This window comes from Gambusia affinis, linkage group LG20 (assembly GCF_019740435.1).
Source record: "Gambusia affinis linkage group LG20, SWU_Gaff_1.0, whole genome shotgun sequence".
Taxonomy (NCBI): Eukaryota; Metazoa; Chordata; class Actinopteri; order Cyprinodontiformes; family Poeciliidae; genus Gambusia; species Gambusia affinis.
In genome coordinates this window covers 9092167-9374380 of record NC_057887.1, presented here as the reverse complement: position 1 = coordinate 9374380, position 282214 = coordinate 9092167, and the positions used below count along the sequence as shown (strand labels likewise).

Sequence of the window (282214 nt, the reverse complement as noted above, 5' to 3'; positions counted from 1 at the left end):
GGAGCTGCAATGCTGCTGGCCGCACTGCACACCTGCGACCAGGTAGGAGTCGTGTTCGCTCTGCTGTGCCATGAATAAAGTGGTTTTTTTTTATATATATATATATATATATATATATACATTATCTACCACACTTGAACCCTGATGGAAACACACACGTAGAAGTATGTGCAGTAGGTTCAACCTGATGGAGAAACTGCAGAGGAAACTAAAAACGGACAAATATACTCCAACACTTTTATTTTATTGTATAGAGCTTTACATTTTACTTGTGATATGAAATGCATGAACAAGACATCAGCTATGAAATTAAAGCTTGGCTAGAAATGCGTCGTACATTTCTGGCCCGTGTAATTTTGGTGTGGCCGTTACAAAGCTGTGATCTCAGTCCTTACAAAATGTCTGAGTAGAGCTGAAAGTGTGTGTGTGTGTGTGTGGGATGGGAAGCTTACACACTGACCCAGTTACACTGGTCCTAATGGGACAAATGGGCCAGAATTCCAACAAGTCCTATGAGAGGTTTGTTGGAAGGAAACCTAAAACCAGTTAGAAGGACAATCCTGCCAAATATTAAGTAAAGGCCTTATGAGTCTAAAAGGAGGAGAAGACAAAATAGTTTTCACTCTTGCATTTAGCAAATGGAGATGATTTTGGGCTATTCTGACCTAAAATTGAAAAATGTTGTACAATGCTGGGCTGCGCTTGCACAAGGACAGGATTGTGATTCTCCTCAGCTGACCCTGCAGAAATTGCTCCCATTTCATTCTTATTTTAAATTTTTTTTTTATCTTGTTCTTTGTTAGTTGTGTCAGAACTGCCACAGCCATCAGATCCTTTTTGTAGAATCATCAGCAGGAAGAAATGAAGATCAAGACAGAAAATTAAATGAGTTTTTGTTTGTTTTTAATGCATTTGCTTCCAGTTAAATTGTGACCCTGTTTGTTTTTTTTTTTGTTTGTTTGTTTTCTGGAGGTGAGCGCCTACGGCTTCATGACGCCAGACTACAGCAAATACTCGGACCACTACTACGACAAATCCTATCACAAGGTGGGCTTCTTCGCCAACCATGACATGCGTATGGAGATGACGGTGTGGCAGAAGCTGCACAAAGCCGGACTCATGACTCTTTACATGCGCAATAAAACGGACCACAGCTGATGTCGCCCTTCCTGCAACACGACTCGAGTTTTCCTGTCAGTGAAATTCTTGTTTCTTAAAACTTCAACTTGTTTGGCTTGTTCCTGGGAAAGATGAAGATTTACTTAAGCCATTTCTCTAGAAGGATTTATTTATCTTGGGATGCATGAGTTGAGCATCTGTGGCTCCCCAAAGAATTATTTTTTTCTTTTCTCTCAATTATTACATTCAAGTTGAATCGTAATTTAAGAAAAGGATGACGGCGTTCTTATACAGGCGAGACCAAAATTAAGGATTTCTGAGCCTTAAAGAAAATCCACTGGAGTAGCAGAAGTTACTTCTTTGAAATTTGCTGCTTGTACATTACTGACCTCAAGATTCTCCATCCTGCTTTGTGCATAAATTATTAACCGTTCTGGTAATAAATGCATCAGTTTGTATTACATGCTGTCACAAACCTATATTTCTAGGTGAAAATATGTTTATAGATTGGATATTTGGACCTTGTAAAGCGGTTCAGCTTTAGCCTTCCTGCCGACTTTCAATCATTTCTATTGGGAGCAAAGGCAGGTCGGCTGTGTGTGAGAGCGCTCGGCTTTACTGATATCAAACGGAGATGAAATGAGGTGGTGTTTACATTTTAAACGGTATACAAAATCATGTTTACTAACTGCTGTACTTTATTCAGTCTTCTTGTTACCCTCCTAAGGTTTTTCTCTCTCTGTGTCTTGCATCCTGAATGAACTGCAGCCCAGCCTTGACATGTTGTTGAAAATGATCTTTAAAATATTTGATTTCTCTCGCGCCATTTAAATGCCGCACTGATGCTGAAAATGACCAACTTTAAGTCGTCTTCACTCGGTTTACAGCATCAACTTCCTTTGTTGCTGTTGCTAGGGAACCAGGCAGTTCTTGGTATACAAATATCCCTGATTGTAAAAACAGTTATCCTTGAGTTTCCGGCCCAAAATTGCAAGTCACAACACCGCCTGACGTCTCTAATTATAGTGTTTGTGAGCATAAAGGCAGCCCGGGACGCTATTGCGTTTTATTGCCAACAATAGCTTCGGGTAGCGTTCCCATCCCTGGTCCTCAAGGCACGCTGCCCTGCATGCTTTACATGTTTAATACACTTGAATCAGATGTTCAGCGACAGCCTGTTAATCAGCCTGCCATTCAAATCAGGCATACTAAAGCAGAGTAATGTCTAAAACATGCAGGACGGTCTTCCTTTCTGACCGGGGTTGGAGAAAAGCTAGCATAGCTAACGTCTGAGCTAACAGGTGCCTCTAAATGACTTATTTTTGGATAAAAGTAACAATATGAAATTTGTTAACTTTGTGGTATCATTCTGAAGTTTGAATCTTTACTTCTAAGCTCTGACCATCAACGCAGCAACAGAAAGATGTGCTAGCATGCTAACGTTTGCAAGTAGCTCAGATTGATAAGTTTTTAAATGCATTAAGCTGTCCAGATCAGCTTCAGGCTTTGTCAACACTAACCGAGCCACACTAACCAGTCTGGAATCAGCTTCTGCAGGAGGTCATGGTACAAAGTGTTAAAGATAAACGCAAGAGTAAAACTGGTGTCTAGATATGTCAAAATCTGCAATCATAATTGTTTTGGTGACCCATCTGCTGATAAACGTACCATTAAACAGAGGTGTGCATAAAGGATCAATAAGAAAACCCAAGATTGGTTTCCAGGATGTCAAAACTCCGTTGCTGGTTAAAGTATTGAGTATGACATTTGTTGCACTTCCTGAAGTGACGAGTAAACTTCCCTGAAATAAAACTGAGGAGTAGATGCAGTTCCTTGAAGACATTTGTTTTTTTTTCCTTACAGCAACAAGGACTGTAAACTTTCACCAAGTATCTATTCCATTGTTCCCTTTTTTCAGAGCCATAAACCGCAGCAGACGTGTTGCCTGACGGACTTTAGAACGTCACAAAATGTGTTTCTGCCATAAAGTTTAATGTGAGTCGCTGTTGCGGATCCAGCTCTGTTTACCACTTTAATGGCTCTCATCTGCGGTCAAAGTTTATTCTGACTATCACTGTCACTCCTTTTACTGTAGACTGCCTCCAACTGTGACTTTAAAGATTATCCTGAGTATTGTGTAAATATGAAAGGATTGATATATTTAACTTTAATTGGAATGTTGTTGGGTTTTGTTTTTTTTAACACGTTGCCACTTTGTGGCCATTTGTGCCTTTAATGAGAAGCAGCATTTTGTGTTCTTGAGATAATAAAAAATTTTTTTTGGAGGGCGGGGTGTGTGTTTCTACAGAGACAGGAAACGGGGAGCTGTTAGTTTAAGATTTGTATTTCTTATGTTTGAAAGGTGGCAAGTGATGGGATCAGTTTGTTCACACTCCCCTGTGAGCCATAACGAGGGTCAAATGTCAAATTGTCCTCTGTGTTGTCATCCTGAACGACAAACTGAAAGTTGCATTTTTCCTCTAGTCTTGAGACACTGAGTTTTTTTTTTGTTGTTTTTTTTCCAAGTGGAAGAAGTGTTTTGTATTACAAGCTTCATTCAAATAAAGGGGTTTGGTTCTCTAAACCTGTCTATTTTTCTAGACTGTAGTCACGCAAAGGGACTTTTACAGTGCAATTTCTCTTTATTTTTTACCCAATAAAACTGTATAAATGTAAAACCAGCTTTTATGGATTTTCTGTGTTTTTCTGTAACCGTTCACCCTCCCAACCTGCGTGATGTTTTTGTTTCCCCCCAACAGAACATGGAGAAAAATATTTAATGAAAATAAAAGCCAGTCTACTGACAGTTTTGCTTCCTTTCTTTTTTTCTTTTCTGGCTATTTTTTTTTTTACCTGCAAAGCTGTTATGAACATGTTAAACGAAACAAGACGCGAATTTACTGTCATCTGGATTAAAGAGTTTATTGATCATCTATCTGAGCTCGTCTGACCTCAGCATTTGAGGATTGTGTTCAGCTGGGTGTTGACTCCACCTCTGTTTTTTCTTTATTATAACCCTAAATGTTTGATTTACAGCATAAAAATCCCTTTAAGGTGGACAGTATTAATCTGCAGGGCCTTGAACTGAGGTTACGTGGTGGTGAACCATGCTGCCTCTCGTTGCTGCGCAGCAGGGAGGGAACAGATGTTCGTGGTGCCATGTGGTCGGGTGCGTTTGAGGTCATGAGTCAGTCTTTACAGTGCTGCCAACATGTCTGCCAGCACGAGGTTGCAATTACAGAAAGCCATCTGATGGTGGTTTCTACGCCGGTAAGCTTTTGGGAAAGTGACACTGGAGTTATCCAAGAATGACCAGCAGGTTTCTGTTCACTGTAATATTCATTAGTCATCTTGAGTATTTCAGGCGCCACCCATCCCATAAACTGGAATCCCGTCATCCCGTCTACTGTGGCGAGGAATCTTTCTAGCACAAAAATTACATCTGTGGTCTTTGTCTTGGATCGCACTATGAATGTTGGAGAGTAAACAGGAACCCAAGAAATGAGTGGAAAACTATTTGTTTAAATGAGGTAAATTATTTGGTGCAAGTGTGGAAAAATTGGTTAAATCGGTTAAACATCTTAGATTTATTGCTCTGGAGGGAATATAAGTTGAACTGTGTGTTTTTATATTTTTTAGATTACTGCATTTTTGCTGTGAAAGTAAACATGTTAATGTTTCAGCTTTATGACGCAAAACTAAGCTCTTTCACTAACCCTGCAGGAAACGCTCCTCTCTGCTGCCTCCCAGTGGCGGTAACGACTTACTGCAGTACTTCAGCAGCACGCCCCTCTGAGCTACGGCTTCCGTTTTCATTTAATTAGTTCAGTTCAATTTATTCCAGTACCAATTTAGAATCTCGTCTCAACACTTTTCAGTTTATATATATATATATATATATATATATATATATATATATATATCTCAAATAATGCAGACGATAATCGATCCTGATGAGAATCTGAATGTAGGTGTTGACCTCTGACTGATGCTGTCAAACTTTAATGTTCTTCAGATCTCTGAATATTTATGTTCTACATTTCCACATCCTGTTTTTTAGTCATGATGTTCAGCTCCAGGAACTATGTGCAGCTCCGGGTGCAGGGTTTCACTCACCACTAGGTGGCAGCAGAGAACTAGAATCAAAGATGCAGGTCTTGCTCCTTTCAAGCCTCTTGAATGTCTTCTTCCGTTTGCTTTTTTTTTTTGTTTTTTTTTTTTCTCCGCACAAATTCCTCCTCTTTCGCTGCCTCCCTGTTTAGCTGTAAATGGTCTGGATTCACGTTGAGCTTTTTAAATCGCATTGACCCCTCAAAGTGCTTCATACAATTGGCACATTCGCCCAGCAACATGTATGGAGCCATTAAGGAGCGCTGCTGTCACTAACTTTACTTTTATATATATATATATATGTATTGCACCATAAAATCTACTCATGGGTGGTGTCCCTGTTTCTCTGAGTCTGCTTCCTGTTCTAGTTCAGCCCTATAAATGGCTGCTCATGGCTGGTTCCTGCTCCTCTGGTTTCTTGCTGTTAAAGGGGTGCTGTTCCTCTTCACTGTCTCCACATCCTTATTAGGAAAGGATGCTGCATAGCTAAAGATTTACAGCAATCTGCTGATTTCCTCAGACAGGCTTTCACTCATGATTTGTCTTTGTTGATTTGTAATTGGGAGCGTGCTGGACTCCATGTGACGTGTTCAGCTTTGTGATGATTCTATTACGGGACATGAATAATATACGCTTGTCTTAGTGCCAGGAGGTCAGATTTGGTATGAAAAAAAGCTGCAGTAGGAGTTTTAGGTAAATATTCATTTTCTAGTAAAAGTGCTGAAATGTTGAGGATGTATTAAAGGTGCAGTTTTATGTATATATAATGCCATTTTGTAGCACAATGAAGTAACTGTTGGCTTACATAAAATACATTTGACTCCCCAATTTAATGCTTTCTGTCTTTTTAAGAAGCTCCTGCTTTTTCTGACACTCAGCCTTCAGCACTTCACGGTAAGAAAATAAATTAAGTTTTGTTTATTCTTTTAGCCTGGCCCTAATACACCATCATAGAAACTTGTTGGGTGAATTTAATTTTGTTTAATTTTTTTAAACACTTTACAAAAGCGAAAATGCTCCTAATTATGCCATTTTCTGCTGTTCTTAGGACAGTGTTCTGTGATGTTCATTGCATAATGAACTCAACAGACTTGCAGCTCTATTATTTGCTTGGTAATTACTGCTGCCACTAGTCTGAAGGAGCAGAGTGAGGACGGTGAATGGATTTCTCAAACATGCATGAATGAATCAAAGAAACACTCCAGGTGTGTGTTTTTTTTTTTTTTTTTGATGAGGGAATAACATGATTTAAAACTTTAAAAAAAAAAGGTGGTTTTACATGGTACCCTTTAAGAACTTCTACTTCATTATGTGAACAGATTAGACGAGAGAATAAAAACAGTTTTTTAACAGCTAGGACCCTTTAAAACTGTCCTTTCTCTCCTCTCTCCCTCCCTGCCGGTGGAGACAGATGTCTTTCCTTCCCGAGGCTGTTTCCACTGCAGGTCTCATCCTGGGAAAAGTCCTGTTAAGTGACCTTCCAGAGGTTTCATTCCGACATTCATGACTTGCTCTGCCTCCAGTTTGTCTTGTGAGACGTCAGTTCACCTGCTCTGTCTCGCTTGTCTGCTGTGGTGGAGCGAACGCTGGGGGATGGGTCTGCCTGCCGGTGAACTTTCCTCGGAGCTCGTTCTGCAGAACACAGAATGGTTTCATAACTTTGTAGCTACAGTTCCTGCCAGCAGCCCAACACTGACGGGCTGAAACCTGCAGAGACGTTGTAGGAGTCGGTTCTCTGCCTGCACAGATGGTGAAGCTTCACGAGGTGCTTCACTGCAGTCTGCTGCTGAACAACAACATTCACTGCCTGCTGCACAAATCCTGCCTGAATGCAGAAACCAAGTAGATATGTCTCAATATTCATGGGAACCTGCAGCAGTTTTACATGCACATTGTTTATTAATCACAACTAGAAACGGTTTAAGGAATGTGTGAAGATTGAAGTAAATATTTGTTGTTTTTTTTATCCTGCTGACAGTGAGGCGTTGCTCTGCTAGTTCTGCCTTTGAACAGCTTTCTTCATCTGCATGGAAACAAAGGTTGATTATTATTTATGAAACTATGATTGTTGAGGGATATCCAGGGGAAGGAATCTGAATAATTAATCTTTACAATCATTACTGTGCAAAAGTTTTAATCTTCACTCATTTTCTGTCTGTCTAACTTCCCTTTAATCTTTTCTTTTTTTTTTTTTGTAGTTCATTTGAATGTCTTCAGTTTGCTTCTCCTTCCACTGAGTTTTCCATACATGTTTTAACTCTGACCTTTGTTCTTTAGATGTATTTTTTACGGTTAAGCTATCATAGACGCAGTTTGCTCTATTTTTCTATTTGGATCGTTTAGAATTGACTGAAAATAGGATTCTTGCTCCAACATGTTGAGCTGCTGGCTGAAAAAAATAAAATCAGAACCAATTTTAGTCATTTCAGTATTTTACACTTTTATTAAAAGCAACAAAAAAATGACACCTTTATTTGTTAGTTTTTTTTCTTTATCAGTGACAAACATTTCTGCTAAACCCTTCAGAAAACAAAAATCACAAACACGTACCAAACTGTTATACTGGCACACGGAAATATACCAATGGTTTATTTAAGGAAGAAATAGTAAAAAGATAAACATGTTAACCGTTTCTCTAATGAAGGCCAACAATTGGATATTCACTCACATGAAGGCTAATTACAGCTTTATCCTCTGAAACGCAGCCACACATTCAGTGACCCGATTTAAGCATCGTTCATTCTTCCCATCAGTAACGGTGAGATGTTTACTGGCATTTGTAGAGACTGTGAATAAACCATTATTACATTTTGTAACGCTTTCAAACAAAAATACATAATGTTGGAATCACCAACCCTTTTTTTTTTTATTATTATTGCAGGTAAATAATTTCTGCTGCAGAAGGTTTTTATGTTTGACAGAGGGGAATACGGCAACAATTTAATTTACAGACATTTCTCTGAGGAGTTTTTGTTGAAGTGTAACTAACACCGCTGTTGAGCAAGACCCTGCCCATGAATATTTTAATGTAATTACATTCTGTTTTATTTAAAAGCTATGAGCTGAAGACTAATATCAGCATTTTATGTTCTTCACCGCAGAGCAGTAAACAAATCAGTAATTAAGTCAGGTTCTTTACAGTATTATGTCAGCTGATTTTTATGTTTTTCACTATTAGCATTCCTCCAAGGCAAGTTCTGCTAATATGTTAAATTAACCAGATTATGAAGTCTTGAATACACAATTTGTCATATTTCAATGCAAATGCTGCTCCTGTTCAAAGGTTTTCCTTGCTAACTTTGTAATTCCTACTTCATACATTGTTGATTTCTTCCCTTTGGTCTCAACTTGCACTAAGGCTAAAGGACTAAAGGAGGAGGCAGGAAAATGATAATTGGGTTGAATGGATCAGTGGATTTAGTGAGCAGCTGTTAGATTTGGCGGACGATGTAGGGCAGGAGAGTTTCCAGATGAATGGAAACACTGAAATTAATCAAAAAACTGTAATATTTATTATCAGTAATGTAAACATAGAGCTCTGATCAGGACATGACCCTCATACAGTATAAACACATTCCTTAAGAAAAGAATTAGCTTCATCTTGTGTGGAGCCTCATGTGTGTCTTTAAATTACACTGCTGTGTGAATCTGGCGCCACACAGAGTGCAGGAGTGCGGTTTCTCTCCCGTGTGAACAACTTTGTGTCTTGTGAGTGTGCTCTTTTGCCTAAAGGTTTTCCCGCAAATGTCGCACTCGAACGGCTTCTCTCCCGTGTGGACCAGGATGTGGCTCTTCACGGCTCCCGGCTCGGCAAATGTGTCCCCGCAAATCTCGCAGGAGAAGGGCCGCACTCCCGTGTGGACCTTGGTGTGTCGCTTAAGATGCGACTTGCAACTGAACGTCTTCCCGCACTCGTCGCAGCTGAAGGGCTTTTCTCCTGTGTGAACTCGCAGGTGTCTCTTTAAATTGCACTGAAGTCGAAATTTTTTCCCGCAAACCTCACAGGGAAACGGCAGCTCTCCAGTGTGGACCCGGATGTGCTCCTGGTAATGCATCTTGTGACGAAAATCTTTGCCGCAGATTTCACAGCTGAACGGCCTCTCTCCTGTGTGGACTCTCATGTGAGTCTCGAAATGCGTCTTGCGAGAAAATTTTCTGCCACACACACCACAAACGAAAGGTTTCTCTCCGGTGTGGACCCTCATGTGCGCCTGCAGGATCCCCTGATTCCTGAACCTCTCGCCACAGAAGTCGCATATGAACGGCCTCTCTCCGGTGTGGATTCGCTTGTGATTGCGCAAATTCCCTCGCTGGTTAAATCTTTTGCCACAAACATCACACCTGAATGGCTTCTCCCCTGTGTGGACTCTCTTGTGCGTAGTAAGATTAGTCCTCTGGTTAAATTCATGCCCACAGACGTCACAAATGAACACTCTCTCTTTCTTCCTGACTGCTGATGGGTCTGAATCGGTGTTTTCCTGCCCACTGCAGTGGTTTGTGTTACCCGAGCTGGAGGAATGACACTTCATGTGTCTATGGAGGGACTGCTTGTAGAAATATTGTTTATCACACTCAAAGCAGCTATAGAGGGCCTTGGCTGTGTCGCCCGAATTGGCTGTTCTGCTCTCTTTGTGCTTAATTTCTGCTCCAAAATCTGGTAGCGGTTCCTGCCAGTGACTGTCCTCATCACTGACTTCAGTCTCTGAAGAGTCTGAAACTTTTCCAGCAGTGTTTATCTTAAAGTAGTTGCTTAGTCCCGGCTTTATCGTTGATTCTGGCCCCTCACCGGGTTCTGTTTTTATAAACTGAACGGAACTCAGAGGTTTTGATTCTCTATTATGCTCAGTTTCCCTGAAATACAGCTGTGAAGACTGATATTCCTCCTCCTCTTCTTCTTCACTCTTCACAATAACATTTAACGGGAAACTGGCGAGATCCTCCTCTCCATAAAGCTGCTCTCCCTCCTGATTGGTCCAGGGTTCCTCATTTTCCTCCTTTACGTGGAACAGCTCTGGGTCCTGCTCGTCCTCACTGGAGCTCCACTCAAAGGGACGCTCTTCTTTAATCACCAACAGCTGCGGATCATCTGCAGGAAGCAGAAATTAAGTTTGTGGATAAATCAGTTGGAAGAATGCCCTTGGAAAAGTACACTTTGCCATAGTTGTTTGATTTCGTGTAATAGTCCTGCTAGATTTTATTGAGAGTTCAGACATGAAAATTGAAACGTCAACAATACAAATTTGTCCTCTTTTGTCTTATGTGAACATAAAACATAAACAGGAACATTCCCATGACATATTCCTGATAGATTTTAGTGTTTCTTCGTCATACAACCAACTTCAGTGACCTTTAACCTACAACAACTACTATTTGTACCTAGCAGGAAGTCAGGTGAACCAAAAGGCTGGTTCTGGTCCACAACATAGGCGCCCCTTTTCTGTTCTATCATGTCAGTTCTGGTGTGCAGAGTGAATGGATAAAACATTGTTTGTCATAAGTCTGTGACCTGAAAGGCCATTTGTCTCACAAGCCCCAGTCAGATGCTGCAGATGTTCTCTTCATACTGAAACCTGACTCTGCTGATGTTTCTTTCCTGTTAAAAAGGGAGAAGTTCCTCCTTATTGTTGCTACACAATGAGGGATTTCTGCTAAGTCAATGACTTTATGCAATGTATCAGGATTTTGTGAAACTGATAACCTTTTATTTTTTAGAGTTGTCTCAACAAGCTGATTGCATCAGCTTTGCAGCAATCTCTCATCCTGAGCAAGCATGTGGCAGCAGTGAAAAGGAATCACTCCCTGTTAGCCGCGAGAAACGTCCAGCAGAGCCAGGCTCAGCGTGAACAGGCCATCTGCTGCAGCCGGCTGGAGGCTGCGAGACGACAGAAAGCACACACAGGAAACACCAAAGCTTTGGGCCCGGTCTGCTTTTAATGGAGAGAAAAACATGGAGGACATGAAGATTTAAGGCAGAAATCTGAAAAGCCAAAACAGCTTAATGTCTAATATTAAAAAGGTGTTGTTTTTTTTTGTTTTGTTTTTTCACTTATGCAAGCGAGAGAAACAATCCTGCACATTTACAGAATCTTACAAACTGAATTTTCTCTCGCTTAATGCAAACAGAATCAAGCCAGAAAATACTGAAGCTTCAAGTTTGAATCGTATTGTTGAAGACGGCTACTAAATATCTTAAACAGAAGGGATTCTTAGTGTAGTAAAAAGTGTTGTTCAAATCTTTTTGTGAGCTGAATGTATCCAAATGTTAGCTAGCTACTGCAATGAAATTATTAAATAAAAATGGTTCTTAAAACTATATTTTATTAATCCTAACTTATATGAAACAAGAAAAGCTTGATTTAATGTGACAGAGAAAAAAAGTTTTAAACGTGGTTTCAGCGGTAGCAAAAAAAAATGTTTAGTATGTGACCACATTTATTACATGTGCTCACATAATAAAAATTGTAAAATTTTTAAAATAATTTCTCTTGATTTCAGAATTGCAACGTTTATAATGATGATAAATACATTCCACTGTATATATGACCTGACTACTACGCAAAACTCATCTTTATTTAATAAAATTAGTCCACATCATAAAAACACACACAAAAAAGCACTTACAGGTGAAATAGATGATGGCCAGTGAAAAGACAGAAAATTCCTCATAGATTTTTCTTTTTAAAAATTATAATTTATTTTTAGACTTTTTAATTTCTAACATACACACTTGATATTGAGCCATTTTAATTATCCCTCACATTAAAAAACATTTGAAAATGTTACCTACTTGAGGTTTAACTTGTTAATTACTATGCTTGTTGGGGAGCCTGAATGAATCACTGCTCACCTGTTCATTTGAAAACCGGATCGTTTAGAATGAAACACGGAGACAACAAATCTAATCTGGGTGGGGTATTGGTGTTGAATGTTGACCAAAGCAAATAGGATTTAAGTATTTCTGACTTCCGGTACTGTTTCCTGTGTTTTGTTTCTGCTACCTGCAGTTTGGCTCATTTTTAACGAGACTAAATGGAGCAAAGCTAAATGACTATAGTGGCAATGAGGTAAATAACCCGATTTATATCAAAATAAACAAAGGAAGCCCCGTTTTCCTCAGCAACAGAGCTACAGCTAGCTAACAGCGATAAATGAGTCTTTTCTTACCAGCTGTTTGGTTTCTACCCACATCCTGATGGACGCCGAGCTGTTTCATTTGGACTTTGTCCTCTGCAGCCAGACTTTCAACGCTGCTCTGATGGACATAATCCACTTCCTTCATGGTTGCAGCCGTGTCTAAAATGAACCAGGCCGATCAGCTCACACTGCAGCCGGGAGCATTTCTGTTAGGCTCCATGCGCGGTTCCACTGGAGTATTTTAAGAGGCGGATGCGCTCGGAAAAACTGCAACTAGGTCTCAAACCCGACTGTCTGTTTAGGAACAACTGCTGACGTAACGACAGAGTTTTAAACGGGCATCTACACGGACACCCTGCCCCAAGAACCATTTCCCTCAACTATCATGGGTTGCATCAATCTGTATTCAGGTACTTACAAATAAGGCCAGAAGATGCGAAAAACGATGAGAATACGAAACGATGGAAATAAATTGTATTACACATAAAATAACAGACTTAAGTAGTTATTTCCGTGTCTAAGTACGGAAATACTGATATATTTGTCATAAAGTGTTTTTAATGCAGAGTCGAGCTGTTGGCAAGTTTATTTGTATTTACTTGACGAAATGTAAAAAGAGCAAAAAATATATATATTACTGATGAATCAATTTTTTGGATTTATTTTTTTATTTATTTTGCAAAGAAGGATAAGTAAACATGACAATGTGGTTCTATATACAAATATGTCATGATTTGTTAAAATCGTGACTATTTTCTTTTTACTTCACAACTAAGGAGAACTTTGTATTGATCTGTCTCGCAAAATACAAAATCCTAACAAAATACATCACAAAAAGTGACGAAGTAAAAAAACAAGAACGCATACATTCTTTACTACCTTAAAGAGTTTGATCATTAATAAACCACATCTGCCAAAAGTTCTCATTTTGTTTTGGTCTTACAATAAAACTAGTCAAATATCTGAAAATTGAAGCTAAAGTGGACAAAACTTGACTAGATGTTACAGGGATTAATTCACTCCAGCCGATGGCAGCAGTGAAACAGGAGGCAAAATAAAGCATGCCTGAGCAGATGCCTGATTGAAATATGAAAAGAGACATAAACAAAAGACGCGAGGACTCATTCGTTTGAGACTTAAGTGGATTCAGTCGAACAGAAACGTGCACAGCTGCGGTGTGGCCGTATGGTTCTGGTTTATGAGTATCCAGTGTGTTACACAAAGAGCAGACACCATGGAGAAAGTGGATTATGCTCATAGGATTATTCTGCGTTTTGAGGAAAAACTGCAGGTGAAACAGCTCGGTGTCCATCAGCCACAAGAAGCTGGGAAAATCCAAACAACTGGTAAGAAGAAGCTCTGTTAGCATAAAATTTAACAAAGCGAGGGTGGTTTGTTCTGGTTTTTGATCGGTAATCAATTATCCGCTATAGAGATACGTCAACAAATCCGCCATATTGGAAGGGGAAACATTATTTTGGCTACAGAATGTTGAAGATTCTCCAGGGAAACAAAGATAAAATAAAATAAAAAATCTGTAATTATATGTATATGTTGCTAAATTTCTGTTGTATTAAACAAAATATACATATAATACAGGGCAAGAAAGAAAGCATTCAGAATTAGTCAAATAGTTTGTCTTTTTTAAATTTGTGTTCCGTCTGTGCAACCAGTATTGTAGATCTGGTTGCCTTTGAGTGTTGGTGGCAGATTTACTCCACCTGTTGAATTAATGGCCACATCTGCTTCATCAAGGAAATAGGGCAGACTGCGACTTGCACAGCAAGACAAAGATGAGAAAAGAAGATTTAGGCAACAAGGATTAAGCAGGGAATGTACCTCTATGTATGTTTGCCCACCACACAGAGAGGACTACTCCTCTCTGTGTGGTGGGTTTGCTTGCCTTGCAGCAGTGAAATAATATTTTCTTTCTGTTGGACATTTTACTTTATTGAGTTAATGGAACAGCAGGCGGTATGTGGTTCACACTGCAAACAAGACAAGTTGCAAGCATAAAGAAACAAACAGAAGGTCAACAGTGCTGCCATGACTAGTCGGTTAAAGTCATGATGATGTTGGCTAAATATTTTGTCAAGATCAATATTTTTATCTCACACATATATCTTCAAACATACAACTGCTTTTAGATTTTATTATACATCACAGTGTGTGAGGGGAAGCTGTAGCCATCAAACTTCTTCATACAAGATATTTAGAAACGTCAAGAGTAGCGTATTGAATCAACAACACAGTAATGGAGGAGACTAAAATCTCTATTCCTGTCTCTTTTCTGTAGATCTGTTTTTTTTCCCCCTCTTTTGTCCATCCTAATATTTTGTGTAAATCTCATCACCAAACAGGTTTTTATCTGTTTACAGTCAGGCCATGTGTGGACAAACGCCTGGGTTTCTGTGGAGTCCTGCTGAGTGACATTCAGTTAACCATGATGTCCATGTGTCTCCTGTAGATAAGCAGCATCTTGTGGTGATCAAAAAAGAGGTTTTTGGTCTGCAGAGCTCCAGTTTGGATCATCAGAATCTAGAACGCCACCATATAAAAAAGGAAGAGGAGGAACTGTGGGTCAGTGAAGATGGAGAGCAGCTCACTGTGAAGATTGTAGATGACAAGACCCTTAAGATATCAGAGCTCTGCCACGACAAAACTGAAGACAGCAAAGAGACTGAAGCTCCAACAAGCAGCCCAGCTAAACAAACGGAAACAGGATCTGATGGAGAGATCAGTGGAGGAGCAGAACGAGATGAAAACCCAGAACCAACAGGATATGGGACTGAACAGCAGGAGGTCCAGATGAAACATGGTAATTATCAGGTTCTGCTCTGTTTGCATGAATTTCTCTCATCATAAAGATGGAAGGAGGGATGTAATTTAATAATTCCATCCTGGGAAATGCATTTGTTGTATCATCAAACATACAATTAACACGCTAATAGTAAGATATAGATATTAATAAATATTCAAATTGCCTTGTAGACAGCTGAGGGAGAGGCAAAGGTCATGTCTAATTTGCAGGCAGCAAAGGGTCAAGATATTTTATTGTTATCTGAATCTGTATAATTACAAAAGTCTCATTGAAACATGACTTTTCTGTTTCTCTTGCAGATGAGCAGCAACTGTTGGTAATCAAAGTAGAAGTTCCTGATCCACGGAGGTCCAGTTTAGACCAGGAAGACACAGAACCGGTCCAGAAGACAACACAACAGGAACTGTGGATCAGTAAGGATGAAGAGGAGCTTGCTTTGATGGGTGAAGATGAAGAGAAACCTCAGTCATCAGAGATTCATCTCATCAAAAGTGAAGACAGCAGAGATGCTGAAGCTTCAACCAGCAGCTCAGCTGAACAGACGGAAACAGAATCTGATGGAGAGGAGGGTGGAAGACCACAGCCAGACAGGAATTCAGACCCACATGCTTGTTTACAGTCCAGTCCTTCAGGCTTTTCGGAGACTGAAGTCAGTAGGAAGTGGTGGTCAGGAATGAGTGGAGACGGTTATGATGACAATCTACCAGATTCTGGATCTAAAAATAAAGGTTGCAGTAAAGGCTGGTGGGAAATCAGGACACTTAAATCAGACGTAAACAGCAGTTCCGGATGTAGAAGTGCTGTGAAACCCTTCAGCTGCCCGGACTGTGGTAAACAGTTTGTGTACCAGCAGTCATTCCTGAAGCATCTGTCATGTCATTCAGGAGAAAAGGCTTCCTCCTGTTTGGCTGATATGAAACGATCAATAGCCAAAGCTGGGAAGAAATCAGTTGCTTGTGTTGTTTGTGGGAAAATGTTTAAGGATCAGTATTATCTTAAATGTCATATGAGGCTCCACACTGGAGAGAAACCATTTAGTTGTGATGTTTGCAGTAAAGCGTTTAGGCATTCTCATATTCTTAAACTTCACTTAAGAATCCACACTGGAGAAAAACCTTTTACTTGTGATGAATGTGGTAAAACATTTACCAAGCTGCAAAATCTTAAAGGTCACATGACATGCCACACAGGGGAAAAGCCTTTCCAGTGTGAGGAATGTGGCAAAAGATTTACACAAAGGGGAACGCTGAAGAACCACATGATGATTCATAAAGGAGAAAAACCTTTCGCTTGCAGCGGCTGTGACAAACATTTCAGGCTTAAAACAGATCTTCAGAAACACGCGGTAACCCACACGGGAGTGAAACCATTTTTCTGTCGTTACTGTGGAGCTAGATTTGCTCATCGGGGAGCTTTGACGAGACACATTAGATGCCACACAGGTGAGAAACCATTTGCGTGCGACAGGTGTGACAAAAGATTTTATCGAAATTCTGAACTGAAGTATCATGTGTCGGTTCATACAAGAGACTGGAAACAAGACACTGAAAACAGAAAGTTTGCCTGTAAGGAATGTGGAAAAAAATATATTAGAAAGGTGCATCTTATAGCACACATGAGTACCCACTTAGGAGAAAAACCTTTCAGCTGCAGTGTTTGTAGTGTGAGATTTACACGCCATGATAGTCTGAAGAGACACACAGTGAGAGCCCACAGTCAATAGAAACTGCTTATTCTACCAATCTAGATGGATACATCTAAATTGGTGTAAATGCTGCTAGTTAGAAACGATGACAAAGTCGATCATCGAACTGCGGCCTAGGGTGTCCTGGTGCCAAGTGCACATATGGACACCCTTATGCTTGAACATGGTGTTCGTTATGGACAATCCATGACGAGCACAGAAGTCCAGCAACAGAACACCACTCGAGTTCAGATCGGGGGCCGTTCCTCCCAACCACGCCCTCCAGGCCTCACTGTCATTGCCCACGTGGCGTTGAAGTCCCCAGCAGAACAAGGGAGTCTCCAGGAGGCACTCTCCAGTACCCCTCTAGGGACTCCAAAAGGGTGGGTAATCTGAACTGTCGTTCGCCCGTAAGCACAGACGACAGTCAGGACCCGTCCCCCCACCCGTAGGCGGAGGGAGGCTACCCTCTCGTTCACCGGGGTAAACCCCAACGTACAGGCGCCGAGATGGGGGGCAACAAGTATGCCCACTCCTGCCCGACGCCTCTCACCTTGAGCAACTCCAGAGTGGAAGTATGTCCAGCCCCTCTCAAGGAGACTGGTTCCAGAACCAGAGCCATGCGTTGAGGTGAGACCGACTATTTCTAGCCGGAACCTCTCAGCCTCACACACTAGCTCCGGCTCCTTCCCCACCAGAGAGGTGACATTCCACGTCCCAAGAGCTAGCTTCCGCAACCGAGGATCGGACCGCCAGGGTCCCCTCCCTCTGCTGCCACCCATAGCACAATGCACCCGACCCCGTTGGCCCCTCTTACAGGTGGTGGGCCCATGGGAGGGGGGACCCATGTTTCCTCTTCGGGCTGTGCCCGGCCGGGCTCCATGGGTACATTTGTACAGAGTGAAATCAGCGTAACTTCAAATAGTAAGTTTTCCAATATAATTAACTTATTGGTATTATCTACATGAGGCGCCTTGCTAAAACAGGAAGACAATGTTATGTAAACTGTTTAATGTTCATGCTGTGCTAATGTTTTTCAGTGTGTACATTCATTCCTGTTGTAGTTGTTATACTAAAAATAGTCTCTAACCTGACAGTGTCTATGTTGTAATGATATAAATAGCTACAAACTACATCTGAAACACACATTTTTCAGCAATAACCTTCTTTTTTTTATCAGAGGTTTTAAATTCTGTAGTTTTGCTAAATACTAACATGCTCATGTTTGTAATGTAAAAGCATGTTTTTGTTTGATAGCTTTTATACTGTTATATGGAAAAGCAAAAAAACCAAACTATCTTCAAGAAGGTAGTCATAAATAAAGACTCAAAAACATTGCCCCTTCAAGTTGCTTTATTTTAAATGCTTAAAAGATTGGTTTGGGCTTTAAAAATTACAAATTTCCCACAGTAGATATTCATTGAAATTTTTACGTTTTTTTTCAAAAGGTTAGGGTAGGCGTTCAGAGGTTTTCTCTAAAGTTTTTTTTTTTTAGTTTTTTTTTTAGCTGCATTAAGTGTAAAATGGCTGTTTGAACTGTAAAGGTGGCAAATCCCTGGTGTAATTGCAGCGTTTCCATATTTACCAGCAGGGCTGTGAACTGCCTGCTGCAGGAGCGAATAATGTCCAGCAGAAGGCAGCAGAGCGGCAGTTACTGACTGCTGTCCGTGCAGATGCCAGGCCAAAAATAATAATAAAAAAAGACGTAAAGGCTTCGCTTTCCATATATATGGATCTAGTCTGATAATTACCAGTCTGCCACAGATCACAGACATCATGAAGAAAGTGGATCATGTTCATCACATCAACTTTGAAAGTCTGCCTTTAGAGGACAAACTGCAGATGAAACAGCTCGACGTCCAGCAGGATGCTGGCGCAAACCAAACAACTGGTAAGAACATGATTTTAGCTAAAGGTGGGTTGTTATTTATTTTTACTGGTTTGGGAAAATCAAATCTCACTAGAGTCCGAATTCAGACTGGAAAAATGTGTGTCCAGATCCAGAATCCAGATTCAGTATGGCTGCTGAGCATATATAAAAAAATGAAAGTAGCAGAAATAAACCATTTCTTTGCTCTTGTGACAAGTTATAGCACATTATTACAATCTGTACACATGGCAGTTTACAGAGTGAATGCACAGAATAAACAGGAATATGTTGTTAACAGCAGGCAGCCCAGTTGTATAAAACAACATTGAAAGAAGACCAACTGGAGACACTGAGGCTGCGCACTGCGCTCCTTCTGTCTCCCAGGTACACGGTGGGCGTCACAGGGCGCATCACCTGGGTTAATTACAACAGATCGGGACACAATTACGCTTATCCTGTCCAATTAATACAGTAATCTAGCTCCCGGTTCCTGAGGTAAACATGTCAAAATTTGTGGAGTAATTAGCCAGAATGAGGAACGTTGAAGGTGGAATATTCTTTCTCCATTATTTGGATCAGAGCTGCATATTACGACAGTGTGAAATCAATAATAATCGTGAAAAACTAAGATACTTACAAGTTGTTGTTGTTGTTGTTGTTGTTGTTGTGCACATTTATACGTGCTAAGGTCCGTCAAGAAAGAAGTCGTTTTATATTTTGAAAAACAGAAAGAAAAAACAGGCCAAACGTAGGTTGGTAAGTATATTAGACTCAAAGACATCAATGACAATTTATTTATTTAGATCCTTTTCTTAAGCAGTGTGTGAAAAGTCCTCTGCATGGGTATTTGTGATTCCACTCCTGACTCTTACTGCATCTTTTACTCCCACTTTTGTCTGATAATAAAACCCCAAAAAGTCTTTAAATTTACAAAATGTCAGACTTTTTGAACCAGATAAGATAATTATCTCTCTAAATTGCCCTAAGTGTATCTATGTGTTGGCCTGTGATGAACTGGCGACCTCACTCACTCAACCGTGGCGTCCATTTGTTCCTTGCAGATGAGGAGCAGCTCTTGGTGGTAAAAGCAAAGGTTCCTGAAGAAAAGCTAGAGATAAAGAAAGAAGAGGAAGAACTCTGTCCTAATGCTGGTGGAGAGCTGATCTACGAGGAGGAGGAAGAGACAGAGGACAACAGATTTCCCTTCACTGTTGTTACTGTGAAGATTGAAGATGATCAAGAGAAACCTCAGTTATCAGATCTTCATCGCATTAAAACTGAAAACAATATGGAGACAGAGGCTCCAGGACTTCAAGAGGGATGGATGGAGATCCCGGGAAAACGGTGTTCGGATGGTGAGACCCCTCTCAGATTTTAACTGGATGTTTATCTAAAGGCCTAACCAATCTGGAAAAGTCTGGAAACTATTCTCAAGGTCTGAATAAAATAGAAAATGGATTGCTGTAAGATATTGCAAAACTTTATTTCCAGTCCTGTTATCTAAATGTTGTGTCCTAACGTCTTTCCTCATGTCCTTTCCTCTGTCTTTATTTCCACTCTTCTTCCTCTGTATGTCTCTCATTTCTTTCTTTTTTTCTTCCCCCTTTACTTCCTTGAGTATTTCGCTTCTTTGTGCTTCCATTCTCTGCTTTTCTTTCTTTGTTGGTACCACCATTTTTTCCTTCCTTATGTATATTTTCATCCTTCGTTCCTTTTTTCATTTTTTTATTCCTTCCTCATATCCTTCCATGTTTCCTTCAAACAGTCCTTCCTTATTCTTCTTCCTTCTTTCCATCTAACACTCACAGCCGGTAGAAAGGTCTCATGGTCATCAACTAAATTAAACTCCAACACACTTTAATTCACCTCTTCTTGTGTTATTGTTTGTGCTGCTTAGGCAGCTGACTGAAGAAACTGTTTTCTACATTTAACTTGAATAAAAGTTTTCATTTAATCTGTAAATTTGACTTTGGTGGAAAAGTAAAAGAGCCAGACCTGAATAAACATTGTGGCTCCTGGCATTAAGCAGTAGCAGCGATTTATGAAGCCGTTTCACTTGTGGGATCTGTAATGCAGCTTGCTGTTGTGTCTCTTGCAGAGGACAAACAGATGTTGGTGATTAAAGAAGAAGTTCCTGTTCTGTCGAGAACCAGTTCGGACCAGAAGGACGCAGAGCTAATCAAGATAAAGAAGGAAGAGAAGGAACTGTGGATCAGTCAGGAGGAAGAGCAGCTTACTGTGAAGAATGAAGATGAAGAGAAACTTCGGTCATCAGAGCTTCAGCAAATTAAAGCTGAAAACAACAGAGAGGCTGAAACTTTAACCAGCAGTTCAGCTGAACAGATGGAAACAGAACCCGATGGAGAGGATGGTGGAGGACCAGAACCTTATGGGGCCTTTGTCAGTGTTTATGGAAAAACATTAAATAATGAGACTGCTGTTAAATTACACACAATGACTCACACTGGAAACAGAGAGCATGGCTCTGATCTTTGTGGTAAAGAATTTAAAGAAAAGGGTTGCCTTCAGACACACACGCAACTTCCAACTGAAGAGAGAATATTTGCCTGTGATGTTTGTGGCACAAGGTTTCAAAAACGTGAAACTCTTAAAAACCACATGAGGATCCACCCCACAGAGAGACAGTTTATCTGCAGTGTTTGTAGCAAAGCGTTTTCAAGACAAGATCATCTAAAGAGTCACATGCGTGTTCACACTGGAGAGAAACCGTTTAGTTGTAGTTTTTGCAGTAAAGGATTTTCACAACAAATTCATCTGAAGAGTCACATGCGAGTTCACACGGGAGAGAAACCATTCATTTGTAGTTTTTGTAGCAAAGGATTTTCACGACAGGATCTTCTAAAGAGTCACATGCGAGTTCACACGGGAGAGAAACCGTTTGTCTGTAGTGTTTGCAGCAAAGGATTTTCACAACAGAATCACTTGAAAAACCACATGGGTTTTCACACGACATCGTTTAGCTGTAACGACTGCGGCAAGCGTTTTATGAAGGAGGACCAGTTAAAACGACATGTGAGGCTCCACACAGAAGGGAGACCGTTTGGTTGTGATGTCTGTAAAAGCAGGTTTTATAAAAGGTATCATCTTGAAAATCATATGAGGATCCATTCGGGAGAGAAACCGTTTGTGTGTGGAGTTTGCAGTAAAGCGTTTTCACGAGACGGAGATCTGAAACGTCACATGGGTGCCCACGAGGGCTGTAACTAATAAGTCAATAAATCTGTGTTTTCTGATTATTCTACCACTATTTTAACCCATATCTGATATTTTTCCGTGCAGCTATTGTTCCCAGCAGCGTTTGCAAGTTGACACTACAGGACATGGGGCACCATGCACTCCCTCCTCCCTTACCTGTTGCTGTGTGGTTCCTCCTTCCACCAATTTCAAGAGACTCAGTCAGATGTTTTGAAGTCATCCTGTGTATAGGCGACTTATCAAATAAGGTCGCTGAGCGGCTGAATGGGGAAATCTTGTTGACGCGCCAGCTGATCAACACGCCAAGGCAGGATGCAGTTAAAAAGGGTTTTATTTTATCCAACATCCAAAAACAGAAAAGTGTCCAAAAGGCATGGCTAAAAATAAACGGATCCGACAGTAATCAAGGACAAAAACACCATAATAGCTTAAGGTGGCGGCGCGGCGGCGGTCAGCAAAAGTAAAACCTCCCCCATCACCCACTCATTTCCCACCAGGTGCACAACAGGTGATCTATAATTTCTAATAACCCCACGTGATCCCACGCTCCGCCTGTCCACAACATTCCGGCCCCTAATTATTACATCATTACACAGTAATAATTACATGTATAACACCATAACACAAGATATACACTACATTAAACACACATTGAGACAACACATTCAAAAAGTCCATGAAAGTCATTTTCAAATAGTCAAACAGTCATTTTCTCCCTTTTCCTCAAAATTGTCCGTCCAATAGTCAGTCAGTCATAGGCCAGAGGTTACCAGCACTTAGCCTAAACATAGTCAGTCTGCGATGTACATCTAGTTGTAGTAAAGTCAAGTCAAAAGGTCAAGTCAAAAGTTGAGTTAAGTCAAATGTGTTGTTTTCATTGTTCGGAGATCTCCTGAAGAAGGCATATCTTTGTAATGGGTCTACATAAGTGGCTGGTTGGGGTCTTAATCTTGACCTGACGTACAAGTCCATTTTTGTCTGGCACAGTTTCTGTGATTCTGCCCATGATCCAGGAACCACGAGGTGCAGAGTCATCCATTATAAGGACCACATCTCCAGGAACGAAGTTGCGGCTAATCTTCATCCACTTTTGACGTTGTTGAAGTTGAGGCAGATATTCTTTAATCCATCTCTTCCAGAACAGATCAGATATATATTGGACCTGTTTCCATCGTTTCCGTGCGTAAACATCATCCTTCTGAAATAAGCTTTGAATCTCAAAATCCAATCCATCACTCTGAGAAGACGAGTCCAAGTTGAAGCACGATGAATCAAAAACGTCAAAGGATGATCATCATCTTGTGCAGGGAAAGCACCAATAAAAGACACTTTGACTTCAGGGTTTACAGGCCAATCTTTCTCTGCCTGTGTAAGAATGCAGGACCAGATAACCATGTAGTATTATGTAGAAATGATTCTACCTTCATACCCCTGGAGGCAATGTCTGCGGGGTTATTTGTTGTATTCACAAATCTCCGCTGGGAGACACCAGAAGCCCTGAGAATCTCTGACACTCGATTCGTCACAAAAACACGGAACCTGGAAGTCTTGTTATTGAGGTATTTCAATACAGAAGTGCTGTCTGTCCAAAACACTGAATCTAGGAGAAGCCTTAGTTCTCTTCTCCACAGTATGTCCATGCGAACTGCCAACACAGCCGCCGTCAACTCCATACGGGGAATTGTGACTGATTTTAAAGGTGCCACCCTGGACTTCCCCATTATGAAGGAACTGTGCATTTGGGAAAAACTGTTCTGCAGCAGGAGGTAGGTAACAACACCATACCCCTTCTCACTCGCATCCGCAAAATGGTGTAACTGAGCGGTGATTGCTTTCCCAAAATCAGTAGATTTCAAACATCTTTTGATGCTGAGTTTGTCCAACAGCTGCAATTCTTCCAGCCAGCTTTTCCACTCTTGAGCAACTGCTTCTGGAATAGCATCATCCCATCCTATTCCCTTCTGACACAGGTCTTGAAGGATTCTTTTAGCTATGAAAATGACAGGAGCTAAGAAACCCAAGGGGTCATAGAAGGTGCTAACAGTGGCAAGGATCCCTCTTCGGGTCAAGGGTCTGTTTGGGATGGATATGCAGAACTTGAACGCATCTGACTGTAGACACCACCATACTCCCAATACTCGTTCAACAGGCAAGATGTCACTATCAAGATCTAGGCTTTTAACCTCTTTGGCTCTTTCTTCCTCAGGTATTGCTGCCAAGACGCTGCGACTATTACTTATCCACTTTGTTAAGTGGAAGCCACCTTTGGCGCAGATGAGTCTAAGGTCTGAATAAAGAGATATAGCTTCCTCTTCAGTGTCTATTGAGACAAGACAGTCATCCACATAGAAACTATACAAAATGGTATCAATCACCTGCTGGCTGAAATCTGCTTTGTTGTCTTCTGCACATTTCCGCAGAGCGTAGTTAGCACAACTTGGAGATGATGTTGCTCCAAATAAATGAACACCCATGCGGTACTCCTGCATGCTCTGATTAAAGTCACCACCAGGCCACCACAGAAACCTCAATAGGTCAGCATCTTCCTCTGGCACATGCACCTGATGGAACATGGCTTCAATGTCAGACATCAAAACAACAGGCTCTTTTCTGAACCTAGTCAGCACGCCAACCAGGCTATTTGTTAAATCGGGGCCACTCAGGAGCTGTGCATTGAGAGAAATGCCTTGGAATGACGCAGCACAATCAAAGACGACCCGAATCTTTCCCTTGGTAGGATGGTACACCCCATGGTGAGGGATATACCAAACCTTTCCATCACTGCGCTCCAAGTCTGTGATTGGCACTCTTTTTGCATAACCTTTGGATAGAAGATCTTCCTTGAAGGCAATGTAGTCTTTGTGGAAGTCTTTATCTCTGATTAACCTTTTCTTTAAGCTTAAAGCACGTTGTTCAGCAATTATGCGGTTATCAGGCATTCTAAAGTCTCGGTCTCTCAAAGGCAATGCAATGTTGTAATGTCCGTTAAGTAAGGTTACTGTCTTACTTGTCAACTCCAAAAACTTGGAGTCTTCCTTCGACAGCCCCATCTGCTCCTCATGGCTGTTCTCAGGAAAATCCATCTTGAATTGTTGTTTCCATAGGTTATCCAGTGTAACAGCAGAAATTCTGTTCATGGTGACAGTTGACAGACCATCCGTTCTTTCCCAAAATTCTCGGTCAATCGGCCCATTCACTGTCCAGCCGAGCACAGTTTTAGTGGCAAAAGGTCCATCACCTTCGCTTCTAATGACCTCCAAAGGTTCTAGAGCTCTGGGCATGTTCATGCCAATCAAAAGCTCCACCTGTGCTTTGATCTCTGGCAAATGAACATGCTTCATGTGTGGCCAGATATCCAGATCTTGTTGCTTTGGGATGTTACTCAGGTCTACAGGCATTTTGTGCTGAGTAAAGAGGTCAGGCATGTCATAATACATGTCGCTGTCCAATCCAGCAACTTCAAGTTCAGATGCAATGAAACTGTCCACAACTTTCTCTTGTCCCAGTGCTAAGAGAATCTTTGTTTTCTCCCAATGAGATTCAGCTTATCCAAAAGACCCACTGTACAGAAGGATGCTGAACTTCCTTGATCTAAAAGGCATATGTTTCCAATATTCGTTGACCTTTCTTTGATTTCACCTTGACTGGCACAATGGCAAGCTTGCAGTCCTGCTCACCGGCCCCAGTAAGACCACTAGTCTGAACTGTTTCAAGAGATTTGACTGCTTCAGCATCAAATTGAACTTCATTCTTCTTCTTGTTATAAATATGGAGAATGCTTGCATGTCTGAAACCACAGATTTTACATGAAAGGCGTTGTCTGCATTCTTTGCTGATGTGCCCTGTACACAGGCAACCAAAACAGACACCATTTCTCCTAAGAAATGAAATCTTCTCATTATGAGGTTTCTTTTCAAGCAGAGAGCATAATTCCAGTTTGTGTTCACCTCTGCAAAACAAACAAATCTTCACATCAGTCTGATGGTCCTGAGACTCTGACGGATTATTTCTCTCAACAGCAGAGGTAGTGATGCCAAAGCTATTTCCTGTAATTCTTGGACGAGAAAAACGTTTCCCTCCATCTGTATTCTTGACTGATGAATTTATTGATGGAGCATCACTTAAGTTTCCAAAGACAGGATCTGTAATAATTTTGACTTGACGCTCAATAAAGAAAACAATGTCAATAAATGTTGCTCTTCGATGCTGCTTCTCGAGGATGTCACATGCTACTGTTCGCCATTTATCTCTTAATTTATATGGCAATCTTTTAATCACAGCAAGCATATTAGCAGGTGTGTTTAATTCAGAAAGATCATGAATGTCCTCCATTGCATTACAACACCCACGTAAGAACAAATAGTATGCCTGAAGAGCTTTTCCGTCTTCTGATTTAATCAATGGCCACGAATGAACTTTATTCAAATAAGCAGATGCAATAACATGTCTGTAGGAGCCATATGTACATTTTTGGAATTGATAAGCATCTGTAATTGAATCGTTGTTAAGCTTATGACGTGGTGCCTTTTGATTGGTTTTCGAATATTTGGTTTATGAAAGAAAAAAGGACTTGCTCTTTGTAGAAGTTTGGCACCTTAGGAGAAACACAGTCTTTTGACCGTCACTTTATTTGTTTTGAATCTGTTTGTTATTTTTATTTCTTTTAAGTTCAGTAAAGACCTAGAAAATACCGTCGGATTCAAGACCTCCTTTTTTAAGAAGAAAGTGTCGCGTTCGAAAGAGCTTTAAGGGGCTAAACTAGTGAGGCTTGCCGCACTTACATCAAGTCAAAAGACTTTCTCATGGAAGGACTCTTTCAAGACTAAGTAAAAACGAAAAGAGGACTTAAAGACGAACGGAGATTCAATTCAGCTGAAGGAAACGACGGAGTTGAAGTGGTAAAATCCGTAAGTACCACGTCAAGGGCCACAGAAGCTACCCCGCATCAGCTCGGTTGCTAAGCTAACTTGCTAACTAAGCCAGCACGTGTCGACTAGAAAAGCCCGGTGAACTACACATAGAAATCCTGCACATAAAGGAACTCTTGTCACACATGTTTGTGAACGTTTTAGAAGAGTAAGAAGCTGTTTGGAGGCTCACAGTTTATGTGTAAGAATTAAAAGAAAATTAAAACGGGACTAAATGGCGGACGACGGTGAAGTTGCGCAGGTTGGACAGAAGAGGGAGCCAAAGCCCACAGAACGAGCTCGAGATGACAAAATCACCAGACTAAAAGGAGAAAGAAGAGGAAAGCTGTCACAGTTGACAAAAGAGAAGAATAACATTGAAAGATTGAAACAGAATGAATGCAATGCTGATTTCATAAATGAAGAATCTTTTCCATTGTTTGTCAAATGCCTGAGAGAGTATGAACGCATTAATGACGAACTATGTGAACTGATAAGTGAAGAAGATAAACGTGAAGACCAAGATGTGTTCGAGGGTAGACATTCTGAGTTTAAACTTTTCTTACAAAGCGTTAAAGAATGGATAAAAGATGCAAAATGCTCTCCAGAGGAAGATGTGCACCCACATGACAGTGTTTCAAAGGCTACCTCGGTTGCAAGCTGTACATCCCAAGGATCAAGTACAAGTTAAATGCGGCTAAAAATTAAAGCAGAACGTGAAGCGCTTTTAGCAAGAGCAGCAGCAATGAAAAAGAAAGAAGCAATTGAATTGGAAGAAGCCCGTCTTAAGTTCAGAAAAGAGCAACTAGAAATTGAAACGAATCTTGCCATTTCAGATGCAAAATTAAAGGTGTATGAAGAAAATGAAGATGCTCAGAAGTCTGAGATTAATTCCTTACAAGCTATTTCAAGACTTAAAGTTGAATCTGTTCATTCTGCAAGCAAATCAGAAAGGCAAGAAATGTTCTCAGATGATGAACAACAGGCAAATATTGATCCTCCAGTATCAAGGAAGTCTCGCTTAAAAGGGATTTCAACACAAGCTCAATGTCCTGATTCTTTTTCAGATGATCTGTACCGGGTTCTACAGCAACAAAATCAACATACTGAGATGCTCATAAAACAACATAGTATATCTCGACTTCCTCACAGAGAAATTCCTGTATTTACAGGTGACCCACTTTCATATAGATCATTCATAAGAGCTTTTGAACATGCTATTGAGAACCAAACTGACAGCCAACAAGATCGGCTATACTATCTAGAACAGTTCACGGGTGGAGAACCACTAGATCTTGTACGCAGCTGTGAGCACATGAAGCCAGACAGAGCTTACAGAGAAGCAAGGGCTTTGCTTGATCAACACTATGGAGATGAGTTGACCATTGCCACAGCATATATTAAGAAGGCTATGGAATGGCCTCAGATAAAACCAGATGACAGAAAAGGACTGAATGCATTTGCACTATTTCTGATTGGATGTTCCAACACAGTGAATGATGTCGACTACATGAGTGAGATGAACAATCCAACCAACATGAAAAGCATTTTGTACAAACTACCATATAAACTGAAAGAAAAGTGGAGAAACCATGCTTACAGCATTCAAGAAAGAAAAGGAACGCGAGCCAAATTTCCTGATCTTGTAGAGTTCATCTACCAACAAGCAAAGGTTGCTAATGATCCACTTTTTGGAGATATTCTTGATGTCACACCAGCTAATCAGAGCAGCTTGAAGAAAAAGTCTGACCAACTAAAAGGCCTTTCTAAGAGAAGCAGTTTTGCTGTGAATACATCTTGCACCGAAAAGGATACCACCAAGAGCCAGCGTGATGTAACAACTTCTTCAGTCAAGACCATCAGCGCTTTTCAAAGTCCATGTCTTTATTGTAAGAACAACCATGCTTTGAGTGTTTGTAACAAAATCAAAGAACAGCCTTCGAAAGACAGAATACAGTTTCTGAAGTCACATGGTCTTTGTTTTGGATGTCTAACAGCAGGTCATCTATATAAAGCTTGTAGGAAAAAGGCCTCATGTTCCGACTGTTTTCTTAAGCACCCAACTATTCTACATGTGGTGAAGCAGAATGTTGTGTCAGAAGAAAACAAGGATGACAACCCACAAAACACAAGTGAAGTAACAAGTGCTCTTGTGTCCACTGGATATAAAAAGGTGAAGTCACTGGGGCCGGAGAAAATGAATGCATACTTCCTATTGTGCCTGTGCAGATAAGACACAAGAAAAACAGAACCATCATCAAGACATATGCATTCCTGGATCAAGGCAGCACAGCAACTTTTGCACCGAGGATCTCGCCAGAAAGTTGAATGTACATGGAAAAAAGAAAGAAATCCTTCTTCGAACCATGACGCAGGAACAGAAAGTCTGTAGTTATGTCCTTACAGATTTAGAGGTTTGTGGACTTGATGAACAAGACTTCATCATGTTGCCAGATGTGTACACGCAACCAGACATTCCTGCAACAAAGGGTAATATACCAAAAGAAGAAGATTTGGAGAGATGGCCTTACCTGAAACAAGTTCATCTTCCAAGTTTAGAGTCAGATATTGGACTTCTCATTGGTGCTAATGCGCACAAGGCTATGGAGCCATGGAAGATTGTCAACAGCCAGAATGACGGACCATACCGTGAAAACAGCCCTGGGTTGGGTGGTAAATGGACCAGTCAGCAGATGTCAAGATAATGAATCACGTCTCACTGAAAAACAAGATTTTCTTGTCAATCGAATATCTGTATTGAACATTGAAGACATGCTGGAGAAGCAATATAATGCAGATTTCCCAGAGCGACAGTATGAGGACAAACAAGAACTGTCTCAGCAGGATAAGCAGTTCATGCATGCTGTAACTACATCAGCACAGCTCATCGATGGTCATTATTGCATCAAGTTGCCTCTGAAAAATGACAGTGTGATAATGCCACACAATCGTGGTATTGCTGAACAAAGGCTTAACTCTTTGAAGAGGAAGCTAAGTAGAAATTCAGATTTTTGTCAAGACTACAAAGCTTTCATGGACAACATATTGAAAAAAGGTTATGCTGTAAAAGTCCCTGAAGAACAACTGAGTCGCAGTGATGGTCGAGTATGGTTCATTCCACACCATGGAGTGTACCACCCAAAAAAGAAAAAACTGCGAGTTGTGTTTGACTGTACCGCATCTTATCAGGGCGTTTCATTGAACGATCAATTACTGCAAGGACCTGATCTCACGAATACTCTTATTGGAGTTTTGCTCAGATTTAGACAGGAGCCTGTTGCCATGATGGCAGATATTGAATCTATGTTCTATCAAGTCAGAGTCCCAGATGAAGATGCAGACTTGCTGCGATTTCTTTGGTGGCCAGATGGTGACGAAACTAAAGAAGCAGCAGAATACAGAATGTGCGTGCATCTGTTTGGAGCCACATCATCACCCAGTTGTGCTTCATATGCACTGAGAAGAACTGCTGAAGATGGAGCCACAAATACATCAGCAGAAGCGACACAGACAGTTCTGAAGAACTTCTACATAGATGACTGTCTAAAGTCAGTGCCAACAGAAAAAGAAGCAGTTAAACTGGCAAAAGAACTGATGACATTGTGTGAAAGTGGTGGGTTCCATTTGACTAAGTGGATGAGCAATAATAAAGCTCTGTTGTATTCCATTCCTGACAGTGAAAGAGCACCTGTTGTTAAAGACTTGGATTTGCAACCCAATGAGCTTCCTGTAGAACGAGCTTTGGGCGTGCAGTGGTGCACAAGTTCTGACAGCTTCAAGTTCAAAGTTCAGCTGCCAGACAAGCCATGCACAAGAAGAGGTATTTTATCTGTTGCCAGCTCTGTGTATGATCCTTTAGGATTTTTGGCACCACTTCTACTACCTGTTAAGCTTATTCTGAGAGAACTTTGTAAAGAGAAGCGAGGATGGGATGAAGAAATCTCAGAACAGTCACGCCGGACATGGCTAAGGTGGTTGTCAGATCTCGACAAGCTTTCTGAACTCAGTGTGAGCAGATGTGTTAAGCCTGCTTCATTCGGACCCACAGAGTCTGCACAAATTCATCTCTTTTCCGGCTAGCCAGGATGGATATGGAGTTGTGTCATATCTTTGTTGACTAATGAACAAGGTGAAACACAAGTGTCATTCCTGATAGGAAAATCCAGGGTAGCACCTCTTAAACAAATGACAATTCCCAGAATGGAATTAACAGCAGCAGTGGTTGCAGTCAAAGTGGATCGGATGCTGAGAGAAGAACTTCAACTACCACTGAAGAAATCAGTCTTCTGGACCGACAGTACCACAGTACTGAGCTACATTGAAAATGACAGCATTCGCTTTAAAACATTTGTGGCAAACCGAATCTCTTTGATCAGGGAACTGACAGACCGATCTCAGTGGAAATATGTGAGCAGTTCACAAAATCCAGCGGATCTGGCATCAAGAGGTTTGAAAATTGAAAACTTCATCAAAAGTGTAATTTGGTTTCAGGGACCAAGTTTCCTGTTAAATGAAGAGCATTGGCCAAAACAACCTAAACATTCTAGGTTAATGGAACAGAATGAAGTAAGGACAACAGTTGCAACGACGTGTGCAAAACCATGGAGAAATGATGAGACAATGAGTCGACTTATTGACCATTACTCCAGCTGGCATAAGCTCAAAAAAGCTGTTGTCTGGATTCTGCGCCTCAAAGAGACTCTGAGACATCTGAGTAAAAAGAGAAAAGAAACTGTACTAAAAGTGCAACAGTCTGAAAATGAACCAAAGAAAGTTGAGACTTTTGTTCAACAACAGATGATCACATTTAGAAGAAAGTTGGAAAAGAAAATGCTCACTGTTGAAGATTTGTCCAACGCCGAAAAAGAGCTGATCAAGTTCAGTCAGAGACAAGCTTATGCAGCTGAAATCAAAGCTTTGCAGCACGGAAGCACACAGGTGGGCAGAACCAGTTCAATCTCCAGATTAGATCCAAACCTACAAGATGGTGTTTTGAGAGTAGGGGGACGTCTGAATAGATTGAAAATGCCAGAAGAGGTCAAGCATCCTGCCATTCTGCATAAACATCACAGAATAGCCAACCTCATTCTGCATCATATCCATCAAGTGGCAGGACATGGTGGCAGAAATTATGTTCTGGCCAGAATGCGACAAAAATATTGGATACCAGCAGCCAATGCAGCTGTTAGAAAGGTAATCTCAGAGTGCAATCTCTGTAGGAGACTGCATGCAAGACCAGGGCAACAGAAAATGGCAGATCTGCCACATGACCGCCTGCTTCCTGATAAACCACCTTTTACCAACACAGGTGTGGATTATTTTGGCCCTTTTGAGGTCAAAAGAGGGCGTGTCAAGGTCAAACGTTACGGAGTGCTTTTCACATGTCTAACTGTCAGAGCTGTGCATATTGAAGTTGCTCAGTCTCTTGATACAGATTCATGTATTAACGCTCTGCGTCGTTTTCAAAGCAGAAGAGGACAAGTTTCCATCATTCGTTCTGACAATGGCACAAATTTTGTTGGAGCAGAGAGAGAGTTAAGGGAGGCATTGAAAGAGCTGGACCACTCTCGCATTAATGACGCGATGATGCAAAAAGGAGTACAGTGGATTTTCAATTCACCTGCTGCATCTCATCATGGAGGAGTCTGGGAACGCCAGATACGCACCGTTAGAAAAGTCATAAGTTCCGTGGTTAAGCAACAGATACTGGATGATGAAGGACTGCAGACTCTTTTATGTGAAGTCGAGAGCATCATTAATGGAAGACCATTAACTATGAACACAGACGATCCTAATGATCTTGAGCCTCTTACGCCGAACCATCTGCTTCTGCTGAAGGGACAACCTACCCTTTCTCCTGGTACGTTTATCAAGGAGGATATCTATTCTCGCCGTCGATGGAGACAAGTCCAGTACATGGCAGATCTGTTCTGGCGAAGATGGTCACAGGAGTACCTGCCTCTACTGCAGGAGCGACAAAAATGGCTTGACCTCAGAAGAAACTTCAAGGTCGGAGATGTCGTCCTAGTTGCTGATTCATCATCTCCGAGAAATTCTTGGATGTTGGGGAGAATCGTCAACGTCATGCCAGACTCCAAAGGGACAGTCCGGAGTGCAGAAATCAAGACGAAGACGAGCATCATCCAAAGGCCGATTACAAAATTGTGCTTATTGCAAGGAGAATGAAACAATAGAGGACTTTTTAGTAGATTGTTTTGTAACCAAGTTAAAACAAAAGTTTTTGTTAAGTTATTTGCATATCTATGGCTCCTGTTTAAGTTGAGTTTGTAATTGATATGCTAATACATAGTCAATTAGGGGCCGGAAAATGTAGGAGCCATATGTACATTTTTGGAATTGATAAGCATCTGTAATTGAATCGTTGTTAAGCTTATGACGTGGTGCCTTTTGATTGGTTTTCGAATATTTGGTTTATGAAAGAAAAAAGGACTTGCTTTTTGTAGAAGTTTGGCACCTTAGGAGAAACACAGTCTTTTGACCGTCACTTTATTTGTTTTGAATCTGTTTGTTATTTTTATTTCTTTTAAGTTCAGTAAAGACCTAGAAAATACCGTCGGATTCAAGACCTCCTTTTTTAAGAAGAAAGTGTCGCGTTCGAAAGAGCTTTAAGGGGCTAAACTAGTGAGGCTTGCCGCACTTACAATGTCCATTTCCAAAATGCTCATACAGCATAGTCTTTGCTTTTACATATCCACCACCATCTGACATATGTTGACAGCTTTTGACAAGTTCATTAGGCTGCCCCCTGGTGTACTGTGCGAGGTAATGCAGGCAATCGTCAGGATCACCAGTCTTTGATTCAATGACCTGTTCAAATGAGCGCATAAAAGCCTGAAAATAAAGGGGATTGCCATCAAAAGGTTGAATATCTCTTTTGGGTAGTAAAGAGAGACTTTGTTGATGAACCAACATGCAAGTTAATTCATTTTGTTTCTCCATAATGGATAACAGATTTTCATTGGTTGCTGACTGAGCAGCTTGCTGCAGAGGCATATTTGATATTGTTCTGTTTACAGGATGAGAAGATCCAAGAAGAGGTGCAAACCTTTTCTTTGTCACATTTTGTTGCACTGGTTTTATTTGAAGCTCTGCATTTTCATTAATTGCATTTCTCTTTGTCTGTGGAACAAAGGTATTAGCATTAAGAGTTTTAACAGTATTGTCCTTTGTTTTAAAATAGGATTCCATACCATTGGATTTTCTTGAAGTTGAGCTTTGCACTGCAGATCCAGTTTTCAGCACATTTACTTTTGCAGCAGTTGCAGCTATTTCCGCTTCAAGTTGAAGCTGTTCTTTCCTTTTCCTAAGTTGCTCCTCTTGCTCTTCAATAGCATGTTTTTCTTTGAGCATATTTTGACGTGTGAGCAAGGCAGCCATTTCAGCTTCTGCCCTGAGACGTGCAGATGAAGTTGATGATATTTTAGAGCTTGACTTGCTTCCTTGATTTGAAACGCTGTCAGATGGCAACACATCATCTTGAATGTCATGCTGGAGATTAGCAGGTAACTGAGGCTCCATTTGTTCTTGAACCTCCACTTCTTCTCCTGGTGGAGTCTTCTGTGTCCTTAACATGTCAGAGGATGATCTGCTTGAGCATTTATTTGTTTCAGAAAGCCATATTTCAACATCCTCAATAAATCCTTTGTTGTATTTAGTGATACTTGAAAACCATGTATTTTGTTTATCTTTCTCATCAAGCGGAATTAAAGGCAGTAAAGATTCATGCAATATAATGGCCTCTTTAAACAGGTTTGTTAACTCATCCAGTAATGATTTTACTTGTGAATAATTTTTATCATCTTTCATTAGCTCTTTAAGAGATGATATTACACCTTTAGTTTTCTTTACACACTTTTTCCGCTCTGTTTGGATCGTTTCAATTTTATTTGCGAGAGCTTTTTCAGTGAGAACGATCGCTCTTTTATCCCTTTCAGGTTTCTCAACAGCTGATACAGCAGACGATCCACTCATTTTAATCCAAAACAAAAGAAGCTTGCAGGCAACAGCGACTCCTTAAACTTTATTGAACATACGCAGAGCCACAGCACACTCGCACACCAAAATGTCGCAGCCGCAGAGCAAAACATAGCGGGGGGCGTGTCACAACAGCAGCTTCACGTGGCAGAACCAAACTGCGTTAAAAGAGCAATACGCAGCACCAAACATTCAGGTTACATACCACTGTCGTCTTCTACTTCTCTGTCAACGATCCTCTTTCGTAGTTATAGTGGCGGTGGTGTGTGGGCTCGCGTTAACGTCCAGCTGTGCGACTCCCTTGTCGTTAGTTTCTTTTTGCTGACAATATAGGCGACTTATCAAATAAGGTCGCTGAGCGGCTGAATGGGGAAATCTTGTTGACGCGCCAGCTGATCAACACGCCAAGGCAGGATGCAGTTAAAAAGGGTTTTATTTTATCCAACATCCAAAAACAGAAAAGTGTCCAAAAGGCATGGCTAAAAATAAACGGATCCGACAGTAATCAAGGACAAAAACACCATAATAGCTTAAGGTGGCGGCGCGGCGGCGGCGGCGGTCAGCAAAAGTAAAACCTCCCCCATCACCCACTCATTTCCCACCAGGTGCACAACAGGTGATCTATAATTTCTAATAACCCCACGTGATCCCACGCTCCGCCTGTCCACAACACTGTGGAAAGGGAAGGGAACCCCACACATTATTTCTATCGATGTAGTGAAGTTTAGAAATGGTCAAAAAGCTAAGAGCAGCGTTTATTGGAGGACTCCCAGAGTTTCTCTATGAAGCTCTAAACCGAGAAGAAAAACTTATTCTGCAGAATAACCTAAAAACTACGACTAAATTAAACACATTTTATTTTTGCAGTGTAACTTGACCCTTTTACTACTGCATGCGTCTTTTTACGAACATCACATCTTTAAAAATAACATGCTTATTCTCTGTGTTTTTAGGTGACACTTTAAATTTCATCATACTGCTTGAAACTAAACAAGTGTTTTGCACTTAAAATTTATAACATCTTTAACAAAACGAAACTCCAGAGCTTCCTGATCAACTTCTCCAACAGTTTCCTCTCAACTGTTGACCAACATCTGGTCCAGCAGACCATACGAGACAAAGAAATCTGATGAAACGGAAGTTTCTTGCAATAAAAATAATCAACAATTAATGTGTTTTGTGTTTACTTCTATCAATGTTCATGCCCTTCATCACGTAGGGAGCAATAGTCTCCACAGAAAACTGTTCACACAAAAGGACAGTTTATAGTTGCTGAAAAGTAAATCCATTGTTATAAACCGAGGATTGTGTGTGTGTTATACAATATCAGTGTTGGTCCAAAGAACAATAGTACCTTCAGATACATCCAGGAATATGAGTGAAAGGCTTAATTTTGATTGAACAAATCCTCATTCTGTGTGCAGACAGAATATTTTGTGTAAAGGACCAAGAGTTTCAAACACTGGTGTTACGCCATCAGCTGCCTCTGTTGTGAGTGGACATTGTGGTTTTTTTGGTGTAAATTTTAATTTCAGATGGAAGTGAGCTGCTTCTGCCCATATCTCAGAGCTAATATCTGTAGAAACTTGGTGCTGTAGATCAGAGGGGGACTCACAAAGGTAAATGAAGTGATGTAAGTGACAGAACCTTTGGGAACATGGCAGCGAGTTTTTCCAAATTATATTCCGATGGTTTTAATTCCAAGCGGGTTAGCCTTGTCCACATCCCGATGAAAGCGATAACTAAAGTCAGGTCTGGTCGAGTCGTGAGTAGTCATATGCAGGTCTCAGGTGCCCTGAATGAACAAACTGGGTTTGAGTTTTTATGTTGTTGCATTTAAAATTATTTTAAACGTTCAGGCGTGAGTGCCCCTTACTTCACTTTTATGTACATAAATGTCTAGCTAAAGAGGTACAGAAATGTGTTGATATCCTCTTTAACTTAAGTTCCATGAGTTTATATTGTGGTAGAGGTGTCTGCTCATTCTATGTCAGTTTTACAGCTGGAGCTGGAGAAGATTCCTCTCTGTTGTTTTAATTTGTAGTCATTCTGATAAACAGGAGAAGTGGGTTTCAATTTCAATGCCTGTGTTGTAATTTCAGACCACATCTTAAGTGGATTCTATTCTTGTTGAATTCCTGGGGAGTTGTTTGCTTTTAATGTTTGTTTACTGACTGATTCGTGACAAACAGGAGTCTGCTCTGCTTCCAGAAAGCCTCAAGAAGAGAACAAAAGAGCTGAGCTCCATCTTCACTAAATGTGGGAAGTAATGAGGTGCGGGGACAGCTGCTGATAAATGAAAACAGATGTCTCTGACATAGGCTTTACTTCTCTACGGTAAGAGTTAGAGGTTTTTGTTTAAATTTTGATGGTTTCGCCTTCCAAAATAAAGCGTAATCGTTTCCAATGGTCTAGATTAATTGATATCCAGTTCTTTGAAGGTTTTGCAAACATTTTCTTCGTTCTTTTCGCTGAAAATCTGAGCGACTGGCTGCTGTAGGAGCTAGCTGACTCCAGAAGAGGGAGACACTTCCAAGGCATAATTAGAGAGTGTTTGTGCAGATGCCTGATCAAAATCCAGAAGAGAGCCATAATAAATTATTTCCAGACGGAGACTGGGGCTCCGATGGCCTGTAACGACACTATAGATCCAGTCTGGTAGACATGTATCCGACTAGAATATCAGCTAATGTGCATGGCTAAAAAAAAGAGAGCAGAAACCTTGAAGAAGGTAGATTATAATCGGTATTGAAAATCTGCCTTTAGAGGGCAAACTGTAGAGAAAACAGCTCGTTGCCACTAACCGCAGGATGATGATGGAAACCCAACAGCTGGTAAGAACAAGCTCTGGCTTAATGAGGATATGACTGATTTTATTTAGGTTTGGCTATTCTTCGGGTTTACGCTTAATTAACTATTATTACGACACGTCAGCGCGTCCGCCATGTTGGAAAGAAAATACGGGTTAATTAACTTTTCAGGTGAACGGAAAACATGCTGTTTACACTGGATTTAAATCAGTTTGGCTGCCACAAAAATAATTTTATCGCCCAAACATATTGATTATGGTCTTTACGTGAGCTGGTCTTTATTTCTTTTTGTAGTGACTGCTGGTGTGAAAAGCATTCAAAGGCATTAAAGGTTTTTTTTAAAAAACCTAAAATAATTAAATGCTTCGAGATTTAAATGTGAGGAAAAACAGCGACATCTGATGGTGAACTGGAAGTACAGCAGTTGCTTAATAAAGACTTAGGCGTAAGCAAAATAAGCATTGTTGTCTTAATTCAAAAATATGTGCTGTAAAAATCGATACATGTAAACGTATACACAACCTTTAGAAATGTAACTTATGTTAGGTTTTGTATAGTAATAAAAGCCTTGATATCAGTTGATTTGGTTGGTTGTTACACAGATAAGGAATAATTACAAACGTTTATTTATCTGTACATTATATTCTGAAGATTTAAAAGCATCACCTTTGTTTGGCCACAATTTTGATCTTCATTTGAGGCAGGTTGGCTCAACACATTTCATTCAGTAACACAACCACATTTCCTTATTATTAACCAGTCTCTAGAAATGCCCTTGAGATTTTAAATTTACAATCTAGATGAAGAACATATTTTCACCAATGTTTAGAAAATTAACTCCTAGTTTCAAAAAATCACATATCAAGAAAATGGGTTCTTTTTTTTATTTTTTATTTTTTACAAAAAGCATCTTTTCTTTTGTTTCACAAACTCATTTTAGTGAACACATTTGTTTGTAAATTGAATTAAGTGTTTAACTGCCAGAGCTAAGAAATAAACTCAGGAGCAATATGTTAACCCATTCATCTTCTCACCCTGTCTGTTTGTTTTCTCCTTTCTTGTTTACCTATGAACACATTGTTTTCTGTAATGAGACAGAAATCCATTGCAGAGTATACGAGAAACGTAAAGCTGTCTCTTGTTTTAACAAATTTTACATCTCGTTATGAATAGAAAGTTTCTCGTTTTAACGAGATGCTTTTTCTGAATTTATTTTTTTTCTGCAACAGTTGCTATTCTGTAAATTCAGTCCCAATATGTTTGGAAAATTTTTCTGTTAAACTGATAAAATCTACTTTCTTTTTTTTTTTTTTTTTTTTTTTTTTTACTTATTTAGAATATGTTTTGTTGTGAAAATGACAAATAAAAGTGGAAAGTTGGACCTAAACAAATCCATGACATAAGACCTTACCTTTGTTTATTTCTTTACCAATGATCATTATTACCAGTATTAAGATAAACTATTATTGTATACAAATATTACTGAAAATCCAACTTTAAACCACCTGATTGCCACCTTGCCAGTGCTGTAATGCATACATGAAGCTGAAGCTGTGTCTCTTGTTCTGTGACTGCAATGGTTTCTGCAGCATTTACATGCTCTGTGGTTTATTCTGAATAGAAACTCTTTCCTGATGCGTCTCTCCTCAGACTCTGTGTAACACTGATGTTTGAACGTTGGGAGGCTGAAGACGGATTCACATCTCACCAGGGAAACATCTTAGCGGCGCCGACCTTTACTTGAAGTATATTTAGAGATGTGGGCTAATTCAGAACGCCAAGCTGGAAAAACACATCGATCAGAGATGGAAAGCCGGGACTCCGAAACACAATCCAACTTTCTCCAACTTGCTAAGAAAGAGACTGAAGGTAAATCATTTTTCCTTTCTAATTAAACTGGATGAATATTAATTAATTTGATTCCTGTTTAAACCTAGCAGCCACTACTGCACCACTAAAGGCTTTCTTCCACATACTATTTTTAAGATCTGAGTGTCATTCACTATTGTTTGACAAACCTAATTAGTCAAGTTAAATTATTAACTTGTGCACTAATGCTAGATTAATCAGTTCTATTAAAACAGGCTCCTTAGTAATTAAACTACTGTCTGTCCTAAATTATGCCATAATCTAATTTGCATAATTGCCAATTTGCCTGTAATTTTTTTAAATGTCATTATTCCAAACATCCTCTTATTTTATCTCAGTACCATAACTGCAAATGTGGCCTTCATTTATGTATCTACAAATGTTTAATTTGTTTTAGATTTTTGTTTATTTTTCTTTACACTTTTTTAATTAATAAAAGAGAAAAAAAATCCCAAAAGAAAATTCAAAAGTTTGATTTTTATAGGCGACTAAATTGTTCTACTGAGCCCAACCACTGCCACAGGAAATAAGCGGTCTAATCAGGGATGTGTGAATTATTTCATTATGGATTTTTATTTTTAAAGGAACCATAGATGTCCGTGTGTGTTTCAGTGTTTCTTGGGCAGCAGCTGTGGGTGGTTAAAGAAGAGGTTCACAGTGACTGGAGCTCTAGTTTGGACCCGCTTGACTCAAAGCCGCCCCACATGAAGGAAGACGAGAAGCCTGCTGTGAAAAGTGAAAAAGAAGAAAAACCAAAGTTTTCAGATTGTAGCTGCATGAAAACTGAAGACGGGAGAAGAGAACCCCTGATGCCCAACTTGGCTAAACAGATGGAAGCAGAACCTGATGGAGAGGACTGTGGAAGACCAGAACCAGGCCCAAGGCCCAATAGTTCTTATCAAGAAAGTGAGATGACCATTCACCGTACAGGTAAAAGATCCAAACGCTGTTCCAGATTTAAAGCTCAGACTGGAGCTGGTTGTGACATCTCAAAACATTCAAACGTAAGACAAAATGACTAACGAAACCAAAAATAACCTCCTATGATCTTTGTAGTCTTTTTTTCTTGTGATGTTTGCGGTAGAAAATTTAAATTAAGAGAAAACTCATTCAGATCCACAACACAGGGAGACACGTTATTTTGCAGTAAAGGAATTTTTATTCCAAGATCAGAGGCATGTTCGTTCACACAGGAAGAGAAACTATTTTCCCCATGCAGATTTAATTTCCACATAGACAACTGGAGTTGATTTTGTTCACCTATTATCTCACCTATCACTTCATTGAAGGTTTAGCAACTAGCGCTGCAGTGGGAAATAAAAGTATGTGAAGCACTTTTATTAATACAGTTCTTATCCATATGCTTTTCAGTTATCCCGGTCGATCAAGTATTGGGGATGAAACAAGAGGTTCCCCACAACTTGAGCTCCTGTTTGCACCAGAAAGACCCAGAGCCCTCCCACATAAAGGAGGAAGATGATGACCTGTGGGTCGGTGAGGAGAGAGAACAACTTATTGTGAAGATAGTAGATGAGGAGAAACTTAGTTTGTTATCAGAACTTCATTATGTCAAACCTGAAGAGAGCAGAGAGACGGACACTCCAAACAAGATCTCAGCTGTACAGATAAAACAAGAGCCTGATGTAGACTGTGAAAGTCCAAAACCAAGCAGGACCTGTCGTTCAGCTACTCATCTGCAGTCAAAAAATAATGAAAATGCTTCACACTCTTCTAATACTGAAAACAGTGGGGAGGATAACAGCTCCGTGACACATCAATCAGTGGATAAGCCTACCAACTCTTCAGTTGAGAAGAAGCGATCGAGAAAAAAGAAAAACGCTGACACTCAACCGGGAGCCAAAGCTGAAAAGAAATTATATGCTTGTGAAGACTGTGGTAAAACATTTCCTTATCAGTGTCATCTCAAGTCTCATATGAGACTCCACACTGGAGAGAAACCGTTTGCTTGTGCAGACTGTGGTAAAACTTTTTACCAGCAATATCAACTTAATTGTCACATGACAGTCCACACAGGGGAGAAACCATTTGCTTGTGATTTTTGTGGTAAAACATTTCCTTATCAGTGTCATCTCAAATCTCACTTGAGACTGCATACTGGAGAGAGACCATATGCTTGTGGAAATTGTGGTAAAGCATTTACAGAACTGAAGGATCTTAAAAGGCACATGAGATGCCATACAGGAGAGAAACCTTTTCAGTGTGAAGTCTGCTATAAAAAGTTTAGCCTAAAGGGGGCTCTGAAGCGACACATGATGATTCATAACGGAGAAAAACCATTTGCATGCACTGATTGTGACAGACACTTCAGATTTAATGCTGATCTTCAAGCACACATGTTAACCCATTTAGGAGTAAAACCATTTGCCTGCGCTTATTGTAATGCAAAATTTACTCGAAAAGGAAGTCTGCTTCTGCATGTTAGACACCACACTGGTGAGAATCTACTTACCTGTGAAGTCTGTGAGGAGAAATTTGTCCGAAAATGTGATCTTGACAATCATATGCCAGTTCACTCCAGAGCACAGAAGGTTCCATCTGGAAATGAGAATTTTGTCTGTGATGAATGTGGGAAAAAATTTGTTGAGAAGTCACGCCTAACCAGACACATGATTACCCACACAGGAGAGAAACCATTTAGTTGTGATGTTTGTAGTGTGAAGTTTTCACGACAAGAACACGTGAAAAGGCACAAAATGACACGGCACAGTATGATAAGAACACGTCAAGAGACACAAAGTTACACAGGAACGCATGAAGACAGACAACATTGCATGAGAAGGTATGAAGAGACGCAAAACAACACAGGACTGCATGAAGAGACACAAAACGACACAGGACTGCATGAAGAGACACAAAACGACACAGGACTGCATGAAGAGACACAAAACGACACAGGACTGCATGAAGAGACACAAAATGACACACCGCAATACATGAACATATAAAGGGACACAATCACAGGAACATAAACATCTCAAAACACTCAACATAATATAAGAAGACATGAAGAGACATATTCATATGTCTCTTCATTAACTATGGTCATGTTTAACCATGACCATAGTTAAACAATAGTTATGGTTTGACCATGAGACTGTCAAACCACAGTTTCATGGTTTCAGATGGACATGGTGATCATTTGTTGTAGCTCTTTCATTAAGACTTTAATGATGGATTCAAATATTTAGAGGAAAACATTTTTTTTCTGTTTGAGGATGAATGGTGGCCAGACAAAAAGCTGTATGATTGAGCTCCTTGATGGTCTACAGTAGGAGAGATCCACTATCCTGCAACTTGGTTGCTTCCCCTCTCCAATACACCTAATTCAAATGGATCATTGCATCATTTAGGTCTGCTGAGGAATGGTAACAAGTATTCATGTGATTTAGGTGTGTTGGACGAGGGATGCATCTAAAAGTTGCAGGATAGTAGATCTCGGGGACTGGATTTGGGCACACCTTATCTACAGGGTAAGTTCTTTTTCGTCTGACAGTCTGCTTTTTTTTTGTGCAACAACACTTTAGTTTCTCAGTAAAGACTGAATTTTGTTGTTGATATTTCTATTGTTATATCTCCAAAATGTTTTGTAAATAGACTTGGCTTAAATTTTATTTTTATATCCCTGAAGAATAACCTGTTGTCTGTCCTCAAAACATGAAAGTTTAAACTCAAACTGACTTCTTTCTTAAATGCTGAATTTGGCTTGTAATTTATTGGTATTCTGTTTTATACAGTATTTATTGAACTTTATTTTTTCTTGTTGGTGGTTTGAGCAGTCTTTTGTGTAGCAAACTATAAAGCTGAACTAATTTTTCTATGATCAAGACTGAACTTTGTTGGTACTACTCTAATTACTATCATTTACTGCTATCTTTATTGTCAAATTGAAATTTATTTTTAGTCAGTAGAAGATTTATCTTATGTTTGCTCTGTAACATAATGACATAGGTAAACTAAGTTTTCCCTGACAAATTAATTTGGTTGGAAACATTGTCATTATTTTGTGAAATCTCTCTAAGCATGTTTAGTTTACATTGTTTTGTTTGAAGTTAAAGACTGAGCTGATATCTGTTCTGTAGCAGGTAAGTATAAACCTCAATTAACCTCAACTAGGATTTTTTAAAGTCTTTAACCTGTTGACTTTTAAAGTCGTTTTAGTTCTTAGAAGACTGGGTGCTTGTGGGTTCTGTAGTTAGAACATTTCACTAAACTCGAGTGCCACTGATGTGCCTTAGGTTTTGTTTCTGCACAACTATTCAATTTTAACAATCATTTCATCCAATGAGCTCTGTATTTTTTATTTTTTATTTTTGTGCATCTGGTTTTCCTCTCTCATTTCAGCCTATGTGACACTAGACTGAAATGAATGCAGGTCCAAGCTATTTGACCAAGCCGTGCTGCAGAAAACTGTTCTCTGTGTAAGCATATTAAACCTTTTAAAAGAACAATCTGCTGTGATCATTCTTGTTTATACTTAAAGAATTTGGTGAAGAGTGTCTGAACTCACATATTCACAAAGAAAACTGAAAATGTAGAATTTGTATGTATTTGCCTCACTTTTTACTGCAGTTTTTTTTAATCGAGCTTTGGTGTACATCGTCGACCTTTCACATCGACAGACAAAAACAGCCCCATCCAATCTTAAAATGACATCAAGGTCAGTCAAACTGGATAAGCAGTATCTGTAAACATCAGTTTAAGTGTCCTCACAAATTTGAAGCTGGGCTTTGGCTTGACCATTCTAGTTAATGAAAGTATATATATATATATATATATATATATATATATATATATATATATATATATATATATAAACCTTAATTTCAAAACCTGCTACAGATCTATATCTCTGTGTAGTCAACAGTTCATGATAGTTTAGAACTATAATGTTGATATTTTATTTTTAAAAAGATAAAAATTTTAGTGAAATCCAAACATCTAAAAACTTTAACTCTCACATGAACCAAAGGCAAAATCCTGACATCTGCAGTCAGATGTTCAAGGTCAGATTTGTGGGGGGTTTTCTGATCTAAATGGTGTGACAGTGAGTGAGAAATATCTGTGGAGTTGCTGATATTTATGCTGCAGTACAAATAAACCATCTGAACTGTGTTTATAGTACAAAAAACTGCACAGCACATAGAATAAATGTGTATACTTATGTACTGTATATAAATGTTTATATGTATAAAGATGCTCAATGTGATATGATTCCAAATATTCCACTTTGACATGAAATAAAGTGATCTCAATATCTGTGCTTTATAAAAAAGTTAAAGTGAATTACTTTGGAAAGTTCAGCATATTGCATTCAGCTGATTTTGATGTACTATATTTTTTGTAAAACTACTTGCAATTGTAATCATTTAGAGAAGTGTGACGAATACGTGTGCCTCTAAGTTGAACAGAATTAACTATATGAAACGGCATGTTTAAAATGCACATTAACATACTTTATCTACATATCCTTATGTTTATGTAGACGTTAATACCACTCACAATATGGCGGCGACATTAACGCACGACTCAGACGCTTCTTTGTCTGAGCAAAAAGGAAGTAACCAGGGATGTATCAATGTTAGCTTAACTGGCCTGACGAAAAACTGCTTTTTGTTAGAAATATGTGTTACTTTTATTATTAATATTTTTTTTTTTCAAAATCTCCACTTTGTTTTTTCGGGTGAGTTTTGTGTTGGCTTCTTTGTTTTGAAGCACTGTGATTATTTGCTGTCGGAGCTTGTACCATAGAATGGAATTAGCCTTTGTGGAGCTAAATGAGCTAACAGCAGTTAGTTGGTCAATGTTTCCGAGGTTAAAGCGTTTAAATGTTCGTGGTTAAGTAGCATAAGACGAGTCCACACTCCGAGTTTGTGAGACTGTGCGGTGAAGACCACATCGTCTGCGGACACTCCCTGTAAGTCCTGTTCAGCTGAGGACCAACAGTCTGGGGACAGTTATAGTAGGTATGTTGGCAACATTTTCAGAAGAGATTTTTGTTAAACCATTTTATCTGAAAGAGCCTTAAAGTAACTCTTTAATAATACCAAGATCATGCATGTGCTGTTGAGAGGTTAAAATTCTGGAGCCGTCTATTTCCCACACTTTGAAATATTTGACCTAGAATCATAAGGAAAAATTTATTTGAAATATTTATCAGATATTGCAATGAACTATAGTATAAAAAAATCATAGTCATATAAAAATGCCAAAAACATTTCATGGTAATAAAGCAATAGTAGTGTTTGCTTTTCGTAGTTGTCAGAATGAATGTTAACTGATTTGTAATGGTCCCTTTATTCAGTGCATTTGTCAAGCATCTCTGAAAGGTAATAAAACAATGTAAAAGAAGTTAAAGTTTTGACAACAAGTTGCTCTTTTTTTTATTTTTTAAAATAATCTTTATAAAAAGGGCATGTCAAATTAATTAGACCTTTAGTGGAAATGGTGGCAGTAGTTTGTCCTGCCAGTTTGAACCCTTCTCTGTCGTCGTGTCCTTGGACAAGACTCTTCACCCGCCTTTCCTGCTAGTGGTGGTCAGAGGGCCAGGCTGCTCCAACATGTCAATATTACTTCCATTCTGAAGAAATTTTGATAAAAGCTTCCGAAATTTTGGTGTTGGAATTTGGTCCTGATACAGGTTTCCAGCTCCTCAAGAGTTTATGGTCATCATTTACAGATTTATGGCTTAATGATGTGGCAAATGTTCTGGTAGCAGATCTGGACTGCAGGCAGGTCAGTACAAAAAGCTGTACTGGTGCAATAGCTGTAGTGTGTTTTGCTTTGTCCTGGGATACTCAAGGTGTTCTCTGAAATAGGCATGGTGTGGAAGGGGATCATATGTTGTTCTAAAACCATTATATAACTGTATGAGATTTGAAATTAGCTTATTTAGTCATTAAAGGTGAATTTCTCTGTTTCAACATTATGTATTGTGTTCTGTTGTGAATAAAACATTAGCTTATTAATTACTAACATCAAAACCTTTCTGAAATCCAGGTTTAAATAAGTTCTAATTTATTCTATTGATCTACTAGAACATATGAAGGTTGCAAACGAGGATTCTGAAGAGGAGAATCACAGGAGGAGCGAGGATGTCTGAGATGTTGAAGGTTGAAGTAGATGAGCCTGGAGGGTTCAGCTTGGATCCCCACATACCTGCAGCCACATCGGAACTGGAGGAGGAAACGCAAGACAGCAAAGATCTCAGTAAGTGACACACATTTGTTTTCTGGGTTAGAGCAAATTAACTCTGTCTGGCAGTTATAAAAGAGCTGCTGGGCATGGAACGAATCAGAAAGAGAGAAATATATGCGACTATCCCAGCAGGGGCGGAATACTATGGCCTAAAATTCACTGCAGGATGGCAGGTACTGGGATTCCTGCAAGTCTAGCTTTAATAATGTGGGAAATGCTCTCATACAATTACAGCAATGTGTATTGATGTGGATGTTTCTAGTGAAACCATAAAATAAAATGAAGAACACTTCAGCACATTCCCCTTTTCTCTTCTCTTTAAAGTTTAAAGTTTAAGATCCCTCTGCTGTGCAACATCAGTGAAATAAGCTGCTCCTTTTATAAAAACTACTTAAGAAAAGAAAAAAATATATAGTGCCCAGAAACCCATAAGTTAATCATAGTTGAGCTAGTTCCTTCACTGTCCTATTCAGTAGCCACACAGAATGAGAAAGGTAATTAACTGGGTTTTTGTACAACTTGATAGTGTACAAAAACATGGTGAGGAGGCAGTGCAGGAATTTTATTCAGAAATGTTGAAGCACATTCAAGCATTGTAGGATGCTGGCCTCGAGCTGAACACTCTTGGAGAAAGAACTCCTGGTTGGAAGATTATTTTAAATTAGAAATCAAATAAAATAGAGTTAATTACATGGTAAATTATAATTTCTTTTCTTAAACTGATAAACAAAAAAAATGCAATTTCCAAACAATATTGAGTAGTTGTTTCTTTAAATGTGAGAGAATGATGATGCTTTTAAAAGTAACCTGTTCTTGAAATTGCAAAAATCCTCGATTAAACAAATACTGCTCTCAGTCCGACAGATATTGGTGATTAAAGAAGAGGTTCTCCATGAATGGAGTTCAAGTTTGGATCCAGAGACGGCACGAAAACAGGAGGGATTGGAGGAACTGTGGACCAAACAGGAGGACGAGCAGGTCATTGTGAAGATGGAAGATGAAGAGAAACCGCAGTTTTCAGAGCTTCAACAAATCAAAACTGAAGACAACAGAGCGACAGAATCTCAAACCAGCAGTTCAGCTGTAAATATTAAAGCAGACCCCGATGGAGGGAAATGTGGAGGACCAGAGCCTGGCAGTAAACCTGATCCAGTATGTTCTTCTCAGGAAAGTAAGATGGCAGTTCACAAAAAAAGTAAAATATCAAAACCACGTTCCAAACGTACAGCTCAGATTGAAGTTAATGCGGGAGAGAAGCCGTTTGGTTGCAATATTTGTGGCAAAAGACTCAGACATAAAACTCATGTTAAATTGCACATGATGATTCACAGTGGAAAGAGAGAACATAAATGTGATATTTCTGCCAAAGAAAAGCGTTCTCCGCAGATGCACAAGACAGTTCGCACTGGAGATAAAGCATTTGCGTGTGAGGATTGTGGTAGAAAGTTTCATGCAAAGAAATTGTTTCAGCAGCATCTGAAGGTTCATTCAGAAGAAAAACCTTTTTCTTGTGATGTCTGTGGTACAAAATTTAAAAGAAAGGAAACACTTAAAAACCACACAAGGATTCACACTGCAGAGAAGCCATTTGTTTGTAGTGTTTGCAGTAAAGGCTTTTCACAACAGATTCATCTCAAAAGTCACATGCGTGTTCACACGGGAGAGAAACCGTTCATCTGTACCTTTTGCAGTAAAGGATTTGCATTACAGGAGAACTTAAAGAGACACATCCGTGTTCACACGGGAGAGAAAATGTTTGTTTGTAGTTTTTGTAGCAAAGGATTTTCACTGCAGCAAAATTTAAAGAGTCACATGCATGTTCACACTGGGGAGAAACCATTTATCTGCAGTGTTTGTAGTAAAGGATTTTATCAACATGGAGTACTGAAGAGACACATGCGTGTTCACACAGGAGAGAAACCGTTTATTTGTAGTGTTTGTGGAAAAGGATTTTCACTACAAGAGAATCTAAAGAGACACATGCATGTCCACACTGCGGAGAAGCTATTCATTTGTAGTATTTGTAGTAAAGGATTTTCACAACAAGATACTTTAAAGAGGCACATGTGTGTTCATACGGGAGAGAGACCATTTATTTGCAGTATTTGCAATAAAGGGTTTTCACAACATCATCATCTGAAAAAACACATGGATGTTCACACGGCGCCATTTAGCTGCAGTGATTGCGGTAAACATTTTTTGAAGGAAATCCAGTTGGAGCGACATGTAAAAGTCCACACAGAGGAGAGACCATATGGATGTGATGTCTGCAAAAGCAGATTTATTCAGAAGTGCCATCTTGACAACCACATGAGAGTCCACTCAGGAGAGAAACCGTTTGTTTGTGATGTTTGCAGTAAAGCATTTTCACAACAAGACCGTCTAAAGAGACACATGCGTGTTCACACATGTGAAAAACCGTTTGTTTGCAATGTTTGCAGTAAAGCATTTTCACAACAAGGGAATCTGAAGAGACACATGGGAGTTCATGATGGTTGTATGTAGTGAAGAAATCTTGAATCTAGTAGAAATATCAAAATAAAATATTTAGCATGCTAAAAGCTTTAATATGATCAAAAATAATGATTAGATAAACCTAGAGCAGATAAATGTGGTCTATTCAGAATGTCTGCCTTTGTCATGGAGTGGACAATATGGTATTAAACTGAAATTGTGGTAGTCCAAGAAAAGTTAGCAAAGTATTTGCTGACTGATTTTTGTATTGTGAACAGACATGCTGACAAGCAGAGGGCGGATATAATGTGGACCTGTACAAGTGGGCCAATATCAACAAGCAAGCAGCTTCATGTTATAAGTCAGTGGTTTTTACTGTCTGTATATTAAATGTTATGCAAACATAACATAAAGGTGATACATAGGTCTATGTGCTATCCTGCTGGTACTATGGCACTGGGACAGTATGCACCAAGTGAGCAGCATACATGATTATCATCTTGGCTGATTATTATTATTAAAAATGAGTATCTGTAAGCATGCAAATAAACCAGCAGACTTCATGGCATTATTCTATAGTTTTTAGGGTTGTAAATAGAACTGATACACATTAATGATTACATGACTGAATTGACTTTTGCTTGTGATAAACTCAAGAAAAATGTTTCTATGAAGTGAGCAGAGGTGGGTTGAGAACACAAAACTTGTACTCAAATAAGAGAAAGACTAATTCATCAAATTTCTTCTCAAGTAAAAGTATACATACAAGTATACATCTGGTAAAGTAAAAGCTGCCTTTCCTCCTGTTTCTGTTAGTTAGAGAGGCCCTACAGATCAGTGGCAGCAATGGTGCTGGCAAGAGCAGACTGCGATATTGTTAAATAACATTTTTATATCAAGTGAAATTTGATACCGATATACAGCCTTATGTTGCCCAGAATCTGCTCTGTAAAGTGTCAAAGTATACTGGGAACAAACCAGTGTAGTGGAAGTAATAGATGTAAATATAAAGTTGAAAAAGGTGCTAGTGAGTTCTTTTTCTAAATGTAAAATGCAAACAGTTGTAAGAAATTTTTGACTAGTTCTGGTTGATAAACATTCAGATGTTCAGCTCTACAAATATTTAAAACTTCTTCATGTCTGGTTATCTCGCCACCAAATCAGCCTCTGATGTTTGATTTCTGTTCTTCTCTGATATATGTTTTTAATTAAGCCCACTAGTTATTGTGCTGCGGAATAAACCATTGAACTGCTATGACTTATGTATCTCTGTAAAAGAAAATTTATTTTTTCTCTCTTTTTACTTCTGCCTTTGCTATCACTGTTGAAAATTATCTTTTGTTTTTGTTGTCAAACAAATGCTGGCTCACCTTTTTATTTAAGAATATTTGCTTTATGTTTTCTGGTACAAGAATATGTGTATTACAATCCTGTAGTACTTCCATTAAAATTATTTACGTAATAAGTAACAGTTGTCTTATAAAGTGTGTGGGAGGATGTTTGTTTTTGTTTTTTTGTTTTTTTGAACTGGTGATGAAACAAGGCAAATACTTGGGATTTTCAGTTTCAGAGCACCTGGTATCAACAGTGTAACTCAAGTGAGTAGGAGTGTGTGAAGTGTCAGAGCAACTCCGGGCACCAGTTACTCACATCTACTGGACATTTCATTCAGCTCTTTATCATTATACAATACATTATTTTAATGTTTAAGTAATAAGTAAAACAAAAAGGATTCTTTAAGAATCTTAACACTAAATGATGCCTGGTATGTGATGAGCTTTAAAGCATATAATTCAGTACATTATTTTTTAATATAGTTACACCATTAATTGAAATCCATCTGCTGATGGCTCATATTACCCCACAGACCACAGTCTCAGCGCTTGGCTCAATATCCTTCGAAGAACTGGACATTGCCACTCACAATATGGCGACGATGTCGTCAACGTATAACCCGGACCAGCTCGGTTTGCGTTTATTATTTGTTGGAATGAGGATTAATTACAATGACAATGTTAGCTTGACTGGCTATATCCCGACGAAAGACGCTTGTTTGTGTGAAATATGTGTGATAAAAATGTCTTTACTAAATCTCCCAGACTCTGATTGACCATCTCGGTAAGGATATCGCTTTTACGTGTTTGCTGTGAACCTCTGATTATTTCGAGCCGACATTTGCAATTCATTATATGTAATTAGAGAATGGGGCGCTGGTGACCATGGAGCTAAAGCAGCAGACATGAAAGACCATATCATCGTTTGTGGAAACTTCCTCTTACATGATTTTTAAGCTGAGGACAGAGACACTGGAGATAGTTTCAGAGTGGACCCACCCAGAACTACTGACCAAGATATCAGATACTGCAGTATCGCTTCAGATCTCTTATGGTTTACATTTTCTGATAATGTACTTTCTTTAATTAGATCCTGATTTGTGTCAGATTCCAGTTTCAGGCAGCAGAAAAACAGAAGATCCAGGTTATATGCCTGAAACCTTGATCCTTTAGAACTTGTGAGGATTGAAGACAAGGACTGTGAAAAGGAGAATCCCAGGTGTAGCGAGGATGACTGAGAGGATGAAGGTTGAAGCAGATGAACCGGGAGGGTTCAGCTTGGAGCCCCCGGTACCTGCAGGATCGACATCGGAACTGGAGGAAAGACAAGACAACAAAGGTCTCAGTAAGTGACACACAGAAACAGTCACTGCAGAGTTCTTTGTTTAATCTAAAAAGGAGTTTTAAAAACCATCTTAAATTATCAGCATTGGGTCAACTTTTAAAACTATTTTTCTGTAGAGGGAATCTGGAATAATTTGTGAAGAAACACTAATGTTTTAATGATGAAAGGTTTTATATTCAGTTTTTAACTTAAGAGGTTCTAAGTGACCTGTATGCCATGTGTTTTTACCCATTCAACTCTATTTATGTCTGTTTTTGCACACAACACTTCAATGTTTCTCTGCTGAAACTGTGTGATAAGATAACAATATCCAAATGTTTGCCTAATGGTTAATGGCGACTGCCCAACATGATGAATTTTAACCTTCAGACAATTTTGATATAGATACACTTGGGGGTGCCATATTTTGGACAGGGCATTGAGTTACTTCACTCTACCATGTTAAACTCAAACTAAATTAATCTAATGTGCAGATTTATTGCGTATTCTTAAAACATTGTTAAAAATATGGAATCAAATTTTACCCATTTTCCAGGACTCCTTAAATATGGGAAAATATTTGAATTTCCTTTTTTTTCTCGCCATCTGACAACCTGCTAAGGGTCTTTACACTAAGGTATATTTAGATGGCACTTTTAGCTTGGAATCGCTACATCAAACCTTTAGATTTTGTCCTACTGGTAAATCGATTTTATGTACAGTACAGACCAAAGGTTTGGACACACCTTCTCATTGAATTCAATTAGAAAGTGTGTCCAAATGTTTGGTCTGTACTGTACTCTATTAATGTAAAACATGCTTCTGTGGATTTTTTTTATTTATGTCCATGGCTTGTTCACCTCTGCCAGTCCGTCAGATGTTGGTGATTAAAGAGGTTCCCTGGACCTCCAGTTTGGACCAGGAGGACCCAGAACCCCCCCACATGAAGGAGGAAGAAGAGGAGCAGTGGATCAGTCAGGAAGAAGAGCAGCTTAGTGTGAAGATGGAAGATAAAGAGAAACTTCAGTTACCAGAGCAACAGCAAATAAAAACTGAAGACAACAGAGCAACAGAAACTTCACCCACCTGTTCTGTTGGCCAGATGGAAAAAGAACCTGATAGAGGAGACTGTGGAAGACCAGAACCAGACATGAACCTGGACTCGGCATGTTCTTCTCGAAAGAGCAAGATGACAATTCACAGAAGAGGTAAAGGGTCTAAAAAGTTTTCCCAAGCAGTGTTCACAAATACATGCTACAGACGTGCATTTAAGGAGGAGACCTCCTGACACATGCATATTTTTATTCAGTCCTGGAAACATTGCAGACAAGAATTTTATGCTCAGATGATACAAGTACGACCTCATACCACTTTTATTGCTACTACAGTGGACCCTGCCTATTCGCAGTCCAGTATTGGCAGATTCACTTATTAGTGTATTTTTATGTGGAGCATAACTCCAAATAATTTTTGGAAATGTGCTCATTTACAGATTTTTATTCATATCTCAAAAATTTTAAAAGAAGTTGCTGCTTGGGAATCTGAAATACTAAGTGCTACTTGACTCGGTGTTGGCTGGTATTTACAATAGATACATTAAATATTGTTGTCTCTAATATTCTTGTTACATTTACATTTTATTTCACTCTGTGGTAATTATCTATTTACATTTGGCACAAGGTGCTTTCAATGAAAATTTGCCTCTTTTTTGCTGACTCATGTGTATCAATGTAACATGGATTTGATAATCAACTTTTGATTTTGTATTTCAGTGCTCCCACTCCATCAGATGTTGTTGATTAAAGAGGTTCCTCATGACTGGAATCCTAGTTTGGGCCAACAGGATCCAGATCCCCTCATAAAGGAGGAAGAGGAGGAACTATGGGTCAGTGAGGAGGAAGAGGAACTTACTGTGAAGACTGAAGATGAAGAGAAACCTCAGTTATCAGAGCTCTACCACAATAAAACTGAAGACAACATGGAGGCGGCAGCTTTAACCACTTGGTCAGTTGAACAGATGAAAACAGAATGTGATGGAGAAGACTGTGGAGGACCAGAACCAGACAGGAACACATATTCAGAAGACTCTTCCCAAGAAAGTAAAATGGCTGTTCACAGTAAAGGTAATGGAACGTATCATCTTCATACACATAGGCAACTCCCCACTGGAGAGAAACCATTTGTGTGTGATTATTGTGGTAAAGGGTTTCATGCAAAGAACTTTCTCAGGACTCATGAGAAGACCCATTCAGAAGAAATACCTTTTTCCTGTGACGTTTGTGGTAGAAAATTTCGTCAAAAGAGTAGTATTAAACAGCACATGCGGAGCCACACTTCAGAAAAATCATTTGTTTGTAGTGTTTGCAACAGAGGATTTTCACAAGAAAATTTTCTGGAAAGGCACATGCATGTTCACGCAGCACATAAACCGTTTACGTGTAGTTTTTGCAGTAAAGGTTTTTCCCAACAAAATACTCTATTGAATCACTTATGTATTCACACAGGAGATAAACCATTTATTTGTAGTGTTTGCAGTAAAGGATTTTCCCTAGAAACTGTACTAAAAAGGCACATGCTTATTCACACAGGTGAGAAACCGTTTATTTGTAGCGTTTGTTGTAAAGGATTTTCACGACAAGAGAATTTAAAGAGCCACATGCGTGTTCACACTGGAGACAGACCATTTGTTTGCAGTGTTTGCTGTAAAGGATTTTCACGACAAGGATATTTAAAGAAACATATGGATGTTCACACTGCACCATTTAGCTGCAGTGAGTGTGGTAAACATTTTGTGAAGGAAAACCAGTTGGAGCGACATGTAAAAGTCCACACAGAGGAGAGGCCTTTTGGGTGTGACGTCTGTAAAACCAGATTTATTCAGAAGTGCCATCTTGACAACCACATGAGAGTCCATTCAGGAGAGAAACCATTTGTTTGTACTGTTTGCAGTAAAGGATTTTCACAACAAGATCGTCTAAAGAGACACATGCGCGTTCACACATGTGAAAAACCGTTTGCTTGTTGTGTTTGCGGTAAAGCATTTTCACAACATGGGAATCTGAAGACGCACATGAGTGTTCATGAGGGTCGCAAGGAATGAATCAAAATCTTGACGTGAGGTTGATTAGACTGTATTAGCATGTCCTTATAGAGACGTGCTAATGCCAAACTAGATAATTTCACTGAGCAAATACATTTAAATAAAAGAAAGATAAAAATCTAAAAGAAATGTCAAAATAAAGTGTCAAATATTTAGATGGTTAAAAGTTTTAATTTGATGATCAATATAATGAGTAGAAAAACCTAGAGCAGATCAACAATAACTGGTCTATTCTCAGCTTTTGTATTACAATGAAAGCTTGATGTTTAAATTGGCAGTATTAAATGTTTTCCAGCCACAGAGAATCATTTTATAGAGCAATCAACTATGTTACCTTAGTTGTTATAAAAGTACTGTACATAACAAATATGACCTCAAAGAAATTTGACTTGGTAATTTAGCACTTTGAAATGTCTTTAAGAAGGTTCTGCTCTTTACAACACTTTACTTTCAAGAAATCATCGCCTCTCTCCTCTCTTAACAGTTTATCGACATTTTTACCAGCATTGCACTGAGCTCATCAGATGTGGAGGTCCACCAGCTGTTTGCTAATTGCTTCTGGCTAGTCTGAAGGAGCTGAGAGGGGGAATCATGTGGGACCGGTACTCTGAAACAAAAACTTGGGATGAATGAATGGCTGCCACCGGAGATTAAAAAAATCCTCAAACATATATGGAATATGTAAGCACTGCATACGAGATTATCTGGCTAATTTATATTAGTAAATCCTCGGGTTCGAATACAGGGATTCTGAATATAAGAATGTAAGTAAACCAGCAGCCTTGTTTGCTTGACTTGCTAAGAATTAGCTTTGCTGGCATTATTCTATAGTTTTATGGTTGTAAAATAAGCACTGATACAATTTAGTAAGTACAGCTGAATTACTTGCTTGTGATAAACTCCAGAACTCTATTAGCATTTTAAAGATGAGAAATGCTAATGATCACATCTGTCCACTCGCTACATTTAATTGCTAGCAACCAGGTGCCTGCAGTTTGCTTCAAAGTGATCAAAGCCACTTTGCCTCCCATTTCTGTCTGAGCAGCAAAGAGCACAATTGCATGTTTTCTATTTGTCCTGTATACTGGTTCAGTTATACTTTGCTCTTTGTTTTGCCAAAAAGAAATTATGCACTTTTCTGAATGAGAGCTAAATTGATTCCAGCTTATTAGTTTTAGCCTAATAAGGGAAGTTAAATTGTCATATTGTAATTAGTCATATATTTGGCTCATAACTAGAAAAAACACTGTCTTCAAAATATCTTTTGATACCACTGTATCAGAAATAGGATTGAGTATAGAGTATTTTCTTTTTTGTATCCTGGGAACCCTAGTTCACTCACTGCCAAATGGGTCAGTTTCTAAGGTTTTGATTCATGTTTTTTTTTCCTCGTTTGTATTTTTAATTGAAGTTGCTGCAGGTTAAATCGTTGAAATTGTACAAATGATGCATCTCTTTAAAAAATAGTCTCGTTCTCTCCCTCTTCGTTTCATGTTACCTGGTGCAAAAACATATGTACTAAAATAACTGAGAACTGTTGTTAAAGTTGGTCTAAAGCCTTTTTAATAAAATGTTTAAAAGATGTGCTCAGACTGATGTTTATTCTATAATTGCAAAAAATTGACCTATTAGTCTTGCAAATTACCTGAGAATAAATGTTTTGTTATTTTTGAAAACATTGATCACAACACCATGCGTCAGAACTTTTCTCACAATTCATTGGTTAGTGAACAGGAAGTGAGCTAACGAAGCAACGTTAGCTCGACGGGATAAGTCCCGACATAAATATGACGTTAAGTTTCCGTTAAATATGTAATTGATGTCTCAGACTCTGTTCTGGAACGTTTTCGGCAAACTATTACGTTTTGCTGTTTGTTGAAAACGGCTGGGATTATTCGTTTGCAGTTCATAATGTAATTAACAATCATTTACAGACTGGACTATTAGCATCCGTGGAGCTAACGCAGCTAAAAGCAACGACTTAGTGTTTCCGAGGTTAAAGCTTTTAAAAGACCATGGTTTAGAGCTACAAGACGAATCCGCACGGGTTTGTGAGACTATGTGGGGAAGACCACGTCGTCTGTGGACACCTCCTCTGACCATGTTGTCCAGCTGAGGACCGAGAGACTAGGGACAAAGTGGACCCAGAAGTGTTGACCAAGGTATCAGACTCTCTGCTTTGCAGCATCGCTTCAGCTCTGGTACAGTTTAAATTTTCTGCTTCACCAAATAAGGTGTTTATTTGTATCTGGCTCAAGTTTCAGAAACCTGGATGTACTAGAACATGTGAAAGTTGTAAACAAGGATTGTGAGGAGGGGAATCCCAGGGGGAGCCAGGATGTCCGACACGATGAAGGTCGAAGCGGATGAACCTGGAGGGCTCAGCTTGGATCCCCCCATACCTGCAGCATCCACATCAGAACACGAGGAGGAAACACAAGACAGCAAAGATCTCAGTAAGTGGCACACATTGTTCTATCTGGATTGGAACAAGCTAAGCTTAAGAGTCTGGCTCCATCTTCAGAATTTCTTACAACTTAATTCTTCATCTGGAACACAGAGATCAAGTAACCCGATGCTTTTAGATGTCTCAAAATCTGTACTTAGAAGTAGATGTCATAATGTCCCAGTCTGTTTTTATCTTTTCTCATCAGGTCTGCTCAGAATTTGGAAAATGTTAAGGTGCTACTAAAGGTTCAGTTTAACTCCATGGTATTCAAGTCAAGTGAAGCATGACAGTGTGGTTTGAGTTATGAGAATTTATGTTACTTAACATCTCGGAGATCCTTAGTAGTTTAAAAGCACTTGATTATTTCCACAGACCATTCCAAAAGTCTCATCTTAAAACATTTCTATCCAAATAAGATAACCTTATAGAATAAACATAACCTGTAACCTTTCTCAGGGAAAGGTTACAGGAAAATTCATGTTTACCAGCAGAAAGGTGACAGGTAAATGGTAAAACACAATAACCAAAAATAAGACAGATGAAATATGTAAATTTGCATTTATCAGTATTGACTTTGTTTTGTTTCTTAGTTTTCAAAAAGCATGCCTTTATGTATAGATTTTTTTTTTCATTTAGATTTTTAATCATTAAAACTGTTTGCAAACAGTCATGAATGTACTTTTGTTGTTCACTCTTCCCAGTCTATCAGATATTGGTGATTAAAGAAGAGGTTCCTCATGACTGGAGCTCCTGTTTGGACCAGCATGGCCCAGAGCGCCCCCACGTAAAGGAGGAAGAGGAGGAACAGTGGATCAGTCCGGAGGAAGAACAGTTTGTTGTGAAGTATGAAGAAGATGCGAAACCTAAGTTATCAGAGCTTAAGCAAATTAAAACTGAAGATAATAGGCAGATAGAAGCTCCAACAAGCAGCTCAGCTGGACAAATAAAAACAGAACCTGACGGAGAGGTCAGTGGAGGACCAGAACCAGATAATAACTTAGAACCTTTATGTGCTTTTCAAGAAAGTCATACAATAGTTTACAACATAGGTGAAACATCTAATCCACTTTCCAAACTCGCATCTAAGATAGAAGCACATACTGAAGAGAAACCATTTGGTTGCAAAATTTGTGGAAAATGGTTCAAATGTCAAACTTCTATTGAAATACACATGTTGACACACAATGGGAAGAGAGAACATAGCTGTGACCTTTGTGGTAAAGTATTTAAAAAGAAGAGTTCTCTTCAGACACACATGAGAGTCCACACTGGTGAGAGACCATTTGCCTGTGATGATTGTGGTAGAAGGTTTCATAGAAAGGCGATTCTTAAAAGTCACTTGGAGGTCCATTCAGGGGAAAAATCTTTTTCCTGTGATGTTTGTGGTTCAGGGTTTAAAAGAAAAGAAACCCTTAAAAAGCACATGTGGATCCACTCTGCAGAGAAACCATTTGTTTGTAGTGTTTGCAGTAAAGGATTTTCACGACAAAATCATCTCAAAAGTCACATGTGTGTTCACACAGGGGAGAAACCGTTTATTTGCAGTGTTTGTAGTACAGGATTTGCATTACAGCAGAGTCTAAAGACTCACATGCTTGTTCACACAGGTGAGAAATCCTTTATTTGCAGTTTTTGTAGCAAAGGATTTTCCCTACAGAGTCATCTAAAAAGTCACATGCGCGTTCACACAGGAGAGAAACCGTTTGTTTGTAGTGTTTGCAGTAAAGGATTCTCACTGCAAGAGAATCTGAAGAGACACATGCGTGTTCACACTGGGGAGAAACCATTCATTTGTAGTTTTTGTTGCAAAGGATTCTCACAACAAAACCATCTAGAGAGTCATATGCGTGTTCACACAGGGGATAAACCATTTATTTGTAGTGTTTGCAGTCAAGGATTTTCACGACAAGCTTATCTGAAAAACCACATGGATGTTCACACTCCACAATTTGGAGTTAGTTGACCTGTTACAGAGGAAATGCAGTTATAGACCTTATCTGACCACTGTGCACTTTTGAATGTTTTGTATATTGTTGACTGAGATTTTGATGTAGCTAAATTCTTGCCTGAGGTCCACACTGGGAGGAGGCAGCATAACCAGAGGAACAGAGTTTGGCTATTACCTTGGACTTTTACTGGCTTTTTGCTACAACATGGGTAGACTTGACCCAACAGTCATGTTTTTGTATGTGGGATGAAGCCGGAGTACCTGGAGAGAACCCAAGCATCTACAGGGAATACATGCAAACTCCATCCAGGAAGAGTTTGCATGTATTCCATAGATAACAGATTTGAGCCAGTTTGGGGCAAGGCAACAGTGCAACTAACATCAACATAAGTTTCTTTCAAAAGGTATAGATTTTTAACTCTTAGTGTTAGATGTAAATAAACCACATAAAATCATATGTGATTGTAAAAGATGTAAAAAGAGGTATGTCATTCATTTTAATATGTCAGTTGCACCAAATTCACAAAACCAGAAGTTGGTGGCAACATTTTAATCTTAGCTTCACATGTTTACATTTGAGTCCGTTTTTATTCTCAGATTCTGGTTCTATAAAGTACACCGTGCATGTTTCTGGATTTTATTGTACTGTATTTTCTGGACTATAGAGGGCACCTCACTACAAGCTGCACCCATAAAGTGTTTTAAAAAACAAACAAACTAGAAACGTACATATATAAACTGCACCAGGCTATAAGCCGTGTGGTTCAAAGCGTGGGAAAAAAGTAGCGGCAGTCCGAAAATACAGTAATTGTTTTGTTTTTTTACTTTTGCATTGGATATTTTTTATTTTCTGGGGAAATATTTTTGCCAAAGTTGGTTAGATTAAAATAATAGATCACTAAGGTGAAGTTGGGCGGAATAAAGTGATGCCAAAGATGTTAACACGCTGAACAAAATAAAATGTTTTTTGGAGGGGATATTTATGTTTTCATCATGTAAAGCAGTTTGAATTCCTTTGTTGCTGAAACGTGTTACAAATAAACTTGAATGAAATTTCTTTTTTTCAGTTCTAACAACCAGAATTTGCAGTCTGTCTACTGATTTCTGCTTCACAGTGTGGCACTCAGTTTGTTCTTAATCACTACTTTCACATGCACATAGCCAACAGTTTTACGGGGTATTATGTTGCAACACATGCTTAGTAAGAAAAATATCAGCTTTATAAGAAAAATGCCCCACGTTTTAAAATGTTTCCTGATCAAACTTCATTTCCATTGGGGATGACCAGACTTTTGAAAATTTAATAAGTTGGTAAAGTTTACAAATTCCACTTTTGTTTGCAGTTATTGTTTTAAGAAGTTATCTGCCTTTTTCACTTGTTACCTGTATTCCATGAACAACACTTCTTCATGTTGGGACTAAATTTCCAATCAGCTCTTAAAAAAAAACAACTTTTCTATTTATGCTACCTAATACAGAAAGTGCTCTACAAAACTCTTAATGATATTTAACAATGAGTCAAAACTATCTAAAGGCTCTAGTTTATTAGATTAGATATTTTTAATTTCGTACCACCATTAATTTAAATATATCTGCCTGCTGATGGCTCACATTACCCCAGCAGACCTCGCAGTCTCACCGTTTCACTCGACGCCCTTCGAGACAGAACTGTCCATTGCCACTCACAATATGGCGGCGACATCGTCAACGTATAACCCGGACCAGCTCGGTTTGCGTTTGTTCTTTGTAAGTACGATGACAATGTTAGCTTGACTGGCTATATCCCGACGAAAGACGCTTGTTTGTGTGAAATATGTGTGATAAAAATGTCTTTACTAAATCTCCCAGACTCTGATTGACCATCTCGGTAAGGATATCGCTTTTACGTGTTTGCAGTGAACCTCTGTGATTATTTCTAGCCGACATTTGCAGTTCCTTAAGATAAGCAATAAGAGAAGGAAGCGCTGGTCACCATGGAGCTAAAGTAGCAGAGAGATAAGACCTGATCATTGTTTTTGGACACTTCCTCTGATCTTGTCCCGCCGAAGACGGAAACTGGAGGCAGTTTCAGAGTGGACCCAGAATTACTGACCAAGGTATCAGACTCTGCTCTGATTTCTATGTTCTGTACTCAGGGTAGCAGCACTTTGGAGTAGCTATGTACTTTCACTGAAATTACATAATTTTATGTTATTATAAAATAACATATAATAACATAATTTAATGTTATTATTACTATTATTATTTTTCAATCATGGTCATGAATGCCATGTTCATTAAGGATGGTCCTTTATCCTTTTTCAGGATGGTCATGAAGAAAGCCTGTGACTAAAAAGACACTGAAAACAGAGTCTTTAGTCAGAGTCTTCTTCAAATGCGCTGCGATGCAGGTCGCTGAACCACAGCCATTTCCTGTGAAATGGTCTATTGTAGATAGACAATCACCATCTACAATAATTCTAAATTTTTTTTTATTTAATATGAATTACAGCAGCATTTAATTTCCCTTTAGGATTTGTTAAGTAGAGTAAGCTGAATTTAATTTGAAAATGTGTCTGATTCTACTTTCTGGCAGCAAAAAAAATATTGAAGATCCATCTTGTATGGAGAATCTCAAGTGGAGCGAGGATGTCTCAGATGATGAAGGTTGAAGCTGATGAACCTGGAGGGTTCAGTTTGGAGTCTCCCATATCTGCAGCATCCACATCGGAACTGGATGAAACACAGGACAACAAAGATCTCAGTAAGTGACTCAAAAACACTACAGGCTTCTTAGTGTTATGTAAAATAAAATTAAATCTAGAGTCATATTTACACCTGAAAATTAGTAGTGTAGTTGTAAATAATTTTTTTTACCACCTTTTAAAAACTATTTTGGGCTCTCGAGAACTTTATTGACAGACACAAAGAGAGAAAGGGGCAAATGTCTATGGGTCGAGAATTGAACCCTTGACGGCTGCGAGGAGGATTATAGCCCCTCTGTGCATAGTCCTCCTTTGCACCGTACCGCACAGTGCCCCTAAATTTTTCTACCTTCTTGCAAACAGCACAGACATCAATCCATCAATGCCTCCTTGGGCAGATTGGCCCGTTCCTGTGATGCGTTACTTTGTCTGCTGTATTGGATACGGCCGATCTGCCAGTAAGCTAATAAAAGTAAATGGACTGAGCCTCATAAAGCGACGTTCTACAAAGTGTTTAAAGTTTATGCCTGTCATTGACCCATTCAGACAAGCACACACTATTAGAAATCAAACAAGCATCAGGGACGACGTTGAGAACTTTGGATGTGATTAAAATTATATTTTGAGTCTAACTATTTTGCAGGCATTCTGAATAAAGGAGACAATGTTTACACTTGATGCAAATGATTCTGATAAATTGTTTTTATATTGACATTGATGAAAATATGTACATGATTCTGTAATTCAAGGAACATTTGGGATTTTAAGATTTTAAGATATATAAATTTAAGAAAACATAATTTTCTTAAATTTATATTTAGTATTTTGTGGAGATATTCAAATGTAATAAATCAATAATTGTCACATATTAGCTAAAATTTTTCTTCCTTTGTTTGAGAAAAACATATTTGTTGTATCCATCAGATTAATAGTCATATGATATTTATCCTAAAATTTCATATTTACCCTAAAATGGCATTTCAATACTTGTACTAAGTCAGCATTAATAAGCATTACACTAACTGAATTAAATGGTGATTGGTTCGCATAAAAATTATTTCTAAATATCTGGTTGAATTGGTTCTTTGATGTTGTTCATTGAAAACTTGATCCAACAATATCACCAGATTTATTCATTTTGCCTTTTTTAAATTAGGAAAATGACAATTGGGCTTTAAAATGTTATGTGTGGATTTAATAATACATTATAATAATATAATATTGGATGATTACAGTACCAATAAATTTAAGCTTTTGGCTGACTAGATTATGAATCTAGAAAGTGTCTTTGTTAAGCAACTTTTCTGAATAATGTCCACATTTGTTTTAGTGTTGCCACTCCATCAGATGTTGGTGATTAAAGAGGTTCCTCATGACTGGACCCCCAGTTTGGGCCAGCAGGACCCTGTCAACCCCCACATAAAGGAGGAAGACGAGGAGTTGTGGATCAGTCAGGAGGAAGAGCAACTTACTGTGAAGATTGAAGATGAAGAGAAACCTCAGTTATCAGAGCTCTACCACAACAAAACTGAAGACAACATGGAGGCGGCAGCTTTAACCACTTGGTCAGTTGAACAGATGGAAACAGAATCTAATGGAGAAGACTGTGGAGGACCAGAACCAGACTGGAACCAAGATCCAGTAGACTCTTTTCAAGAAAGTACGAGAAAAGTTAAATTAGGTACAAGAAGCAAAAGAGCTAAGAGTTCTAAACATACAGCTCAGACTGGAGTCCATGTAAGAGAGGAGCTATTCGGTTGCAGTGTTTGTGGCAAAGGTTTCAAACATAAGGCTTCTGTTAAAATCCACATGATGGTTCACACTGGAAAGAGAACACATTACTGTGGTCTTTGTGGGAAAGGATTTATTGGAAAGTGCCATCTTCAGACACATATGCGACTCCACACTGGAGAGAAACCCTTTGTATGTGATTATTGTGGTAAAGCGTTTCATGCAAAGAACTTTCTTAAGACTCATGCGATAATCCATTCAGAAGAAAACCATTTTTCTTGTGAGGTTTGCGGTAGAAGATTTCATAGAAAGGATAGTATTAAACAGCACATGAGGATCCACACGGCAGAAAAACCATTTGTTTGTAGTGTTTGCAACAGAAGATTTGCACAAGATGTTGTTCTAAAGAGACACATGCATGTTCACACAGGACACAAACAGTTTACCTGTAGTGTTTGCAGTAAAGGTTTTTCCCAACAAAATGTTCTCCAGAGTCACCTGCGCGTTCACACAGGAGAGAAACCATTTATTTGTAGCATATGCAGTAAAGGATTTTCCTTACAAAATGTATTAAAGAGACACATGCGTATTCACACCGGTGAAAAACCATTTATTTGTAGCGTCTGTAGTAAAGGATTTTCACGACAAGAGAATCTGAGGAATCACACGCGCGTTCACACTGGAGACAGACCGTTTGTTTGCGCTGTTTGTTCTAAAAGGTTTTCACGACAAGGATATTTGAAAAAACACATGGAGGTTCACACTTCACCATTTAGCTGTAGTGAGTGTGATGAACGCTTTGTGAAGGAAATCCAGTTGGAGCGACACGTGAGGCTTCACACGGAGGAGAGGCCATTTAGTTGTGACGTCTGTAAAAACAGATTTTTTAGGATGTGTCATCTTAAAAACCACTTGAGAGTCCATTCAGGAGAAAAACCATATGTTTGCAGTATTTGTTGTAAAGCATTTTCACAACAGATTATTCTAACAAGGCACATGTATGTCCACACAAGAGAGAAACCATTTGTTTGCAGTGTTTGCAATAAATCGTTTTCACGACGTGGAGATCTGAAGAGCCACATGCATGTTCATGGAGAGTGCAACTAATTGTGTTTCTGAAAAACACATTTTTCACATTTTCCACTTTCTGTGGGCACACATTCTGTCTTTAACTGGATTTATTTTTTCTTCAGTGAGTACAGACTCTTTAAACAAAGTTTGATGTTGTCAATGATTCATCACATCCAGGATAATTAAAAAAAGTTACCTGTAGTGAGGTTTTTTTATTATTATAGCTAAACAAACTTAGATTGGGTTCTGTCACATCAACAGGCAGCTCTGTAGAATTCCCTGGGTTAACCGCATCACGGGTTATGTCACCAAATTACCGTAGAGCTGGTGCACACCTGTCTGAAAACATTTAGCTGTAGTTACGGTTTTATTTCTGAAAAAGATGCATTGAAACCAGACTTTTCGGTTCCAATGTCTGGTAGATTTGAGTAGAAGAGCCATCCTGTTACCCAAATGTTCATGCACACATGAGAAATACTTTTGCTTTGTGATTCTGGTGTATTTTACAATCCATCATTTAAACAACTGTCTCCCAATCATGGCTATGGACAACACTCAGATGCAGGTTTTAGATATTGTCTTGCTTTTACACAACTGGTTTAAATTTAAATGACATTTGAAGTCATTAGCTGAATTCTTTAGACATTTACCAGAAGTATGGATAGTTACTTGTGCTTAATGTGATTTAAGGGGCATGGGGCTTCCTTTACGCATTTGGTACAAATGCGTGTCTAAAAAAACTACCATAAAGTAATTAGTCAGCTCATAAGACATTTACAAAAAAGAAATCTGGTTAGTTTGTATCTTGAATGGACAACAAAGTAGAAATTTCCGAGTATCTTCCGAATGATTAAGTTCCCTTCTCCTTTCTTGTCAGAACACTTGGTTATTTTAAGATTATGTCTATAAATATTTTTAATTGATAACTCCTTCACTTTTAGATCACATGCTGGGGTCTCATGGAAATCCTTTCACCTTTGCTGGACTAAGGGCATGTTTTGTACATTGATGCCACGTCACTGTGACCTGTACTGATGCAATAGATTAACTTATTTGGCCAACAAAAAAATGCAAGCATTGGTAGTCTTTTATCTAACAGACAATGTTTTGAATCTACTGTGCACATCATATTAATGAACTTATAGCTCTGCACAGAATGAATTACTTTCTTTGCTCTCAGGACTATCTGTTATTCAATGTCAGTGTTATTCTTGTACTGAAATATGTTTAAGGGCTTTCATTGAAAGCACTCACTACGTTGAGTGTTTCAGTATTTGAGGCTGATTTCACCTCATGTTCTTATTTTCAGTAATCCACTTGAAATGTTATATATCATCTGTTCATATTTTTAGTTTTATGTGACATGGCCGAAATATTTGTTTTGGTCCTTCAGGTTCAATCATTCATATTGCGCGTACATAGACTACTGTTTTGAAATATACTAAAACCTATTAAATACATATTTCTAAATCTGTGTTTGGACTAAATTTGATTGTATTTAATTAAAGTTCAAATTGTGAAGTTCATTGAAAGTTCAGGGTTTCTTTGCTACACAAAAAAGTAAATGTAATTTTTTTTTTGTAATGGTTGATGTGATAGAATAAATGTAAGTTTTTATCAGCGATTGTGTTTTTCTTAAAGTGTTCTTTCCCTGATAGGCTAATACTGAAATTAGAACATTACTCATCATTCATTGGTCAATGAGGAGGAAGGAAACAGATGTCACAACGTTAGCTTGACAGTGTAAGCCTTGACAGAAAAACGTCCTAATGTTTATCTGTTATTAATGTCAGGCTCCTTGTCCAGATGAGACAGTTACAGAGTGGACTCAAAACTACTGACCCACTTTCTACTAAAAATATTTAATTTAATGTTGTTTTAAGTCTGATTTGATTCATACTGAAACCTTGACCCTAGTAGAACAAATAAAAGTTAAAAAAAGGACTGTGAAAAGGAGAATCCCAGGTGGAGCGAGGGTGACTGAGATGATGAAGGTTGAAGCAGATGAACCTGGAGGGTTCAGCTTGGAGCCCCCTATACCTGCAGCATCCACATAGGAACTGGAGGAGATCTGAGTAAGTGACACAAAAAACCCATTTATTATTAGTTCCAAACACACATTTTGTAAGGTAAGTTTGGAGAGTAGACATATTTCCATGCACACTAGCTGCTATGCTACCAGGTCTGTAGCAGATCCAGGTTTTGACATCAGATATAGTTAAAGATTTATTTTTACTGCGGATTAAGGATCACTACCATCAATCAATATTCAACATTTTCCTAGGCAGAAAGTTTCTCTAAATCATTGTTTAAGTGTTTCTGTGATTATGGTCTGCTGCCGCCTTTTTGATTTTTTTTGCAATTTTTTATTTTTTATAAAGAAAATTCATACTGTTTTTGTAAACAACACAGCTGTTCTTGGTAAAAAGAAGGTTTTATTACGCCTCCCCCTAACAAGTTGACGTCTCGCTTTAACTTTCAGGCCTCTTTGTAAATGTATTATTGAAGTAATGAACACACATAGCTAAACTTCTGTTTTCTTGTTGAAATTACTTCATTATATAAATTAACATGTTAGAAAATATGATTCTGACATTTTTTCTGTGCTATCAGCTTTTTTTTTTATCTACCACTATCTGCAAACATAAGTGTCATCTTGAAAAACAAATGACAGTCCATTCTGGAGAGAAACAATTTATTTGTAGTGTTTGCAATAAAGCATTTTCACTGAAAGATCGACTGAAGAGGCACACATGAGAGGAACTATTTGTAGCTGAACAATTTGTCACTACTTCTCAGAGATTATAGTCATTCTACTCTGCTTTTATGTTCAAACTTCTTTTTTCATTGCTGATGTTTCACCAACTGTCTCCACACTTCAGTAATTGTGGATTTCACCCTGATGTCTTTACATTATCATCTTATTTAGTCATTTTAATTTGCAAATAGTCAAACTCTAATGTCTAGCTAGCGGCCAAAATGAAAATTATTTTCCAATTTTCCAAAATGAAGTAATATTTTATTTTGTTCTTATGTCTTCCTATCAGTAGGCTTTACTTTTTATTTTAAATAAAAATTATCTTTTCAAACCATCTAAACAATAGTTTATCTACAAATGTAAGCATTTAGTAACTAACAGTCCATTATAAAATTATAGGAGAAAACACAGTTCTTGTAAACTCAGAATTAGAACGATATAAATTACCTGCTTTTAATATCCGTTAAATGAGTTTGTTACATTTAAACTATATTATTTTGAAAAGCTAATGGTGGGTAACGGACGTGATATTTCCTGTCAGATCTTTCCGTCTTGTTCATTTGTCATTCTAGAGGCAACAACCGGATGTTGCAATATTAGCTTAACTGGCTAAGAACCGAGAGAAAAACGTCTTGAAGTTTGTGTAAAACAAGAATTTAATAGTAAATTTATTACCAGTCTTTGAGAAGATATTACCTCTGGATATCTGTTTTGGATGGCTGTGATTATTTCTTGACGAAATTTGCGTCACAGAATGTAATTAGCCTTTATTAGCAACATGATTAGACTTTCATCTGAAGAAGAGAATCAGTGTTTTCGAGGTTGAAGCATGTAGCAGTTCACGGTTCGGTTATTTAAGACAAGTCTACATGCTGAGTGTGTGAGACTGTGCGGGGAGGACCACATCGTCTGTGGACACCACCTCTAACGTTGTTGTCCAGCTGAGGATCGAGAGACTGGGGACACCCAGAACTACTAATCAAGATATCAGACTCTGCTCTTGAGGATCGGTTCAGCTCTGCGACAGGCTGATTTATGTTTGACTCCAGTTTCAGACAGCGGAAATACAGAAGATACGGCTTGTATGACTGAGCATGTGAAGGTTGAAGACAAGAATTGTGATAAGGAGAATCCCAGGTGGAGCGAGGATTTGTGAGATGATGAAGGTTGAAGCAGAAGTACCTGGGTTTAGTTTAGAGACCCCTATACCTGCAGCATCCACATCAGACCTGGAGGAAACGCAAGACGGCAAAAATCTCAGTAAGTGACACATTGGTTTGTGTAGAATTAGGCACCCTGGAGGGAGGTTATTGTAGCAACTGCTTCTGCCCATTAGCCTGTCTTTTTAAATTATTCAGTTTATTAATTACATTAGTTTCTGACTAACCCTACATTAAGCTTGCTCTGGTTTTCTTCAAGGATTGTGGAATAATTTCATTGGATTTTACTCTTCTCTTTATTTTTTCAATTAATAGCAATAATTTTCCTGGATTTTTGTATTGTCTCTGACCTAGAAATGAATGCTTATAGGACACTACACTTTTTCAGTTGCATACCTTCCCTCAATTTCAATGAATATATACACATACATGTCCGGGCATTGCTATAACACTTTGATAATGCCAGCTTAATTTCCACATAAGCACATTCTCCGTTATGTGCTGTAATTGGGTCACCAACTTTGTACTAAATTCACTTTTCGGTCGGTCCAGACCATTAGTAAAAGGGCGGATATTTACAAACATATTCTTTGTTCTAAAGTCGAGATATTTTAGTTTTACTACAACACATGAAGGTAGATTGAAACAGTTTCTAGTATCATCTCTTCTGGTTTTTATTGGTGTAAAAAGGTCAAAAAGCTGCTTTTATACTCCACTGATATCATTCAGTTATTAATAATTATTCACTAAGGATATGTAGAGCTCTAGAGCATTTGCCTCAATTTTTATATACCAATTTTTGCAGACTATCACAAGCTGGTGATTAAAGAAGAGGTCCTCCCAGACTGGATCTCCAGTTTAGACCAGGAGGACCCAGAACACCAACGCATAAAGGAGGAAGATGAGGAACTGAGGATTAGTCAGGAGGAAGAGCAGCCTACTGTGAAGAGTGAGGATGAAGAGAAACCTCAGTTATCAAAGTCTAAAGAAATCAAAACTGAAGACAACAGAGAGACCGGAGCTTCAACCAGCGGCTCAACTGAACAGATAGAAATGGAACTAGATGGGGAGGACTGCACAGAACCAAAACCACACAGAAACCTGGATCCTGCCTATTCTCAAAAGAACAAGACAACGATTCACAATAAAGATAAAAGATCTAAACTGCATTCAAAATTCACGGGACAGACTGGAGTTCACGTTGGAGAGAAGCCATTTGGGTGCAATGTCTGTAGTGAAAGATTCAAAAAGAAGTCTCATGTTAAAGTGCACATAATGACACACACAGGAAATGAAGAACATGGCTGTGATCTTTGTGGGAAAGTATTTAAAAAAAAGAGTTACCTTCAGATACATATGAGACTTCACACTGGTGAGAGACCATTTGCCTGTGATGATTGTGGTAGAACATTTCATAGAAAGACCATTCTTAAGAACCACCTGGCAGTCCATTCAGGAGAAAAACCATTTTCCTGTGATGTCTGTGGTACAAGATTTAAAAGAGAGAAATCTCTCAAAAACCACATGTGGTTGATTCACACTGCAAAGAAGTCATTTTCTTGTACTGTTTGCAGTAAAAGATTTTCACAAGAAGAACATCTGAAGACTCACATGGGTGTTCACACAGGAGAGAAACAGTTTGTGTGTGGCTTTTGTAGTAAGGGATTTTCACTGAAATCAAATCTAAAGACACACATGCGTGTTCACACCGGAGAGAAACCTTTCACCTGCAATATTTGTAGTAAGGAGTTTTCAAGACAAGATCATCTAAAGAGTCACATCCGTGTTCATACAGGGGAAAAACAATTTATTTGCGGGGTTTGTAATAAAGAATTTGCACTAAAACAGAATCTAAAGACACACATGCGTGTTCACTCAGGTGAGAAACCATTCACTTGCAGCATTTGTAGTAAAGGATTTTCTCAGCAAAATCGTCTCAAAAGTCATATGAGTGTTCACACAGGAGAGAAACCTTTTGTCTGTAGCGTTTGTAATAAAGAATTTTCGCAGCAGCGCAATCTAAAGATTCATATGCATATACATACGGGGGAGCAGCCATTTCCTTGCAGCATCTGTGGTAAAGGATTTTCATTGCAAAGGAATCTTAAGATTCACATTCGCGTTCACACCGGAGAGAAACCATTTGTTTGTAGTTTTTGTAGTAAAGGCTTTTCACGACAAGATTATTTAAAAAGTCACATGCGTGTTCATACGGGAGAGAAACCATTTGTTTGTGGTGTTTGTAATAAAGGATTTACGCAACAGCAAAATCTGAAAAGACACATGGAGGCTCACACTCCATGATTCAGGTGTAATGAATGTTTAGGTGGGGGAAATAAAGATAAATCTACTTGTGCAACTCCTTTCAGAGGAGCAATAATTTTATTGTAATTTGTAAACTCAGATGAACTCAACAAATATATCTTGAATTTCTCACGATATGTAGTCTCTAGTACGGTGCATTTCACAAACTGGAAATCTAAAGAGATCAGTGTGCTATCTATCTATCTCTCTATCTGGAGACGTTTCAGTTAAAGTGAAACAGGAGCCTTTGTTTCTGATAAATGGTGAATTTAACTACAAGAGCCTTCCATTCAATCAAATGTTTAACCACAAATAAGAAAGCATTTTTGGTTCTGATCTTTGTAAATAACACTTTAAGCAAAATGCCCATACCGTTTTAAATACTCAGAGCTTTTATTATGTCCATCACTTTTTAACAATCGTTTCCCAGTCCATGAACCACACTGACCAGCAGGTTTGAAATATTTTCCAGCTTTAACAAACCTGGGGTTAAATTAAAATGACCATGAAGTCATCAGCAAACGTCTTCAAAAGTTTGTCATAAATAGTGGGATTGAGAGGAGCTCACTGATTGATTTTTATTTCATTTAAAGTTTATTCAATCCTAAGTGTAAATATTAAGAGGATTCTTTATTTTTTTCTACCTTCTCCTGGAATCACTGAGCTCCTAACAACAGAATCACAAGGTCAACTGTCAGTAATTACAGCTCCTCACCGATGTACATATTAACTTCTGTTTTCTGAAAAGGGGTGTAGTTTAGGTGCACATGTAAATGTAGTGGCGCTAGAATCACACGAGCTCTGAAACAAATAGTTTCACTTTGTCCTGAATATCATGTCTTTCTGACTCCTGCAAAGTAAATGTTTGTTAGCAGATTCTGATGTTAGCATCTTGGCAGAACTTGATCACTACAGCTTGTCTTTCCCATTTTCCTCTTTACAGAAAAAGCATGTTTTTCTGTTGCCTTATACAAAATTAAGTGCTTTACTGAAAAAAATTATTTAAAAAACTGCTATGCCTGGGTATAAATAATATTTAAAATGTGTGTACATTCAGCATTGTATTTTTTTTTAATAATAAATGTAATTTAATTTCATGTTTATTCATGAAATTAATAAACAATTAAGCCTGAGGTTAGTCTTTTTAATCAGGGCCATAAAAACAAAGTGAAATTATATATATATATATATATATATATATATATATATATATATATATATATATATATATATATATATATATATATATATATATATATATATATATATATTTGTTCTTTCTATCGGTAGTTTGCTGCACAGAATGTCATTAGTTTTTAGAAACAACATGAATAGACTTTTTGCTAAAATAGCAGAGACTGAATTGATGTTTTCGATATTGACGTTTTTAAAACTTCAGGCTGTATTGCTTTACGAGTCAACCCGGAGTTTATAACACTGTGGGAAACCTACCTCTCGATGTTCCTTCAAACATACCTTGTTTTAGATCAATTCATTTTTATCACAAATCTGGAAAAAAATATGTATTTTTTCAGATTTATTTAAAGTGAAATAATGGAGACTCAGTTCCATATAACGCACAAAAAAATAAGTATAAATTATTTAGGACTGCCTTGTTTAAATCTGATTTTTTTTAATATCTACACAATGATTAAAAAGAGTAATTAAAAAGAGTGAAGCAAAATTTGCCTGTTGTGTGAACGTAGCCTTTTACAAGCTTTACACACAGAATATGTTTATTTCGGGTAACGTTACCATACAGTGTTGGTGAATGTCACCAAAAATATAAAAGCAACCTAAGAACCAGGAGTATTCTCAGTAGTATTACTTTCTGTGTCGAATATTATACCATGAAAATGCAGAATGTTAATGTAAATAGAAGAATATCATTTTGTTAATTAATTCTCATCCCTTTGAACACCTCAGTAAGGGCTTTTTATTAAACCTGGGAAGAGGTTGTTTTTCTTTTCTTTTGAGTCTATTGTTATACTTTTGTTTTGAAATTCTCCAACCCAAGCAGCGTGGCCATAATCACTGCGCATGTGCGCCCCGTGGAGACTCCTGCGGTCTGCAGGTAGAGGCTTTTGAACGAATCGTTTTGTCCTTTAAGATCATCAGATTTGTTCCGCTCAGATTCCGGGCCGTATGTGCCGCTTCCAGATGACTGGGTATGGGTCAGAGCTCCAGCAGGACGCAGGTAACTTCTCCCAGCATTCACCGTATACGTCAGATGTGTGGCAGTCTTTCATAGTTTTAGCTTTGCTCTTTGTGGCTATCCATATGCGTTCGGCGATTTTGGATATATTGTCCTGAGTATGCTCTTATCTGTATCATACTCACTGGATGGACGTGTTTATTTTTCTTTTCAGAAAAAAGATGCTGTCTTGCCGTGTATCATATTACTGCATAGGTAGCTCAGCTAGCTGAGTTCCAATAGAAAATATTTTAAAGTTTGCGTTAAACAAGCATGTTATATATCAGTGTCTGGACTATATTGCTATTTCGAGGATTTCGCTTCTAGATTTTTGAGCCGCTGTGATTATTTGTAGCCGACGTTTTCTGTACAGAATGTAGTTAGCCTTCATCAGCATAGTGAATGGGCTGTTAGTCTCCGTGGAGCTGAAGAAGCTAACAGAAGTGAGTTAATCAGTTTTTAAGAGGTTGATGTTCATGGAGCAGACAGACTAGAGACATTTCAGAGTAAAGCCAGAACTACTGACTTACGGCATCATTAGACTCTGCTCAGCATCGCTTCAGCCCTGCAGTGGTTCACCTTTTCTGTTGATATCCTTTATTAGACCAGATGCCGCATCAGTTTGATGATTCATGGCTGGAACCTTGATCTACTAGGACATGTGAAGGTTGTAAACAAGGATCGTGAAGTCTAAGACGAATGAGGATGTCTGAAATGATGAAGGTTGAAGCAGATGAACCTGGAGTGTTCAGCTCGGAGGCCCTCATACCTGCAGCATCCACATCAGAACTGGAGCAGAAACAAGACAACAAAGATCTCAGTAAGTGACAGTTGTTGCCGAATTAGAGGAAATTGGCAAGTTTTAGAATCGCTGCAGTGCTGTGAAGAGTTTTACATACAAACATGCAAAAGAAAAGTCAACAATAATATATATCTTCTATCTATTCTTTTGGGAGAACCTATTGTTTACTCTTTCATTAATACCCGCCAGCCTTTAAAAGACTGACTGTCCCTTTGACCTGCATGTTGAACTCATAAAAGGCACACCTGTGCGTAAATAAGAGGCAGTTAAGTGGAAGGAGATGCCAAATCAAGTGGAAAATACTTTTTCTTCAGATAAGGCCCTTTATTATTTTTAGTTCGCGTCCTCTTAATGCCTATACAGCAGTATAGTCAGTAAGTCAGTAATTAAGATTAATTGGAAACAACAGAACTGTATCCCAGTTTTGAATGATTGAATACGACAGTCAAGATCAAGCCTGATATTATCGTATCTGATATGTTTACACAAAGCAACCTGATTTATATTTTTGTAGTTCCTCACGGTTATGAGGAAATTATACATTTTAATGAATTAACAGGTTTGCCGCTATCTGAATATTCCCCAGAAAACAGCAGACAGAGCAAATTAGTGGTCTGTTTTGCTAATGAGGAATGGAAGGGTTCTAAATATTGTTTAGTAGCATTGTTTCATTTTTTTGTCTTTTTTTGAGGTAGTTCAGACTTATCTCTGATAGTGAGCAGTGGACCATAATCTTTCCTACTGAACCAAAATGGCTAGAGTCAGCTCTTTGTGACACCTTCAAAATATGATACAAACACCAACTGTTGAATATCACCTGAACAATTTGTAAGATTTTTCCATGTAAAAATAGATTATGGCTATTATCAATTTATGTAAAGGAATAGATGTTTTAAAAATGGTTAACAAGCATTTAATGTCATTCATGTTTTGATGTTTCCAGTCCATCAAATGTTTGTGATTAAAGTGGTTCCCCATGACTGGAGCCTCAGTTTGAACCAGCAGGATCCAGATGACTCTCGCATAAAGGAGGAGGAAGAGGAGCTGTGGATCAGTCACGAGGAAGAGCAGCTTATTGTCAAGATTGAAGATGAAGAGAAACCTGAACTTTATGAGATCAAAGCAGATGACATAAGAGAGACAGAATCTCCAACCAGCAGCTCAGATGAGAAGACAGAAACGGAACCTCATGAAGAGGACAGCGGAGGATTAGAACTGGAGAGGAACCAAGATTCAACATGTTCTTCTCTGCAAACTAAGACAACTTCTCACAAAAAAGTTAGGACATCTAAGGCAACTGTAAATGGAGTTCAAACCGAAGCGAAGCCATTTTGCTGCCATGTTTGTGGAAAAACTTTCAAGCGCAACGCTCATGTTAAATTACACATGATGACTCACACTGCAGAGAGAGAACATTCCTGTGATCTTTGCGGTAAAGGATTTAAAGAAAAGAGTTTTGTTCAGACACACATGAGAATACATACTGGAGAGAAACCATTTTCCTGTGACGTTTGTGGTAAAGGGTTTCATGCAAAAACCTATCTGAAAACTCACATGAAGGTCCATTCAGCAGAAAAACCTTTTTCGTGTGATATTTGTGGTACAAGATTTAAAAGAAAGGAAAATATAAAAAAGCACAAGAGGATCCACACTGCAGAGAGACCGTTTGTTTGTAGGGTTTGCAATAAAGACTTTTCACTGCAAAACACATTGAACAGACACATGCGTGTTCACACAGGAGAGAAGCAGTTTATTTGTAATGTTTGTAGTAAAGGATTTTCATTAAAACATAACCTGAAAAGCCACATGGAAGTTCACACGGCACCGTTTAGCTGCGGTGATTGCAGTAAACGTTTTGTAAAAGAAATCCAGTTGGAGCGACATGTGAGAGTCCACTCAGAGGAGAGGCCGTATGGTTGTAACGTCTGTAAAAGTAGATTTTATCAAAGGTGTCAACTTGAAAACCACATGAGAGTGCATTCAGGAGAGAAGCCGTTTGTGTGCACGGTTTGCAGTAAGGGATTTTCACAGCTTGGAGATATGAGGAGGCACATGGGTCTTCATAAAGACTAACTAAACATAGTTGTCAGCTAATCTGTCAGTATTTTTCTGAATAATTTGCCTACCTGATCTCCACATTATCGCATTTAATTAAAATAGTTTAAAAAATAAAACTTAATCATTTGTAATTTGGTTTATTTTCTAACTGATCAGTTTTAGTTTAAAGTTCAAAATGCTACAGTGAAGTTAATCCTGATGATTTTTAACTAGTGAGTTCAAAGTCACCAATAAACCCAGTTGTGTTTTTACTAAGGCTGTTGCTAAAAAGATAAGCATAATTGAAAAAAAATTAAAATTTGAGGCATTGGGAAAAGAAAAAACCATAACGGTTCAGAATGCGTTAGATTTGGTCCTGAGTGCAAATCTTTCTACCTTAAATTTGATTTTCTTTACAACTGAACATCATCTCCAATTGGGCTGTATAATTAATTGCAATTACATATATGTGCGATATTCTTATCCAAATTACTTTTGAAGTGCAATAATTGTTGACCAATATATTGCCAGTGTCAAGAATGCACATTTTGCATGCCAATGTACACACAGCAGCTCTTGATTCTCAATTTCATTTTTTTATTTTATTTTTTTACTGAAATCCAATTTTTTAAAATGTTTTTTACCACAAATTAAATGCAAACCCAATCGGACTTCTATGTCAAAGATTTATGGCTTCAACTAGACCCGCGTGCAGAGAAGCAGTGCACTATTTGCTGAAACAAAGTGTCAGCACTGCTTTTTTCAGTCATTGCTTATGTAACGTCTGGCTTCTGATGCAGAATTATAATGCATGTCACCAATGTAGAAGTCCAATAAAATGTGACATGACCATGTGGAAGTGGCGGAAATCAAGACTATTTGGGGGGCTGAAAAGATTGGAATTGGACCATTCAACATGCCGTGGAAAAGTCAGATCTGGGTCGCATATTGGCAAAACAAAAAATCGGATTTGGGTTGCATTTTTCTGCTGTGTGAACATAGACTTAAGATATTCAGCCTATCAGACTCTGTCCAACATTCAGAGTATGAAGTAGATGTTTGCACCTCACACAGATGAGTGTCCATGTGTTGTGGGAGAGAAGAGACGGACATTTGAAGGAATCGTGGTGTTTTGTATTCTTCGTTTAATGACAACAATCATTACATTGACCAAACATTTATTTGAGTCAGTATAAATGACCGGGTTTGTTTTACTTCTCACATCTGTTTTGATGCTGTTTTTGCATATGACAGAAAATCCCTAAAACAATCTCCAATCCATTCTGCATTTATTGCATTCTGTGTATTGTTTATTTATAAAAACATTTACAAAATAAAATGTACTTGTTGCATTTATTTATTCAAGCATTGAGATGATGTATGTTTCACTTACTTATTAATTAGTCCTCCTCAACCAGGTGGGTATTGGGTATCTTCCTAATATGATGGGAAACACAAATACATTCAGTCACTGACTTATATATATATATATATATATATATATGCAGAGAGAGAGAGAGATGTATAGATGTATATACCAGATAATTTACAATGGATTTGTCTTTGCTGTGGCTCCTCATGATCCATTTTGTGTTGTTTCTTTAAACTACTGCTTAAGCAGGTTACTAATTAGGGTGAAGTTTAGGTTATGTAAATCCTTCAATTATTTATTTGAAAAAGATTGTTTGGTTCCAGCATTTATTAACTTCAGCTGCATTTTCTTCTATCATTTCTCACATATAGTGCCTTAAGATAAGGCTTTTTGGGATTTTGGTAGAACATAAATAGGTCCAATTCAGTTATTTGTTTTGTAGAATAAAACAACCAACAAACCATCCTATCCATAGCAAAAGGAAACAGGGTGGAAAGGTGTCCATTTTATAGAAGATGTTTTATTTTGAAAAGCTGATAGTTTATAGCGGAAGAGGCTTTCCAGTTTAAAACGTAACCGGATGTTGTCATGTTAGCCTTAGTTGCTAAGTCCTGATAGTAAAACTTCTTAACGCTTGTGTGTAATAAATATGTCAGTCTTTTCTTAACAGTCTTAGAGGTAAAGAAATGGAGGAATGGCAAAAAATATGGACTGAAGATAAGAAAGGAAGAAGATTATATGAAGTGCAAAAGTCAGTTCGAATTCGAAGCATTAATGAAAGAAACAGAAGAGAAGAAATAATAATTAGTAGATTAAGAATAGGTCATACCTACTTAAATGACATGCTTTATTTAATAGGGAGGAAAAATAGTGATAAATGTGAGAGATGTGGAGAAAAAGAAAATGTAGAACACACTGATGAACTGTAAGTCATATGAACTCGAAAGGGAAGAATTAAAGAGAATAGTTAGAAGTATAGGGCATGAATGGAATCTTAAAGGTATATTAGGAAATGAAGGAAACATAACAGATATTCATAAATTAAGGAAAGCATTGTTTATCTATCTTAATACAAAATTAAAAAATAGAATCTAATAGATGTGAAGTAACGCTGCTACACACTCATGTACAGTAGGTGGCGGTATGCACCTTAAAGTTGCTTGTGATCCGCCATAATAGAAAAGAAGAAGAAGAAGAACAGTCTTGGAGAATATTTTTCTCACGTATCTGTTGGGTCGCTGCGATTATTTCTAGCATTAGCTTGCAGTTGGTTCGTCAATTAGCCTTCATTAGAAGAATGGATGGACTACTGTGTGGAGCTAAAGTAGTTGATAGCAAAGACTTAACCAGTGTTTTTAATGATTAAGTATTTAAAGCTGATGTTTTAAAGCTGCAAAAGGGACAGAGTGGACCCAGAACTACCGACCATGGTATCAGACTCTCTGCTCTGCAGCATCGCTTCAGCTCTGCTACGGTTTACAATTAATGTTACACTTTATTTGGTCAGTGGCTGATCCGTGTCTTATTCCGGTTTCAGGCAGCGTAAAAACACAATATGGAGGCCTGAAACATTGATCTACGTAAAAATGTGAAGGTTGCAGACAACGATTGTTAAAAGGAGAAGTCAAGTGGAGTGAGGATGTCTGAGAGTATGAAGGCTGAAGCAAATGAACCTGAAGGGTTCAGTTTGGAGCCACCCATACCTGCCGCATTCACATCAGAACTGGAGGAGAAAACACAAAATAACAAAGATCTCAGTAAGTGACTCACATTTGATTGTCTGGATTGAAGCTGATTATATCTGACTGGAAGTTGTGAAAATGACTGTTGGAAGCGTCAGAGTGAAAAGTAAATTGAAGCCAGTTGACCGCCTTGCCTTTGTTTACACAAGATTGGCCCCCTTAACTCATGGTATTCTGTAGCCAATAATAATAGTAAAAACAACTTTTATTATGATTCTGAAAGGAAGTGACATGCATCTCTTAATTGGCAATAAAGTGAACAATGTCTAATGAATATACAAAAAATCTTTTAATTTTTATTTGATTTTTACAAGTACAGGAAGTTGACAATTGTTTATACTTTAATGATCAATGTGGAAGGATCCAATAACAATAAAATCTTCTTAGACTTGCTTTTTGTATGTTTTCCACTGGTATTTTGATGATTTGTCTTTTGTGATGAACTCCAAGACTTGATCTTTAGCTCCCCCTGCTGGCAGTTTGACTAAACTTCATTTGCAGCTTGAAGAACAAATTCCTAGTTAGTCTTTCACTCCAGAGTTGCCCTGAAAGGCAGGTGTGAAGCCAGTGTGAGGATAATAACAAACCCCCACCTGAGCACCTGGGTGCTTGAGTTTTCCCCCATTATGAAAGTGTTGCTACTGTAGGGCATTCAATTCCAGGAGGTAGAACACTGACTCTCAGTCAGCTTGGTAATACTCACACAAATCTGCTCTAATTTACATTAAAACTGAATGATTTATAACTGAACAAAGGCTTAATTTTATGACTGGTGCAAATCTGAATTGGGAGCTACATGCTTTTAAACACACTTCGCACATCAAGATTCATTTAATAACCGACCTCAGTTAATGTTTGATATGCCATCTTGATGGAACTAGTTAGTTTGAGTGGACCCATCATCGATGTTTCTGTTGTCGATCATTTATGGCAGTTCTGCTCAGGTCCAGCATTCTAAACAGAAAGCTCAGAAGTTTTTGCAGGTACCAGAAAGCAATAATACCAGTTTAATTGGACACTCAAAGGTGATCTGGGCTGATAATCTCCTTTCTCTCCTCCACATTTTCTTTAAATAAGTCCATAATATATAAATAAAATTTTTGGATAAAACATTTATATTTGATTTTCAGAAAGAGAGACATTGATCCTCATGTTGATAAAGTATGGCTTCAATCATGTGACAAAACTCTGATTAGAATTTCCCCTTAAGTAATTAGAATTAGTCATGATTTTAGAGTTCTGCCTTTTCATCTTCTTTGTTAATCATTAAAAAATATCATTATGCTAATTATCTATTTAAACGTAACAATTTGTAAGGACAATATGCCATTTTATCAATCAGAAGCAGTCAGTGATGGTTCTGTGTGTTGTGATGTTCTCAGTCCACCAGATGTTGGTGATCAAAGTGGTTCCCCAGGACTGGACCCCCTGTTTGGACCATCAGGATCCAGAAACCTTCCACATAAAGGAGGAAGACAAAGAACTGTGTATCAGTCAGGAGGAAGAGCAGCATACTGTGAAGACTGAAGATGAAGAGAAACTTGAGCTTCCTCAAATCAAAACTGAAGACATCCGAGAGACAAAAGCTCTAAGCAGCAGCTCGACTGGAAAGAGGGAAACAGAACCAGGTGGAGAGAGCTGTGGAGGATTAGAACCAGAGTGGAGCCAAGATCCAGTAGGTTATTTCCAAAAACGTAAGGTGATAGTTGAAAGAAGAGGTAAGGCATCCAAACTGTCTTCCAGTGTTCCTCCTCAGCATGAAGTGCACACAGGAGAGAAGCCATTTGGTTGCAATATTTGTGGAAAAAAATTCAAACTTAAGACAAATGTTAAGTTACACCTGATGATTCACACTGGGATGAGAGAACATAGGTGTGATCTTTGTGGGAAGGGATTTAAAGAAAAACTTTCTCTTCAGACTCATATGCGAGTCCACACTGGAGAGACTCCATTTTCCTGTGAAGACTGTGGGAGGAGATTCCATGCCAAGAGGAATCTTAACATTCACTTGAAGCTCCATTCTGGAGGAAAAGCGTTTTCCTGTGATGTCTGTGGTGCAAGATTTAAAGTGAAGGAAAGTCTTAAAAAGCACATATGGATCCACACTGAAGAGAGACCTTTTGTATGTAGTGTTTGCAATAAAAGTTTTTCACAACAAAATATTCTAAAGAGACACATGCTTATTCACACAGGAGAGAAACACTACATTTGTAGTGTTTATAGCAAAGGGTTTTTGCGACAAGGGGATCTAAAGAGTCACATGCGCGTTCATACAGGAGAGAAACCGTTTACTTGTACTGTTTGTAGTAAAGGATTTTCACAACAAGTGTATTTGAGAAGGCACCTCGATATTCACAACGCACAATTTAGCTGTGGAAACTGTGGCAAGTGTTTTGTGAAGGAGACGCAGTTAAAGCGACATGTGAGGCTGCACACAGAGGAAAGGCCATTTGGTTGTGAAGTCTGTAAAAGCAGGTTTATTCAAAGGAATCATCTTGAAAATCACATGAGAGTCCATTCAGGAGAAAAACAGTTTGTTTGTCATGTCTGCAGTAAAGGATTTTCCTTGCATGGAGACCTGAAGAGACACATGCGGGTTCACACAGGAGAGAAACCGTTTGTTTGTAGTGTTTGCAGTCAGACATTTTCACGACCAGGATATCTGAGAAAACACATGGATATTCACACTTTACCTTTTAAAAGCTGTAGTGATTGTAGTTAACTTTTTATGAAGGAATTAGAGATAAAGACTCAAGACAGAGAAACCTTTTGTTTGTGATGTTTGTAAAAGCAGATTTAGTGTAAATAAGTATTCTCATCATAAGTATTTAACAGTTCATCAAGGAGATACGAAAGTTTATTTTCTTATTTTGCTGTAAATGGTTTTTCTTCATATATAGGTGTTCAAAAGGGCTGCAACTTATTATTTTGATGTCATACCTTCTGTTACCAGTGCTGTGAAATGTTTGACTACCTTCTCAAGTTCGCACATCTGATAAGTGTAATCATGTTTTGTGTGGCCAGATTTTAGCAATTGCTCTTGGGAGTTTTCTCAACGTGGGATGCAAAACTGTGTTGCACTTTGTTCACTTTGCTTTGTTTACTGAATTTGTTGTCGCCTCAGGTATAATCCTGAAAGAGTGATGAGAATCCACTTACAGGTTGGAGTAGAGGAGAGAAAGCCGCTAAACTGATCATTTTTATGACTACCAAAATAAAGTGACTAGTTTCTGAGAATGTTTTGTCTTCTATTTAAGTAGAACTGAAGTAACATGTTAGTAGATGAATTATTATGTGTCATTGAAATGGAGACTAAACAGTCTTGCCTTTAAAGTGTGTAACACAAAGTTTATTTAATGTTGTTTAAGTCAGATTTATACTTTGAAGCGAAGGATAAAGCATTTGTTTTCAGAAATAATAGACTTGTAACCAAGTAAGAGCAGCACATTAAGTCAGATTCACAAGAACTGCAGTTCTGACAAACATTAATTTCTTTTTGGTTTAATATTGTTAAGAAGCGCTGTGTTCTTGTTCTTTATTCTTGCTTATTATTGTGGTGCAGCGCATTTGTTAAAGTCTGTTAAAATAAAGTTGACATTAACAGAAATGTATTGGTTCTGGTCATTGTGCAGAATAAATGAACAAAAATGCAGGATTCTACTAAATGAATCTGAATCAATTACAGCCCATCACTTTATCAGGCTATACTGACCACTTAAAGTGCTTTACTTTATAGCGACATTGTAAAACCTGGAAGTCTGCCAGTCTTTACGTGCCTCCCAACAGATTTTGTTAGTAATCTCTCTCTGTGGTGATTGATACCTTTACAACTGTGGTTTATACTCTGTTGTAAAAACTATGTCAAGCAATGTACATTGGAAACCTGGTGCAGTTTTATGCCTGACATTCTATTTGAATAAATTATTTAAAAGAAAAAAGATAAATCACATTTTTTAACTGGCACAGGCAAAAAACCATTTGTAATGTTTGCAGGAGAGCCTTTTCACAAGGAGACTCAAGAGACACATGCGTCTTCATTGGTGCATCTAGTCTTTGAATGGGTCTGTATGATGGAGCTTGTCCTTCTCTTCGTAATTTTTATCAGAGTCTTGATCTTCGTAATTACGTAATTTTCATAATCCAATCGTAACGTATTAACAGAAGGTCAACGTTTCTGATATGCTTGTGCCACTTTTTCCTTGTCATTTTAGCTTCAATCTTACAAACGGTAAGAATTAAAAAAGAACATACAGTGTCTTTCCTCCAAACAACCCTATACTCTGCTATAACCCATGTCACCTAGACCAAAGGGACAGATTAAATAACTGATGTTTCAATTGAGCTTTTTTATATATGGTTGGAAAGATATATAACATATTACAAAATACACATATTTGTTACACTTCTACGGTTAGTGGAACTGGAGTTAAATTACTCGTGTGTATGCGCAAACGTGGCCAGTGAAGCATATACTACTATTACTATTAAAAATCAATACTGATTACGGGAAATAGTTTGTCGAATCAGGACTTTATTGGTCATTGATTGGCCAACGAACAGGAAGTAACCGGATGTTAGCTTGACTAGCTTAGCCCTAACAGAAAACCGTTTTAAAGATTGTGTAAAATGAATGTGTGACTGGTGTTTTCGATTAGTCAGTTGATATTTTTCGTAAAAACGTCGCTGTTGTGCATTTCTTTTTTAGTCGCTGAGATTACCTCCAGCGGAGGTTTTCTGCACGGAATGTAATTAGCTTTTATTAGCAACCGGAATCGACTATTCGACTCCCTGGAGCTAAAGCAGAGACTTAATCTGTGCTACTGAGGTTGAAGCGTTTTTAAAGTTCGTGGTTATTGCTACAGGACAAATCCACACTCTGAATTTTGTGAGGCTGTGAGTGAAACACCAGATCGTGTGTGGACACTTCCAGACAGAGTGGACCCAGAACATCTGCCCAAGGTATCCGACTTTCTGCTCTGCAGCATCGCTTTAGCTGTGCTACTGTTTACATCTTTTGTTAATGCGCCCTTATTTTATCAGATGCTGATTTGTGTCCATACAGCAGAGAAAAACAGAATATCCAGGTTATATGACTGAAACCATGATCTTCTAGAACATGTGAAGGTTGAAGACAAGAATCGTGAAAGCCGAGCAAGAATGTATGCATTGATGAAAGTTGAAGCAGACAAACCCAGAGAGCTCAGTTTGGAGGGGTCAATACCTGTAGCATCCAATTCCGAACTGGAGCATACTCAAGACAGCAAAGATGTCAGTAAGTAACCCACAATGGTTTGTCTAGAATCAAATTAATTAACTTTGCCCGGAGAATGTATAACCAGACTGTATTTATTAGGTAAACCCCTGCTGCAGGAGTGTTGTTATTCTCTGAGGACACACATCTCTACCCAATGAAGCATGCAGAACATGATATAAAAACTGTGCAATAAGAGCAAAGCTTAGTTGGAAATCCAAAAAACCCTGAAATGGGTTAAAAGTCTGGTGCTCTAAACATTGCCCTGTGTTTGAACTGTTTTCTAATGTGTTACTGTTTGGCTTGCATACTGTTGGTATTGGGGTTTTAATATATCATGTTTGCCAGATTTAAAAAAAATAGTATATATATTTGCTCATCTTATTAGTTTTGTTTTGATAATGAACGGTTTAAAAACACCTGAAAAAAATCTGTTCCTTTTGTCTTCTTGTTGAGAGGAAGGCCAGAGTCCGAATCAGTGTTTGGAGCTTTATTGCAGAGTTGAACACTGCTACAGTGATGAAGAACAGGGTCTGTATGTTGCAACATGTACTGTGTATCATGACTAATCTACACTACAATATGATATTTATTTTAGGCCATATCATCCTAACTACTAAGAATACTTAAAAAGAGTTCCTCTGTAACTTCCATGACAACTGGCATGTACGTATTTTACTGACAATCTGCAACAACACAAAAAATTAACAATGAACTGGCCCTAAAAAATTAAGCATGAACTATCTGAACACCTGGGCAGCAGCGAGCTAACGCACATTAGAGCAGATGTGAGATCAGAGATTATGTTTGAGAAAGTGGTTAATTCCTATCACTCTTCACCCACTTCAGCAGAGTAGAATTTGACAGGTAGCTAAATAGATAGAAAGCTTAACTGCAGCCAAGTTTCTGGGATACACCAAACTAAGATGGGTAATCACTAGAGCTGTGTGATATGAACAGAAAGAAAGTTGCTGCCCTGCCAATTGAGATGGAAGCTGTATATTATGAGATCTTTAATGTCAGAATCTGTAGTGGCAGTTTTCTGTCCTATATATATATGAAACAATATATATATATATATATATATATATATATATATATATATACACAGTACAGAAGGAAGCTCAAAATGGGTTAGTGTGTATTAGCAGAAGCTCCTCCAACATCTCTAAAAACTCTGATCTGTTCTGTTCAGTACCAAACACTAACTGTAATATTGCTGCAAACTACAGCTGTCTTATCTCCACTTATCTGGAGCATAAAAAGTCTGGAGAATGAAAGTAACTGGAACAATATATTTGATGATGATTATTTTGATATTTGACCAAATTTAATATTTGTTGCTTGTTACATGATTGTTTATTTTATTATGTTTCTATCATGTTAAGCACTTTAAAATGTACTCTCTTTTTTTTACCTTTCTTTTCAGAATTATTTGTAAACTAATGTTGATGTTCTTGTATTTTTCAGTTTTCCCAGGCCATCAGATGTTGGTCATTAAAGAGGTTCCCCATGACTGGAGCTCCAATATGGACCAGCTGGACCCAGAACCCCCCCACATAAAGGAGGAAGATGAGGAACAGTGGATCAGTCAGGAGGAAGAGCAGCCTACTGCAAAGGGTGAAGATGAAGAGAAAACTCAGTTATCAAAGCCTCTTCAGATCAAAACTGAAGACCACAGAGCTACTGAAGATTCATCCAGCAACTCAGGTGAACAGATGGAAACAGAAACAGAAGAAGAGGACTGTGTCGGAGCAGAACCAGACGGGAACACAAGTCCAACATGTTCTTCTCGACAAACTGAGGTGACAGTTAAGGAGAAAAGAAAAACACCTGGTCTGCGTTCCAAATGCATGGCTCCTACTGGAGGAAGCTCATTTCATTGCAATTTTTGTGGTAAAAGATTCAAACGTAAGACTAATGTTAAATTACATATGATGATCCACACAGGCAATAGAGAGCATAGCTGTGATGTCTGTGGGAAAGGATTTAAAGAAAAACATTATCTTCAGACACACATGAGACTCCACACTGGAGAGAAACCTTTCGCCTGTGACCAATGTGATAAAAGGTTTCATGCAAAGACAAGTCTAAAAACTCACCTGAAGGTTCATTCAGGGGAAAAACCTTTTCCATGTGACATTTGTGGCACGAGATTTAAAATGAAGGGAACTCTTAAAAACCACATGATGATTCACACCGCAGAGAAACCATATGTGTGTACCGTGTGCAGTAAAGGATTTTCACTTCAAGTTCACTTAAAGAGTCATATGTGTGTCCACACAGGAGAGAAGCTGTTCACTTGTAGTGTTTGTACTAAAGGATTTTCACAACAAATTCATCTTAAGATTCACATGCGCATTCATACTGGAGAAAAGCCGTTTACTTGTAGTGTTTGTTCCAAAGGGTTTTCACAAAACGAGACCTTAAAGAGACATATGTGTGTTCACACAGGAGAAAAACCATTCATTTGTAGTGTTTGCAGTAAGGGATTTTCACAAAAAGAGACACTAAAGAGACACATGTGTGTTCACACTGGTGAGAAACCATTCATTTGTGGTCTTTGTTCTAAAGGATTTTCACAACAAATTCATCTGAAAAGTCACATGCGTGTTCACACAGGAGAGAAACCATTTGTTTGTAGAGTTTGTGCTAAAGCATTTTCAAAACAAGAGTCTCTAAAGAGACATGTGTGCTCACCCAGAAGATAAATTGTGATAAAGGAACAGGTTTTCCCTGTCCTCCTACAAATTTATTTAAAGGGAAAGTGAAAATAGTTGCTCTAATAGGAAAAGCTGTTAAGTTACATTTAATAAGGAGGTCAGAAGTGGGGCAGTGTTTTTAAAGCCAACATTAAGCAGTCATCCTCTCACTTGATGCCCACATGGCCTTTTAGACAGTAATTATCTAATTTATTCAAGCTTCAGTTGTGAAGCTGAACCATCAAAGTGGATGGTTTTGCAAATCAATTCAAATGGTCTCATAGGCCATAGATTTAATCCATGAAAACTGCCAAAACATTCAGGTGTCAGCCTGGCATCTCAAAAGTATACATCCTTGGTGGGGTATTATGCTAAAGAATGTTTGACATGACATGTAAAGGTTAAGTTTTCATGGACCTGACAAGAAATGTTGTGTTATCTTATTTTTGCTCATTTACAAATCCACATAGTTGGTGGACAGAGTATATGACAGTATCTAAAATTTTAGATAATGTTTAGTTGTGCATTGTTTTACTTATTTACTTTTATTTTTATGTATTGTTATCATGTGTTTGACTCCAAATAATGCATCTTAATGTCTTTGTAAAGTTTGTAGAGTGCTGTTGTTATGCTAAATGCTTTCACTCTCTCAAACTTGAGTGGTGTTTTTAAAAGGATACGAGAATGGTCCATTGCAAAAGAAAAAAAACTAGAAAATAAATTTTCAAGTTTTCCAACTGCTCATTTATTGTTCACAGGTGTTTATCAGAAAAATACTCCACACTCCTCCACTTATGTTTTGGTTATTGATGTTTTGGAGATAAGATAATTCAGTAAATAATTTAGTCACACAGCTGATATAATGCAGAAATATTATATCAGCTTCAAACTGAAGCTTGTAATCATCTATGGCAATGCATGAAAAGACACAAATGAGGAAATAAAATAAGGATAACTGGAAAATATCTACATTTATTTGTAGTCCTGAGCTGTAATTATGTACTGTAAGAGTTCAAAATAGTAATCATAGTGACTTTACTATAAATATTTGATAATAATACGTCTGTTAAATGGTATTGTTATAATATGCAGTTAGGGTCTCTTATTCTGAAAAACTAACGGATGAAACTGGAAAACGTTTTCCAAAATAGGTGTTTTACTTGTCACTAATTGACCAGGGAGGAGGAGGTAACCGGATGTAGCGATGTTAGCTGGATTAGCTAAATGTTGGAAGAAAAGCATCTTAGATTTTGTGTAAACAGAAAGTGTCTAGTTGATGTCACACAGTCTAGTTTACAGTGCTCGTGTAAATATTGCTTCTTCGTGAGCTACTGTGAGTATTTCTTGCCGAACTTTCCCGCACGTAATATAAATAGCCTTCCTTAGCAAAGTACATGGCCCGTTAGCCACCATAGGGCTAAACCAGCTAAGAACAGGGACTTAATCAATGTTTTAGACTTCGAAGTTTTGAAATGTTTATGGTTTAACGCTACAACACGAGTCCATATAATTGGGTTTGTGAGAGTGTGCGGGGAGGACCACATCGTCTGTGGGCAGTTCCTCAAACCTTATGATCCAGGTGAGGACCGAGAGACTGGAGCAGAGTGAACCCAGATCTACTGATCAAGATATCAGACTCTGCTCTGTAGCATCAGTTCTGCTCTTTATATTTTCAGTTAACACACTTTATTTGATCAGAGGCTGATTTGTGTCTGGTTCCAGTTTCTGGCAGCAGAAAGACAGAATTTACTGGTTATAAGACCAGAACCTTGACCTGCTAGAATATGTGAAGGCTGAAGACAAAAACCACAGGTGATGCGAGGACGACTGAGATGATGAAGGTTGAAACACATGAACCTGGAGGGTTCAGCTTTGAGGCCCTCCTGCCTGCAGCATCCATGTCAGAACTGGAGGAGGAAACACAAGACAGCAAAGATCTCAGTAAGTGACACACATTGTCTGAATTGGAGAAAATTAACAATCAGAAGTTATAAAAGACTAAATAAAGTGTGGAAACAATCAAAGTGATGGATATATGTTAGTATCACTGTTGTCATTGCAACAGAGGCAGAATTCACCTTGAATTGTTAAGCTGTTCATCAGAGGGCCCCTCATAAATCCAACTGCTGAAGTTTCTTCTAACCAGGCCAGCTCCAATACAAGGATTTTGGCTTAATTTTTGCTGTTCAGTTCAGGTGGCTAGAATGTTGAACAGACCACAAGGGACAAAAAAATACAGTGCCATAAAATTACTGTAATACCCACAAGTTGAATGTGAAGTGCACCTCTTCATATTTCAGAAACTGTTTAGAATTCTTCAGATTGCACAACTTTTGCAGGCTTATGGTAATAAAAAATGGGGTTGTCCAAATGTGTCATGAGCGAAACATTCAGCTTGAACGATTTAGTTAGATTTTGTTTTGGTTTTTTTTGTAGATGGGAAACTAGAAAAAGTCTGCAGACATTTTGGCTATGTAAATAATAACATTTTATTTTATTATGAGCATTCAACAATGTCTCTGTGCATTTTCTTGTCCCCAGTTCATCATATTTTGGTGATTAAAAAGGTTCCCCAGGACTGGAGCTCCAATTTGGACAAGCAGGACCCAGAGTGCCCTCTTATAAAGAAGGAAGAGGAGGAGCTGTGGCTCAGACAGGAGGAAGAGCAGCTTACTGTGAAAACTGAAGATGAAGAGAAACCTCAGTTGTCAGAGCTTCATCAGATCAAAACTGAAGACAACGGAGATACAGAGGCTCCAAGCAGCAGCTTAGTTAAACAGATGGAAACAGAATTTGAAGAAGATGACTGTAGGACTCCAGAACCAAACGGGGTCCCAGTTCCAGTATGTTTCTCTCAACACAGTAAGATTGCTCAGATTGGAGTCCAAACAGGACACAAACATTTCAGTTGCAATATTTGTGGCAAAAGTTTCAAAAATTACAGAACTTTCAAAATGCACATGATGACTCACAATGGAATGAGGGAGCACAGCTGTGATTTTTGTGGTAAAGGATTTGAAGAAAAGTGTGCTCTTCAGACACATATGAGACTCCACACTGGAGAGAGACCATTTGCTTGTGAAGATTGTGGTAAAACGTTTCATGCAAAGGCTATTCTTAAAATGCACCTAAGAGTCCATTCAGGAGAAAAACCCTTTTCTTGCTATGTCTGTGGAACAAGATTTAAAACAAAAGGAACTCTAACAAGGCACGTGAGGATCCACACCACAGAGAAACCATTTGTATGTCATGTCTGTAGTAAAGCATTTTCCCTACAACATCATCTAAAGAGGCACATGAGTGTTCACACAGGAGAGAAACAATTTATTTGTGGTGTTTGCAGTGAGGGATTTTCACAACAAACTCAATTAAAGAGACACATGCGTGTTCACGCGCAGGAGAAGTCATTTATTTGTAGCGTTTGTAGTAAAAGATTTTTTAAACAAGACCCTCTGGAGAGACACATGCGTATTCACACAGGAGAAGACCCATTTATTTGTAATGTTTGCAGTAAGGGATTTTCAAAAAAAGAGACTCTGAGTGGACACATGCGTGTTCACACGGGAGAGAAAATGTTTATTTGTAGTGTCTGTGATAAAGGATTTACACGACAACAGAGTCTGAAAAACCACATGGAGGTTCACACCGCACTATTCAGCTGTGGCGACTGTAGCAAACGTTTTGTGAAGGAAACACAGTTAATGCGGCATGTCAAACTCCACACAGTGGAGAGGCCGTTTAGTTGTGAAGTCTGTAGGAGCAGGTTTAATAAAAGGCTCCATCTTGAAAATCACATGAGAGTCCATTCGGGAGAGAAGCCGTTTGTTTGTAGTGTTTGCAGCAAAGCGTTTTCACGACATGGAAATTTGACGAGACACATGGCCGTTCATGAAGGCTGCAACTCTTGATATTGTCAGTTGGTTTGTCAAACTTCTTTCAATTATTAGGATTTTGTTTGTGATTTTCTGTGGAGTTCCGTTAGTTTTTCATTCTGGATAAAGAATGAGCACCAGAACAATGATGCCTCCATTGTTATTATGTGATAATGCCTCCACATTTACAGTTTTAAGCTTAAGATTAACTTAAAAATTATAATGCCTTCATTATTACGACATAATAATAGAGACATTATTATTATTATTTAATAATTATATCATTTTAAACTTTAAAAAAAGAGTTAGAAAATATGCATTTGAAAACATTTCTTTGTCTTTTTTCAATATTTAAAAATAGTGTAGGCCTCATAAATAGTGAGCCAATAATGATATCAACTGATGTCATTACATTATTATATTAATGTACTGAAAGTCTTAAGAAGTATTTTCTTCATCAATCTCAAATCTATCAAATTATATGCAAATGTAATTATCATACTTAATAGAAGAAATTGCATACCTTACACAAAGTAATGAGATGAAAATAAGGCAGTAACAAAATTTGTTTGCCCCCATTACTTTTTGTACGTTTGTCACACATGTTTTAGACCAGATAAATCTAAATAATGGACAAATTTATATTATTTAGTCACAAAATGCTGCGCTTTAATGAAGGTGTTTGTTGATTTTAAAAAAAAATATTTTTGTGAAGGGGAAAAAAATCCAAACCTGAGTCACAACTTTGGAAAAATGAGTTCAATTTCTTTAGTCACACCTTCAATAGGACCTGCCTCACAAAGTGGAGCAAATATAATGGTCTGGAGCTGTTTTGCTCCTTCTGGACCTGGAAGACTTGCTGTGATAAATTGTACCATGAAGTCTGTTGTCCACCAAGACATCTTGAAGGAAAATGTCCGGCCATCTGTTTGTGACCTCAAACCAAACAGCACTTGAATTCTGCAGTAGAACAAAAGTCCAAAGCACAACAGCAAGTCCCCCTCCGAAAAACAAAAATTAAAATTTTGGATAAGTCAAGGTCCTGTCCTGAGTCTGACTGAAATGGTGTTTAATTGCCATAAAAAGGAGGTTAATGCTTGAAAACTCTTGGATGTTGCTAAATAAAAATTCTGCAAAGAGTGTGCCAAAGTTATATTGGAGCTAGAATAAATTAATGACATATTAGTAATTGTTGTAACATGTCTTTAAATTATTAAACATAAAATATACCATAACAGAAAGTTTTGAGGGAAACAAGATGTAACCCGATAAAAAGTACAAGTGTTGGTATTAAGAGTTTTTTTTTGTGCAAAATCTGGATTTGTAAAATCCTGAAATGCCTTTTTAAGGAAAAGTTTTGACAAAGACAAAAGAAGAATAAACTCCAACTTGGCACTTTTCAACCACAAACTTTGCTCACCTTGAACCACCAAGATGACTGATTTTAAGGGCCTTACTTCAGGTTGGTGTCACCTCTCTTTGGGAGGTGCAGGTCACATTCTCCATCGTTCATTGGGTCTTGTTTAAACACTTTATACAGAGAGAGGCACTGTACAGTCAGATTGGTGTGCAGATCACTGAATGTTGTGTGATCGCCATCAGAGCTTAAATTCTGATTTTATTGCGACTCTTGGCCGAATCTGCTCGGCCCCACTAGTGACCATTCCACATCATGTTGCTAAAATAAGAATAGTCTTTATAGCTTACACAGCTCTTCTTTCTTCTAGAAGATTCTATATAATATTTTTATTCTAATATATTTGGGACACACCAGTTTGGTGAAAGTATTGAATGTAAAAAAAAAAAAAAAAAGTCAAATTTGTTTGTTTGATTAAAAGAATTATGGGAAATGTTGACTGAATTTTTTTCAGTTTGATACACGATAACAAAACCTTTGTAAATAGGAATAATCAGTTTGTTAAATAAACACTAAAATGTCTTTGTGCCTGAACTTTTTAGTCAATCTGTGATTATCTATGTCTTTTCCTCTCCCTGCGGTTCTTTTGTTTTAGCTTCTTCTGACTACATCAGTTTAACACACCATGAGATTTACTTAGTTTTTCTTCTTTTTTTTTTTTACTTAAAATTTAGTGCTCTTGTTTTTTTTTTGTTTTTTTTTGTTTTTCCTTCTCTCTTGTAGGGTATTGTTGGGGCTGGTGCCTATCTTCAGCAGTTATAGAGTAAGAGGTGGGGTACGTCCTGGTCACCAGTCCCTTAAATTAAATTACAGTCAAATTTCCTTTAACAATGTTTTCACCAGCGTTGCACTGAGAAGTAGCTCGTATAATAAGCTCAGCAGATGCCCAGTTCCACCAGGTGTTTGCTAATTGCTGCTGGCTAGTCTGCAGGAGCTGGGTGGGGGAGTCACGGGGGAAGGGTGGTCTGTGAGACGGAAACTCCGAAGAGGAACTACGCCTCAAGGGCACCACTAGGGCCATCCAGGCGTTTTGCACGGCTAAATGGTTGTCATGAGAGATTAAAGGATTTCTTAAACACGCATAAAAGAATCAAGGCAACATCCCAGGTATGTTTTTGATAAATGAGTAATAATATGCAAAGCTTAAAAAAGTCTATTTCACACAATATTGCCCCTTTAATTGTGAAAAGCTAAAGGTTGAAACAGGACGTGCTTTTTCGAGTCAGATCTCTACTTGTCATTCATTGGTTATTTAAGAGGAAGTTACCCGGATGTAGCAATGTTATCTTAAATGGTTTTGTTTTGAGAGAAAATGTCAGGAATTGTGTATATAAAAGGGGCGTAATTGGTGTCTGAGTCTCTTCTTGACTGTCGTGCTGAGGATATTCCGCGTACATGTTTGCATCAAGTCCTTCTGGTTATATCTCTCCGATGTTTGCGGTAAATAATGCCGTTGTTTTCTATTAGCAAAATTGACTGTTAGCCACCGTGGAGCTAAAGCAGCTAACAACAGAGACTTAAATCGGCGTTTTAGAGGTCGAAGCATTCAAATGTTAATGGTTTGACGCTAGAAAGCAAACCTACACTGGGGGGTTTGTGACATTGTGGGGAAGCCTTGTTGTCCAGCTGAGGGAAGTTACAGAGTGGATCCAGAACTACTGACCAAGGTATCAGACTCTGCTCGCTTCAGTTCCGCTAGTGTTTACATTTGTTAATATACTTTATTTGATCAGATGTTTTTTGTGTCTTACTTTAGTTTTAGTGAGCATTAGAACAGTTGATATAGCGTATATGACTGAAACCTTGATCTTCTAGAACATGTGAAGGTTGTAAACAAGGATTGTGAGAAGGAAAAGGAGACTTCAGAGAGGAGCGAGGATGACTGAGATGATGAAGGTCGAAGCAGATGAACCTGGAGGGTTCAGCTTGGAGCCCTCCATGCCTGCAGCGTCCACATCAGAACTGGGGCAGGAGACACAAGATAGCAAAGATCTCAGTAAGTGACACATTTGTATATCTGGATTGGAGTAAATAACAGGGAGTTGCAAAAAGACCGCCATTATATCTTTGGATTCTAAAAGTTCACTGGGTCCTGACCTGTATTTCTTTAAAACAGCCGAAACACTGACTTCCTTTAAATCTAAACTAAAAACCCACTTGTTTAGAGTTGTATTTGAAACGTAATCAATTGCAAATTTATTGACGGAATCTGACTTAATGTTCTGTTTTGATTGTTGATTCTATGCTGCATTGTGTTTCTGTGTTTGATTTGATAGAAAGCACTTTGAAATGCCTTGCTGCTGAAATGTGCTATACAAATAAAATTTGATTGAAGATGACTTTTTAATCTATCCCTAGATTCTGGTGAGATTTCCTTCATCTGAAAATCTACCTAGCTGTTGCCCCCCCCCTTTTTAAAATTGATATCATTAATAAGTAACAATTGAACCACTTTTTCCTCCCCCTTTATTTTTTACCAAAAATATGACCTAACCTAGTTTCAGGAAAAGGCATAAAGTAATTACAGAAACCATAAAAGTAGAAAATGATTGTAAAAGTTTTTAGATGGTAGCCACACTATGCAGCCTGTCTCTGGTTCTTTTAAAAGCATATTTATTCAGTTGATCACAACATTCTGACACAAGCTTGCTTGCATTGAACTTTCTTAACAAAAAGTAGGTTGGTGTGGAAATTGTTTTGCAACAGATCTTCACCTCCACCAAATGCAACTTTGGGTGTACCTCAGGGATCATGCCTATTATGTATGTCATCTGCTGGAATTTAAAATTGATAAATATAATTGAAACAAAAATATTTTTAAACATGCTTTACCATTATCATATTGAACAGATTTGTTTTTTTTTTCATATTTGAAAAATGACAATGAATGGCTTTCATTTTTTTAATGATAATTTTGTAATCCTTAAATAATATGTCAATAATGCTCCTGTGTGTTTTGTTGTTCCAAGTTCATCAGATGTTCAAAATTAAAGTGGTTCCTCATGAGTGGAACCCTAGTTTGGACCCAGATCCTCACATAAAGGAAGAGGAGGAGGAGGAACTGTGGATCTGTCAGGAGGCAGAGCAGTTTACTGTGAAGAAAGAAAATGAAGAGAAACATCAGTTATCAGAGGTACAAGTGATCAAAATTGATGACTACAGAAAGACAGAACCACCAAACAGCAGTTTGACTAACCACATGACACAAACTGATCAACAGGACTGTGGAATATCAGAACTGGACAGAAACCCTGATCCAGTGTGTTCTTCTCAACAAAGTAAAATGAAAGTTCACAAAAATGGTAAAATATCTCAATTGTGTTCCACAAACTCGGTTAAAGTGGGAGTTGATGCAGGAGAGAGGCCGTTTGATTGCAATGTTTGCGGCAAAAGGTTCAAACGCAAGTCTCATGTTAAATTACACTTGATGACACATACTGCAAATAGAGAGCATAACTGTGATATTTGTAGTAAAGGATTCAGACAGAAGAGTTCTCTTCAGACACATATGAGACGTCACACTGGAGAGAGACCGTTCGCCTGTGACCATTGTGGCAAAAGATTTTATGCAAAGAAGTTTCTTACTACTCACATGAAGGTCCATTCAGGAGAAAAACCCTTTCCCTGTGATGTTTGTGGTACAAGATTTAGGGTAAAGGAAAGTCTTAAAATTCACATGTGGATCCACACCACAGAGAAACCATTCGTTTGCAATATTTGCAGTAAAGGGTTTTCGCAAAAAGAGAGTCTAAAAAGTCATTTGCGTGTTCACACAGGAGAAAAACCATTCATTTGTTCTCTTTGTAGTAAAGGGTTTTCACGACAACAAAGTCTAAAGAGTCACATGCATGTTCACACAAGAGAGAAACCTTTTGTTTGTAGTGTTTGCACTAAGGGATTTTCACAAAAGGAAAGCCTAAAAACTCATATGCGTGTTCACACAGGTGAAAAACCATTTATTTGTAGTATCTGCAGTCAAGGGTTTTCACTAAAAGAGAGCCTGAAAACTCACATGCGTGTTCACACAGGTGAGAAACCGTTTACTTGTGATGTCTGCAGTAAAGGATTTTCACTAAAAGAGAGTCTAAAGAGTCACAAGCGTGTTCACACAGGGGAAAAACCTTTTACCTGTAGTGTTTGTAGTAAGGGATTTTCACATTCTGGGGGTCTGAAAACACACATGGCTGTTCACACTGCACAATTTAGCTGTAGTGAGTGTGGCAAATGTTTTGTAAAGGAGTTACAGATGGAACGACACATGAGGCTGCACTCTGAGGAGAGGCCATATGGTTGTGATGTCTGTAAAAACAGATTTAAACACAAGTGTCATCTTGAAAGTCACATGAAACTCCATTCATGAGAGAAACCATCTGTGTTTACCGTTTCCTGTGAAGCATTTTCTCAAGATATTCTCCAGAAACGCATAAATGTTACTGATGGCTGCAAATAATTTTTATAACCATAGTCAACTATGGTGGTCAATATCATGAAAAAAAAAGAAAAAGATTTTGCTTTTAAGATCAAGATTTTATTTTGATTTGCTTACATTAACAATATGTAAGCTATGTTACATGTTATGTTAAATATGTATGTTACATTAAAAATATGTAATATATGTTTAAAAAATACAAAATTTATTCTATTTTAATTAAATTATGTCAAGCTCAATAGACATTTAAGCAACATGAAAATTTTATATTATGTTTATTGTCCCCAAATTAATCTTAGTGTCCGGTTCAACTTCAGCATCAAAGTTATTACTAGTTTCACTTGTAGTAGTTTTAATATTTTCCATGACATTCTCACCAACACAATTATAATGCCTTCTGTGTTGAATGATGTTGGGGATGAATTACAGCCTGAAACATGGACACACATTTCGCCCAGCAATCAAACTGTTGATCAGTTTCTCTTCATAAAGAAAATTGATCACCTGTACCTACACTGTTTGTAGTTTAAATTGGTTTTATGCTATTCCAAGTTCAGGGCACTTTAGGCCTGGACAGCTCCTTATTGTGAAGGTTTGCTGTGTTGACATGAATAGAGGCATAAACCCACATGTTGTTGCTTTAACGGACCGGTGGTCAGTGATATTTCTATCAGTTGCTTTTTATGGGTTCCTCTTCTGTTCTCAGTTGTAATAAACATTTTTACTTTATTCTCTCTACTGTCTACTGTTGTGTCACCCATGTCTTCCCTTGGGTGTACTGCCATTGTTGTTCATTCTGCCAACATTACATTTTTAAATGTCGCCTTCTTTTGCTATACAGTGTTGCAAATAGATGTAATACATGATAAAAATGTATAATTTCTACATTTTATGTTTTGGTTTGTTTTTTTAATTCATTGAATACATCAAAAAAATATCACATACTAAGGTTAACAGACAAAGTGGATATTTTTAGTAGAAGTTAAAATATTTTTTAACTCTGAATTCAGTTTATGCATGTTGCATTGTGGGTATTTTTCTGAAAAATATAGACTATCTTGTGCATTGCATTCTGGTTTATCTTTAGAATAGGCCTGACTGTAACCATATATTTCCCAGATGTCGTATATAGAAATGGTAAAGAAATAACTAAATCTAGAAAAAAATTACCTCCAGAATTAAAAATCTGCATATTTTAAGATGGTGACAGTAATTTCATTGTAGCACAACATGCCCACATGTAATGTCTGTAAGAAGGTGAAGTTTTGATGTGAGGAGTTGAACTGGGTAATCAAATGGGCCTTATTTCTGTCTTTAGTACGAGGATTGTACCATGTATTTTCTTGCTTATTTTAGAGGTGGGAATTTAAAGAGTTGATCATTTCCATTCCATTTACTAAAAACAGCAAATGCATTAGGAAATCATCAATTGGCAACAAATTAATCCAGGATTGAGGCTGCTGTTCATGAGCAGAGAGGAGCCTGTGGCTTATTGTTTTGTTTTTTGTTGTTGTTGTTTTTTTTTTTTAAAAAACAGTGTATTTAAAGGCTCTTGTGAAAATTTAAAGGAGGTTTTGGTACCTAGTACTTGGAACCTAATCAGGCGATCATCAGCGAGCTCGGTAGAGTTTGCACATCATTTCAAAGAGTGCATCAGCCTAATCATGCTGACTCTATAGGGATGCACCGTCAGAGCGCTTTTGGTAAAATCCCTTAGTTTTACTGTGTAAAACGTTTTACACTTGGAAAGTAATAGCATCAATATTTGATTGTAAATATTTGTCTTTCAGTTTCTGTTGGAGGTTTATCAAACCAGAGCATTACATGTCATTCATAGTTCAGTGAAGAGGAAATTAAACTGCCAAATGAATCTTTTTGGAGCATTTGAAGCTACTTTCAAAAAGTAGTGGATCCGTTATGTGAAGCATTTCTACACAGTTATCACTAAGAGCATATGGAGGCCAAAGGTAAATGAACTGCTTCATTATGATTGTGAACACTTAAGAGTTTAATTGACAACTGCAAATCAATTACGATGTGGTAAATGTGTTTCATATCAGCCAGTCATTGTGCTGCTTTGTAGGTCTATATATTGGGAAAGCAAATTGTCATTTGTCTTTGTATAATAAACAATTTTGATGAATAAACACTCTTTGCTAGAACATCTGCCATGGTTTTATATCTTATTTTTGTGATTGTTGATTTTTACACAATTTTTTTAGATTGATAAATATATACGTATATATAGTAACATCTATTTTTGTGTTCGAGAGCCTGCTACACAATTACGATTTGTGTTGCAGAAAATATTTGCTGTACCAATAAATAGAAGACGTGTAAATATTTTTCATCAGATTTTGAAGACACTAGTGTAGTATCTAATATCACATTTTGTCTCCTCTGATCTCGAGGCCTTTATGTGACCTTCGAGTGACCCAGAAGGAGCGGTATGGACGTTTAAGTGCTTACAGACAGTTGGCTACAGTTTGCCGTATATGGAAATAAGGTGCCTGCAGAATAAAACTGCTGAGCACAGCTGTATGTTTAGAGTACTGGTAACCAAGCCACAAATGTGAAGCCTAAAGACAAACTGTGTTTTTTGCTTTTTGGGAAGCTATTTGGTTTTTCATTTCCTCTAGAAATCTTGTCTGTAAAATTGATAGAATTTTAATAGAATTTTGATTTCCAGGATTACAGGACTAATTTCCCTGCGAGATCTTGAAAAAGCCACCCATGTGTTCATCTTTAGTGGAATTGATTACTGCAGCAGTGTCCTCACAGGTCTGCCTGAAAAATCAATCAGACAGCAGCAGGTGATCCAGAGTGCGGCTGCTCTTGTTCTCACGAGAGCCAGGAAAATAGAGCACATCACCCCAGCTCTAAACTCCTACACTTGCTAGGAGAAATTACTGAGTGGCTTAGTACCAAAATACATTAAAGATATTTTGTCGTATAAACCTCAGGTCTTCTTTGCATCCCCAGAATCAGAACCTCACATGGAGAAGCAGCATTTATATTATTTTTCCACTAATCTGGAACAAACTTCCAGAAACCTGCAAAAATGCTAAGACAGAATTCCCTTAAAAAAGGGTTCTCTGCTTTGCTTAGATTTGCCTTTAATCAGTATCAACTGGAACATGTACTCTGTACTTTAAATTGCCTTGTTGCTGAAACGTGTTACACACATGAACTTATCTCGTCTTCACTGAAATATCCCAGAGACATATGAAACATATCCAACTTAGTATAAAAGAGCTAATAGCTACAGACGGATAAATTACAACTATCCCTGGTTTCCATACAAAACTGTGACGCTGTTCTATTTTCACACATGCGCAGAAGAGCCTCGCACTCAGCCGGACTGTCACTATTGACCCGGAGTGTTACAACGTTAGCTTGACTGCTAAATTCAGGCTTTACAAACCCCTCGCCGTTGGTGTTTAATAAGAGTTGTACTCCCCTCTTGACTGTCTTCGTGAGGACATGTTTCTTCGAGACGTTTGTTTTGTGCGGCTCGTATAATTTAATCCGGAAACTTGCAGCATACAATATGAATTGCATCTTTCGGCAGTGAACGGACCGTTAGCCACCGTGGAGCTGAAGCAGCTAGCGACCGAGACTTGGTTTGTGGTCCTGACGTTTAAACCTTTGAAAGTTCGTGGCTTAGTGTTACAAGACGAGTCCACACTCCACGTTTTTGAGACCGCACCTTCTGTGGACACCTCTCCTAAACTTGTTGTCCACTTGAGGACAGAGAGATTGGAGACAGTTACAGAGAACCCAAAACCACTGGCCAAGGTATCAGGCTGTCTGGTCTCTAGCATCCCTTGTGCTCTGCTGCCGTTTACATTTTCCTCTAATACACTATTTTTCAGATCCTGCTTTGTGTCCGATTCCAGTTTCCTGCAGCAGAAAGAAGGACCTTCACCTACTAGGACATGTGAAGGTCGAAAAGAAGGATTGTGAAAAGGAGAATCCCAAGTGGACTGACTGAGGATGACTGAGATGATGAAGGTTGAAGCAGAGGAACCTGGAGGGATCAGCTTGGAGCCCCCTGTATCTGCAGGGTCAACATCAGAACTGGAGGAGAAAACACAAGACAGCAAAGATGTCAGTAAGTGACACACATTTGTTTCTCTGGTTTGTGGTAAATCAAAAATTATTTGGTTCTAAGAGCAGAATATTTTAAAGTCTTGTGATTTGTAAAGGTTAAATAAAAGTCAATAACAGGCCCCTTTTCCCCCACAAATCAAATAAAGGTTTCACAAATCACAATCTTGGCTTGAATGATTCTGCTCTTATTATAGAACAATTTAGGCCAAATTTAAAAGACCTAAGTCTTGTAGTTCCTGAGCTGGACCAGTTCTAACGTGGTCCAGATTTAGAAATGCAGTTTGCACCATTGGAAAATAGATTTACTGTCCCTTTGACCTGCAAAACAAAACATGGCAGCTGCTGAAAATCTCTTTGTTTAATTGTTCAAATTTTTAGAGGGTATAACTGTGAAACTACGGTAACTTTATTTTCAACTGGATAGTTTTAGTTTTCCCAACTGAACCAACCGCTAGCTTCTAGAGAACACTGCTGATCATTTGTATCTGTGAATCAGTGAACGAATTGCACGACCAAGTTACCAGTAACCGAACAGGAGCAGATGAACATCAGAATAAAGTTAGAAGGTAACTTACGCCTGGAAGTAATTTGTTTATATCTATGCAACCAGCACTTCATTGCTGCTTGTTTTGATCCGGAGAAATTGCCACTGAAGTTCTTTGTCAACGTTTGTAATAAATTACATTTGAGTTCAGTGTAGAACATTTGGGTTTCTTTTTAAATAGTGTTGTAATCCGGTTGTAGCTAGTCAGGCTTGTACGTGGCTGGTTTCAAGCCATGTACAATTAGCCATGGTTACAAATAACCTCCGAGCCCAAGAAAGAAGACACCCGGTGAAGTTGTTCTTTAAGAGAAAAAATTATTACTCACCAGTGACCTGAAGAAATTGCTTAGCAAGAAAGGAGAGTATTCAGAGAGAGAGGCCAGGAATTATTGAGTAGTGTTGAAATTTGTGACAAAGCCAAAGAGCCGAGGACACTCTAATGGATTCAGTTCAGTGTTAGACCCAGTCTGTGGGAGAACTGGGTGTGGGTTCTTACATTCAACTAAATATCATGATAAAATCGTGTCATCTATTGGATTTGATTTTATTGAGAACTCGGATTCATTTGATCAACAAAATGAATAGCGTCTATAATATAATTTCACAAGCTGTGACTGTGAGAATTGGTTATAATTTAAAAACTATTGGACTTGTAAAGCAAGCCTGATTGAGCAGCTGGCCAATACTATAGTTGTGCTCTTAGTGGACTACTTTATGCTCTGGAGCCAGTGATAACATGGGTCAACTGGATTGCTATCTTGTGCTGGAATGGCCTCCCTTATCTTTAACTGTGGCAGAGATAAAGACAATATTTTCAATATTTTCTTGCACTGGAAGGTCAATATGTTTACTTGCCACCAAACCACCTTGGTCCAAAGGTTGATTATATGTGACGTGATTATATCTTCAGAACTGCAGCCTTATCACTTGGACAGCTGGATACTTCTGGTTCAGTTCACCTTTGTTCCAAGTTACTTGATTTGTGGCTGATTGCTCTCACTGTGGTTTGATGAAGACACATGGACTCAGAAATGGTAACTAGCTAAAAAACTAAATTATTGCATTTCAAACTTAGTCTATATAAAACCAAGTGCTTTTATTCCTGACCACTGAGGTTTTCTTAAAAGTATGAAACTTTTATGAACATGTTTATTTACGTGTTTTGCTAAAGCTATCACTGCACCCTGACAGTATAACATGAAGACAGATAATCTGTGGAAGAAAATTGATCTCCTCATCCTTCTCCTTGTGGTCCTATTGCTGCCAAAATACAACACTCCCGGTCAAAAATAACCTATCAGAGCCAGGAGGAGGATCTTAGCGCTGTCAATCAAACTTGTGTACAAGCTGCACACCCTTCCCCTTTGCTGTTTGCTGTGCTACATCTAGTTACTCACACCGAAGCCCACATTGAATACTTAGGCTTGTTAGTTTGGCCACCAATGATGGTGAAAAAACGGTTTTCTTGTAACGGTAATTTATTTTTTCATATTGAACAGCACATTTTGCACTTTTTTATTTTCAGTATTTTGTCATTATGATTACTATTATTATGATTTTTGATGAGCCTGATTCTTTTGCACACCCTCCTTCCTCCCAACATCTGACAGACAGCTCCCACCTTTTCCGGCACTTGGGGCACTATTTGTGATCTGTATGGGAAAAGCGCCAGGAGTCTGTGTACTGGTTAAGATTGACAAAGAAAAGCTTTTGGTCATATAGTGTCACAATAGGCAGCTTGATTTAGTAGACACTTGAGATACAAAGAAACATATCTGCAATTATAAATATTAGAGTTCAAATCGTTTCTCAAATTTCAGGAAAAGAAATGCATACTTTTAAATATGTAAAATAAGATTTGTAAAAGTAATTGTAAGCATAAAATAATGTCTGTGTGTGTTTCACTGTTCCCAGTCTATCAGATGTTGGTGATTAAAGAAGAGGTTCCCTATGACTGGGGCTCCAGTTTGGACCAGCAGGATCCAAACTCTAAGGAGGAAGCGGCAGTTTGGCTCTGTCAGGATGGAGAGGCGCTTACTGTGAAAATTGAAGATGAAGAGAAGCCTGAGCTATCAGAACTTTGTCCATTTAAAACCAATGACAACAGAGACGTTCAATCTCAGAATAGCAGTTTATCTAAACAGATGGAAACATACCCTGATGGAGGGGACTGTGGAGGACCGGAACCAGACAGAAATGTAGATCCGTTGTGTTTCTCTACGCGAGACCAAGTAAAAGTTTGCAAACGAGGTAAAAGATCTGAACTTTCTCTGAAACTCAGAGAAAGTCAGAGTGGAGTTCATGCCGGAAAGAAAACATTTGATTGCAATTTTTGTGGTAAAATATTTAAACATAGGACTTCTGTTAAATTACACATGGCGATTCACAGTGGAAAATTAGAACATAGCTGTTATCTTTGTGGAAAAGGATTTAGAGAGAAGAGTTCTCTTAAAACTCATATGATGCTCCACACTGGGGAGAAACCATTTGCATGTGATGTTTGCTGTAAAAAATTTCCTACAAAGGCAAATCTGAAAACTCACATGAATGTCCATTCAGGAGAAAAACCTTTTTCATGTGATATTTGTGGTGCAATATTTAAAGTAAAGGAAAGTCTTATTAACCACATGTGGATCCACACCACAGGAAAACCATTTGTTTGTAGTGTTTGTAGTAAAGGATTTTCACGCCAAGGAATCCTAAACAGACACATGCGCATTCACACAGTAGATAAACAGTTTATTTGTGGTGTTTGTAGTAAAGGATTTTCCCGCCAAGGGAATTTAAAGAGTCACATGAATGTTCACACAAGTGAGAAATCGTTTATTTGCAGTGTGTGCAGTAAAGGATTTTCTGAACACAGGAGCTTAAAAACTCACATGCGTGTTCACACTGGGGAGAAACCATTTATATGTGGTGTTTGTAATAAAGGATTTTCCCAACAAGGGAATCTAAAAATTCACATGCGTGTTCACACAAGTGAGAAACCTTTTACATGTAGTGTTTGCAGTCAAGAATTTTCTTTAAAAGTTAGCCTAAAAGCTCACATGTGTGTTCACACAAAAGAGAAACCATTTACTTGTAGTATTTGTAGCAAAATATTTTCATGGAAACAGAGCCTAAAAAATCACATGCGTGTTCATACAGGTGAGAAACCGTTTATTTGTAATGTTTGTAGTAAAGGATTTTCACAGAAAGAGACCCTAAAAAGTCACATGCGTGTTCACACAGGTGAGAAACCGTTTTTTTGTGATATTTGTAGCAAAGGATTTTCTCTAAAAGCGATCCTAAAAACTCATATGCGTATTCACACAGGCGAGAAACCGTTTATTTGTAGTGTTTGCAGCAAAGAATTTTCACAGAAAGAGACCCTAAAAAGTCACATGCGTGTTCACACAGGTGAGAAACCGTTTGTTTGTGACATTTGCAGTAAAGGATTTTCTCTGAAAGGGAATTTAAAAAGTCACATGCGTGTTCACACAGGCGAGAAACCGTTTACTTGTGAAGTTTGTTTTAAAGGATTTTTACGATCCAGAACGCTGAAAAAGCACATGGCTGTTCATGCCGCACAATTTAGCTGTAGTGAATGTGGCAAAAATTTTGTAAAGGAAATACAGCTGGAGCGACACATGAGACTCCACTCTGAGGAGAGGCCATTTGGTTGTGATGTCTGTAAAAACAGATTTAATTACAAGCGCTGTCTTGAAAGACACATGAAACTCCATTTAGGAGAGAAACCGTCCACGTGTGGTGTTTCCTGTCAAGCATTTTCATAACATGGAGGTCTGCAGAAACATAAATATTCACGAGGGCTGAAACTAACATTTATGACAACAGTCAACTAATCTTTTGAAGTCTTTCTGGCTGCTCAGTGATCATTTCAATCTGTAGCTTACTGTTTTGTAATCCACAATGGTAAGCATTTTTGTTCCACGTTCTCCCTTGTCTGTACAGCTGTGAATTTCATCTCAATGGCCATGCACTTTCACAAAAATTGTGATTGGTGAACTTCAACATGTTTTTTTCTTAGATCTCTTGCTCCTGTTGAACATCTGAAACACTGCAGATGACTCAGTCCTGAACTTTTTTTTCTTCGATTACAAATTAAGGTTTCCAGTGTAATCTGTAATTTTTCAATCCTTCACTTAAAGTAAATTTCCAAAGGTTTCTGACTGTGGAGGAGTCCTAACTTTGAGTATCTCTGGTCTGTCAGACTTTGCTTTGTTTGCCCTGTTAATGCCTGTTCTGTTCTTAATTCATGGTGTTGAATACACTTTGAGGAATAAGTTGGATTATTGTTAGTTGAGACATGGCAAAAGGACAGAATTTTATATTTTAATGAAATGTGTCCTCCAAAGTTCTGTTTTTACCACACCTTGCCATAGAGTCTCTTTAAACCCAAACAAAACTGTACTTGGGTAAATTACTTACTTTTAAATTTTAGCTCTATAAAGGAGATTTGCATAATTCATTTTAGAATTTGACCTTCTGGTCTATATGGTTAATTTTTCTGAATTTAAAGAGTTCAGTTAATTAGTATATCTCCCACATGTCCCTTGTTGTAACGCTGCCTTAGATTTGTATTGTCTAACATTAAAGCTCAAGGTCTCGGTAGATTATTCCTTGTACAAGAGCCTTATGTTGAGTCACCAAAAGACAAGGTATTGTGGAGTTTGTGCTCCACAGAAATGGAGAAGCATGTTGATATTAGTTTACTCCTGTTAAGGGCTTGTTTGAAATAAAATACTTTATTCAGATAAGTCTATTTTGAAGTCTTTACTTTGGTTACCCTGCTCCAGTCCTCGAACACCTCTGCAACTTTTAGATGCATTCCTTCTCAATACGGGTCTAAGCAACTTCATTTTTTTCGTCTTCTTCTGTTTTTAAGTTGAGGCTAGCATGTGTTTTTTGCAGACCTACAAAATTAATGGAGAGAATATAGGGTTTAAAATGAATATATTAGCGTCCCGATCCACACTCCATTCCAGGAGGTGGCGGTAATGGGCAGAAACATTGCTGTCATCCGCCATTAGACAAAAAGAAGAAGAATGAGAACGCGCCACGGCTATGGTTGATTCAGACAAATAGTGTTGAGTGGTAAAGCTTTTATATTTGTACTTTTACTAGTCAGATAGTGAACACACTATGGTGATAACCGAACATTGCTACTTTGGTAAGTAGGTACATTTGTAATACAAAACTAATACTGATGTAATGAAAAGCAAAATAAAATGCAAAAAAGCAAATCTTGTTAAGCTGTTCAGTTTTCATAAACCAGGACACACATTTATCAACTCAACTTCTTACCAAAGAGATACTAATAATAGGGACATATCTTTTAAAAGCCAACTTCTGAGTTCTTATTCAAATGGGATTTAAAAAAATCACAGTTGAGGAGTATGTTCTGGTTCAAAATGTATCACTAGTAAGACCTTTTATATTTCTTCTTTCATGTTATTTATATGCAGTATTTGTTATAATGTTAGAAACCCTGGAAATAAGCTGTGTTTTTAAGAGCTACAGCTGTTTTTTGTTGCCAGCCCAGTTGAATTAAAAAAATCACTTGAAAGCATCTCTATGGCTGTCTCATTATAATAAACTAAAAGATTAATGATTATCTCCCCTAAGGAGAGATACTATTATGAGATAGTATCGCATCATAGAGACGCAGAGTTGTCTCATAATGAGATTTATTTTATTTTATTTTATTTTATTTTCCCAGTGGCAGAAACGAGTTTTCATAAAAACTAAATGTTTGTGATGAACTTGTTTTGTTGAGTTCAGGTTGTGTTTCTGAAAATTCGTTCAGGCCGTGCCCACTTTGGAGCAGTAGATGACCAGACATTTTGGAGGTCTTTCTGAGCTTTACTTTGAAATTGTTTTTTTGTTGTTGTCTTGTTTTGCTTTTCACGACTTTTCAGGTGGTACATTTCAAAATTCTAAATTAAATTTATTCAACTAATGGGTTTTTTTAGGATAGAGATTTAAACTTGACGTGAATGTTTGTGCATTATTTATTGTCTTTATTTTTAAAAATTATTTAACAAAGTCTTTTCCTCTATTACAGAGAATATTCATTGGTCAGTAAGCCGGAAGATAACCGGAAGTGGCACTGCTAGCTTGGCTAGCTAGTTCCGGACACAAAAACGTTTTAATTTTAGTATAAAGCAGTATATTGAGTATAATTGATAGTCTTCGTGAGAATATCGTTTCTGCATGTTTGTTTCGACCCGCTGTGAATATTTACATAATGTAATTAGCCTTCTTTAGCAACCCGAAAGGATCGTTAACCACCGTGGAATTAAAGCAGCTAACAGCGGGGAGTTGATGGGCGTTTCTGGCATTGACTCTTAAAAGTTCTGCAGTATCACTTTACTTCTGCTACAGTCTGCGTTTTTTATTAATACATTTTATATGGTCACAGGCTGACTGTAATCTGATTGCAGATTCAAATCAAATTTTATGTCTGAAACCTTGATTCACTTGAACATGTGAAGGTTGCAAACAAGGATTGTGAAAAGGAGAAGTCAAGAGGACTGAGGATGTCTGAGATAATGAAGGCTGAAGCAGATGAACCTGGAGGCTTGGATCCCTCCATACCTGAAGCATCCACGTCACAACCGGAGGAAACAAAAGACAGCACAGATCTCAGTAAGTGGCACACATGGATTGGGTCAAATGTACTCTGAATGTTTAACTGGAAGGAATCAAAGTGATCCATTTATGTGTAAATATTCCAGCAGTAGTTGAGGCGAAAGCAAAGTTTAACTTACTCAGGCTGGCTGTCCATTATTGAAAATGCCTTCATTGGAAACTATTACAGTTTTTCATGGAGTAACGGAAAATGACAGTATCAATACAGTGGCAGACTGAATGATGAAATGTATGAGACTACATGCTCAGGGTAGCCTTAATGATTTACCATTTATTTTGCTAGCTTTATTTGTTATGTGTGACAGTTTTGTTTTATTTTTGCTAGTGATAAAGTTTTACCAAGATGTGATGTTGAAATTGAGAATGGATTCTGGCAAGACATAATTAAAATATTTTATTTTATTTAAATTTTTTTTTCCCCCACCAGGGGGTCTTTTTGTGGGTTCTAGTGTCCCTTATACCACAGTAGGCTGACAGGAAAGGAGAGGGGGGAAGACATGTGGCAAATGTCGTCGGGTCCGGGAATCGAACCCACGACGGCCGCGTCGAGGACTGAAGGCCTCCAAACTAAAATATTTTTATTACATTTCTTTTTATGTGGGGAAATGTGTTATCTAAAGAAGAGACATTGAGTTTTAAACTGAACCACTCACTGTAATCACACACCATCTTAAGTTGCTCAATGACTTTGTCCCAAAGTCTACCAGTAGAAATTTCCTATTGGCATTGATAGTTTGAAATGCCCTACATTAGTTCCTTTCAGAAGCATAAGGACATAATCCAAAACAAAGTATTTAGCAATGGAGTAAGATTTCATAAAAAGGAGTTATATGTTTATTATATAAATCACTGGAGTTTTTTTTGTTTGCTTGTTTGTGTGGAAGCTTGTTCACTAATGTCATTTTGGGTTTCAATGTTTTCAGTTCACCAGATGTTGGTGATCAAAGTAGTTCCTCATGACTGGAACCCGAGTTCAGATCAGCAGGACCAAGAACCCCCCCACGTAAAGGAAGAAAACGAGGAGCAGGGGATCAGTCAGCAGGAAGAGTGGCTTACTGTGAAGATTGAAGATGAGGAAAAACACCAGTCATCAAAGTTATGTCAAATGAAAACTGAAGACAACAGAGAGACAAAAGCTGTAATCTGCACCTCAGCTGAACAAATGGAAACAGAACCTAATGGAGGGGACTGTGCAGGAGCAGAACCAAACAGGAACACAGGTCCAGGATGTTCTTTTCAACAAAATAAGGTGGCTATTTGCAGAAGAGATCAATCATCTAAACTTTGTTCCAAACTTACGGCTCAGATAGAAATCCAAGAAGACAAGAAGACAGATGACAGCAGCCCTTGTAGTAAAGGTTTCACACATAAGACTCAAGATGATTTAAACATGACATTGAACGCTGCAAAGGAAGACCACAGCTGTGATATCTGTGGTAAAGAATTTGTAGTAAAGCGTTATCTCCAGACACATATGAGACTCCACACTAGTGAGAGACCATTTGTTTGTGATATTTGTTCTAAAAGGTTCAATAGAAAGACAAATCTTAAAATCCACATGATGGCCCATTCTGGAGAAAAACCTTTTTCCTGTGTGATTTGTGGTAAAAGATTCAAGGTAAAGGAAAGTCTTAAAAATCACATGAAAATACACACCACAGAGAGGCCATTTGTGTGTAGTGTATGTAGCAAAGAATTTTTAAGGCAAGAAAGTTTAAAAAGTCACATGTGTATTCACACAGGAGAGAAACCTTTCATTTGTAGTCTTTGTAGTAAAGGATTTTCACGACATTTGGAACTGAAGAGACACATGTCTGTTCACACTGGGGAAAAACCATTTATTTGTAGTGTTTGCGGAAAAGCATTTTCCCTGAAAGACCATCTAAAGAAGCACATGCATGTTCACACAGGAGAGAAACCTTTTATTTGTAGTGTTTGCAGCAAAGGATTTTCACAAAAACAGAATCTAAAGAGTCACATGTATGTTCATACTGGAGACAAACCGTTTGTTTGTAGCATTTGCAGTAAACCATTTTCACGACAAGAAAGTCTAAAAACTCACATGCATGTTCACACAGGGGAGAAACCATTTATTTGTACTGTTTGTAGTAAAGGATTTTCACAACAAAGGAAACTTAAGACTCACATGCGTGTTCACACAGGGGAGAAGCCATTTGTTTGCGACGTTTGTAATCAAGGATTTTCGCAACCCCGAGATCTGAAAAAGCACACTGCTGTTCATACTGGTCAGTTCAGCTGTAGTGAGTGTAATAAACGTTTTGTGAAAGAAATCCAGTTGGAGCAACACATGAGACTCCACTCGAGGGAGAGACCATTTGGTTGTGATGTCTGTAAAAGCAGATTTAATCAAAAATGTGTTCTTGAAAATCACATGAGAGTCCACTCAGGAGAGAAACCTTTTGTTTGTAGTGTTTGCAAGAGAGGATTTGTCCGACACGAAAACCTTAAGAAGCATATGGGTGTTCATCAGAGCTGCAATTAATGTGCATTTGTTTCTTCTGTTCACCTGGGGGATTTTATTATTCATTGGTGTATCAGTGCTGCCCAAAGTGGGTCCTCGAAGGCCGGCATCCAACATGTTTTAGTTCTCTTCCTGGTTTAATACACCTGGATCAAATGATGGCTCGTTAGATGGCCTAAGAGGAACATTGACATGCCAAAAAGGTTGTTACTACCAGCATGGAGAGAACTAAAACATGCAGGATGCCGGCCTTGGAGGACCCACTTTGGCCACCCCTGGTCTACATGATAGTAAACATTTCCCACAGTTAAGAATCTAATTACCAGTGAAGTGTGAATTTAAACTCTTTTTCTTCTGTCATTTATCAGCTCTACTTTACAATCTCAAAAACTTGTATAGAATTCAAACCTGAACTGAAATATTCTCCTCTGATTACAGGTATTGTAACCATTTCAGGGTTCTTTGAAATCCTAATTCAACTCCTACGGACAAATAAAGTGTCCACTTACCAACATGTCAGTATTCTTAACTAAATATCGTAAAATTATGAATCCAAAGCAACTCTAAGCAAATGTGTGTTCAACTCAGCATTTTTTTTTTTTCAGTTTTCTGGAAATTTGTTCCAGATCACTGGAGCATAAAAACTGCATACTGCTTCCCTGATTCTGAGCTGGAGAGTTGCCTAGAGTTGTGAACAGCTGCATTCTGGATCCCCTGTCTGACTTTTTAGGCATATGTATCATGACAGTATTGCAGTTAATCAATCCAACCAAAGTTAAATGCATGAATGAGTTTCTCTAGATCTTCCTGGGACATTAATCCTTCTAAAACTTTGAGATGTTCCTCTGGAGATAAAAGTTATTAATTGCCTTTTTGTGTCTGAAGGTTCAGATCACTACACTCAGATTTTGGACATCATCAGTCTTTTCAAACTATAACAATTGAAGCTGTGTGCTGACTCTTGATCAGCTTCTGTTTTGTTTCTATTAGTTATATTTTGAGATTGTAAATCCTGAAAAGCCAATTTTCTAAGCAATTTTTTATTGTAAAACAGCAAAACTACAAACACAATCTCCCTAAAATACATTTCAACAAGTATTTGTTTACTATAATTATAATGTTATGAGAGTTCAGTAATCAACAGCAACATTTATTCTGATATTTTCTTCAACGTGAAATTGGAAATGGGAGAGTTGATCTTTTTTTAAAGGACCATTCCCTAAAATACAGCATTTTTTGTTTAAAAACAATTTTACAGTGTTGTGAAGTAACGAAGTACATGTACTTCGTTACTGTACTTAAGTACAATCTTCGTGTATCTGTACTTTACTTAAGTATATTTAATAATGGATACTTTCGACTTTTACTCCACTACATTTTACAGTAAGTATCTGTACTTTCTACTTACTACATTTCTACAAAACCGTCCCGTTACTCGTTACATCCAAGTCGCATTGCGCTTTTTTTCCGTTAAAATATGAAGTTCAGGGACTTAACAAGGCGCTGTAAATCCAAGCAATAACTTGACCTACTAATTACTGTCGTCACCCATCGCGTCCTCCTTTCAGTCGCACTCGGAGCTCCCAGACATGCGCAGTGGTTTCCACTAAGCGGGAGATGATTGTGTCTGATCGTCAGTAATAGAATTTCATTACATAAATCATAAGATTTGGCGACATGTAAAATCAGCAGCGCTTCACTTTCACAGACGGTGGAAACTTCGTCCAACTTTTAGCGTCACTTGGAAAGGAAGCTTAAAGGAAGGTAAGCTAAGTGGACCGGATGTTAGCAAAGCTAGCTGTACAGAGACACATATGGTGCATCTGTGATGAAAAAACGTTGTCAGTCATGCGTTTAATTATTGTGTGGAAGTGTTGTTTTAGGTGTCGCATATATGGGACAACGCTGTGACCAAAATCTGCTATATAGTGATAGTGATGAACGATCTGATTCTTCTGGACGGATTTTTACCAAGTCCTATTGGACTGAAGCCTCACTGAGAGCCGTTCTTTGTCCTTGTGACGCTCTGCACACACTGCAGTAGCTATTATTATTTTATTTTATTAAAAAAATAGATAGATTTATTTAATTGGCCAATAAACAAAACAAGAACGTGTAGCAGAGCTGCTCATTGCTCTTTGATTGTGTTGGTAACCTGTCATGGTGGCAGACAGGGTCAGAACCGTCACTGTCCTTCTGCCTGGTTACTTCTTGCTTCTTGCACCTTGGACAGTATTCATAGTTGAGTGTTGTTTACCATTGGGGCATTGCCTTAATTTCTATGTTTAATGGAGCAGACAGTTGTGGTTTCTGACTTGGGTGATATGGGCGAACATCCAGGGCGGTATCTTTTAGGGTTGGTAGGAAACCACTGTGGATTGTGCCACAGAGATGGAAGCAAAGCAGAATGAAGAGTTTGAAATTATAATGATATTGGTTAAATTTATTTCAGCTCTCAGTATTTAATATCTAGGTGTTTTTATGGGAATGTGGATTTAAGATGTTTCCATCCCTGAAATTATGATGCATAGAATCACAAATCTAAATCTAAACTGTCACAGAGAGTAAACACAATAAAAACATGCTCTATCTGTGGCATTGTTCATTAAAATGGCACATATTTCATCTATTAAAATTAAATATGATAGGTACGCTTAATGATATTGTATTAGTGATTAGGTAATGCATTCAGGAAGTACTTTTACTTTTAATACTTAAGTATTTTTAAAAGCCAGTACTTTTTTACTTTTACTCAAGTAAAAGTGTTAATGTGGTACTTTTACTTTTACTAGAGTACATTTTTGTCCATGTATTTGTACTTTTACTTAAGTACATTTTTTTAGTACTTTATACAACACTGCAATTTTATAACAGTAATAAAGGTCAAACTTCTATATAGTTCTTCTGTATAATTGCTATTTCTGCATGCATTATTTGCATTGCCCAGTGGTAGAGTAGTATGTTGCACAATGTAATTCTAATTTAAATAAAAAAGAAATTACCTACTAATTTAATAATTTGCTACAAAATCTTAGATTTCCACCCGAGAGGTAACCTATCCTCAAATCTTATTTACTCACATGATCTGTATTTTTCACTCACCACTGCTAGAAAATGCCTTTTTCATCATGTTTATAAATACGTGCTGTTCAAAAAACATCATGCTTTGTTTTTAGATGTGTTATAAACAGTGATGTCAGTAACGCGTTAATTTGTAACGCGTTACTGACGTCGGACCACTTTTTTCAGTAACGAGTAATCTAACGCGTTGCTCTTTCAAATCGAGTAGTCAGACTACAGTTACTTTTCAAAATCACTGTGCGTTACTATCTTCTTTTGTTATTTACCATAATCGTATTTCCTCTACTCGTCTTGTCGAGTGACCGACGTCTCTATGCGACAGAAATGTAAACAATGGAGGGAGATGCGCATTTTGTTGGTGGAAAAACTGGAACTATTTTCAGTTTCTGTCGCCAAGTCCGATTATTACAAGCGGCTTTGGGCTTAATTTTTTTTAAGTCGCTTGCAAATGTAATGAGCGGCGGGTTGCGCCTTTTTGGGCTCGTTTTTTAACGTGAAGTTGCTCATTTGGGCTTGGAAATAAGCAGAGACTCATAATAAATCCCAGAATTTGTTCGTCATTAAGGTAGTTTTACTCTGGCTCTCCCTGTCCATAATTTCCCCGATGATCCGTCCCGCTGTGTCTTTGTTAATGTCAAGTTAAAGTATTACCTCAAGGCTTGCGCGTTGCGCTCCAGAAAACTGCAAACAACGAGACCAATTTGAACAGCGTAATAAACGTGAAAACAGCCACGAATAAACGTGTCCGTAGTTGCCAATAATTATAATGGAAACTTAACGCCATTATAATTATTAATATTACGATAAGAGTCACAAATCTGTGCAGCCATCTGAGTTGTGGAGCTGCAGGAGGAGATCTGTGCGCTGAGCTTTGAGACCAAACGCAGGGCCGTAACACAGAACCTGGAGGCTGGGGGGAGGGAGGGCTTTAAAATCCTTAGAGTTTTCCAGACAACAGTGGACCACACAAATTACTCACGTTTTTTATTTTTTTGTACAATCTCCTCTTCAGTTCAACCTTATCAGTGGAGACACATTGTTGATGTTACCATTATAAAATAGCTGACAATTAAGTTTTGGCAAAGCTCAATGTGATTTTCACAGGAGGCGGAGCGTTGTTGTTTGCAGCTGCTGAAAGTAACTAAAAAGTTACTTTTAGTGTAACTTAGTTACTTTCCAAATCAAGTAGTCAGTAATATAACTAAGTTACTTTTTCAAGGAGTAATCAGTAGTCCGATTAAAGTTACTTTTTCAAAGTAACTATGCCAACACTGGTTATAAATAAGATTTAAAAACTTGTTTTGGGCTGAATTTGATTCAATATTGATTTATGTGAACTGGGCTGATTTTTCTAAGGTGACTTCATATTTTCCGTGTGAATTAATGCTGTTTAAATAAACTGACTTGAGCATTTAAAACAACGTATTTATAGGAATATAACATGTTTTCAATGTTTTTTAGGCTTTCGTTGATATTCTATTATTGTGGAAAGCTAAGGGTTGAAAGAGGAAGTAGTTTATCGATTCAGAGCTTTCATTGGCCAATGCTACGAATGTAACCGGATCTTAGCTTGGTGGCTAAGTCCTCCAGAAAAAAACGTCTTAAAGGTCTGTAGAACAATTGTTTGATTTATTTTCCGGGCCCTACACCAGTATTTCCATGTAATATCGATTCTACGTGTCTGTTCTGAACCGCTTGGATTATTTTTCGCCGAAGTTCCTAGTATAGAATATGATTATTCTTAAGTAGTGAAGTGAGTATGCTGTCAGTCAGCCTGGAGCTAAAGCAACTAACAGCATAAACTAAATCAAGTGAAGCTTTTAAAAGTTCACGCAACACGAGTTCACACAGTTTGTTAGCCTGTAGGAGGAAGAACACACCGTCTGTGGAAACCTTCTCTAAGCTTGTTGTCTGAGGACCGAGAGACTGGAGACAGTCACAAAGTGGATCCAGAACTACTAACCAAGGTATCAGACTCGCTTCAGCTCTGCTGCTGTCGACATTTTCTGATAATACACTTTATTTGGTCAGAAGTTGATTTATGTCTGATTTCTGTTTCAGCGGCAGAATGACAGAAGATCTGGGTAATATGGCTGAAATCCTGATCTACTATAACAAGTGAAGGTTGTGATTAGTGAAAAGGAGAATACCAAGAGGATCGAGGATGACTGAGATGATGAAGGTTGAAGCAGGTGAACCTGGAGGTTTCAGCTCGGAGCCCCCCATACCTGCAGCATCCACATCAGAACTAGAGAAGACACAAGACGACAAAGATCTTGGTGAGAGCATGGATAGGAGCAAAGTTATTCTGGGTGCAAGTTAAAAAAAAAAAAAAAAGGGTTTACAAGGTTGCAGAAAGAATCAGAAATGATTACATCAGTAAGTATCTCTGCAGTCATTACACCAGAGGCAGTGTACACCATGAGGTGGAATACTACAATTGGAAGGTCAAAGCATCGGGATGTAGAAATAAACCAATCTGATGCAAGTAACAAACATCAAAGCTTGGTTATCTTAATGATAATCTCTAACTAATTTAGAAGATCTCTGAAGGGTGCAAGTAAAACAACCATTACAAAACACCGCACAAGTGGCGGTGTTTTGTACGCACTTGTGCCCTCTCCACCAAAGGAAAAATAACCTAAATACCTTAAACCTTAAAAATATCATATTCTAAATTGTATTTATTTATTTATTTTGCACAGTCTTACCTTTTTATTTAATATCCGTGTGTGTTTCAGTATCTGCTGATCAGCTGGTCTTGGTAATTAAAGAAGAGGGTCCTGATCTGCGGAACTGCAGTTTGGACCAAGAATCTTTTCACAAAAAGGAGAAAGACGACGAACTCTGGAGCTCTCTGGAGGAAGAGCAGTTTGATGAGAAGGAAGAGATGGATTTCATTGCTGTTAGTGTGAAGAGTGAATATGATGAAGAGAAACCTCAGTTGCCAGACCTTGATTGCATCAAAATTGAAGAGAACATAGACACAGAAGCCTCACCTAGCACGACTGTTGAACAGAGGGAAACAGAACCTGATGGAGGATCAGAACCAGAGAGGAACTCTGATCCAAATACAGATGGAAAGGCTTTGGATTCTTCTGGGACTGAAGTCAGTGAGGCTGAGGAGGATGGTGATTGGCAGGGACCTTTGTCAGGTTTTGTATCTAGAAGTAAAGATTGTCTGAACAGCCACGAGAGAATAGCTTCTCAGTCGGACATGAGCATTGATAAGAAACGTAGCACGGGCAAAAAATGCTTCAGCCGCTCTGAGTGTGGCAAACACTTTATCACCAAGGATTCTCTTCAGAGACACATGGAGAGTCGAGTAGGAAAAAGGTGTTCAAGCTCTTTAAATGAGAAATGTCTGAAAGTCAAACAAAATATAGATTCACATTCCAGACTCATCAGTGAGGGAAGCCAGTTGAAATGTGATGAAAATGGAAAAAACTGTGATTGTAAAGACAATCTTCAGTTACATCTGTCGGTTCATGCCGGTGACAAACAATTTAGTTGTGAGATTTGTGGCAAACGATTCAAAAGTAAGTACTACGCTCGAAGACACATTATGATACACTCTGGAACGAAAGCCCATAACTGTGATCAGTGCGGTAAAGGGTTTATTAAGAAGAGTCAACTTCAGACACACATGAGACTCCACAGTTCAGAGAAACCATTCGCTTGTGACGATTGCGGTAAAGGTTTTAATCAGAAGTCACACCTTGAAGTTCACATGATGTTCCACTCTGGGGAAAAGCCAACAGTTTGTGATCTTTGTGGTAAATCATTTAGTGTAAAGTATTATCTCAAAGACCACATGAGAACTCACACTGGAGAGCGACCGTTTTCCTGCGATGTTTGTGGTAAAACCTTCCGGAGAAAAACGAACCTCGACCTGCACATCAGAGTCCACTTAGGGGAGAAACCTTTCGCCTGTAGTGTTTGTAATAAGGAGTTTTCACGACAAGGAAACCTGAAGCAGCACATGAGCGTCCACAGCAGTGACAAGCGGTTTGTTTGTTGCATTTGTAGCAAAGGCTTTTCTCGAAAAGAACATCTTAAGCTGCATGTCGGCGTTCACACTGGAGACAAAGCATTCGGCTGTAGTGAGTGTGGGAAAAGTTTCCTGCAGAAGATCCACTTAAGACGACACATGTTGATCCACACAGGAGCGAGAGCGTTTGCCTGTAATGTTTGTGATGGAAAATTTAAGCTAAAGCACCACCTTCTGACTCATATGTTAAGCCACTCAACAGAGAAATGATCAGTCAACGGTCAGTGTCCTGCATGTAAAGTTTGATTAACTCCTTAAACGTCTCTAATCTCTGGTTATGAACCAGTCATTTATTCAGATGTTAAAACCAGGGCAGCACTTAAAAAAACCTTCAGGACGCCGGCATGTAAGGACTGACTTTGGACACAACACTGTTTGAAGCCTTCCAGCTGCTCATTCTTTCATTATGTGTCTGAAGATTCTGCCTCATTTAATTTGAAGCTGGTAGAAAAATATAACAATGGAGGTAAAAATGTGCAGTGCAGCTTCTTTTAGAACCGTGTACCTCTGTTTTGACTATTTGGTTATGGAAAAACATTGGTGATACTGTTGACATCAGTGATTAAAAACCGAAAACTATTATTGAGCTGTGCTTACTTTTGCATGCTTTTGAAAAACTGATTTGTATAAATAATCAGTCACCGTTCCAAAGTTTTAATTAATTTAATGATGCAGTTTAAAAAAAGATAAAAGGGCTCATGTATGGGTATCTTGCTCCTTCAACTAGGGTTATTGAAGCACAAATGCAACACATTCATGATAAATCTTTATTGTGATTGCCTCTTTTATAAGATAAAATAGAGATGAATGGTGCAATTGACTGTGAGCATAAATGAAATCTACTGAAATGACCACATTTATACCATGAAATGATCGTGTTATAATAATCTAATATTGTTTTAAAAAATTCTGACATCATACTTGTCAGAATGTAATTTGACACATCTCAAATAGGTATTTTGTCCAGTCAAAAATAGAATTAGGGACATCTTAATTTGCTAATGTAGCTAGTCACTCATAAATCAATTTCCGATACCTGGAATCTAAGTGTGGTGAAGCAGAAATAAAAGTAATTATTAAAGATGAAATAAATAATTATGAAAGCTCAAATCTAGTATTTTAGACATATTCACTCTTATAGTCTTTCTAATTGAAATGATCGACTTTAAAATTATTTACAACTATGGTCATATTCAACAAATTGGAATATACTGTATATGCCAATGAGTGGCCAGATTAAAATGACCGTTTGGGAAAAACGTTTAAGCAGGTATTAAGCATACTTTTCAGCCCACTTTTCTGTTTTTAAAAAGTTTTTTATTGGTCTGATGTAATCTAATATTAAATGTCTGTTTTTATTAAGTGGAAAATCATGACCAGAAATAAAGGCTTTCAAACATCCATCTGTGTGCGATTAATCTATATAATACAGTGATAAAGTTCCTAAGACAGATGTGCTTTTCAATAATATTGTCATTTATTAAATTGGTCTGCAGTTATCATTGCTATATTTTAACATTCACAAAACCGCAGCTGATTGTACAAAAGTCTCATTAATTTCCTAAATTTGTCTCTTATTCAATTTTTTATTATTATGTAGCTATAAAAATGTAACAAATGTAATTTTAGTAAGAATACGGCTGTGAGTTTCTTTCCAAAGTTGCTTAATTACCAGGGGAATCACACAAGAAATAAAAGGCCTTCTGCTCACAGCGTTTGTAACAGTTAAAGTTTGGCACAATGCTACCTGCAAGGACAGAAAGAATCACATATTTAGTAACCACTGCTACTATGTTATGCCGCCGCATTGACAAAAACTATTTGCATTGTGATGAAAATACTATTCTCGCCTGGTATTTATCCTCCAGGTCACTATGATATAGTTATCCCATGCCAATTAATCCCTAGTTAACACTGTTTAATTAGTCTTGATCCTATACTAGTTTCACTTAGGTCAACCAGACTTTCTTGTCCTAATGTCTTTTAAATTTTTTCTTTGACCTTTAGCTTCGTTCTCTCATTTACAGCCGATCCCGACGAAGAAAATGACTGACTTGTTGTAGAAGCAAGTGTATCCAGCAGATGGCAGCAATGGGACACGTAGGACGCAAGCCTAGAGTGTGTCTGTAACGGTGCCTGATCAAAATCCATTAGTGATCCATGGTTTGCGGGGACATACCTGTCGTCGTCGATACCTCGGTGGATCGAGACAGAATTGTACCCGGTTGCAATCTGAGTTGATTGGCGTGGTTTGTGTGAAGCAATCCTCTGGTGTGTTTTTACTGACTGCGGACACCATGGAGGAAGTGGATTATGTTGAACAGCACAGATCTGAAACTCTACCGTTAGATGAAGTGCAGATGAAACAGCTTGATGTCCATCTGCCGCAGGAAGTTGGTGGAAATCAAACAGCTGGTAAGAAGAAGCTCTGCGAGGGTAAACTAGTTTAACTGAGGTTCGGTTGTTCTTTCGTCTTAGCTTGACGCTTCCTTGGCAGTTACAGTTATAGCTATACGTCAACGTATCCGCCATCTTGGGAAGGGAAATACAGACCTTCAGAGTGAGTGGGGGGGGAGAAACAATTTGTACTGCATTAAAACTAGTTTAAGGCTTAAAATTCATAAAATGTTTCCTAGAACTTAACTAGTGTTCTTATAAGTTCACTAAAGTGCAAACCTCTTGTGTACTTTGTTTGTTTAACCATGATGGTTTTATGTCGTTGAGACAAAAAATGTTCCTTCACACCACAGATATTAAAACCCTTGCATTAAAAACTATTACTTTGTGAAATGCAAACCCTGAATTTCTTTCAGTCCTATTTCAATTGCGAGATGAGTGTAGGAGGGGGGCACCAGTGGAAAATATTTATATAGCAACCTGGTTTTATGTTGCTATAAAAACATAAGTCTAGGAACAGAATTTGATATTTTTCTAACACTGTCAAATTTGTAAGTAATCATTGTTGTCCATGTAAATTTCAGTGTTCCCAGTCCTTCGGATGCTGAACGTTAAAAATGAGGTTCTCCATGCCTGGAGCGCCAGTTCCCAGCAGCACCATCCAGAGGCCTTCCACATAAAGGAAGAGGAGGAGGATGTCTGGACTAATCAGGAGGAAGAGTGGCCTAAGGAACAGAAGACTAATGTCAGCAGGTTCCCTTTCACAGTTGTTACAGTGAACAAAGAAAGTTATGAAGAGAAACCTCAGTTATTAGAGCTTCATCAGATCAAAACTGAAGAAAGCCGAGAGACTGAAGCTCTAATCAGCAGCTCAGCTCAACAGATAAAAACGGAACTCCATAGCAAGGATAGTGTAGGACCAGAACCAGACATGAACCTGAATCCAGCATGTACCTTTGAGCAAAATCCAAATAAAAATGCTTCAGATTCCTCTGACACAGAAGCCAGTGATGATAATAATGATGAGGACTGGCAGGGACCTTTGTCAGATTCTGAGTCTGAAACTAAAATGAGTCACAATTGTGAGAATGTCCTGAGTGCATCTCAGTCAAATGTAAATGGTGAAGAGAAATGTAACTCAGTCAAGGCTGGTGATGAAGGAGAAAAACTGTTTGCTTGCAGTAAATGTGATAAAAGATTTAAAAAGCGGGACAATCTTACAGATCATGCTAGGATCCACACCGGTGAGAAGCCATTTGGTTGTGAAGTTTGTGAGAAAAGATTCAGGCGGAAGGACTGTTTGCGAAAACACAAGATGATTCACAGTGGGAAAACCGCGCACAGCTGTGATTTCTGTGGGAAAGGGTTTATAGAAAAGACGGATCTTCAGGCGCATATAAGACTCCATACCGGAGAGCGACCTTTTGCATGTGATGAATGTGGAAGAAGGTTTCACAAAAAGTCAATTCTCACAGTGCACATGAGAGTCCACTCTGGAGATAAACAGTTCAAATGCACCATGTGCGAAAAAAGATTCCGATTTCAGCACATTCTTAAAAAGCACATGATTGTTCACACTGGAGAGAAGCCGTTTGTTTGTGTCGTCTGCAGTAAAGGATTTTCTCAACAAGAAACTCTGAAGAGACACATGGGTGTTCACACGGGGGAAAAGACATTTGTTTGTAGCGACTGCGGTAAAGACTTTCAACAGAAGATACACCTAAAAGAACACATGAAGGTCCACACGGGGGAGAAGCCATTTGGCTGTGATGTGTGCGGTAAGAAATTCAAAAAGAAGTCGTATGTTAAAACACACATGATGTCTCACGCTGGAAAGAGAGCGCACAACTGTGAGCTGTGCGGGAAAGGCTTTTTAGTCAAGGGTGGCCTTCTGAAACACATGAGGATTCACAATGGAGAAAGACCTTTCAGCTGTGATGTTTGTAGCAAGAGCTTTCTGCAGAGGATCCATTTGAAGGCGCACATGAGAGTACACACAGGAGAGAAACCGTTTGGATGTGATATCTGTGGTAAAAAGTTCACAAAGAAATCCTACGTTACAGCACACATGATGTCTCATGCTTGACAGATGACAGGATTACTGTGTTGATTTGCAGATGTGCACCAAACGTCACACAATAGCAGGATGTCCGTGCATTCTTAAAAAGTCTTAAATTCATGTATCTAAAATGAAGGCCTCAAATTGTCAGGAAACGGGCCTGAAAACAGAAAATTGGCCTTAAGTACGTTAATTACAGGTATTAAATTTTCTTGTGTTAAGACTGTTTAATCTCATATATTCTATGTAGTTTTCATTTTTCTTGCGGGACTTTGCTATTATGCAAAACTTTGAGTGTGTGAGTCAAGATGGTTGCCAGTAGCTAGCTGCTAGGATACCCTTGCTTTTGAGAAAGGGTAAAGCTAGTTAGAATTTATGTTAATTATGACTAAGTGCAAATTTATCAGCAGTTTATGGATAATGTTTTCCTTTGTCACTAACACACTTCGATTGCCAAGTCATACAGTTTATTTATTTGCAATTTTCTTTTGTACATTTCTGTTGTGATACAAGTCTTAAATCCCATTCATAATGGTCTTTAAAAAAGTCTTATAAAGTCTTAAATTTGAGTTGCTGTAACCTGCATAAATTCTGTATGGGGTGAAGAATTTGTGGCAACTTGGTGGAGGAGCTGCCACACAGCTACAAATATGAAATAATAAAATTATTTCACTTCATTTCCTTAAAACAGCTATTTCATGTATTTTATTTCATTGTATTTATTTTTTTTGATAATACCGAACAACATGTGTAACTTTAAAATTAAAAATTATTGAAATACTTTTCTGAATATAAAATTCTCTTGAGCAAAGCAGTTTTGTCCGAGCTGACCTGATAAATAATTTGCGCCTTAACGTTTTAGAAAGTTTTTTTTATTTTTAAAAAATTAGTTGGAAGAATCATTGCCTCCTTGTAGAAAAACATGGTTCTGTCTGAAACTGTGGAAAACATTGTTCAACATAAACAAGCCATTTGTACATTTAAAAATGTGTCTTTTGTGAATTGTTTTCAGATTTGTCTTAAGCTCATTTTTGTGGAGTTTTTGCCTAATGTGGATATATAGATATGTCTCATGTTTTTTTGTTTACTAAATTAAAATAATATGGGTACAACAACTCATCATGGATTACAATCTTGTGATTATATATTCATGTACCACTAGTTGAAGTATAAAAATAGCTCTCCTGGCAGGGTCATCTGGGAGAACATGAAGTCTCAGTTGAACCTGAAGTTAGCGTCTTCTGATTAGGGAAATGCCTGGAGAGTAATGCTCCTTATTTTTCACTACCTTGATCATCTTTAATATGTCCTAGTTAAGAATTAAAATACGTAGGCACTTCTAATATGGTCTTGATTATTCTACACAGATTGCAGAATATCTAAAGCCATATCAATAAAGGGCAGTATTAGCTATTTTTGCATCACATTACAGCTCTTAACACCGACTCTTCAAACCTGGTCTATTCTGCACAAATATCATAGTACTTAAACATAGTTTGTGATTGTAAAACTTTTATTTAACTTGTGAGGCTTCAACAAGGGCAATACGAGCACATTTTAAACCAAAAAGCTTTTGTTGTACTCTATTTTGAATGTACACCGGTAGCGTGGTAGGATGTCTCGCATCCGTTGGACTGCAGTTTCCTGGTTTGTCCACCAGATGGCAATGAATAGCTTTTTGTTTTTTTTTAAATAAGCAACACATAAATACACTTTAGATATTCGCAGAAATCTTTTGTAGCCGAAAAACACAGTGTTGAATTAAAAGTAAATATTTTTTTGATAAACATATTTTACGTGTGTTCACAGTTGAATTTAATGCCAGTGTCTCCTTTAAAAGCTGTCTCCGCCCAGCCTCGGCTCTTCCTGGTGTGGGTGGGGACTGGATGATTTCAGCAATAATGGAGGAAAATCTGCCCTGCTTTTAGAAAACAGTTTGTTTTTGACTCTGTCTTTAATTTCAAAGCTATTGGAGCTGGAATGCTGTGTCAGGATGGGAAACCTGTTTGGAAAAAAGAAACAGTCCCGGGTGACGGAGCAAGATAAAGCCATCCTGGTGAGAATGAACTCAGATTAGCAGCGGGCTAACGTCACTTAGCGTCTCACCAAACTTTACGAATCGATCTAACAATTTGAAAACTTCATGTTTTTGGTGTAGCTCACGGATATCTGAAACAGTTTAACCCTCGTCTTTTCACTTTTTATAAACTTGCTGTGAATTCGGCCTGACTGCATGAAGAGCACAATCTTAAACTAACATGGGTTTAGCTTTGATATGTGCTCTCAGAAATAAATCATGAAAGCTGTTACTGCGTAGTTTTGTTGCTGTGTATTGTAATGTTGTTAAAGATCTGAGTCGGATCAGCCCAAAAATGAAACTTTGACGTTTATCTGTGAGCTGAAACTCGTTCGTTTCGTTTCCGCAGCAACTGAAGCAGCAGCGAGACAAACTGAGGCAATATCAGAAGAAGATCAACCTGCAGCTGGAGAAGGAGAGACAGCTGGCCAAGCAGCTGCTCAAAGATGGGAAGAAAGAGTGAGTGAATTGAAAACCACTGTGTACTGACAGGAGCAGGTTTCATGGACGTGCATTCTTCCAAATCTTGACTGAAGATGATCAACAATTCTTTTTGTACCAGATAAAAAATAAGTTGCAGAGCCAGTCCTTTTTAGAGATGGTCTTAGAGATAAATGTTGTTGTAACTCTTACAGGCTTTGATGGATATAAGATGAGTTTTGGAGCATTAGTATGGCAACTGTATTGTTGAAAGAGCTTGTCTTATAAATATGGAAATTGTTTTAAGGCTTTTCCATGACTGAATAAGTGTGGAAGTAAATAACAAAATTTATTAAACTATTAAACTTGCTTTTCAGCTTCTTTTATTGTTTTGTTCTAAAAGATGAACAAAAATCAAATTTCACCCGGACATTGTGAGGTTTTAACCTTTAGTGTGTCGGGGTGTGAGTTTCTAAATGTGGACCTGCAGATAAAATGGGAGGCCATGTATGGACAATATAAAATTTCTCAACCTTTCGAAATGAAAATCTTTTGCTTTGAATGAGATATATTTACCAAAATAGATTAAAGTTCAGTGATTAAAAAAAATAGATTTTTTTTTTTTTAATCACTGAACTTCAGCTGCTCAGCTCCATGTGACAATAAAGTCCCATCAGTATTTTTCTTTTCTTTCTGAGCTTCTGAGTGAAATGAAAGAAAATTTCATTAGAGCCCTAAGCTGAAATGTCAGATCAGATATCAATATTTACTAAAGTGATGATGGGAAAAACAACAAAAAAAAAATCTGTATCTGAACATGGACTTGTGGTGCTTCAGTATCTAATCTGACAAACTACTGTGATGTTGAAATCCCACAGGATGATTTTCTTCAATGCTGTGTAATTTAACCCTCGGATGGGAACTGTGATGCTGATCAGCGGCTCTGTGTCTGATCACTGACTCTGCTTTATACTTCCTCTCCAAACAAACAGGAAAGCCCTCCTCCTGCTGAAGAAGAAGCGATACCAGGAGCAGCTCCTGGACAAGACGGAGAACCAGATCAGCAACCTGGAGCGGATGGTGAGTGACGGCGGCGGCGTTTCTTTGGCGACAGCCGACACGACTCTGACTCCTCTACTTCCTGCTTGTTTCAGGTCCAGGACCTGGAGTTTGCTCAGATTGAGAGGAAGGTCATCGATGGGTTGAAAGTTGGAAACGATTGTCTGAAGAAAATGCATGAGGTGGGAGACGCTTGCTGCATTTAAAGGTCTGGTCTCAAGTTTTATTGGAGGCCTGATGAGGCTGTGATTCCCCCCCAATAGGTGATGTCGATTGAAGAGGTGGAGAGGATCTTGGATGAAACACAAGACTCCATCGAGTACCAGAGGGTCAGTTTTTTGCTAGCGTGGCCATTCACACACCTGGAGCAAGTCGGATTTATTCCATCCTAACGTATTTTTGTCTCCGTGCAGCAAATCAACGAGATGCTGGCCGGTTCCTTGTCGCAGGAGGACGAGGATGCTGTTCTGGCTGAGCTGGAGGCCATCACTCAGGTCAGATTGAAATAGAGCTTATAGAGAGGACGTTTCATAACCTGAAGGCGGGTCGATGCTCATCATGCTCGTTCTGATCCCGGTCTCTCAGGGAGACGTCGAGCTTCCAGAGGTTCCTTCAGAGCCGCTGCCAGAAGCCCCTGAAGCTGCCGAGAAAAAAGCAGGTCTGTTTGTTGGCAGAATCTGTCAGTTCTACGTTTGAATCTCACTGATGTTCTCGACACCATGAAAGCAAAGTGTTTGGTAGTTTATCGGTGAGGTGAATGGCAACAGAAAGGCAGAAGCGCATTAGCAACGATGTAAGAGATGCGACTGTTGATGCCCATCAGTATGGAAAGGGGTGTCAGACAATTTTAGATCAGGTCAAAGTTTTGAGTCTTCATAGCATTTTGTGACTGGAGGTGGTTGAGGAGCTAACAAGCTGCTAATTTACCCTCGCTAGCTTGCTAGTGCTTTTTGGATCTATCCTGGATAAGTGCAGCAAATTTATTACCATTTTCACCACTGTCTGACTTCTGTTGCCAAGGTCAGGTACTTCTGTGCAAAATAACTTTTAATCCAGGCAGAATGTAGGTTGGGACTGTAAAGAACTTTATGCTGTGTGAAAAGCACAAACAGACCCCAGAAATCTCACAATTTTTTCTATGCTTGATTTTAATACAACAAGATCCCCCCAACCATTCCCTATATTTCTTAAATTTCTTAAATTTAATTCAGGGTGGATTTAATAAGGTATTAGCAAGTCTTGAATTTGACTTAAAAACACTTGTTGTTAATAACTTATTAAATCCACCTTGAATGGATTTAGTAAAAGACCTTAGCAATGGCCTTAGACTATCAAATGTTGCTGCTTATCAGTTTGGGAAGATTTGTGAGACAATTTCAGGAACAAAAGCACACAAGAAAAATAGTCATTTTGGGCGGTTCACTAGTTAACACAATGCAAGTTTGAAAAGGCAACAGCAGTAATCTCAGAGAAATGTTCCAGTGACTTAAAGCTCCTGACCCAAACGGCCTCGCTGCTCACTCCACAGCAGTTTCGGTCCCAGCTGAGTGTGTGCGGTTGTGCTTCAGTTTCAGAGAACGATCGTCCCAGGAAGAAGCCGGAGCGAGAGCTGCTCGCCGTGTAGGAACAGAGCTGACCCCCGTTCCAAACCAACGCCCCCCGCAGACGTTCAGCTGCAGACGTTTTTCTACCGTACAGACCGCCAGCTGCTCTCGGGTAACCCGCCTGATGACTGGTTGTGTTCGTCTGCCGCAGGTCGGTTCTAAAAGGAAGGACTGGTTCACCTGCAGCGCCTTGTGAACCTTGAACACCTGTGAAATCACATAATTGTGCCTAACTTTAGTGTAAGCAGTGCATCATGTTTACTACGAAATCATTTTTAATTAATCCAGAGCATGTATACTGTCTGTAACTAGTTTAAGCTCCCTAAATAATCTGTGGATCAGAGTTGAGTTCGGAGAGGATCGTTTCATCCAAAGTATTGGCACATGTCTGAACTATATATCTGCGGCTTTGGTTCATTAGGACAAAACAAAAAACTCCAAAGCCATAAAAAGAAAAATCATATTCAGGATTTTTGATCTTAAACGTGTCTTTGGGTGAAGTGATCTTTTGATCCCTGGATGGTAAAAGAGAAAATTTTTCCTAAGGACCGGATCGTCTGCATCCATCCTTCAAAGTCTGACACTCCACAAGCAGATTACCTAATCTAATTCCTATTCCCCTGGTGGAATAGCTCAGCCTCAGTGGGAAAAGGCCGGGCCTATCTCATGTGATGTAATCTGCAACCACAGAGTCTTCTGTAATCATCTTCTTGTGTATAACCCATACTTGGATCAGCAGGAGGAACTTTGCTTTGTATCCACGAGGTCAAAGGTCGAATATCTGTGAAGGCCGGTGGAACGAAACTGTAAATCATTTAAACTCTGGCGTCTAATCCTGTCCGACAGCAGCATCGAAGTAAATGTCTTAAAGTTGGTTTGGGGATTTCTGTACATTGTTTTTACAATAAAAAGTGTTTTTATTGTTAAATATCGCATCATGTCAGACGTTTAAGTGGTTATTCAGTGAGTGAACACAAGGTGGCAGCAGTTAAACGGAGAAAAGGAAAACGGGTGAAAATCTTTCTCTTTTCTTGCATACATTTTTTAAAAGTATTCATAGGTTCTCATACTATAACTACAGACTACACCTTAATTTATTTGGTATGTCGTAGTTATTAAAGTTATGATGAGGTTATGAGGCAAAATCTCAACCTTTGAACAATTTAAAATCTGAACATTGAAAGAAGATGGTTCAACTGGAAAGCTACCTAGACATGGCTGCCCAACTCTACTGGCTGGGTAGAGAATCAGAGAAGCAGCCCAGAGATTTATGGTTCCCCTGGAGGAGCTGCAGAGATCCACAGCTCAGGTGGAGGATCTGTTGACGGGACAACTAGGCGCAAACGTCATTACCATGTAGATATTCTTGAATTCATCCAAGATTTAGGCCTTAAAATATCTTAATCTCATTTTAAAAAGCGAGTTGGCTTTTAATATGTTAATCACAGGTTTTAAATTTGATCTTGACAAGATTATTTAATCTCTCAGATTTTATTTCTTATTTTCTCATGGAAATTTTCTGTCGGGCAAAAGTTTAAGCTACATGTGTCAAACTCCAGTCCTGGAGGGCCGCTGCCCTGCAACTTTTCTATGTGTCTCTGCTGCTCCACACCGGAATAGAATAATTAGGTCATTAGCAAGACTCTGGAGAACTGATCTGCACAAGGAGGAGGCAATTAAGCCATTTCATCCCAGTGTTTTGTACCTGTGGCACATCTAAAAACTGCAGGACAGCGGCCCTTAAGGACTGGAGTTAAGCTATCAGTAAGTCGCTGCTAACATAACCTTGCTAGATGTTCTTAATTTTCAAACAAATCGATGGTGACATTGCATCTTTCTGCTTTGGATAAGAGAACAGTTGCTACTAATTACTGTACAGAATCTAACTTCAAACATCCAATGTAACTTTAAAAGTTAAAAAAAAAAAAAAAAAACCAGAAAATTGCTTGTTGGAAATGAGAGCCGTTTTTCGCCTGTGTATCATTAGTGCCGTTTGTTTTGTGAGTCAGAGACTGAGATGAACAGCTGGGTCAAAAATGGCAGCGATCACATTTAGTGTTATCTTAGAGGGTTTATATTTTTTTGGCTTGAGGTCACCTAAGTAATTTAAGAAATGTTCAAATTTGAAGTAAAGTATTCCTCTCACATTGTTACCTCTTGTATTTGTCCTGTTTGATTAAGATTCACGAAGCTAACTTTCTAGTGTGACACAATACAACAAAATTAAACTTCACACAGGACCAGCTTTTCCTAGGATTTACTGACAGTTTGATATTTTATGTCGCCTAATCAGAGAACTTCCCTCTAACTGCCATAAAATCATGTTTTTATATCTGTATAAATGAATATTTCGCGTCACAAAGCTTCTCCTCCCTCTATAAATTTAGTTGTGATTTAAAAGCATCGCCCTAATAAAGGAAACAGAAAAGCAGCCATTGTTCCGCAACCTCGTACCTTTTAATTTCCACAAAGCCTGTGTAACAACACCGCGTCATTCAGGCCTGAAATAGGCTGACACGTGTTTGCCGGTGTTGATAACATTCACTTCAGTGCCGTCCTTGTTCTGAATGGGCTGGATCCACTCCACAGCCGAATGCGCTCTACAAGCCTGCGTGGCGCTGCGTGGGAGTGGGCGGTTCACAGACTGAAACCTGAATGTCAGAGCGCCGCGCTGATGAATCAGAGACACGGGGAGAACGGGCCGCAGAGAGCGATGAGGAGGAGTAGGCTGGAGACGAAGGCTACTCCTCGTCAGATATGGAGGTATGTGTGTGTGTGTGTGTGTGTGTGTGTGTGTGTGTGTGTGTGTGTGTGTGTGTGTGTGTGTGTGTGTGTGTGTGTGTGTGTGTGGCCTGCCCACTTGTTGTCCTGCCTACATAAACACACCGCCGAGTGCTGAATGGAAGCAAAACGTTAATCAAGACACTATCTGAAATGGGACAAGCCACAAACTATTTTATAAGTTTTGTTCTACCTTTTAAGTTACAAAATCTTAAACTGGCACAAAGAAGCCAAATTGTTCAGAACTAAACTCTCTCTGCTGCTTTGTTGCCTTTGTTGCCCCCACTTCTATATTTTACTTTTTAATCAGCTGATCCAAACTCTGGGCAAAGACATTTCCGGCCGTATTTCTTAAGATGTTCCTCGGTTGGTTCGGTGTTTGTGTAACATGTTTCTGTAAAAACAACAAATATCGGAGTTTTGTTGTTGATCTCGTTGGACATTAGAAACACCAAAAGGGAACCATAAATGACCTTATTTGGTTCAATAATTTATTTCATGTCTTTCTGTTCTCTCTTTGCCCTTCTTCCTCTCAAGTTGCTAATGAATAAAGGGCACTAGTGCCAATTAAAATGACAACAAAAATAATGTCTTTAATGAAGGGGCTCCCTAAATGGTTTTACGTCCCTCCCAGTCCTCACTGTGCGTGATGGAAGTTAAACTTTGTCGTCGAGCCTTAGTTGTCACAGTTTTTTTCTAGTTTTTTTTTTTTTTTTTTTTTTTTTTTACTGTTTTAATAATTTATCTGACTGTAGCTTTTAGCTGTGACCAGAAGCTGTTTTCTTGTTGCCATTTTCTGACCTATAAAGGTTGACGCACTCTCATGCTTTAGTGAATGGCATGTTTTCTTGTGTATTTCCTATTTTTGATGAAATGACTAAGAGAAACCAGCCTCTGTGTCACATCATATTACAATGATCAAAGGAAACCAAGACTCATGTACCGCTGATAAAAAGTAAATTCAAGCTCAGATAAAGTATAAACAAAAAAAATCCTCAATTAAAGGTATTTCTTTAGATATAAAGACCACAGACATCATTTCAAGGAGGAATTTACATTCTCCATTTATCCTAACATGTATGTTCTCAAACTGTGGAAGGAAGCTGCAGTTTCCTGGAAAAAAAAAAAAAAATCTCCTGCATGCACAAGGAAAACACACAGACTCACTCAACACGGCAAGGCCTCTGACTGACATTTGACCCCTGGACCTTTAAACTGTGAGACGCCATTGCTCCAACACACAGAGAATGAAAGTAAAGTTAAGATGTTTGGGGAATTAAACATCAACGTTGTTTCTGGAAGATAGAAATATTCCAGTGAGGGTTGTCAGATTAAAAGTACCTTTTGAAAATAACATTTAAGCAGGAATCAAAAGGAATGTTCATTAAGTTCTAGTTTTAACAGAAATAAAGGCTTGAAAGCATCAGTCTGTGATGAGATCCACTTACTGAATTACAGAAATACATTTACTTGTTGATATTTTTAATTTGTTCAGTATGACTGTACCCATCATGAATATTAATGTCATATTTCTGGGCTTTAATTTGTACATTTCAGACCATGCTTTCTTTTGAGATGACTACAGTTAACATCTTTAGGGATGCCAGTTCAACAGGTTGGATTGAATCTATAGTTTAACTCGTTTTTCATAATTATTATAATTATACAGACTGTAATCTTGACCTGCAGTTTAAGTACGAGATGCCACATGCACTGTACTAACATCAACAAGAATCTGGCGTCCTTCTGCCTGGATCGATCTCCATTCGTTTAATCAGAAACGGCCATGTTTTTGTGGGGGTTTTTTTGTGTGTTGTTTTTACCTGGCTGACTTCCTGTCAGAGATCTGACTCAATCATATAGCCTGTAAGTTTTCATCCGGGTTGATGGTGGAGACATTCCTAAAGCCTATTATTCTGCTTGATCCTCTATCCTGTTTAGATCCTTATTCTGTAAATGAAAGAGGAAGTTGAACCACCACTGGAAAAACAGAGCCTCAGCATGACGCTACCGCCACCATGCTTTGCAGCGTGCACAGAGTTCCTACTTTATCTACAATAAAGCACTTTCTCTTCCCGAGATTTCGCTAATTTGGTATGTAAACATTTGTTTTTGAAAGGACTCAATATTTAAAGAGTTGCTCTATTTTTTTCCTCTCAGGGCTGTGTGTGATTATAAGGCTGACTTGAGTCTCAGAATAATTATCAGTAAACAGACAGACTCATCTCCTTATAATCACGCTTCACAGTGTGGTGTCTGACAGAAACATGGACGTATGTTTTAGGCCCATAATAGGAGCTAATTGCAGGGATTGAATCCTGACAGAGGAGTAAATCGATTGGCCCGCTGACAGTGGGAATGTTTCTGTTGCTCCAGCTGAGACCAAACACGCCTCATTGATTTCCACTAACCGTCTGCGGCCTGCTGGAACTACAGCTGATGTGACAATCGGAACAAAATGAGTGTGTTCCTGCTGCGAGTTACCGCTCCGCTTTATTATTTAACCCTCGGCAGCGGACTCGGGGCAGCTGTTTTTACACCAAAGCAGAAAAGCGTTGCCCCAAATAAGAGGCCGTCCTCCCCTTTTCATGGCGAGCCTCTTTCTATTCACAGGGCTGCAGATCGTGACGAGCCGAGATGTGTGGGATTCCTTGCCCACCTGGAGCTGATCTGAAATCCTGAAAGGGGCTCCATCCCACTCATCTCCACCAGAGCCCACTCAGCAGTGAGCCGGACAAATTTAGCAAGTGATAAAATGTGAGTAAGTTGAAAGAGGTGTTTTTAAACTCTCCACACCAACATTCCGGAGGAGAGTCATTTCACCCTCCTGCTGTGTCCTGTGGAGCATCATCTACAATCCTGAAGGGCATTAGCATTAAAATTAAGCGCAGTAGTTCATGGACACACAGAGGAACCTCACGGTGGATGTTTCAGTGGACATTTCCACTGTGAATGGGCTTGTGTGGCTTGCCCCAGTGATGCTGGACGATTCTTTTGAATGGTTGGAGCAGAGGAGGCGTGGGCTGCCTGTGTCAGCAGAGCTGGAGGAGCCTTCCCTTCAATGCTGTGCTGCATTTCTGGGCTCCGAATAATCGGTGGAAATATCAGCGCCGTAGCTTCCCGTCAGGCTGTTACCACTTCAACATGTTCCTTAGTGAAATGACAGAAATATCGCAGCAACAGTTGTGATTCGTAATTTCTAGCTACGAGGTTATAAACAACACTCGCTTCCCTTTTTGATGGGATTAAATAAAAAGGGGACAGAAGTCTGGGAATGATTATTTTTTTCCACCTGTTTATTTTGTTTACTTTGATAAGTAGGTAAAAAATGTTACCCTGTCCATGCTACTCAATTTAAATGCGACGTTTCGCAGTTTTCTCGATCTTGGCCAAGGAAAAGCCTTTAGACAACAGAAAATGTTTATGTAAATCAATTAGTAAAGGTTTGATTCATTTATTTGTTTGTTTAAATAAAGTAATATATTTTTTGTCTCCCATTGCATGCGATTAAGATATGTTCATTATAAGATTAGGGGGCATTCAAAGACAGTAAACTAAAAATCTATATGACTAGAAAGCAGACTGATAAAAAATACAAAATAAATAAATAAAAGCAATTTAATCTGTTCACGAAGAATCCAAGTAATGATATGTGAAACACCTTCCTCTGAGTCTTGTTTTTGCCCATCATTCTCAGTTGTCGTCTCCGGAGTTCATTTTTCCCATCGGCCCTGAAGGCGGCGCCTCTGAGTCCGCCTCTGCGATCCTGCAGGGAGGCTCGGAGCGGCCGCTGACTGGCTGCGTGGGGAGCCGGTGTGGGCGAAGCGGAGGACTCTCCTATAAAACCCGGGATCCCACGAACAGACGCGCTCGTCTCTCCCAGGCAAGAGTCGTGTTTCCCTGCCTAGCAGCTGCTTCGTCCCCCCCGCTACAGCTCGGAAAGGAACCGAGAATCCCCACGCAGCTTCCACAGAAAAGAGAGCTCCGTATATGGTTGTGACTGACGCTCCAGCAAGGATGTCCCGGACCGACGAAGTGCACCGCATTACGGAGAATGTCTACAAGGTGAGCCGGTTCGTGTTGTTCGGGACACCTGCTGCACCTGGGCGGATAATTACAACAGGGGAAGTCCGGTGTTGGTCAGGTTTCTTTAAAGTCTCAGTACTTTAACGCAAAAATGAAGTTATTTAGTTATCAAACAGACTCTACCTCAACAAGGAGAGTTAATGATGAAACGGTAAAATAAAAGATGTGGTCTAGAAATTGGGGTCAAAACGTTTAAATAATCAGTTATCTTAATTGAACGAATAGAATCAGAGTTTTTTTTAGCTAAACTGATGAATGGGGCTGCTGCTGCTGTGTGGAATATTTTAACCCTGATGTGCTTCTGGTTTCGGAAGATTTTTAGTTTAAAATTTCAAACCTCCAGAGTGACGGGATCCTTCAGGGCAGCTCAGTTCGACATATTTCAGAGCAGCACAGAAAACTCCTGCTTAAAGTTGCCTGATTTCTGAATTTTGTGAATTCCTGAATATTTCCTCAGTTGTTTTTTATGTTTAGAAAAGCAGAAAAGGATTTATTTGGTAACAATAAGAGATGTTGGTGTAATCCATACTGTGTGGCTGCTGGGAAGACATCAGGTCTTCCTTGGACCTGAAGGGATTCTGCTCCTTCCTTGGCTCCCTCCAACACAGAGCTCCTGCTCAAGCATTTCTCCCGTTTCTCACTTTACTCAGCTCCCCATATGATGCAGATCTGAGACATGGAAACATGACGAGTTTCTGTTACGATGTGTGGAAAGCTGTCACTGTTCCACACACCTCCTCACTTTGACCGGCTCTGGGCAGACAGTCAGAGCTCCTGGTACCGGGGGGAGGACTGGGGTGGTGTGTATGGGTTCTCCTTCCCAGCTTGCTTGGTTATGTAATGATGCTGCTGAGATAATGATGGGAGTAATTTCAGCATACATCTGAATGGAAATTCTTTACAAAAAAAAAAAAAAAGATGATTTCAGTCAAAGTCCCAAGATGTCTCGACCTTTGGAGGGTGTGTTTGGGTTATGAAGTCAATAAAATTTGATGCTGAGGAATGTAATCGGACCAGTCAGGGTTTTTGTGATGGTTTTGTTTCTTGACATGCTGATTGGGATTTGACTGGATCCAAATGTATTTATTTGTTTATTTTTTGCCAAAGAACTATTGGGCATGAATCGATGGGCTTGGTAGTTTCTTAGTTTGATTTTAACCAATAAGAACAAACGAATCTGAGCTGATCCCGGTTGATCTGGAGCATCTCTAGTAATATGGCTGCATTACTTTTGATAGCTTTCAGGGTTGGGCAGGATAACAAAAATGACATTTTAAACAAAACTTTTTTTAATAAACCCATTTCAGCATGAATAACTGACGTAATGGAGGTAATATTAACATTTAGCTATTATTTATCTGCAGTTTGCAGGAAATGCCTCCATGCATTTGCAACAGATGCAGCATTAGGGGTGGTGGGGAAGGTCTTCCTGTCATGGGCAGCCTGCTCCATCGCAGCGTGAGCCGCTGCCAGTTTGACCCCCTGTTGGCGTCTGATCGTAACGGCTCGATGCTCACTGGCGTGGCATTTGGTGCTGCTGCGCCGAGCTCCCCCTTCTTCTTCCTCCCCAGGGGTGTTTTTGAGCTGTGTTTGGAGAAACTAACTGGTCTTTATTAATTCATTAAAAGCGTGGAGGATGGAGAGGCGCAGAGGTGCCAGCTCCCATTAGGTAACACTCATGTCTGTTTCTCCTTGGAGGGAGGTGAGACATTGGCAAATATCAGCAATTAAATCAGGCAGCATTAAGATGGGGATCAGGGACTTTAGCTGCACAACATCATGCTGCAGAACACTCTGTACTCATGGGATATACTGGTTGTATAACCTTACTGGCCCAGTTTCCAGTGATTAAATAAATATGATTAGGATATTCATGACTGCTGCAAAAATTACAGTATTCAGGATTTATTAATTTGAGCCAGATCTAAAACAAGAAGTTTTTGTAGTAACATTTTGCAGAAGGTAGTAATGGCTGCTCTGCCTGAATGTGTCTTTTTATATATATATATATATATACATATATATATATATATATGAAAAGTATAATCTGGTCGTGATTTGGGAGTCCAGGTTTAAATAAAGTCTGTCCAGGATCCTTATTTGCTTTGCTCCCACCTGTTTCAGGCATCGTCCAGTTACCCTGCATGAGGAGGGCTCTGCCTTGTTTCCTGTTTGTTGAAGCGTTAACTCTCAGAAGCAGCAGCAGCAGCGGAGGACTGAAGCCCGAACCTCCTCCTCTGCTGCTGAAACAGAAGCAGAATGTAAATTTCGGATGACTCACGCTGGTGAATGTGTGGGGGCAGTCGTTCCTGTCGCGCACAGGAGTGTGTGTGTGTGTGTGTGTGTGTGTGTCTATACAGTATCTGCTCTGTAACGACACGCCGGTTCAGAACGCGCTGACTGCAGGTCGGCTAGGATGGTGACGGAGAGCGTCCCTCTGGATTCGGGTTGTAGAAGTTTGGGATGTGTTGATGTGGGTGAAAGTGTGTCTCTTCAGGTTTGTTGTGGCTGCTGAACAAACAACGTCTGTGTGTTTGTGTTCAGGAGTGTGTTCAGCTGAGTGCTGTAATCCCAGCAGTGCTGCGGATCAGGATGGTGAATAAAGCTGGAGGTGACGCTGCCTCCATTGTTCAGAGTTAGCACTGGATTATACACACATCAGCAGGTCAGCTCATTGATTTCAGAGCTTTTTGTTGTGCATTTCTTGTGCTTTCCTCCAGTTTTCACTGCCGTATTTGGAAAAGAGTTTACCCATCTTTGGGTTGGGTGTCAGTCTTTCTAAAAGCTGCAGTTCGGGTAAAAATAGACTAATCCATCAATGTTATTGGCGCTTTTGCTTAATTTTCTGGCAATTTAGGGAGATTGAGTTGTATATATGCCAACCATTTGGGTTCAACCCTTCTTGTAGATCATCACACCAGCCTTCAGACACAATTCAGCTCAATTCTAATCTCCCTTCAGTGCGCTGTCTGGGTTTTCTTCAATTCACTAGGATTCCTCCAGCAGAATTTCAATTAGAAAAATCGGCAAACCAAAAGAGAAGTTGTGAACAATAGTTAGTTTTCTGTATTTTTTTTATTATTATTTTTTTTTAGAATTGCAGTCTGCCTGTAGTTTTAGCAATAGTAGCGGAGGAAATGAACGAAGCTGTTCAGTCTGTGTTGGCCACCCTTCCAAATGTTGAATATACATTAACAGTCGTCTTGTTCGGATCGGAACTCTTCTCTTCACAGTGGAGGATGGTTGTTTATAGTACAGGACATTTCCTGTATGTGTCAAACTAGCACATTACTAACGTCATGGACAAACGTTAGCAATTGGGTAAAATTTAAAGGCTTAACAGAGTCCATGCCTCCAGGAAGAAATAGTTTCTCTAAAGCCCAGGTCCTCTGCACGAAGCAAAGTGTAGAACAACTGGCTGGTTTTTACTAAGCTAACAGTGGTCTAAATTAAACTGAGCCATCCGTCTTAAACCAAACTACCTAACAACTAAGTTGCAAAATGAAAGTCTAGATTTTGAAAGTCTGTATCCATCATCATGCTTAGCATTGATGCTTCCCTCCAAGCTGCCCAGACTTCTCACTCCTCCTCTGCCTCCTCCGGCTCTTTATCAAGACGTTCCAGTCTCCACAGGCTGAGAGACATGATCTCTCGACTCTGTCATGACTCAGTCTCCTTCTGATCAAATGGGCTTCCAACAATCTCATGTGGGAGGTGACCGGGCGGCTTCTGGACCAGATGACCCAACTACATCAAAGGCTCCTTGTGGAGAAGCGGAAAATCTATTCAATGTTACAAATTGCTGAACTCAACCTTCGCCTGATCTCTGAGCCAAAACAGCTTCTCACCTCGTTCTTATGGGTTATTATTGTCTGGATCATTGGGAAATGTGTAAATATGTGTAAATTCTCATCAATTTCTGGACCTTTGACAAACACAAATGTGTTGCTAAGAACCTATAAGGACTAGTTGTTTCCATAACGGTTCTTAGCTGAAGTTCTGAATGCTTTGCTTTCTGTTTTCAGAGCTCAGTTCTGCCCTTGTGAATGGACACCATTTTCAGTGTGCCACCTGCATTATGTGTGCAGGTGTACAGCGTCGCTCTCCCCCGTGTCTGTGTTTCCTGACTGTATCTGGGGAGCATCCTCCAGTGATTGCAGACATAAATTCCTGAGTAAACCTTGCTGTGTAGTGACGTCTTGTATCTGTTTGTTCTCCGGGGAGAGATTTTTCTCCAGTGTTTGTTTGGTAGTGTGTGTGTGTGTGTGTGTGTGTGAGAAATTCTGCTGAACACTTTATCCCCACAGCCATGCAAGCACAATCTGCTCAGTCCTCCCTGCTTTTCGTCTCGTAGTCACACAAGCAGAGCATCACTCGCGATTAAAAACGACTCTCCTCTGCTACAGATCAGGGCTTCATTTTGTTTTATTCCCCCACATATTGTTATGGAGCTCTGTAGCTCTCGGCCAGCTGCTGTTGGAGGCAGAGCGCCGCAGGTGAGCGCCGTGGCATCTATTGGGGCCAGCGCTGCGTCAGATTGATGGAGGGAGGAGCTTTTGATAGCAGGCTCCATCATCATCATCATCATCATCATCATCCTCCACTCTTTCGCTCTGACAAGATGTATTCTGGCGTCCCCGACTGGCAGAGAGCCTCTCCTGTCTGGGGTTGCGTGAGGTGAAGCCTGCAGCCTCTGTGCTCATCTGCAGCGCGGTGATTAATCCAAACACTTCGCTCAGGCAGACATTTCTCCAGTGTAATGGCTTGAAACCAGGATTAGCTGGGCTTTCAACAGAGTCCAGTGCCTCCCTGTCCCTGCAGAGAACCTCGTGCCCACCTATTCAGGGGGGGGGGGCTCCAGGATGTGTTCCAGCTTTGAGCTTCGTCGCTGATCTTTGGAAGGTGGCAGTGTGTGAGCATCATGGTGACGCTCTGCGATGATGCTCTGAGATGTGGGGAATATGCTTGGGTTATGCAAGCGGAGGAAACATGAAGCATTGCTCTCAAATGACATGGAATCTAATGAAATATTTAATGATTTTTTTTTTTAGGTCACTCTCCTTCCAGCTTCTTTTTTTTTTCTTTTTAGATGGATGGATGTTGACTGAGTGATCTGAAAAAGAAAAGTTTCCTGCTAGATTGAATTTTTTTGTTGTTGTTTTGATGCCTTTTTGCAGGCCGGTCGGGGAACTGTCACAATAACAATTTTTCTGGACTGTAAATTGTTCCAGACATTATTGCGATAAATGATAACATTGTTGTTTTTGAGACTATTTTAATGTAATATATTGATAATAATGGAAGTACACCCTCTCAAAGACCAATAAGCTTTAATTTCTGAGGAAAATTCAACACTAGAATTGGAAGACACGTTCAATATCCAAAATAAATAAACAAAACGACTGAAACGACAAATCAAATGGATGCGGCAGTCTGAAAGAAATAGTCCATCAGAAAAGAGGCTGGTTGACATCAGCGCACCTGAATGAAGCCTGGAAAAGGTCCGGTCTCTTTTTCCTGGTTAGCATTTTTTTCCTGTCACATTAATGAATCCTCCCAGTGTAGAAAAATTGCATCAGGAAGCTGTGTTGAGCTTAAAATAATCCACCTCTAGTAATTTAGTTCAAAGGTTTTATCTACCCTGTAACTGTTTGCTAATAAATTGCCTTTTAATGTGGAGGATTTTTGGACAGGAGTCACTCGGGGCAGCCCTGAGACAATACGAAGGAACATTTTAGCAGTTTTGAAAGTTATGTTTTTGTATCCCTTCATATCTGTATCCACGCCGTGTGTAGTTGTTACGGGTGCCAGTTTCCACTCTCTTTTTTTTCCTCCTCCTAATACTTTGCAGGTTTCTATTGGATCTCTTTGTCCTCTTTTCCAGTGCGGTTTGTTTCTAAAGGGGCTCCAGCTGTGAAATATTGTAACGTTTAGCCCATCATTTATTTTGTCAGAAAAAACGAGGAACAAAATGTACCAACTCTCCTTATTGGCGTTCTGGAGGCAGCAGCCCTTCACTACGGAGCCCCCTAGGGGACATGGGGAATTTTTTTTCTTTTGCGTTACCTCGCAAAACTTTTGCGTTCCCTCGCAATACTTTTGCGTTACCTCGCAAAACCTTTGCGTTCCCTCGCAAAAACTTTTGCGTTACCTCGCAAAACTGTACTGATCAGTTGTGCGGCATAATTGAACACTGTAAGACTTTCTTACGGTGGCCGCCGTACTTTCTGATTTAATATAAGGTTATGTAAGGTTTTTCCATGAATGTTAATATCTCGTTGTGAAATATCTGAAGTTTTATATCTTTCTTTAGAATACAAAGGCACCACAAACCTGTTATATAAACAGAAACCTTCCGTAAGTAGGAAAGAAATATAAATACTGTACATCCAAACTATATTTCTGAGTTATTATCGCGGCGTAATAAGTCATCTGACAGTTTTGATTGTGTCGCTGTTGTGTTGGTTAGCTAAATGGTTTAAAGAGCTGCTTTTATGTTCAGTTCCATCTCAACCTTAACAGACATAAATATGCGGTGAATGAATCGATTTTCTATCAGATTTTTGCACCAAAGACTTCATAATAATAAACACGTTTTATTATTAAAAACACAACAAACTAATTATGGTAAAGGGCCGTATTGGGTTAACTCGGGGAATCTCATCTGTCCGTGTATCAATTAGCTCCAAACCACTTCTTTGTTCTGTCACATTTATCGATTTATTCCATTTTGATTATTATGCTCCAGACTTTGCAAGGACTGACCAACCCGCTCACCGTTTCCTCATACACACAAACCAGCAGGCCAGTAAGCTTCCCATTCATACTTGATGACGTCACTCCCACACCCACCACCTAAGTGTCAAAGTCGCGTGCATGCCAAAATGTACATTCATATGGCTCTTACAGAGCCTACGTGAAAACGTGTTTATTATTATGAAGTCTTTGGTGCAAAAAACTGATTGAAAATCGATTTATTTACTGCATGTTTATGTCTGTTAGGGTTGAGATGAAACTGAACATAAAAGCAGCTCTTTAAACCATTTAGCTAACCAACACAACAGCGACACAATCAAAACTGTCAGATGAGTTATTACGCCACGATAATAACTCAGAAATATAGTTTGGATGTACAGTATTTATATTTCTTTACGGAAGGTTTCTGTTTATATAACAGGTTTGTGGTGCCTTTGCATTCTAAAGAAAGATATAACACTTCAGATATTTCACAACGAGATATTAACATTCATGGAAAAACCTTACATAACCTTATATTAACGGCCACCGTAAGAAAGACTTACAGTATTCTTTTTGCGAGGGAACGCAAAAGTTTTGCGAGGTAACACAAAAGTATTGCGAGGGAACGCAAAAGAAAAAAAAATCCCCATGTCCCCTAGGGGGCTCCGTACTTCACAGATGTGCTTTCATTAAGATTTCACTGACCAACAGCCTTCCTGGGCCACACACACAAACACAAACACACAAGCACACACTAAGTGCTCACATCTGCAGAGTTTGTGCTGCACGTCGGCAGCCTTTAGCGAAGCGCTTATCAAACTCGAGTCGGTGGGAGGAAGAGGTGGATGCTGCTGGGTTTGCGGGAGGTTGGCAGAGGATGAAAGGAAAGTTGCTTGGACGGCTCTTGAAGCTGAATGAAAGCAGGGCGAGGAGGGGAAGGTGCGGAGCTCCGGTCTTTTTAGACCGGCAGTGAGGAGGAAAGCCCTAAGAGGCAAACCGCAGTGTGTTTTTTGAACTGAGTGTGGTGTGTCACCGCGAAAAGCAGGACTGCACTCGTATCTTTGCAGAGTTTTCTGACGAAGACTTTGTCTTGCGGTCTCTGCCGCTCGTCCTGCCGTTGCACATGTGCAGATATTATGGAAATGCGTGCCTCTGCGTGAACGCACCTTCATTCACGTGTACGTGTGTAAAATGAGAATGAGACTGGAGTGAATGGGATGGCGGTGACGTTGACGGGGAGACTCCCACCCTCCTCGTTCTCGCCACTCTCTCGATCCGCCCCCGCCAGCCTTCAGAGCGGAGCGTGAGGTGAATTAAAATGGGCTGCCCTGTCACGGCACAGGTGGGACGCGGAGGTGGAGGGGTTCCAGCACATCCATATATGGCAGCGGAAGTGCCCCCCTCCTTCCTCTCTCCTACAGAAGCTGCATCTGGGGAGCAGGGGGCGCTGACTATTCCTCTGCTCTCTGATAAGGGCTCATCTGAGAGGGAAATTGGCTGCCTGCACACCCCCAACACACGGACCCGATAGTAGATACTGAATTCTCATCTCCTGAGGCTGCTGAAGCAGTGCAGGTTTGCACACAGATTGTCACAGTGGCTGAGCAGAGGGAAATAATGTCAATTTCCTGAAACACAATAATGAGCGTCAGCAGCCTAGCATTGCAGGACATAATGCTACTATCTAATCCCGCACTGTTTTTAAGGTCCGAGGAGTCCTAATAGTTCTTTAATCTCGCATAAGGAAATATTCTTATGTAAAATTGTGCAGTCCATGTGGAAATCCTGTTCAAATTAACATGATTATTGTTAAAATGAAATATCTGTGTGGAATTTCTCCAGCAGCTTTGCTAGTTTGTGGTTTGCACAGAATCTTCAGTAGCTTCCAGAGTTAAAATTGAGCCTCCCTTCTCCATTTATTGTTACTGGGAGTTTTCAAGGTTGTCTTAAATTAATCTAAGGATGTTTTTACACCTGATAGTACGTAGGCTCGGTTATCTTTGGGAACAAAATGGAGACATTTGTTACATTTTCAGCTGGCACTCTGCACTGTTTCAAATGATCCAAAACCTTTGAAAAATCTGTTCATCCCCTCGCCTGTGGTGGAGCTGCAACAAGAACCACTGATATGAAAACGTCCAAAAGAAGACATGAGCACAACTTCCCCCCTCATAAAATGTAAAAAAGGATGGAGTAAGGTCAGATTTTAGTGTTTGTAGGACTTTTTTTGTTGTTTGTAAAAGAACAGAACACGTTTCACTCGTTTGCACTGGACACTTGTGTTTGTTGTGGTTTTATTTACCCAGAATGCACTATGCTGCAGCCACTTCCTGCTTTTGGAGAGGTCTCCAGTTTGCTTCCCGTTTACATACACATTGGAACTGCTCCAGAGTTCACTTCAACTGAACTGAGACTGAGTTTACTAGGCAGACTAGTATTCACTATTTTGGTCTTTGCTCATTCACCCCTTCACAAAAAAATGTCATTTTCTAAGCAAACGAACTGGAGTTTGATCTAAAGTTTACGAAACAGGATTTTTCTGAATTAAACCGGTATGTAATTTATTGACAAAAAGGGGCAAATCTTTTAGTTGAGACTGATCTATGCCAAAGTTTAAATCCTGTGTCCACACCAGTGCATCGCTCGGACATTGCAGCCGAGATGCTCTTTGACTCCGTTGGCATAAAGAAGAATCTGTTCGTTTTTACCCAAAGTTTAAATCTCTGGATGCAGTGACGGATGAGTTGCAGTGGATTTTCATAATCACGGCTGCTTGCTGCTTTCTCATTCAGTGGCACCGTGGCTGCCATGCTATCAAACATTAAAGTGTGCGCTGTAGAAAGATTAAAGCTTGTTTTTCAGTCAAGGATTATCCTGGAAATCACTTCCTTACTAGCGAAAGAGGGCAAATTTAATGAATAAATTGTGTTCTTTTTGTGTGTCAGTATTGGGAAACAAGAGTCCAAATTCTACTCGTGTTAAATTTCAACCAGGTATCTGATTGTTTGACATGGCTGCTGTCGGTTTCCTGCAGGCGTCTGCATCGTCACGATGCTGCTTGAAGAAGAACTGGCAAGTTCTTTACAACACAAAGTCCAACCTTGTCTTGTTTTAACCACATCAGGTTGATGCTTTATGTACAAAATCCTCAAATTAGCTGTATGAAAACCCAAACCTACATGTAGTTTATTTATTTTATTACCATTTGTGGGTTCTAGAGTTCAGAATCTGACATTTAGATAGAAGGATGACCTTGTAGTGACGATAGTCGGCTTCTACATGATAGATGCATGTTTGTACACCAGCTGAGGGATGAGAGCACAGTGATGGAGCAGAGGTCGGGGGCGTTTCTCTCTCGCATTCACAGAACAGGTCATTTTTATCTTTCTTTTTGTCACCATGGAAGCAATGGGGGGGGGATTCACATAGCTCAAAAGTCAAGGTGACCTACTGCTGCCATCAACCTTTTTTATTCTGCTGGGTCTTATGTTTTATTTTTAATCTCTTTTAACCTTTTCATCACAAAACATGATCAGCAACAGCTGGGTTTCTTTCACCGATCGGTTTACATGCTGCAGATAACGTGGCGGCATGAGTCTTCCTGCACTTTCAGTTTTCAGTTCTTTGTTCCTGAAATTAGAAAAAGTAATTTGTTTTGATCTAGGTGTAAGATAAATATGAAAATTATACTCGCGTTGGAACTAAAAGCCAGAATCTAAAGCAGAAATTTTGACTTCAACCCCACTGTATATTACTTAATAATGACAATCTTCAACATTTACCGTACTGTCTTTTTGAGATTGATGCATGTAAAATCAACAGCCACAACACTTATTAGTAGATGTCAGGAGTACAGACATCTACTATCTGCTTATCTGGACACGAGATTTTTTCTTTAAGTGCACTGAAGGAGTAGCCAGCTGACAGGAAATGTGCAAACTCTGGTCTCTGAGCTATTTATTATTATTTGCCCTCTTAATAAAAGATTTTAAACACCTCAATTCACCTCAGTGTTTCATCTTTGTCAAATTTAAATGTAAAAAAAGTAGAAATCTTACCTTCCAATTTGACCAATTTAAAAGTCTTCTAAAAGACAAAGTCTTACTGATTTTCTTTTTAGCTGATTCATAATCTGACCATATTCCGCTCAGATTAAAGGTCGCAAAGAGATAAAAAGCAGACAACCTTTACTTTGAACCGCAGAAGTATTTCTTCTTCCATTCAGTCTGGTCTTTTCTCTGGACCTCAGGGGCCCCTAATACGTTGTTGCACAAGTTTTCTCTTTGTCTGCCTACATCAAATGAAACCACCGCCTCTGTGGAGCTTGATGTGCTAAGACTGTAATTAATTAAAATCAGGCATTTTGGTGAAGATGATCATTGATAAACTGGGTTTTGCTGTTGTGTAGACCAAGCTTTCCTAAAATTGCTTGATATGTGATGCACATTCTGATATTTAAACCTCGTTTCAAACTAGTTGCCTCTAGTCGAAGGGTGAAACAGCAGGGAAATTATTTTCTCTGCGTGGCAGGCAGAAATTGAAAAAACCTTTTAGAGAATAAACAGTCAGGATTAAAAAAAAAAAAAAAAAAAAAAAGGCAGAATTAAAAACAAGTCTTCAAATGTTGCGTTGTTTCTTAATGGGTTTTATAGTGTTGTAAAGTGTTTTCAAACTCATTTCTTTTTATATATTTTTTTGCCTCCACCTGGCCCAGCCTCTCCCTCCCACCTCAGTGGGGTTGCCGGCTCTCCACTCGCTGGTTAATCTGTTTGGCAGCGAGCGGCGCAGCAGGTCCTAATGGTGCCACATGGCTGGCTTGGCTTAGCAGTAATTTACGCCCCGACATGATACAAGCCTACTGCTCTTTCTGTAGGTTCTGACTCAGCCCACGCACGAGTCTCCTGCCTCCACACACACGCACACACACTGCCTTTCCCAGAGCCAGCTAGGTCACAATGTTCTCGACGCTTTTCGGTTTGTTTTTGTCTGAAGTGTTTCGATATGGTTCTGCGCACATGTGTGGGAAGGAAGTAATGGATGGCTTTGCTGGAGTAGATGCACTTACACAACTGTACTGGTGTTTTAATCCCTGGAGAGTCAATAACACTTTAACCATTTCCCTTCCTCTGGCTCCTTTATGTCTCCTCCCTTCATCTATCATTGGAAGATTTATTTCTCACTCCTTTTACACCTTTTCTGCCCAAAATCTGCAACAAATTCCCAAAGGATTCTTTGTTTTTACTACAGGGTTTATGCAGGATTCACCAACTCAAATGTAAGACTTTTTAAGATCATTATGTCTGGAATTTAAGACTTCTCTCTCCTAAGAAATGTACAAATTTTGCCCAGCCCACTTGCTACGAAGGTTGCTGTATCGCTACGTTATATTAGCAGCTAGTTAGCAGTAGCCTAAACTGTCTCGAGTCACAGACCGCAATAAAGATGTTGGAGTGCGACTTTTGCCTGACAGAAAAGTCCCACGAGAAAAACCTCTACATAGAATATGAGATTAAATGAGACAAAATTTAAGTTCTGTGATTAACGTGTTGAACTTACTTTTCCTTAAAAAAAAAAAAGGAATTTGACATTTTAAAGTTTTAATTTTAGATTCATGAATTTAAGAGTTTTTAAGATGCCTTGTATTTCTTTCTACATATTTTTATGGCTTTGTTTCTGAAGTTTTTTTTTGTTTTTTTTTTTCACTCTTTTGTACCTCAGTTGGTGAAAGTGGATTGGTGATTCCAGCTCAGTCTTGCCATTTACTCACTTTAAACAGATGTCTGCTCAATCCTGCTCTTGTCATATTTTAAATGGCTTCTATAACCTCTGGCTCTGGTCCACATCTTTTATGGGACTTGGTCTCCATGCCGCTCTGATAGACCTGTTAACCTTGAAGCTGAGGGCTTGTTCTGTTTCTCCACATATTACCCCTCCTTCACGGTCACTGAGGCGCTTGAAATGATTCACCTTTTATATTGATGGATAATACGCTCAGGGTTACCAGCCATATGATTGTTTTATGCCAGGAAATGTTTTTAAAAGTTCCTTCAAACACTGAGAAACGGCTTCAGATGCAGGAAACTGGAGATCTGACATGGTGCCTAAAACCCACGTTCAGGTCAAATAGTCCTTGGAGGTGAAGGACTCTTTCATTGAAAAACTTTATGATTTAGTCAAACTGCTGCTGCAGGCTGAGGTGCGTGTTTGATTTGACTTTTTCCTGCGAGTCCTGAAGGTGGAGGGCGTCATGCAGCTTCTTCCCCTCTAGTATGACTCTAACTGCTCTTCAAGGTCAAAGCATTCATTTTACATTAATTTTCTGTCAGTGTCCCTTTATTCTCTAAGGGCACCTTTTACCTTTTTGCAAGGTTGAGGGGTACAACTACAAACCACTTTCAGATGCAAAACGAAACTCAAAACATGTTCTGCGCATCAACCTGCAGAGTTCTGTAGACCTACAATAAGATCCTAAAGCGGATTGAAGGTTCAGAGCTGTTTTTGTAAGCAGCTGTGACGCGTTTCCAGAACAAACCTGTCCTTTAATGAAGATTAATATTTAATGTAGCTGAGACTGATCATGTGAGGACGCGTGTGAAGCTGTGTGATTTCAAACCCTCCACAAACACAAAGGTAAAGTGATCGTATAAATAAATCCTACCTTTTGTTTTACCTTTAATGGGTTTAATTGCTTTAAACTTATGAAAACTTGCTAAACAGATGCTGTCAGCTCATCCTGTAAGTCTAATACTTTAGTCTTTAAAATGTCTGTTTCCTCCTTTAAAAATGCTAAATGTCAATATATTTAATCTTCTGTCATCACAAATTGCTCCTCCCAAAGGTTGCTTCCATTTTCCCCTCTTGAGTCGATTATTTGCGTGGTGCGGCTCGTCTGGCAGCGGGAGTAATTATTCGCTTCATGGTACATTTTCCAGATGTTCCATCATTAGTGCCATTGCAGCGTTTAACCTGCTGCTGATTAGGAACACGAGCATTAAAAATGCTGCCTTGTTGACCCTGAAAGTAGTAAACTGTGTTTTCACAACCTGTTTGAAATTGGGAAACCTCTGCTCCACCTCATAAAATCGATTCAATGCCATAAATATTTTGTTATTTAGTTTCAGGCTCAATTAATTTGGGTCAAAGATGGAGTTCCAACATTTCATTGCTGCAACGTGAAAAGAAAACCAGTGTTTTCAGTTGCAGCATTCATTGGCTGACACATGACTGAAACTAATGGCTGAAAAACGGCAAGCTGTTCTGTAATCCCTCTTATTTCCCGTCCACTCGGTAAAATGTGGTCCTTTTATTCAGAGAAATGCTAATCAGCTCCCGTCTCTGCTGCTTAAGGAACAACAACTGACTCATTGTGGATTAAATGTGCACCAAACACAGAAATAACCAATTAAACCCAGCCCTAAAAAACAAAAAACACATTTCTGATGAGATCTTAACATGTGTGTGTTTGTGGGAAGACTTTCCTATTTAATTGTTTTCATAATTTCAGAGTTTATGTTTTTGGTTTGGTTGTGACTTTTAGAGCAACATTTTGGTTAAAGATGAAGTCAGGATTTTTAGAAATGCCAACTTCTTTCTTCATTCAGAAAGTTTTTGTCAGTTTTTACATACGCAGATGGGTTGATGAATGAGGAAAAAGCTTATCCATGCACTCAAGTTCATCGAGACGTTCATCACAGTGTTTGCCTCGTCTTCATTGTCTGTGTGGGAAATCCTCTCCCGGTGAGTTGTATTTCTTTAGCTCAACCGGAAGACAAAGGATCCCAAACAATCATTTTTTATTTTTGCAGATCACCCAGAATGTGACACATAAAGGTGGACGTGTCTGACAGTGAACACATGATTCACCCACGGACACAAACAAACCCAGCCCGGGTGTTTTTTTTTCTGTGAGCACGCCATGAGCGCTGGGCTGCTCTCCATCTTCTGTTTGCCGTTACGGAACGCCTCTCTCTGCGCGTTCCGGGCGGCGGTACATCAGGGTGACGATCGCCGGAGCTGATGCACTTTCACAGAGTCACTTTGGTCCGGAGCCGACGCCTTACGGAACAAGAGCTGGGCGCGAGAGGGAAGAACTGGGTTGTAAATGGAGCCGTTTGTTTGTCTATCTTTCTCTGCTTTTGTGATTGTGACTTCAAAATGATAGAATATTTATCTCATGGATTTATAGATCACTGGATCTGATCCTTTGTTTTGAACACGTGTTCAGCTTTACACAAAGAACGCCACATAAGCTTCAGTTCGTTTCACTACCTGTCCTGCTCTACTTCACCGTTTCAAACTGAACTTCCATTAAGATTTCTGCTTTTTCTTTTTTTCTTCTGTACTCCAGTGTCACACTGTCCTACTTCTTACTTCCCTTTTTGGAGCTGATGGAGTTTGTGCGCCAAGGTGACTGTTGTGCGTCAGCCACCGGGCATTAGCAGGCATCCCGAGCTGCGAGCAGCCATGAACAAATGTCTGTCTGCCTCAGATGTGTCCTTCCCTCCATCTGCTTTGTTATTCTTTCCTGTCCTCTTTTTGTTCTTTGTTTTCTCTTGAACTTTTTTCAAATCAAAAATGTCTTTCCACCTGAAAAGTTGCTAAATAAAGTCCTCTTACTTCATATTTGGTCCCCACTTTGAGTATGTATCTTCTCATGGCACTTTTAATATTCTTTACCTCTGTGGTACTTAAATCTTATCTAGCTTGAACTGTAATAATGGTTCAAAGCTTTACTATAGACTCTAGTCTTGCAAATCTTTAAACTTTCTAGCTGGGTTTTAAAGGTCCAAATAGTTCCTCTGATAATGGCTGATTCCCTTTGTTTTGCTTTGCTGCAAGCCAGAGCTGCTTCTGTAAATGAACTTGAGGCTCACAGTGAAGTTTGACATGGAGAGAAATATCTTCTCAAATGACTTGCCTTTGTTGGAAAGGCTGCAGAGGTGAAAGGGCGTCTCGGAAGCAGAGAGAAGCCAGAGATGGATGAACAGTAAGACTCATTAGGCTTCTCTTTTTGACGGATTCCTCAGTTTTTAACAAGCCTTCAGGCCTCTGTGCTTGATGTTTGTGTTTTCTGACAGACGGCTCTGGAAGTGAGAGGCAGAACGTACCAAAGATGAGATTCTGAGGTTTATGTTTCTTTAAGTGGACGGGGACAACTTGTTCACTGTTTTCAAGCTGCAAACCAGAATTTTCCTAGCTTTTCTGATTTGCCACCGAATGCTTTTGTATCTAGTCGTGCACATCAGGACTTGATTCTTGAGTCCTCTGTATTTCTTTATGTGTTGTTCCCAAGCAACCAGAAATCCTTTTAATCTTTCAAAACCATCTTGATGAGCCGTTCTCTGGGCTTTCTGAGGCAGTGTTGTCCAAAGCCAGTCCTCAAGGGCCCACATCCTGCATGTTTCAGGTGTTGCCCTGACTCACTGCATCTTCATCAAGTCAATGGCTCATTACCAGGCCTCTGCACAGTGTGATGACACATTGAAGAGGTAATTCAGCCATTTAAATCAGCTGTGTTACACCGACGGCAAATCTAAATCCTGCTGAACACCAGCCCTTGAGGACGGGTGTTGGAAAAACTAAACATCTCTTATGGCATTTATTTAAAAAGAGGGGCAGAAAGGCACATAACAGATTATTTGATTAGCATTGTATTCTATTATACTCTTCTTGGACAGAAAATAACGTGAAAAAGAAGTTAGAAATCCAAAAGGAAACTTTGGAAAACCTCCTGAAAGTCTTCCTCATTCAAGATCAATAAAAAGTCTGGCTGTGTGGAAGAAATGTGCAATAAAATTTCTTTCTTTCTGTTGGTTTAAAACTTTCTCGCAGAACTGCAACTATTCATGAGCGGTAATGAGCTTTGGTGAAAGTCACGTCTGTCATTTTAGTGGATTTATCCTGTTTCAAAAATAGCATCTTGACCACAGGTTTGTGCCAGAGTGAAGAGAAGCTGCAGCAGGTCCAGATCTGCTGCTGAGCTCCGAGTCTGCAGCCAAAATCAGGTTTTATTTAAAAACGGATACAGCAGGGGAGGTGTGAGAGACCGATCCACACACCCTCACACACACACGCACACTAATATCACACAGAGACACAAAAATCCCTCAGTCACTCGTGCTCTCGTTCCGTCTTATATTCAGTCTCGCTGGATTTGGGCTTCTTGAAACGAGTCCTTCCTGCGCTGCTCTTCTTGCCGGTTGGCTCAGCTGATTTGTAGACGACTCTGTGTTGGTGCCCCAGAAAAGCAGGCAGAGTGCTGCTGGGTCACTGTAGCTCATGTCAGATTTGCATCGTCTCCTTCCCAGGCTAACCAGATCTTTTTGTTTGTCCCCGCTCCTCTTTGCAGAACATCATGGAGCAGTTCAACCCGTGCCTACGCAACTTCATAGCCATGGCGAAGAGCTACGAGAAGGCGCTCACCAGTGAGTACACCAACCCTCCTCTGTTTACTTTCTGTGGCGGGCGTCTCTTTCGTTCATTGGCTGTCCAGGCGGGGGGACAGCTGACCCAACGCCTGGTGCTGATTTAGATCCTCCTGACTCATCTGGAGTTGGAGTAAAGTCATGATGACACAGATGTTGTGCATTGTAATGTTTTGGAGTCTGAGTCCAGACTTGAACTGTTGAAGATTTCTTGTTGGTTAGAGATGAATTAATATTCTCCGTCTGATGAACCTCCTGGGTTTCCAGCCTGTTTCTCGTCTCGTCTCCCTTCTTGCTGTACCATCACTTCATTTCCTAAATGTCTGCTTTTTCTGTGCATCCTCCGTCATCGCTTCTAGTTGCTTTTGCTCATGTGTTTGCATGGTCATGTGTGTGTGTGTGTGTGTGTGTGTGTGAGAGAGGGAAATTGCAGCAAACAGCAATGGCTCAAGGTGAAAGACGAAGCAACCGAAACATCTTGTGGGAGTTAAGTGGAGCACAAGCTGATGGGAGATGGAGCGGGGGGTGTTGCTAACGTAACAGTACCCCCACACCCATGGGGCCAAGGAAATGGGAACAAGCTGAGAGCAAATCCAGGACAAGACCGAATAAAATAAAAACCAGGAAAAGAAAAATATTGGATATTTCCATACAAAAATGACTAAAACTGAAGGGTATTCTACTGCTTTTTTATTGTTTTAATGATATCTGAGTGGAGTTGCAGTACTGACGGAGAATTTGATGTTTTTAGAGAAAACTTGAGTCTTGTCTGCAGCAGGAGAAGGAGACATGGCATGCCGAGTGTACGGTGCGGAGCAGGGCACTCCTTTGTGTTTAGAGGAGATGCAGGGAAGACTCAGGAACAATAAAGGAGGCTTCACTCCTGTCTGATAGATAAAGCTAAAAATAACCCTGAAACTCCCTGAGTGGGGATTGCACTTCATCAATGCCAGGCAGCAACGCAGGGCTAGAGTTTAGACTCAGGCGCTGGGTAACCGGCAATCATTTTATTGTCGCTGTGAAAAAAAATGCCAGTCTGCTTTTATTTACTGGTTCTTAAAGTAGAATCAGGGTGGCAACTTTTATCCCAAAGGAGGGTTTAAACCAGCATGATTCACGAGGGGGCGGCTGACTGACGGTTTTGTTTTTGGAGCCGTAAAACCTTTAAGATGACTGAGGACGGTGAGCATGTCCCTATTTGCTGAGCTCCACGTATGAAGATGTATGGCTGCATGGACAGGGTGTCTTTAAACTGCTTTTGTCTTGCTAAAAAAAAGATCCCTTGTAGCCAAATGCTGCATTCTGTCGAGGCCCAAATCTTATGTATACAAGATGAGCTCCAACCTTAAGCACAGGCCGCAGCAGGTGATGCCATTAACATCATCGTTGACATCAGGAGTGCTGGCTTTTTCCAAATAACAAGGTCTCTGGTGGCTAAAGGGGATCTGGAGGAGCGCTTAATAAATCAAAGTTAGTCTGCCTTAAGAAGAAATTCTGTAATGTCGTGAGTTCATTTGGAACCTTCTTTTAATTGATTACCAAGTTTAAAATTCTCTGTCAACAAAATACATAAATAAAAATCTTCTCTTCCTTATATATGAACAAACCCATTTAGATAGTGTATCAACAATCTTGACCTCCATCCTGTTTATTTTTTTTTTTACACCAACACCTTTGCATTGTCAGCCCCCGTCTAATCTTCTGACTAAACTGACCCTCCTTACTGCTTTGGGTCTTTTTGTTCACTTCACAATTGACTGATGGGTAAAGCCTCTCATCCAGTTAAATCTGTTTCGCCTGGGCCCCATTATCCTCCAGCTGAGCTATCAATGAGATTAACCTCTCCATGTCCTCACTAGTGTACAACCAAGGTTTGAATCAGAGATGGAGAAAGGGAAGGTTGGACCCTTGCAGGCGGTTTCAGCCAAAGTCGTGTCGATCTTAGAAATCCAAGCCAGAAACCGTCTTTATTTCCAGAACAATGACTCGCATAGCGGTGGACCTCATGCTGTGTCGCTCTGGACTGAGCTCAGAATAGATTCCTATTGTTTTCCATGTGAATGCTTTGTCATTTTCCTCCCGTCTTTGGGATTCAGAGAGCGGTCTGTGACAGCTTAGAGCACAAACACTCATCTGGCTGACAGCTCTGTAATGAACCCGGCCCTCTTCCACATCCGACCCGTGTCTGCCGTCAGTCCTTGTGTGGCGAGCCCCCGACCCGCTTCCTGTCTTTGCTTTCTGAGACCAGCTTGTCCCCTTTAAGGTCCGGCTCACTGCTCTGCCTCAGCTGGCGTACCTTGCGGGTGATATGATGCAACCCAGGAAACCACGGCTGATTGACAGGATCTCAGCTGAAGAATACTTTCAAGACTTTGACGTAGAGATTTTTGACAGGAGGTGTACAGAATGTAATTAGAGTGGAGGGGTGCTGGTGGGGCCTTTTAAAACCCAATTTATGAATTCTCCACCTAATAATGTAGTTTGTTTTCAGTAATGATCAGCTAAATACCTTGCATCTAGCTAAATCTTAAGCAAACTACAATATCTAGTTTTACCTTTTTAATGTAACTTAGCATAAATTTGGGATTTCTGCATCATTGTTTTAATAATTTCCACATATCAAATCCACGCACTGCTTTAAAACATCTTTTGCAGTGTGTCAGTATTACGAATAACATTTTGATCAACTTGTAGTTTTGATAGAAAGTGAGTTTGGAGCCTTGAGAAAAAAAAAATCTCTGCAGCTTTCTGCTTCCTGCAGTTGCTTCATAGAGCTTTTTCCTTTCCTGCCTGGTCGCCATTTCCGCCTATCGCTCTTTTACTTCCCATGCCCGAGCTTGCCTCTCTGTGGGAGCGGAGGGCTCAGGGAACGGTTGCAGAGCTGAAGAAGACAGTTCAACTCGGCACCCTTGATCTGATGCCCAATGCTTCCATGTTTCCAGGTGTCACATATGCTGCAAAGGGCTACTTCGACGCTCTGGTGCGGATGGGCGAGATGGCCAGCGAAAGTCAAGGCTCTAAGGATCTTGGTGAGTCCTGGTAGTGGCAGTGGTTCCCCTGATGAAGTGAATGGGGGCGGGGCTTGGACAGGCAGATGGGATGGCGGCTTGTACTGGTGGAGCAGAAGCAGCTGATGACCAACCACCCACTGGATGCACACATGCAAACTTTCCACAGTCATAGAAAAAAAGCGAGGGTTTCACGGTCAGGTGGAAACATTTCCCTTCTCGTTTCATCCACGACACTTGCACATGTCCAAATATCAACCTTAGTAAAACCATCTGATTTGAGCAGCAGTCTCTCATTAGCTGCGTTTCCATTCACTATATAACGGCGCTAATTGGAATTGCGGAAAGATTTAATGGAAACGTGTCAGTTTCATTAAAAATGCTGGGATGAAATGTTTTATTTTTTTTTATTTTTTTACTTACCTAAATTAGTTTATTTTCAAAACTACAATGGATTCACTTTTCTTTATTTATTTATTTTTTATCATGATTCATGTAATCAACAGTAGATAGTTACTACTGGCGAAAACGGCAAAGAAGATGACAGGAAGTGGTGGGAGGATGACGGTGCGGCATGTTGTTTTATTGTGCGAGCAATCTTATTCACATGTGACTTCATTTGCGTTATTTAATGGAAAACTGCATTTGTGATAAAAAAAAAAATATATTTTTACATTTATTGACAGTTTTGTGCACATTTGTAATGGAAACGCAGCTGCAGTCACTGTGCTGTCACAGTGTGTTGTCTGGTTTCGGTTGGATCAGGTCTGGTTCTGCTTGCTCAGTACAGACGTTGCTTTGGTGTTGATGGGGGCTGTGGCAACAAGTTGCAGATGCGCAGTCAGGAACACCTTTTTAAGTGTAGATACCATAAAGTGGAAGGAAGTGCGGGAAGCCTTTGGAGTTGATGCAAGTTCTTATTTTTTTTATTTCACAGTTTGACTCTGACATAATTTAGCCACAGAGAAGTGAAGGCTAAGAGGAGAATAAGATGGATATCTGAGATCTGTGAGAGGATATAGCAGCTGGATTCAATATTTAAAGGAGGAGCTGTTTTCATGCTTTTGAGCTCTTTCTTTGAAGTGTCATTTTATTTTAATATGCCACCTATTTTAGTGTGGATGCTCGGCAGAGCTTTTATACCCAATGTGACAGTATTAAAAGCTTTTTTTCCCCCCTCAAATCTGATTCAACTTTATTATTCACAATGATCGTCTTTTTATCAGTGTAGTGTATCTGAACCAAACACCTACGGCCTCAGTTGATGGCAGCCTACTTAAAACATAGTGAAAAGGGAAGATTTTAGTCTAAACATTTACCTTTTAAAAAGTTTGTGAAGTGACCTTTAGATTTATGCTGCTTTATTGTGTGTACAAGTTTACAGAAAAGTAGCTTTTTGTGGTTCTTGTTCAACACGGTGACTACTTTGAATATTTGCATGTTGTTTTGAGTCCAAACTCCCCGTCAATCATCCATGTTGTCCCCATTTCCATCAGCTTTGTTGCTTTGCTTCCATGTTTTCTGCATTGCATGACAGAGTAGAGGGGTTGCTTGATGTGGCCTTCTTGACTCCTTTTCTGTTCTTCTGGCAGCTTAAACATGACTCGACTGCTTCGTTAAACTCTGCAGAACCTCCCTCCACCTTCAGAGAAAAGACGGAGCAGGATGGATGGATGCTGTCCTCATGCATCAGCAGTGCTGGGAGCAGCGGCTGGCTGTGCATGCTGAAGGGACGGATACTTTGACTTGTTCTGTTAACTCTGCACAGTGGTTTTTAGGTATTCAGGACGGACATGACTCTTGATTGGATGCAAATGAAAGTGCTCATTCCTAATCTACACATAATCTGTCCCATAGATCACATTACGTCTTTTATTGGAATATAAAATGGATCGTTAATCAACACATTATTACCTGGGAGCATCTAACAGTCTAGATTCATAAGAGAAAACAAACACACGCAGCCTAACATCAGGGCATTTATTGGTAGGTAAGGCGAACTGATTAATCCCAGGTTTTTTTTCCTCCCGATTTGTTCAGTTCAGTGACTCATAGTAATCAGCGTCCCTCAGTCTTTTCCATCACAAAGAGACGCTGTGCTGGTGGCTTCGTAAACTCCAGGATTTCTCTCTGCATTGCTGCAGAAGAGGTCAGGAAACACTGGACGCTTTGTTCTTGGATTATGTGAAAACGTTCTCAAGCCTGGCAGCCTATTAATTAGCAGATAACAAGGATTGTGGATTTGTGTGTGTGTCAAAACGTGGGTGTGAAGTTTGGTCACTGGGATCAGAGATAAGGCCACTGAATGCGTTGGGAGGGGATAATCACCTTTTTTCCAGAGCTGTGTCTCACACTGTGTATTCGACGAGGACTGAATGCAGATGATTTAGAGTCGACCATTTTTAGGATTTTAATTAATGTAATTGGAACGGTCATGGCTTATTGCACAGGAATGACTGGACTGTAAACTGCCTGAATCTTTCCAGAAATATTATGCCACTTCATCATGAAACAATGAAATTAGTCAGAGTTTTGTGATGAACAACAGCTAATGGCATTTGCACGTGGACGGAGGACGGGGAGCTCCATGTGACTGGCTGACATTAGGAGAGGAGGTGTTGGGTTTTGTCAAATTAAATCTCAGTAAAAAGCATCGTCCCGGGTGAAATGGATGAACTGTGGTTTGTAGAGCTATGCAGACCAGATTGTTCTTTTAGATCTGTAATCAGCAGCGTTCAACAAAACATCTTTCGGTCTTTCTATTATGAGTTCTCATTATTTATATTTGAGGGAGGGCCCATTTACTCATTAATAGATGGCGCTATTCTTTACGAAAGATAAATGTCTATAGTCTCTGTCAAAGTCTAGATCCCTGTAGTGATCAGACCATCTCTGTAGGACATACAGTTCATGATTTAAACGTTTATTCTACTGCTTTGGTTCCTCCTTTGACTTGCGATGGCACAAATAAAAAAAATAATAATAATTTTTTATTCCTTCAGTATCAACCTCCACACTAAAGAGGGTTGTGGGTTTATGGAGACATAATCATTGGAAAAAGATCACATTTTTGCGTTTATGACCAGGTTGTCACCAGTTGAAGCTCATCATTCAGTTCTGTCACCAGCAGATTTCTGAACATTTAGAGCAATTTTCTTTAAACAGCTTAAATAGTAAAGGATAGTAATTATGGATTAAAATGGTTCTTGTAGGTGTGTTGGATTAAATTACAAATTTAGCTTTCAACTTTGTGATTGCAGTTTAGTTGTAAAACACATTAATTCACAGTGTCCAACTAAATTAATGTAAAAAAAAAAGAAACTATCTGCATCATTTAGATGGTGAGAACAAATTATAGGTTAACATTTCTCAAAAATGTTAACCGGTAGAAAAAACAGAAAAGCTGAATAATCAAGTAAAGTAATCTCACTTTTATCCAAGTTTACCATTAAACAGTTTGCATGCTACACTAAAATAATTAAGAAAAATTAATTGGTTCACTTTTTGATTCAAGGTGAACAAACTATATATGTCCTTAGCGGGGATGCTGGTTTATCAGGAGTGGAGTTGTTCTTTACTTTAGTGAACTGATGCCTCACCGGCACAGGAAGCGGATGTGATGCCTCTGTCTCAGATTGACTCTGCACTAGTTTGACCAACTGTTCTGCTTTCACCAGACGCTATGCAGAGAAAGGAGCTATTCCGCTGCTGCAGAGTGGAGTGTCATCCCACTTATCCGCTCCTCTTTCACTACTGCACTCTGTGTCTGCAAACACCCCCGCATTGATGTGGGAGCTCACGCAGTCCTGGGAGAACATGCCGACTCTGCACACGTTTCCAAAAATAGACTCAACAAAACGCCTCGACCGGAGCCGCTCCGATGGACGAAACGCGGAATACGATGCTCGATCCGCAGCCCAAAAATGGTGTGTCGGTGATGTCATCGTGACTGAAAAGGACAATGTCTGTCTTCCGTGTACTATATATGGGCATGGTGATGAGGAAAACTAGGAAGCTCCTGCAGTTCCGGTTCCCCTCGCTGACCAAATATGGGCTCCACTATTCAAATGCAGCTTAGGGGAGTGATGAAACTTTAATCAGGTCTTTTCTTTGTAATGAAATGCAAAAAGCTTAACTGGTTTTTAGAAAATGTTGTATGGTGGCAATTTAAACCTGACTTTTATTCAATTGTAAGATCCAATCTATTATATTTATGTCTTTTAGCCAGGATGATTTTTTTTTTTATGTAGCCATTCTTCTTTTTCCCCACTTTAAACACTTAAAAGAAAAGCAGATCTTTCTCCAGATATAGTATTTATGTAAGGTTTGTTTGTGAATGGACAGAAATTGTGGTTAATGAAAAAACACTTAAAAATAAAGCAAACCAATCATCTAACAAAGACCTTTTATCCAGTCTCCTAAATGTAAATTGAGTTGTAATCTTACAATATTAGTCATGAAATCTGGAGGAAAAACAACTGTATGCTCAAACATTTTGCAAAATAATTTAAGAGCGAGAGTTTAATCATTAGTTATTCTACATATTTAAGGAAATCCTGCTACCCTCTCCCCCATTAGTCAGGGTAAAGCGCAGCCCCTGATTAGAGCCCATTAATTAAATTAAAAGTTAGTTCAGATGGCCGTATTAGAAGAGTAGAGGTTCATCACGTTTATTAATTAATTCACTGCATCCCAATTTAAAGGGGCATGTCAGCCAAAGGCATTTTGCGAATGACACAGACCATATCACAGACTATATTAATATGAAATACAGCACACAGTGTCCCTTTCTGTGCTGTTGGATAAGGAACGTTTTACTCCGTCGACATCTTTTCATCGTCTTCTCCGATCTGAGTTTGAGAGAGGAGAGGTTGTTTAATCACCGCGTGCTGCGGTGCGTGGTGTGAGCAACAGAAATAGGAGCACTTGCTCTTTGAAGCAAAGGTAAACACAACCGAAGATGAAAGGAATAATGTGAAGCTTCACGAATGCGGGAAAGAAAACATGAAATTATGTTGGGTTGAGTCACCCAGCTGTTCTGAGGGAAATTCTTTATATCATCTGCCACTGCTGTCCCTTCATCGTCTCGCATGACATCTCATTTGGAGCAATCCGAGGGAGAACCGGTGACCTTAACCCGACCCTAATTTTTCTGAGCTGAATTTCCCCAGAGCTCGGAGGCCAATCTGAATTCTGTCGGTGTTTACTTCGTATACGGGAGGAACTTCAACAAGAACACTCTGAAAGGCTTTTTTTATTTTATACATGTCTGCTTCTCTCAATATTCAGGCACCTTTTCATAAAGTTTGTTTACAGCATACAAATTTAGGTCTGGTAGCACAGACCAATCGCGAGGTAGCAGGTTTGATCCAAGGATAGACAGACTTATGATTTTCTTTTCTTCATGGAAGTCTCCTTTGTATTTAAATTTGTCTCTGCAGATGGGTGTTTAATAACTAAAACCCGAGTGGCCACTGAGTGATGGAGACAGAAGTATCTTTTGTCTGTCTGCTTGTCATCGGAGCTGCTCCACACCACTAATTTAGCTTTCCCTGTCGGTCTTTAGTCCATTAGAAAGTCCTTGTCCTTGAGTCACCTCAGGTGGTTACATGGGACTTGGAGGAACAGAAAAAGCAATGAGACACATAATGAGAGGATGGACACTGGAGGTGGAGGAAGGCGAGATGGAAAGCGACGTGTTCCCGGCTCATTAGCAGCTGTCAGACAGTCTCTGCTGAAATCAAAAGCTGAAAGCCAACAAAGCTCTCAGACTCTGATCCGCCTCACCTGTCATCCATCCCTTCATCTCACCTCACCTGTTCTCAGTGTTTCATTCCTCAGCGTTTAAACCCCGCCGTCCGGTCAGCTGCAAGCTTCATGACTTTATTGCCAGGTCGGAAACGGCCGGCGCCAGTGAGGGACTTTGTGTGTTTGATTTAGCAAGTAATGGTAATGGGCTGGTAATGTGGCTTCAGTAATGAGCCGGACTGAAAGGACCTTGAGGTGTCGCATTGTTCTTGAACCAAACGGTAAGTTAATGATGCTGATAATGATGTGAAGTGCACGGACTCCAGACAAAGGCTGTGCAAAAATAAATTAGCGGACCTGTACTAAGTTGGTAAATATGTGCAGGAAAGCTCCTTTGAATCAGTTTTTATGGTTTTCTTCAGTCACAGCTGCAGATCTCGGTGTGTCATGAACTTAGTTCTAAGATGAAGACTGTAGATCTGTCAGGACTGGGATTCTGTCCACTCTACACCTCAGAACTAACTCCACAGAGACGAATAATGACAGGAACAGACCAACTGATGGATCACTGCTTAAAAAATCTTTACTTACAGATTTTTCCCACTGTGGTGCACAATTAGTAGTGAGACAAGATGAGTTGGGTGCCAGGAATTGCATTGACCATGTGTCAAAACGTGAAAAGCTATCAGGTTTTATATATCGGTCACTCTCCACATGCTGACCCCGGTCCTGGCTCCCAGCGTGTGTCCTGTGCCTCAGATAATCACTCTTCATTCATCACCGCATCAGCCAGCATGTAATGTCTTCACCACGTCAGTCTAATTGATCTGCTGTGGCCTGATTCCTTCATGAAGTCTTTTTTTTTTAATTAGTTTGAAATATGAAGTTATCAAACGCATGGCCATGTATAACACGACACGCTCCATTTCAGTCAATAGTAATTTAAAAGAAGCATGATGGTGTTATTGTTCACTCCCTGAGAGCCTCACAGTTTCATGCTGTGTTCCAGTTGTACTCGGAACTGGAAAATTTTGACTTCCCAGTCATAAAAATCCACTGAATTCAGACTCGGAGCAACTCCAACTACCCCCAGTAACAACTTGAAAGGGAGACTTTGTGATTCGTTATGGTCGCTCCTCGCTTAAATAGTGGTAACTTATGGTGGAAACACTTTTATTTCACAAGACACACCTAATGGTGTGTCTAAAATCAATGTTGCATGTAGTGGTAGGCATTTATTGTATCGTGATAATTTAAGAATTCTGATTTATTGTTGTCTCAATAAATTCCACTGAATGATGTTGAAAATCCCCAAAACTCTGTATTGTCGGGACTGTAATTTTTACTATTTTCGCCACCGTTTGTTCAATGAAAGCATAAACAAAAATCACTAAATGCAGTAACTGTGTGCAGTTTAATGACACAAATCACACTTCTTTATGCGATTTGGTAAATAATGATGTTTTTCAACATCATTATTTGTGTTGGTGGGGCTAAGGTTGCTGTATCATACAGTCATAGCTATACAAAAAAAGAAGCAATAGTTCTTATCGTCACCCCAAAATGTTAATAAGTACTTAAAGTCGCCCACCACTAATTCCATGTAAACTGTAAACTGAAAAGTGATGCTTTGTTTTGCAAAGTAAAGCATTAGCATTATATTTGTAAGAGTTACTGTGAACAATGTTTACGGGTGTCGCCATTTTGACATTCTGACTTCTTAACTAGAATGCCGTTACCTCGGCCTGATGTCAGACCCAGCCAACAGTTCCCACTTCCCAGGTAACTGGATCGCAGCATCAGATCTGCAAGACTTTGTTAAAGCAGAAGTTCAAAGACCTCGCAGTCAGTCAGGTGCTTCGCATGTAAACACTCATTCTGCATTGTGAGTTTGTCTGTGGAGAATCGGGCCCATTCCCTAGCAGGTGTTTTGGTTTAGCAAAATGAAAGGCCCAGATGAGCACAAAGGTAATGGTGTCAATCATGTGGCTTTGAGGGCAAATCTCCCTGCAGCACCTTGTACTCCCCTCACTGCAGCTTTCTGGGGATTAAAGCTGCTCGTTTGCTCTCAGGCTCCTATAATACAGTCCCTGTAGGGACGCACGCTGCATAAAACACCCTCCTTCACACAGCCATTAACTGCTCCCCCTCTCCAGCTCTCTGCTGAGCATGGCAAGTAGATGGGGCAATAAACCCAGATGTTGGCGCTGTCCTTGGGTGAGGCCTGATGAATAATGGGCTTGTTTCCCACCTACAGTTAGATCTGTGCAAACGGACATAATTGAAGAACACCAGCTGGATGGAGTTTGGTGGATACGGTTTATGTTTTGCCCTGTAAAAGCACATAAGAGAGGCCTAAATCCTCAATGTGCTTATAGTAAAGGCTTCAGATTTAATTCTTAAGATCTGAAAATGTAATTGTGTAAAAGGACCAGTTTTATTATATGTGGCTGTAAATAATATAGAGAAAATAATTTCCAATCAAAATACCAGCATAAAATTGCAAACTAGCCAAAATGTATTTTGTTGGGTCTTGTGAACAATTTGCAAACAAAAGCGGTCTTTGTGTGTCCTATAATTGATCCACCTGTGCACTCTGGGAGTGGACAACAATGTGCTTTACCTCCCCTTTAAGCCTCAGATGTTGAGATCTGCTCTGATTAACGATAAGCAGCTTACTTCTGGTGAATAGAAGTCCCATATTTCACAATGCAAGGTGGGGAGATTTTTGGATTAGGTGGAGGCAACAAAACAAAACAAGAACATCCAGGAATTTGAAGATCTTCCAGAGGATGAAAGCTTGCAGGACAAAGTCAAAATGTCCCAACATGAATCAGTTTTATGAGACCAATTGACCCACTACTGTTTGGTTTTATTCCAACTTAGTTCTGGACTTTCTGGCTTTATTTCCAGAAAGTAATGTCAGTTCTGTAATTTTTGAATTTTTGCAGATTTAAAAATCACCCATCATTTGACCTGCCTGTAAAGTTGGACTTTAAAATAAAGACAAAGTTATAATTTAGTTTCTTTTTTTAACTGCCTTTAGACTCCTGTATCAGCAGTTATTAACGTTGGCTGCTAATAGTCTGTATATAAAATGTGTATTCTTTAGAAAGCCGTTCCCTAATTTCCTGAAGGCTATTACCTTTTCCTGGACTTGAATATTTTATGATGGTGAACTAGAAGTAAAAATTAATACATAGCAACGTTGCTGTTCGTGTTCAGCCTTTATGCTAGCTGCTGAAAATCTTGATCTTTCTTTTGGTAACCGCGGATTTGCCTGTGTAGAAATATAGTTTCCTTTTTTTGAAAGCTTCTTCCAGGTTTTGTGCGTCATCCCTCACATTCTGAACAGGCTAATTTTAATGTTCAGAAATGCTGTTTTTATTTTTTTAATGAACTTTATTTGTTACAGTAAAACGCCGTCCACACCTTTTTTTTTTTATTTTATTTACAAATAACAATTTACAACGCCGTCCACACCTAGGAGTGTCGCTATCGTAACCCGTGACGACATGAGGGTGTGGTTCAATAATAGAAAAACTAAAAATCAGAGTTTTAAGTTTCTATCTGGATGATCACCGGCTGATTTCTCAGGTAATCCAGTGACTGAATTTTGTCTTCTGATTGAGGTTAGGATGCATCTTTAGATAAAATATAAAAACTGACTTTTAACGTTTGAGTATTAAAGCTATCAATCAAAAGAAACCTCATACGTTCCAACAGGCAGCTCGTTTATGTCAAAGAAGATAATAATTATTAAAACATGCAGTTTTTTTTTGTTGCATATTTCACTCGTTGCATGGCTATGTTCATGTCTCCTTTATTATGTCTAGCGTAAGAATATTATTAGAAACCACAAACATGCAGCCGTCTTTCCGGGTCGAGTTTGGATACGATGCAGCATCCCGTTCCCTCCTCGGGCCGAAGTCAACATTAGTGTAATTGTGTGTGTGATCGAGCCGCTCAAGTTCAGCCTGTCGATGGCCGCTGGCTGTTTGTTAATGGATGGGTTGGGAGTGTGTGTTGGGTGCCCTCCAAGATCCAAAGCAGAGTTTGGAAGCGCACATCGGTGCATTTATCTGCCTCGGTGCCCTGTCCGCAGCCTGTCGATGTGTTTTCTTAAGGTGGAGGAGGGGAGGGTGACTATTGGATAAGAGGTCGTACTGTGACAAACCCCTACCGACTGCTTTGTGTTTCTGTCTTCTGCATATAAATGTTTTCTAACCACATGTCTCTGTTACATCTGTGCTTCTGTGCAGGGGGTTAAAAATAGCGGCGTTAAACAATAAAAGAATAAAAATCTGCAGAAAATCCTAAACATTGAGGAAACATTCCTGAAACGAATATTTGATTATAGAAATGATAATCAACTAATTTAGTAATCAATAAATCATTGACTGCAGTACACAGACTCAAAACAGAGCAGTAATTAGGCCAAACTGTAGAAGAATTAATACATTTTACATTTTAAGATGATGATCAAACCTTTGTACCCTCGTTCTACCCCTAACTCCTCAATTATTTCACCTCTAATAAAACCCCAAATATCTTAAGCACCTTTCACTATCAAATTATTTACAGATTAATCCCCCCAAAAATAGCCAATTTATAAATGATCAGGTGCTCACTAAAAGAATTTTAGTTATTGCATTTTAGGTAATAAAATGTTTTTCTTATTTTTTAAAGGAACTGAATTATTTTTTTGTATTTTTTTATGTATTCTTGATACTGTTTTAAAAAAGGCTTAAGTGGTTAAATGAGAAATCTGCAGGAAGTTCCAGTTTTGGTATCCGATTAATCATCCAAATAATTGACAATAATCGTTAGTTGCAGCCCTAATTGCAGCATGAAATTATACTGGTGAGAAATAAAGTTGCTGCTGAGCTCTAGAAGGAGGAAGAGGTTCACATTAACGAAGTTGGATGCTGTAGAAGAAGTCATCTGGTCCAAACTGGACTTCAGAACAAGTGGATATGTTTTAACTAACCGTCCACCTCCTGCTCTGGCCTTTACTAAATCCCTTCTACTGCAACTGAGTCTCATCTGCATGACCGCAGCACTTCCATTAAGCCCATTAATCCCGTCCAGGCAGCCCACTCTGCGTCCCCTCCGACTGTCCAGCGTCTTCAGGTCCGCTGGCTGGACCTGCAGAGCTGGAGGAGGAAAGCCGAGCGACATGCATTAAGCTGTCGCCGTGCATTACTCTGGAGAAAGATGAGGGTCATTAACTTATGCTGATGGCCTCGTTTAGAGTAAACAGGACCGCCATGCCGCGGCGCTGCTGCCTTACAGAATCCCTCACAGTTTCATGGATGTCCGCCAGGTTATTATCAGTTCATAAAGTACGGGCCTCAAGTATATATTTTTTTACTTTCTAGATTTTCTCTCTGCATTGTAGCCATATGCTTTAATTGTTGCACTCCATAAAGTGATTTTTATAAAAAACTAAATAAGTTCTCTGTATTTCACCTCTAATTAGTGGGTTCAGGAATAAAGTGTGCAGTTGGATACAGTGCAATGGATAATGCACACCTTTTTAAAAACTTTTCCACTTCATATTTTAAAATAACATACATCAGTTCATTTCATTGACATTTTACTTGAGAAACCAACACAAAGGAGATCCCAACTGTGAAGTCACTTTTTTAGTAACCACTGTGTGTTAATTGTAGTCAAATTACTGACGGGTAAGGAGAACTGTTAGTCAAGCGTTTCCAATTTCTGGATGGTGTGGAAAGGGGAAAATCAAATGTCCAGTTTCCCTGCTGAACCCATACAAGAAAAGAGACCAAAATAAACTTTAACTACGGTAATTGATCAATTAGTAATGAAGCAATTAGACTTGGTGGTGGCAGCATTATGCTGAGAGGATGTTATTCTCAGGAACCGGCAGGAATCTGGTCTTATTAAAAATGCATGCCACATTTTCAGATGTTTATATGTGAGAAAGAACAACATTCAAAAATATGTTTTTGCAGATAAACCCTGCTTTGTGTTGGTCTATTACATTAAATCCCCCCAAAAGAAACTAAAGTTAAAGGTTGTGGTGTGGAAAAGTTTAAGGAAAATGTTTCCAAGGCACTGAATATGAAGTTGAATTGTAGAGCCTAGTGGATGATTCAGACAACATCTTGTGTAATAAATTACCATGTGGTGTCTCACCTCTGTCCAGAGAATCATTGAAATTATTGCAAATTTTTGGCTAATAAGTCTGTATCTTCGTATTTTGCAGTTATGTATGATGTGAAGTTTGGATCTGCAGCTCCGCATGTGGTTCTAAGTGTTCTTTCTCTGTGTTTAAAACTTGTCATTTGCCCCATGTTTTTTTTCTCAGGGTAGTTTGATCTGTCTCTTCAGGTCTGTGTTATTTTGCTCAAACTAGATCTTCTTCTTTCTTTTTTTTTTAAACAATGCATTGCACATACAGAAGAGGCAGCATGTAGGTATCTTAAACACCTCAATGGCTGCATGAACCATGTTTTAGTTTCTTGCTTTGTTTTCTTAAAGATGTTAATTATTCTTCATGGGGTTTGCTTTTTGTTGTTTCCCCCTGTTATCTTGTAGCACAACATGCATCTTAATGCATAGATTAAAAAAGTTGAGGATTTCTTTTTAAGTTTTGTTTCTGTGAGTTTTTTTTGTTTTGTTTTCGTGATAGAATCGATCAACTCTCGTACAGTAGCAGCTTGGTTTGAACACTTTCAGCAGGTTTCTCGATCAGCTCTTTGATTTGTCATTAAGTACATCTGTGCAACATATTTCTTTTGCTTTCTGTTTTGAGTTTCGTCTGCTCGTCACTTCAGATGTTCCAGCTCGCCCTCCACCACTTCCATCGACACCCGTCTCTCATGCGTTCTGTTTGGCTGCACGGTTGCTGTTGTTGTCGGGGTTTCTTTTTGCACGCTCTGTGTTTCTGCGTTTGGAACGATTTTAATATCACACTCTTCTCTCCCTTCCCCTCCCTCTGTTTGTTAATCATCTCTTTTGTTCTTTGTTTTCCTCTCTGCAGGGGATGTGCTCTTTCAGATGGCTGAAGTGCACAGACAGATCCAGATCCAGCTTGAGGAGATGGTGAGCATGTGGTGATGGTGTTGCTAAAATCAGCTTGGGACTGGGAGCCAAACAGATTGTGGCCTTTTTGCTTAATGACGTGAAATGTTTGACAATCTGAAAATCAGCCTTTTAATGGGAGACGAGCGGCTTCTGATGACTCCGCTGCAGTGGGGTGTGGAAATTGGTGCCTATTATATGTAATTCACAAAGAGTTCAGAGTGAAACGGTCCTTATGTCAGTTCCTTAGCCAAATTGGAGAGAAAATTGTCAAACTGTGGGAACATTTGCAGTGAACATTCAGCTGATTCAGAGATGTTAGAAACAGTCAGGCTACAAATATATTCAGGAATTATTTTGTAGTCCGTTTGCAAATGTTCCTATTCTTTTTGGATAATTGGTCGAAGATGCAGTTATGTACAAATCAGACTCAGCTTTATCCTGAGGGGCTGCTTTTCACAACTTTTTTTCACAAGTGCTTTCATCTGAAGTCCATTATTATTATTATTATTATTATTATTATTATTATTATTATTATTATTATTTATTTTTTTTTTATTATTATTATTTTTTTTTAATAACCATATGAATCCCCACAAAGGTTTACATTGCTTTGCAAAAGTATTCAAACAAGTGGAAAGAAAATTATTCATGTTTTTTATGTTTTTTTCTTAAATGCCGATTAAAATCTAAGTCTTACATTATTCCTATGATGGAAGCATGGTAGTGGCGGCGTCATGCTCCCCCTCTAGTTGCTGGTCAAAGTTGACGGGGAAGATGGATGCATTAAAATCCTGAGGCTGCCAAATATTGAGGTTGGCGCAGACGTTCACCTTCCAGCAGGACTCCAGTCTGTTTTCTCACATGCAGTTTCCTATTTATGCCAGCAGGTAGTGTAGCTAAATATAAGAAACATCCATCCATCCATTTTCTTACACCCTTCTTCCCTAATGGGGTCGGGAGGGTTGCTGGTGCCTATCTCCAGCTGCGTCCCTGGTGAGAGGCGGGTTCACCCTGGACAGGTCGCCAGTCTGTCGCAGGGCAACACAAAGACATACAAGACACACAAACATTCACACACACACTCACACCTGGGGAGAATTTAGAGAGACCAATTAACCTGACAGTCATGTTTTTGGACTGTGGGAGGAAGCCGGAGAACCCGGAGAGAACCCACCATGCACAGGGAGAACATGCAAACTCCATGCAGAAAGACCCCGGGCCGGGAATCGAACCCAGGACCTTCTTGCTGCAAGGCAACAGCTCTACCAACTGCGCCACTGTGCGGCCCATATAAGAAACAAATAAATTAAATTTGTGGTTGATCTGTAAGTCTTTTACACAACTTCAAAATGTTAGCTCAGCCTTACTTTGTTTTATTGTCATCTAAAGTAGATTTTTCACCAGCTTAGGAAATCTTTGAGAAATTGATTATCTTCTAGATATTTCTGAAACTCTTGAAAGCCAAGTATCGTTTTCCTTCCACTTCACAAGTACACAATCCTTTTTGGTGGTTTGTCACGTAAAACCCTATGAAAATCATAGAGCTGAATACTTTTGCATGATGATCTTCATGTTGCTCATGCGGAAACTGCAGATTGACATCCCTCTGTAGCCCTCCGGGTGTGTCGCTTTCCCACCATAGTCTCATCCCTTCCGATCATTTCCTTCAGCACTGAAACAGACATCCCACTTTTAAAAATACCTCCTCTGCGGTTTCCACATGGAACGGCATGAGGCTGGTGTTATTTAATGTTTGTGGGGGTTATTGTTCAAGTTTCTATGCTTGTGTTTTTGTGCAGCTGAAGTCTTTCCACAACGAGCTCCTCACAGAGCTGGAGAAGAAGGTGGAGCTGGACGCGCGCTACCTGAACGTGAGACTTCTTTTCTTCTTCTTCTTCTTCTTCTCATATGCTGCAGATTCAAAATGTGGGGTCAAAGGAGCTACGGCGGCGTGTCTACTTGAAGAGGGCGTCAAATGACCTCCATTTATTTTGGGTTTGCGACAAAAAAAGGACTGATGGGAGATTTAAGATCCGCTTCTTGTAAAAATCTTCTGCCAGCCTTCACTTGCTTGTTTTAAGTTTTACAACACAGTTGCTGCTTATTTTAGGCTCCGTATTTTACTACATTCAATGAATATGCTGCTGCTGAGTTTAGATAAACCTGCTGCAACCTTCCCGTAATCATCAGTAGACGGAAACATTTGGAAACCCTCTGGAAAGCAAAGTTGATACAGATCAAAGAAGTAACTGAGCGGAAGACATTTCGGTTAAAAAATCTAGATTTTTGACTATTAATAACAACAATTTGTGAGAATAGTAATGTTATTTTTTATCAGTAGCCTGAAAACAGAATGGTTTTAACAGTTTGTGGGCAGGAACATGTATCAGTTACTGCTTTTTAAGAGATAGGGAATTATGTATTTGGACTTTTAGCGTGGTTATTTCAGCTATTCCTAAATATACAGGAGGTTTGCCTTACTTCAGCTTATGCAACAGGAAATTGCACGATTCGTTCTAATAAATACAGTTTGTTGAGGTTTTTGGCATGTTTACAAGCTGCTGGTTGGACACTGTATACAGTACATACAAAACCTGAAAAAAAAAATTTAAATTTGCAAAAAATATATATTTTTAAGAATTTCTATGTTTACATAATTTTCTTGCTGTTAACTATTTAAGAGTTCTTCCCTCATCAGTCTTAAATGAACATCCAAGGACTTTATTTATTTTTTTCCTCCTTAGAGAATTTAGATGGTGTAGAGCCAAATGCTCTGAAATAAACACACTAATGATGGACTGATCCATCCGCTGAGCCTGCTGACTTTGTGCTGCCCCCCTCAGGCGGCGCTGAAGAAGTACCAGATGGAGCACAAGAGCAAAGGGGAGAGTCTGGAGAAATGCCAGGCGGAGCTGAAGAAGCTGCGCAGGAAGAGCCAGAGCAGCAAGCACCCCTCCAAGTATGGAGATAAGGAAATGCAGGTCAGTGTTTGTGTGCGTGTGCGGGTGTGTGTGTGGGTGTGTGTGTGCGTGTGTGTGTGTGGCATCTCTGTGGTGTCTCTCAATCATGATGCAGCACATAAACCACTGCTGATGCAAGTCTTGGCTTCAGGCAGTCCTGCGGTGGATCAGCTGTTGACATCAACACAAAACTTTCTCCTTTATTCACACACTGCAAAAACACAGAATCATGCCAAGTATTTTTGGTCCATATTCTTGTGCAAATATTTTTGTACACTTAAGACAAAACTTACAAAAAATAACAGTGTATTTTTGTACACTGACAAACTCAGAATCACTGAGTTTGTTGTCAGTGATTCTTAAATGCTGATCGAGCGTATTCACTCCATTAGAAGATGTTTTCCAATTAAAACGTGAGGAAAATGTCTTGTTATAAGTGGGATAATCCTCTAGTGGAACTAGCATTTTTTAGCAACTATATATTTTGCAAAAAATTTACTTATTAGTTAGTTTTCTTATTTCAAGTGTACTAAAATGTTTGTACTTGAAATTAAACCAAAAATACTTAGTAAAATGTTATTTTTCCAGAGCATTCTTACACTCAGCTTCAAGCACACAGATTTTTGTTGAATTCATGCAAACTGTTTGATCAAGAGCAACGTTTAACTCTTTTTAGAAATGCATTTTCGTCTTCCCGATGGGCTTTAAGCTTCCTTCTGTGACAAAAACGTAAAAAAAGTTAACAAAAACAAACCCCCTCCCGTCCCAGTTTTTTTTTAATATTTAAAGTCATCATAGAAAAGTTCAGCGAAACTGAGAAATCCAGGGATCACAGTATTTACCGTCTGCCGTCGCTCTGGCTGATTCATTACCTCCTGCTCTCCTGAGTGTGATGGATAAGTGGGGAAGGTGAGCGTTTGGCTGATGTTCCGGTGGCTGTTGGAGCGGAGGTGTGATTACACCGTGCATGTCTCTGAACTCCTGTCTGGAGGTGTTGTGGTGACACACGGTGGGCCGGCTCTTATTACACAACCTGCACACCAGAGGCTGCCGTCATGAGTCTCTCATCCGTCCCATCAGCTGGGACGAACTGACTATCAAAGCCCTGTTTTGTTTTTCCTTTTGTCTATAATCACAACACGAGCACAAAACTTTCAGCTGTACAACCAATTGCTTCCTCCCTCCCTTAGACATAAGTGTTGGAGATTCTCGTCTTTATTTCTGCAGCTCCAGTTTGTTGGGCCCCGATAAAACGTGTCGTGCATTTCTGCCTCGTCTGAACTCGACTCGTGGAGTGCGACACAAATAATTAAAGCCGGTATGAAACTGGGAATGTGGGACTTCATCTGCTGACAGCCTGTCTGCGCAGAGCAACAAAACAATTTACCTGCAGCTCGGTTAGATGTCAGCCGGCGTCACGGCTCCGTTTCTTTACAGCTAATTATTCTGACATTTCTTTGATTTAAATCCAAATGTTTTTCCCTGTAGCTCTACAACTCATGAATCTTGGCTGACCTGTTTTGTGTAGCAAATTCATTAGAATATAAAAAGCCACGATTTTTTTGTCATTCTTTAAAAGTATTACAGGGAAGTAGGATTTTTTATATATATATATATATATATATATATATATATAGTTCAGAGCCTGCAAATAAAACACTTGCAGCAGACGATGAAGACTGTCTTGTCTGACCTGCCGCAGAGAGAGAGCTTCAGGACTTCCAGAGGCTGAAAACGTCACGCTGCTCTGTCGGAGCAGCAGGGGCGGCAATTACTGTCTAATTGTTAGTGTTTCTGCAGCGAATGGTTGGTTGAGCAACCAGGGGTCGGCCTGGTGGCTTCCCCCCCCAAAAAAAATTTAAAAAATCAATAGCTGGAGCTACGGTACGAAGAGCTGCGGCGTGGAAACGTTTAGGCCTAAAGTCCATCGGCCCCTTTGGGCTTCAGTGGCTTATTGAGTGTGAAAGCTGCTGGTCTCGGCGGAGAGTTCGATTCTTTCCACCTCATGTCGCTGCGGTTCTGTTTGTGGCAGGAGAGGAAGCGAACTTCTACAATGTGAAACCTCGCTAATTTAGATTTCAGCTATCGGAGCCGGTCTGTGTTTGTCACCTCCAACAAAAGACTGTTTCCACCGGGAGATATTTATAATGTAACATTTCTCCTCCTTGCAAACTGTTTTGTTCTCTACATAGAGAACAATGTGTACTAAAGGATCAGGCCTGTTTGGAGCGGTTCCTGGTTGTAACATGTAGCAACAGAACCGAACTGACCTTTAGAAAGAGCAACACGCGACATGGAGTCGGTGTATGTGGGGTTTTTATGAGCAGCGCTTCCTGCCATTCTTTTAAACTCTGTATAATGAGGCTATGAGCTCCACAGTTCAAGCATTTTCACTCTGTCCAACTTTTAATTAGCTGCATAGCAACAAGACTTGCAGCTGCCTTTTTTTTTAGATAAACTTGTTTCCAAGAGATTTATTAGCTCTTGATCCCTCCAAACAAAAATGGATTCAGTTACATGGAGAAAAGATGACTGAGGAGTAAAACATGCTTATTTAAACACTGACTTCCTTTAAAACGCGACTAAAAACCCATCTGTTTAGAGTTTTATTTGAAACATAATGGCACTTGACTTAATGTAATGGTTTGATTGTTGAGTCTATGTTGCATGACTTTGTGTTGTTGTGTTTGTTATGCACTTTGAAATGCCTTGCTGCTGAAATCTGCTATACAAATAAAATTTGATTGATTGATTGATCTTCAGTCAGATTCGTGTGTAATCAAAACGCAGGTCTATTTTATATCTAATTACGCCAAATTGGTGTCAAATCATCCAATCAAAATCTAATTCAAATGCATATGTAGTCAAATTAATACAAGTAAGAGTTGATTTTCTCTCTTATGTTAAGAAAGGACATGTGCAAGAGAGATTTGTTGTTGTACTGAGCCTGAATGCTGAAAGACACTGTTTTAGAGACAAAGTTTTTCTTTAGATATATTAGATTTAAACTAATAGATGCAATAGTTTGGATATGAATACTTTCTATATTTGACTGATTCGGAGTTTCGTATGCAGACCTAATCGTCCTTCGCATGCAGTCTGGGGACAGGACCAGAGTCTGCATCTCAAAGGTTTTAACTTTCCAACTATTAATTCAGACCAGAGCAGAGGGATTGAACTCAAAGCACGATAAAGGCCGCTGCGCGCTAGCAGCCAGTTTTTTCTTTTATATGAATGATGAATGCAGGTAACTTGACATGGATCCCAAATATCAGTGTTTATTCCTCCATTTCATCTCTACAGCGAGCCCATTTCACATTTCATCACTTCTGGTTTGTTTGCGTCCATCTTGCAGAGCGATCGGTTCAAAGGGAACTCTGAGTCTAAACTCAGCTTTTCTTTAATCTTCCAGCCTGCTCATCACACCACCACAGTGAATTTGCATACGGCCGCACTGCGTTTTGACATCCCACTGACGGGAGGAGGGGTTCAACCTGAAGAAAACATCACACACTGTAAAAATCCCTTCCGTAGGGCTAATTACCACAACCTCTGTCTGCTTCCTCGCTGACGTGTTTCGCACTCAGCAGAGCTTTTCCTGCAGGTGTGTTCCTCTGTAAGCAGAAGTTGGGAAAAGCTGATTATTGTCTCTGTCAGCTGGACCGCAGCTGCAGAGTCGCATTTATTGTAATGAAGAAGCTGATTGGCAACGGCACAAAAGGCCAGCCTGTATCTAAACAAATGAACTTCAAGGAGGACTTCCATCATGCACCACTTACTGGTAGAGTCCCGAGTCCTGCGCGTTGTCGTTAAATGCTCCCAACTGTTCGCAGCCTCGTGCTGAGAGATGATTGAAGAAGCGGTGGGTTCTCCTTGACCGCCAGCAGCTGTGTGGAACATGTGCTCCCACCCGCTGACCTGAACCTGGACCCTGAACGCAGCTTGTCCTCTTCATTTGCTGCCTCCGTCTTCCTCTGTTATGGCCACTACACAGTGGCTGCTGGATGAGCCCACATGAGGAGCAGCTCTGATTAATGAGCGCAGCTGGGTGGCGGAGCTCCGTTCTGCTTATAACGTCATTAAAATGATGCTCCGTTCTTCCCAAAGTTCACAGATGTCGCTCCTCGGTCCACTGCAGTAACAAATGTTTCTGGACGATATATTGTCCCAGAAGTTATTACGATAAACGATAATATTGATGTTTTGAGGCCATTTTCAACCAATATATTGATGATGCCAGGTCATCCTCTCAAAGACTAATGAGCTTTTATTTTGTAAAGAATTCTCCACACTGGAAGTGGAAGACAAAAAATATCCAAGATCCAAAATAAAACACAACCAAAAACAATAGATAAAAAGGATTACAAAGTTTCTCAAAACAGAATTGCCCTTCAAAAAACATGTTAGAATGTGAATTATCACACTCATTTTAATTCATCCTTATTGCTCCTTAGTGATTGCTGTATATTTTCATATTATTTCTAGGTTCTTTGATTAAAGAGTCTGTTTATTTATTGAAAGCTGAAAACTTCTCTAAAGCGGCTCCAGAAATTCATTTGGATCATTCCCAGAAAAATTAACACTGCCCTCAACGAGTCCCTCTAATGAGCTCTGCAGAATTTTACATATTTTGCATCTCACAGTTATGCCATCATTTTCTGCATCTAACGAGCTCTGTGATGCTGCAAATTGTTTTATGCACCACGATGCATCCTGCATCTGACCAGGTCTGAATAAATCCTGTTCTATTAGCACTTTTCCAGATGTTAACAGAGGACAAAACTTTCAAAATAATCTTTTCAAACTTAATGAAGTTGATTGCTGTTCCAGTTTTTTAGCTTCTTTTCTTTGCGCTCATGTCTTAAAGGTTTATTGTGGAAATGCGTTTGTTGTTGACGAGGAAAACACATTGATTTTTGAGGATCCAGTTTACAGAACCTAAAGCAGCAGTTTATCTCTAGAAGGAAGGCGCCGCTCTGAAAACATCTCAATCTGGATAACTTTTCCAGCTAAAAGGTACCAAAGTTGTGTATGAAAAAGAAAATAAGATATCTATGGGTTTAAATTCAATACTGTGCTGAGCGCCTTAGTCAGGAAAAGGCTAAGCGAATCTGATCTTTACATAACCTTAAATGCTTGTTTGAAGACAGAAAAGTTACCAAGTGTTTAAAATTCATTAAAAATTTCATTGATTTAAAATTCACTTCTCAGTTTTTTTAAGTTTAGATAAGAATGTAAATGAGGCAGAAAAATATTCTTAATGAATGCCTGCTTTGCTTTATTAATTCCATAATTAGCACCTCTGGTGTTGCTCAAAGTGTGATGGTGATTATGGAGCATCGCTGGATGACTCAAGTCGCTCTATAGATCCGTCTCCTGGCACCATCGGGTTATTTTTGAACGTCCAGCCCGCCCTCGGCTGTTAGCTGAAGCAGCTAAATGTGCAGGTCGGTGTGGGATGCACAGTTTGTGTGTGAACGGCTCGGGGCGCGGCCATTGACTCCTCACACTGCTTCTGACGTCAGACTAACACGCCGAGGACGACGTTTCGCTTTGTTTAAACTCTTTAGAAGCTCCTCTTGTCTGACTGAAGCTGTGGATGAAGTCTGGTTCTCTGCACTCGGACGTTGGTGTCGACGTTTCCGCTAAGGCGCCGCTAGTTGTGCGCTAGAGCTGGGTGATAAATATACATCGCGACAGACGAGTGGCAGAGGAAAAGCTTTAGCCACTTATGGCCAACTAATAAGCTAGGTTGATGGGATCAAGCAATTCTCTCGCTCTTTGGTTGCTCAGCAACTCACTCGCCCTTTGGATACCTAGCAACAAACTGCCGAGCAACTTCAGCAGCTGCAGTTTAATGCCTTAAAAATTAAAAACAGCATTGAGTGAAAACTGGAAGTGGTCACATCACCAGTTTGGCAGCATTTCAGATGCTTGAAACACAAGACCAATCAATGAATGTTTATATCATGGTTTGGTTTTAGTTTTATTGCCCAGCTCTAGCTACAACCCAGAGGGAAAGGGAAAGTTCCTGTTTTAAAGTGCTGTGACATTTTTGACTTAATATCCAAGGCAGCCCAGGAAAGACAATTTTCTTTATACATGTCACCGTTTGAAGCATGTAAAGGACTGATTCACCCACTCCATAAAATGTTTATTATGGACCCTTCTTTTGTTTTTTTGTTGTTGTTGTTGTTACTGTTGTGAGACAACTGGAAAATCTCTGGATTTCCTCTTTTTTTCCTTTTCTTCCCAGTATGTGGAGGCCATCAGCAACAAGCAGAGCGAGCTGGACAGCTACATCGCCGAGGGCTACAAGAACGCTCTGTCTGAGGAGCGGAGGAGGTACTGCTTCCTGGTGGACCGTCAGTGCGCCGTGGCCAAGAACAGCAGCGCCTACCACAACAAGGTGAGACCAGCACAGCACAGGTTTGGTAGAGCGATAATTTCACTAGAAATTAACAATTTCTAGTAAAATGATCATTTCACTAGAAAATGAAGCAACAAGGCAAATTTCAGAAAGCAAATCGATGTTGTTTAGACGTGTCACACCGTTTCTTTGAGACCATTTTCAACAAATATATTAATAATGCCATAATTTAAATCTGCCCTTGCAAAGAGCAGTAAACTTTAATTTTGTAAAGAACAGTTTAACTGGAACTGGTAGATATTTTAAATACCCAAACTAAAGCACAGCCAAAAAGGTTTACCAAGCTCAGTTTAATTTATCGTGCGATTAATTTATTAATTGCTTGTTCGGTCTTGGTTAGAGCTGAATGACATTCTATAGATGTGACATTGGAATATTATTGATGAAAGTTGCAACTGAAACTTCTCTCAGAAATCCTGAAGCTGTAGAAAAACAAGTTCAGGGAGAAAGAGGAGAGAAAGATCAGGGCAATCAGAAATGTGACTTTATTTAGTGAGGAAAATGAGTAATAATGTTGCTACATGAACTATTTGATATTGTTCATCGGTTTCGCAGGTTGGCAGGTCCTAAAAAGCGTTCAGGCTTGCCGCTTTGTTCCATTCTCACGTTCTGCTGTTTATTTATAAATCGTCATGAAATGCTAAAACCCTCCAGTACTCGTCCAGATGCTTCCCACTCAGCCAATCACAGGCTCACTATAAACAGAAATGCAAGCCGCTCCCATTTCTTCCTCGAACGGCTGCATCCTCTCTTCTTCACATGTAGAGCCTGAGGAGCAGCAGGAGGAGGAGGGTGAAGGCGGCTGGGAGGATGACCTACTTCTGCAGGAACGCTTGGTTCCGACTCACTGCGTGTGGGTGTGAAAGTGTCTGAATGAGTGATTGATAGACAGGAGGAAGCGGAGAACACAAACTGCTGATGGGATGATTAAACATCAAAAAGGGATTAAATTAGACTCGGAGCGACCGCCAGCTGTCCTCAGGCCAATTACAAGGAGAGTTTTTTTGTTCCTAAGCAAAAGATGCTAAAAATTCCTTTGAACTGGAGACGTTTTTCTTTTCGAAGTCACGTTTTGGGGTGAATCTCTGCCTCTGGCGGAGTCGCCCTGATGCTCCTGTGTGACGGCAGGATGGACCAGGAGACGATGAATGAATCTGTAATGTTATCAAACCATGTATTTGAGCAAAAATAGATTATTAAAACCTAATTATTTTACTCAGGACTAAATCAGAAATAATTAATCTAGACGATTACAGGCTGAAATGCTTAAATAGATTAATCATGATGAATTGAGGCATCTTTTAATATATTTCTGATACTGCATTAAAAAAATTGGTTAGGTGGTTAAATGAAAAATCTGTAGGATGTGCCAGTTTTTTGTTTGTTTTTTTCCTTTTTTTTAAAAATCTGATTAATTGATTACTAATATAATTCCTAGTTGCAGCCCTGATTTCAACTAAACGTTCCTGGAGCTTTAAGCATCTGTTACGTTTTTAAGGAACCTCATTTAAAGCTTCGGAGTTGATTCTGAAAGTTGTGTTTCGCAGAGATGCTGCTGCTGTTCTCCTTTTCTGTAAAACCTCTGCTGCAGCCAGAGAAGTTGACCAGGTGATCAGTCCGTCTCTGTTCTCCACTCTGTCCTCTGAGAGCAGAATAAAGCAGCCGCCGTCTGTGCCTGTCGATTATCCTAACGCCGGTAAAGGCACCGGCCACCTACGCTCCATCTTTGCTATCTGCCAGACTTGCTGGGGTCGCAGTGACTCATCGCTTTCACCGGCAGCAAAGATGTTCTCAGGAAAAGTTTGCAGAACACAAAGAAACAGAACTGTGACTCCTCACTCTTCTCTGTTTCAGCGACAATTCACAGAAACAAAGCAGAAGCAGAACGTCTCTGATTAAGGATGTTAAAAGTTAAAGATGGTCGGTTCACATTAGAGGTTTGTTTTCTGGATTCCCGTAATTTGACTGATGCCTGCCAATGCAGCCCGCCCACTTCCTTGGCCGGGTTAGAACCAGCCGAGTTTTAATTCCAGATTCGGATCTGTTTGTTCTTCCCTGAAGATGAATGCAGATGAGGTCGTTACGTAACTGCTCTGCTGTATGATGCACGGACACGTCCTGCAGCAGCCGAGGCGATTCGCATGCTTCCTTTACAACCCGTTTAACTCTGAATTAGAGACGTCGCTGAAAAATACGATCTGTAGAAAACTACCAATAACTGGTTGCTTTGGATTTTTAACATTTATTTTCTCCCTTTCAAGCAACTCCAGAATGTTTCAAAGAGCTTTCGAAGCTTAAATTAAATGAATACATGAATGCTTGCATAACGGTGTAAGAAACTCGGCTTGTTCCTTTGCTTTTCTGGCAGCTTCATGCATCCATCGTCTAATCTATCTCAGCCTCGTCTCCTGACCAAAAAATTATTTTCATACAAAAGCCGATAGGATTGGTTTAATGTAGTTCAACCACACTTTCCGCACTCAAATGTATTCACTTCAAGTCTCCAGAAAGAGGTTAGCTTCTCTAACATAAATAACCACATAGATCCAGTTTTCCATTTGCCGTTTCCTCGTTATTCCCTTTGTTCCTGCTAATATCAAGATTCTAAATGATTTTACATTTAAATCCTTTATGCTCTGCCTGTTGACTGTTTCAAATGGAAAATGTTCTGTCTGAAGAACCCCAGTTGTTTGAGATCCCTCCAGCTCCAACAGATACAAACACGACTTGACTGGGTTAACCTGAGTCAGGCCAAATATCGCTGCTTTAAAAAAACGGATACTTGAGTTTGTTGAAAGGGTGAAAAAGTAAGAAAAATGCATTAAACAAAACTGTTGTCACTCAGTAAGACTGGTGGTGTAATTCTTTAATGTTTTGACCGTTTAATTTCTGACGATTCAAATATTGCCAGCCCAAATAACTCTCCACATAATGGATCATGCTGAGCCTGTTCTCTCTCTGTGTTTCCAGGGCAAGGAGCTTTTGTCCCAGAAGATCCCCGTGTGGCAGCAGGTGTGCGCCGAACCGACCAAGCTGCCGGATCGGGCCATGTTCCTGGCACAGCAGATGAGCGGCGCGGCGGGCGGCGTGCCTCCCGGCGCCCTCCACCCCTGCATCTCTGAGCCCATCTCTGGCGCCAAACCTCTGCCCATGCCTCCAGAGCTGGCAGCCCTGCGGGCCGGCGCCACCATGGGCCAGCAGGTCAGTTCCTCCTGGGCCTTACCGCACCAGACAAACGACGAGGCGTTTCACACAGACCGAAAAACGGGGCAGCGTCTCTGTTCAGACGACTGAAGCCTGCAGATAAAGACGAATCTGAACAAATAAACAGTACAAACTTTTACAAAAATGGGGGGGGAAAAAGCGAGTCTGTTCCAGTGTAAAACAGAAGCAGTCAAGGAGTTAATTGTGTTGTTTTCTCCTGCTGCGGCCAAGAACGGACTAATGGCTTTCTGACTCATCATTTATAGTTCACACCGGAACCGAGAACGCATATATGGGGAAATGTCTGATGGAAGAAGCAGCAATGTGTTTCATTTAGTGCAGCTTGAGACACAGGAAGCTCAAAACATGCAGCACAAAATGTTCCTTTGAATGCACATTTATAGAAACAGAAGGTAAAACTCAAAGTTGGGTTGTGACTACTTACATTTACTCGAGTAATTTGAGTAAAACAAAATACCTTTAGGTGCATATTTTCACTGTGTTGTAGGTTTTAGTTTTACTCTGACGCATCTCCACTGTTCAGTAAAGTTTCTGGATACTTTAACCAGTTTGAGGAGCTTCAGTTCAATTAACAAGCTTGTTTTGACCACCTGTAGTTCTTTGTTCCAAATGTCTTTTATTGAAAGGCATTGATATGGAAAAAATTCTCTTTTGCCTGAATTTGTTATTTTGCAGTTGTGGTATCTACATGAATTATTTTTTTTATTACTTTTTTCACTCGAGTAATTTCTTTGACAGAACCTTTTTGCTTGAGTAAACCTTTCTGTATACTTCCCCGCCCTCTGGTAAAACATGATTAAATGACTCCAAATAAGACTTTAAAAAAGTGCTTTAAGTGTTTGAGGGATTGTAAGTGAAGTGCTGCTTTGAGATCAAAAATAGAAATGAAATTTTATTGAATCAGTCACAGGCTTGTTGCTCTGACAGAGTTTAAGCTCTCTTCTCCTGGACAAATAAGTCCACACGTCTATCAAAATTTTTGTTTTGTTTGAATCCTAATTAAAAAAAAACAGTGCATATATATCCATGTTGTGCATTCAGCAATAATAATGCCTTGAAACTCTTTCACAGATGTTTGCTTTTAACTCTGTACATAAACGATTTTAATTAACGAAGCGTTTTTGACCAGCAGCCACTCGACGCCTTCATTATCACTAATGAGCTGCAGGAACTTATGCAACTAATGTAAACGCGCTGGAGCGGGTTTTAATCGTCTCAACGGCTCTCTCGCAGCGGCTGATGGACGGAGCGATGCCGGTGATGAACGGAGCAGCAGGTGGAGAGGACTACCAGCAGTGGATGGAGAGCAAGTTGCCGCAGGGCAAAGCCTCCCCGCAGCCTCAGCGGCACGGAGCGGAGGTTTACTCCAACACCCTGCCTGTGCGCAAGGCCGCCCCCACAAAGAGCAAGACCCCCCAACGTAAGGACGCACGCCGCTCCTTTCTTCCAAGGTTTAGTAGAAGCATAAAAAAATAACAAGTCTCCATGGTAAAGACCTTTCCGTTCCTGGGATTGCGAATGCAGTTTTATTTTGCATCCTCCGTTAATTAACTTGGCTGAGAATTGAGTTAAGACTCTGATTACCTTATTAATCCTTTGAGTGCAAACCGGGCTCAGCATGAAGCCGCAACAACACAACAGTTCACTAAATCAGCAGGAGAGACCAGTAATCAGGGCTGAAACGATTGCATTAATTATGAGGAAGTATTGAAATAATCAACTAATTGAGGTAATCGATTAATCATTTACATAATAAAGCCAAAGCTGTATGAAAATGTTTACATTTTGAATTTAAGAAAAAATACTTTTTGTCTGTGTGGTGGATGCTCCTCCCACCACCACATCGTGTTAGTATTTTTCTTTATATTATATTTTAGTTTACGTGTTTAAGTTAGTTATTTCATTTAGATATACATTTTCTAATGGGTGCACACTTTAGTTAATGTCTGTCTGAATGGTTTACTTACACTTGTGTTTTATTTGAGGTGCTGCTGATTCAAAACAGCTGGAGGAGGAAACTTGGAGCGTACCATTTGTCTTGAAAGACTGAAGGAGGAGACTTGTTTCAAGTTGTTTTTAATTAGTTAATCTTGTCACTTAAATATTCACTTATTATTGTTTCTGTTAAGTAAAAGTTAGTTTTGCTTTATTTGTTTCATAGAATGCTTTAGTTAATTTTGTATTTATTTATTCTTTTGTTATGTCCCTCAAGTGATAGATTTAGGTTACTCCACCCCTATTTAAGCAGCCTTTTGTTCTTTGTTAGGAAGGTCAGTTTTTGTTTGTGTTCAGTTAGAGTCCAGTTGACCTCAGTTGAATTGGGCCCAAGAGTGTTATTTATTTGATTTATTTTTGCATTGAATTTTTATGTTTTGTTTGCTATTTTGGAAAAATTAAATTGAAATTTTTTCTAATTTGAACTCTTTTTGTCCTCGTTTGAGTCGGGTCCATCACAGTCTGTAAAAATGTTCTACAAAAAAAAAAAAATCTGTTCTTCCAAAACATTATGAACAGATCAGCTCTGCATGGACACCCGGTTGAGCAGAAATGTCTGAGCTTTTCAATCTAGCATTAACTAAAGGAACGCTACATTGTTTCATTCACTAAATATGCAACAAAATGTACATTTTCTTATTTAGAAAAGTAATTGAATCATTGATTTATTTTCATCTTTTAATGTGTTTCTATTGCATAAAAGGGCTTAAGTGAAAATATGAAGAATGTGCCATTTTTTAAATCTCATTGATTAATTTAAATGATTGATAGTTCCAGCCGTATGGACAATATTTTAGGAAAAAAGACTCTGGTTACTCTTATCATAGAACAGTGGGGGACAAAAAATCTTATTTTCCTACCTGAAGCGCAGCATGCAGGTTTAATAACAGACCAATACAAGTGGGAATAGCACATGTGATATTTGAAATGAGAAAGAACTCGAGTGACTTGCATAAAACTGTTGTTCTGCTTGAATCACTGCTCAATATGACAGAGGACAGCAACACCTCCTCTGAGTTTATTCCGGCTCTCTTTCATGTTTCTCTACTCAAAGACTAAAAACTTTGTGGTGTGTGTTTTTTTTTTTTTTTTTCCTCCAGTGGAGACTCGCACGCTGCCCCGCTCCAGCTCCATGGCTGCAGGTCTGGAAAGGAACGGCAGAACCCGAGTCCAGGCCGTCTTCTCCCACGCCGCCGGAGACAACAGCACGCTGCTGAGCTTCGCCGAGGGCGACGTCATCACCCTGCTGGTGCCCGAGGCGCGAGACGGCTGGCATTACGGCGAGAACGAGAAGACGAGGATGTGAGTGTAGTTTGGGATTGAAGATGAGATGTTTCTGTTTCTATTCTATGGTTCTGAAATTGAAGAAGGAACGAATGCTTGTTGACCTGCTGTCTCTTCTCCACCAGGCGGGGCTGGTTTCCCTTCTCCTACACCCGGCTGGTCTCCGAGAGCAGCGGCGACACCATGAGGCAGCTTCGAGTCCACAAGTACGTGAAGTTTGTCGCGTTTCTGTCTTGTTAGAGTCTATGGTATCTGTAAATTCCAGATGTTTGAACAACTCCCAGTTCCATTCTTACAGATGTGCTCTCTCCACTAACTGGCCCAGAAGGGATACAGGAACAACATGGTTCCAGTTTTTTTTTACTTTCAATGCTCTCTTGTGTCTCCAGCCTCCACCATGGGAAAAGCAGCAGCACAGGGAACCTTCTGGAGAGAGAGGACATGCCTCTGCCCGGCCCCGATTACGGCACTCACACTCGAATGTCTGCACAAAGCACCGCCACGCTGCACAGGCAACAGCGTCCCTACAGCGTCGCGGTGCCAGGCTTCCCGCAGGTACAGACGCTGCAGAACGTCCGAACATAAACCCACAAATCACAACCTGAGCCATCACAAAGACCCCGCACTGCAAAAACACAACATCTTACCAAATATTTTTGGTCTCTTGTTTAAAGTGCAAACATCTTATTAGACTTAAAATAAGACAAAACATTTCAGCAAGCTTGTTTAAGTCAATAATTTCTTAATACTGATGAAAAAGTCATTTTCCTCTAAAAAAATAGCATAAGTTATAAGTGAAATAATTAGTTGGTGGCTCTAGCACTTTTTCCATCAATATTAAGAAATTATTGACAAGCTGCAATATGTGGCTGAAAAGTTGCTTTTAAGTTAGTTTTGCATAAATTCAAGCATGCTACGATATTTGCACTAGAAACTAGACTAAAAATAATTGGTAAGAACAGTAATGTGCAGCGCTAGCTTACATTACTGCAGGAATGGGCTGTGCCTGGTGGCAGGGATCAAGAGCAGGATGTGACGCAGCGCAGAAAGAGAAAATTCAGAGAAAACACCTGAGAGAGGGATAAGAATTCATCATAAGGCAGGAAGAGTCTTATGAAACAGTGAACTCCCTCTGCATCAGCCCAGATCCCCTCCTACGCCTCACCTAGAACATAACATGTGGGCGACTCTTAATTGCACTGCAGTCATGTAACAACTTAAACGGCTCTTTCTGCCTCACCGCCGCCGAGGATTGTCATTTAGTCGCCGCCTATTCAGAAAATCTCTGCTTCTAAACTCTTTCACTTATCAGGCCTTTAAGTTGATGACTCATCTCACAATTCTGTGTGTGTTTTATACATATATATATATATATATATATATATATATATATATATATATATATATTTTGTCTTTCATAGATTTTAATTCTTCTATTTTTTTGCTGAACCGTAACAAAAGCTCACTGACTTGTTTTCACGCGGCTTGAACTTTTTAAGATTTTATCATGTAACAATCACAAACCTTATTAAGATGGATTAACATAAAGTTCTGCATTATTTTGAAAGAGCACGGAAAATTATATATAGTTTTCTAATTCTTTGAAAAATTAGCCTAAAAATTGTGATGTAATCATCCCCTTTTACGTTGTTACCCACAAATAAAAATGTTTGTGGTTTAGACGGGTTGGTGAGAAAAGTGTTGAAGTTAAAAGCACGTTCAGTTTCTAAAACATTCCCCCAAGCTGTGAACATCTCAGAGAGATATTCAGTTCTTAATCTGAAAATTGAAAGACTATATAACACAACAGGCAACTACGGCACATGTGTCCATGTTGTAACATGATATATTCACACAGAAGGGAAGATTGACTTCAATTTAAGGTTGGTTTTCTACTTTTAAGGTCAGTTTATATGGAGAGACGCTAACTTGTACGATGGAGTCATATTTCTGATTTTGCGTTGCAGAATCTTTGCTGCCATCTGCTGACTGTTGTGATTATTGCAACAGTCCTCTAGCTTTCATAAGTAAAGGCACGTCATTGCAGAATAAACTGTAACAAATTTTTTCTCCCTTTTTTGTCTGCAGCAGGGAGTTGAAGAGTACGAGCCTCGCTTCCCCACCAGGTAAGAACCGCTCAAGTTCTTCTTTTAGTTTGATGCAGAAATCTTGTTCAGTCAGTGGGAGGGGAACCAAAGAGTATTAACTCTCCATACATGGCTGAGGGATTGGGACAATTGGTGCAGCTCACTTTTGATTTGGTTTCATTTTTTTGTTTTTCTGTGTTTCCATTCTTTTCTGTCAACATTTGTTTGGTATGAAACCATAAATGAGGAGATCTTGTCATGTTAACTGTCTATTACAGGCTGTCCACTCATCCTTAAATTCACTTTAAAAAGAGCAAGTTATCCTTTAATGTGTTATTTACAGGTCTTACATTCTGTCTAGGACTATTAAATCTTTTATATTCTGTGTATTTAGTTTGAGTTGCACTCAAACATCTTCAGTGCGTTCTCTGACTCGGCGGTTTAAGCTACTGCTAGCTAGCTGCTAACTTACCTTTCTAGCTAGCCAGCTAATTTATCATGGAAAAGGGCTAATTTGTCGCTAGTTGGATCAACAAATTTCAAACATTTCTGTGAAGATACAGGTCTGGAACTTGAGTTGGTCAAATATGCAGACATCCTGTATTACACCGAGGTCTGGATCGATGCTCTGATCTGATTGGCTGCAGGTTGGAACGTCTTGTTTACTGTTAGAAAGAATTAGCTAAATAATTTCAAATCAGATGGAAATTGGGCTGCTTGGACAGGGTTTAATGCACTTTTCTTTGTACTATGGAGTATTTAACCTGTTAATTTTAGATGTGTAAATACAGCTGTGCTTCTGTGGGTCTAACCAGATGTTCGAGTAAATTTCTGTGGTCTGAGGTTTCACTTAGATATGCCTAATAGTGGTTTGTGACTATTCTGAAGTGTCGCCAAATTACCTTAAACCTCCTACTCCTCCTGAAGTTATAAAACAGATTATGTCGATTATAGTGTTTAGTTTGCAAAACTGAACTCCATGTTCTTTGGGAATTAGTTGCGGTGGAGAAGTAAGTTAACTTTCCTCCGCATTTGACCTGCAAAAATAAAAAAAGGAATCTTTTATTAAAAACTTATGCAACTTTCAACTCAAATTTCTTTTACGTGACGATTGATAAATTTCCAATAAAGGTAAAAGTTTTTAGGCATGACCAGTTATAGAAGTTTAATAGTTTGAAGTCTTCAGGTGTGTTCGATGTGTGTTTATTGTTTCTGTCAAGGTTCATTTCACCGTCTTTGGTTCATTAATTTTCTGAACCCATTCGCATCCCGACTCCTCATCGCCTCACAGCCGCCACGCTGCTTTTCTTGCTTTATTTCCTGGCTCCACTCACCCCGAACGTCCTGCTGCAGCTCTTTGCCTCAGTAAACGTTCAGGCTCACGTCAGGTTAAACTCGCAGATTTCAGCCTTGTGTGTGTCCTGCTGGTTTTGCTGCTGCTGTTTCTTTCCCAGTCAGCCCACCTGGAATCCTCTTCCTCTTTCTGTCCACAGTTCCTCAGAGGTCAAATTGATTTCCACAGTGTGAGACGATGCGATAGGACAGGCTCCTTCCTCTCTCTTCCCCCCCCCTCTTTTCCTGCCTCCTGCTTGTGGCAATAAACTCCTCTCGAGTCCGAGGAAGAGACGCGGGTGTGTCCGTCACCCTCCTTTCATCTCTTCCTCCGTCGCCATCCCTCGAGTCGTCTGTCTGACCTCACGACCAAACCAGAACAGACTTTGTGCCGTAAATATTTCCAGTCCACGTGACGGACGTTTTCTCTGAGGAAAATGGGGCTTTTTTTTTTTTTTCTCGCCTTTCACGCATGTACATGTACTTTTGTATAAGTGAGGGGTTGAAACTTCCGCGCCCTATTTCCACTAATGTCAGTGCTCTCCATTGGAATGACGGCGTGAAGGAAAAGAAAGCTGTTGATCCCAAAGAGGATTTTCAAACTGTAAAAACATAATAGTTTTTAATTTTACTGGATTTTTCAGTATTGAATTATTTCTGCCTTTTCATGCTGTGAAGTTTTGTATTCCTCTGACACAAGAGGTCCTGTAAATGTTTTAACCAAGAAAACTGAATGTTTACTGTACATACAAAAAGTGCTTGTCACCCAGTATCTTATTATATGTTCATGGAAGAAGAAGAAGAAAAAAAACCCCGCACTTTATGAAACTAATAATCTCTGTTTGTAACTTTGTGTATGAAAACAACCTGGAAGCGTCTCGGTATCAGTCTGTGAACTTGGACTCTGTGCTCCAACACACTCAAACACAGGTGCTTCTGTCCATGCTGTGCTGCGGTAGAGTCCAGCGACGATGAGCTCTTTTTATTTTTTCACATTTTATTTCTTTTTGCATTTTCCGTAGTTAAAAAAACGAAACAAACAAAAAAACAAAAACAGTACAGATGTTTGGACCACGATCTCACATCTACACATACTGAAGTTAGGAAGTGGGCGATAATTCCCATTCACAAGGCGATGCGTAATCCAGATTAAATGAAGATAAATTGTCATGCCAACACTTTAAATGACTCTCTTTGTAACACCTGCTGATGAGGTGATTTAGTTCCCATCATTCCTGCTTCATTAACCAACAAACATGACTTTTAAATCGCAACATGCTGCCGTCATTCCAGCACATTTAAAGCTTTCCATATCATTGACCACTGGTTGGGAAACTGGTTGGGCGTCGAACTCATTTCAAGAGCATTGATGTTCTCAATGAATCTGTTGTGCCAGAATGTATTAATAAAACTCATTAACAAACTGTTAAAATGGTAATAAATAGCTATGACTGCATACCTGACACTGAACATCTTTCCATTGATCAGTACCTCCAGGATTTTATGACTTTTATTTCTTCTTTTTTTTTGTGGCAATCTAAATCTGTTTTGTGGAGTTAACTTAGAAATGATTGGAAGAATTTTTTTCTATATTTATTCCACATCAATCACTGATTTACCAAGTGTAGTAAAAACATGGAATACTGCCACCTGCAGGTTGGAGTTGGCATAACTTTAAGCCAATGATTTTTACCTTCTTTTTCTTTTCAGAAAGTTTGTAATAAACTCACAATTATGGATTAGCGTCAAAAAAAAAAAAAGAAAAATGCTGGAATCCGTTGACTTTGTGTGAATTTCCACAACATAATCACAAAAAACTGGAGGGACTGATTGATGTAATTTGGCAGCATACAGATAAAAAACAGTTTTAATGTGTTTTGTTTGGATTTTATATGATTAATCAACACAAGAAAGTACATCACTAAACGAATGAAGTGGCAGAAAACTGTAACGTGAATTAAATTTAGAAATATCATTTTTTTTTTCCCCACAGTAATTCTTTACTTTGTCTTGGTCAATCACTTACAATCTCAATTAAATAAATTTAAATGTGTGTTTAATGTTTGTTTAACACAATGTTTAACACGATGTGAAAAGTACAAGATGTATGAATACTTTTGAACCGTCACAATTGATGCGCAGAAATTTTTTTATACAACTTTTAATTTATAGGAAACAGACAACAACTCAAGACATGCAGAGATTTTACAGCTCATGAGGAGTCATATTTAGAAAAACTTAAATCCGAATGAAATGTACAAAACTAAACATGTTTTTGTTCTTGCATATTTCTACACGGTGCCTCCACTGTAGACTATATGGCTTAATGGAAGCTTTTAAACGCAACATTGTCGAAGAAATATGCAGGTGACGTTTTGGATTCTAATGGAGCCACAGAAACTGAGAGGTTTCGGTTTCGGTTTGCGCAGCGACTGAAAGCTGAGTTACAGCTGCCTGGAAAGCTGTTTGATTTCCTGTGTTTGTCCTTCATGTTCTGCTTTAACTCCCAACTAAAACCTCAGCGGGTCAAACAGCGTCGCATTTTAAGACGAGCGTCGTCTGTTCGGCCTGGTTTTGTTTTCCTGTGTCGGCGCAGTTGATCCCCGTCTCACCGGCTGCCCCTTCTGGTGTTTGTTGCTAGAAACTGCTGACTTCGGAAATTTATGAGGGTTTTAACATTTGTAGAGAGATGAAAATGGTGAAATTAAAAGAAAAACAATCACATGGCTTGAGATGATTAAATATTTTTCAAGGAAGTGAAACATTAATTTGGATCTGCATCAGATCTTGGTTCAGATTTTTTATATTTTTTTTTATCATTATTGTTATTTTACTATTATTTTTTTTGCACAGTGCAGTAGAAGCTTTGTCCCAAATGTCCTCCCTCAACGTTTCCAACCTGCTTTCTGCCGTTTCTTGATCTATTCTGATGCGTTTATTCGAGAGTAGGTGACAGGAAGCTGCCAATTTTTCTTCTTTTCTCCACTAAAATAATTAAAACTACGACTGCAGATTGCTCAGCACTCACATCTGTCCACCGACTGAGGGGTTCTGGTGCAAAAGAATGAAAACATTTTGTACAGAGGATTTCTGGGATATGCATGCGCTGAGGCAGCAAGAAGTATAAAGATTGATGACCTCAAATGTTTGAATTTCTACTATACAAAAATTATCAAATAAATTTCTTCATATGGACATTCCTCTTGCTTCTGGTCCTTATTCCCCCCCCCCTCCAAAGCAGCAACTTTCTGCCGTAACAGCTGGCTCAAATGTTTAGTTTCCACCCTGCAGAACTTTATTTTTCCACCCTTCTGCCGCACTGCAGTAATTTCATTTACTGGTGTTCATCCTCAAACGCATTAACCTGTGAATAGAGACCAGCCATGCCCCCCTGCAGCCGTGTTGCATGTTCAGCGTGTGTGTGCGCGCTAACATTTGCATCCTGCGCACCCTGGCCTGCCAGCCGCCCACCGGCCTGCTCCTCCTGCTGCTCGCTAAGGTACCTCTCAGCTGTGTGTCGGTGTTGGTGTGTGGGTTTGTCCTAATCGTTGGATGATATTTTATCAGTTGGTGAAAATTCCTGTTAAATGTGGAGCACCACTATCGACGTGTAAGCTTAGTTTTTCCACAAGTTACCACAAGAATCCAGTCAAATCTCCATGCATCTCTGAATCACAGAGGATATTTAAGAATTCATTTCCCAAATCCAGATAAGTAAAGCACAGGGTGGGCCACAAGTTTCCATACATAGAAAAAATAAACATTTTATATTGGACGACCATTTTTATTTTTGTGAGACTCTGTGTAATCGCTGCACGTCTTGGACCACTTCATGGTTGATCTGCAACATTTCAGGTTTTATGAAACTTGCAAATAAGTTTTGCCACAGTGTGTGTGGGTGTGTGTGCGTGTGTGTGTGTGTGTCTGAGATGCTCGCTCCATGTTTTCTGTTAAAGTTTAGTGCGACCGCTTCCCGATCCAGCCATTTCAATTCTTTGCTCTTTTGTCAAACGCATCTTCTTGGGTATCTGAAAAATAAAAGAAATACACATTTTACATTCTATGTATGGACACTGGTGGCCCATCCTGTATAAAACTTCCTGTCAGATTTTGAAGACTTGATATTGGCTGGTAAAGGTACTTGGATCAAACCAGCGCAGCAGTATCATAAACCAACATGTCATAAAACATGGAGAATATATAGACTTGATTTTTACCTCTTTTTTTTTTTTCCCTATTTGCCACATTGAGTTGTAGATTTAATATCTTCAGATCCCCATATTGAAATTTGAATTATTCACTGTAAAGCCACAGCTGCACTTGCTCACTCATGTCTTGGGGCTTAATGGATTGATGTTACATAAACAATTTACCAAGCAAGCAAAAATTATTTTTTACATTACACACTATAATTTATTTATATATATATATATATATATATATATATATATATATATATATATATATATATATATATATATATATATATGTATGTCTTTCATTAAATTACCACGTGGATAGATAGATAAATTGCTCTCTATATATTATGAGCTTCAAGTGTAAAAATATTTTCATGGGCAATTTAATTAACTAAAATATATATAAAACAAAAGTAAATCAATTTATTTTCTGTAAGATCTCCCAATGTATTGTCAGATTTTTATTTTTTTTTTTATTTAAAAGTGTATCATTTGCAGAAAATTTCAGAATCGTATAATTAGTGCCTGGTTGAACAGAAAGTCTAACATTTTAAGTTAAAACAATAATTTCTGTTGGTTTAAAGGTATAATGTTTTCTGTGGGTTTTAGTGAATATTGGAGGAGACAAACGGGGCTGTGTTGTGAGGCTTGCGTTAACAGACGATAAATGCAAACACTAAGTGTGAAACTTGCAATAAATTCTCAAAATAAAAACCAAAAACCTGATTGTCCTTTGAGTTTGACACTTGAGGACTGTTTTTGCTTGCAGCGTGCGGCCCGGTTACGCCCGATTTTGAGCGACCAAATAACTCCTCGTAAGTGAATGTAAAATTTGGATCTTCTGCACCACCTTTCCTGTTTGTCTTTCTATCACGTTGATTTTTTTTCTTCTTCTTTTTTTTGAGTTGTGCTGTGGCTTTGGGTTAATTCTCATCACTGCTTGTTTGTTTGCTCTTTGTTTCTGTGATGTAAACGCTGGCTTCATGGGCTGATTACGGGATGCAGCGCTTGTCCTGGAAATGCGTGGTGTTGTTACAGCAGCATGCTCGGCCTTTTCTGTATTGTTGTTTCTGCATGACTCATCGGAGCAGTTCTATTTATCCCTGCGGTGTTTTAATAACGGCAGATGCTCCAGCTCTTTTGTAGTCTTTCATGTGTTTTACATCATTTTAGGCAGCTGATGTTTGTTCCTTTCCTCTTTCTCTCTGCGCCCAGGAGAGATCCGCCCAGCGAGCCGACTGTGGAGGCTCCAGCTAAACCTTTGCTTCCTGATGAAGGTGAAGCTGAGGAGGAGCATCTTGATGAAGCTCACTATGACTCTTTGGAAACCTCCACGGCCACAGAGAGCCCCTGAGCTGCAGCACAACTATTTTAACTTCTCAATGAAGTGCGCAAATAAAAATTAAAAAAGGTTACATTAGCATAAAAAACGGAGCTGAGATAATGTAAACAGTCGATGTTCATTTGATGTTCGACGATCCAGACAAACTTTTGACTCCTGCTGTTTGCAGATACTTTAGGTAAAAATGGACACGAAGAATTGTTTGTAGTTGGACAAAAATGTGAGCTTCTTATATACTTGTTTTAGATGTAGCCAATTATTTAGAACATAAAAAGGCTTTAATGGCATTTTCAAGGTGTTTTACCTTTTTTCACTTGCGTTATTACTGCCTTCACCCAGAGCAACAGCGCCATCTGTTGTTGCTTCTGCAGCACTGCCACTTCCTGAACCACTAAGACCATAAAAGAGCAAACCGATGATTTAAACAAACGGTTGCAAAAGTCTGTTTAACACGGTTAAGTGAGTAAAACGTCTTCAGTTCAGAAAACCCTTATGTTTAGATATTTATGGCCGATTTCTGATCTCTGATCTCTGATTTCTGAAAGCTCCGACCAGATAATTAGCAACGTTCAAATGATTTGTTTCCAGTCTTTTTGCCAGTTCTTGTTCACGGTTGAAATCAGATTTTTACAGCCACTATTTAAATAAATAAAAAGAAAAAGACACTTGACACTTTGTTTTTCTAATTTTTTGGTATTACATCAGAGTAAAACCATGAAGGGTTTCATACGTTTGGGCCCATTCTTCCTGCAAACACATCTCGTGGTATAAAAGGTAATTGACCCAATTATGACTTTGATATTGTCCAACATTCTCTGCTGGGACCGGGTCTGGACCTGCCGCTGGCTCAGCTGAGACTGTGGAGTGTTTCCCATTGTCTTGGTTAAAATGCACTGATGTCCCTGGAGAAGCTGTGGTTCTGAAAGCACCATTAGTCACTCTAAAAATACTCTCTATAGAGTTTTATGCATCAGGGCTTTTGCCAAAGAAACTGATTCAACCGCATCTACAACTTATAAAGAACCGTAACGCTTCTAGAGGAGGTGAGGGTCAGTCTTCTTTTCTTCATGGTAAAATGTATGAATGTAATTTTGTTTTTTGGATCTTAACGAAACAATCCTTTGTTGCTCTGTCAGTTATCAGATGAGCAGGACAGGCTCGCTCACTGACATTCCTTCAGATTTACTTTTAACGGTACCATAATATTCTCTATTCTCTTCTAATCTTTTTATCAGAAACTTTTTTTATAAGAAGTTTAACTGCTTAACATTCACTTCTCAGCTTAAACTCTTTAGACCAACTCATCGCACAGTGACTTGTTGAAACTTCCTACTAAACTTCCTTTTTGTATTCTGGATATTTGATATTTTTTAATGCAATTGTGAACAAATTTGAACAAACAAAACAGATTATTATGGGTCGATATCGTCTCCAAGAAAAAATGGTTTGGAATAATTTTTTTTCCCCACATAAAGATATTCCAAACTTTTTTGTTTATATTTAGAAAAAGCTTTACAATCTGAGTTGACATTGAAGTTGACTTTCAAAATAATGTAAAGCTTCATTGTATTTTATTTTTTTTATTTTTATTTTTTATGTCAGTTGTGGTCTGTGTGTTCAGCTTTACTGAAATTGGTAATTAAAAATAAAAATTTACTTAAACTGTCTTACTGTCAGCGACATAAGCAACTGGTGAGGCTTTTTTTTTTTTACAAATACTAGAATATTTAAACAAATACTAGAATATTGCAGTTTTTGATTGGTTTCACAGTTGGTCTTCAAATAATGTCATTTCAGATTGGTGTTGAATTGTTGTTTTTTATTTTTTTATTTTCTTGAGCACTGAAAATGTACCTTTATAAATGTGTTGGACTGTATTGACCCAAATCAGCTGCCGTGTTGCTCTGTATTTATATTAGAAAAATTTGTGACCTCTAGTGGTTGAACGTGTCGTGCCAAATGGTGTCTTATTTGCTGCCATTGAATTGTTTGGTTAGAATAAATCTGCAATCCTGGGCTAATATACAGTATATATTATATATAAAAATTGATATTTACCAAAATCATATGTTCTTGTCCAAAATCCTAAAAAGCAAAATCAAGATGAGAATGGGTTTTTTGGGGGGTTTTTTTGCCATTGAAAGTTTAAAAACCCAGCCACAAACTGACATGAAGCGTCATTAAATGTTTGCTGCCCGCATGTGCAGAAATCGAGGAGGTTAATGTGACAGGAAAAGCTTAAGAATCCACCATGAAAACACTTTTTCTGCAAGTTGCTAGGAGAACGGCAAATATCTCAAATTAATCATTAAGCTAACTGAATGAGTGGAGAGTAAAAAAAAATTTCTAATTTAAAATTGGCCACTGAGAGTATTACTTTAGCAAAAGATGGAAACCCTCTAAGTCAGGGGTGTCAAACTCCAGTCCTCGAGGGCCGCAGTCCTGCAACTTTTAGATGTGCCTCTGCTGCAGCACACCTGAATAGAATAATTAAGGCTCTGGAGAACTGGTCTACACAAGGTGGAGGTAATTAAACCATTTCATTCCAGTGTTTTGTACCTGTGGCACATCTAAAAACTGCAGGACACCGGCCCTCGAGGACTGGAGTTTGACACCCCTGCTCTAAGTCATACTAAATATGTGACTTGTGTAATATATATTTATATATACAGTACAGACCAAAAATTTGGACACACAGTTGTGTCCAAACTTTTGGTCTGTACTGTATATATATCAAATATTCCTAATTACAATTGGTATTCAAGTGAACTTTCAGATGAATATTAAAATAAAATGTTTTTGACTCCACATCATACTTAAATTTCACTTTTGTCTAATAAAAGTTAATAAAATATGGATGATACTCGATGTTTAGGTAATTTTTTTTAGCGAACTCGGACGCTGCCAGTTCATTTGTACTTTTTTATTATTATTATTTTTTTGAATAATCACACTGATAAATACTTCTATTTTAAACTCTGCACTCACAACTGCTCATTGTTAAAGCCTTTGGTGTAAATGATGGCCACTTCAGAGTAAATGGTAGTTTTCAAATAGTTGTGAATCAATTGTAAACGCAATTGTCTGTTTTCCGATTTAATATATAAGAATAAATCAAATCTACCCAGTTTGTTGTGTTTGGTTTCTTTTTAAAATAATGACACCAAAAGTAAGAAATTTTATAGGCCTTTATATTTTTTTTTATTGCTGTCATCAACAGAAGATCTTGTTTAAATTTTGGTGGGTTTATGTTTGAGGCTTTGAAGGGGAGAAAAATGTACCTTAAGCTAAAATGCAGAAGCAGCGATAACTCTGTGATTTTCAGTCCATCTCATTACTGTGGAGGAACTTTGATTTGCTCATTCTTTGCCGCGTTGCTTCTGCAGATCTCCACCTGCTCAGTGCCCTGGCATTTTATTCAGCTGGAGATCTGGGCTTTGACTAGACCATCGCGTACTATTCACACAGTTTGTCACATCTGACTCTAGAATACTGACACACAGTGGCTTTAATGGCGGAAAGCTCATCTGGCTTTAAAAACGAGCCCAAATGATTTGCCTTTTTCCCTCTGTGCTCGACGGTTATTCTAAAATATTTGTGCTGGTTTTCTCCAAGCATGATGCTGTGCATAAAGGTAATCAACTCTGGTTTTCTCTTACCTATTCAGAGGACTTTGTTCCTTGAGTCTTCTGGTTCAAATGAAACTTTACAAACCTAAACCACGTTTTCTTTTTACAGAAAACACTTCAAACTAGCCAAATGTGATTGGTCTCTTTCTTTTTGTCTTGCAGTGAACTTAATACTTTAGATACCAAGATCTAGGCTGAGATTGAGCGCATTTTGCGTGTATTTTGCGTTTTTGAACATTGCATCATTTGGTCTTTTTAAACGCGCTTTAAAAACTCCAGGGAAACACAGGTTAGTCTTTACTCAAATAACACTTGTGAAAAAGTCAACAAAAGCCTTAAGATGTGTAAACCAGAGTTTATTTATATCTAATAGAAAGTACAGAAAGTAATGATTTGAACAAGTCAGAGTGGAGGGGGGGGCACATATTACAGACTGCATCCCAGTCCTTCTCCTGCACATTTCTACAGTCGGTTCAGACCAAAGCTGCCGTCTTGTTCCTCACCTCGGTCTTTGCTTTGGGGTAAAAACACCAAAACACCCTGAAACACAACACAACGTCTTTGGCAACAATAAACAGAGAGATATTCCTTTATTTCGTCCGTTCCCCCTGCATCACTATCTCATCGATACTCAAAAGTATTTTTCTCTCAATACAAAAATATTACAGACAGCCATCGAGATGTTTCTATGCTAAAGTGTTAAAGAATATTAAAGCCCTGGAAGGCAAACACATAGAAGACACTACATGTTGGTTTAAAAGCAGAAACCTGCATTTTAATGGCTCTGAGAACACACCGGGGTCTCTTCTCTTGTTTGTTTTTTTATTTTAGATTGAACACAAAAACTACAGCATTGTTGCACTTCATGATCAACTGAGACAATAAATCAGACTAAACTGTTTGCAATCCATGAGTCCAACCCAAAAACAGTATGGCTCGGGGTTTTTAATACGGAAAGTTTCAACAGTTCTGCTAATCCCAGAGTCAGAAAACAAAACTGGAGCCAACGATCAGCAGGTTACAGTAATGATAAAGTACTTTCTTTACCACTCCTACAAACCAGTGACAGAGCACAAACAGTGGATGTTTAAAACAGAGCGAGTCAACTGTGAATATTTAATTAATTGCAGGAACATCAATCTCTCTCTCCACTGTGTTTCAGCCTTTATTGCAGAAGTCTAACCCAGTTAGACTCTGTGATTATTCAGTCAATGGACCAGCACTGTCTGCTATCGAAAATATGTCATTTAAACCATTATTTTATTTCTACTAAGTTTTAAAATTCAGAAAAAAAAACTTAAAACCTTTGCAAAAAGTGGATGGACGCATTTTCTTCTAGGTGATGTCAAGTTTTGTGGACAAAGTTGCCAATCTGCTGGCAAGAGAAAATATTACAGGTGCTTTTTTTAGTGTCACTATGTTTTTGAAAACAAAAATAAAACCTGCATTTGTTGTATCTGTATGTAAAAACATTAGTTGGTTCGGTAACACTTTATTTGAAGGGGTTTGCATAAGACTGACATGACTGTCATAAACATGACATAACACCTGTCATGAGACGTCTTCATGAATGGTTATGACTGTTGTCATGGAGTATCGCTCGGTAAATAATGACACTTTTAATGCAAAGTTGACATTTTTAGGTGAGTTTTCATGCAAGTTTTAATAGGATTTTGCTTTAAGTGTCATTATTTACCGGATAATGCAACGTTGACACGTTTGATGAACTTTTAATGCAACTATTATTGCACTTTTTCACTAAAAGTGTCATTATTTACCAAATGACACTTCATGACAACAGTCATAAACATTCATGAAGACTCTTTCATGTTCATGACAGGTGTTATGTTTATGACAGTGTCATGTCAGTCTGATGCACAGCCCTTCGGATAAAGTGTTACTCATGGGGCTTTATCACTTTTACCCAAAGTTACTAAGAGACATCTGTTGGATACGACGGACGGTCACTTTGGGCTCCGGAGCCGCAGGTTTCCAAACCCTGCTCTAGTCGTGAGGACTAGTGAGTGACAATACAGTCAAATCTAAGGCTAGTGACCTTAGATTTGACTTTTTGTTAAAGTTTCTGAAGGTTGTCATCAGAAATGTATTCTTCTTTGACCTTAATCAAACTCTTTTGTTAAACCAATTGTGGGATAGTACTGATGTTTTTCGTGAATTACATTAGTGATTGAGAACATACCAGGAAACCTAAAAGGTTTCCAGCAGAACTACCACGCTGCTGAAATGTGCTTTACAACTGAATTTGAGAAATTGTCTTGGTTGAAGCTGAATTGGTGATGAAAGTTGTGTAGAATGAAGCCAGACATTAACAGATGCATTAGTGCAACATCTGTGGTGGCGAAGACAACGTACTGGTCTAAAAGGTTAAAATAACCCCCACTTGTGTTAACGAGCTTTGGGTAACAACCTAAAGAACAAGTCTACATGTAATTAATTTCCTCATGCAGAGTTACTGACCTCATCCAGGCAGAAAGAGGAAAGTTTTAGGGATCCATTAAGGATTTGTCCCCCCAGTAGAAGGCCTTAGTGCAGAACAAAGACCGGCTGGACATCGAAACTCAGCTGCGTTAGGAAACGTCTTAAAGTTCAGGTCTGAGGGTCTCTGATAAGTGGTTAAAGATAGATGGATGGATTATGAGGAGCATAATTGATTCTGAGGTGATTTGAAGTTTTAAGATGAAAGATGTAATCTAGGAAAGTCAGAACAATCAATTTTAAAGTTGATCCCAGTGATCTAGTTGTTGTTATAACTCTGGCGCTGCCTTTGCTTTCACAGCCGTCAAGCTGAAGGTGTTCTTGACGTAGTGAATCATAAGGTTCCAGAAACGCAGCACCAAGCAGCACCACAGTGCTGCTTGGTGCTGCGGTGCCAACCTGGACTGTGGATCAGTGAACATTAGAGCTTCCCACTTGCTCTGGAATTACAAGATCTTTGCATCAATGTGATGAAGAACCTTTACGTGTTCAGATTAACTAGAAGCAAACCCGTCTAAACTGAATCGATTCTCAGTTTAGGCAGAAAATATACAAACACAAAAAGCTCCTGATGTTGGATGTAACCAGTGTCTGTTTCTCTTTGTCCTGAATCATTCTTAGCGGCTTTTAGGTTACTGAAACTACAAACTGTTAAAGAAAAGTAGTTGAGTTATCTCTTACTTCCAGCTTTTGGGCGTCATGGTCTCGGTTGGGTGGCGAGGATGTTCTATTTGTAAAACAGAAAAGTCTCAAACACTAGTTCATCGTAGACAGACAGTTCAGTCTATCACCAGACAGCTTGGTTTCCTTTCACACCACAGTGTCCGTTCTCTCTGAGTGAAACCAAATACTTACATTATATTACAGGTGATGCCTCAAGCATTCATGATGTTTATTAGTACAAGTAAAACATTTGCTAAAAAGTAGAAAGTCTTATGCTGCTCAGTCTTGTTCAAGGTGCTCGTCCGTTGTTGAAAAGCCACAAAGTGGATGTTTTTACTCGGCAACAATCTGGCAGCAGTTTCGTTTTCGTCCTGTTTCAGTGAAGATCGGCTGCACATTGTTATGAATGAAAAAAATGAAAAAGGCAGCAAATGTGTCCTTTTTCCATCCAAGATGCCTTTGATCCAAAAATATACAGGGCTCATCTTTCATACGTCCTTCACAAAATGTAATATTCATTGTCTTTTCAGTATTCTAATCTACACTCGGACCAGTGTTGCATGTTGGTAAGAGGGCTTTATATTCAAAGTGTCCGCAGGCAGTAAGAGGCACTGTCTTGTGTTTGGAAAACCTGACATTACAATAATAATAATAATAATAATAATAATAATAATAATAATAAAAATCTGAAGTCATGCTAAAATAGGTCCAGCTGTTGTCACAGAGCCAGTAAAGATCCACTGCTTCTTATTCCTTATCTCCATCTTCACTGCTTCCTACAAAAAAAAGACAGAAACAGAAACTGAACATTTGAACATTTTATGTTTGCTTTGATGTTTATAGAAGGTTAAAAACATCTGTTCTTGGTCGTTGTAGAGCCAGATCGAGCTGAAGTTGACTGTCCTTCTTTGTGAGAAATGGGGCCTCTCTGGTGAGAGATTTTTTAATCTTGGGGTTATTATACCTCGTAAAATGATCTGTACCTAGTGTACAAAGAAATAAGATCATATAATTGTAAATTAAAGAAATCCACACTATTCTCACCTCTGTATTCAACTTAACATTTCAGTCCTACAGCACACCCCATGACTGTCACTGTCCTCATACGTGGTTCCTTTCTTTAAGCTCCTAGACCTTTTTTTTCATCCTACGTTGCGCTAACTGCTATTTTTTTTCCCCCTAATTTTGTGCAATTGTGCTGAACAAAACTTAGCTTTGTTTCTGTTTCCGTGTCCTTTAGCATTCAGTCATGATTCCGCCATAAAGAGAGCGGAGGTGCATGCAGGTGGTGAAGCGACCAACCTCCTGCCGAGTCCATGTCAGAGTCAGAAATGTGAGTGATGGAGAACCGAGACACGTTGGATGGGGAGACGGTGAACCGGGACAACTGGATGGCCGGTTTGGGCTCCGGAGCCTTGGCGACGGCGCGAAGTGGAGGAGAGTCGGCTGCTGTCGAGGATGTAGGCAGAGGTAGGAGGGGAAAGTCGTCCTCCCACTCAAACCCTGCGCCTGAGAGAAGACGGTGAGGAAAGGTTTGCTTTTATCTTATAAAGACTTTATTTCTTGGAACAAATAAAGGCAAAAACGATAAACACACTCACTCTCCTCCGAGATGTTCCCATCTGAAGAATCAGCTGCGATATTAGGTCTTTCCTGAGATTTTCTTCCAGAGATCGAACCCTCGGATGCTAATGGGAAGCCGTACTCAACCAGCTCCTTAGTTGGACTCTCCTGGGGAGGTAATATTAGGAAATGATTACTTAAAGTAATCATTGCATGGTTGGTTTTCTTTGTGGGGATTAAGTGAAAAAGCTTAATCCCCACAAAGAAACAACCTTGAGTAAACTTCCTACAGTTTAGCTTTACATGCACTGAGAAATCAGAGGAAAATGGATGATGTTTCAGCTGGATTGGCCCTAATTAACACCAAGGTGGTTGGAAACAAAAATGATCCAAAAGCTGTCTGCCATGCACTACCAAATAGTGCTCTTCAGTGTGGAAGTTATTGCTGTTGGAAGAATGCTCAGAGTTAGGTGCATTCAATACCAGCGATGTAGTTAAAAATAAAGTTGAAAAATGTTTAAGATGACTTTTGAACAAGAACTGTTTCATTGTTATTAGATGATTACTGTATGCTTAGAGCAAAAGGTAAAATAAAAAACCTGGTAAAATTAGCCTCTTAGCTAATTAGCATTAGCCATGCTGCTCCAATGCATTTTGGTCAAAACTTTATTAAAACTGGAAATTGGAAATCAACCACAAAAACTCTCAGCAAGTTGAATATTCCGTTTCCACTTCTCACCTGATCGAACAGATAGACGGTAACGTCATCAAAGAAAGAAACCGTCTTCTTCTTATGGTCTTCCTCCTGATTCTCTGCAGCCAGGCTTGGCACCTTGAGGAGGCTCCGCAGTTTGTGAGCCTCGCTGTTGTCGCTCACCACTATGGGCACGGGGTGGCACTCTCCCTCACTCTCCTCATCCTCCTGCACGCTGTAGCTTCGCAGCTCCTCATCCGACTCGTCGCTGTCATCGGTGTCCTCCTCGTCGGCCTCCTCGCCGTCAGCGGGAGACGATCGGCCCTCTGTCGCAGGAAGTGGAGGTTGTGGGGTGGATGGAGAGACCGGTGAGGAGGAAGAGAACCTCCTGCTGTTAGCTGTGTGCTGCAGCGCTACCTCGTCTTTGGGTAAGACGTGCAGGATTTCTCCGGACATTCCTAATGGCCTTTTGTGATTTGTTTTCATTGGTGTTTCCTCGACTTTGCCAGCCTCAACAGAATCTGTTTTGTCCTCCATGTCCTTCTCTTCCTTATAGCTGGAAGCAGAATCTCCATTGAGGGCACCAAGCGCTTCCTCCATGGCCCCCACCACCTCAGCTGCCCAGTCCCCTAAGGCCGAACTCTCTTCATGGGATGGCCATTCATCCAGTATTGCCTCTGCTTTAAAGGCAGAATCTGAAGGTTCCTCATTCTCTGTCGAGCTTGTCCCTGGAGGAAGCGATTCGGCTATTCCTGTTGGATCGTGGTCCACTTCAAGTTTAAAATCTTTGTTCACCACTCCATCTTCTAGTTCTTCCTCCTCTCCACTTTTTCTTTTCTCTGCCTTTTTTCCTCCGACATGCAGTTTCTCTTCATCACTGTGATGATCCATTTCTTTCAGCTGGAGTTCCCTCTCCTCATCTCGACTTTGCTTTTCATTCTCATAATCTGAAAAGTAGGCAGAGTCTCTGTACGGAGTCTTGTCACTCAGTGGTAAAAAAATGTGGTCTTCTGTCTGTGAGCTGTCCAAAATCGAACCTTGACCCAATGATGGTTGAACCTCTGCTTTATTCTCTTCCTCCAGGTTCTCCTGAACTTCTTCTAGACCGGTATCCAAGGTAGGCTTTCCCTGAGGTTGTGATCGGGTGTCATGGGACTCCTTGGGGACAAACTCCGGACTCTCATTATTCTCTGTATCATATCCGCTGTCCATGGCTTTAGGTGAGCTGGAAGGTTGGGAAGAAGCAGGGCTGAGACCTTCACAAGATCCAGCAGCAGACGGCAGATCCATTGAGTCCATGGAATCAGGAGTTCCTACCTGCTTCTGCAAAGATTTAAAAGCAGGAGATGCGTTCAGCTCATTGCCTTCATCGGCGAAGATGCCTGAAGTCACATCAGTGATGTCGTCTGTTATGTCTTCTTCTTCGTCGCTGCAGTCGAGGATGTCGATGAGACTTACGGTGGAGCCGGCCTGGTCCATGCCACTGTCAGCTGTGTGGCTCAGCTCCGACTGGGGATCTGTGATGGAAACCATCACATGCCTGTTATCAGGAGGTGGTGGAGAGTTTTTAGTCATTGTCAGAGTTACCTCTTCTTTTCTAGGTTCTGGTGGATTTTGCATGATCAGATTTTCTTTGATTACTTCCTCTCGTGGCGTTTCTTCAGATGAAGGATTAATATAGTACTCTTCACAGTCGTTAGCCTTTATCAAAGTGTGTTTGGAAACAACGGGACCCCCTGGAGCCGGTGATAGATTGATCATCTCCTCACTGCTGAGAATATCAGTGGTCTTGTCTGTGATGTAGTTGCTGTGACTGTAGCTGTGACAGTAGTTGTTGTTTCTCACTAACAAACCAGTGAGTGGATCAACAAAATGGGTGTGGCAGCACTCTCCAGATGGTGTCTCCTGAGTCTCCCCTTCATGGCACAGGTAGATGTAGGCATTGCAGTTGTCTGAGGGCACCATGGTGTGATGTTTACTCAGGCTGAGGCAGGCACTGTTATCTTTGGCCTGGTGTGGCTCTAAATAGTCGATGGGTTTGGGCAGAGAGTGAAAAGCCAGGCTGTGCTGGTCGGGCCAGGTGTCTTCGATGTCCGTACTTGGCATGGTGTAGTTGAAGTCGGTGTAAGAGTCTTGTCTGCAGCTGTGGCTCGCCCGCCTGTGGTGTCCTCCGCTGCTGTGCCTGTGTTTCGAAGGCCACGTATTGCAGCTGTGTCTCTCGAGAAATATGCCCTCCTCTTCTTCTTCTGTGTCACTGTCTCTGTGTCCGATGAAGAGCGCGCCTCCGGTCTTCATGTTGATACTGACTGAGTGGCTATTGTGTCTCGTGTGACTAGGCATGGTCTTCCTTAAAGAGCCCATCATGTCATAGTAGCCCCCTGTAATGTTCTTCCCTAAGAGAGAGGTCTGGCTGGTGTCCAGGTATGTCGCTCTGTAGGCCTGTTCAGGTGGACTGGTCACAGATGGGGATATACCCAGAGGGTTCTCCAGTTCTCCTAAAGCCTGACGAAGGCTTCTTGACCCCCAGCTTTCTTGGAGATGCTCACTGGAATGCTCACTTCCAACCAGATAGGGATTCATTTCTAAAGTAGGGGAGTGCTCATAGTAGTAGCCCCCATCTCTGTCTTTATAGGACACATAGTGACTTGACTCCCATGGTCGAAGGGGGCTGCTGTCTGAAACCTGACCTAAAAGAGGCTCCATTGTCAAGGAGATGGCTGGACTTGAGTCATTGGAGTCATACAGATCAGATTTATGGATGTCAGCAGACCAGTAAGGACCCATAGTTTTGGTTTGTGATGGGCAGGCCATGCATTCACCAGAGTCTGCACTGCCAGTCAGGAAGCTCCCGCTGCTGCCCTGGTAGTCTGGGCTGTAAGAGCACATGTTGTAATCTGGATCCATGTTACAGTCCACAGGCTCCTCAATACGGATATAATATTCACTGCTTACTGAGGGACTATGGGCGCTGAGGACAGGGAGCACACTGGGAGGATGCAAGTGTTTTGGTTGATAGTAGGTAGGAGAAACTCCGTGGCTTAGGCTCTCAATGGGACATCCTCCAACAATGCCCCCTGGTGGATAAAACACGTCTGGACAATGATGGTTGGCCTGAGTACAAGTACTTGAGGACTCTTGGGATATGTAGGATGGATCTGCTTGCTCCCACTTGTACTCAAAGTTCAGCCCGTGGCTGGTCTCCGTGACTGTCAGTATGTCATCTCCAGACTCTGAATGGTAGCCATCACCAGATGAAAACTGCTCCAGTAAAGGGAAGGAAGAGGAGGTTAAGGAGGGTTGGTCTCGAGATATTGTTGAGGCGGTGTGGAGACCGTTGAATCCAGCGTTGGGACGCAGAGAGTTCCAGCGCCTCTCAAAGTCCTCTTCGGCCTCACTGGCCCCTTTTGCACACAGATAGCTGAGCAACAGGAGGACTTCCTCTGCATTGGGTCTCTGGTCAGGTTGGAGCCAGCAGAATTGCATCACTTCATACCTGTGGAGCCCCAAAACAAGAAGGGAAAGTGTTCAAAGTTAACCAGTAAAACTGACTAAAAACGAATGTGATAATCTGAGCAGGGAACTTGGATCTGCTAATCCTGGAAGTGATTTCACTGAGCTGTTCTTGGCTCCAAGTTTTGTTGCATTTGTCTTTCTCTCCAATGGGCACGCCTGTATCTGTGCGTGACTCACCAGCGTTCAGCCAGGGGAACTTTGAGCAGCGGCTTGGGAAGTCTCAGTTGCTGCTCTCTTACAGCATACGTCAGGACCTGTCTGTCAGAGTAGTGTCTGTAGGGCTGGTTTCCCAGCTCAAACAGCTCCCAGATGGTCACACCAAGAGACCTGGGAGGACGAGACAGCGTGGACATCCACCTTTAGATCCTCACAATCTCATAGTATCCATGCTTTCATTTCATGTCATAAGATTGTTTTTGCTGAGCTGATTGGGTCAAACGCCTCCTTCAGTCACAGAATTTATTTTAGTCTTCTTTTTCCTTATATTTCCTCTTAATCTGGTGAGAAAACTAATTTTGTTCATATGCAGCTGCAAATACTGCCAAAAGGATTGTGTCAGTTCATAAAACTGCTACTTATGTTAGTAATAGGTCCAACGCACTGATGGTGCATCTTTTGGCCAGAAAATGTAGAGTTTCTGCAATTCTCAGGCAAGCTCTTCAATGAAAAATGTTTCTGTGAATCCAACAGAATAGATAGGCCACAGGCTGTAGATGTAGCCAAAGGATTTCTGATCTTTGTCTAGTGTAGAAATATGCATATTCTGCACAATAAGCTCCGATACTGTTGCTGCTGGTAGCCGTTTAAATGCATAAATACATCCAAGCTTCTTTGGCTTGTAGCTAAAAAAAACTTCTGATGAAAGATTCTGTTCTTTCATGCTCTTGAAATAATTGAGCCGTATTAAAAGCTGAACATAGAGTTTGAACAGGTTGTTTACACAGAACAGGGTCAAATGTTTCAGAGTTTTGCTAACAGGTGAACTTTTTTTGTGTGTGCAAAAATATGGAATTAGCTGCAATGATGTGTAGAAATTACTGTGTTGTTTTATCAGAAGACTTTAAATATGAGATTTAACCAAAGTGAGCATTTTTAGGAATTAATATGCAAATAGTCACAACTGTTCTTTAGGAACTGTGGATCAATATTGGCATAAATTTTTCTGCTAACAATCATAAATGAATCACACTTAGCTTATTTAGTGGGAATTACAAAACAAGTTTAGGGGTACTTGAACGCACCGTCATGCCCTGTCTTTAAAATATACCAAACATAAAAATAGTGAACGATTAAACTGGCCAGAAGAAAAGAACCTCTGACCAGAATCAGAGAGGAGAAAGTAAATAGCACAACAAATTGATTGTTGTAAGATTGAACATCACCTGTTAAAGATTTTAATCTACTTTTTTGATTAAGTAATTAGATTGGGTTATAATAAACAGCTTACGGCATTTTAATGACACACTAACGAATTTGTGTCTTTGTACAGATATTTGTTTTCTCTAATAGCAGTGATCACGCTAAAACTGCGCACCAACAACCACTAAATGTCTAAGTGGAGTGTAATGGATAAAAGGGAAATTAAAATGTCTAAATGTGTGAGGGAGTTATTGGTTCTACCAGATGTTGCTCTGCTGGGTCTGATCAGCTATCAGCAGGTTTCCATGAACCTCGTCCACCAGCTCGGGAGCGATCCAGCGCAGTGGCACGTACGTCTGATCCGAGGTCACGTAGAAATCATCCTGGTAAAGTAGAAATATTAACATATTTCACGATTTGAGTCTGAAACACCCGCGTTGTGCATTACAAATGTTAGCAGGGATAAATCCAAGTTATTTTCCTGTCCTCGTCAAACAAACACGGTTCCTTCAGCAAAATAAATTATTAACTTTCACCCAGAAATTGTACAGCTTCTATCCGGGAACTTCACGTGGATCTACCTTATACTTTGTGTGCGCCAGACCGTAATCTCCGATCTTCACTGAGATGTCAGCAGTCAGCAGGCAGTTCCTCAGAGCCAGGTCGCTGATGAGAGATGCAGATAAACACCTCTTACACATCTGCACCATTTAATGCAATATTACACAGGATAACATCGTGGATGCTTTTGTTTAAGATGTTTCAGCTGTCACTGGTGGTGGAGCATTTCATCTGCAGCATGTTGTACCTTTAATAAAGCTGATCTGGGGAGGAGCGGCCACCGCCTGCAACAAAATCACTGATGCTGGAGTCAATAAGCAGCACTCAGGCAGCACCAGGATGTTGTTTCAGGAAGCAACTGGAAGCAAAGTTGGTGCAGCAGCTGGAGTTTTTGTTGTAAGTCATACAAATGCCAACTAGTCGGCAGCAGCTTGGGGACTACCTGTGGGTGAAGTTGTGTTTGTGCAGGTGCAGCAGTCCTGATGCAATGTCACAGGCCATCCTTTGCAGAATCAGGGGCTCAGGGTTGATCGCCTCGCTCGACCTGCAGCTTCGGAGGTAACCCTTCACATCCCCCTGGACACAGCAAAGGAAAATAATACACCTGCATGCCACAAGGTTTGACCACTAGAGGGCGGTGTTTGGCAGCGAACTGCTCTTTCTGCCCTCCATTTCCTGTTCAGCTGAAGATGTTTGCATGAAGGAGAAGCAGATCAGCAGTTTTGTCCACCTTTAAGAATTTTTTTTTTATTTCAGAACAGATCATTGTCTCATAGTGGGGTGAAAAAATTACTGTAGTTATTAAAAATAGCATACTTAGATTCTGCTGCGTAGGACAATCTTAAGAAAAGTGAACAAAATGTGCATCTCTACTCGTCCATAAAAACAGCAATACACTATTTACAATAAGAGGAAAAATTGAGGCAATAATGACACATATAACAATTACTGAGTTTGTTGGAAGTGGTGATGGTTATAAAGTCTAACTGCTGCTGGGTGAAAGGACCTACAATAACAATAATTTAGTTTACAGCAGATGCTAAAAGGTCAAAAAGCCATATGAAATTACATTTAACCTGATCAAGTTCACAAAATATTCCATCGGTTTTCTAAGTCGGTAAAATTGTTCAGTGCTACTGGAAATGCAGTGGATGATTTGGCTGAAAAATTAATTGCATTTATTGTTTCAGAACAGAAGAGAACATATTGCACTTTCTCCCAGGAAGCCTGGAAGTCCCACTAAACGGTACAAAAAAAACCAGCTAAAAATGAATTAGATTTGAAGAAATTGTCCAATTACATCCGTTTTAAAAAAGTGAAATAAATATATCAGGGTAAATAATCTATCAGATACAGGTGAAGACTGTTGAATCTTGTCATTTTTAGTATCCAGTAGTTGCCAGTCTTAGTGGGACAAGATCATTAGAGACTAAATCTACAACTCATCTAAATGTTTCAGGCTTCAAATAAAATCAAAGGTCTGATGGTCAAACGTTCAGATTGTGTCACCTCTAACGGAAGGATATTAAGTGTTTACAAGTGTTTTTAGGAGTTAAGTCTGTCCTGATCGGTGTTGTGTGTTTGGATCAATCTGCTGTGTTTCTATAGAGACTCACCAGTGGACAGAACTCCATGACCAGCAGGTAGGGAGTGACTTCAGTGCACTGGGCCAGGCACTGCAGCAGAGCCGGGTGCTGGAGCCTGCTGGAGAGCAGAAAGCAGGAAGAGCAAAAATGCTTAAAGGCATTTCTCTTTAAACTGACAGAGAAAGCACAACTGTCTGAACAAACACAGGGACACATGCATGGGTTTGTTTATTGCATCTATGATCTGAATACATTGAAGCCTCTATGTTTGCTCTGATGATGAAATCCAGCCTGGATTTCATGAAACTGGGAGAACAGTGTCTGGAATAGGTCTGCTTCAGGGATCATGTGAAAACTCTTGAAAATGGACGTTTTTATAAGACTCAACATTTCCATTTAAGAAATCTTTGGATCTTGCATTTTTCATCCTCTTAAAGATTTATTTCCAGTTTCAGGAGTGTTGCCGTATTTTCTATTTTCTATTCATACGTTGATATTTTTTGTAATTTCTATGTCAGAGTTACTCTAGAAGCATTTTAAGAGGGAAGACATTTTCTCCGTGGGGTCAGTTCAATCGATAAAGAGACCAGATGTGGTATTGGGTATAAAGTGTTACCGGTAGGGTTGAGCTTCCTCCAGGAAATGCATCTGCTCCTGCACACTGGCGCTGACTTTGAGCTCCTTCACCACCACCTGTGTGGTGTTCAGGCCCGTGTTCACCTCCCCAAGCAGAACCTGGAACAGCGTAGGCACAGACAAATGCATACGGGGAGGAAGCAAGCATACACACAGAGACACCGGTAAACCCATTCACACAAAGATGTGAAGCAGACATACATATATGGACATACCCAGTAAAGGTACACAGGGATGGAAAGGGCGGGTGTGTTTGTGTGAGGCGAGTCAGAAACAGACAAAAGACAGAGGGAAGGGTAGAAGGGAGAAAAATGTTAACTGGTTGCAGAAACATGAGGCTTTCCTATTGGCAGTGACAGCTTCTAAACACTGTAGCAGCGCAATATTTGTACTCAGAGCTGCGAGCATCGCCGCTGGAACAAAGCAGCTGTTATTTATCGCACCACAGGCAACACAATGAATTACAGGAGGGTCCTTGGTGCAACCAAGGGTGTTTTCACACCTGATAGTCCGGCAGACTCGGTTCGATTGGGGAACAAAATTGGGAGATTTGTTACATTTTCAGCTGCTGTGGTTTGCCTTCACACAGCACTGTGTCAAATAAATGAAACCCACAGGAAATCCCACTTAAGGAGACAACATGAAAACCTCAGAAGACATGAGAGCAGCTTCCTTTTTCACAAAATGAAAACAAAAATGGAGTAGCGTAAGATTTTAACGGTTGTAGGATTTCTCTTCCGTCTTTGGTAAAAGACCAAGAGCAATTTCTCCCACTTGTGCATTTGTTTAGGTTCTGTTTACCCAGAACAACCTGCGCTATAGTCCACTTCCTGCTTTTGGAGCAGTCTTTGATATGCTTGGCTTCCAAACTGCATCAGAGGTCGATTGCGCGTTCGCTCCTCCCAAAATAAGCCCGACTTTCTTGGCAAACGAGCTGAAGTTGATTAAAGCGGACTAAAGAGGGTTGGTGTGAATGCACTCTAAAAAAAAACTACCGGTGGTCTTACCTTCCCGAACCATCCATGTCCGATCTCCTTCAGGTAGAGCAGACTGTGGCGAGTCAGTTCAGAGGACTTCAGCAGCTGGGCTGAAGGAGGAGAAGAAGGAGAAAAAAAGACTTGATTCAGTCGTTCAGCATGCTTTAGCACATTTCCAACAAACCGCATTACGCCAGAGAACAACTGATACATTTCCTGAGCGGGCTGGTGTAGTTGAAATATGAATTGCTCATGAGAATCCACCTGGTTGAATACAGAGTGCATTCATTTAAATGCATTGTAAATCATAATCATAGGGCTAAAACACCAAACAGTGTTTTGGCTATTATGTAGTGTTATCACACAACACAGGGTAATGCAAATGCACGGCTCCTGAACGCTCTGATGGATCTCGTTGCACAGACAAGCTGAAATAAATGTCAGCGCTGATGAATGGAGACGCTGGAGATTGAATGGCTGCAAAACAATCTATACCCTTCTAATCTGAGGCATTTAAAACTGCAGCGCAACAAAATGATTTCTGAGAATGTCTGACTTTTCAAATAGCAACACATTCTTATCGGTTAGATAGAGAAATTTTACTTAAAAAGCTGCAAAAATGCACAGAAAAGTGTTGAAAGGAAGCCGCTCGGTAGCTAATTAAAGAAACTCAAAACTGCTGCACAACGCACCACATCTGAGCTATTAGGTATCCACTCTCAGTTGCTCACAGCCGTCTCTCAAGTGGATTATCCCAACATGCCGGCCGTTGAAGAGTAAACACAACATTCTCCATTGTGTCTGATCTGCGCTGGTCTTTCCGTGGCACCAAGCTGTCAGATGGTCCGGTTATCCGAAGCATCGCTGTCGGCCCCCCCTGATGACCTGCAGCCATGCTGGCCGCAGAACGTGTCCTGCTGTCCCAACTCAGCCAAACCAACCGACTGCTGCATCTCCCTCTCCTCCCCTCCCTGCCCTTTCCATCTGCATCACCCTCCATGACACTTTGATTCTGGTAGTAAAGCAACCAACAAGCAGATCTTTGTCCAGTCTGGTCCCTGTGTGGAGGCCTTACTGGACCCCTACGTTCCTTCTCCAGATTGGTCATTCTTTACACCCACTTTCTCCCCGGCTCAACAGCAGAATAGTCGCCATTGTCTGGCCGTATAGGATAGCATGGTACCAGTTAGGACCAGCTAGGGTGCACACACTGGGACTATTATCTCCCAGCTCCATGACAAAGGAATAAATAGCACCAGGCAGAGAGTTCCACCTACGGCGACATGTTTCCCTCAAATATTCATAAATCTAACAATGGGAGAAACACGAGGCGTTCTGTACCAGACTGCTCCAGACCTGTGGTGGTTTTTCATAAAAGCTACTAGAAGTTGCATGCAAAACAAAACGTGTGAGGAGAAAACCTGACGCTGCACGTCGCCTTGCATATAGTTTGAAAGCTTTTCTTCAGTAGGGACAGAGGAGCTGGACAGAGTTGATGAGAAGATGTTTGAGTCAAATGAAGGACAATCCTGGAAGGAACCCTGTTAGAAGCTGCAAAAGAAAAAAAGAAAAAAAAAAACACTTGAAACTGTGGAGGATGTTTACTTCCCAGCAGGACACCAACAATAAACACACAGCCAGTTACAGTTTATATATATATATATATATATATATATATATATATATATATATATATATAGATATATATATATATATATATATATATATATATATATATATATATATATATATATATATATATATATATATATATATATATATATATATATATATATATATATATATCTAGTTTCATGCTCCTTCACCCTCGGGGCAGTCACCCCCAAACTGGAACAGTGGCTACAACAGATCCCAGGAACAACATCAGACATCTCAGTCCAGAAATGTGCAGTCCTAGGCACAGCCAAGATACTGCGCAGAACCCTCAAGCTCCCAGGCCTCTGGTAGAGGACCCGAGCTAAGAGGAAGAAGAATCACCACCCGCGGTGGGTGAGAAGGGAATTTTTTTTTTTATATATATATATATCGAAGCATATTCCAATGTGAGAATGGCCCAGTCAAAGTCCAAACTTTAAGTGCAGACTTGAAAAGTTAAATCTCTGCCCACTTTGACCGAATTTGAGGTGACTCTAGATGTGCAGAACAGGTAGAGACATTAACAAGAGACTTGGAGCAGGTAACTGCAACACAATACAAGTGTCGGGTCACTGCTGAATATAAATGCATGCCATCATGTTGGTCTGTTCCATAAAATCCACCCCAATAAACACAATGAAGTTTGGGGCTGCTGCAAAAGTTTCAACACTTTTGCGAGATACGGCGTTCGTCATTGCCGGGAAAACAGTTTCAACTCCGTTTGTGCGAGAGGGTGCAGAAAACGCACACCGCATTATGTCAGAATGACCCAAAGTTCCTGAAAGTTCCCTTAAAACTGAAAGCAGCACCGTGCATCTGATCCAGTTACTCCATAAAAACTAAAATCAATATCTGAAAATGATGTCAGAGGGTGAGGTTGTCCCAACGGCGCAGTAATGAATCCCTGCCTGCTGCGGCTGCTTCGACATATGGTTTCTATCTTACGCCGAGGACAAAACATGTGTTCAGCAGTCAGTTCGCTTGACGAAAGGCGAACATGTGTAGAAAGTTTTGCTTTTCACTTTCCCTACAAAACTTCTTTAAAAAAAAAATCATTCAGCGGGATAAATAAAATGATTAATTTCATAGATTCATAGACGCAGCGGACTAAACAGCAGTTTGAATTAGCTTAGAAATAAATAAGAGAATAAATTTCCTCCAGGATTCATTGTGCTTCCGTGAGTCGGATCCGCGAAGTCTCGTGTCACGAGTTTATCAGGCAGGATCGCTACCATAATGCACAACAACTCACATTGTTCCTGAGAGGCAGAAGCACTGAGAGAGGAATACTCTCACTGGGGTTTTGTGCTCTCACATGCCTCACATACCAGCAAACTGCAGCGTAGGCCCACTGCCTGGACACTATTATGCAACTTGCAGATGTTTGTGGGAGAAAGTTAAAGAGTTCATTCTGCAATTGCCCTGCAGCAATGAATTATGGGATAGATGGAGGCCCAACTGACCAGCATTGGGGCGGTGCTCACTCTGGGGAAACGCAGCTCTCCTCTGGCTCCTTTTTGCACTCACACCCTTCAGATGTGTGTGTGTGTGCGTGGGAGTGTGTGTGTGTGTGTGAAACAATCTGGCACCTATGCAGAGCTGCTGCTAGGCTTGCACCATCAATGATATCATGATTAGGTATTGTTCAACAACGCATTCATCTTCTCAGTTATCGTCGTCATCCATCAAAGTTAAAGCTGCAGAGACACATAAAGTTCTCACCTTGCAGGACGGAGGCGCGTTGGAGGAGCTTAGGAGGGCGAGAGGAGAGCGAGCCGAACTTTGACTCACCAGATCGGGCCGGCTGCTTGGTGGTCGGCAGGGAAACCTCGGTGAGCGGCAGGACGTAGACGTCCGGAGTGCCCTGGGAGACCGTGGAGGCCAAGGTGGACATGTCTGCATGGTACTCGTCGCAGTCCACGTTCTCGAATTCCTTAAACAAAAAGATATACAAACTCCTTAAAAGATGTACAGATGAGCCTGCTACTTGAGTCAGACAAGGAAACAATGTTTGTATTATTTCTATTGTTTTCAACCTAATCAATGACAGGAATTTTAAAATGTCCATTTTCTAACTTCCTATGAGAGCCAGCTGTGCTACAGTGCTGAAGCTACTTCCTTGAAAACAAAAGATGTAGTTTCAGATGTTTGACTCTGAACTACTCCATAACCGCAGTGAGCAACAGACCTGATTTCAGTGCTGAGTTAAGCAAAAACCTCATTTAGAGATTTTACATCACAGCTCAAAAATCTCAGTTAAACTGATCAGGTTTCAACTGCCAAGGTTATTTTTTACATCAGTTTGATTTCATATAGTGCTACAGATAAAATAATGTTTGTTAAACTCTTCACTAATATTGCAATGAACCAATGAAATGGGAAATAATGGAATATAATTTGTTTTTTATTTTTTTAATATCTGAAGCGTGCTTGTTTAGCTGCCATATCTGGCAGCCACCACCGGGGGGAGCTACCCACTTCTCATGCTATTTCCCGACATAACCAGCAGAATATTTGAGTGAACGGACCTTTAGCCACCATGTAGCCAATATGTCGTATGGATACCACTATTGCCTGTTGATGCAAATCCAACACAATCATAATTTTTCCTAAATTTCACACTAAAACAGACAGCAGTTAAGTTACAAGGGATAAAAGGTTTTAAAGTTTGTAACTGGAAAAGTTAAAACGTACTTCCTTAAAAAAGACGAAGTGGCGTCTAATGGCCATTGATCCTACATGGCCAAGTGTTTGTTTTCCCAGAGTGTGCTGAAGTAAGCTCCAGTCCGCAGTTTATAAATGTGCTAATGCGATGTGTAAATAATTCTTCTTCTGCTGGTCAAATGAAGTAAATGTACTGGTTTCACTTATTTTGAATGACTTGCGGACAACGCAGCGACCAGATATCTTTGATTTCCTGATATAAAATGTGGAAAGTTTCTGGTTTTTCTGGCCCAAATGTCGAAGCAGAGCCGAGATAAACCGCAGCAAGCTGTTCTGGCCCGGTTCTGTTTTCCTGTGAGGCCGTTGGAGAGTCGGAGCGTAAACAGAGCCGGTCCGTTAAATCCAGGGATTATTAGCTCAGAGACTACATGTATCTCAGTCCTAAACTTCACAGATCAGACTGCAGATATTGATCCTCAGGAGCCGTTTGGAAATCAGACAGCAGGCGAACGATTCGCCGCCTCCTTTTTACTTCAAAAACAACTTTTCATGTTTTAAGAACAAACAGTGGCGAAATAAATCTTTTTTTTATTTCCTTGAATGTGACAGTGTGAACCCGTCTGCTGAACTCACATCTCAGGACACTGCAGCGATTTGTGCCTGTAATCTAATTAAAACAACGATGAGATGTCACAGAGAAACCATTGGAGTGACCAGAGGTTTTTTTTTGTTTTTTTTTTCTGGCTGCCTGGGATATGATGCAACACAGTGCTGCCCCTCCCCAATGTATAGCTGCAAACTGCCAGTCAGCTATCAAAGGAACAAAGGTAAAAACATTATTTTAATTACGAAAACAAAGACATGTAAGAAGTGAAAACATTCACAGCTGATGTGGTTTGGGAATATGATGAAATGCCTTCTGGATGCCTCAAAGACTAAGAGGAGACCTTAAAGATGATCCAGGAATGAGGAGCGAGAGATTTATTCTGGCCTAGCAAAGCACTGCAGAACAGGGCAGCGCTGGTGGAGAAATAATATCAGTTTTCTTTCCATTTTTTTTTTAATGGAACACTTTATTTTCAGATTTTTCATTAAATATCCTGATGTAAACATCTAGATCTGAAATTGTGACAACCTCATCTCATAGTGACAGAGCTACTCTGTGAATGATAATGCATTAACATAATCAAGAAAGGGTGACCAAGTTCTAGTACTTATCATTACGTCTCTCAGCCATTGGATAAAAGACAGTTGAATGTCCTTCCTGGTCAAGAGTATCAGGGATGTAAAAGCAATGGTATTAGACTGACGAGAGGTTAGTTGGGACACTGAGTGGGTTTGGATCCAAATCTCTTTTACAGATATGAGAGAAAAACTTTGATGTTTCAGAACTCGATGGACGGATGGATGCTGCAGACTAAAACTGTGAGAATTTCACACCGTCTTCAGGACGTCGAAATGAAGTCAAGTTGTTCTGTAAGAACCAAAACTAAAATGTCACTCTAAGCCTCTTGCTGCGTTGATAACGTCTTCTGAAAGATTTCTTTTGTCCGTCACGAACAGCAGCACAGCTGAGGATGGGGATGGGGGTGAGGGAGTTGGCTGCATCCACAGGCCGGATGTCAGAATAAAAGTCCCTCAGATGGGATCTGGAGGGCTGTGGGGTCCCATCACTGGAAAAATGTGACCCGCTGCAGCCCTCTGCAACACCCACACAAACACATGTGCACATAAACACCTCCGTCTCCCGCTTCCTCCTGTCCCCCAGGAATGTGAGCACACACACACACACACACGCACACACCCACACACACACACACACAGTCGCAGGCCAAGGACCCCTCCTTCTGCCTCCGCTCCAAACCTTCACACGGCCCCGCTCGCCCCCTGCCTCACATCCAACATGTGTTTTCAGTCTCTGCAGCAACACTCTGTCACAAACCTACACAACGCTGCGTTTAAAAAAAAAATAAAAAACTCGACGCGGCGCTCGGTTTGCTTCCTTCTTCTCTGAAAAGATTCAATTTTGTGAATTGCAAATAATCTTTTCTCCAAACAGTCAAAGTAAATCATGAAATATGTCATTACAGAGAGAACTCTGCAACCTTTCAACACACGCATTAATCTTGGATGCAAGATTTGCAACTTTGCAATAAACAAATTTGTTTTTAACAAATCTTCTAATTGAATTCTTCTGAAAATTTGCAGTTCTGGAAGAACTTACCTTCTACCAGAGATGACAAACACCCCCAAATTCATCATTTCAGCCTTTTTCTTGGTTTCCCACAACCACACACACACACACACACACGGTGAGGTGATGAGTGGAGGGCAGCAGGCGGATGGCTGAGGGAGCGAAAAGTTTCATCATTCTGCTGAGAGAGGAGGAGGAAGAAGATCTGCAGCTGACCACAGACTGTCCCCAAGTCTGCCAGGATGGAGGGATGAAGGGGAGGAAAAGCTAACAGAGGAAGGGAGAAAGGAAGAGGGAGGAGCGCAGAGGCTCCCAGTGCAGAGCCTGGAGCGGACCTCTGGTCATCTGGAGAGGGAGAGGAGAGACGCCAAGGCCTCCCAAAAATGTGAGAAAACATACAAGTGGGAAGAAGAGGAGGAGGAGGAGAGAGAGGACAAGGAAGAGGGAGAGGAGGAGGAGGGGTTCACATACTGCACATGTGACATCACTGGATGTCTTTGTGTCTGTCCTGAAAACTCCTGCAGGACAGTCACCCCGATGTGCACCAAGAAAAACATGAGCGCTATAAGCCAAAGCCTGACTCTGACGTTTAACATTTAGTCCAAGATGTAATTAAAAACAGTCAGAGTGGATTTTCCTGTTTATCTCTGCGGCTTCACGCACTTTACTGCGACGCTTCTGCAGCGCTTTGTGTTAAAACCGCATAAAGTCACAGAAAAAACCTGGGCTGTTCAGTATCGGGAAATCTCACTTGGAAACCTGATTTTCAAGTTTCCATTTCAAGAGTCAGAACAGAATCTACAGTCACATAAATATCACTAATGTTAAGCTTTTTACTACTCATTAAAATCATTATTCACTAAGAGAGAGCAATTAAACAACTTCATGAATTCTTAAACACAGGAGTTTTGTCCATAAATGTTCAAAAACGTACATTCATTCAACGTACTTAAAAATAAAAATAGTCCTCTGACTAATATTTGTGTAAATGACCCTCAGAAAGCAGCACTTCGACCTCAGACTTTTTGAAGCTGTCAACAAACTTTGGACATTTTTCTGGCTCAGTATTCAGCTACTTTTCCTGGCAGCGTCGTTGGAGTTCATTTAAATTGGTTGGTACCAGCAGATTTTCAGAAAGTTAAATTTAAGACTCTTTAAGAACTTTTTAGTGCCACCCTGAATGAAATTTAAGACAGAAAAAACATCCTGTACTGGATTTTAAGTGAAGTCCATAACTTCTCAGTTATACTTTTGTCATTTTTACGCCAATGGCAAACATTTATCAGAAGCAGTCGGCATTTGCTGAACTTTTGCAACGAGAAAAATGATTGCAATAATTAAAAATGGACATAAAAGTGCAGATTGTGGAACTCGTGAGATTTTCACTTTTCAGATCTGCTTTTTTTGTCTAAATGAACTCCAACAGCCAGTAGCATTGGCAGATGCTCCATCACAGGACGAGTCCTCGTCTGGTTTTATTCAGTAACACAGAAAGCCTTTTCTATCATCGCCCTTGAAGTCTTTTTTTCCCTTCATCTCTTTGAAATTCCCTCTTCCGCCTCTGTTAGAGGCAAGCGGGGCCCTGAGGCCGGATACACTGTGAGCTCATGAGAAAACCCTTCCTCACATACACTCAGTCCTTCACTGTTCCCACAATCCCCTCACCGCACCCTAAACACACCATGATCACTCACTGAACACACCCTGAACACACCATGAACACACCATGAACACTCACTGAACACACCATGAACATACCATGAACACACCATGAACACTCACTGAACACACCATGAACACACCATGAACACACCATGAACACACCATGAACACACACTGAACACACCATGAACATACCATGAACACACCATGAACACTCACTGAACACACCATGAACACACCATGAACACACCATGAACACACCATGAACACACACTGAACACATCATGAACACACACTGAACACACCATAATCACACTCTGAACACTCACTGAACACACACTGAACACACCATGAACACACACTGAACACACCATGAACACACCATGAACACACCATGAACACACACTGAACACACCATGAACACACCATGAACACACCATGATCACACACTGAACACACCATGAACACACACTGAACACACCATGAACACACACTGAACACACACTGAACACACCATGAACACACACTGAACACACCATGAACACACACTGAACACACACTGAACACACCATGAACACACCATGAACACACACTGAACACACCATGAACACACCATGAACACACCATGAACACACACTGAACACACACCGAACACACCATGAACACACCATGAACACACACTGAACACACACTGAACACACCATGAACACACCATGAACACACACTGAACACACACTGAACACACCATGAACACACACTGAACACACCATGAACACACACTGAACACATCATGAACACACACTGAACACACCATGAACACACCATGAACACACCATGATCACACACTGAACACACCATGAACACACACTGAACACACCATGAACACACCATGAACACACCATGAACACACCATGAACACACCATGAACACACCATGATCACTTACTGAACACATCATGAACACACACTGAACACACCATGAACACACCATGAACACACACTGAACACACCATGAACACACACTGAACACACCATGAACACACACTGAACACACCATGAACACACCATGAACACACACTGAACACATCATGAACACACACTGAACACACCATGAACACACACTGAACACACCATGAACACACACTGAACACACCATGAACACACCATGAACACACACTGAACACACCATGAACACACCATGAACACACCATGAACACACCATGAACACACCATGAACACACACTGAACACATCATGAACACACACTGAACACATCATGAACACACACTGAACACACCATGAACACACCATGAACACACACTGAACACACCATGAACACACACTGAACACACCATGAACACACACTGAACACACCATGAACACACACTGAACACACCATGAACACACCATGAACACACACTGAACACATCATGAACACACACTGAACACACCATGAACACATCATGAACACACACTGAACACATCATGAACACACACTGAACACACCATGAACACACCATGAACACACACTGAACACATCATGAACACACACTGAACACACCATGAACACACACTGAACACATCATGAACACACACTGAACACATCATGAACACACACTGAACACACCATTAACACACCATGAACACACCATGAACACACACTGAACACATCATGAACACATCATGAACACACACTGAACACACCATGAACACACCATGAACACACACTGAACACACCATGAACACACACTGAACACATCATGAACACACACTGAACACACCATGATCACACACTGAACACACCATGAACACATCATGAACACACCATGAACACACCATGAACACACCATGAACACACCATGAACACACACTGAACACACCATGAACACACACTGAACACATCATGAACACACCATGAACACACCATGAACACACACTGAACACACCATGAACACACACTGAACACATCATGAACACACACTGAACACACCATGAACACACCATGAACACACCATGAACACACACTGAACACACCATGAACACACCATGAACACACCATGAACACACCATGATCACACACTGAACACACCATGAACACATCATGAACACACACTGAACACACCATGATCACACACTGAACACACCATGAACACACCATGATCACACACTGAACACACACTGTACACACAATGATCACACACTGAACACACACTGTACACACAATGAACACACCATGAACACACCATGAACACATCATGAACACACACTGAACACACCATGAACACACCATGAACACACCATGATCACACACTGAACACACCATGAACACACCATGATCACACACTGAACACACACTGTACACACAATGAACACACCATGAACACACCATGAACACACCATGAACACACCATGAACACACCATGAACACACACTGGCCCTGACAGGTTTCAGAAGTCTGACCAAACAATCAACAATCATAAAGTCAAACAAAGTTAAAGAGGAAACTATCTTTAATCAGAAGTCTGTAACAGAGACTTGCTCTCCTTTAGTTTACAGAACTGTGATGCTCCATTGCATCAAAAACAGATTTAATTTTCCTTCCCTATATTTTGATAGTGGTATTAATAATATGGGTAACACTTTATTTGAAGGGGTGTGCATAAGACTGACATGACACTGTCATAAACATGATATAACACCTGATATGAACATGAGGTAGTCTTCATGAATGTTTATAACTGTTGTCATGAAATCTCTTTGGGTAAAAAATGACACTTTTATTGCAAACTTGCTCTAAAAGTCCATTAAAGTGTCATTATTTACCGTATGACAACAGTCATAATCATTCAGGAAGACTCATAACTGGTGTTATGTCATGTTTATGACGGTATCGTGTCAGTCTTATGCACACACCTTCAAATAAAATGTTACCATGAAAGGCCAGAAAACATGCAGCCGTAACCAGAGTTTTGTGTGACTGTATGGAGCCAAGAAGTAAACCTGACTGTGGATTCTGAAGGCAGCTACACGTCGACAACTACAAATAATGGTTGTTTAAAGTGGATGAAAATAGATAAACTGAATGGACAATGTTTGACACTACAGGATTAGATTCATTGTTTTAGACCTGGATCTTCTCCGTCGCATCTTCCAGTAAAATGTTTGAGCTTCCTGTCGCTGTTGTTATTTTTGCAGCTGATTGCAGGGCAGACAGTTCATTTAATCACTGCAAATTGCAGTTTGCCTTGGGTTCCTGAAAATGGGTTTAATCCCACAGTTCTAATCAGCTAAGTGAGTCTTTATGAGCCGTCTTTGCATGATTGTGAATGTACAGCAGAATATAAAAAGGAAATAGTGGAGAGGATTCACAAAATGACCGTTTTTAAATCACTTTGAACCAGCAGAGAGTTGTGGATCCTCCAGCACTTTATTCAGGTCTTTAGCATTTAAAATAAATAATCTGGTGTTAATTTAGATCCAAACCGCAGCAGTAGAACAGAGGATCCTCACATTCAGTCAGACATTCCTGACAAATACCATGAAAAATTAAACAAAGAGAAGAAAACAGCGGAAAATGTGAAGATGTACCCAGAGGCTAAAGCTCCTGGTTATTACACCAATCCCTCATCTCTCCAAGAATTTGAGCAAAAATCGTTAATCTTTATCCGCTGTGTTCAACACAGTTTAAACAAGTAAACACTGTTCAGGCCGACGACAATTATGTTAATTTCTTGCATTATTTTGTAAAACAAAGTGTGGAGTAACTCAATCTCTTCTGCCGAATCCCAGCAGAGAGGCTCGTTGTGGAGGAACTCTCAGAAGTTCTAATGAGCTGCATTAAACATGCAGAGATTGTTTTCTCAAAAATACATTTTCATTCTTATTCTCACGCTGAGATCTTCAGATCTTCTGTTTGGACTCAGCAGGAGCCTAAAAGCAACAGATATCCCTAAGGCTGACAGGCCACTCTTGTCAAAAGCCGTTTGAGCACAAGCAGTCCTGGCACCGAGCCGCTGAAAGCTGATTCTACTGTCTGTGCACTGTAAAATGTAATAAGTTCACTTTACTTAAAAAAAGTTAGGAAACCGATTGCCTCAAAATCTCCAAGTAAAGTAGCTAATTCATTTTAAGGTGTTATTGCTAAAAATAACTATGTTTAGACCACTCAGATAAAGGCAGTAAACTTGAGTGCCGTTAACTCAAAATCATTAATTGGGTTAACTGTAAAATATTCATTCAGACAACTCATGCAATGGCAGTAAACTTGAGTGCCGTTAACTCAAAATCATTAGTAAAGTTTACTATAAAATGTCAATTATGACTACTTCAAATTGTGAGTTATGCCAACTTAACGTGTAAGTTATACTTACACGTTTAAGAGTTCACATTACTTGCATAATATCAGGAAACCAATTGCCTTGATATGTTCAAGTAAGATGAACCAAAAGTGTTAAGTTATTGGAACGAAGAGCCAACAGACAACAGTTTGAATGGAAAAAAATGTTTAATAATTAAACAAGTTTACCTTAAATACAAGGTTCTCAAGTGTGGTTACATACAAACTAACCTGGAAACAAAGTTTTCCATAGACTTTTTTAAGGAAAAAAAAACACACAACTTTTTTTATAGGGTAGCCCTCAAACTAATATTGAAACCTTCAAATAGCCCTCAGTCTTTAAAACTTTGAGAATCCCTGCTTAAATGTCTTAGTTGACTGGTGTGAAACAAAAACTCAATTCTCAATACTAGAGCCTAACATTTATCATAACATTGATAAAGTAAATAATGAAGTAGTGAAGTGAAGTAATGTTTCTCCTCATTAACATAAAACCATTTAGTAGTCTGCAAGTGCAATGATGCTCTCTCCAACAAAAAAAGAATCAAACAAGAAATAAAAATCACTTTTCCAATAAGGGTAAAGGTATCAACGTTGATCCATAATGTCACATCACATTCACTCATTGCATCAGAAGATTTTTGAGTGATTGTATTTTTGGTTTTAGGGATTTATATCCAAGTGACAGAAGCACCCTTTGGATGAAGTCAAAGGTGTACTTCAGTTGTTGAGGGTACTCCAAATTCAGAGAATAAATAAGTCCAAAGAGCAAGCACATGGCATGTGGAAGATTTCCAAGATCATTCATGACAAGACTTCCTTCCAAAATGATGGCAGTACTTGAAGACTGGAGGTGCAGTGAGTCAGTGGAGGCCTGCCTGTCCTCAGGAATGATGGTCAGGATCCCAATGGGGGTGTGAGACACGTCTGGGTCTTCGCAGTCCTAACAACAATAAACACCACAATTACATATCAACATAACACTTCTTTAGGGTGACCAGACGTCCTCTTTTTCCCGGATATGTCCTACTTTTCAGACCCCCCCCGTTGGCGCATGTGTGTCCACCGATTCTACCCCGCCAACAAAAAAAGAAGTGTCCTCCTTTTCAGAAACCCAAATCTGGTGACCCTACACTTCTTCATCACGGCTGCTTCTCCTACAGTTTACAGCTGTCCCACCTATGGCAGTCTACTCATCATAAGCCTTCTATAACAGTACAGCGGCTTTTTTAACCCGTCAACATCTTTATCTTATCCCTTTTCCTTTTTTTGTTTTGCGCCCCGGACAGCTTTTTTTCTCTGCCGCTCCATCTTGTTGCCACTAAATAAACATGATATTTTCGACTAACGTTAGTCCCAGGCATCGCTAAATCATTACACATAAAGTTAACCTCAAAACCTGGACTTACGGATGAATTATACGGCCGAGATAACGAATATAAGTTTGCTAAAAAAAAAACAGTGGGACTTACCGTGACAAAACTTAGCTGCAGCAACCGCCGTATTGTTGACAGTTTGGCGCTTCTTTCAAACACGTCGTCACTCGTCAGTGTCCAATGCGCATGTGCGTTCAACGAGAGCTGCCGAATGATGCCGAGTTTTTTGCTGGTTATGCAGATGCGTTTTGCTCACTCATAACTCCAAGTTCGGGTTACTTGCTGCTGATGAGTCTGATTACTTGCCTCAGTAGAAAGTTGTCTTTGCTAAGTTTAAGTTAGTATAGTCAACAGAGTAAGCTGGAATGAGTTCAGGTCACTTTTCTTTTTGAGTAAGATATACTTTTACATTTTACAGTGTGGGTGTAAACATGCACGAATGTTTATTTCTAGGATTTAAGAAAATACCTTTATCAAAAATCAGTCTTCACCTGTAGGTGAACTCCACAGCAAGCAAAGAATAAATACAAATAAATGAATAAAAAAACAAAACAAAAAAAAAAACAATGTATGTCACCAGTTTTCTTCTTCTGCCCTATTTCACTTCGCGCCCCGTGACCCAGTTCGTTTCTCTGTTGCGTCCACAAGGCGGTCACGCAGCGCTGCGGGGCTCGCACCGCTCCACAAACACAAACTCATCCCGCTTTGTTTGCTGCTTTTCCTGCTTTCCATCTGCATAAACGACACCGGATGGCTTTCATCCAGAGGATGGAGAGACGCAGCGAATGCCTCAGCTTCAGTGAGTAACTCCGAATGTCTCCAGATTAAATTTGACCATCACCTTTTGTGTGCTTTTAAAGTTTTGTGGTTTTTTTTAACACATGCCTTCATTTAACTTTAACTGTGTTGTATTCTAATTATTTTAAACATGTCTAAAAGTAGATTTGCTCATCTTTTTTTTTCTGTCTTCGTGTGTCAGTTTTCATTCAAAGCTCATCATTCTTCCCACCTTGAAGCCCATCTTGCCCTTCTTGCAGCAGAGGCAGGCCAGCATGAGGAAGACGAAGGTGAAGAGACCCGAGAAAGAGATGGCCACCACGGCCAGAGAGGACGACCAGGAGAGCTCGCTCAGTGGAGCGCCATCTGCAGGACACAGAGAGCAAAGCACAATGTCAGCTGCTGAACTCAACGCTGCGTGATAATCGGATAAGGTGCGTGTTGGAGCATGTTGTAATTTATATCAGCAGCAAGACCAAAAGCATAAAAAGTGAGGGGTTTCTGTTGCCTTTTGATGAATGTTCTGCTGTAGAGACGTTTGCATGTTTGATTTAAAACCTAGAATCATGCTTGTGTTGGGAATGAAATACTCTGGGACAATATAGTCCTGCAGATTTTACTCACAGAACAATAAAGTCGAATAAAAGCCCGGCCCCACGACGCAGTTCCTCCTCCACCTCGCTTTTTCATTAAAGCTTTATTTAGGGGGCCCACAAGTGATTTTCTAATAAATACATTTCTCTAAATTTCATCTGTTTTTCTCCCCACATAATGTTCAGACTGAATACATTAGGAATTTATGAGGTTGTGAATAACGTTCACGGATATTTTTGTGTCACTGCGACACTGCGGTGGCCCAGAAACACACTTGCACTGTGAAACGTCGGCCCGAGAACTCCCAGACCTTTTACTGGAATTAGAACTTTAAAATTATTATCTGCTAGGCTTTGTCTTAAGAATCCAACAGATCTGGATTCTTTTGACATCGAGAGCATCCAGATGGAAACTGAATGGTTCAACGAGGAACCTTACATCAACTGAATGTTTGCAGTAAGTTTGCATGAATGCCCCGCGTTTGAATGAGGACCGCAGGTCTTTCTGCATGGAGTTGTCATGTTCTCTCTGTCCATGGGAGAGTTCTCTATGGGAAGTCATGCACCAGCCACCAATATGGAGAAAACACTGGATGCATGGATGGATTATTGGTCTGAGCCTAAACTTTAAGGTTATTTCTATTTTTTATGAATGACATGAAAGCAGAGTAGTAATTCATGTGCGGCTTTAATTTTGAACTACGAGACTGACATTAAAGAAATAATCACAGAAGAGGAGCTAAACAGAAACAATAATTTACAACAAAACAGAATCACAGGAACCATCGGGGATGTTGAACCCAAAAAAAATAAAAAAATAAAATAAAACAAAAACACAAAGTTTAAGAAATGAAACTGGCCACCAAAAATTAAACACAGCAAAGGCCGTGATCCACAAAAATAGAGGTTCATTCAATTATGTTAACGCATCTTTCAGACAAATTATCTGTAGTTTACATAAATCCTTTTTGGAGATTTCAGGCTCACTGCCAGAGCATAAGGAATGAGCTTTTGTGATAGTCAAGCTGTCTAGACGTAAAGCCAGCAGAGAGCACCATAAAATCTCACCAAGTTTTTTTGTCTAGTTTCTGGTGCAAATATCTTCATGCACTCAAAACAAGACAAAACTAACTTACAAGTAACTTTTTTTTACAAGCTAGAGGAGCTTTTCAAAGTTATTATCCCTTCTTGTTCCACTGGCAGATTATTTCACTTACAAAAGACATTTTTCCATGTAATAAATGACAAAAATCTGCTGGAGGAAGTTGTTTTTTTCTCATATAAGCTCCTATATCACTCAAATGTATGTTAGTTTGTGTATTACTACATCTCAAGAGTGCTAATATATTTGTACTAAAACTAGACCAAAACTACTTGGCAAAACTTTGTGTTTTTGCAGAGAAGCTACAAAAAGTGCTGGTGTTACAGAAACAGAAGTGAAATGTATTTAAATATACAGAATATTGCTAGATAACTTTCTGGCTGCATGGAAGATACTTGAAGGCATCAGGAGACAAAATATTGAGAGAACAAAAATAAGATTTTAGCTATATCTTCACAAACTGAGTAAATGTTGAATATAGTAATTTAGCTGCAGCTTGACCAGTATTATGTGATTGAGCATTTATAGGACCAAAAAATTTACAAAAAAAGTTGTTTTTTTTGTTGTTTTTTTGCATCTTTATAAATGTTGCATTTTGCTTTTTTTAAAAAAAAAAAAAAAAAAATCTCTGATCAATGTAGAATGTGTTGTGTTTTAAAATTACTGGTGAAAGAATCTGCCTGTGAATTTGACGGATGTGCAGCATTTCGTTTGCAGATTCATTCAGTAAGTCTGAAGGAAAACCAAGGAGCCCTGGAGTAAAAATCCGAAGTGAGATGTAGAGGTAAACAATATGAAGGTTTGATGCATTTAAAGAATCACATTTGTTCTCCCCGTCGACCCAGAGAGTCCCTTTGACCACAACCATGAAGCAGGAAGCTCCCCGTCAGGGAGGCCTTCGAGCGTCTCGTCCCGTCTCACCAACAACCCGCTCGCAGCATTACTGCGGCTTTCATTTTCCTCACTTTCTGACGGCCAACGAAATGCAAATGGTTACCATGGAAACAGAAAGCCAAGCAGGATTGCTTTTAGCTGTAAATCTCTCACATCGATTCTGCCAACAGCCCTACCACCCAGCTGCACACACACGCACACACACACACACGCACACACGCGCACACACACACGCACACACACATTTGGTGCTGCTGATCCTCTACATTCTGGTGCAACTTGCTCTCATGACTATCCAGCATTCAAGCTCTTAGTTTAATTGGAAAGAGAGTAAACACTGTTGTCTAAAGAGGCTGCTTGGCACAAGAGGAAATTATAGTAGAGAAATTATTTTAATAATAATAATAATAATAATAATGACAAAAACATGCTCATTTTAACTGAAACAAATGGTCAGATCTGGGAATTTTGAGGTTTTATTTCACCTAGTGCTACATTTACATTTGTGTGCTCCTTCGGCGTTGCTATAAAGTGCAACATGAAGCCGTGTGCAGCTCTATGTGAGGAAGGGTGGAGCTATCTGGAGCTCTGAAATGCTACATCAGCCCATTCAGATTTAATTACTCATTTGTCAGGGGGATAATTATGGAGAGCCGAGGATATTCTTACTAAGTTGTGGTTTATGTAAAACTCCCACGCTTCCCACCTCACCCAGCAGCAGAAAACGCAGCCTAACTGTGCAAGTACTATTAATATTTAAAGGAAGCAGCTGCAGTGCGTGTGCAGGAAAGCTTTTAAATCCTGGCACTACGTGAGTTTTCTGAGCGAATACAGAGTGAGGCCAGAAAAACATCGAACAGAAACACGGCCTCGCAAAACGGTTTCAGTATTTTAGACCGGCATGAAGAAGCACATTTTGGTGAAGTGGAAGGAAAATGAAAATGAAAATGAAAATGACGGCTTTCCAGATTTTTAGTGATAAATCAAAAGAGTGAGGTCTGCAAATGAAATGGGAGTGCAACCAATAGCTTTAGAAGTCCCCTGTTTAGTCAAGAGAGTTGTGTGATTTAATCATGAACTCAGAGGAAAGGTCAGGAAGAGGCTGGTGGGAAGATTAATGGAGCTGGAAGAAAACCTGTTCCGGTGGCAGAAGACTTGAGACCGGGGCGGAGATTCACCTCAGCAGAACGACAAGCTGAAACATCAGATGTTCAATCGATTAATAAATTATATTGATTAATCGAATGTTGTGTTTTTGAAGATTTAATTTGTGAAGCATCTGGATTTTTATTTCCCACCAATGCCCTTCTTCGGTCCAGAGTGACGTTAACGCTCCCAAGACCCACCATCTTTTTTTTTTTTTTTACAGCTTGAATGATTGAAATGATTTAAAGATGATTTCTGTCTTTTGTATTTTTTTGTTTAAAGGAAAAATGTGAGGGTGAAAAAAAAACTGATTTAGATTGGAATTTTGGATTAAAAAGACCAACAATCAGAGATTTTAATTTTAAACCATATCAGCCAGCTCTAGGCTGAATACAAGCCACACCTTTCAGATCCTAATTTGTAAAAAATAATAATAATAAAAGAGAAAAAAAATCCATTACCTACTAATTGTACAACTTGGTGTCACATAAAATCTACTACATAATTTAGTGAAGCTGTTTGCAAAAAGATTGAAGTGGCATAAAAATTTGACTTTAAATACTGTACCTGATATTTTACAACACTTTGTTACCCTTTTATTTCATTCATTTTAAAGGTTTTTGTGGCTCTAGTGGCTTTTCTTCAACAGTAGATTGAAATGAGCAAGAGGAGAAGGAGAGAATCAAACTGGAGACAATTGTTCTGGGAATTTAACCTTCATATATGACGTATCTACCACTGAGCCACGTGGTTCTCCTCTCCTTTATTTTATCTCACTTATGACTGAGGTCAAAAGCACTTCACCACAGAGCAAGTCGCTGCACCAGACCTAGATTTCTTGAAAAAACAAAAACAAAACAAAACAAATCTTGAGGTAGATATGCAATTTTAAGTCTGTCCCACTAGATTCCACTTGGTCATACGCATTCAAATTACATCTTCTATATTTTCTGCAGTCTGTACAACAAGAACAGTGGAGGGTAAAAATCTTTTGCTGGGTTAAGATGGTTGCAGCAGTGAAATAGGAAGGACATCAGTTTAAGGCTGATTTATTCAGATGAAGAGGCCAGAGAGGTAAAGCAAACAGATGCAGCAGAAAGCTGACGGCAGCAGTTCTTGTTTGAGGAGAGAGAAGAAGGAAATGAAAGAAGGTTAAATTAACGTGAGGAACTGGAGCAGCTCCGAGGCCCAACACAACCCGAACAGTCATCAATGATCCAATAACCCGCCGACAAATATCTCTCCACCGCGCGTTCTCCTGCAGATGTGGAAAATTCACGTGGCCGACTGCTAATTCAAATTAAACCGAGAAGATTCACCCTCTTATTATATGTAATGAGACAAAATCCAACGAGACAAATGCGTCTGGTGAAGGACAAGCACTCAAACACACAATGCGGGTTTTGTTTTTGTTTTGTTTTGTTTTGTTTTGGGGTTTTTATTGGAGATGCTGCTTTCCCTCTACCAGCAGCACGAGTGCCACAACGCTTCTGGCCTCGAAGCCATTTCCAGTCTGCCGGGGCAGAAAAGCTGGTGCACACGTTGACGACTGGAAAAAATGAGAACGGGGGAAAGGCAACAAATTCAAGAAAGCCCCAAAGAGCTCCGATCTCTGCAGCATTCAGAGCTGCCGCCGCGTCGCCTTCCACGCAGGGGAGTCCAAACTGAGGCCGTCCGACAGCATCAGGTGTTCGAGAAAAGGGAAAACAGTCCGTGGGGATTTCTGCAGCCTGATGAGAGCCCTGTCCTGTGTTTCTGCCTGAAAACACCATTCGGTGTAACTTTTTATGAGCTAAATATCTTCTTGTCAGGTAAAAAAAAAAAAAAAAAAAGGACCCAAAGCTACACAGCTGAGATTAGGTAAGGCTGGTAACCTGAAAACTTCATGTCACTGCACATCACAGACACCAGAAATGTAGAAGTGATTCAAGTGTAACCTGCAAAGATCTTCAGCATCCGGATAGTTAACAGCCTTACATTTCATGTCCTCTAGTCGCAAAAGAAATGAAAATGTCAACCTTCCTGTGAAAAACCTCAACGTTTTCAAGAATAATGCACTTTTTTATGGCAACTTAAGAAGCTTAAATGCTTGGAGTGCTTGACTTTGTTACAGTGTGCTGTTTTGTATAGTGAAATGTAATCTATTGGATAAACCACTGGCTCCGTCTGCTGCAGAAAAGACTCACTTAAGATCCAAACTGTCCCTTTTACAGCATTTCATAACAGCGCAGGAAACTCTCCCTACACATTTTTTTTTAATTTCTCAGACTGAAGGAAGTGATGATCAGAAACATTTTAATGGCTTTTGTCAGTTGCAAGTGCTGCGACATAAAAAAGATTTTGTTTTTAGCATGCGCTTTGTAACGTCGTCAACACTTTATTACGGAAAGGCAGTTCATTAGGTAAAAAGGTACAATGTGATGTTTGAAAAACATGACGGCATTTTCGACAAAGATTTCTAGTGAAAACGGCGATTCATCTGGAAGACGGTGTCCCTTCTGGGTGACGGGATGGAGATTTTATCTACATTTACAATTCGCGTATGCATATCTCAGAGTTAGCATCTCCAGAGGCACACAGACATCGTTGCTGCTGCTGCTCTGTAGCTCAAGTCATGAAAGCATCAAAGACGCACAAATTGCTGCCGCCGGCCTCGCGTGGAACAAACTGAAAAGTCATTTAAGATGTAAAAATCTTTTCAGGGCTGTTAGTTTTGCTTTGAGTCAAATATGTTATGTTTTCCTGCAGCTAATCGTATCTGCAGTGTTCTGTCTCTGAAATGTCAGACTTGCCCTCTGAAGTAACTCTCCAGGATGGACAAAGGGCAAGAAGAGCGTCCTGTCGCCGTCGGCGGTAAGTGGATCACGCTTCTATGGACTAAACGTTTTGTGTTTGAAATATCCTAATGAAATCTGAAAGTGGAAAGGTGCATTTCTAAAACCTGAAAGCGACTGTGCTCCCACGTTTCTGACCCAGTGAGACGCACAACACGGCAGCAGCGGTGACGTTTTCTAAGGAACATGGAGTCAGCTGTCAGGGTTTGAGTCACTGTACTGGTTAGACTGGGCCTGAAGCGGAGCTGGTGCATCAGTCCGTCACATCACAGGACAAAACGGACAACAGCGCGACCGTTTTATCCACTTGGATCAGTCGAACTCTTCAGACGCAACATCATCCTTCATGCAGCTGCAGCTCAGTGCAGACAGAAGAGAAAACTTCTGAAGGGCTGGACTGAGTCCAGAGGAAGATTCTGTAAAACGATCCCAATTAGGGATGAAGGAAGCCAAACGAGCCAAGAGCCTCATCTTAAAACGCGGCCCGGACAGGCGAGGTAACGTGATCAGCATCATCAAGCCGCCAAAAGGCGTCGAAAATATCTTTCTAGCAGAAATCATTACAGTGACTGAGGCTTAAGGAGAAGAAATGAAAGGATTTCTGTTGGGTCGCACACATGAGGGTGAGCAAGACAAAAACCACAAAGAGAATGCAAGAAAAGGGTTTCAGTCAAGATGCAGATTTGGCTGACGGCAGCTTTAAAGGTCAGCCTCTTCCTCTTGTACTTCAAACAGAGTGAACCGGCTGAACCGGCTCATGTTGTTTCACACAGCTGGAAGTTGCTGCTTGTTACTTAATGAGCCTCCAGAAGTTGGGAACATTCTACTAAAACCAAACTAGAAGGCATGCCCAAAAATTAGGGATCATGTTGAACGCCAAGAGAAATATTTTGTGAACCTTCACTGTGGGGTTCTGGAGCAGGTAATGGCTTCGCCCGTCCATCACACATCGCCGTGGGAACAAGTCCTGACGGACTGACGGAGAACCAAACAGGTGGTCAGAAAACCGGGAGCTGATTCACAGACGACAGGTTAGTTTTTATAGTTTTTAGCTAAACGGAACCATCAGAAATATTAATTTATCGATCAAATCAAAGCAGCTATATCTGTATCCTGACAATTTCCATCAATGTGAAAAGATGTTCAGCGTTATTTAATCTTAAGAAACACTCGCTGAATGCAGAGGGAACTATTTATTATTATTTCAGTAGTTTTTTAAAATGGGTTTTATCAATACATTCTGCCACAGAAGGTGTTTGAGGATGTTTATTGTGACCCAAAAGCCCAAAAGGAAAATGAGATTAACACCTCTGGTTCGGCCTGTCACCATAAATTTTGCTGGACGATTAATTGTCCCAGAACTTATTGCGATAAACGATAACATTGTTGTTTTAAGACCATAATAGTAGTGACAGCATAAAAATGCAAGAACACATTCTCAAATATCAACAACCTTCAAATTCTAATGAGCATTTAAACACCGGAACCGGAAGACATTTGGAAAATCCGAGATAAATAACAACAGAAACAACAAATAAAATTAATTATGGAGTCTCTGCAAGCAAAATTGTCTCTAAAAAAGAGATAGAGAGTTGAGCCAGACTGAATACCTGCATCTGTCAGTTTTTGGTAACGAGAAAAACAATAAATCAGGCAAATGAAAATGACTGAGCTTCTTTAAATTTATCATGGGATTATTAGAGTCACAGGCCTTTCTGTGGTGAAGCGTTTTTCTCCACAGCTGATTACTGTCAAAGACTCAGTGTGTTTTATACCTAAGCTCAGGTCCAAAGCAAAAAAAAAAAAAAAAAAAAAATAGAAAAATATCTTTTCTGAAGTTTTTTTCTTCATATTGACATGCACACATACTGTAAGGCCTTGTGTGTGTGTGCGTGTGCGTGTGTGTGTGTGTGTGTCAGAAATTCAGCGTCAGAGTGAACACAATCTGCAGGATCAGCAGACAAGCCACACTTCAATTGTTCCTTTGAGCTAATGGAGTAGAAAAGAGCTGTGCAAGAGTCCTGGGTAAGTTTTACTGCTAAAGCAGTCCAGCTTTATCCCTTTACTCTTAAAACCCCACTCCTGAATCCAAAGTGAAATAAGAAAATGAAAGCGCTGAAGGTTGTAAACAGAAGATAAGGAACGGATACAATCGATACAAGCTCCTCGCTGCGACGTCTGCATGAGTGTATCTGTGCGGCAAAGCGGTGACAGAGATAAAGCTTCAGCTCTCACAGCCAACACAGACGCAACGTCACAAACGCTGGCAGAGGGCGGATAAATCATCGCTCCCATCTCCGTCCTCTCCCGCCCCGCTGCTGCTGCTGCTGCTGCTGCTGACACCACACTTCCTACCGGGGACGGAGGCCGGCCATGACAACGAGAGGAGTCATCGTTCCCGAAGAAATCACACCGATGCAGAATGTGATGGTGACAGGAGGGGAAACGGATGGGCAGGTGGTGGCTAATCCAGCTTGACTGGGGCAAACAGTGTGTGAAATGGACAACGCCGACGGTCTGACGGTGAAGTTGTGTCAGAGGTCAAAGGGCGAGGCGACCCGCCGCATCTGGTTACGCCCACATTTCCGCAGACAAACAAACGACACCGACAGCAAACCGAATGTAAACACGACCGGATGTTCACGAGCAGCTGCCGCGGCGACTGACTCACACGGAGCCGGTTAAAAAAAAAAAAAGATGCAACGAACACATAAAAAAAATCAGCTGGTTTCTATGGCGACGTCTTCCCTGAAATCCAGTTCAGACTCATTCAAATGCTCGCCGAGGCCGAGCCAGGAAAAACAACTGAGCTCTGACAACAGGAAGAAAATCAAGTATTTTCCCCTGAACAGCGTGAAGAAAAAGACAACAAAAAAAAAACTGTTGAAATGTTTTTATGAACACTTCCAGGAGGCGTAATTACCACTTTAAAGGGTTTTTTTGTTGTTTTTTTTTACTGCAGAAAATTGGCATCAGAGTCTCTGAACAATAAGTGAGTCAAAGACAAAATAGTACGTTTGTCTTTCGATCCTTTTTGAGATTTTTAATGGATATTTTTTTCTGATAAAACTCTTATTTTGGATTTTGGACTCTGCGCTGCCTTAGTCCTGCTGGCAGTCAGGAACTTGAACGTATCTCTGCCTAAAATTCTTCAAAATACATCAGATCTGACCTTCCGCCCCCTGGAAATGCTCTGTCGAAGTAGAATGAAAAAGTCTGAATTGAATTCTTGGCTTAGCCACAATGGTGTCCTGAATCTTCAGCATATGAACGTTTTATAATCCTGAAGTGTTGCGTTCAAAAGAAGTTTGGATATTTTAACCTGCATCCGAAATCAGGTGTAAATAATACATTATTATCTCGTACTGGATAGTGATTAATGTGTCTGAGGTTTGAAACTGTGTCTACAAGGATAGTTTGTTTACATTCCTGGCCTCCATCTTGCTTAGGGAATGTGGTAATGGCTCACTAGCATGATGAAGCTCATTTAAGAACTCTAATTAAGTCCTTAAATAAATGTAAGTTTATTTGATTAATACATCTGGGATTGCACACAATAAATTTGACTGATAGAATAATTCTTGTTATAAGGAACCTGCAGAACCTTGTCCTGAATGAAGAGAAATAAGTTGGAAGCTGTGCGTTTTTAATAACCCACAGTGGGCATTTTAGGATCCCTGGCAAGATAATAAAAAACAAACATCAGACCTAGTAAGCATCGATTTGACAGCTGACAAGTTATGATTAATTTTGACAGCTTAAACCGCAGTAAAAAAAAACAAAACAAAACAAACTAAAGTTTATATTTTCTGACAGCTCTTGTCCAATACACAGTTTGTGTTTCCTAATGGGAAATAAACTCCGTCCAAGAAAGAATTTTTTTTCCCTACTCACAAAATACCAAGATTTTCAGCCATTAATGATATTATTTTAAATATTTCCACTCAAAGATGTTTTTTTATGCAGAGGTTTATCCCCTGAGCTGTCAACAAAAGGCATCAGTGGGGTACCACTGATGCCTTTTTCTGCAGAAAGTTTCACCTCAGATATTTGTGTGTTTGTTGAAACTCCAAATTCAAAGCCTATAAAGTGGCAGTGTTATGTAAAATGGACTTTCTTTGAGCTTTGCTTCATGTTCTAAAGTATTCCCTCATTAAAAACAAACCTAGAGTGTTGCCTTGATTCTAACATACACGTTTGAGAACTACTTTAATCCCTCAGCTCCTTCAGACTAGCAGCAGCAATTAACAAACATCTGGTGGAACTACGCATCAGCTGAGGTCATTATATGAGCCATTTGTCAGAGTACAAATGTTTTTAAGGGGTTAATAGAGGACCCATGTTGAGTTGACTTTCTGAAGGTGAAGTTTAACAAAGAGCAGGAGATTTTAAAGAGACAGAGGCCCAATTTCAAGCCGTTAAATCACAAAGTCAAATTTCCTTAAAGTCATATTTGATATTTGTATCAATTTTTATAACAGCTCAAGGTCACATAGTTACTTTATTATGCTATAACGAGGCTGGAAAATGCATAAAAGTGCCCCTTAAATCCAATAGATATTCCATCTATTCAGATTATGCAAAAAAGACCAAAAAACGTCCTGAGCAGATCAAAAGATTAGATAAACAAAATAAACATTTTCATGTCTATCTAAAAAATAAAAACAACTTACATTTTGTCAGTTTTCCATAGATTCCCCACAATCATGTCATTTTACTTTCACCTCTTCTCCTCCAGCTGGGCTTGCTCTTGCTTTGCATTTCGAAGCTCTCCTCATCCTGCTGCTCTTTAACAGCCACAGTGTGGATGCTGCACTAAACGATGCTGAGCATTAGTGATTCATGTGGGAGTTGGGTCTTCCCTGCTTGCTGCATCAGGCGGCCCACGTACAGGAAACTAAATTACACAGGAAGCTGGGATCCTGAGCTCCCAACCTGGAACGGGGCAGGAACATGGGTCCCTGGATTCGCCGTGTTTTCCACGCTGTTTGACAGGAGAAATGAAAGAGAGGGGGCGGCGGGTTGGAGGGAGTATGCTCTCATCTATCTGCCCCAACAAAGGTTTGGCTCTTAAAGTCCAACTCCCCTCCCAACCCCTTCCTGAGGCTGGGTTTCGACCCCTCCATCGGCTCACCTGCACCGTCTAGCACAGACTGCACTTTATCTCTGTCCAACTGAGTTTCACCTTCTTTACTTTTCCTAAACTGCTTCCTCCCTTTCATAGCTCATCTAGTTTCTCCTTCATTCTTTCCCATCGGGCTGGTAAAGGTTTGAACGAGCTCCACCTTAAAAGCTGTAGATTGGATCCGCTGTGCTGCGTCCAAACGTAACATTCTGATTGATAGACTGGGAAGATCAGAGTGTTTTGGTACTGAGGTAATCTGCTTCAGAACACCTGGATTAAGTCGCGCTATTGAAGAAATCCGAATAAGCAAAGATCATCAGTGGGGTTCCTGAAGGCTCTACTTTCAGGCCATTCTCATTTATCATCGATATTGTAGCACTACAGTATCATTTACAACACATGTGCTGATGACATACGGTTCTATGTTGCATGACTACTGTCCTTTACAGTCACTGAGTTAACTGTGTATTTAATACCAATAAATGAACGGATCAGAATTTCCTCAAAACAAAAGTCACAGTTTTTGGTGTCGAAATCCAAGATTAGAAGTCAGCACTCAAACGGACGCTGAATAAGATAAAGCGAGGAATCCGAGTCACCATCTTTTAAAACGTTGGTGAAATTACGTTTTTCTTGTGAAAACCAGACACAGAAAAACTGGTGCATGCATCCATCTTCACTAGTCTTCATAAAACAAACAAAAAAACCAATCATGCAGCTGTAGCTCATCCGACATGCTGCTGCCAGAGTCCTGACCAACACACACAAAAAAAGAGCCATATTACATCAATCCTGAAATCACTGAACTGGCTCCATTTAGGGATAAACTCTACTCCTATATATTATATTTTCTTCATTTCCTTCTTATTCCTTCCATTATTTTTATGTTTTCAATTTTAGTTTTTCTTCCTCTTTTCACACATTTTTTTTATTTATGCTTTCCTTCTTTATCTCTTAGCATTTCTTCAACTCATGTGTTGTTCTTTATCTGTTGGAATGGGTCTAAAAATCTCACATTGAGGTTTTAAACTCTTCGTAGCATTTCTACCTATATCACTTCATTTCTAAGCGTCTTCTAGATGGGATGAACTTTGGTCAGCACATCAAGGCTTTGCTCCAAGCTGTTAGCAATCCTCTGTCTTTTCTCTCTTTTCGATGCCCGATTTGTTGCTCATCAAATGAGCTTCAGTTCACTCTTTAATATTTAAACCAAAGCTGTGACGTGCACCTGACTGTGTGTGACAACGCAGTGATCTCTGTGTGCCTGTGATCTGTTAAAAGGTCAAAACACAAAGAGAAGCAGCCGTGCGATCTGTTCCCTCTGACCTCCCGTCATAGAAACAACATAAAGGGCACTCCTTTTGTTTGTACTCTTCTTTTCTTCCCATCCTAAAATAGCTTTTCTCCTGGGATGATGGGATTTTATGGTATGAACGCATGCAAGTGGGTTTGTTTCTGTGCTTTTTTTGTTCTGTGAGATTAGGAGTGGTTAATAATTCAAGACAGACTACTAAGATTGAAAAAAGATTTTATACGGTTATTACTTATTGAAGCCAAAGTTGCAAAAATGCGCTTGAAAAAAAGGGAGTCTTAGTAGTTTGTTGGTTTTCGAATACGGGTGCATTCAACACAACGCCGACGTGGAAAGACTTCAGGAACGGACTTGTAGAAGCACCTGGTGCTGCTCATCATCCTTTGCTGGGATCGTCGAGTCTTTTCAAAGCTATCAGAACTACATCGCTCCATTCAGAGGATCATTATTCACAGCTTTATTTATTTACTGTTTACGCCTTGTAAGCTTAGTGCAGAATGTCCACATTTCTCTTACTCCAGCATGTTCAATCTGCACCACAAAGCACCTTTCACACACTCAGTTCATGTAGCGACCAAAGCAATAACAACATCCGTAAAACAAACTTTATTTATGCTTTTCAACATTTTACCATATATTCAAATATTAACCACTTTTGCAAGTTCTGAATGACATAAATGTTGGAACAAAATTAACGGCTTTTCCAACAGCTGCACAAACTGGGTCATGGAAATGATGAAGCGATGTGGGAAAGAAGAGAAGCTCTTCACCGAGTCAACCGGAAAACAACTGCTGAGTTCGTCTGGCTGAAGGATTTTGAATCGTGGGCTGTGTTTGGTTTTTCCACTAACAGCTTCACCAGTTTGAAGTAATTTGAATAGATTTAGAATCAGGTAAAGGCCAGATCAGTTTCTATATGTACTGAGATGTAAAATCCTTTAATTGTAAGAGGGCGTGTTCTGTTTTTCTCATTACCACGTAAAACACTTTAGAACAGTGATTGTTGTAAATGCATGTACATTTTTAAACGTCTATAATTTGTTACGGATCAGTCTGATATTTAAACTCTAATGGCTCAGGACTTTACCTGTGAAGGAACTCAAGTTTCAATAAAGAAAATCTACTGTAAACGGCCTAAATTATCTGCAATAATGCAGGTAATTGTCCCTAAAATTCCCAAGAAAATTGGGATGGATTGAATCCCTATTAGCGTTTCTGTAGCATCATCACATTTGTCACAGCGGGAGGCAGCTCATGCAAACACTTTTCTATATCCTGTAATATGCAGCGAGCAGCTTCACTGAGCAGAGTAATTGTCAAGATGTCAACTAGAGAGTATCATTCAGTGTGTGTGTTTGCAGAGAAAGCTTGGCATTTATCACGTCCGTGTTGCTGCAGCAGCAACGCACACACACGCACACACACACAAACACACAAAGGGGGATTGTGGTTCTCTAAAGCTTGCAGCTCGTGTGTCGCTGCAGCGAAGCATGAAAACATAACAAGAACTCGTGTAGGTGCAGCACCATTAAGCGTGCGCGTGTAGATTGCGTTCAAGTGGAAGAACAGGGAGAAAGCGTAGCGCAGACGGGAGGAAAATATGTAAGACGGTGCACCTGAGTAAACCTGGCAGAACGAAGCGGAAAGCCGTCCTGCTGTTTGAGGTTTTATCTGGATGAATCATCTCAACTGCTGAGCCTTAATGACTTGGAAAACACAAACCATCACAGATCAGACGGTGGAGCTGGTTACGCTTCACTCTCTGCTCTGACCCTCCTCTCCATCGCCCCTCTGCTCCCTGTTCTCACCCCCTCAGACTCTGAGTGGAGCTGAATCTTTACAGTCAGCTGGATCAGAATAAATCTCTCCGTTGCTGCCGGCTCTCACCGCACACGCGCAGATACATCACATCTCAGATATCAAGCGAGAGAGACGTTGCGCAACACTCTCCACGCACTCTTCGTCGTCATTAGCAGGGCTTTAATGTAAAGCATCGTGTAGCACTACAGATAGCGCCGCTCAGAGGTTGCAGCCACGGTTTAAAACAAAAACAACGGCTGTTGATTATTGGAGTGAAGCCGCAGTAATGAGGACATCCAGATGATGAGGACCCGTACCTCTGGAGCTCATGGTGCAGCGCGTATGAGCTCCGACTTTAACCTCACAATTCAGTCAGCAGTAAAAAACATTTCATCCCTTAATGAACTTATCTTACAAGTGATAGGGGTGGGCAATTTTATCGCGATATTTTGTGGTACTATTCTGATAACGACAACAATTACAAACTATTTATCGCTTCTTCTTTAAGTTACTGTATGCTTGTGACTGCTTGGTGCCACAAACACAAACACAGTTCTTGAAAACTTTCCCATTTGAAATAAGCTTCTTCTGGACACTTCTTGCTTAAAGAAGTGGGATTTGTAACACTAAGCTCCACACAGCAACTTGATTTAATTATGTTTTCCAATTTACTGATATTAACGGATGCTCTAGTAACGTAAACAATGGAGAAAACATTTGGCAGATTTTTTGTTTTGTTTTTATCATTCCGTAAATTTAGTGACAAAGGGATAATTCAAAATTCCTATCATGATAAGAATTTTTTCAAGATAATTGTTAATATGATAAAAGCCCACCAGTACAAGCATCTCTTGAAAATCATTAGACTTTTGTACTGCAGATGAGTGACAGGCTGGTCAACAGATGAACATGAACTCGATAGTTCATAAGCTGTATTCCACCTCTGGTGTCTTTCACAAGAAAAGTGTCTCAAACTTTTTTACGTTTTGGCCGCTTTTTGGATCCGAGCTTATTTCCAAGAAAACAGATGGAATATCAAAAACCAAAATAAAATGTAAAAAAAAAAAAAAAAAAAAAAAATCTTGGAGTTTTCTTTCTAGGTCTTGAAAATGTTTCACAAAAAGTCTTAGTCCAAACCTTTTGTTAAGTGTCTTTCTTAGCACCAAATTCTAAACTGTTTCCCAAATGTTTAGTTAAAGTTTAAAACATGCGGTCAAGATGGACGTCTACACTAGTTAACTTCAGCATGCATTAAATATCTTGCTAACTTTGATTTCTTATGTTTCTCGAGAATTATGAGTGGGTTCCACAATAACTACAAACAGATTTGAAGATTATTTCTTTCAGAATATAATTAAATTAAACTTTTTAGGTGATTGTATGTTCCTCTCCACAGCTTAGACCTCACTAACCCATCATGTTATTTAAGTTTCGACTCAGCTGTACCACAGATTTCTACTTTATAATGTAGAAATGCATAATGTTCTGGTTTGCCAACAATCTACTCAGAAGAGACAAAAGCAAAGATGAAACTTTAAAGTAATTCATCATCACAATTTAGATTATGCTTTGGAGAATATCTAATACTGCAACAGACTGGCGACCTGTCCAGGGTGAACCCCGCCTCTCGCCCGGGACGCAGCTGGAGATAGGAACCAGCAACCCTCCCGACCCCATTTAGGGAAGAAGGGTGTAAAGAAAATGGATGGATGGATGAATATCTAATACAGACTTGGAGACTTGGAGGCATGAATTTCTCTAACGACGGGAAAAACAAAAGGGTTTATATAAATACAAAGTTCAGTTTTGAATAATTCAGTTTACAAGACCGTAACCTTCTGCTTGACTCAGAACGTAACTATAGAAGTTGAATCGTGTCATGCAGTGATTCAAGGCCTCATAATGTAAAGCAGCACAGCAATAGTTTTAGTCTTTATTTGAGTAGTTTTGCTCTTTCTTTTCAGTAACTGTTTAATTAAACGACAAATACCAGCTGAAAGGAAAAGCTGTTGGGTTTCTTTTAATGCTTTTCAGTCTTTACCATAGAGAGGACGCTGCATCTCAGTGCGATCTGCTGGATGTTTGGCTTCAGACAAGAGGACTCTTCAGAAAGCAAATAAAAAAAAACAGCTGAGAGAAAAATCAGCGGCTGCCCTCTGCCATCGCTGCTAGATGTGGCCGACGCTGGTTAGATGTGCACATAGAAAACATTCTCAGAGTCTTGTCTCGCCCTCCACACGACCTTCTCCACCTTCCACCCCCTGCTAAGTGCTGCGGGTCACCAGACGCCTTCGCCGCAGACGGGAGAAAGCAGTTTCTGCTTCTGAGCCATTAGACTGAACAGGAAGAACTCTGTTCGTTGTCTCTCTTTTTGTCAACACTGAATTTCTTCTCTCATTTTGTTAAAAGCACATTTATACTACTTGCAGCTGAAACCAGATGCACGCACCATGCAAAAAGAAAAAAACTATTTTTTTCTCATGATCTGACAATTTTCTGATTTCGGCCACTGAGGATTTCATGTCATAAGTACAAAAACAGTGAAAAGTATTTGTTAGGAAGCATGGAGACATGGGACGACTCCTGAACAATGTCGATGTTTGGCTGCTACCATGTGAGTGTGTCTTCTGTGGTAGCCATTTTGTATTACAGCTAAACAGGAAGCAAACCTCCAATGCGGCAATTTTACAGGAAGTGAGATGTTAAAAGCAGGAGTTTGATTGGTTGATAATGTGTAGAAAGCCAAAGTATTAAAGTGAATCATAAAATGGCTTGTGTATATGTAAGCATGACATGTTTGCTTTATATTTCATTACTAAAATAACTGTAATGAATGTTGCCATTATCTACGAAAACGTTAAGCTGTCTAGTTTGTTCCGCTGATGTGATTGGCCAGTTTGAATTGAGAAGGCGGGGTCTGAAAGTAGGCGGACTGCTGCATCTAGGAGAGGCATGGATGGGTCGCCATTTTGAAACCGGCTGTTTCGTACAATGACTGGAAGACAAACCATCTTCTTTTGCTAATCAGTCTGATATACATAGATTTCTTAATATCTGGTATAATTGCCTTTTAAACTGCATGACTTCATTTCTGGTGTCCTTTTACAACTGTCTCACAATAGTTTACTTGAATTTTGGCTCATTCTTCTTGACTAAACTGGTGTAACTGGTTTCTATAGAATTAGGATCTGCTTTTTGAGTCTTCAAAAACACAAAAGTACTTGTTCATAACACACTGATCACTAATTTACCAGCTGGCTTTAAGTCATTGTCCCTTTGGAAAACCAATTTATGTCAAACCTTTAGCTTCTAGGCTCATGTCTCAATATGTTGCCTCAATATTTCCACATATTGAAGCGCACCGGTTCCTCCTGTCGCAAAGTCTCCACAACATGATGCTACAATTCCTGTAACTTATAGCTGGCAATATGTGTTAAGGCTTACGAGCTTCTCTATCTTTACTCCAAATGTAATGATGGTCATTATTGCCAAACACTTCAAGTTTACCTATAGTTTTACTAACCACAAGATGACAACAAGAGGTCTTGTCTCTGACGTCTTCATCACTAAATGTTCTGGAGAAGATTCACATATTTTTCACCTTCTTCGGCATGCCCATGTTTTTTATATTTATGTATGATTGTTTGAAAAGTTGACAAAAAACCCTCTTTTTCTATGTTCGTCTTATAAGAAGAACATAGAAAAGAGGCGCTATTTAATCGTGTCTTCGTTGCATTTTCAATAAAACTTTTATTTGAATTTGAATAACAAAAATTTGATGACCTTGTGAGAAAACGGTCTAATTAGGCTTCATATTAGGTTTAACCTAAGGCGATTGAAAACGTGAAGGATAATCAGCGGCCTGACCCGCAGATGATGCTAAACCCGTCTGCTAAATGACCCTTGATGAAAAGGAAACCCAATTAGCTTCCACCTCGCTGCCGGTCGTTACAATCATTATCACGGACATTAAAAGACCGGCGCACATCATCCTCCTGTGCGGCGGCGTTATTCCTGAACGTCGCGCATAAAAGCAGCTTCTAACGAGTCGAGTGTTTTCTCTCCAACCAGCACAGAGAGCCAGAGCGCGAGGAGCGGCTCCTCACAGCTCGCGCCGTCCTTTCTAACCGTTAATGAGAGATGCTGGCCACGTTTCTGATACACTTCCACCTTGATTATGCGCGATCACAGTGCGCGGCGGACGCCATCTAAAGTGGCGCCCTCCCCCTCTCCCCCTACCCCCCTTCCTGCGCTGCGCTTCGATCCCCGGTTGCCATGGCGACTCTTTTTAGTATATGAGGCTGCCTGATTTCAGTGTGTGGCTACGTGTGAGGTGGCTTTATGCCTGAGGACATTGTGTCTGAAGAGCTTTGAGCTGCATATATATAATATAAAGTACATGATTTCAGTTCTTGCTGTTCGGAACCGGGGTGGAAACATGATGGACCGGCGGCTTTCTGCAGCTGGGATCCGGTGACATGATCAGGAACAGGGAAATAGGTGCACGCTGTGAGGTAAATGTCTCCTCCACGCAGCACAACATCTACCGAAAATAGCTTCCTTTTATGTTCACATGAAGACTTCATGGTTCTCTCTTACGTAACCAGTGCCTGAACTGGGACAGCCTTCACTGCTGGGTGTAATTCCTGCAGATACCAGTGGCTGTCGGATGGGAGGAGGTTTCGGTGTTTTAATCAGGGCATGCATAGTTTAGGACAAACATCGATTGAGGAAAGTCATTTGTTAGTTTTATCCAAAAGTACGTAAACATGACTTGTTATTATTATTATTATTATTATTATTATTATTATTATTATTATTATTATTATTATTATTATTATTATTATTATTAATTTAATCTTGTCCTATTGAGATTTAAGATCACATTTCACAAGCGAGATCCGTCTTGATAAAAATTAAGAAATGAATTACGTAAAGATTTGCTTAGGAAAAAAGCTTGCAGGAAAACAATCTTATTTAAAGACTGTTTCAAGTTTTGATCTGCAGCTCAGCACTGTATGCAAACATGTAAAGGTTCGCATTAATTTCTGATTGTTTTGATTCTGTTATTGGACATTTTTGTATGGATCTGATTGCCTTTACTTTTGATCGTTTTGCCCGTCTGGGCTGCACCTCCTGCTCTCCTTTGTCGCTTCTTAATTGTTTGTGACTTTGAGAGCTACTTTTAGGATTGTTTTTTCTTTTCCTTCTGTCCTTTCAGCGGGCTCAAATTTTTTGTTACTGCTTTTTTTATGCTTGTTTTTTACTGCTTTTTCTGAATTTCACTTATTCTTTTTGTGCATCTTGTTTTTATATATATTTTTTTCCTCTATATTTAGTTTATATATTTTTCCCAACACAGCCAAGCTTTCTCTGTTGCATCTCTTTCTGGTATTTCATATCTAACTGTTTTGTCTCTTACTGTTTTTTGTCCCCTCCTGCACCTTTAACGTTTTCTATTTTGTAGGTGCAATTTCATGTCTCTTTAGAAGGGTTAGGGTTAGTGTGTGTGTTACTTCTTTTGTTTATAATTATCCTGAAAATGACAGCCGTGCTGTTCTCGACTGTAATGTTGTGCCTCTTTTCAACATTTAGTCCTCTTTATGACACTTATTTTCTCTCTCGTTTTCAGTCTTTCTGTGCTCATTTAAGTTTAAATCTTGCATGAAAATCCACTTCGGTTTACATGGTGTGCAAAAACGTGCTGGTTCATTTATTCCCTCTAATTTTGTCCTTGCCTTTAATTGCAAGTTTTTGAAGACAGGTTTTAATGTAGCACAGGAACTTCAATCCGATGCAATATTAAAATAGAATAATTGGGACGTATATGGTGTTTGAAGGATGTGTCAAGGTCTGTTTCGAGAAAGCATAAAAACTCTCGAATTAAAATGAGACCCCTATGGATTCAGAATGAGATGTCAATGTGATTTACGTATTTAGAATAAGTACTTCAGGCAACATGGTCAATTAATCTCAAAAGATGGAGGTTGTGTATGGCGGTGATGAGGAATATGCGTCATGTAAATAAAACCGAGACGTGTCGACAGGTGGCCGCAGCTCCAACAGCATCTGACTCGACTCACTGGTTGACCCGACCAGCGCCCTGAATATTGCATGAGTTCATACGATCAAAAGCAAGGAAGGGCGATCTTCTGAGACCAGAAACTGGAGCAAACACTCCCAGACAACGTGAAAACACACACACACACACACACACACACACACACACACGCACACACACCAACGACCCAGATGATCACTTTTAGAGAAATTCATTCTTGCTCCCACCACACGGCAGCGCAGCAACAGTTATGGTGTTTGTAGAGAATGCAGAAGGGGGGGAAAAACCCCCCAACAAAACAGCTCCGTCATCACCCGTCACTCATGGTAACATGCAGCAGCTGCTGCTGCTGGTGCAGCGGCTTCACGTGCAGCATCCGCACCTCACGTGGGGACTACGATGGAGCGCATTAAAAAGAAATCCGTTATCCTGTCGCTCGCGCCTTGATTGCTCAAAGTGGTCTTTAATGGTGTGAGAAGCGTTGCCATGGGGACGGGCTGATGGAGGATGGGGATGTGTTATTTTCTACAGTTTTGTGGGGCGGTCAGCGGGGTCAGCCGCCACGCAGAGCGAACATGCGTCAACGTGGAAACCTTCAGGTGGAATAAAGCCGTACGAGTCCGTGCTGTTCGTGGGTTTTCTGAAAGGAGTCGAAAGCGTTTTTAACCTTTCTGATGTTTACTTGAAGGTGGGCGACGTCAGATTTTTATTTTAGAGATTTTGTAAACAGGCCCTAACATTTCACTTCAGAACATCTACAGCTACTTGATTACTCAGCAGCTTAAAATCTTAGTGTTGGTTAAAATAGACATAGTTCAGTTTTATTACATTATATAGAGGTGGTTTTACAATAACTGCCTCAATACAAAGACCAGAGCTATAAAAGTTTTGTTTAATAGCTTTAGGTATTTTAAACAAAGTAAGCTGCAGGTTTTTCAGAAATTACGTTGATGACCTTCAGCACTAAAACACCAGAGATGCTTTACTCTCTGACTTTCTGGGGCTACAACAAAGAGATCACTCTTACTGACCTCTTTGTTGTAGATTTTATTTTATTTTATTTTATTTTTATTTTTTAAAGGTTTTATTGGCTCTAGTAGCCTTTATTAGATAGTTAATTGACAGGAAAGTGGGTAATGAGAGAAGGGGGAAGACATGCAGCAAAGGTCGCCAGGTCGGGAATCGAACCTGCGACGGCCGTGTCGAGGACTAAGGCCTCCATATGTGGGTTGTGCTTAACCCCTGTGCCACCACAGCACATCCCTTTGTTGTAGATTTTAAATAATACAGCCACTCGTCGAAGTGGCAAACACAAGAAATCACGCTATTTTAATAACCCAGAGGTGTGTTGATCTCCAGAATTAGAAAATACTTGGCTGCATGAATCCTGTTTGGATGTTTATATCATCTGAAAGAGACTAAAAAATTTGATATTTTGGTAATGAAAACTTCATTTTAAAGCAGACGCCTCAAAAGTAAGTGATTTCTTCCCAGAGATTGTTTGTCCTTGATTCATCTGGTATCATGTATTGTCCAACTCCGGTCCTCAAGGTTCAGTTTTATAGCAGTCTGTGCTCCAACACAGCTGACTCAAATGCTCAAACTACGTCCTCAGCATGTTCAGCAGAGGTTCTGCTGACGTGTCATCTTTCTATTCAGGTGTCGAACCAGGGAAAGAACTAGAACTGACAGGACGCTGACTTTGGACGTCACTGATTTAAACAATCCATATAAACGACTGACAATTTTTTTTCTCTGAAACTAATCAAAGTCATTATGGAGGAAGAGACTCCTTCTGTAGTTTATCATTTCAAGGCATTGAGGCAGAGAACCACCATCCTAACTGAACTGGGGCAGTTGTCTCTTATTAAAATGATATCTTATGAGACTATGAGTGCCAGGATTGAAATGATGCTTTGTGTTGGTAAAAATGTTAACTTGAAGAGTCACAGTAGAAAAGGTGTTGGTGCAGAAGGGTATCTGCAGATGCTTTAGCCTTTTGTTTTACCTCTTAGCCAATAACATGTGGCACTGTGCTGTGAAGAAACTGAGGAGGACAACGGGTGACGTACCGAGTTCGTCTTTTTCCACCTCGTATGAAACTATTATTTAATATTTTTATTTATTTGATATTGAAATGTTTAAAGGTAACCACATAAAGTTGACCTTTACACGTGGTGGGGGGGTGGGGGGGCACTGGCTTAGCTCATAGAGAATCACTGGTAAAAATGTAAGAAGAATGACGTGCTGAAGGTGGACTGTCTGAAAGAGCAGGAGCTTCTTAAAGAGACAGAGGCCCAATTTCCAGTCGTCAAATTAAGTTAAATTTCTTTGACGTTATGTTTGATATATGCACTGTTTTTGTTTTATAGTGACTGACAGTAACAGTTACTTGATTGTGCTATGAAATGCTACTATGTGTCTGGAAAATACACAACACCGCCTCTTTAATTTTGGTTCTGAGCAAATGGCCTCATGTGTGCAATGTTCAGGATGCTGTACAGTAAGTTATGCACATCTTCAAGAGCCATGGTGAGCCACAAGTAATTAGCTGGATATTTACTTTAGATTTCAGGGTAGATGAGGACTGTTTTCCCAGAAGAGCGAATACTCGGAAGAAGCTCAAGTTTAATGAAACCAGTTATACTTTGCGACGCGTTTTTCTGAGTCGATTTGCTCCGTTTTTCATTCTGTTTGCGTTGTGATGCTGCTGCACCCTGATGAGTCCCTCAATGTCAGACGCTCTCTAGTCTGATGTAATACTGTTTGCACTTAGACAGCTTCTAGACAACTCATGTAGAGATGGAAAGGCAGGCAATAAGAAACATTTAAAAAATGACCGCACACACACACACACACACCATAGCGATGGGAAAAGTTCAGGATGTGTAGGATTACAGAGGATCAACATCCCTACGACTGGATCTGCAGACGTTCTGCTGTCCGCCCCTCAGAGCTGAACTCTATTCATCCAGCGATCGGCAGACTAAGCAGAGCGACGACGGTAAGTGGACGCCTCGCAAAGCGCATTTTACTTCACAGCAGATCAATTTGTCATTAATGCCTCAGCCGAGAGGCCAAACAGGGGCCAGAAAATGAGGTTCCTTCTGCACTTCTCTCATAATTACAGATACAGTCAAAGCAACCAAAGAAACCAAAGCCTGGTGGATGTTATCAGGAGGAAAATTAAGGTTTTTTTTTAAGGATCTCTGCTTTGTTTTATAAGGAAATGGCTATGAATAAATAAAATTACAAAGAGCCGGGACGTAAAGTGCAGCTCTAGTGACAGCATCCATTATGATGAAGATTATAACAGAAGATCATCATCATCTGGTTTCTTATTTAAGCATCAGAGTTCAAAAATGCTTCCACACACCCCACTTTTATAATAACTTTGGGCAAAGCACACCCCAATGTTCACCTTCTACTCCACTGTAATGGGACTACTTTGTCTTAGTCCATCACATAAAATCCCAGTAAAACAAACTCAAGCCCCTTGGAACATGATAAAGCGTGAAAAAGTTGTGTCGCACATTTGCACGATCACACCAAGCATCCTGCCAACAGTTTCACATCCCTCAGTCGGGAGCAGTTCACGACAAACGAGATGCAAAAAATATCCCAGCAACAGTCAGGATGAAAAAAAATAAATCCGTTGTAAAACGTGAAGGCCAAACTTTAGATCTTTCCGTTAAATTATCAGGAGGAAAATTTTGTTTTTCTCCTTGTGAAGATGAAAAAAAGTGGTGCTCTGCAGTTTTGATGCATGTAATAAAGAAATAGAAAAAATAATTCAGGTTCTTCAGTGTTTGTGGCGAACGTAGGGAAGCTAATCAGAGTCAGTCTTCATCAACACTGGCCTGTTATAAAACAACCCCAGCATGCAGCATTCAAACCAGAGATCCTTCTGGCATCGATGAGTGAATTCCTCCGAGTGCTTTCACGCAGCTGAAACGGGAACAAGCGGCGATCCGATCCCGATACACACCACACCCAAGAGCGGATTTAGATGCGAAAATTTAAAACTGATGCTTCCTGACATGAAGGAAGACATGTTTTTAGAACGCGTGTGAGGAAAGGTAAGCATCCTGACAACAGGACACGGCTTTCTTTATCCAGGGTAAACTAGATGATGAAAAGTAGCCTGATGCACATTGGAGACATTCCGATTATTCCCTCCACAGCTGAGTGGAAAACAGAGCTAACTGCAAAAGGACTAACACGTTTCATAAACAGTTGGGTGAACCATGAGTTCCCAACATCCTGCAATTGGTGAGTGAAAGAAAAGAAACGTCTTCCAACGGAAAAAATAAAACAAAAGAAAAAAGAAACTCGTCAGAGCAGCAGTTTTCCTCCACGGATCGTTGACGTGTTTTTACAGCAGCAACACACGCTGAACTCTCCCACCGCCTCTCACTCTGCGTACTCCCGTCCCCGCTCTCCTTGAGGAATAAAACCCTCATTAGAGCTGCCGTGTATTTAGTCAACATCACAACAATGTGTGTGATCAAACATGACGTCCAGTGAGAGATCCAACAGGCCTCATCAGGAGATGGAGAGACGGATAAGCAGGCCTGGGGACGGAGCGGAGACCTGAGCAGGTGACGGCTGCCGGACCCCATCATCCGTCCCATTAGTCAAGCCCACAACAGGCCAAGATGGAGGCTGGGGGGATAGTATAAAATGCCCTCCACAAGGTTTCTGCAGTAAGAAATAATCTGTGTTAAAAAAAATAAAAATCCGCAGAATGATTCGGAGAAAACAAAAAAAAAAAAAAAGGAAAGGAAAACTCCAGCAGTTTATAAAAATCATCATCATTAGAATTACTTCAGCTTCACCGATGCATCTGTTCTGATTTGAAACTGCAGGCGGGTTTATCTGTAATGTTTACGTGGCCTGCAATGTTGGGACGTTTCATCGCTTTTCTAACATCTCCTGGACACATAGAGGCAAAAACCACAACACACAAAAATAAGCAACAATTCAAACTTCTGTTTAACACTCTGGGTTTCCTGTTTCTCTATGTAGCAAACCATCTCTATAAATATTGGAGACACAAAATAACAAAGCCAAAATCTCACATGTGATTTAATTCTGTGCTTCTGTCCAAAACATTTTACACTGCAGAATTTTGTCTCATCTCGTTCTGATCCAGGAGGGCCTTCGCGCCGTCAATCATGCCTGTGTATACGCCGTTTTCCTGGAGCTGTGAGTTGTTTCTCTGCCATTAGCACATCAACCAGCACATGTACGAGGATGATTGACAGCGACAAGACCCACCTCCTAGCTCTGATTGGTTGATTTTGACTGAGATAGGTGTATTTTTTTGTAGAATCTTTTCGCAGATTATCCGTCTTTCATTAAAACTGTCACGACATGGTCACGGGTTTAACAAGTACAAAGTGTCAATATGTAACTTTTTTTTTTTTTTTTTATAAAAATTACATACTGTAGCTTTAAGAGGTCCTTTACTGGAGCTAAGAGGCTTGAGTCCAAGTCCTAATAAACAGTCTCACACCATAATCCAACCTCCTGATACAAATTCAGTCGGGCAATTCCCACTGAGTGATCAGACACAGAGCCATGACTTGTCTCCACCGCTCCAGCAGCGATGTCTGATTTGACATATCACTGTGCACGGAAAAAAACCTTCCTGTTGCCTCATGGATAACGTGGTTCCAGTCCTGCCCTCCGGCCTCCCGCCGTCTTCAGACAAACTGTTGTTTAACAACCGGCGATTCTAGCTCGGTGAAATCCTCACAAAACCTTCGTGCAGCACGATATTTTCAATGAACACAGACACATACGCCGCGTCTCAGTCAGTGGGACCCACTCCCACCCACTCCCCTCGTTTCATTTACAGTCAGACCGTCTGCCGTGGAGCTTCTCCCCGTCAGGCCACTCATTCCTCCCTGCAGCCGTGTCACAGGTGACTCTGTCCTCCACACGGCAAAGCAAACAACAGAACATCTCTCCTTCAGCATCAGTAAAGACTCAACCTCATTATTATTTCATCAGGTGTGCCTGCGCTTCTCTCCTTTTTTCTCCTCACTCTGGATTCAGACGTGCAGAGTCTGACTCCAGAGGGGTGAATTAATGACTTTGTGTTCTGCTCCCGTTTGTTATCACATCATAATGTAGCACAGAAAGCTAACAGCCAAACAATGCACAACAGAGTTTCGCTTCTGATTAGTCGTGACGCTATTGCCTGCGTCCACGACGACACAACAACGCAGTTTGGTTTTTAGCCGAAGATTGTGAATTGAAGCAACCTCACGGAAGGATTACCTCCCAAGTTGAGTGGTATTTAAAATGCTCTCCATCTATTTGGTGTTATAAACAGTTTCTCTGTTGATGAGAGAATACTCCGACTGCTGTAGAACATTTTCAGCTTCTAAAATGTTCCAGTTTCCAGTGACTTTCCCACCAATTTCCTTTTAATCTGGAATCCATCTTCGGAAGACAAATAAAGCCTCTGATACAGAACGGAAGGCTAAGATCAGCTGGAGCTCAAAAGCTGATAAACAGTTTGAGTGTTTTTACGGCTGAGTTAATTGGTTTATTTAAAACCACACATGGTTCATTTTCTCCCTTTGTAAAGTTAGCTTCGGTAGATGTAAAAACAGGAAGCGCACCGTTGTGTGACAGCAATTCGACCTCGACTTGACACATCTCCAAAGTTCTCTGCTGCAAGTTTGAGCCAAACGCCTTCCCATAGTCAGGCGTTGCTTTGTTGGATGAAGTAAAGTACGAGTAAATGAGTACGCATCTCTTTCACAAAAGGCTTTCAAGACATCTGAAAATCATTCGGTAAAATTGACATCGTTCAACTCTACTTGCTCAGTACACATCATCCACGTTTGGTTCTCCCACCCCGACCACATCTGACCGACAAACACACGTCATCGTTCTCATGCGGCTTGTGGCGAAAAGGTTTCGGTTCGCTTAGAGAGCTTCCTCTGTGTGAAAAGAAACCAAACCACCGGAAAACGTCAACATTGACCAACTCATCCAGTGGTTAGGACCAAGGTGAACAAACCATAGGCGTGAAAGGCTTCATTTCGTTTTCTCTCTTAGAGTTAGAATTGTTTGGTTCTAATTAAATTAATAATGAAATCAAAAGCTGAACGAACCTGACCTGGATTCGTCTTAATCAGACTGTTTCAGTTTTTCATACTTTCAGTGTTCATTAGTATGTGACACAAGCAGATAAAAAGGAAAATGTGCTTTCTAAGCTCGTCGTGCCGACTCATCTCAGATGTTGGAGTCCCTGCGTGTGCAGAGACAGAGAACATTCATATAAGAAATCCCCACTCTCATCCAAAAGCAGCTGTTCACGTGTGTTTGGCTTACGTTACTCCACACCAAAGCAATACAATGTCATCACATTAGGAAAAGGTACTCAGTTGTCTCTTGCTTCTTTTTTTTGTTATTATTCAGCAGGAAGTTAGGAGCAAATGTAAGTGAAACAAGTCCTTGTCGTTTTGATTTTCAATTATTTTAAAGTATAGACAAAAATAGATCCCTGTTAGTTTTGGTCTTATAGTTTTTGTTGGAGACCTGGCCTACGTGGCTCAAACTGGATGAAAATGTTGGAAAATAGTTTCGATTTCAATTGAATTCAGCAGCAAACGGATAATCCTGCCTTGCTCCAGACACCCCGCAACATTACGGCCTCTTCACAGAGAAGGTCGGTTGTTTTTCTGCCTCACTTCTCTGACGGTCATTTTCTGCTACGGATGAGTGAAAACAAACCCAGCATCTGGCATTTGTTTTTTGTCGTTGCCGTCGTATGGAGCTCAGACCGAGTCCTGATTTATGTGAGCTGTTCCGCCCCTCGTCTGCCCAGCGAAAAGATCACGGCAGAAAAAAACGCAGAATTTGTGTCAAAATTGGAATGACTCAACAGGTGTGTGTGTGTGTGTGTGTGTGTGTGTGTGTGTGTGTGTGTGGCTGTGTGTGTGTGTGGTGAGCGGAAAGCCACAGCTGATTTCAATCAGAAGAGGGAAAATAAACAAACTTTTGTAACAAGTTGAGTCACTGACTGAACCCTGAATGGGGCTTTTATATGAAATAATGGTGACACAGTGACTCAGCGGGGATATTGAAACGTCTCATTTTCGCTCTAAAAATTAAGAACTTCCACAAAGTTGACCTCCCGCTGCGCGCTGAAACCAAAGAGAGCTTCTAACAAATAGCAGCTCTTACATGAATAAAACGTCACGTGAGAGAAAATCTAAATTAGTCTTGATTAGAAGAGAAAAGTCCTACTTCTAATTCAGATTTTATGTATCAGTGCTGTAGGTGCAAAACAAGCCCAAACCATCACCCCACCACCGCCATGCCTAAGCTGCTTCTTTAAGGTCGTCGCTGATGTTTCTCCTCCCAGGATTCGTCTCAATTTATCCCAGTTTGAACCAGATCCATCAAATCATTCTCCTCACACTGCTAATGACCCGACGGGTCGACCCATTTAATCAGCAACTGCCAAATTCCCCTTAAAGTTTGATTGAAGTGAACGCTGTAATTCATTTTTCCAGACACAGTTTTCTGTTGATTTTTCTTTGTAACATTTAAATAATGTGGAATCTGCTGCTCCAGAACAAAAACAGGTGTTTGTTTTTTTTTCTACTCACAGTTACAATAGATCAATCCTAGATCTCAATAAATCTATCTTGAAGTTTTGTGGGGGGGGGTTTTAAAGTGCAAGTACAGCAGGAAGTTTACATTTTGGACCACAGCACAACACGGTACGGAAAGAAAGCTGCTCATTAAATATGAAAGCAGAATCAAGAGATTATTTATGTTTTGGTGCCTGAATGAAGCATCACAGTTTAATTTGTGCAAAGGTTGAGAGAGTTGACTTTCTTTGCCTCCAAAAATATATTTATTGTTGTGCATTAAGAGGTAATTATTCGTCTGAGCTCCTGCAAACGCGCGAGAGAGGCTGCCTGTGAAAGCACCAGCCAAACACTTAGCAGCTCAGAGGAACAAAAACAACAACAAAAAAGGACAACTTCTGACGGCTGCGCTCCTTTCATCACCACAGATAAGGACAGAGGTGTTCAACAGAAGCGTTCAGACGACAGCCAATCCCTGCAAACCGCACAAATCCAATTTACTCCCAGAGCGTTTTCGCCCTTCACTTCAGCAGGTGGCCAGGAGCAAATAACCCATTCTGCCGTGCTCCCGTTCAATCAAAGCATCTGCACCGACTCCACCTACATTCCACACCGTCACGCGGGATCGTTTTCCGCTGCGTGAAGGTCAAAGGTCAATGCCGACGGGGCGTGCTGCGGTGGCGTAGTGGATAGCGCGACCCCCATTTGGAGGCCTGGAGTCCTCGACGCGGCTGTCGCAGGTTCGATACCCGGACTCGGCCGACATTTGCCGCATGTCTTCCCCCCTTTCCTGTCAGCCTACTGTCATATAAGGGACACTAGAGCCCACAAAAAGACCCACTGAAGGGGAGGAAGGTCAACGCCGACACCTCGTTCTGTCAGGCCTGTATCCCCTCTGCTCTGAGTTTCTAACAGCTCCTCAACCCGCACTCCAGTCTAGAACGATGAGGCTCTGATGACCTTTAAAACATACAAACTTCTGCTTCTCCTCGTTTCCTGGGCGATATGATCAGCGAGAGCTGCTGTGCGAGCGGCCAGGAGTCCACAGAGAGATGGGAAACGGACAACCTGAGGTCTGCCAGCACTGCCAGTAAAAATCACCCTACAGACACAAGCCAAGCCCTTCAGAGGGTTGTGATGTCATCGTCCTGCTCCCCACAGAGCATTTAGAACAGCCCAGAAAGTCCAGAATATTCCCCGGTTCAGATTACCTTTCGCTTGGGTCATTACTGAAATCTAATGCCCATTTCTGGGCTCCGCTTGCATTCTGCTTCTTCCCTCCGCTCCCCATTTAAAGGGTCGACATGCGTGCAACAGATTTCAGCAACACATCAATAAATATTTTATTTCTTCGGATTTGCTTTAAAAAGTTTAAAAATGTTCCCACTTCCTGATCAGACGGAGCAAAGATGCCACCGTCAGACCAATTTCTGTGTTTACGTTGAGTTTTATAGCAGCTGCATTTCCGTTGACCTTAAAATTGCACAAAAGTGGGGCGTGCTGTGGTGGCTTAGGGGAAAGCGCAATCCACACTTGGAGGCCCCAAGTCCTCGATGCGTGGATTCGATTCCCGGACCCGGCCGACATTTGCCCCATGTCTTCTCCCTTTCCAGTCAGCCTACTGTCATATAAGGGACACTAGAGCCCACAAAAGACCCCCTGGAGGGGAATAAAAAAATATTTTTAAAAAATTGCACAAAGGTGGAATTATGAAAATAAATTCACTTAATGGAAACAATTTCCAAAAAGTGTTTACATAAAATGTTTTTGTGCTCGGATGAAGGGGGGTTTGTGTCTGTGTGAAAATTAATGTATTTTGCTGAACCTCAATGGAAACACTTTTTTTGTGGTTGCTCAACATGAGTCGTGATCAACAGCCAGATATTACTATTAGCGGAAAAAGCAAAGAAGACACCAATAAGTGGCAGGAGTCTGATGGTACTGCAGGTTTTCTAATGACTTATTGCATGAACAAACGTGTTTCTTCGACGTTAGCGGAATTTTAACACATTTTAACACAGAATGGTCTAGTCAAAGTCCAGATTTAAATCCAATCAGGAATCTGTGCCGGAACTTGAAAACTGAACTTCCCAGATGCTCTCCGTCCAATCTGACTAATTTTAAGCCATTTTGCAAAAATAAATAAATAAATAAATAAATGTTTAATAAAAAAAAATTGTAATAATGGGCAAAAGTTCCCTCCTCTGGATGTACAGGGTTTTAAGAGACATATTAGTTCTCCAGGTGGGGTGAATTCAAATGCATGCCACACTTTTCAGATTTCTAATTGTACAACATTTAGAGGAAAACATATCATTTTCTTTTCCTTTATGCTCTGCTTTCTTTAGAGAGACCAGGGAGGTTTTGGGTTGTAACATGACATGATGTGGAAAAGTTCAAGAGGCGTGGATACTTTTACAAGGCACTGCATGTCTTGAGTTTTATGTGGGTTGTTTTTCTGAGCCGTCAGAAAACAACCTGGATGCTGCACTGCAACCACTAATTCTCCATTACTGAATCAACATCAAGCCAATGTTTCTCCACCAATCGAAAATCCCGTGGGGGACTAGAACAGTAAAAGTAAGACATTTTCTTCGACGTTTCCAAAACTCCAGAATCTTTGACGTCATCCAAATTAACCAAACATAAGCCTCTCTTATTCGGGCATGAAAGAAAACGGCGGAACAAGACAAGAACAAGTGACAGCAAGTTACGGGAGCGCCAGACTGACAGCAGCACAAACACGGAGCTGACATGGTGGGAGATCTTTCTGTCTGGAATCAGATTTCTGTCAAATTAAAGCTGCCTACCAGGCTTCCTGTGAGTCAACTATCCCACCGTCGATGCGGTCGCTCGCTGTTAGCGCTACAGGCCCAGCTTTCTGCTGTTTTACTGTGAGCTGCTATTTAATCAAGATGAAACAGACACTCTCTCAAAAACCAGTGTCCACACCACATGCCTCCGATGACCTCACATAAGGCAACTAACTGATCAGAGATCGTTTGCCCTGTCAAATCTGCGATCAGCAGTCGAATCAAAACGTTTGAGTTGTATTTGAGATTTTCGGAAATTTGGCTAATTTATGCCTCTTCGTACTTTAGTTTATGAAGAGGAGCAGAAGGAGCGGACTGATTCAGTTGATTAGTTGAATTGCTGGATATTCTGCAACTTTTGCAAAAAAAAAAAAAAAAAAAAAAAAAAAAAAAAAGGAAAATGATTGCAAGGAGGAAAAAGTCTCAAAACTATTCATCTCCTCGGCAGATTTACAGTTAAAGTAATCTTTTAACCCATCCAGTACTGGTTCTGTTCTCTGAATGGAAGCAATATTTACAATTTGGAGTACTAGTGCCCCGACATAAATCCAATTAGTAATCTGTGGAGGGAGCTAAACATTAGGGTGATGGCAAGGAGGCGTTTCAACCTCAGAGCCAAAGATTAATGGTGAAAAGTGAAATATGCGAACACACGATGTTGGCTCTTTTTAACAGGCAAACGGCTACAGCAGCAATGTGGAAATCTGTCAAAAATGAAACCTGTCCAGCATAATGTTTAGTGCCTCTTGTGATGTCATCAACCCAAACACACACAAAGCGGATTCAGCAGCGGCTTTTCCAGTGCCATTTTTAAAATTTTTCGATTTATTTGTTTATTTATTTATTTATTTATTTATTTGTATTCTTGAGGAGGTAATCTATACTTCCACACAGACCTCTGAATTGGATCTTTAAATTTACTGTTCCCCAGGGGATAGAATACGGGCAAAAAGGTTTTTCTTTTCCTGTCAGCTGCTGCTGCTGCTGCTGCTGCTGCATCCGATGATACTTTAAAAAGCTGCGGTGGAGTGGAAGATTTCTGCTACTCGGCCCGTTTTAGAAAAGCACTGAGATTATGAAAGTGGTACTGTTAAAAGAGCAGAGAGTTTTGACTAGTAGGAATCTTTTCACATGCTGGGGGGAGTCAGGGAGGGGAGTGAGAGTGAAAGTGGAAATCTGTTTATCCAGAAACCTTTTAGTCACCTGAAACCCCACCTTTGAGTTTCCATCTACATCATAGGTTCATCATTTTCGTCTTGCAGAGAAATCGGCTTATTCCAACAGCTTCTGCCTTCCTCCGTCCCCTCGGCGCTAATTAGGAGTCCTGCTTCATCTTCCTCCACCTCCCAACAACTCGTCGTTCACCTTTCACCTCTACCTGCACCTGAACTGCTCTGATCTCTGAACCCGAGGGTCGGCCTCTCCTCTTTAACTCACATCCGATCAAACACGGTCAGGAGGAGAACATGCAGCAGCACCAGCAAAGCGCAAGCATTACATCACTCCTGCCATCTCAAACCACAATTAAAATAATAATAATAATAATAATAAAAAAAACGTGGAGTTTTGTTTTTGTTCTTTTTTTTTTCTTTTCTTTTCTGAGAAACAACCTGCTGTAATTATATCAATAGGAACGCGGTGACATCAGTAATCTGGCGTGTTGCGGGGCGGACTCACCTGGGTTGAAATGCGAGCTGAGGGCGCAGCCGGGGACGAACAGCGCCGAGCACATCGCGCCCAGGAGCGCCAGCATCTTCCCAGCTGGAGCTGCAGAACCAGGAAGAAACACTGCGGGACTCAGAGGACAGGAAAACGGGAGATCAGAGCTTCATTTCTGCCGTGGCTCCGCTGCGACTCCGTCGCCTCATCTCTCCCACCCACCTCCTCCTCTCCCCCCCACCCCAAAAAAATATATGTCTATTTAAACCAGCTGATCTGAATGCCCCCCTTTTCCGTTCTTCTCCCGAGTAACTTGGTTCGGATGAAGACGAAGAGTCCAGTTTGACAGCAGCTCCTCTCCCACAGCTTCACCTGGAAGTTCTCCCACCACCCTACAGCTCCGACCCGCAGGGGTCTTGTGACGTGGATGCCGCCTCGATTGATAGAAATCGATTAGAAGTTAAAAGAGGAGCGGGGTTTGCGCGCGAGCCGCCGGTGCTGTCCGAGGTGCTGACGGCAGGAGCGCCATCTTGCTCCGTAATGCGCCCCGAATGAAATTTCTGGAGCGTTTTTTTTTTTGTTTTTTTTTTTTTTGCGCCGTGTATGTAGGGAGGGAGGGAGGGAGAGAGCATCATCAGCTGACTGAAATATTCAGCACAGAGAAGAGAAAATGTGGAGGAAGGTATTATTTTTAATGCTGCACAGAGATGTTTGCAACCTGCAGGCTGAAGAAGAAGCTGCTGCTGCTGCCTCTTCAACAGGAAGTCTAAACCTCATCTTCTTTTACTGCAGCTTGAAGTCTATCTGCTGATGTTGGATATATGGAATAATAATAATAATAATAAAAAATAATAATAAAGATAATTCCTCATGAACAACGGTATCACCAGAGGGCCGAACGTGATTATAATCCTGCTGTTCGTTCGTACATGCTGGGTGGAGCCCCCTCCCCCACCTGGCAACATTCCTCCTCTGGCTCCCCCCCCCCCAGCCTCCTCTCCCCTTCAGTCTGGGTTCTTGGCATCGAATCGACTCAACTTTTCTTTGTGCATCTTACAGGCTTATCATGGTGTCTGATTGTTCTGCAACAGAGATGTCACGCTAAAACACTAATCCAGCGTTAGTCAGATCCTCCGTGTTTCTCTCTTTCTCTCTCTCTCTCTTTCTCAGCACCGCTTCTTGTTTCTTGGTGTTATGTAATGCACCATATATTATTAAAAGACACGATTGTTCTCAGCGCTGCCAACAATACAAACAGAGCGACATCTGAAGGAAACAAACGCAAAGCCTTACGGGGGACCGGATATCTGACCACAGGAGAAACGCGTCTCTCTTTAAAAGTCCTTACGATGATCTCAGCTGAACAGCTCCGCTTTCAAAACTCGATATTTTGTGAAGCGGAGTTCAGTAAGAGAATAATACATTCCGCCTATTGTGAAACATGGTGGTGGCAGGATCATGCTGCGTGGAGAGTTTTCTTCAGCAGCGACAAGGAAGCTGGTAATCATGGGAGAATGCGGCACCATTTTCTAATTTTTAAATGTAAAGAGTTCAAACAAACATCTGCGATTATCCTTCCACTTCACACTTATGAACTACTTTGTGTTACATAAAATTCAAATAGTCCTTATTGAGTTTATAGCCAAAATATAAAAAGATCTGTTCAGCTCACCGTCTGATAAAACCTCTAAGCTACCTCTAAAAAAATAATAATACAACGTGGTAACTGTTTTGTTTGCCATCTTAAAATCGGACACCAGAATGAAAAAGAAAACTTCCTGGGAGACGGTGTCGTTTTGCACAGATGCTGCACCGTACCGTCACAAACCTCATTTTCCTCCGAAATCAGATCAAACTGTCTTTATCATTATTGTCACTTTAAACTGGACGTCTATTTTTTAGGAAGCGTGAAGAGAGATTAACACAGGACAGTAAAACATGTCCAGAATAACAAACTTTCGGCTTTCAGTCGTACAGTGTCAGGGTTTCCCCCAGTGTATTCTAAGCCTGGCGGGCCACCAGGCTTTACTTGCTGAGCAATGTTTATTCATGTATTTATTTTAGTTTGTTTCTTTTCATGTTGCCTTTTTTGAGGCCCTGTAGTTGGTGTTTCAGTGTTGTTAACAATGTCTTCCAGTAATACACAATTACCCAATGATATTTTTTAAAAATTTCGGTCACCTTTAAAGATTTTTAAACACAAAAATCGACGGGGCGTTGGATGGCTGCCACAGTGCCCCTAGCATCGGGCTTAGCAAGTTTTCTGCGGGAATCCTTGAGTCTGAATATCAAACCTTTTAGCTGCTTTTGCATCGTTACACTTGATGTGATGAAATGTGACTCATCTTCACTTAAAAAGATGAAACATTTAAAAGTGGCAAAGAATTGTCAAAACAATCGTCAAACTTTCCCATTAAAATTGTCTAAATCTGAAGTTCCCTTTGAGCATTTATGACATCACGATTTCTATCACTTTACATCTTCTCTAAACATAATAAATGAGATGGGGGTGGGAGGAGCATAAAATCATTTTCCAGATGTTTCCACTTTCAATTAGATTTAAAGCTGCAGTCTTTAATTCAGACTAAATAGACCAACGCCAACAGATGCGACTTCCTCCTGCAGAGACAGAGAATCCCCAGGGACCTCTGCTGATGGTTTCCATCTTTGTTTTTTACAGATTGGACAGAGGTGTCGGACTTAAAATGTTCTTCCTCCTCGTCGTCTTCAAAACTCTTCTTCCTCTCTCCGAAACAGTGAGTCGCATGTCTGAAACATGCGACTCACTGTTTCCGTGGAAACAAAACGAAGAGGATGAGATTGGTTCTCGGCAGTGCAGAAAGAGCTTTGCTTTCAGCTCTCATCTTACGTCAAATCTGACAGGCGTTATGTAAGCCTGTACCTTTACTTCCATTTCCATCAGAGCTACACTTCATGCATATACAGATGCTTCCGTTTTCTCTGCATCCTCGTCGTGAGAAAAATCTGAAAACTGGAGAAAATCCGGGGCCAGCTCAAATATCTCCTGGGAGAGATTAGGATCCAGAGCGTTGTGTACCCTCTGTTATTAGCCCAGCTTGTTCTGCAAACCAACGCAGAATCCAGCTTTCACTCTGACTCACAGCATCATGTGGTTCCTCGTTTTATCTCAGTCCTGAAGCAGTGTGTTTTGACGGTTCATCCACTCGATGCTGATTATAAAAACACTGTCATTCAGACTGCGGCACACGTGCAGCCATCCCAAACTGGGCTGCTCGCAGGTCACAGCTTCACCGTGTGAACCAGTTTCCCGTAAAAACGCCGAGGAGATTACGAGGCTGGAGCCTTGCATGCAACCTGCGACATTTAGAGCAGAGTCCAACTTTTGTTTTATGCCTGTAAGGCAACGCTGGCCTCATAAAAACCATAATCGGGAGAAGACGAACACTGTGTGCTCGTTCTTCTAAAACTTTTAACAGTTTGGTAGAAGTCAAAGAATCACCTTACTTGCTTTGTTGATCTCAGCAAAACCACAGCAAGTGAGAAGAACCAGAGGGAACAGAAAGTTCTCTCCTAAATGTCCCTTTTCAGGCAAATCTGATACAAATGTAAGGAAACCTTAAAGAAAAGGACATGCGGCGTTAAAAGAAATGCATCAATCTTCAGTTACTGCATAGCTGGAATAATATGAGAAAAATAGAGAAATTAAAGCATCTGTAATTCATTCATTCTTATTTTATTAAGCACTACTAATGATTCATCTTTGTCCACATACTACAGTTTTATGTTATGCACTCTTCTGGAATTAAAGAGGCTGAATTTTTAGCATTTTAGCAACAATAACAATACCACTAATTATTGCAATTTATGTCAATCCATGAATGCAGTGATCACATCAGCACAGGAGCAGCAAAACCCAAGAGATTAATTAGGGAGTGCAAATGTTTATGTGTGTCCATCTGTACAATAATTACCTGCAGGAATGAGTGAAATCCACAGGGAGGAGTAAAGTGAGTAAATCTCTGCAGAGACGTTAGAGTTGAGGATCAGACCGACTGCTGAAAAAAACAAACAAAACAAAAAAACAAATGTTTGTTCGTTTTTTTCCAGCTCTCAATGGTTCTTGTTTCCCCAACAAAGCTGAAAGGTTTGTAAGTCAGAATCAACAACGTGATTTTGGATGTATACAAGTTAACAAACACTACCAGCAAGTCAGTCATTTCACTGGATCTTTTTTTTTGTTTGTTTGTTTTTTAACCTTTGTGGTTTGTTTAATATTTTAGGTTCACCTACCATTCATCATCTATCGTCCTTTATTGTTCTTCTTCCAATTCTCGTTTTTAAAGCAACGTCTTGGTGTGAATTACCGCCACCTACTGGAATGGAGCGTGGATCGGGATGCTAAATATATTTCACACAGATTTATATACTGAATACACATAAAACAATACGGGGCGTGCTGTGGTGGCGTAGGGGATACCGCAACCCACACCTGGAGGCCCTGAGCCCCCAATGCGGCCGCAGCGGGCTCTATTCCCGGACCCGACCGACACTCGCCGCATGTCCTCCCCACCTTCCTGTCAGCCTACTGTCATATAAAGGACAAAAGACCCTCTGGAGGGGCAAAAAAATAATACAAACTAACAAAGAACTTATTTTTTCTTTCCTCAACATTATTTCAAATGGTGAAATACTCTGAGTAAAGTGCTATCTCAAATTCTTCTTTCATGAGTAATAAATAACTTTAAGGATGCACTACTGCCCCTAGCCAGACTTCGTAGGTACTACATATTCTCTAGCTGCTGGTTTTCTCAGTGATTTCTCTCAGTTCAATGTGTTAACAAGGCATGAAAAAACAAGTAATCTAATCAATCTAGTTCTTACCAGTACAGCTTAGGCACATAGTTACATTCAGATAGACATACATGAAGTCCAGTACAATACTAGTCTTAGAAACGGTAGAAACTTCACATTGGATTTCAAGCAGCATGGATTCTCTGCCTCTCCACTCTTCTTTCTCACTGTGGGATTCCCAAATCAGATAAGAGGAGGTTAGGTCCACTGAGCAACAACCCAGACTTATTTTTTCCCTCCTTGACTCAGGTAATATGATTTTGAAGTCTCTGGTTCCAGTTTAGCACATGAAATGTTACAGAGGCAGCCTGGGTCCAGGGTCTGTCAGTGTGTGGCGGCTCTTGAAGCTCTGACTTCAGCCGCCGTGTCCATTTTGTGAATCTCTCTCCCAAACTCTTCGATGGCGTTTGCTCTCATTATAGTCTGGTTATCCCCGTTACTGGTGCACCTTTTTCTTTTATTTTTTCTTCCACTCAACATTTTCATGATTTGATTGGATACACAAATTGAGCGAACTGCCAGGTTCTTCAAAATGACCTTCTGTGGACGGAGTCCCTGAAAGTGAAAACCAAGTCACAGTGTTTCACTTGTTCAAAACAGAGACTCAGAGAAGACCTTCACATTTCTGGACAGTGTTTCTGGACCCAGACAGGAGGGGAATAGATTTTCACTTTGACTTAAAAAAATAAAATAAAAAAATCAGAAGAAGTGAGCAAAACCATTCATTTTAATTTATAGACCCAACCTTAGAAATGGGAACAAATGCTCACGAGTGAAAATTAAATGTCTCCGTTGTTACATCAGAAAACAGCTTTGCTTGTTCTTACATGACTAACGCTTCTCCTGACCTGCAATGTGCTCATTCACAGCACTAACGTGTGTGTCTGTTAAAATGTGACGCTTAGTCTGAATGAGGCTTTATGGAGTCAATTTCAATTAGACTTCAACACTCGCCAGACAAGTCTTTCATCATCCGATTCGAGGATCTTAACAGGATTAATTATTCCTTCTCTCATGCCAAAGGTTTTACTTAAAGAGCTGTGGGAGCGACGCAAACGGAGAAAAAGCGCCTCTTCCCAGTAGAGAAGGGAAGTGACGCTTCTTAAATTGAACTACTGACATACATTTTTCAAATCATACACACACACACAACTGAATATTACAATTAACTCCACAAACACGAGATCAAAAAAACATCTAAACAGCTGAGGAGTTTAGCTTTCAAATTTTTTATTTTTTTTAGAAACTATAACCACTAATTACTGATGAATTTGCTTTTTAACCACAGTACAGTGACATTCACTTTCTTTTGTTTTATCCTGCAGGGATTTGAACAGATCTCCAGATTTTTTTTTTTACGCCCCACATAAACTAAACCTGAGCACACAACTGATTTATTGAATTTTCAGTCTAAAAATTATTTCTAAAAGGTAAAGCTCTGGGTGTTGGACTGGTCAAGGGTTCTGGCTCCAAACTCTGCACAAGCAGTTCAACGAGCTGCTAGCTAGTTGTTCTCCTATAAATAATGAACAGTACGGTATTTGAAGGCACAGGTGAAAGAAACTCTGACAGACTTCAAAGCGAGCCTCACAGCCGGCGCTGCCGGTCCGATCACCAACTCTGTGATGATCTCTGCTGAACACGCAGCTGCTCAGAAGGTCATTGTGTTCAAAACAGAGGTAAACCCAGAGACCGACTCTATGTCCACTCACACCAAGAGGTCAGTGAGCAACAAAAAACTAATTACCAGCACAGAGTCTTTCATACATCAGGTCTGATCTACGTCACTTCTGACTCACCAGGATGGAGTCCGAGTTCATTCTGAATAAATTGCTGTTCTCCCTCTGCATTAAGAATCCATTGAAACCAGATGAAAAAAATTGGGTTTGAAAACTCCCGTTAGAAGTTAGAACGAAATTTAAGGGCTAATTAGCCAACAAACCAACCAATTTCCAATGGGTTTATTCACCCAAAGACGAAACTTACTTTATTTATCTCCTTGTTGTGCTGTTTTATTAATTTATATTGCACCAAATCAAAACAAATGCTTGATGGATTTTACAGAATGGCAGAAAAACGGGTTTGTCCTTCTCGTCAACCTAGGAAATAAAAAAAGGCAATGTTGGAAAACAAAAAAAAAAAACTGAGAATCTACAGAATGAACCGCAGAGCTTTCCCACCTCAAGGAGTGACATAACCCACATGCTGACCTCGTGACCTCAACAAGACTCATTTCAGTTCATAAACCAGGGTTAGTGGTCAGACCTCCATCTCCACGGAAACATCCTCAAATCCCTCTGAAAGGACTCCAGTGTGTTTCTAAACCTGTAGACAGAGGATCAGAAAGGTGTTTGGTTTTTTTCTCCAGGACTTGTCAAAAAAAAAAAAAAAACTTACAGTCTTCAGAAAGGTCCTGATCAGATGACTGAGCCAGCATAGCTGTGTGTGTAGAAGACGATTGCACATATAACTGTTTTACATACATCAGATCTGGTTCAGAGGCCTGGCAGAGCTGCAGTGTTTCTGGCTGAACGTGATTTTACGCTCAGATTTGCATATTTTAACAGCTCTAAAGGCTACAACTGACATGATCGGTAGCATACTGCATCACCAGATTTTAAACACAATGTGCACCAGTCCAGTTTTTTTACCGCTGCTACAATAAGAACCAATATAGAAAGTCATTTCTGCTTACAGCTAGCAAGCAGACTTTTGTTTGTTCTTTAAGGGATATCAAAGCACTTCTAAAGTTCAGTTTTGACAAGAAACCTCTAACTAAAATAATAAAAATAAAAAGGGAGCTGGCCATAAGAACCAGGCTCCACTGTCTTCACTTATTAATGAAGCCTTGTAGCAAGGACGTTACAGCATGTGTAGAAAGTTTCTGAAAAGTTTTCACTGCAGGGAAAAAAAAAAGCAGACAAACAATAGGCGAGATAAGCAATACACTCTTGAGGTCATCATCCTGGTCCATTTGTACAGCCGTCCAGATTTCAGGTTTCAACCGAGACTCTTCGGAAGATCTTGGATCCGTTGAGCAGCACCGGATATGTTGGATGCAGGACAACGCCACGCTCTGCAGAGGTGGTAACAATTTCCAATAAGTCTGGAGTTTCTTGTTTTCCACCACGAAGCTGACTAGTGAAGGTGGTAAATAAGCTTTTCCTCATCAGAAGGTGGAGACGCAGAGCCGCAGGGTTTACTGTGATCTGTACAACTTTGTGCTTCATAAAATCTGCTCACTTGTACTGATGAAAGAGGGTACTGAAGGGTAAATGACGGAGTTACGCTGAGGGGAGGAAAGTGACGAAACAAGTGATGGAAGCGGAGCAACATCTTTAACTGAATTTTGAAAGTGGTTTACAACACACTACTCAATCCACACAGCTACTGTCCATTCACTGTTCATCATCTCTGCCCGGAGAGGCTCCTGGAGTTCCTGCAGCGAGTCCAAAAGGATGCGTCCTCTGAGATCACAGCTGATCTGGAGCCAAAGATGGCTAACAGAGCAGACATTTCTCAGGGTTTCATTCATTTGCCATAAAACTGCACAAATTGGAATTAGAAGAACTAATTCACTCAAAGGAAACGCGTGTGATTTTAATTGGGAAACACCGCTGGCGCAAAATTTTGCCCCTCCCCCCCCAATCCCCCTGTTTTTTAAACAGATTTGATAAAAACAGAAAGAATACATTCATCGCACTTTGTGTTGAATACAATCATCAATGGTGATGGGTTATTATACATCATAATGTGGATGAATCACCGCAGCCCAAAGGGTCAATATGAAGCTCGGCTGAGACTCTGCAGAAAGTGAGAAGATTCATGATTCCTCTGAGGGACGACAGCAGGACAGTTGATGAAAACTGGATTTAAAGAATGGGGTTAGTATTTCACATGTTGTTGTTGAAGTTGGGTTTAGAAAATAATTGTTTTTAAACACACCTTCCTGCCGATTGTAGAGCAGTGTCCTCACTTGCATTTCAAATCAGGGTGATTGGACTATCAGTGATTAACACTTCAGATGAAAAAGATTTTGCTTCAGAAGACCTTGATCTTTATGTATTTCCCATTAACAAACCTGGTGGAAAAAAAATTGTTTAAAAAAAAACAAAAAACTAGCAGAAAAACTAAGTGTTGGAGCTCCATCTGCTGGGTCACTGGACAAAGTAGTGTGAGCTGTGCAAAGTGATTAGAGAATGCATTTCAAGTTTTAACAGCATATTAAATGAATTTAGTCCTCTGAAAGGTGCATTATTTTTCCCAAATAGCTGCTTGCTGCTATAATCAAAGTCAAACCGTTTTGTAATCCCCTTAAGCTATTAAAATTTGCAAAGTCGTGGCTCGAGTTTAAATCTGCTGTGGAACCTGAAGGCTTAGGAAGCATGACGTCATGTTTCCAATAACGCTGTGTCAGTCAGGCACATTAATCACACAGTTCAGATTAAATACATCAAAATCCTTAACGAGGTTATGCTAATGCAGAATAGACTGCCATTATTTTAAATAAAACCGCATGTAGTCAGAAATGTTGACGTTCCAGGTGTTTAACGGGTGTGTGTGCTGGGTTACCAGAGTCCGAGGCGATGGGCAGATTCCACTGAACCGGGCTAGGAGGAGTTGTAGATCAGCTGATGAACGCCATCTTTGCTCTACGCTGAAGTTAGCCTCGCCTTGTTCTCTGTTCAGAACTGCAGCCGACTTCATCACAAGCTTGTGGATTTTACCAAGCCTGGTGGCAGAGTTTACCGGCAGAGCTGTTTAAGTCTAAAAGAGCAACACAGAAAACATCTGCAGCAAAGGAGAAACGTGCATCTTATCTAAAACAGATGGAGGACAGAGAGAAGGACTTCACTTCGTTGGTTTAGCACCAATACACGCTTTAATGTAGGTTTTATGCTGCAACAATATTTCATTACCTGTTGGAATATTTCAATTCTGTAAATACTGAGGATGATTACAAACATGAAATAAAAGCTGAACTAAAACTGCTTCACTACCAGTCAGGGTTCTCATGTCAGAAAACAGATTATAGTTTATTAAAATTGTTTTATGATCAAAACAGACATTAAAGATTTCTGGAATAATCAAGAAAAGTGAAGAACTAGTCCAATAAATACACTGTCGATCTGTTTTAACCCATATTTTCTAAAGCAGAAGAAAAAAAAGAGCTCACAGAAGCTTGAGGACAGTACATACATTTAAATACACCGTACTTTTCATAAATAACAGAAATGATGTGACCCTGTTTGACTTATCTGAGAAATATTCAAATCAAAGAAACATCAAATGAGTTGTCTGAATTACCCTTCCCGTCATGGACCAACGAAGCAACGTCACAGCAAGCAAAACCTGATTACATGAACTAATGTAGTGATTTATTTATTCACACTTGGAGTCGAAACCAACAGAGTAGCTGAGAGTCGATGCCAATGAACAAAGGTTCTCCAAATTCAGACAAACAGTTATAAATGAGATTCTACAATATAATAACCATCTTGGTATCAAAACTTACCAACCCATTACTAAGTGTGCAGTTCCTTACTGCTCTTTGAGGGAGACTCAATACAACATGCCCTCTCATATTCCTACACCTAACTAAATTAGTGTTTAAACGCATTGATGTTTTAATTTGTTTTGCCTTTTCATTCTTAATCATGAAATAACTTCATAGAATCCCACCTTTACAACAAACCATCAGCATTAACTGCTGGAGACTCGGAGAGGTCTCCTACCAACACATGACACATTAAAACAGAGAACATTTTGAAGCAGGACATAAAGACGACCAGGGCAGACTGGGGTGTCCAAACCGGTTTTCAAAATGGCAGCCACAAGTCCTGCTTGGACCCGTTTTGGAACCTGCTAGCTCCACCATGACTGCACATGAAACGGGATTCATTGTAGCAAATGAGTCAGAGTATTAAGTCTGCTTCCATATGCATCAAAGACATCTAATTATTATGTGCATGTAAGCAGTGTATATTGCTGTAGATTAATAGGGGGATTTCAATACAGTCAGCACAGCTGTGATATCTTCTATCTCAGGAGAAAGCAGCAGATCACATTGTTTATAGTTGGCAAGCATGCACAATAATTCAGGTTCTGGAGCCATGTTACTGTCCACAATGGCTCACGGACTTTCAAAGTCACGTGCTGGCTCACACAAATGTGGATGAACATCTTGTAGGAGGAATGTTTTTCTCTGTTGGGAGGCCATTCAGAATCCATGTCGCAATCTATCCAAAGTTGTTCAGCCACGAAAGCAAAATAATAACCCTAAGCCTAGCTTAGGTCAGTTTTGTTGTTTAGCCATCAAATGTCGGCCCTTACAACCTCCTATGGCACCAGGTCACTTAGAAGAGCACATATCCAAGTAAATTATGGAAATCCTGTGGGAAATTTATTTGCATTCTTATGTCTTCTGTTTGTTAAATAAGCTTTGTCAAGCCTTTGAAAAGAAGGTGGACATCTAGCCAGTTACTTTTAAAGAGGCCTACAGAGCCACTCCGTTAATTCCCCATAAATCACTTGTTTATTGGTTTTACAATGCGTGTTTGGCCCTTCTTTCCTTTGTGGTCAGAACAACTGACACCAGAGTTAAATCAATGTACCTGGGAGAAAACCAGAAATAAAGTGTACGTTATATTAACATAGCCACTGCTTGAGCAGGAATGCTATTATATAAAGTGTAAAGGCATGTGTTGGTCCAAACTTTTCTGTTGGAGGAATTCTTCACCACAGACAGGGCAACCAAAAGGTTGCCCCCCCATATGTACGTTGATGTGTGAATCTAGATGAGTTTTTCGGGAGAAAGTTTTCCCACAGAAATCACAGCTATAAGGCTTCTCGCCTGTATGGACCACCATGTGTGTATCCAGGTATGTTTTACGGTTAAATCTTTTGCCGCAAACTTCACAGCCAAAAGGCCTTTCCTCACTGTGTGTGGTCATGTGACCCCTAAGGTGTGTTCTACGTTTGTAACTTTTGCCACAGATCTCGCAGCTATGTGGTTTCTCTCCGGTGTGGACCACTTTGTGCGCCTTAAGATTTGTCTGCCGGTTGAACTTTTTACCGCAAATATCACAACTAAACGGCTGTTCTCCTCCGTGAACTATCATATGCGTTCGCAGGTTATTCTGATGCCTTGCTGTTTTACCGCAGATGGTACAAACATAGGGCTTTTCCCCCGTGTGGATTCTCATGTGCGTCTTCAGATTGTGCTGATGCTTGAATCCTTTACCACAAACTTCACAAACAAATGGCTGCTCCTCAGAGTGGACTCTCATATGTTTCTTCACGTCGTGCTGGTGCTTAAATCTTTTTCCACAAACATCACAAACAAACGGCTGCTCTCCTGTGTGGACTCTGATGTGAGATTTAAGACTAAACTGATCTCTGAATGTTTTGCCACATTCATCACAGCTGAAGTTTTTCTTTCCTGTGTGGACTTTGGTCTGTGAATTTGGATTAGGCATCGTTTCAGAACCTTTGATATTAGCTCCGCAGGCTCCCTTCCAACCACTTTCTTTCTCTGTCAAAGGTTGCTGCCAGTCGTCATAACCATCATCTTCGCTGACATCGGTCTCAGAGGATTCTGCAGTCTTTCTTTCTGAACCTAATTTGAAATTATTTGGACCAGGCTTCCAGACAAGTTCCAGTTGTCCACAATCTCCGTCAGTTTCAGTTTTAATCCACTTGACAGAGCTGGTGGTCGGACACTCTGCCTCTCTGGGGTCTAACGTTTGACTTTCATGAAGCTGTGAGTACTCTGATTCCTCTTCATTATCATCTTCACTCTTCACAACAATATTAAGCGGGAAGTTGATGTACTCAGTCTCTAGCTGCTCTCCTTCCTGACTTATCCAACTTTCCTCAAGTTCTTCCTTTATGAAGGGGCCGTCTGGGTTCTGCTCGTCCAAACTGGGGCTCCAAGGAACCTCTTCTGTATTCAGAGGATGATGGTTGACATCTGTAGATAGCAAACACCAAAACATAAGAATGTTATGAAATTTCGGCATTTAAATTGTACCTGTAGTGCTTTAAGGCAACTCACTAGAAAAACTTTGAACAGAATGAGAAAATAAAGATAAGAAATGCTTGTGGTGATTAGTGTTTCAGATTAATTACACAACCGAAACAAGATTGTTATGAACATGTTGTAAAGCAACAAACGCTTAAGATTATTCAAGCCATCTATTGCCTGAACTATTGTAAGAGTCTACAGTAAATGTTGGTCATGATCAGACATCCCTTCTGATCATGGGGGATGTCTGATCCCCCATGATCAGACTACAAGATTCTGGACTACAAATAGTCCAGAATCCTGGAGCTCCTCATTTAACTGGTACAAGGAATTATGAACACATAAACCCAGGTTCACTATCTCAAAATCAATTTTTAAACGTGTCCATTTAAAAATTGATTTTAAAGTTTTATTTCTCCAAGCCACATCTGATCTATGGCATCTCTATAACATCCACACACCATTAAAAGGACTCGAGGTTAACCAGCCCGTTTCTACTAGACCAGACATCTACAGCTTGCAGCTCCACAGCCACATGTGGCTCTTTGGGCTCTCCTCTGTGGCTCTAACAAATCAAAAAGGAAATGTTTTTGATAATGGACGATGTAGGAAATTGTCGTTTCATAAGATTCCTCATAAAATCTGCACATAACACCTACAACATCAAAAGCTAGTTACTTTCAAAAGTAACTAGCCTCAAACTATGCTTTTTTTTTCGCGCTAAAAATAGAATGGGCATCAGCCAATGAAATGCGGCCCCTCTGGGAAACGCATTGATAAACAGGAAGTGTTAATGCCGTCACTTCCGGCTTCCAAAATTAGATGATTCATACGTTATTGCTTTGTCGATAACCCTTCCCAATGATGAATAGCTTCCATTACTGAAATTTATTCAATACACCACAAGCCAGAGTAAAACTACAAAAGAAAAATACAGCACATCAGGAGGCTGAAATGAAGCTAATCATGTTGCCGCTAACCTAAATGTTAATTCTGATAACTGCTCATTTGAGCTACATTTCCATCACCTCAAATGACCATAAACAACTTCTTAGAAAACAGTTAGGTGTGTACTGTAACTACATGCTTCTACATGTAAACATTTTACAAACTTACAGGCAGTTCTCCGTCGAAAGACAAAGCTGGAGAGATCCACAGAACGTCTTTTGCTAAAATGGAGGCGATGACGCCTTGACTTCCGGTTTTCAAAATAAACCCGAACATACAACTTCAACTACATAAAATATTATATTAATTAAACCACTATGGTTCTTGAGTAGCCAGAACATATGGCATATATTTCTATTATCCTGTTTATTGTTTTATTCTACATTTGCTTGGTGAAAACGTGACTCAATTCAATCAATTTGTTTTTGAATCTATAATATAAATACATTTGATACTTCAATCTTATAGAGACAGGTTCTGAGTTTGTAGATTAACAAGTTTTAGTGCAAAATCTGTGAGTCAAGCCGGACACCAACTTCCCAACTGGACGGTGGAAGGAGGAGGAAGCATCATGTGGTGAGGAGGTTTTGCAGTAATAGGGACTCGTCCACTTCACCACACAGATTACCTCGATTACATCCACCTCTGTGGAAATACTGAACAAACATCTCAAGATATCAGTCAGTAACTTAAAGCTTGAACACTTTAAGTTAATTGGATCTTCCAAATGGACGATAACCTTAACCATACTGAAAATGTAGTTACAAAAAAGCTCAAGGACAACAAAGTCAATGTTTTGAAGTGGGCTCACAACATCCTGATCTCAGTCCTGTAGAAAATCATTAGGTGGAGCTGAGAAGCTAAGAGAGAGAAAGATTGCCTCCAAAGCCTTCAAGAGGAAGGGACTGACATTTCAGCAAACTGTTCTTCACAAGCTTCTCACAATAAACAAAATACTTGTCTAATTTAATGTCAATGTGGGGGAGTGTTCTAGGGTTGGGTAATATGTTGGGGTCTTTTTGTTTGTTTGTTTTCCGGGGTTTTTAAACTTTGCATAAAAATACCTGGTTTCATATGGATCTAACTTATGCTCCAGTATGAGATCCTGAAAGTCTGCCTAAAATATGTAAACATACCATTAACACAAAGTCTTAATTTCACTCAGAAAAGCAACAATGATATGATTCACAGGAACCTTTCATTTTATTCAAAGCTTTAGTATGTTATTTAAACCGTGAAATCTCCAGAAATAGAAAAGTGCACAATGCAGGAATGATTACTCAAGAACTATGTTATTTTTCACTTGCATACGATACTGAGATCATTTGAAAGCTATTTAATTGGTTGTTTTGTTGTCGTTGTTAAATGCTGGAAGAAGAAAAAAAATCCAGAACATCGTCCAGAAATGAGGCATGGATAAATAATTATCTAGGATAGTGCTTAGTAAAAAGAAGAAGAAGAAAGGAATGGCTGATTTGCAGACGGTCTAAAATACATGTTGGATCGTTAAGCTTTATCTCAAACCAAATAACCACAGAGCTACGCCAAGCTAACGGTAAACTAAAACATTTGACATTCATCCAAGACATGGCGATAATCCAGTTACACTGAAATAACAGCTGAGATCATGTAAGATAACAAAAGGAATGACTCGGTTATTGACGCAACAGCATAAATTGTTTGCATCTCTATTCCAGTTTGACAGCCTTAGAGCTACTGTAAGCTAACAGTAGAAAGCTCCTGATGAAACAGCTGCGTCTTACCTGCGGATTCGTTTCTGCAAACATCCTGCGGCTGGTGATCTCCAAGCTGTTTCATCCGCACTTTGTTCTCTAACGCCAGACTTTCAATGCTGCTCTGATTAACATAATCCACTTCCTTCATGCTGTCTTTTTTTCCTTACAAAAGGCTCGGCGATTCGGGCCTCCACCGAACCCAGCACCGACTCGATCCAGATACAACATCCGCTCACATTATTTCGGTCAGACTGAACCTCTGGAAGTTGTGCAGGAGGCCGATTTAAACATCAACAGACACGGTTCCATCAAACGTTTTTTTAATATATGATGGATAATTGTTTAATTGTTCTGTTTTTTGAACAGGCACCCATCTAGACAACTTTTTCTCGTGTCACCATGGTAATCACATTCTTCTCCGTCTCCCAGACACCGCAATGACTTACTGCAAACGACACGTCTGCGCCTCCACCATCTTATGAGTGGCAAGACGCACAACCAGTTCAGCTCAAGTATGATTTGCTCATATCAGCCCACTTTAGGTATCCGTCAGTGGTCGTTTCAGGGTTTTTTCCTCCTATAATAATTCTTTCAGAATGGACTTAATATGTTCGTGTATTAGGGTCACTGTAGACAGAAAAAAATTAATAAATAAAAAGTGCATTTCTGGCAGAAAACGAGGAAATTTTGATATTAATCACAGAAATTTTTAGAAGAATCTTGGACATTTCTGAGTTTCAAAAGTCAAAAATGTTACACTTTTGAAACTCAGAAATATCCTTATTTTTTCTAGAAAATTTATGAGATTATTTTCACAATTTGAGTTTTTTGGCAGAAACATATTCCTTTTTTGTATCCACAATGGCCTTAATATGTCGTTATACTTTCTCTTCTATACACAGTGTTTATAAAAATATTGACTCCCCCCCTCGATACTTCACACATTTTTTGGATCATCAATCATGATCCAAAAAAATCTGCCTGACCAACATTTGGTGATCAAAGTGAAAGCCGATTTCTACGAAATAACAACAAAACTCTGTATATAAGTAGCTTTATATCCAATACTTCTTTAAAAGAACTATGTAGGAATAAATACTTCTTTATTTATCACGTTATGCTCAGGTTGACATTAGAAAATTCATTGCTCTCCAGTGGAGACCACGTCCAAAGGGTGAGCTTACAGTCAAATTCAATTATGTTTAGCTGCAAAATCTGGAAAGAATTGTGGATTTTGCCACAAAACTAGTTCATTTTCTTCCCAAAAGTGTCACTTGGTTTCAGTTCACATTGGAAGTACATGTATTAAAAGGGAATTTGTAATCACCAACAATTCATAGTCTTTGACCATAACCACAAACCTTTAATAATAAAGGTTTAGAACCCCTGGTCTAAAATAAAACGACAAATTCTCTTACCATTCTTCATGTTGCAGTTTATCTTACTTTTTCATAAAGATGAGTTAAATATTACTTCATACCTATTGCACAGAGACTGTGTCCTCATGTCACTGTCAAAGTAACTACTCTCTGTGTGTCAAAAATAGAGGAGCACATGCTAATTCCAGAGTCTAATTTCTGTTGAAGACAATGAGTTGACAAATACAAATGTATATTGCAGAAAGTATTTATTTAGTGTTTTTAACCACTCTGTTATTGTCATGCAACACAAATTGCTTACATGATTAACATAAGCAGTAATTAGTCAACAAATCCCAAGGCTTTGAGCTGAAGAACATCTCTCCAAACTCAAGCTGACAGTTGAAAATCAAACTCTCCCAAAATATATACAGAAACACATATTTCCCCCCAAATTAGTTAGAATTAGAGAAACAACTAATTCGTATCAACCCCCTTATGGGTGTTTGTAGTGATGCCACTGGTCATTAATCTGTAAAACCCCCATACTACTATACCGGCTAAATATGACATCCAAACTAATCAACATAACACTTCACTTCTTAAGAGTCTATTTGATACCTTTTCAGTTAATTTTCAATAAACCTTTTGGATTTATTGATTTTAAGATTATGTATATTTGGCCTACTATCCATTTGGAGCTCAGAATACATAAAACCAGAGAAGTCTTACAGACACAGCTACCTAGCTTACAAGTCTACACATTGCACTCACACAAACTCTCGTTAGCCTAGGTGTAATGTCATATGCCGGTCTAAACTTCCCTGTTGGGTGAATTCCTGCCCACAGACGGCACAGCCAAACGGTTTTTCTCCTGTATGAACTATAATGTGTGAATCCAAATGCGTTTTTCTGGTAAATCTTTTACCACAGAAATCGCAGCTATAAGGTTTCTCGCCTGTGTGGACCGCCATGTGCGTTTCAAGGTATGTCTTACGGTTAAATCTTTTGCCGCAAACTTCACAGCCAAAAGGCCTTTCCTCAGTGTGGGACGTCATGTGAGTCCTGAGGTGTGTTTTCCGTTTATAACTTTTACCACAAATCTCGCAGCTGTGCGGTTTTTCTCCGGTGTGGACCGACTCGTGCGCCTTAAGGCTTTTCTTACACGTAAACTTTTTCCCGCAAAGATCACAGTCAAACAGACGCTCTCCCGTGTGGATTATCATGTGCGTCTTTAGGTTGTGCTGAAACCTTGATCTTTTCCCACAAATATCACAAACATAGGGCTTCTCCCCCGTGTGGATTCTCATATGTGTCTTCAGATTATGCTGGTGCTTGAATCTTTTTCCACAAACTTCGCAGCAAAAAGGCATCTCTCCTGTGTGGACTCTCATGTGTTTCTTCACGTCATGCTGGTGCTTAAATCTTTTACCGCATACATCACAACCAAACGGCTGCTCTCCCGTGTGCACTCTGATGTGAGATGTAAGGCTGAAATGATCTCGGAAAGTTTTGCCACATATCTCGCAGCTGAAGTTTTTCTTCCCGGTGTGGACTTTGGCCTGTGAATCTGCATTTTTCTTCACTTCGGAGCATTTCTGAATAACCGAACAGTCTGACGAATTTTTTTCTGTGTTGCGTCTCATGTGTCTCCTTAGAGACTGCTCGTCCAGAAACTGTTTACCACACTCTGAGCAACTGAAGACCTTTTTGGAAGCATTACAGCCTGCATCGCTGTTCATGCCTGCCTCAGCTAACTGGCTTCCCTTCCATCGATTTTCAGTCCCTGCTATAGGTCCATGCCAGTTATTATAACAGTGATTATCCTCATTTTCGCTGGCCTCATTCTCTAGGGAGTCTGCAGCCATTCGGTGTTTATTTATTTTGAAATTATTTGGATCGCTCTTTGAGATAAGTTCCAGATGGCCCCAGTCCTCTCCATCAGTTTCTGTTTTAATCCATTTAAATGAGCTGCTGGTTGGAGGTTCTGTCTCTCTGGTGTTGGTTTGGCTCTGATGAAGCTGTGAAGACTCAGGTTCCTCTTCATCCTTCACTATTACATTGATGGGGAATTTTGCATATTCAGCTTCATCTCCTCCAAGCAGCTCGTCTCCTTCCTGACTGATCCAATGTTCCTCCTCTTCCTCCTTTATGTAGAAAGGGAATGCATCCTGTTGCCCCAGACTGACTTTCCAAGAAATCTCGTTTTTCTTCCCCCAAAGATGCTGGTTTTCTGAAAACACACACACAAAAAAAACATTAAATAACTGTGACTTTACATACTGTATGTTACAGCTGAATATAGTTCACACTTTAGTGTAGGGATGCAAACAATGTTTAATGGTTTGTTAGATTAAAATTAGTTCCAATCGATTAACTAATAACATCCGCTTAGACCTTCTTTTGTGTTGTGGTTTGGCCCCCGTCCAAAAGATGGCGACACTGGTCATCCATAAGCAGAGCCAGTTGTAAGAGAAACAAATACGACTGAAGCCACATGACTGAACAGGAAAGTGAAGCAGTCCAAACAGAGGCTGGTGCGGGTTGCAAAATGCACTTTATGCAATTCTGTTTAGCAATATACTTATATTGAAATATGGCAATATAAAATAAGTTCAAGCAGTTTCTTCCACTTTGTTGACACTGAGGGGAAAGGAAAATCTGCCATCCTGAATTAAGTGTTTCACTTACATTATTCTTTTCATCTTTTGTATTTCTATACAGCAACCACAGAGGTTCTTATTTTGTTATATTTAAATTTGTCTATCATTAATAAGGTGAGAAAACGAAACATTTTCCTATGAAAAATGAACCCTGTTATGGAAAGAAAGCCAACCTCTTTGACAGAAGAGAAAACATAGTTAAAAAACCCCAAAAAACATTGCCACTTATCAATTAAGTTAGCTAGTCGATAATATCAAGTTATTCATTAATCCTTAACTTGCATTCCTATTTAGGCATTTAATGTTTCAATGACGAACTGAATTAAAATACTGGACAAAATGAGAAAACAACAACTCACACTAATAATGACTATAGGAGTTCATATCATGTCACCTGAAATCCTTACATTGCAAATCTCACCTGTTTTGTAATTCATTTCAGAAAGAAGAAAAGAATATCTTTTATTTACAGATGTTTTGGTATTAGTTTCAAATTAGGAAAAACAAAACCTGCCAGACCTAATAGTTTTATTTCAAGGGAAAAGCATGAATTACTATTATTATTATCATTATTGTTATTATTGTATGCCAAAGAAAATACCTAGCCAGTTATCAGGGCAAATGTAAGTTTTGGTAAACAAAAGCACCCCTTAAGAAAGAAACTCAGATACTTTTTATCTATAATCTCTGAATATTTGGAGCAATTTGTCTAAAATAAATTTCATCCACGCCATGGCTCCACTGATTGGTTAATAAAGAAAAGTCTAGATTTGCTTCAGAACTCAAACAGGCCTTACAGTTAAAGTGTTTAAAGACATTCTTTAAACACTTAAAGACGATTCTAAGTATTTCAAGCTGGGTTCCAATTTATCGGCTATAGAAAGGACATAGCTTATGCAAGGTTTTATAGCTTATTAATAAGCCCAGTGATTGAGTATCTGTAAGATTTTTTTAATAATCTGCTAAAACTCACTTTTTGAAGTTAGAGACATTTAACATTCCAGTGGCTAAATATTTGAATAAAGTTTTGTTTAACATTCTGGAGCCGCATTTGATTAACACTGCAGCTACATGCTAATCTGCAAACTTTACCTAGACCACTAGATAAATTTCAAATAAGAAAAACGACTAAAGAAGCAAAACAAATGGAAAATGTTGAACACAAACTACTTCAAGATGATAGTGCAAGGTGAAGACGCTCGCTCATATTACACAATCAGTTTCCTGCCGGAGCAGATGTTGCCTGTTGCAGTGTGGCCGTCTGACCCAGAGGTTACCCAGCTCAAAGCATTCCTTGACCTCAAAGCTGAACAAGGGGGACTCCAGCAAGCTATTAAACTACTTCAATATGTTACTGTTACTGGGGAAGAGAGCGTCATGTCTGAGCCTCTTTTCTCTACCGCCATTCATTAAAGGATTGAGGAGGTCCACAGAAACTCCTGCCGTTGACCAATGTTCTGCAGCTTCTCACAGAGGTGGGAGGTTGAGAGAACCTACAAAACGGTCCTGCAAGCAAAACTTAATTGTAGCTTATATATTGTAGTTATATACTGCAGCTTGAAGATGTCTGGATTGCTTCATGTACATTCTGCATGTTGCCTATGACTGTTGGGAGTGACGTTTCAGTAAACTAAAACTATCAGGAAAAAAATTAAGCAACCTACTTGCATACTGTAAGCAGACTGTTGGATGTAAAATTCATGAGAAGTAAATATTGTGCTAGTTGTCAGTATTGGACCAAAGAAAGCAATGCAGTTGCAAGTCTTTAAAATTGTGACGCTTTTTATGGGTCAAATAGACTCACGAAATTGTAACAGCAGCTGCGCAGGTGGAGCCCAATTAAATTTTTTGTCAGGGAGCCCCAAGACTCCTGGCGGCGCCCCTGGGTTATAAACACTGTGTGTAACAATATTGTTTGGAAATTAGAACGTTAAATTAGATATTCTCATTAGCTCCCCCTGTTGGACTGAATTGTTTATACAGTTGTAGAGCTCTTAGTGCAAAGTGGATTTAAACAATTTGAATTCATATTGAGAGAACTGTGAAGTTCAGCTGAAATTTTGTGTTTTTGTAAAGTTCAGCTTAAATTTTAATCACTTTAGAAACTAGAACAGATCATATTTATCTTTCATAATCACATTTCAGAAACTTTTAGGTGGGCCAATTATCCAGACCTTGTTTCATATTCTGCTGTTTTCCCCCCATTCTGTATTCAATCTTTTCCCAAGAGATGGTGTTATAAACACAGATTGTGGTTGCAATAATTTTACAATCTGCTACAATTAAACTTTAGTCAATGTGTTTTTAACTGAAATCAGGTCATGTTAAAAGGATGGATCAGTTTGCTATTTAATAATTTGTGCTGAGAGCATGAAACCATTCATTTTATGTTATTTTAGAAATATCATCCTGAAAGTAATTCTTCCCTTATACAGCTTGTCTGCTCTTTGGTGAGTTGACCATCTATTCTATGCAGATTATCAACTTGAGTTTTGGGAATCATGTTTGTGAAATCATATTTTCTATTTTAACATTGGTATTTTTTTATAAACCATGCATCATTACATCTGAATATCAATTCAAACGGTTTTCCAAAAAAAAAAAAAAACCCGCGATGCCATGACAGTTGATACTGCCAAAACCAAGTCTTGACTTGATAGCCAAGCAGTTTTAAATGCTTTGTAATTTAATGGAAAAAGACAAGCAGGCCGGGTGCTGGTTCCTCTGTATTTCATACAAACAAACCATCTGTGGCAAAGATACACAAATATGGGATTTTCAAATATTTTAAAAGTATTCTTCAAAGTCAGAAAAGTGAATTAAGAACAGTTCAGGAAGAGCTGTGCAAAGATGCTGATTTAAAGGTTTTTGGTTAATTGGCAAAAGTTCATTTAAATTCATACAGTTTTGCATTCTTGTTTTACCAATGCTTTGATCAGTATGAGTATGCTAGTGACTGAAGACTACTTTAACAATACAATTAATAGCTTATGACTGTGCACTTTAAATACTTCAATAGGCAGTTTAAGTCTTAAAGAAAGAAATGATATTAACCACATTAATCTATTTTCACGTCAGTTTCGGCTACAATTTACAAACGTTAGATTGCGGCAAAATATCTTATAGCTTCGTAGTTCTAATAAATGCAAATCGATTAGGCTGCAAAAACAGTTGGAAGGGAGAAAAATGATTCCCTTTCAAATGTACAAAAACACAGATTGTGCTTTTATCTGCTCCAGCACAGGAGAGGAGAGCTACAGCTAGCTAATAGCATTAAATCAGAGCTTCTTACCAGCCGTTTGATTTCTACCAACATCCTGCTGCTGATGGACGCCGTGGCATTTCTTCTGCACTTGGTCCTCTAAAGGCAGACTTTCAGATCTGTTCTGATGAGCATATTCCACTTCCTTCATTGTGTTTTTTTGTTCTAACTGGCGTTGAGCTTGTCGAACTGGGCCTCCTCCGAACACAGAACCGAGTCAATGCCAGCAATGCCCGCTCACCATTCAGTCAGATAAAAACGTCAGAATTACTTTATGGGCCTAATATACATAGTAGCGTTCCTCCAGTCCCTTTAAATAACTTTTTGATAAATATTTCTTAACGGTTAATTTGTTTTAAACAGGCACATGCACAGACGCCTTTATTCTCCATCACTATAGTAACCATATTCTTCATGGTTTTCGCATAAACCGTGAGTTTCCTTTTCTCAAAATTTTGCCTTATGTTAATGCGTAAATGATATACTTATAATCAGTGAGTTTCGAAACAAAACGCGCGACGCCTCAATCTTTTCATCTCACTGCAATGACACGTCGTCGTGTCAGCCATATTGGGAGGGGAAAGAGTGCCCTGTTTATGCATTGAAATGTAGTACAGAGCGGCGTTTGAACGGGGTTAAAAGATTTTTTGCATTCATATATTTAAAACGCATATCTTTAAATATATATATTTAAAGATACATATTAATTTAAATACAGTCTCTCAAGCTCTTAAAGAGTTTGAGAAAGTTTTAAACAATACTCGTGGATGGATGTTCAGGCAACACCTCAAACACATTCCTTATTTTGCATCACGTAAATATCAAATCGGTCAAAATGGCAGGAACAGAACTATGGACCTTTCAAAATCTGGAGGTGCCACATTAATCTTTTCGAATTAAACATAAGCTGTTCAGGAAGGACAATTTTGCTTTAGCCGGTTTCAGTGTGAAGCTGGTTCCACAGTGA

At 39.8% G+C, this 282214-nt stretch overlaps 24 protein-coding genes across 71 annotated transcripts in view; 19 read left to right on the top strand and 5 right to left on the bottom strand.

Moving 5' to 3' along the window:
- st6galnac (ST6 (alpha-N-acetyl-neuraminyl-2,3-beta-galactosyl-1,3)-N-acetylgalactosaminide alpha-2,6-sialyltransferase) overlaps positions 1–3925 on the top strand; it is a 17676-nt gene extending 13751 nt beyond the window's left edge. Inside the window, exons 9-10 of one of the 2 annotated variants that reach the window (XM_044102843.1) lie at positions 1–42; positions 973–3925. The exon at positions 1–42 is cut by the window's left edge and continues 58 nt beyond it. In XM_044102843.1, the coding sequence (XP_043958778.1) occupies positions 1–42; positions 973–1158 (228 nt within the window). In that variant the 3' untranslated portion in view covers positions 1159–3925. The other variant, XM_044102844.1, reaches the window with a different exon arrangement.
- A 3859-nt stretch (positions 3926–7784) lies between these two features.
- Positions 7785–12953, bottom strand: LOC122823335 (gastrula zinc finger protein XlCGF57.1-like). Its single transcript, XM_044102834.1, has 2 exons — positions 12394–12953; positions 7785–10315 (listed from the first exon to the last, which is right to left on the bottom strand). Exons 1-2 carry the CDS (start codon positions 12506–12508, stop codon positions 8826–8828), a joined length of 1605 nt encoding a protein of 534 aa, XP_043958769.1. The 5' UTR covers positions 12509–12953; the 3' UTR covers positions 7785–8825.
- A 136-nt stretch (positions 12954–13089) lies between these two features.
- LOC122823334 (oocyte zinc finger protein XlCOF6-like) lies at positions 13090–17075 on the top strand. Its single transcript, XM_044102833.1, has 3 exons — positions 13090–13709; positions 14831–15181; positions 15484–17075. Exons 1-3 carry the CDS (start codon positions 13562–13564, stop codon positions 16905–16907), a joined length of 1923 nt encoding a protein of 640 aa, XP_043958768.1. The 5' UTR covers positions 13090–13561; the 3' UTR covers positions 16908–17075.
- Positions 17076–18463: 1388 nt separating this feature from the next.
- On the top strand, positions 18464–22174 carry LOC122823336 (zinc finger protein OZF-like). Of its 3 annotated transcripts, none has more exons than XM_044102837.1 (4): positions 18464–18759; positions 19800–19864; positions 19913–20093; positions 20837–22174. In XM_044102837.1, the coding sequence occupies exons 1-4, from the start codon at positions 18645–18647 to the stop codon at positions 21964–21966; spliced, it is 1491 nt and encodes a 496-aa protein (XP_043958772.1). In that variant the 5' UTR covers positions 18464–18644; the 3' UTR covers positions 21967–22174. The 3 variants fall into 3 exon arrangements, with proteins under 3 accessions (XP_043958772.1, XP_043958771.1, XP_043958770.1); XM_044102836.1 differs by having other exon boundaries at positions 18465–18759; positions 19800–19861; positions 19910–20093; XM_044102835.1 differs by having other exon boundaries at positions 18465–18759; positions 19800–20093.
- Positions 22175–23278: 1104 nt separating this feature from the next.
- Positions 23279–25409, bottom strand: LOC122823332. The gene has a single exon (XM_044102828.1). It carries the CDS (start codon positions 25389–25391, stop codon positions 23298–23300), a length of 2094 nt encoding a protein of 697 aa, XP_043958763.1. The 5' UTR covers positions 25392–25409; the 3' UTR covers positions 23279–23297.
- An 11689-nt stretch (positions 25410–37098) lies between these two features.
- Positions 37099–44001, top strand: LOC122823333 (zinc finger protein 260-like). Of its 4 annotated transcripts, none has more exons than XM_044102832.1 (5): positions 37415–37690; positions 39317–39535; positions 40148–40465; positions 40907–42361; positions 42422–44001. In XM_044102832.1, the coding sequence occupies exons 2-5, from the start codon at positions 39424–39426 to the stop codon at positions 42499–42501; spliced, it is 1965 nt and encodes a 654-aa protein (XP_043958767.1). In that variant the 5' UTR covers positions 37415–37690; positions 39317–39423; the 3' UTR covers positions 42502–44001. The 4 variants fall into 4 exon arrangements, with proteins under 4 accessions (XP_043958765.1, XP_043958767.1, XP_043958766.1 ...); XM_044102831.1 differs by having other exon boundaries at positions 42392–44001; XM_044102830.1 differs by lacking the exon at positions 37415–37690 and adding an exon at positions 37099–37193 and having other exon boundaries at positions 40907–44001.
- Positions 44002–45079: 1078 nt separating this feature from the next.
- Positions 45080–50668, top strand: LOC122823331 (gastrula zinc finger protein XlCGF26.1-like). 2 transcript variants are annotated; one of them, XM_044102826.1, is made up of 3 exons: positions 45080–45519; positions 46591–46762; positions 47607–50668. In XM_044102826.1, exons 2-3 carry the CDS (start codon positions 46648–46650, stop codon positions 49253–49255), a joined length of 1764 nt encoding a protein of 587 aa, XP_043958761.1. In that variant the 5' UTR covers positions 45080–45519; positions 46591–46647; the 3' UTR covers positions 49256–50668. The 2 variants fall into 2 exon arrangements, with proteins under 2 accessions (XP_043958761.1, XP_043958762.1); XM_044102827.1 differs by having other exon boundaries at positions 45080–45236; positions 47607–50638.
- Positions 50669–51153: 485 nt separating this feature from the next.
- LOC122823329 (gastrula zinc finger protein XlCGF57.1-like) lies at positions 51154–56513 on the top strand. 5 transcript variants are annotated; one of them, XM_044102824.1, is made up of 5 exons: positions 51154–51322; positions 51404–51883; positions 52732–53070; positions 53635–53985; positions 55447–56513. In XM_044102824.1, exons 2-5 carry the CDS (start codon positions 51769–51771, stop codon positions 55512–55514), a joined length of 873 nt encoding a protein of 290 aa, XP_043958759.1. In that variant the 5' UTR covers positions 51154–51322; positions 51404–51768; the 3' UTR covers positions 55515–56513. The 5 variants fall into 5 exon arrangements, with proteins under 5 accessions (XP_043958759.1, XP_043958758.1, XP_043958756.1 ...); XM_044102823.1 differs by having other exon boundaries at positions 51653–51883; positions 53635–56513; XM_044102821.1 differs by having other exon boundaries at positions 51646–51883; positions 53635–56513.
- A 156-nt stretch (positions 56514–56669) lies between these two features.
- On the top strand, positions 56670–60432 carry LOC122823330 (gastrula zinc finger protein XlCGF57.1-like). The gene is made up of 3 exons (XM_044102825.1): positions 56670–57124; positions 57221–57418; positions 58113–60432. Exons 2-3 carry the CDS (start codon positions 57301–57303, stop codon positions 59372–59374), a joined length of 1380 nt encoding a protein of 459 aa, XP_043958760.1. The 5' UTR covers positions 56670–57124; positions 57221–57300; the 3' UTR covers positions 59375–60432.
- Positions 60433–61050: 618 nt separating this feature from the next.
- LOC122823328 (gastrula zinc finger protein XlCGF57.1-like) lies at positions 61051–66465 on the top strand. Of its 3 annotated transcripts, none has more exons than XM_044102819.1 (3): positions 61051–61105; positions 61935–62102; positions 63374–66408. In XM_044102819.1, the coding sequence occupies exons 2-3, from the start codon at positions 61988–61990 to the stop codon at positions 64879–64881; spliced, it is 1623 nt and encodes a 540-aa protein (XP_043958754.1). In that variant the 5' UTR covers positions 61051–61105; positions 61935–61987; the 3' UTR covers positions 64882–66408. The 3 variants fall into 3 exon arrangements, with proteins under 3 accessions (XP_043958754.1, XP_043958753.1, XP_043958752.1); XM_044102818.1 differs by lacking the exon at positions 61051–61105 and adding an exon at positions 61123–61226; XM_044102817.1 differs by lacking the exon at positions 61051–61105 and adding an exon at positions 61249–61455 and having other exon boundaries at positions 63374–66465.
- A 1675-nt stretch (positions 66466–68140) lies between these two features.
- On the top strand, positions 68141–72106 carry LOC122823327 (gastrula zinc finger protein XlCGF57.1-like). Its single transcript, XM_044102816.1, has 2 exons — positions 68141–68863; positions 69569–72106. Exons 1-2 carry the CDS (start codon positions 68761–68763, stop codon positions 71065–71067), a joined length of 1602 nt encoding a protein of 533 aa, XP_043958751.1. The 5' UTR covers positions 68141–68760; the 3' UTR covers positions 71068–72106.
- A 570-nt stretch (positions 72107–72676) lies between these two features.
- On the top strand, positions 72677–77237 carry LOC122823326 (gastrula zinc finger protein XlCGF52.1-like). 2 transcript variants are annotated; one of them, XM_044102815.1, is made up of 3 exons: positions 72677–73264; positions 73918–74081; positions 75007–77237. In XM_044102815.1, the coding sequence occupies exons 2-3, from the start codon at positions 73961–73963 to the stop codon at positions 76134–76136; spliced, it is 1251 nt and encodes a 416-aa protein (XP_043958750.1). In that variant the 5' UTR covers positions 72677–73264; positions 73918–73960; the 3' UTR covers positions 76137–77237. The 2 variants fall into 2 exon arrangements, with proteins under 2 accessions (XP_043958750.1, XP_043958749.1); XM_044102814.1 differs by having other exon boundaries at positions 73071–73264; positions 73866–74081.
- A 1436-nt stretch (positions 77238–78673) lies between these two features.
- On the top strand, positions 78674–83046 carry LOC122823325 (gastrula zinc finger protein XlCGF57.1-like). Its single transcript, XM_044102813.1, has 3 exons — positions 78674–78902; positions 79010–79229; positions 80597–83046. Exons 2-3 carry the CDS (start codon positions 79112–79114, stop codon positions 81934–81936), a joined length of 1458 nt encoding a protein of 485 aa, XP_043958748.1. The 5' UTR covers positions 78674–78902; positions 79010–79111; the 3' UTR covers positions 81937–83046.
- A 356-nt stretch (positions 83047–83402) lies between these two features.
- On the top strand, positions 83403–88071 carry LOC122823324 (gastrula zinc finger protein XlCGF57.1-like). Of its 5 annotated transcripts, XM_044102808.1 has the most exons (4): positions 83403–83442; positions 84077–84173; positions 84277–84486; positions 85936–88069. In XM_044102808.1, the coding sequence occupies exons 3-4, from the start codon at positions 84372–84374 to the stop codon at positions 87174–87176; spliced, it is 1356 nt and encodes a 451-aa protein (XP_043958743.1). In that variant the 5' UTR covers positions 83403–83442; positions 84077–84173; positions 84277–84371; the 3' UTR covers positions 87177–88069. The 5 variants fall into 5 exon arrangements, with proteins under 5 accessions (XP_043958743.1, XP_043958744.1, XP_043958742.1 ...); XM_044102809.1 differs by lacking the exon at positions 83403–83442 and having other exon boundaries at positions 83751–84173; positions 85945–88071; XM_044102807.1 differs by lacking the exon at positions 83403–83442 and having other exon boundaries at positions 83753–84173; positions 84255–84486.
- A 270-nt stretch (positions 88072–88341) lies between these two features.
- LOC122823323 (gastrula zinc finger protein XlCGF57.1-like) lies at positions 88342–92982 on the top strand. 2 transcript variants are annotated; one of them, XM_044102806.1, is made up of 3 exons: positions 88342–88500; positions 88890–89108; positions 89709–92982. In XM_044102806.1, exons 2-3 carry the CDS (start codon positions 89000–89002, stop codon positions 91073–91075), a joined length of 1476 nt encoding a protein of 491 aa, XP_043958741.1. In that variant the 5' UTR covers positions 88342–88500; positions 88890–88999; the 3' UTR covers positions 91076–92982. The 2 variants fall into 2 exon arrangements, with proteins under 2 accessions (XP_043958741.1, XP_043958740.1); XM_044102805.1 differs by having other exon boundaries at positions 88342–88746.
- Positions 92983–93729: 747 nt separating this feature from the next.
- Positions 93730–97614, top strand: LOC122823322 (gastrula zinc finger protein XlCGF57.1-like). Of its 2 annotated transcripts, none has more exons than XM_044102804.1 (3): positions 93730–93896; positions 94272–94452; positions 95426–97614. In XM_044102804.1, exons 2-3 carry the CDS (start codon positions 94335–94337, stop codon positions 96814–96816), a joined length of 1509 nt encoding a protein of 502 aa, XP_043958739.1. In that variant the 5' UTR covers positions 93730–93896; positions 94272–94334; the 3' UTR covers positions 96817–97614. The 2 variants fall into 2 exon arrangements, with proteins under 2 accessions (XP_043958739.1, XP_043958738.1); XM_044102803.1 differs by having other exon boundaries at positions 93730–94123.
- Positions 97615–100191: 2577 nt separating this feature from the next.
- LOC122822997 (gastrula zinc finger protein XlCGF26.1-like) lies at positions 100192–112215 on the top strand. 8 transcript variants are annotated; one of them, XR_006369263.1, is made up of 6 exons: positions 100195–100683; positions 100761–100999; positions 103457–106715; positions 108040–108193; positions 109120–111193; positions 111284–112215. XR_006369263.1 is itself a non-coding variant. In XM_044102179.1 (5 exons), exons 4-5 carry the CDS (start codon positions 108085–108087, stop codon positions 110697–110699), a joined length of 1689 nt encoding a protein of 562 aa, XP_043958114.1. In that variant the 5' UTR covers positions 100192–100683; positions 100785–100999; positions 103457–106715; positions 108040–108084; the 3' UTR covers positions 110700–112215. The 8 variants fall into 8 exon arrangements, 7 of the variants coding, with proteins under 7 accessions (XP_043958114.1, XP_043958112.1, XP_043958111.1 ...); XM_044102179.1 differs by having other exon boundaries at positions 100192–100683; positions 100785–100999; positions 109120–112215; XM_044102177.1 differs by having other exon boundaries at positions 100761–100995; positions 109120–112215.
- A 3050-nt stretch (positions 112216–115265) lies between these two features.
- LOC122823258 (zinc finger protein OZF-like) lies at positions 115266–118392 on the top strand. Its single transcript, XM_044102687.1, has 4 exons — positions 115266–115366; positions 115619–115726; positions 115821–116038; positions 116501–118392. Exons 3-4 carry the CDS (start codon positions 115924–115926, stop codon positions 118018–118020), a joined length of 1635 nt encoding a protein of 544 aa, XP_043958622.1. The 5' UTR covers positions 115266–115366; positions 115619–115726; positions 115821–115923; the 3' UTR covers positions 118021–118392.
- A 1341-nt stretch (positions 118393–119733) lies between these two features.
- Positions 119734–123385, top strand: LOC122823274 (zinc finger protein OZF-like). The gene is made up of 2 exons (XM_044102722.1): positions 119734–120225; positions 120792–123385. The coding sequence occupies exons 1-2, from the start codon at positions 120108–120110 to the stop codon at positions 122291–122293; spliced, it is 1620 nt and encodes a 539-aa protein (XP_043958657.1). The 5' UTR covers positions 119734–120107; the 3' UTR covers positions 122294–123385.
- A 735-nt stretch (positions 123386–124120) lies between these two features.
- On the top strand, positions 124121–128354 carry LOC122823363 (charged multivesicular body protein 6-like). Its single transcript, XM_044102902.1, has 8 exons — positions 124121–124322; positions 124693–124802; positions 125756–125843; positions 125918–126004; positions 126086–126151; positions 126236–126316; positions 126408–126480; positions 127391–128354. Exons 1-8 carry the CDS (start codon positions 124260–124262, stop codon positions 127444–127446), a joined length of 624 nt encoding a protein of 207 aa, XP_043958837.1. The 5' UTR covers positions 124121–124259; the 3' UTR covers positions 127447–128354.
- Positions 128355–132825: 4471 nt separating this feature from the next.
- On the top strand, positions 132826–194561 carry LOC122823361 (brain-specific angiogenesis inhibitor 1-associated protein 2-like). 13 transcript variants are annotated; one of them, XM_044102896.1, is made up of 16 exons: positions 133991–134272; positions 151380–151455; positions 154398–154484; positions 166642–166653; positions 167224–167285; positions 169067–169138; positions 170111–170248; positions 176484–176636; positions 179628–179858; positions 181116–181302; positions 182978–183179; positions 183287–183367; positions 183551–183716; positions 185253–185287; positions 191549–191594; positions 191995–192129. In XM_044102896.1, the coding sequence occupies exons 1-15, from the start codon at positions 134198–134200 to the stop codon at positions 191574–191576; spliced, it is 1605 nt and encodes a 534-aa protein (XP_043958831.1). In that variant the 5' UTR covers positions 133991–134197; the 3' UTR covers positions 191577–191594; positions 191995–192129. The 13 variants fall into 13 exon arrangements, with proteins under 13 accessions (XP_043958834.1, XP_043958825.1, XP_043958824.1 ...); XM_044102895.1 differs by having other exon boundaries at positions 133993–134272; positions 185250–185287; XM_044102899.1 differs by lacking the exons at positions 166642–166653; positions 191549–191594; positions 191995–192129 and adding exons at positions 132826–132964; positions 186742–189790 and having other exon boundaries at positions 133905–134272.
- Positions 194562–196091: 1530 nt separating this feature from the next.
- aatkb (apoptosis-associated tyrosine kinase b) lies at positions 196092–262718 on the bottom strand. 9 transcript variants are annotated; one of them, XM_044102881.1, is made up of 16 exons: positions 262694–262718; positions 262375–262458; positions 258440–258550; positions 224694–224827; positions 213246–213387; positions 209829–209908; positions 208802–208920; positions 208216–208303; positions 207042–207175; positions 206620–206704; positions 206300–206421; positions 204857–205006; positions 201212–204659; positions 200511–200640; positions 200212–200418; positions 196092–199685 (listed from the first exon to the last, which is right to left on the bottom strand). In XM_044102881.1, the coding sequence occupies exons 1-16, from the start codon at positions 262701–262703 to the stop codon at positions 199657–199659; spliced, it is 5073 nt and encodes a 1690-aa protein (XP_043958816.1). In that variant the 5' UTR covers positions 262704–262718; the 3' UTR covers positions 196092–199656. The 9 variants fall into 9 exon arrangements, with proteins under 9 accessions (XP_043958816.1, XP_043958813.1, XP_043958814.1 ...); XM_044102878.1 differs by having other exon boundaries at positions 196092–200418; XM_044102879.1 differs by having other exon boundaries at positions 196092–200418; positions 208216–208300.
- A 5548-nt stretch (positions 262719–268266) lies between these two features.
- LOC122823359 (gastrula zinc finger protein XlCGF57.1-like) lies at positions 268267–274379 on the bottom strand. Its single transcript, XM_044102877.1, has 2 exons — positions 273992–274379; positions 268267–271226 (listed from the first exon to the last, which is right to left on the bottom strand). The coding sequence occupies exons 1-2, from the start codon at positions 274110–274112 to the stop codon at positions 269935–269937; spliced, it is 1413 nt and encodes a 470-aa protein (XP_043958812.1). The 5' UTR covers positions 274113–274379; the 3' UTR covers positions 268267–269934.
- A 1197-nt stretch (positions 274380–275576) lies between these two features.
- LOC122823358 (gastrula zinc finger protein XlCGF57.1-like) lies at positions 275577–281805 on the bottom strand. Its single transcript, XM_044102876.1, has 2 exons — positions 281278–281805; positions 275577–277555 (listed from the first exon to the last, which is right to left on the bottom strand). The coding sequence occupies exons 1-2, from the start codon at positions 281396–281398 to the stop codon at positions 276108–276110; spliced, it is 1569 nt and encodes a 522-aa protein (XP_043958811.1). The 5' UTR covers positions 281399–281805; the 3' UTR covers positions 275577–276107.
- Between the last annotated feature and the right edge of the window lie 409 nt (positions 281806–282214).

Excerpts from the sequence above, each read along its gene's own strand:
- LOC122823358 (XM_044102876.1), bottom strand. The coding sequence starts at position 281,398 with ATGAAGGAAGTGGAATATGCTCATCAGAACAGATCTGAAAGTCTGCCT. Across the intron at positions 277,556-281,277 it reads TGGTAGAAATCAAACGGCTG|AAAACCAGCATCTTTGGGGG; the intron begins GTAAGAAGCTCT and ends GTGTGTTTTCAG.
- aatkb (XM_044102878.1), bottom strand. Across the intron at positions 209,909-213,245 it reads CAAGCAGCCGGCCCGATCTG|CCCAGCTGCTGAAGTCCTCT; the intron begins GTGAGTCAAAGT and ends CTCCTCCTTCAG. Across the intron at positions 204,660-204,856 it reads GTTCCCCTGGCTGAACGCTG|GTATGAAGTGATGCAATTCT; the intron begins GTGAGTCACGCA and ends GGGGCTCCACAG.
- LOC122823331 (XM_044102826.1), top strand. The coding sequence starts at position 46,648 with ATGTCTGAGATGTTGAAGGTTGAAGTAGATGAGCCTGGAGGGTTCAGC. Across the intron at positions 46,763-47,606 it reads GCAAGACAGCAAAGATCTCA|TCCGACAGATATTGGTGATT; the intron begins GTAAGTGACACA and ends TACTGCTCTCAG.
- LOC122823336 (XM_044102835.1), top strand. The coding sequence starts at position 18,645 with ATGAAGAAAGTGGATCATGTTCATCACATCAACTTTGAAAGTCTGCCT. Across the intron at positions 18,760-19,799 it reads TGGCGCAAACCAAACAACTG|ATGAGGAGCAGCTCTTGGTG; the intron begins GTAAGAACATGA and ends TGTTCCTTGCAG. Across the intron at positions 20,094-20,836 it reads GGGAAAACGGTGTTCGGATG|AGGACAAACAGATGTTGGTG; the intron begins GTGAGACCCCTC and ends TGTCTCTTGCAG.
- LOC122823359 (XM_044102877.1), bottom strand. The coding sequence starts at position 274,112 with ATGAAGGAAGTGGATTATGTTAATCAGAGCAGCATTGAAAGTCTGGCG. Across the intron at positions 271,227-273,991 it reads TTGCAGAAACGAATCCGCAG|ATGTCAACCATCATCCTCTG; the intron begins GTAAGACGCAGC and ends TGCTATCTACAG.
- LOC122823361 (XM_044102888.1), top strand. The coding sequence starts at position 134,198 with ATGGTTGTGACTGACGCTCCAGCAAGGATGTCCCGGACCGACGAAGTG. Across the intron at positions 169,139-170,110 it reads TGGACGCGCGCTACCTGAAC|GCGGCGCTGAAGAAGTACCA; the intron begins GTGAGACTTCTT and ends TGCCCCCCTCAG. Across the intron at positions 176,637-179,627 it reads GCAGCGCCTACCACAACAAG|GGCAAGGAGCTTTTGTCCCA; the intron begins GTGAGACCAGCA and ends CTGTGTTTCCAG.
- LOC122823327 (XM_044102816.1), top strand. The coding sequence starts at position 68,761 with ATGATGAAGGTTGAAGCAGAAGTACCTGGGTTTAGTTTAGAGACCCCT. Across the intron at positions 68,864-69,568 it reads GCAAGACGGCAAAAATCTCA|ACTATCACAAGCTGGTGATT; the intron begins GTAAGTGACACA and ends CAATTTTTGCAG.
- LOC122823325 (XM_044102813.1), top strand. The coding sequence starts at position 79,112 with ATGTCTGAGAGTATGAAGGCTGAAGCAAATGAACCTGAAGGGTTCAGT. Across the intron at positions 79,230-80,596 it reads ACAAAATAACAAAGATCTCA|TCCACCAGATGTTGGTGATC; the intron begins GTAAGTGACTCA and ends TGATGTTCTCAG.
- LOC122823334 (XM_044102833.1), top strand. The coding sequence starts at position 13,562 with ATGAGTATCCAGTGTGTTACACAAAGAGCAGACACCATGGAGAAAGTG. Across the intron at positions 13,710-14,830 it reads TGGGAAAATCCAAACAACTG|ATAAGCAGCATCTTGTGGTG; the intron begins GTAAGAAGAAGC and ends TGTCTCCTGTAG. Across the intron at positions 15,182-15,483 it reads GGAGGTCCAGATGAAACATG|ATGAGCAGCAACTGTTGGTA; the intron begins GTAATTATCAGG and ends TTTCTCTTGCAG.
- LOC122823324 (XM_044102808.1), top strand. The coding sequence starts at position 84,372 with ATGTATGCATTGATGAAAGTTGAAGCAGACAAACCCAGAGAGCTCAGT. Across the intron at positions 84,487-85,935 it reads TCAAGACAGCAAAGATGTCA|TTTTCCCAGGCCATCAGATG; the intron begins GTAAGTAACCCA and ends TGTATTTTTCAG.
- LOC122823329 (XM_044102823.1), top strand. The coding sequence starts at position 51,769 with ATGACTGAGAGGATGAAGGTTGAAGCAGATGAACCGGGAGGGTTCAGC. Across the intron at positions 51,884-52,731 it reads ACAAGACAACAAAGGTCTCA|TCCGTCAGATGTTGGTGATT; the intron begins GTAAGTGACACA and ends CACCTCTGCCAG. Across the intron at positions 53,071-53,634 it reads GATGACAATTCACAGAAGAG|TGCTCCCACTCCATCAGATG; the intron begins GTAAAGGGTCTA and ends TTTGTATTTCAG.
- LOC122823323 (XM_044102806.1), top strand. The coding sequence starts at position 89,000 with ATGATGAAGGTTGAAACACATGAACCTGGAGGGTTCAGCTTTGAGGCC. Across the intron at positions 89,109-89,708 it reads ACAAGACAGCAAAGATCTCA|TTCATCATATTTTGGTGATT; the intron begins GTAAGTGACACA and ends TCTTGTCCCCAG.
- LOC122823326 (XM_044102815.1), top strand. The coding sequence starts at position 73,961 with ATGAGGATGTCTGAAATGATGAAGGTTGAAGCAGATGAACCTGGAGTG. Across the intron at positions 74,082-75,006 it reads ACAAGACAACAAAGATCTCA|TCCATCAAATGTTTGTGATT; the intron begins GTAAGTGACAGT and ends TGATGTTTCCAG.
- LOC122823330 (XM_044102825.1), top strand. The coding sequence starts at position 57,301 with ATGTCCGACACGATGAAGGTCGAAGCGGATGAACCTGGAGGGCTCAGC. Across the intron at positions 57,419-58,112 it reads ACAAGACAGCAAAGATCTCA|TCTATCAGATATTGGTGATT; the intron begins GTAAGTGGCACA and ends CACTCTTCCCAG.
- LOC122823274 (XM_044102722.1), top strand. The coding sequence starts at position 120,108 with ATGGAGGAAGTGGATTATGTTGAACAGCACAGATCTGAAACTCTACCG. Across the intron at positions 120,226-120,791 it reads TGGTGGAAATCAAACAGCTG|TGTTCCCAGTCCTTCGGATG; the intron begins GTAAGAAGAAGC and ends TGTAAATTTCAG.
- LOC122823332 (XM_044102828.1), bottom strand. The coding sequence starts at position 25,391 with ATGTATTATGACATGCCTGACCTCTTTACTCAGCACAAAATGCCTGTA.
- LOC122823335 (XM_044102834.1), bottom strand. The coding sequence starts at position 12,508 with ATGAAGGAAGTGGATTATGTCCATCAGAGCAGCGTTGAAAGTCTGGCT. Across the intron at positions 10,316-12,393 it reads GGGTAGAAACCAAACAGCTG|ATGATCCGCAGCTGTTGGTG; the intron begins GTAAGAAAAGAC and ends TGCTTCCTGCAG.
- LOC122823333 (XM_044102830.1), top strand. The coding sequence starts at position 39,424 with ATGTGGGCTAATTCAGAACGCCAAGCTGGAAAAACACATCGATCAGAG. Across the intron at positions 39,536-40,147 it reads TGCTAAGAAAGAGACTGAAG|TGTTTCTTGGGCAGCAGCTG; the intron begins GTAAATCATTTT and ends TGTGTGTTTCAG. Across the intron at positions 40,466-40,906 it reads GATGACCATTCACCGTACAG|TTATCCCGGTCGATCAAGTA; the intron begins GTAAAAGATCCA and ends TATGCTTTTCAG.
- LOC122823328 (XM_044102817.1), top strand. The coding sequence starts at position 61,988 with ATGTCTCAGATGATGAAGGTTGAAGCTGATGAACCTGGAGGGTTCAGT. Across the intron at positions 62,103-63,373 it reads ACAGGACAACAAAGATCTCA|TGTTGCCACTCCATCAGATG; the intron begins GTAAGTGACTCA and ends CATTTGTTTTAG.
- LOC122822997 (XM_044102174.1), top strand. The coding sequence starts at position 100,882 with ATGACTGAGATGATGAAGGTTGAAGCAGAGGAACCTGGAGGGATCAGC. Across the intron at positions 101,000-103,456 it reads ACAAGACAGCAAAGATGTCA|TCTATCAGATGTTGGTGATT; the intron begins GTAAGTGACACA and ends CACTGTTCCCAG.
- LOC122823363 (XM_044102902.1), top strand. The coding sequence starts at position 124,260 with ATGGGAAACCTGTTTGGAAAAAAGAAACAGTCCCGGGTGACGGAGCAA. Across the intron at positions 124,323-124,692 it reads AGCAAGATAAAGCCATCCTG|CAACTGAAGCAGCAGCGAGA; the intron begins GTGAGAATGAAC and ends TCGTTTCCGCAG. Across the intron at positions 126,481-127,390 it reads AGCTGCCGAGAAAAAAGCAG|TTTCAGAGAACGATCGTCCC; the intron begins GTCTGTTTGTTG and ends GTTGTGCTTCAG.
- LOC122823322 (XM_044102804.1), top strand. The coding sequence starts at position 94,335 with ATGACTGAGATGATGAAGGTCGAAGCAGATGAACCTGGAGGGTTCAGC. Across the intron at positions 94,453-95,425 it reads ACAAGATAGCAAAGATCTCA|TTCATCAGATGTTCAAAATT; the intron begins GTAAGTGACACA and ends TGTTGTTCCAAG.
- LOC122823258 (XM_044102687.1), top strand. The coding sequence starts at position 115,924 with ATGACTGAGATGATGAAGGTTGAAGCAGGTGAACCTGGAGGTTTCAGC. Across the intron at positions 116,039-116,500 it reads ACAAGACGACAAAGATCTTG|TATCTGCTGATCAGCTGGTC; the intron begins GTGAGAGCATGG and ends TGTGTGTTTCAG.